At 42.0% G+C, this 288,358-nt stretch overlaps 2 protein-coding genes across 3 annotated transcripts; both read left to right on the top strand.

Moving 5' to 3' along the window:
- The first annotated feature begins 106,256 nt into the window (after positions 1 to 106,256).
- On the top strand, positions 106,257 to 264,947 carry LOC117460150 (cilia- and flagella-associated protein 46). Of its 2 annotated transcripts, none has more exons than XM_034101408.1 (59): positions 106,257 to 106,607; positions 106,712 to 106,833; positions 108,544 to 108,675; positions 108,971 to 109,035; positions 109,919 to 110,083; positions 117,382 to 117,505; positions 118,059 to 118,153; positions 118,819 to 118,959; positions 119,176 to 119,275; positions 119,676 to 119,774; positions 122,031 to 122,221; positions 123,006 to 123,231; positions 123,418 to 123,535; positions 126,961 to 127,090; positions 127,728 to 127,852; positions 127,996 to 128,114; positions 129,429 to 129,541; positions 131,198 to 131,410; positions 132,882 to 133,083; positions 148,463 to 148,612; positions 150,950 to 151,060; positions 151,729 to 151,910; positions 156,875 to 157,006; positions 157,117 to 157,282; positions 160,448 to 160,520; positions 163,121 to 163,250; positions 163,343 to 163,526; positions 164,458 to 164,596; positions 166,981 to 167,201; positions 167,298 to 167,420; positions 167,714 to 167,875; positions 170,017 to 170,165; positions 171,689 to 171,787; positions 171,867 to 171,927; positions 177,244 to 177,396; positions 177,491 to 177,691; positions 177,777 to 177,883; positions 178,558 to 178,740; positions 179,447 to 179,582; positions 181,411 to 181,608; positions 183,540 to 183,728; positions 199,590 to 199,700; positions 201,759 to 201,941; positions 207,106 to 207,279; positions 208,263 to 208,360; positions 209,046 to 209,119; positions 209,542 to 209,720; positions 210,231 to 210,337; positions 210,571 to 210,641; positions 211,453 to 211,626; positions 223,280 to 223,359; positions 223,723 to 223,783; positions 223,881 to 223,913; positions 238,176 to 238,278; positions 238,403 to 238,515; positions 251,698 to 251,779; positions 261,341 to 261,477; positions 261,600 to 261,698; positions 264,720 to 264,947. In XM_034101408.1, exons 1-59 carry the CDS (start codon positions 106,559 to 106,561, stop codon positions 264,833 to 264,835), a joined length of 7,773 nt encoding a protein of 2,590 aa, XP_033957299.1. In that variant the 5' UTR covers positions 106,257 to 106,558; the 3' UTR covers positions 264,836 to 264,947. The 2 variants fall into 2 exon arrangements, with proteins under 2 accessions (XP_033957299.1, XP_033957298.1); XM_034101407.1 differs by having other exon boundaries at positions 199,587 to 199,700.
- Positions 264,948 to 285,764: 20,817 nt separating this feature from the next.
- LOC139435279 (uncharacterized) lies at positions 285,765 to 286,721 on the top strand. The gene has a single exon (XM_071205720.1). It carries the CDS (start codon positions 285,765 to 285,767, stop codon positions 286,719 to 286,721), a length of 957 nt encoding a protein of 318 aa, XP_071061821.1.
- The last annotated feature ends 1,637 nt before the right edge of the window (positions 286,722 to 288,358 follow it).

The raw sequence follows: 288,358 nt of genomic DNA, 5'->3' as shown, positions 1-288,358 counted from the left end.
CCGGTCCGCGCATTTTTTTTAATAAAGGTTAGGAACCCCTGCTTTAATGCACACCATGCGTAGCCTATTTAGAGCTGTTGCAGTATTGATTATCTTTACTGCAGTAAGTCCACACATTCCCTAATTTAGCTGCTAGTTATTGGATGGATCCCAAAACTGGCTACGAGTAAAAAACACGACATTAAACTTTAAACATGATCAATTTATTATAAGCCCACTGCTTGGCTTGCACTGGGAACTAGACACATACATATTACTCAGTCAAGATGTTCTCCTGCAAACCCTCGGGTACGTTTTCATATGAGAAATCATTTATGAATATAGATGCTAGAATTACACATTACCTAACATCTTATACATGTTAGCATTTGAGGTTTTTCATCCTTACTATGTATGTCTTCTTGAAAGTTAAAAACCTCATGATATCAAAGCGTTGTTACGTCTGGCTTAACACAAGCTCTGTGCACCCTCATTAGACAGATGCTGATGCCAGGGGGGACTGTGGTATCTGGGGTAAACTGTTAGTTGCATTCCTGCTTTCCTTTCATAGGAACAGATGTCAGAGACTGCCTTGTCATTCCACCTGAGGTTTCCATCCTTTCATTTTTCCTGTGTGTTCATATTCAATTGTTTTTGTGTTGAGTGTTCCCAGACTCTGGCGCTGTGATAACTGGAATCCCCTCAGTGCAAGGCAGAATGAAATGTCACAATACAAGTTCAAATACATTGCAAATATGCATGTTGCAACAATGTCATTAGCTGAGAAAGTACTGAAAGAGCTAAGTATTCTGGCCTAGTAATGTGTACCCTATGCATGTCATTCACTTTGCATAGCTGAAGGGGCTTTTGCTCATTAAAAGAACTTGGCTTCTTATTATTGTTTAAAGACAGAAATTGTAATCAGAGACATAAGAAGGTGATCATTTTTGTTACCCACAGACGCAACCCATTAAAGCTTGGTGAAGCAATAGAAACCCACAAAGCATAATTGGTTCCCATAACGCATACTGTTTTTGCTCCCCTTACCCCTTCCTGTGACATACTTCATCTCTATTTCCTATCTGTACATATGTTCCTCATTTTATCCCTTGCCTTTTTATCCACCCTCTTTTTCTTGTTTTTCTCACTGTATTTGTTAGACTTTGCATGCCAAATGTGGGGGACTCGATTGACTTGAGACTTTTTTTTTATTAAATGTTTGTATTTATTTCTGTATTGTACGGTGCCCTTAAAGGGCAATGAAAAAAAAAAGACACTTTATGTCGTTCACACGAGAAAGTTACCGGAGCACCAAGTAGGAAGTGGAGCGCACAGGAGACAACCATTTAATTGCAGACTGTAATGTTTATGTTGGCAAATGGCAGTGCATAACTCGGACTCTAATTCACTTCATGACATCGCTACAGCACCAGGAGGGAGTGGGACGTGTAACTCCAACCCAGTTTCACAAAAAAACGTGTAATAACTACGTTGGTCCACAACGTAGGACGTAGTATTTCTACAAAAACGCCTCTGAAAGCCAAGACTTTGTGCATTTTAACCCTAACCCTAACCCGAACAGATCTACCTCCGCTCTCCCGAACCTGCTCCACACTTGGGAGACCAGCTCGGGGTGGAGGCTCCAGTCCCCTTGTCGAGGACCTCCTCTGGACATGAGGTCTGCCCCTCTGTTCAGGTCGCCGGGAATATATACTGCTCTGATCGAGAGTATGTGTGTGCGCGCCCAGCAAAACAGCCGTCTGGCTGTGTTCAGCAGCTGCTCTGTTAGTACACCTGCCTGACGATGTATGTAGGCTGCCGCCGTCTTGTTGTCTGTTCGAATCAACACATGATGATTCCACAGCAACGGGGCGAAGTGCTGGATTACTCTCCATACGGCGAGTAATTCCAGCGTGTTTATATGAAGGGACATGTGAGGCGGCCACTGTCCCCCCACTGCCTGCGACCTGCATGTTCCCCCCCACCCTGAGAGCGATGCGTCCGTAAACACCAAGGTGTGTGACGTCACTCTGCCGAGGGGAACCCCCACGGACAGGACGTGGGGATTTTTCCAGTAGGTCACATCCAAACCTATGGATAGAGGAATGCACACCCTGCGTCTCCTCTGACGCACGGAGTCGATGCGCAGGCGAATAAACCACCTCTGAAGTCTCCTCATGTGAAGGAGACCCAGGGGAATCACCACGTGACCAGCTGACATCATGCCCAACAGCTGCATCACGGAAAGGGCTGTCACCACCCTGCCGGGTGTGACGCGCCTGAGGAGAGCTGTCAAATTCTCCACTCTCCGCTGTGAGAGTCGTGCTCTCATGCGGGCTGAGTTGAATTCCATTCCCAGATACATGATGATCTGGGAGGGAAGAGGACAGCTCTTCTCCCAATTGATTATGAAACCCAGGCTTGACAGGTAAGATACGAGTTGTACCGTCTGTAAAGCAGCTTCCTCTCTGGAGCGAGCCAGCAACAGCAGGTCGTCCAGATAAAATAACACACTCATCCCTCCTCTGCATAGCGGCTCCAGCGCCGTCTCTACACACTTTGAAAAAGTGCGTGGAGCCAGGGAATATCCGAACGGCAGTCGATTGAACTGGTACGCTATTCCCTGGAATACAAATCGCAGGAATTTCCTGTGTTTTGGGATGATGGTTATATGGAAGTAAGCATCCTTTAGGTCTATGGAAATACACCAATCTCCCTGGTGCACACACTCCATTACCTGTTTGATTGTCAGCATGTGAAATGGCCTTTTCTGTATCACTTTGTTGAATGCTGACAGATCTAGGATGGGTCTCACCCCCCCGGTCTTTTTTGGGATAAGAAAATAACGGGAGTAAAACCCCTGATTTTCTTCCCCTTGCAGAACCCTGGAGATTGCTCTTGGAGTTTCCGCAGCTCTGACTGGAGTGCAAGACACTGTTCTCGGGATGACAGAAGTGTTTCCTGAATCCCCTCGAACTGCGGGGGGGGGTAAGGCAAATTGCAGAGAGTAACCTCTGCTGATCAGCCTGCTCATCCATCCGTCCATTAAACATAGCCGCCCGCCTCCACTCTGAGCATCGCTCTGAGAGCGGGCGTACCTGTTTTTGTTGTGCTGTGGTAGTCATCGTGACAAGCCATGCCAGAGCCCTCGCCGCCGTTGCTTGTGAAGCAACCCAAGGGGGGCCCCGCCCCAAAGGGCTGTGCAGGGGTCTCCACACGTTGCATCACACACCGACTCTCATCCTGTCTCTGTTTAGAAAAAAGCTCATAAACAGGACCCTGAGGCGGATTTATGCTCCAACTCGCGGAGGTGTGTGCAGTGCTCTATCACCTCGTGCGTAATAGCCGCGCTAGGCTTAATACGACTGTGTGTAGGCACAACTGAGACAGAGGAAAAACCGCGCTGCTTGTTACCCGAAAAGATAGAAGCGGCCGATTTATATGTCAAGCCCTGCTGTCTTATAACCGACTGGCTAAATACCGCAGGCTTATACAACGAGCCTAGCTGTTTGCTAACCGACAGATTAGAAACCGCTGGCTCCACCAGTGAGTCCCTCTGTCTATTAACTGACAGGTTAAAAGCAGAGGGATTAAGGAACAAATCCTGCTGCCTTTTAATCAATGGATTAATGGCAGCCGGCCTGACTAGTGTGGGGGATACGTGAGACACAGTTGCTACAGACACACTGTTGAGATTTGAATCATTTGTATTGATAATTCTCTCTTCCCACATAACCCCCCCAAAGAGTCATCTTCGGTTCTGCTTCCTCGGAGGTTCACTCGGAGGAACAGACCAGGAGCGGGGGTTATTCCTTCCCCTCCGGCTCGTCGCCTGCAGATCCTGTCTCTGCGGCGGAGGAGCGGAGACCTGGGACGGAGCCCCTGCAGCTGCCGAACGGCGATTCTGACGCCGTTGCTGTTCTCGCCGCTGTCCGCGCTGCCCCTGTTGAGACTGTTGCGGGGGCTGCGGGGGCTGGCGTTGCTGCCGCTGCTGTCGCTGAGGCCGTTTGTCCCTAAGCCAGCTAGCCTTATGTCATCTGCCTGCTCTGCCGCAGATTTCATAGTCTCCACCATGGTGTGGAACTGTGGTCCAAATAGTCCGTCCGGACTGATTGGAGCCTCCAGCAGATCCTTTCCTGCACCCTCCAGTATATTCCCCTGCTGTAGCCAGAGATACCGGTGGACCTGTGTCGCCCATGCCGCAATCCACGCCTGCGAGACTGCGACTGCTGCGCACAGTGTAAGTGCAGTACTGGCCGGTATGAGTACTATCTCCTCAGCCTCCACTGAGGACATAGTTTTTGACCGCTCGGACATTTCCACCATGGAGTTTGACAGCAACGCTATATTGTTCGCCGCCGCTGACGCCTCAAACGCACACTGGTGCATTCTGTCCGTCTGTCGGGCGACAAACCGATCTTTGGTGGCAGCCAGCATGGGTTGCCGTCCGGTAACTGCGCTGGCCTGCCTAGCCCCAAAGAACGCTGTGAGGTTCGGCTCTAGAGGAGGCACGGTCGGGAAACCTACATCCGTGAATCCCACCACTCTCGTGAGGGGCACATATGTCCCTATCGGAGCCTTCATTGCTCCAGGGTCCTCCGCCACCCCCTCCTGGTACTTCCTTATGGCCGGGCTGCGTGGCCAGACCGGGTCACTCCTTACCCTGTGTACCCGGGAGAACACCCCGGACATGTCATCCGGAGGCGAGCTCTCCTGAGCTAGGGGAACGGGGAGATTTCTCCAGGCGGCCGCCTTGGATATAATCTCCGGAAGTTCCAGGAGAATCCCGCCAATCGACGGCAACGCCGTGTTGGCGGAGATAGGGATCACGGGATCATACACCGGACCTACACCAGGTCCCCTACCTGTCTCCTCCGTCCGGAGGGGAGAGATAATGGGGGACACCTCACCCGGTGATACCTGAATGGAGGGGACGTAGTCATCCGACTCGTGCCCGCCATTCGGATCCAGGAAATCAAGGGCTTTGTCCCCAGAGTACTCCTCCTGGACGGGCCAATCGTCCTCGGCAGCTGCAGCAGCGTGAGCGTCCGCTCTCTGCTGTCTGAGGGCCAGCAGCGGCCGGGCACAATGCGAGCATGATACCCCGGGAGTGAGAGCAGCGTTCGCATGCTCTATTCCCAGGCAGGACTCACACTGTGAGTGCCTGTCAAAGCTCATAATGTAGCCCGACCCGCATACGAGGCAATCCCTAACGCAACCTTGACTTTCCTGCCCAGTCTCCATCTTACCAGAAAAACAAAGCTTTTTAGGAGGAAGGTTTGTTTTTCAGTAAGTAGCTCTTAAAATAACTGGTTTTGCCTGTCAATGCTTCTGCAACGGAGTGCTGAAGAAAAGTAGGAGTGGATTGTAGGGCCTACTTCCTATTTATACGGAAGTGAGCCTGGAGGTGGGGCCCACGTCATAGGTGGGCGTGGAATAAGTCTGTCAGTGCTGCACACGTGCAGTGGGGATTACCCAATAGCGATAGCCTTAGAGGGTGAAGCCTTATACGATATAGAACAGTCATTATATAATGTGACATATCTTGCTTAATATTTGGAGTACAACAACAATCCTGATATCATTCGAAAGCTAGGAATCTCCTTTCCAACAGTGCAACTCAAAATGTGTCTTCGGGTCAATGCGACTGATTTCGATAGAGCAGGTCACATATCACAAAGTCTGTCTTCAGGGGCCTGTACTACGAAGCTGGTTCAACCTAACCTGGATATGTTTGAGTTAGCCGGTCGGCCTAATCCAAAACATATGCGCTCTCGCTAAACGGTACTACGACGCGGGTTATCAAGTGGATCGCTCAAACCAGCCGTGTCCTATCTAGTTAGGTGCGCGTTCACATGAAAGGGGTGGTATATGGAGCATTCACATTAACAGGTTTATGATATCACTGCTGCCCCGTCTAAGACACGATCTGACTTTAATTACATTTGACTCGAGTGTTTCGTCAACTTAATGTGTTGCTTAAAATAATACTTCTGCATACAGTATGTGACCAGAGATGGGGTCGTTACTAAAAAAAAGTAATATATTACATATTACTTTAAAAAAAGTAATATATTACACTACTTCGTTACTCTCTACATAAAGTAACTCGTTACTTTACTCGTTACTCGCAGGGCTGGCCCGCCCCTCCCTGCAGGCAGATCATGCAGACTGCTAAAGTTTCAAATGTTCTCTTTAGTTCAGTTTTCATTGTCGCATAAGACTGATCCAGATCCGCATAATCCCCGCATTTTTCCACACAAAGTTGAAAAAAAAAAAAGTGAACTCGTCTTGATGATGCGCGACGTCATCAGCTCGTGCATCACAGAAGGTAAACAACACCGTAGAGTGAACGTCTGGAGCTCACACGAGAGTTTCTCTTCACCAAGATGAAAAAATCTAATCCATCTCATTTACCGACGAACATTTCTGCTAAAGACCGGGCAAAGCAGTAGGCCTACCCCGATGTCTGGGGGGAAACTATTCTGCACCCCGTGCAACTGTGTTGGAGCATAAGAGAACATCGACGGTGACGACCCACTTTGATTCATTCAAACATTGGAACATGCTTTCTGCTGCTGCGTACAAGAAAGCCAAACAACTCACGTTCACCGAGACATCGACCTCCAAAACCCTTTCGAGGGCTACAAGAAACGAAGTGAGTAGCCTACAAGATTGAAGCTGGTTAGATAACGAACGAGTAAATGAAAACAGAATGAGGCGGAGAAGTGTGTGTGTGTGTGTGTGTGTGGGGGGGGGGGTGTGTGTGTGAGAGATAGAGAGTGTGATTAAAATAGCCCATTTGCTTTTACAATAAATAAACATTGAATGTGTTTAATTGAATAGTAAAGGGGTTTAACGTTAGTGGCAGGTTGTGTGTGAGAGAGAATAAATAAATAAGAAAGCCCAATATTTATTTTTTCCGCATATTTCGCAACTTTCCGCATATTTCGCAACTTCCCGCAATTTCACCGCATAAAATCACATAAAACCCCGCATGTTTGATCGCATAATCAAGGATTTTAGCCCGCATAATCAAGGATTTTAGCCCGCATAATCAAGGATTTTAGCCCGCATTTTTCTGGAGGGTCTAGTGATTACTGAATTATAAAAGTAGTGCTTTACACTACTCCGTTACCGACAAAAGTAATATTATTAACTCTGTATGTGACACTGAGTGTTGCACGGCCAGATACGACACAGATAAGGAAATATATGATACTGATGTGATATGCTGCGGCATGCCCGGCGCCTCCCATTTGACATTCCTGCCCTCCCCCAATAAACACGTTTAAAAAAATTATTTATAACATTTAATTTTTTTTAAAACATTTTTATTTTACATTATTTAAATTATAAATAAACTGTGAACTTTTATGCTACGATGTATGTGATGTCAGATAGTAACTACAAAAAAAATCGCAGGCTCTGTCAAATAAATTCATGTGTCTGTTGTGATTTGTGATTCGTCCACATTTAGACCAATCACAGCGTCAAACTCTGCCGCCAATTCTGGATTTGTTTATTGTTTATTGTGCATTCTGTAGACTCCCATTTCTGTTTGAATTACAAAATGGACATCAGAAATTGGCTTAAAAGATCTAAGAATGTATTCAAACGAAATAGCGATGAAATAACTGCAGCCGATGGTGCTGCTGGCAACCCTGCACCTGCCGTTGCAGCAGCACGCCTTAATCTCACAAGCTTGACCTCGGCAAACCCCGGGGCTGAGTTAGCGAGCCCAATCCTTGACTCATCAAGGCAGCCGCCACCAACGCTGTCCTCCGAGGCACAGCTCCTTGTGCAACACACTCTCACTCCCTAAGCGTCCGATAGCGACGTTTGGTCAGTGTCCGTGGCGTCCAATTGTGACGCTCCTAGGCTCCTTCAGCGTCATAAAGGGATGCAAATAGCTTTCAACTGATTGCAATGTATTCCCATCTGCGTCGGGATTTGACGCTCATGGAAGCACGGCATTCGTTTATGCCGGCTGCCCTTAAAGGCAATGTGAGCATCCATTCCCATTGGATAACGGAGAATTTTACACCCGGAAGTAAGTACTCCTCTTACTGTCGATTTATTTTACAGTGATATCTGCACTACTCATCGACTAAAAAACACCAGATTATCCTTGTTAATTACACAACATTGATTGGTTTAAATTGTGTGCAATGCTTTTGTATTTTTCCCCTTCGATTCGGAGAAACAAATATGTTTTCTGAGTAAAGGATGGCAGAAGACACTACACTACCCAGAATCCCCAGCTATCGTTTGGCCTACACCATGTGCTCTGTTTGACAATCCCCGTTTTTTTCACCATTCATTCTGATGGCTGGCGTCTATGTCATCTTCAAATTTCTCCCTGCAGAAAAAGAAAACATGGCCGAAATTCGTTTTATTCTCAGTAGAAAATGCCTATTTTAAAGTTAGTTTGGCCATTAAAATGCGTTTTGATGTCATTTGATGCGAGAAATATGAGTTGTTATTTCAGATGATGTGTGCAGTGGATGTACATGATCTTTAGTTTGCTAGTTATTACGAAGATTACTTCAGGAAATCGCGACGTTTTCATTGTTACCAAGGTGGTTGCTAGGGACGCTGATATCGATATTATTTCTGTTATGTTGTGTAACTGTTTAATGGTGTTATCTTTATTGCTACCCCCTTCCCCGTCAATGTATAGTGTTGGTCCACAGCCTAAACATATTAGTTTAACAAAATCCGCATCTAAAGATAGCCTACGTTATTTCCCCACTGTGCAATTCCAGTCTCACATCTCACAGCACATCGTCATTAACAAATACCGGAAACAGACCAAAATAATAATAATAGCTTATTCCGAGTGCTCTTGCTTTTCTCTTTGAAAGTCATCACATAACGGCATTGTAATACACGGTTCGGCTGCATTACATATTACATATCTGCCGTAGTTCTGTATTTATAGAGCCCTGATGAGAAGACAAACATGAGGAACTGAAAACGTGACGTGGATCATAAATATATCAGCCATTAAACAACATCTTACATTTCTTTTCACACAATACGTCTCCTTGCAGTATCAACACTAATTCGGCTCACTTTGATATTTGATCCAATTGGTAGATAGGCTGTATTTACACCATAAAGGTGCACAGATGATATAAAGGGACACCTGGTGGTTAAAGCATGTTATTGAATTTCAATATTTTTATTATTAGATATTAATACGATCCCTATAAAGTATATTCATTACTCGTTATTCTCTACTAATTGTTAATTAAAGACTGTATGTAATGACTATTTTGCACATCCCTTTCAAGATTTCAAGATTTTCTAAGGTTTATTGACATATCATATAGGCCTACACAACTGTGGTGTAGTTCTGCACTGAATGAAAAACTTGGGTTGCAGGTTCCTCAATAGTGCATTACAGGACATCTATCAATATGTGTGCATACCTCCAGCAATGTTAACTATGTTGAAGCACTTATTTTAACTGATATTATACATAATGTGTTGTACTCTTATAAGATCTATGTAGATATTTCCTCTCCGGCCTTGTCAGGTATTGAACAATCAATAAATAAAGAACACAGAATTGTTGAATATAAAACACAGAATTTGTGTGATTATACTAAATGATTTTCAAATAAACACAACTGCATATTTAACTGTTACACATGCTGATGTAACGCAAATGTTCCAACTTGGGATCAATAAAGTATATCTTATCTTAAGCTGATCGATGGCTACTGCCATATTTGCACAATGTGCCTCTGAACCTTGACAAGTGCATGTTTCAGGCTTATCAATTCATGTAATGTAATGTTATCACAGGGGTCACACACATAAGACCAGCTGTTAAATAAAGCTCTCCTGAACTTAGCTGGCATGTGGGTATATATATTAATGCTGCCCATAATGGGCACAAGCCATTTTCACCCATTTATTAATTATATGTTTTAAATGTGAGTGTTTCCTGTCCCCTAAACCTCCAGGGATGTACACAGTTTAATACTGGCAACTTCTTATTATGGGAAATACGAAAACGTCTTTTAAAACTACAACTCCTAGTAGAGACGTGCCATAGAGAACATGTTGCGAAACAGAATAGCCAGCATGTGTAGTTCTGGGGACGGGGTGGGGGAGGGGGGACGCGGTGGACCCGTTCAAATCCAGTTTTGGACAGTCTGCCGTGGTTCCATCCCATTTCAAGTGCTGTTCGAGAATCGGCTTAACCCTCGGAGCACACTCTCCAATCACAGAGCTTGAGGACTATCACGGGGTTTGTCAAACAGAGCACATGGTGTAGTCCAAACGATAGCTGGGGATTCTGGGTAGTGTAGTGTCTTCTGCCATCCTTTACTCCTGGGAATGGACGCTCACATTACCTTTAAGGGCAGCCGACATAAACGAATGCCGTGCTTCCATGAGCGTCACATCCCGACGCAGATGGGAATACATTGCAATCAGTTGAAAGCTATTTGCGTCCCTTTATGACGCTGAAGGAGCCTAGGAGCGTCACAATTGGACGCCACGGACACTGACCAAACGTCGCTATTGGACGCTTAGGGAGTGAGAGTGTGTTGCCTTGTGCCCCTACCATCACCACCTGCGTTGCCACACCCTGTACCACACCCGCCAGCAGCAGCAGCGGCAGCATCCTCCTCCTCCTGCTCCGTGCCGGTGCCTCCACTACAGACGCTACCTCGCAGCACATCAACAGGTACTATTGGGCCAGCAACCGCTCAAAGACCAACAGCCCCAGATGATCTAGCCAGGTGAAACTGGATCGTTATCCAGAGAGATTGTTTTCAGGGAAGAAGCGCACTTTTGCCACTGCATGGTACAACAACAGACCATGGCTTGAATATTCTTTAAAAGCAGACACAGCCTTTTGTTTCCCCTGTAGACAGTTTAAAGTGAATAGGCCTTCATCTGATGCGGCTTTTACTGTCAAAGGTTTTTGCGACTGGAAACACGCATTACAGACTGATAAAGGACTGCTAAGGCATGCCGCATCAAAAGAACACATTTCATGTGAGAGTTTGTGGAGAGAGAGACAGATACGCGAGGAAACAAATAAGGAAATTAGTACTTTGGTGCACACAGATCAGCTGGCACGGAACCGTTATTACGTGTCAGCTGTCGTTGATATGATAGCTTTTTTAGCTGTCAACCAACTCCCTCTCAGAGGTGACCACGATGCACTCCAAAGCATGTCCGAGTCAGGCAGTGGGCTCTTCCTATCGCTGTTTGAGTATACGTTGCACAAAGATGCAGAGTTGGCCAAAATAATGGAAAGCATTCCCCACACAGCAACATACACCTCTCACGACATGCAAAATGCCATAATAGAAATAATGAGCACCTTAGTGACTGAGCATATTGTCGAAGAGATGGGGGATGCAGTGTATTCTATTAAAGTCGACGGAACCAGGGATCCCACCGGGCAAGAGAATATTTCCATTGTTCTTCGGTTTATCGATGCAAACTGTGAGATAAAAGAGCAGCTTTTGACCATAGCCACTGCAGACAGAAGGGATGCCAACACTCTAACCCAAATGGTTATTTCCGAACTGACCAAGGCTGGACTGAGCACAGACAAAATACTGAGCCAAGTGTATGACGGGGCCTCCCTGATGTCGGGAAAACATGGTGGAGTACAGAAACTCCTTCAGGATACATTGAAGAGGGAAATCCCATACGTGCACTGCTTCAATCATCAGCTCCATTTAGTGGTAGTGCAGGCAATGTCTGCAGAACAGCCCTTCACAGATTTTTTTAATGTGTTTAACCTCTTGTATAAATTCATCCGAAAACCCACAGTGGCGGTTCATTATCAAGGGGAAACACTAAAACGTCTGCTTGACCAACGCTGGACCGGTCATTTGGCCACAGTGCAGGTGATACAGAAATCACATGGGGCAATTCCCCAGCTGTTGACGGAAGTTCAACGTACACGCTCCTTCCCAGCTGACCTGAGAGTGGAAGCTGTGGGACTGCTGAGTGTCATCTCAAAGCTGGACTTCAGATTCATTGCGCTTCTCATCAACAAGATTTTGATGCTTCTTGAACCACCTAATAGAATGCTACAATCGAAATCTCCTGACAGCTGTCCAACTGGTGAACTCAGCCATGGAGTGTGTTGCGGGCCTGCGCACAGAAACCGAGTTTGGTGCGCTATGGGATAAGTGTGGAGCAGGACACAACTGACCCGCCCCAAAGTAAGAAGAGACGCATAACAAAAAACACAACTCTACACGATTACGTTGTAGAGCAATCTACTGGAGCACGGCTTGACCAGGACGAAACAGTAACAGAAAGTAGGAGACTGTTTTACAGCTGCATTGACGCAGTGTGTGGAGAGATGGCACGACGCTTTGGAGAGCGCAACAGCGCACTGATGGAATCCCTGGCTTCACTTGATCCTGAGAGTGATTTATTTTTGAACACAGACAAAGTATTGCCCCTGTTGGAGTTGACCAGCACTAAACTTGTAGAAGCCGAGTTTGTTGTGGCCCGACAGTTTCTTCGCGCACAAATCAATCAATCAATCAATGTTTATTTATATAGCCCAATATCACAAATGTTACATTTGTCTCAGTGGTCTTCACAGTGTGTACAGAATATCAGTATGACAATACGACACCCTCTGTCCTTAGACCCTCACATCGTACAAGGAAAAACTTCCAAAGAAAACCCAGTTTAAAGGAAAAAATGGGAGAAACCTCAGGGAGAGCAACAGAGGAGGGATCCCTCTCCCAGGACGGACAGACGTGCAATAGATGCCGTGTGTAAATTGAAAAGATAATACATTTGCAACATAGGTAGTCCAAATGTTTGGAAATGCATGTGTGTATAATAGGAAGATGAATCCACGAGGATATCCATCCAGGACCTATGATCCAGGACCACAGCCACGACTCAAGATCCAGCGCTCGCGATCCAGGACACAGGACCGCAGGATCATCCATGACTCCGGATCCCAGCGTATATAGACACCAAAAAGAAAGACATTTGGGGAAGCTGGGTTAATCGGAACATGAGTGTACACGGGTATAGACAGAGAGAAGGAAGAAGTAAGATGTCCCCCGACAAACTAAGCCTATATCAGCAAAACTAGGGGCTGAATCTAATCAGCCCTAACTATAAGCTTTATCAAAAAGGAAGGTCTTAAGCGCACTCTTAAAAACGGATAGGGTGTCTGCCGCCCGAACACAAACTGGAAGCTGATTCCACAAATGTGGAGCTTGATAAGAAAAGGCTCTGGCTCCCATTGTACTTTTAAAGATTCTAGGAACAACCAACAACCCTGCATTCTTGGAACGCAATGCCCTAGTAGGACAGTAGGGTATAATGAGTTCTTTAAGGTAAGATGGCGCCTGCCCATTAAGGGCTTTGTAGGCGAGAAGAAGAATTTTAAATGCTATCCTGTGTTCTATAGGGAGCCAGTGTAAGGCAGCCAGAACAGGAGTAATGTGGTCCCTTTTCCTAACTCTGGTTAGTACACGAGCCGCAGCATTTTGAATCAGCTGAAGCGACTTGATTGACTTCTTGGTACTCCCTGATAATAAAGAGTTACAATAATCCAGCCTAGAAGTAACAAATGCATGGACTAGTTTCTCTGCATCGTTTTGAGGCAAGATATGCCTGATTTTTGCAATGTTACGTAGATGGAAGTAGGCGGTCCTTGAAATTGATTTTATGTGGGCGTTAAAGGATAAATCCTGATCAAATATAACACCAAGATTCCTTACAGTCTCACTGGAGGCCAAATTAATGCCATCCATAGTTAGTATGTCTTTAGATAATTTGTTTCGTAGATTCTTCGGGCCAAGTACAATAACGTCGTGTTTAACATCAAAAAGTTTAAGGTCATCCACGTTTTTAAGTCCTTAAGGCAGTCTTGAATTTTATTTAGATGATTAATTTCATCAGGCTTGATTGATAAATATAGTTGAGTATCATCCGCATAACAATGAAAGTTTACAGAATGATTCCTTATAATATTGCCTAACGGAAGCATATATAATGTGAACAAAATAGGTCCGAGCACTGAGCCCTGTGGCACTCCATGGCTAACTTTGGTTTGCGTGGAAGATTCATCGTTAACACGTACAAACTGAGAGCGTTCAGATAGATAGGACCTAAACCAGCCTAAAGCAGTTCCCTGTATGCCAACTAAGTGCTCTAGTCTTTGCAATAGGATATCATGGTCGATAGTATCAAATGCAGCACTAAGATCGAGCAAAACAAGAATAGAGACAAGTCCCTTGTCTGAGGCTATTAGAATATCATTTGTGACTTTAACCAGAGCTGTCTCTGTGCTATGATGTGTTCTAAAGCCAGACTGAAAATCTTCAAATAAATCATTGTTTTTTAAGTAATCACACAACTGTTTTGCGACCGCTTTCTCAAGAATTTTTGAGAGGAACGGAAGATTAGAAATAGGTCTATAGTTGGCTAAAACCTCTGGATCGAGGTTGTGCTTTTTAAGAAGCGGTTTTATCACTGCTACTTCGAATGATTGTGGAACATAGCCTGATAATAAAGACATATTCATAATATTTAATAAAGAAGAGCTAATTAATGGAAAAACTTCCTTCAACAGCTTAGTTGGAATTGGGTCTAACATGCACGTTGATGGTTTAGAAGAGAGAATCATTGAATGTAATTGTTCAAGGTTAATGGCTGAAAAGCATTCTAGTTTACTATCTAGTGTAATATTAGAACTTACGATTCCGGGAGCTGTTGATAACACTATACTGGTCGAAGGCAAGAGGTCATTAATTTTGTTTCTAAGAGTAACAATTTTATCGTTAAAAAAGCACATAAAATCATTACTACTGAGTGCTAAGGGAATAGAAGGCTCAATCGAGCTGTGGCTCTCTGTCAGCCTGGCTGCAGTGCTGAAAAGAAATCTTGCATTATTCTTATTCTCATCTATTAATGAAGAGTAGTAGGCTGCTCTCGCTTTACGCAGTGCTTTCTTATATTCATTGAGAGTAATATGCCAAATTAAACGAGATTCTTCAAGTTTAGTGGAACGCCATATCCTTTCAAGTTGTCTAGACTTTTGCTTTATTTTGCGGGTTTCGGCATTATGCCATGGAGCTAATCTATGTTGTTTTATTTTCTTCTTTTTCAAAGGAGCAACATAGTCTAATTTTATTCGCAGCACATCTATAGCACTATCAACAACATGATCAATTTGGGGTGGTGTACATTTTGTATAAGTTTCCTCCCCTACATGCAGACATGCTATCGAGTTAAGTATTGGTTGAATCTCTTCCTTAAATGTGGCTATAGCACTAACAGATAGGTTTCTGCTGCAAGAGCTTTTGACTAATGCTTTGTAGTCTAGTAACAGTACTTCAAAAGTTACTAAGAAATGGTCGGATAAAGCAGGATTATGCGGTTCGACTAATAGTTGCTCAATTTCAATACCATAAGTCAGAACAAGGTCGAGAGTGTGATTATAACAGTGGGTTGGTTTATTTACACTCTGACAGAAACCAACAGAATCTAATATAGAGTTAAATGCAACAGTAAGGCTATTTTTATCATCGTCAACATGAATATTAAAGTCACCTACGATAATTACTTTGTCTGTTTTAAGAACCAAAGTTGATAAAAACTCAGAGAATTCTGATAAGAATTCTGAATAAGGACCTGGTGCACGATACACTGTAACAAATAAGATTGGCTGCAAAGTTTTCCAGGTCGGATGCGTAAGACTAAAAACGAGGCTTTCAAAAGAGGTATAATTACATTTTGGTTTAGTATTGATAAGTAAACTTGAGTCAAAGATTGCTGCAACTCCACCTCCTCGGCCCGTGCCTCGAGCAATATGAGTGTTGACATGGCTGGGTGGAGTGGCCTCATTTATGCTGACATATTCTTCATGTCTCAACCAAGTTTCAGTGAGACAGCATATATCAATATTATAATCTGATATTAAATCATTTACCAATATTGCTTTAGATGCTAGAGATCTTATGTTTAAGAGACCACATTTAATCTTCCTGTTTTGTTGCACTGTAGTAGTTGTTACATTTACTTTTATTAGGTTATTATGTATGACACCTCTATTAGGTTTTACCTTAAATTGTCCTTGGGCAGACACACACACCGCTAATATTGGGTATTTTATTGGGTTCGGGATTCCTATGGGTGACTGCCTAGGATAGAGCGCAGAGAAGCGTGTAAGACTGCGACTCTGCCTCCTGGTCTCAACTCCAGTTTGTCATGGATTACGTCCACAAAGCCCTGAAATGTTTGCCGAAATGAGATCTGCACCTTTCAAAGTAGGGTGAATGCCGTCTCTCTTAATCAGACCAGGTTTTCCCAAGAAGGCTGTCCAATTATTTACGAAGCCCACATTGTTTGCTGGGCACCACCAAGACAACCAGCGCTGAAATGATGACATGCGGCTATACATGTCATCATTGATCAGATTGGGGAGGGGACCAGAGAAGATTACGGTGTCCGACATTGTTTTAGCATAACTACACACCGACTCCACATTAAGTTTGGTGCATTCTGATTGGCGTAAACGAACATCATTACCACCGACGTGAATAACAATCCTACTGTATTTACGTTTATCTTTAGCCAGCAGTTTAAGATGCGCCTCAACGTCGCCCGCTCTGGCCCCCGGAATGCATGTGACTGTGGTGGCCCAATGGAAGGCTCTACGCCCCCAGATGATGAAAAATGGACCATTAAAACACTCCTCACCACCTTCCACAAGACCCTGGAAGCCATGCCAAGTGTCATAGGGCCATTTAAGTCGGCCTTAACTTTCGGGGCCTCCACTGCTACCTGTGAGAACTCGTTTTCAGCCCTGAAAAACATTTTCAGTGACCACCGACGGAGCATGCTGCACCAGCAGAAAGCTCACCTTATTCAACTTGGGATTGAAAAGGACTTGACCAGGAAATGCAGGGATGAGTGGAAGGACACTTTGCTGAGGCGATTCCATTCTTCAGGCAAACGGCGTCTCCAGCTTTATTAGCATAAAGTAGTAAGTAATGTTTGCATGTCAATATGTCAGTGCTTACTGCGCCACATTACGCACTGCATAATCTAAAGGGATTATATCGCTTTAGCGATTTATGTCGCTTTAGCGATTTATGTCGCGTCGCTCCCTCTGTATTATTATGTTTGCTGCTCCGGTCAACGGTGGCCCAAGCAAAGCTGTTGCTGTTATATTTTTATTTCAAATGTGTGTGTTAAGGGAAATGTGCATATGTCCTCAGTTGTTGTTGTTATATATATATATATATATTAGCCTATGTCTATTCTGTACTCAAGCTCACAAAGGGATGTCATGTTATTATTGTACCACTGTGAGGCACTGAAGTGTTATGTGCTACTTAAGGACGCAGGCTTTCGTCATATGTAAATGAGGGTGTGTTCACCTGATGCACATTCAGTCCAGATATATATGTGTTGTTGTTCTAAGTTAGCTCGGCTGAGCGAAAAGATGCACCTGCAGTGCATAGGAAAATAAACGATGCCCAAGGCGGGCTAAACAGTTCATCGTCTCCGTCTCTACTATTTCTCTCCGAGTGCAACGATGAGGAAGCTGCCATCCTTAACCAGTGTGCCTTGCTCGTGATTTACCAGTGTCTGTGCTGCCACGCACACAATGTTTCAAAAGTGGTTTCTATGTTGCCCTTTATTTGTGTATGTATTTGCGATAAGTGTGCGTCTTTACGCAATGCTGTTGGCCTCGCTGTTTGTTATATATTGTGCCGCAGGCACGCAGCACATGACGGTTTTGTGGGCCCTCCCATGAAAATCATAGGCCCTCCCTTTAGATTTGTTTTGTCTGTGCTGCGGACTGTACTGTTACTCTGATCCGGTTACTTATGTTGTGAAGATATTTAAGTAACCTTTCTTAACGCTAATGTTATAATAGTCAGATTGCTCTGAAGATGCGAGGTGATATTCTATTAATGTTCACGTTCACACAATCGGTGATTTTTGCCGGCCATGTTTCCTGCAACGGCAGTTTTTCTGTATTTCCTTTCTCCTGTAATATGACTTGATCGCTTTAAACTCCACACACTGAGCTCTGATTGGTCAGCAGGCAGTGCTTTCACTGAGTTTAGCTCTTAGCCTGCAACCTAACCTGGTCCCGACCAGGGGGGTATACTACGAAGCAGGATTTTCGTTTAGCAAGATAACTTCTGGGATTTCTGGTACCTCGAAGCTGGTTCACTTTTTAGCGGGCTAGATCTCCATGGTGACTTATCCTGGAACCTAGTCTGTGCTCCGAAGCCGGATAGCTTCCAGGATAAGAGATCAACTCAGCGAAAGCACCACGCCTGCTGACCAATCAGAGCTCAGTGTGCGGAGGAAATACAGTTTAAAGTGCCGTAGCAGGAAAGACGGCCGGCCAAAATCACCGACTGTGTGAATGTGAAAATGAATAGAACATCACCTCCCATCTTCAGAGCAATCTGACTAATAACTATACTATTATGTTAAGAAAGCTTACTTAAATATCTGCCACAACATAAGTAACCGGATCAAAGTAACATTAAGTAGCCTACATCCTACACTGTGAGTGCAGACGTCGATGTGTCCCATTATCATTCATATCACATCATAATGTATCATATATTTCCTTATCTGAGTCAGCTGAGCCGTATCTGGCTGTGCAACACTCACAGTGTCACATAGCCTACTGTATGCATAAGTATTCATTTAAGCAACACATTAAGTTGACGAAACACTCGAGTCAAATGTAATTAAGGTCAGATCCACTCGTGTCTTAGACGGGCAGTGATATCATAAACCTGTTAATGTACGCATTCAAACACTTTTTCTTTTACCAGCTGTATTCACCTTGCAGGTGCAGCTCTGTGGCTTTGATCCTGGATAAAGTGTTTAAGTCATGGATGTTTAAAGTTGAATTTCTTAATATTTGACTAATATTATAGTTGACTTTTCATTCAGGAAGTATGACGCTGCGCTGTCAGTACGATTCTCCATGTTTGTGATTGGTCGAATGCTCCAGATACCACCCCTTTTATGTGAACGTGCACCTAACTAGATAGGACACGGCTGGCTTGAGCGAACGAGTTGATAGCCAGCGAGAGCGGTTTCCTTTTGGATTAAGTCAAACGGATAACTCAAAACATATCCAGGATAGGTTGAACTAGATTCGTAGTATACCCCCCAGGTTAGCCGCACAGCATAAGTTACCATGGAGATCTAGCCTGCTAAAAAGAGAACCAGCTTCGTAGGACCGGAAACCCCGAGTTTTCCCTGAAGATAGCCGGCTAAGCGAAAATCCTGCTTCGTAGTATACCCCCCTGGTTGCCTCTTTTGAATGACGAATACACACTACCGCAGCCTGCTGGTAAAGAGAGTTATTGTGACTCACGCATGCACAGTGTGTACGTGCTTCTTGAAGTCTTTGCGGTGTGTTCCAGTGCGACCTTTTGGCCAAGACGCAGGAGACGTGAGGCGACACAACAGTCGTGTTCCGTTGGTACGTGTTCTTTGGTGTTTGTTTGGTGTGTAGGGGCCAAGGCACAGCTCTTTGCGCGCTGGTGCTGCACTTCTCAGAGGTGGAGTTACCAACACAGTCTCATAAAAAACGGGGTGGACCCGTTCAAATCCAGTTTTGGACAGTCTGCCGTGGTTCCATCCCATTTCAAGTGCTGTTCGACTCTCCAATCACAGAGCTTGAGGACTATCACGGGGTTTGTCAAGCGAAGCGGAGAGAATACTTACTTTCGGGTGTAATATTCTGTAAAGCAAATGAGCTGCTCCGACCCTCGGTCCTGACCGACTCCAACTTGTGTTTATTAATCAAACAAATAAATAAACACAAGGATAATTATGTGTTATTGTTGAGTAAATGGAGAATTGCACAGGGGAAAATAACGTATCTATGCCACAATTGTAGATGCGGATTTTGTTAAAGTAATACGTTTGCGCTGTGGACCAACACTATACATTGACGGGGAAGGGGGTAGCAATAAATATAACACCATTAAACAGTTACACAACATAACAGCAATAATATCGATAGCAGCGTCCCTAGCAACCACCTTGGTAACAATGAAAACGTTATGGACGCAATTTCCTGAAGTAATCTTCGTAATAACTAGCAAACTAAAGATCATGTATATCCACTGCACACATAATCTGAAATAACAACTCATATTTCTCACATCAAATGACATCAAAACGCATTTTAATCGCCAAACTAACTTTAAAATAGGCATTTTACACCGAGAATAAAACGAAGTTCAGCCATGTTTTTTTTTCTGCAGGAAGAAATTTGAAGATCACGTGACATACTGTAGACGCCAGCCATTGGAATGAATGGTGAAAAAAACCGTAGGGATCTTACAATTTCAGAGGCGTTTTTGTAGAAATACTACGTCCTACGTTGTGGACCAACGTAGTTATTACACATTGTTGTTGTTGTGAGACTGGGTTGGTATCACCGACACGGAAGCCTGTCTGCTTCTCGCAGCAACGAGCCTCTCAACATTGCGACCAATCAGAGCACACTGGGCTCACACAACCCAGTCTCACGGCATTTCGTGTTCACCAACACGATTTTTAATCTATTGATTCGTGTTCACCAACACGATTTGCCCCTTTTTTTCGTGTTGCACAGCACGATTTTAAAAGCAATGTATTTCTACTGGTAACGTGTTTCGTGCCTGCAGCACGTCTTTTTCTCCAGTCGGGTCGTGGAAGACCGGCTTTTATTTTAAATCGTATAATTTCGGACTTTTGTTGCCGTCTGTGAGGAAAATAAATGGGGCTCAGAGCCTCAGGATACTGAAATCTGTATTTTTAAATATTTTTTTCCTTCTAATTTGTTATTCTTTTCAAAATAACACACTGTTATTTACTCACCAATAACACACAATTATCCTTGATTTTATCTATTGGTTTAATTCCATAATCTCGGGCTTTTTTGGTGTCCGTCAAAATAAAAATAACCGGAAACAGACGTAGGCCTATAAGGGACATTTCGAGCATCATTGCGATTGTCAACATTTCTGAGTTTAGGATGGCCGAAGACACTACACTACCCATAATCCCTAGCTATCGTTTAGGACTACAGTCCTCGTAAGGTTACGCAGAGCATCAAACAGCTGTTTGAAATGGAACGAAACCACGCCAGACTATCCAAAACTGGAATCGAACACCCCCCCAGAACTACACATGCTGGCTATTGTGTTTCGCAAAATGTTCTATGGGACGTCTCTACTGAACGTTTTCGTTTTTCCCACAATTAGAAGTTGCCAGTATTAAACACATTGGTGTTATCAAATGTAAAACATATAATTAATAAATGGATGAAAATCACTTGTGTCCATAATGCGCCTCATTAATATATACCCACATGACAGCTCATTGCTACTTTGTAATTCTACTCCACTACAATTCAGAGGTTAACCTGGTATTTTTACTCCACTGCATTTATTTGAGTTACTTTGTAGATTCTGATTAATTATGTGAAATATAAACAACCCTTAAATCAGACTTTAGTTACACCTGAGTAAAATTCAGGTAAGGTGATTGTCAAGTGCCAACAATCAGGAGAGATATTTGATAGTTGGTGCTTGAGAAGACTAAACATGTATCTGCAATTGACATGAATGGAAACAAGTAATAAAGTATATTCATTACTCGTTATTCTCTACCCTCTCTGAAGAACCAGCACCTTACCGTGGTAGAGAGGTTTGTGTGCCCTGATGAACCTGGGGGCTGTGTTGTCTGGAACCTTGTGTTCCTGGTAGGGTCTCCCATGGCAAATTGGTCTCAGGCAAGGGGCCAGACTAAGATTGGTTCAAAAGACCTCATGAAAGAAACAACAAGAAGTGAGGATACCCGGCCCGGAGGAAGCCCGGGGTCCCCTTCTGGAGCCAGGCCCAGAAGGAGGACTCGTCGGCGAGCGTCTGGTGGCCGGGCTTGCCACGGAGCCCGGCCGGGCCCAGCCCGAAAAGGCAACGTGGGCAACACCTCCGCTTCTCCGTCCCGCGGGCCCACCACCTACGGGAAACATCGATGGGGTCGGGTGCGCTGCCAGAAGGGTGGCAGTGAAAGCGGAGGGTCTCGACGGACCAGACCCGGGCGGCAGAAGCTGGCTTTGGGGACGTGGAACGTCACCTCTCTGGGGGGGAAGGAGCCGGAGCTTGTGCGGGAGGTGGAGCGGTACCAGTTGGATCTGGTTGGGCTCACCTCTACGCACAGCGTCGGCTCTGGAACCTTACTTCTGGATAGGGGTTGGACTCTATTCTTCTCCGGAGTTGCTCAAGGTGTGAGGCGCCGGGCGGGTGTGGGGATACTCACAAGTCCCCGGTTAGGTGCTTCGTTGTTGGAGTTTACCCCAGTGGACGAGAGGGTCGCCTCCCTACGCCTGCGGGTTATGGGGGGGAAAACTCTGACTGTTGTGTGTGCTTATGCACCCAACAGCAGTTCAGAGTATTCGGCCTTCTTGGAGACCCTGGAAAGAGTCCTGTATGGGGCTCCTGAAGGGGACTCCTTAGTCTTGCTGGGAGACTTCAACGCACATGTGGGCAATGATGGAGACACTTGGAGGGGCGTGATTGGGAGGAACGGCCCCCCTGATCTGAACCGGAGTGGTGGTTTGTTACTGGACTTCTGTGCTAGTCATGGATTGGCCATAACAAACACCATGTTCGAACATAAGGATGCTCATAAGTGTACGTGGTACCAGAGCACCCTAGGCAGAAGGTCCATGATCGATTTCGTTATCGTATCATCGGACCTGAGGCCGTATGTTTTGGACACTCGGGTAAAGAGAGGGGCGGAGTTGTCAACTGATCACCATCTGGTGGTGAGTTGGGTCGAGTGGCGGGGGAAGCCTCTGGATAGACCTGGTAAGCCCAAACGTGTAGTTCGGGTGAACTGGGAACGTCTGGAGGAGGCCCAAGTTCAGGAGGCCTTCAACTCACACCTCCGGCGGAGCTTTTCGGGCATTCCTGTGGAGGTTGGGGACATTGAACCAGAGTGGTCGGTGTTCAAAGCCTCTATTGCCGAAGCCGCGGTGGGGAGCTGTGGTCTCAAGGTCCTAGGTGCCTCAAGGGGCGGTAACCCTCGAACCTCCTGGTGGACACCGGTGGTCAGGGAAGCCGTCCGACTGAAGAAGGAGGCCTTCAGGGATTTGTTATCCCGGGGGACTCCCGAGGCAGTTGCAAGGTACCGACAGGCCCGAAGGGCAGCAGCCTCATCCGTGGCCGAGGCAAAGCAGCGGGTGTGGGAGAAGTTCGGAGAAGACATGGAGAAGGACTTTCGGGCGGCACCAAAGTTGTTCTGGAAAACTGTCCGACACCTCAGGAGGGGGAAGCAGGGAACCATCCAAGCTGTGTACAGTAAGGATGGGACGTTGTTGACCTCAACTGATGGAGTGTTGGGGCGTTGGAAGGAACACTTTGAGGAACTCCTGAACCCGACAACTCCGCCCTCTATGTTAGAGGCAGAGCTGGAGTATGACGGGGGATCAACACCAATCTCCCGGTGGGAGGTCACTGAGGTCGTTAAACAACTCCACAGTGGCAAAGCCCAGGGGGTGGATGAGATCCGCCGGAAATGCTGAAGGCTCTGGGTGTTGAGGGACTGTCATGGTTGACACGTCTCATCAACGTTGCGTGGAAGTCGGAAACAGTGCCGAAGGAGTGGCAGACCGGGGTGGTGGTCCCCCTTTTCAAAAAGGGGGATCAGAGGGTGTGTGCCAATTACAGAGGCATCACACTACTCAGCCTCCCCGGGAAAGTTTACTCCAAGGTACTTGAAAGGAGGGTCAGGCCGATTGTCGAACCTCAGATTGAGGAGGAACAATGCGGATTCCGTCCTGGTCGTGGAACGACGGATCAGCTTTTTACTCTCGCAAGGATCCTGGAGGGGGCCTGGGAGTACGCTTATCCGGTCTACATGTGTTTTGTAGACTTGGAGAAGGCGTATGACCGGGTTCCCAGGGAGTTACTGTGGGAGGTGCTGCGGGAGTATGGGGTGAGGGGGTCTCTACTCAGGGCCATCCAATCTCTGTACTCCCAAAGCGAGAGCTGTGTCCGGGTCCTCGGCAGTAAGTCGGACCCATTTCCGGTGAGGGTTGGCCTCCGCCAGGGCTGCGCTTTGTCACCAATCCTGTTTGTAATATACATGGATCGGATTTCGAGGCGTAGTCGTGGGGGGGGGGGTCTGCAGTTCGGTGGAGTAAGGATTGCACCACTGCTTTTTGCAGATGATGTGGTTCTGATGGCTTCATCGGTCTGCGACCTTCAGCACTCACTGGATCGGTTCGCAACCGAGTGTGAAGCGGCTGGGATGAGGATCAGCACCTCCAAATCTGAGGCCATGGTTCTCAGCAGGAAACCGATGGACTGTCCACTCCAAGTAGGGAATGAGTCCTTACCCCAAGTGAAGGAGTTCAAGTATCTCGGGGTCTTGTTCTCGAGTGAGGGAACAATGGAGCGTGAGATGGGCCGGAGAATCGGAGCAGCGGGAGCGGTATTGCAGTCGCTTTACCGCACCGTTGTGACGAAAAGGGAGCTGAGTCAGAAGGCAAAGCTCTCTGTCTACCGGGCCATTTTCGTTCCTACCCTCACCTATGGTCATGAAGGATGGGTCATGACCGAAAGAACGAGATCGCGGATACAAGCGGCCGAGATGGGTTTCCTCCGCCGGGTGGCTGGTGTCTCCCTTAGAGATAAGGTGAGAAGTTCGGTCATCAGGGAGGGACTCGGAGTTGAGCCGCTCCTCCTTCGCGTCGAAAGAAGCCAGTTGAGGTGGTTCGGGCACCTAGTTAGGATGCCACCTGGGCGCCTCCCTAGGGAGGTGTTCCAGGCACGTCCAGCTGGGAAGAGACCAAGGGGTAGACCTAGGACCAGGTGGAGGGATTATATCTCTTCGCTGGCCTGGGAGCGCCTTGGGATCCCCCAGTCAGAGCTGGTTGATGTCGCCAGGGAAAAGAAAGTTTGGGGCTCTCTGCTGGAACTGCTACCCCCGCGACCCGACCACGGATAAGCGGGAGAAGATGGATGGATGGATGGTTATTCTCTACTAATAGTTAATTAAAGACTGTATATTATGGCTATTTTGCACATCCCTTTCAAGATTTTCAAAGGTTTATTGACATATCATACACAACTACGGTGTAGTTATGCAATGAATGAAAAACTTGGGTCACAGGTTCCTCAACAGTGCATTACAATACATCTATCAATATGTGTGTACCTCCACCATTAAACTGTCATATTCTGCACATTTATTATTCTATCTACATACATAAGAGTATAATTAATGTGTATAATATCAGTTAAAATAAGTGCTTCAACATAGTTAAAGGAATGGTCCACTCATTAGATAATTAATCAAAACTTCAGTATTTAGTGAAACGTTATGTTTAAACCATACCCTGAAGAAACCAGCGATATTCCCCGGTAAATAATGATTTTATAGCTCTTTTTTATCAAGACCTGTATATTCCGTCTGGCCGCCGCCATGTTTGCTATTTTCAGTAGTCACGTGATGGTCGTGACGTCATCCATGCGTTCACTTTGTCAACACACGGAAACATGGTGGAGTATTTCAGTTCGGACTCGTCAGCAGAGGAACAAGTTTTGACCAATGTGAAGAGATTGGATGGGGGAATTCAGCCATACATATCAATACGACACCCTCTGTCCTAAGACCCTCACATCGTACAAGGAAAAACTTCCGAAGAAAACCCACAGTTTAAAGGGAACATGGGAGAAACCTCAGGGAGAGCAACAGAGGAGGGATCCCTCTCCCAGGACGGACAGACGTGCAATAGATGCCGTGTGTAAATTGAAAAGATAATACATTTGCAACATAGGTAGTCCAAATGTTTGGAAATGCATGTGTGTATAATGGGAAGATTATATAAGATACTATATGTATGCATGTAGTACCACCCTTGCTAGCGATTCCCTCTCTAGTTTAGCATACTCAGCTTCGTTGTCCCTGGCCATAGAATCACGATTTTATGGGGCCGGAAAAACTGGGGGGAAATACACACTAGCCGGTACTACGCTATATGGAAAGGCCACCAAAAACTGTCCTGGCCTGGACGTTAAAACGGGGCTAGCCGCTGCAATGGAAATGCGCTATAACATACCTTATTCTTACTCCGAGCACTACTTCTGCTCCTCCGTCGCTTCACACTTGCAGAGGGCGATTTCTCTACTGGCCGAACTGGTGTCCTGGTCGGTGATGACACCAGAAAGACCGATGGTACTGCATCTCCATTGAGTAATGGTTGTTCTTTAAATCCCATGTTATGTTTGATCATACTCTCAGAGTAGTCGTCCGGAAATGTGAAATGTTCGCTGCATACATGAGCCTGTAAATCTCTCGGTTCGGGCCGGCCACATTTCACTAGCCACTGCCTCCGAATGTACTTCTTATGCTTACCTTTTGGCAACAGATGGAACCGAGCATTCCGTGGATTGTTCCTATCCGAATTATGGCAATATTTCGCGATACAGTGAGGCATATTTGAATAGAGAAACTACAGTAAATAACATGGAGATCAACGTGTCTTCGAAAACCAAACGCATGGATTACGTCACGTCCGGGAAATGGCGGCGCCCACAGTGTTGATGTTATTTCGGTATATAATCAGTTTAAAATCACTGATAATGTCATCGGATTAAAAAAAAAAAAGAGAGACTGGCAGAGACTGGTCTGTTTTATCGGATGATAATTTTTAAAAAATGAGTGTCATGAGCATACCATTCCTTTAACATTGCAGGAAAGCAATATATTAGACGTTAATTATTTTGTCAGGCTTAATATTTAATATTTAATGTTTAAATAAAGGTTAATCCGTTTTTCTGTTTTGCACCTCCTCCTATTAATATATGTGTACATCCTGCACTAAACTGTTTTATTGTAGAGATCACTTATAGTATCTTCTTGATTTTTTATATTCTATATTTATATATTTATACTTTCCCCCTATGAAAGTATGTATTCTTAATATTTTTTTAATCAAATATAACACATAAAAACAATAATTCAATAACGTGCTTTAACCACTAGGAGGTGCACACAATGTACACACAGCCATAATAACTTTGTATTATTAGTGTGTATGTACAACATCTGAAGATGTATAGTTGTATGCATGCTTTCACATCATTTTACAGCATATTGCTATACTATTTCAGACTCACTATTTACATTCTTACATTCAAAGAAAATCAGTAATATCTTTAAAAACTACAGTCCTTTTCTATCAGCTGTGCACCGTTATGGTGTAAATATAACCTCTCTATGAATTAGATCAAATGTAAAAGTCAGCTGAATTAGTGTTGATACTGCAAGGAGACGTATTGTGTGAAGAGAAATTCAAGATGTTGTTTAATTGTTGATATATTTATGATCCACGTCAAGTATTCAGTTTCGGCGGCATTTCTTCCAGTTTTTCCAAAGGTCTTCTCATCAAGGCTCTCTAAATAAAGAACTACGGCAGATCTGTAATATGTAATGCAGCCGAACCGTGTATTACAATGCCGTTATGTGATGACTTTCAAAGAGAAAAGCAAGAGCACTCGGAATTAAGTATTATTTTATTCTTTTAAAATGTTTTCCGGATTTCATATAATATAAACACCACATCCCAGCATGCATTGCGGCTAACACACCCAATCAGCGAGCTTAAAACCATAGCTGAGGATCTTGGGTAATCGCTCGAAATGCCTATGTCTGTTTCCGGTTATTTTTATTTTGAAATTCAGTTCCTGACGGACGCCAAAGAAGCCCGAGATTATGGAATTAAACCAATAAATAAAAGCAAGGATAATTGTGTGTTATTGGTGAGTAAATAACAGTGTGCTATTTTGAAAATAATAACAAATTAGAAGGAAAAAAATATTTAAAAAATACAGATTTCAGTATCCTGAGGCTCTGAGCCCCATTTATTTTCCTCACAGACGGCAACAAAAGTCCGAAATTATACGATTTAAAATAAAAGCAATAACTGTGGCTTGATATTGAGTAAGAACATGTTTTTATGAACAACACAGCTTCCAATCTTCCACGACCCGACCGGAGAAAAAGACGTGCTGCAGCCTGCAGGCACGAAACACATTACCAGTAGAAATACATTGCTTTTAAAATCGTGATGTGCAACACGAAAAAAAGGGGCAAATCGTGTTGGTGAACACGAATCAATAGATTAAAAATCGTGTTGGTGAACACGAAATGCCATGAGACTGGGTTGTTCATGCAGGTGCTTTGCGTGAGACCCTCCCTCAAATGCTCGAGGCCAAGGCAGAGGGGGGCAGCGGTCATGGGCTCAAGAGACGCCATACAGGCGCTACATGAATGAGCCATTCTGAGCTAGCCAGATGCAGCGTAGCCAGGAGCGGGTGCGAGAACACAGCCTTCACCAGCTACCTGCTGAACGGAAAGAGTAGCTAGTAGAGCAATGCTCCTACTCGCCGGACACAAAGAGGGATGTAACTCCAGCAGCGGGAGCGAGAGCACTGCTTTCCAGAGGTGTGGACTCGAGTCAGATGACTTGGACTCGAATCAGACTCGAGTCACCAATTTGATGACTTGAGACTCGACTTGACAAAATCACAAAACACTTGCGACTCGACTTGGACTTGAACACCAATGACTCGGGACTTGACTTGGACTTGAGCCTTCTGACTTGAGGTGACTTGAATCATTTAATTCAGAGGTCTCCAACACACCGATCGCGAGCTGCCGCTAGAAGAGCAGACTCCCGTTGGGGAGAGCAGAATCTTCAGCCGCTCCTACTCTTGCTGAGAATCCTTGCAGGCAGGGGCGGGACTTTATTTAGCTGGGCCACCATGTGGCCAATCATATGCGAGGACACACTAGGATCATACCATTATGTGAAAGAAGGGTGGGGGGCACAGCAGGTGTAGTGGTACAGGCCAGCTGCACAGAGCGACGGGGAGACGGATTTAAATGCAAGTGTGTCGGAAAAAGTCAAGAAATGAGCAAAAACCGAAAAAATAAGCAGCATCTGGCTGCATTTCAATGATATTGGAGAAAGCAAAGCTGAGTGCAGGATTTGTAAAATTAAAATAACCTTTTTTGGTTACCTTTATTTTGGTAACTAACCACTCAGGATTTACTGTCAGAGGTGGGAGAATTTCAGATCGTGTACTTGTGTACAAAAGTACCAGAGTGTAGGAATACTCGGTTACAATAAAAAGTCCTGCATTCAAAATGTTACAAGTAAAAGTACAAAAGTATTAGCATCAAAATATAGTTAAAGTACCACCTGCAGAGGGATCTAGATGCCGGTGTTCTTTATAGAGACCGCCTGGCTGCACATTATCCCTTGCATAGAGATAGATTGTGGGTCCCTTATAACATGTTGTACACAGTGGAAATAAACATTCTGGTCACCTTAACATCAGGGATCTTATACATTAAACTCCTTCTGAATCAAACCACCACGGTAGCCTTACCTTATTGTTCCCTCTTAAAATAGAAACACGTTACTTTACTAGCAGAGAGAAAATTGATTATTAAATTATTAATGTGACTAATAAAGAGCAATTTGATTATTAAGTATTATTCTGTTGATCAATGTCATTACATTTGGTGAAAAACACATAATGACTTGTTTATGACTCGTTTTGTCAAAGTTTAGGACTTGGACTTGACTTGAACTTGCCCAACCTGACTTGAGACTCGACTTGGACTTGAGCACAAGAGACTTGAGACTTGACTCGGACTTGAGCGCAAAGACTTGAGACTTGACTTGGACTTGCAAAACAATGACTTGGTCCCACCTCTGCTGCTTTCACCTAGCTGGGTTAAATAAAGAAGTTTAACAGGACAGTTTAGACAGGCGGCTGCTGCTAGAATCAAGCCACACGTCTACCAGGAGCGGGGGCGAGAACACTGCCTTCGCTGGTTGAGTTAATAATGAATTTCGGATGCAGCGTAACCGGGCCTTCACCAAGCTACCTGCTGAATGGAAAGAGTAGAGCAATGCTCCTACCTTCCTTACCTTCAGTTCAAGAACCTTTTCTGGGATCCCGCCTGGCCTTGGGAGGTCCTGAGCCTACGCCACATGTCCAGGCTTCCTAGAAGGAGACGCAAGGCACAGCTCCCCAGCCGTTTCTTTGAATGATGATATTTGTATTGTTTTTGAGCTGTTCCTTTTTTGTTGTTTGAATAGTTTTTTTAAACTTTTATATTTGGATGTCAGGATTGTTTCTGTTGTGAAATGTTTGCTTTTTCTTCAAAAATCTTGTGACCATGATGGAAGTGTTTTCATGTTTTAGTTTTTATGTGTTATTTTTTTGTTTCCTTGTTTGATAATCCATTTTTTAAATCAACACAGGCTAAATAACTGCTCTTCGGAATTCTAACAGCAAACAGTACAACCAGTTTGCGAAAACTGTACGGTCTCAGAGTTTCTATAAGGAAGTAAAATGAATGAGAATCCTTAATGTAGTGCAGATATCTAAAGTTGTCATAATCATTAATCCTCAACTAAAGAAAAAAAAAGATCCTCCCTTTACGCTGTACATCATGTAATATACAGTATATAAAGTGTATGGGGCTTTTAACTGGAATTATGCTTATCACTTCACTATAATAAAAGAGTTCAAGTCTGTCTAAGCTTGCACCCAGTGTAAAACTCATTGCTTTGCATTGCTCATCTACCATGCATGCACCATCTGTCTGGGGATTCATTCAATTTTTTCTCTCTCCTCATATGTTTTGTCGCTCTCTTTCACAGTCTGTCTCCCTCACATTGGGCTGCTGTCTTTTTAATATCAGGATTCTGCCAGTGATCAGGTGACAGGAGTGAACACCATGTCAGATTAGCAAGTCTGCCATATTACCCAGAAATGTGTGGGAGACTACAAAGCCCTGTCAAATGCCAGAAAGGATCTCTGTATAATCTCTCAGTACAAACTCTGCCGCAGGACACAGCAGCTGTTTTTTCTGCAACGCCACACAAAAGAATAAGGCAGAGGAACCGCATGTTCAGCCAACTGAGCTGTGTAGTTGTGTAGAAGTAATAATAATAATAATACGGTTTATTTGTAGCATTTTTTCATGCACCGGTTGCAGCTCAAAGTGCTTTCACAGGGCACACATCACAATTTAATCAGGCCAGACATTAACACCTTTAAGTACATATGCATAATAACAACATGATATACTGTAACAGTTTAACACTTTAATATGTTACTCATGTCACTTGTGTTTTTTATATTACTGCTACACATTTTCAGCCATGGCTGCAAAGTTATTTGGATTGGATACTATTGAGTGCTTTTTTGCTTTTTCTCTATATTAAGTTAGCTTACTCTTTGTTATTGCTATTGACTTTTAAAGGAATTATAATTCTGAAGAGACAAGAAATGTTTGTAGTTTGGCATTCTTCCTGTTCCAGATTTAGTTTAGAATACTGAATTATCACATCATTTTTTATGTCATTTTCCAGCCAGACATGTAGCAAATTATTGACGCTAATGGGCTACTCCACACTGGAGACAGCTAACCATTTCCTCACAACATGTTTTAAGTAACATACTCCCGTCTTTCTGGAAGTCCATCTCCTGAGAGATTTTTGCACTTGGTTTCTTCGACACCATGAACACCATCGAACAAATTCTACTTTTAAAACACGGCATCATAAAAGCCAAAGATGGAGAACATCTAGAAAGTTCGCGATAAAGAGAAGCTAGTTTTTACGGCTCCATAACACCATAAATTGACTCTTCAAAGCTCAATGGCTGACCTACTTTTGTGCAGCCAATTATATTATGTCTCCGTCTTGCATCTTTTTAAAGTGCGTCAAGAAACACAAGATGTCCGAGAACAAACTTTGTGCGTTTGAACAAAGGTGTGATATTTGTTCTTCTTAACTGACTGATGATTTATAAATGTATTGGGTTGTCAGGATCAATTCAGCATGAATTCCTTGGATAAACAGAAAACTGTTGATATAAATGGAAAGATGTTTAAGAAGAAGACATACCGAGAACTAAGATGAAAGAAGTATTTTGTTGAAAGAGGAGCAGAAAACCAACTTCAGTTATGCTATGACTTTTTGCAGATATCTTCAGCAGGTAAAGTAGTATTCTAATAAATAGAACTTTTCTGTTGCTCTGCTTTTGTTTAACATTTCCATGAAAGTGGGATGTTTTGGAAATGGTGTGTACCTCTACTGTATGACTTACAATATGACCAACAACAACACATTTTTAGTTTTCTTCAATAAGTCCCAATGTTAAAAGTGCTACAGGACAGCAAGTGTGGCATTTTTTATTAATATGTATCATGCCCATAAATGTTCACCAGTAAGTCGCAACTTTTGCAGTCGGATGTTCGGTACTCGATGGGAAACTTACAGTTAAACTCCTTTTTCCCCGAATGACTTTTGTTCTAGTTCCGCGCTGGTGCTAGTTTGGTTGAATATTGGTTCTCAATGTTTGACCAACTGCCAACCAGATGTGTTTTTTCCAACAACCAGAGCCCTGTAGGCAGGGCCGTATCCAGGATTTCGTAAATACCAAGGTCCAAACATGCTAGGGGGGTTCGGGGGTATACCCCCCCGAGATTTGGGGGATTTTCATGATCTAGTTAAGTACTTTTTAAGTCCTGTGGGGGGTCACAAATTGGATAATATATTGATTTCAAACCATGTCAGTGGGCTGCAGCATAAATTATTTTTGAAAGTGTAATGCAGTGGTTCTCAAATGGGGGTACGCGGACCCCTAGGAGTACGTTGGAGTACTGCAGGGGGTACGTGAGATTTATTTTATGTTAATGAAAAAAACAAAACATAATTAATGCATTTAACCCTCCGGTATCATTCGATTGGACTACGCAAATTAGTCATTTGAGACAAAAATGTCCACTGCAAAAGACTGATAAAAACATTATATTAAAAGGTTTTTTTCACAACTTTTTTGGGTTCAATCTTTAAAGCACCTTCCGCTCTAAAAATACCAAAAATGTAATCATTTTCAGGATTTTAACCCTTTAAATGTCATTTGGAATACATGAAACCGCTGTTTTTTTTCATGATGAAAACAGAAAATTAGTTATTTTCCAAAAAATACATATCTGGGGACTGGCTCTTTTTTTTATCACAGTTTTGGATATGTTGATTTTTTTTTTTTTGCATTATTAGGTTTTGTACAAAATCAGAACAAAAAAGTTACAAATTAGTCATTCGGGACAAAAATGTCCACTGCTTTAAAGGACAACAGATTAATATTTTTAAAACCTTTTGGGGTTAAATCTTTCAATCAACTTCAGTCCTGATCAAAAATAACAAATGTTAACTTATGTTCAGGATTTTAACCCTTGAACTGCCAGTTTGAAAACATGAATTTGCGTTTTCTATGAAAAACAAGCACAAAAAGGCAGTTATTTTCCATATAATAAATGTTGGGGGGGTCGGCTTTTTTTTTTAACACAGTCTTGGATATGTCAAAGATTAGCAACAACATTGATTTTGGTGGATAATTACTTTTTGCACAGAATCAGATTAAACAAAAAAGTCACACATTAGCCACTCGCGGACAAAAATGTCCCATCCACTCCCATTATAACCACATCTTTTGATCTCTCCACCATACATAATAAATAATATAAAAGTCAGCCGAATTAGTGTTGATACTGCAAGGAGACGTATTGTGTGAAAAGAAATGAAAGATGTTGTTTAATGGCTGATATATTTATGATCCACGTCACGTTTTCAGTTCCTCATGTTTGTCTAGAAGTCTTCTCATCAGGGCTCTATAAATACAGAACTACGGCAGATATGTAATATTTAATGCAGCCGAACCGTGTATTACAATGCCGTTATGTGATGACTTTCAAAGAGAAAAGTAAGCACCCTCGGAATAAAGTATTTCTTTTTTTTTTTAAATCTTTTCGGTCTGTTTCCGGTTTTTGTTAATGACGATGTGCTGTGAGATGTGAGACTGGAATTGCACAGGGGAAATAACGTAGGCTATCTTTAGATGCGGATTTTGTTAAACTAATATGTTTGCACTGTGGACCAACACTATACATTGACGGGGAAGGGGGTAGCAATACATATAACACCATTAAACAGTTACACAACATAACAGCAATAATATCGATAGCAGCATCCCTAGCAACCACCTTGGTAACAATGAAAACGTTATGGACGCAATTTCCTGAAGTAATCTTCGTAATAACTAGCAAACTAAAGATCATGTATATCCACTGCAAACATAATCTGAAATAATAACTCATATTTCTCGCATCAAATGACATCAAAACGCATTTTAATGGCCAAACTAACTTTAAAATAGGCATTTTACACCGAGAATAAAACGAAGTTCAGACATGTTTTTTTTTCTGCAGGGAGAAATTTGAAGATCACGTGGCGTCAAACAGAGCACATGGTGTAGTCCAAACGATAGCTGGGGATTCTGGGTAGTGTAGTGTCTTCTGCCATCCTTTACTCTGAAAAAATATTTGTTTCTCCGAATCGAAGGGGAAAAATACAAAAGCATTGCACACAATTTAAACCAATCAATGGTGTGTAATTAACAAGGATAATCTGGTGTTTTTTAGTCGATGAGTAGTGCAGATATCACTGTAAAATCAATCGACAGTAAGGGGAATACTTACTTCCGGGTGTACAATTCTCCGTTATCCAATGAGAATGGACGCTCACATTGCCTTTAAGGGCAGTCGACACAAACGAATGCCGTGCTTCCATGAGCGTCCATAGAAGCATATGGACATCCCGGAAAGCTGAAAATGGACGCTAAGGGCCCCCCCCTTGCGTTGGAAATAGACTCTAAGGCCCCCCCCCCTTGCGCTGGAAAAAGCCGACACAGGGGACTTGACATAACGTCAACATAGGCCGACCTGGGAGTGAGGATGTGTTGGCATAGGATGCAGCGGCGAGAGAGGTGACCTGGGATATGGATTGTTTAAGAGAAATGAACGCAGCTTCTGCACCTTGTGTCCAGTTCAGTGTGGCAGTGAGATTTTGCATGCCTTTCTCATTGATCAGTGTTCTGAGTTCAGCTGTTCTTGGGTTTCTCTGGGATGTAGTGTCTGCTGTAGCCGGTGAGACCCAGAAAATATAGCATGTCTTTGACTGTCTTGGGTTTGGGGTGGTTTAAAATGTGTTCCTGATGTGCTGCTGACATGCCCGTACCTGCTGGAGAGATTACTCTGCCCAAAAATGTCACCTCTTTACGGGTGCATTGTAGCTTTTTCTTAGAGACTTTGAACCCTGTTGTGTGGAGGCGAACCAGTAGGTTCCTGGTGGCCTCTAAACGAGAGGCTGCGGAGGGTGCTGCAATGAGAAGGTCATCTACATACTGTATCAATACCACCCCCTCTGGCAATGAAACGCCGTCTAGCTGTTCCCTGAGTATTTTGTTAAATATTCCTGGAGACAAACTGAAGCCTTGTGGTAGTCTTGTGTACTGCAGTTTTTCCGCGCCCTTTGTAAATGAAAAAATAGGTCTCATACTCTCTGCTAGAGGTATGCAGAAGAAAGCGTTGGCCAGGTGTTCTTTGTGAGGGTTCCAACACCCCCGCTCTCTTTAGTCCCTCAACTGCCTTGCTGATACCCCCTTTGGCCTGTGGTTTAACAGGGTACTGTGATAGGTTTATAGGCATAGACCTGCTCACCTCAAATGTTATCGGTGCAGCCTTTGAGCAGAAACCTACGTCATGAGAGTCAGATGACCACAGGTCAGATGGGAGGTCATGCAACATGTCATCAGTGAATGCATGGTCAGTCTTCTCCCTACCATGATGCCTATCCACTTTGTGTCTTTCAATGAAGATGCGTTCTTGAGTGCAGATTTTTAGAGCATACGCTCTGAGGGAGAGTATGTGAGTGCTGCTATCTGAGTTGGTTCCCAATCCTCGACTTCTAGCAGTGTTTTGACCATTGGACCAAGTTATTTAGCTTCATAGCCCTTTCTGATAGCTAATGAAATGTGTGGTGTAGCTTCAGCTGACATACGGTACCAATAGAGTTGTTCATCAGTGAGTTCAATAGATGCAGCCACCCCCGCTTGTCCCACAAATAAATTGGTTGTGGTTACATCCCAAACGGATATAGACACCTCTGCGTCATACGCAGATTCATAACTTTCGTTGTCTTTTCTATCATAATTTAGCATCAGAAGAGGAGGGTCTGGAGGGGAACCATAAGGCCTGAGGAGGTTAATCCATGGCTTCCATTGTTGAAAAATGGAAAATAGTCCTGGTATATTATCTCGGGGCCGGTCGAGCAACCCCCAATATATAGTGGCATACTGAGTTGCTTTTGCTTCACTGGATTGGGCCAACATCATTTGAGAACCTGACTTTATGTTGAATAATGAACAATTGAGGCGAGTGCCATCTGGGAACGATATTATTAGTCCGTCGGGGGAACAGAAGATGGAGGCATTAGCTTTGACAAGAATATCCCTTCCCATGAGGTTAGCCAGGCTTTAGGGTGCCATAATGTACTGATGGACAAATATCTGGCCTGCTATTCTGGTGTTTAATGGCATAGTGAGCGGTACTTGCTCTATTTCTCCCAAAAACCCTATGACTGAGACTGTATTCCTCGAAATGCACATGTTGAAGATAGGGGAGTTGATAGTTGAATATCTAGCTTCTGAATCAACAAGGAATGGTAGCTTCAAGTTTTTTACAGTCAAGTCCATGTATGGATCCGCTAAGCCCATACAGTCAGAGTTCTCTGGGCGACCTCATTGTGGTGGGTTATAGTCTTGTTCGTTCTGGACAAACTGGCCATAGGGGGCGGCCATCGTGTTGGGTGCAATATGACCTTGGTGTTGGGCCTGTGGGGCTGCCTCATGATGCTTCTGGAAATATTGCATGTCTGATTGGTTCCCTTGTCCACGCCCTCTCTGTCCCCCTTTTCCCCGCCCTCTCTCCGCTGGGGGTCCCTATGGGCAATCTTTGTACCAGTGGTCAGCCTGTCCACAGGTGAAGCACACCTTCTGCTGATATTGGTTCACTCCAGGAGCTGTTCCAAACCCTCCTCTACCTTTAGCTGTGCCTCTGAACCCGCCCCTCTGTTGCTGAAAACCATTATTGTAGCCATATTGGGGCTGTTTATATGACAGACCTGGGTGGGGAAAACCCCCTTGTGGGTTTTGCGGCCCCGGTGCTTGCTCTGCTGGCGCCATCGGATGAACAATCAGCTGTTTGGCACTCTTTTTCTCATTCTGAACTGTTTTACGGGCTATTTCTAGCTGAGTACGGAGTAGTTGCATTCTCAACTCTTCTTCCTCAGTTTTATTCTTTATGAATTGTTTGTTAAATTTGCCTAAATGATGGGCCAAATGACGCTCCCATGTCTGTGTGTTTATGTGATCTATTTCTGGATTGTCCTCCATAAGAGTTTTAATCTCGACAGGTACTGCTGCCATTATTGCTTTACGGAACATAACATTTTGGTCATTATTATCGGGACTACAGTCAGTAGCCACTGTGTATTCTTGGCGTGACCTGAGCAACATGGTTGCTGCGGCCTCTCCAGGTGTGAATGTGAAGGACAGTGACCTCCTCCTGTCTGTGGGAAATGTTCTATTATTGCCATGCTCAGCAAGCTGTGTATGTTGTTGGAAGAGATGGGCTTGTCATAATTCATTGTTTCTGTTCCTGCTCTTTTCTCAACTCTTTCTACCTCATAGTGGGAAGTCTGTTGTGCTAATATCCTCCTGAAATCTCCAAGGCAGATTGTTTGTCCTATTGCCATATCAGCAAACGTACTCATCCAATGTCTCCCTCCCTCAGTAGGCAGGGGCATTTTGTCAACTATAGCATGTATGTGGCCCTGGCTAAATGACGCACTGCGTGCTAATTGAACCGTCCTTCGGGCAGCAGAGCGGAAACGGTGGTAATCCAAACACCATGACGACCTCCTAACCTATCAGGCTCTCCTCTCCTCTTTCTCTGCTTCGATCTCTCAGGCAAAAAGCACTTTCTTTCAAGATAATATCCATTCTTCCTATTCCAATCCCAAAAAACTATTTTCCATCTTCTCCACCCTCTTGGACCCTCCCAAAACCCCTTCCCCCTCCTCCCTTCTGTCAAGCAACTTTGTTAACCACTTTGAAAAAAAGGTTGATGATATTCGCTCTTCTTTTTCTGACTCACCTTTACTCACCGCTGGGTTACAAGACCCACCTTTCACTAACCTCCTTTCCACCTCTCTCTCCAAGTGAGGTTCTTACCCTCATTACCTCTGCCCGTCCTACCACCTGCCCTCTGGACCCTATCCCTTCAAACCTCCTTCAGACTATCGCTCCTGATATTCTACCGTTTCTCACCCATTTCATCAACACTTCTTCTCTTATGTTATAAACTATAGGCCTGTCTCTCTCCTCCCGTTCCTGTCTAAAACACTTGAACGCGCTGTCTTTAAACAACTCTCCTGTTATCTCCATCAGAACAACCTTCTGGATCCGCACCAGTCTGGTTTCAAGGCAGGTCACTCAACAGAAACTGCTCTCCTTGCTGTCTCTGAGGAACTGCACACTGCCAAAGCAGCATCCCTCTCCTCTGTCATCATCCTTCTGGACCTGTCTGCTGCATTCGACACAGTGAACCATCAGATCCTCCTTCGCACTCTCCAAGAACTTGGAGTTTCAGGCTCTGCACTTTCCCTCATCACCTCATACCTCAAAGACCGCACCTACAGGGTTACATGGAGAGGGTCGGAGTCCGACCCTTGTCAATTAACTACAGGGGTCCCTCAGGGCTCTGTTCTTGGTCCTCTCCTCTTCTCCTTTTACACAAACTCGCTCGGATCAGGAGGGGACTGACGAGCCTGCCGAGATGTGAGAGGACAGAGAGAGTCCAGAGAGGATGAGAGAGTAGAGAGGAGAGTTTCTGCAGTAGAGTTTGGAGGCAGGAGTTGGAACGAGTCAGAGGAAGGGAGGGCTGAGAGCACCGATGAGGTAAAGGTAGAGGGGGAGAGGGAACGAAGGTTACGGCGGACAGGTGCAGGATGAGAAGAGATTAGTTTGTTATGTTTGGAAAGGGGTAGAGAGAATGAAATGAAGAAGTGATTGGATGTGTGGAGCGGGTTTACACAGAGGTTAGAAGTAGTGCAGTTCCTTGAGAATATGAGATCAAGGACATTGCCAGCTTTATGAGTTGGTGGGGACGGAGACAGTGAGAAAGCAAAGGCGGTTAACAGAGATGTTAGTTTGTCTATCTTCCCTGTCTAGAGGTTGAAGTCTCCGAGAAGTACAGCTGGAGGGCCAGTTTCAGGGATGTGAGAGGAGATTATCTAATTCCTCCAAGAAGTCCCCCAAGGCGCCTGGTGGACGGTAGAGATCCATACGCATCCTACGAGACACTGGAGGTTCACAGTCAGTGATTGTGGCCTCTGCCCTGCCATTCTCCGACCAATCAGCGTGTGGGTATGCATCGATATTATGTGGCATTGGGATGGGTTATGTGCCCCGGCCCGTACACAATGTACATGTACAATCTAAGCTAATTACTGGATTTTTCCCTGTTGCTGTGTGCCCAGTATACGTATACGGGGTATAGTTTTACTAATGGGGAATGACATTGCAGGAGGTAAGATAACTCCTGCACTTGAAATATTGGATTCTCCCCCGACTGTATTGCCTGAAGTAACACAGGCCCACATTTTCCCTATTTGTGCTGTCACTCGCGCGCAGGCGAGTGATAGATTGTGTTGGCCCTTTACCACGTACAAAAACGGGTCAACAGTATTTACTCACCATTATGTGTATGTCCACTCGTTTCCCGGAAGCTATTCCGCTGCCTAGCATTACTTCCGCTGCTGTAGTTAAGGTGTTGACAAAGTTATTTTCCACATTTGGAATTCCGCGTGTAATCCAGAGTGACCAAGGGACAAACTTGAAATCCAAACTGTTTAAACAGGTCCTTCAAACATTGCAGGTAAAACATGTCATATCCAGTCCTGAACTAAAGTATTAAGCAGAAAGTTTAGTATAGCGTATTTCTGGTATATTCATTGTTAATGTCATCTAATATATGTGTGTTTTTATATATATTCATGTGTGTTAAAACTTGGATGGACAAGTCCATTTTTTCCTCTTAAATATAGAGAGGTTTTTTATATTGATGTTCCTATAATGATGTCCCATTTTTAAGTAGATTTAGCGCAAATGGTCTTTTCTTCCACTTGACTTGTTAATAAACAGAAGGTGATTTGTTGGCTATTTGTGATAAGTTAATAGTGCAGTACAGCCTGTGATTTCTACCTTGAGTAAAAAGATTACCCGTGGATGAGTATTTTTCAGAAAGTCAGTAGAAGAGGCATGGGAGTCTCTTTGCTAATTATCAATGGTCTTTGCAAATTGACAGCAGATATACCCATTTTAATTGAATTGGTAAGAGGTCAGAGGAACTCCAAGAGAGGGGCTTCCTCAGACCTAATACAATTAAAGTCTTGTTGATTAGTGGTTCATATCCAGCATGTATTAGCTAAGAAACGATAACAATGTTGGTGCGTAGCTGCATAGGGGAAAATGTATGTGTGCTCCTGTGTAGACGTTATTTAATTGGATAATTCATATCCTGCAAGACTCCTAGAGAGGCCATGGGATAATGGTCGTTCTGAATGTATCAAATTGCCACAACATTTTGGAGTAATTGGCTTAAATATATGTGTGTGCTTAATTACTCTGTATGAAGTAGGACCAGTTTTCCATGGCAGGAAACATCCTTATTTAGACACACACACACACACACACACACACACACACACACACACACACACACACACACACACACACACACACACACACACACACACACACACACACACACACACACACACACACACCACGCACGAACGCACACACACTGGAAGGAGAGGGAGCTAATCAGACGGAGTCAACGGCTGCTGACTCATTGTCTTGGGTCTGCCCAGAAGTGAAACTGGCCAATGGAAAACTGCCAACTCACTGGCTAGCTCGCCCAGAAGTGAAATCGCCAATAACAAATAGCTAGGGAGGAGGAACCTACACAACCCCTCCCCACTTGTGTGTATAAATATTATGATATTCTCATGCTTGGCACTGTCTTCTGACTGACTGTCGTGGTACGTATATCACACGGTAGTAGAATTCAGCCCGGAGCGCTCTGTATTGTACTATTGCAGAGTGCTCTGTATTTGTATTGTTGTTTACCATTAAAGCAGATTATTGTTTAACCCTTTATCTGATGCTTTGAATTCCTTCTTTTATAAATCTGACTAGCTCATCAAAGGACACGCGGAGCCGAGGTGGGTTTCAGACCACTCCTTGCTCCAACAGTGCGTATCATCCCGAATCGCAGGGTGCGTTAGAACGGTGGCATCAGACCCTAAAAAGCATGCAGGCCTTACGCCCCGCGGTCCACTTAAAATCTTACATGATGAGTTTCTCTCGGCTGATTCTCCTCCAGATAAGAACGTATTGGATTACGTTAGTCAGTTTCGTGAGCGTCTGCACCGGGCAAATTCACCCGCCAGAGAGTCGCTCTCCGCTTCACAAGCTGTCATGAAGCGTAATTATGACCGTGCCGCTGTTCCTAGGCACTTTGAGATAGGTGACAAGGTCCTCGCATTATTGCCTATCCCCGGCGCTGCGCTCTCCGCCAAATTCCTCGGTCCGTACGAAATCCGTGATTGCCTTGTTGATAAGTCCCAAGGTGGACTACGTTTGGACCCGTGAGTGCCAACATGCATTTGACTGTGTAAAAACACTCTTAAGTCACGCTCCTGTGCTCGCTGCTCCCGATCTTGCTAAGCCCTTTACCCTTGAGGTGGATGCCAGTGCAGTGCGGGCCGGTGCTGTTCTACTGCAGGAGGATGCGGATGGAGTTGATCATCCTGTCTGTTATTTCCCCCGTAAGTTCAATAAGCACCAGGTCCGGTATTCTACCATTGAAAAGGAGACCCTTGCTTTGTTGTTAGCTCTCCAGCACTTTGAGGTTTATGTCGGATCCAGTTCTTTGCCGGTTGCAGTGTTTACCGATCATAATCCCATCGTCTTCTTGTCCCGCATGTACAATCACAATCAGCGTCTCATGCGGTGGGCTTTGATCGTTCAGGACTACAACCTGCAAATCCGACATAAGAAGGGTTCAGAGAACGTCTTTGCAGATGTTTTGTCCAGACTGTAGTTCTGTGTTCATTGTGTTGATGTCTGTTATGGTTCACAAAAAACCCAGTGGGGTTTTGTCTTAAGGGAGGGGGTGTTACAGCCGCTGCCTTCCTGGTACTGTTAACTCTGTGTCTGTGTCTGTGTCTGTGTCTGTGTCTGTGTCTGTGTCTGTGTCTGTGTCTGTGTCTGTGTCTGTGTGTGTGTGTGTGTGTGTGTGTGTGTGTGTGTGTGTGTGTGTGTGTGTGTGTGTGTGTGTGTGTGTGTGTGTGTGTGTGTGTGTGTGTGTGTGTGTGTGTGTGTGTGTACATGAACTGCGCAGTTCTTCTGATGCCATTGGCCGTCCCGCCCTAGCAACGTCCGAAAAGGTGATTGGAGTGACGTCATCCAATCCCCGCCCGCTTCCGGAACGTCATCCGGAGGAGGAGTACAAAGGACGGGAACGAAGATCATTCTGGAGGCTCTGTGTTGTGAGACAGACACCTCTAGCCTCTTGTTGTGCTTACTCATTGTGCTCGTTAACACTGTGAATCACCTGTGTTTAGTTATACTGCTTAGCAGTGGGTGCTTAGTATTGTGTGTTTAGTTATATTGTTTAGCAGTGTGTGCTTAGTATCGTGTGTTTAGTGAATTATGTTAGCTTAGACCTAGGTTAGCTTAGCGCCTGTTGATCAGCAGCAGCTGTGTTTTTGTGCAGCCTTTTCATTTACATGTACCACATTAACATGAGGTTTTTGTTTTCCCTTTTGTTTTATTATTACTCTGTATGATCTGCCAAACTCCCTTTTGGAGTCCTCCTTTGTTTGGTCCATAGTTAAGTCGGCGCCGTTGGCCCTTTTTGTTGTTTCAGGCTGTTTGTCTGACGGTTGTTTTACACTGGGTTATAATAAAGCCACTTATAATTATTACCAAATTCCATTCTGGTCTGTGTTGCTTCCCTTTGGTTCCCCTAGCCCAGTAGGGAACGTAACATACACACTGCTCTGCTTTCTGCACAGACTTCACAGCTGTTCTCACTGTAAACATCGCGTCGCGATGAACGCAGTTACTAAAATAATATCCAGGGGATGCATGCAGAGCTGTCATTGGCTGAGATAAGCCCGGCCATGCGTAATGCGTCCGCGGAGGAGCCGTGGAGGACCCATCAGTGTCTCCTCAGTTAGGGCTCCTTCAGAGAGCCTCCTCGATGCTCGATGCTCGGTCCTCGAAGTGCATTTAGAGAAATGAGATGTCCTTCAACATGGCACGCTGAAATCCATTTCCAGCTCACTACCGGAGGACCGAGGAGTCGAGGAGGGGAAATTAGAGTATTGAGAAACCTCTATGGAATACAGTCGGAGGTCAACCAATCACGGGGTTTGTCGAGCAAAGCGCATGGTGTAGCTGAGGATTATGGGTAGTGTAGTGTCTTTGGCCATCCTAAACTCCGATACAACTATTTGTTTCTCAGAGTCGAAGGGGAAAAACACAAAACCATTGTACACAATTTAAACCTATCAATGTCGTTTAATTAACAAGGATAATCTGGTGTTTTTGAGTTGATGAGTAGTGCAGATATCATTGTGAAATCAATAGACAGTAGGGGTGTAACGGTATGCGTATTCGTCCCGTACCGTCACGGTTCGGCACATGCAGTCACACGGCGAATACGCCTTTTTTTTACGAGTGGGAAAAAAGTAATTCAGGGCAGTATCCACTACACTATATATAATCCAGGGGGCGGTATTGCGCCTAAAAGCTGTTTGCCAGCCGCCCCTTAAACAACAAATGAAGAACAAGAAGAAACACAAACAACAAAACGAACAAAATACAAGAAGAAGAAAAGTTAGTATGGTGAGTTCAGATAACACACAGGAGCTAGAACCCACCTGCTTCTTTTAAATCAGCTGTGTGGGAACATTTCGGGTTCCCTGTGGACTACAATAACGATGAGGTGTGCGAGTGGTGGATCGGACGAGGACGGTGTGTCGGCGTTGTTCTACAGCGGTGTGGTATGCTAATGAAAACACACGCCAAACATGTCATATCAGAAGGCGTCACCCAGATTTGCCAATCACCGGAGCCCGGCAAAAGACAACAGCTGTTCAACAGCTGATCCCCACTGTTTTTAAGAAGCCAATAGACATGAAAGCCGAGAGACCAAAAATATATAACGGAAGCTTTTGGCATATGTTTTTCAACGACTTTGCGCTCTTGAAACACTTTCTTATTATTTATGATGTAATATTTTCAAGACATCCTTTTTAGTTTTACAGCTTGATGAAACCTTTTTGTTTGACATCAGCCATTATAGATAATATGGCCATCTGAGTGTACTGTGTATGGTTTGTTTTTAACTGTTTAATACAGTTAATTATTCAAAATGTCAGAGTTCTTTATTTTTAAACTGAAACTTGCACTACTGTTCAAACATAAATAACAACAAACCTGGAATTATGCATTTGGGACTTTTTTTTGCTTTTTTGTTGTTGTACCGAACCGTACCGAACCGTGACCTCCAAACCGAGGTACGAACCGAACCGTGACTTCTGTGAACCGTTACACCCCTAATAGACAGTAGGAGAATACTTATTTCCGGGTGTAAAATTCTCCATTATCCAATGGGAATGGACGCTCACATTGCCTTTAACTGCCGCCGACATGGACCGATGCGGTGCTTCCCTGAGCGTCAAATACCACCGCCAAAGGGAATACATTGCAATCAGTTGAAAGCTCTTTGCGTCCGTTTATGAAGCTGAAGGAGACTCGGTGCGTCACAACTGCACGCCAAAGGACCCTGGCCAAGCGTCGCTATTGGACTGTGTTGGTTTATCAGCAGAGATTGAAATAGCATCAGTACTGAAGAGTGGGCAGAAGAAGGGCAAAGAACAACATTAAAGCAATTTTCTTGATAGAAAATATATTTTGCTCTTCTGCTGACTGCTAAAGTTAGCCTGATAGTGATTGACAGATATCAATCACTTGCCAAGTTTAATGTGTGGCTAATGGGAATGGACGAGCTAGGAGTCAGATGGAACTTCTGGAGTTTGGTTTAATTAATGTGCTTTACGATAACATGGCTTATGGTCAGACATGCACCAGCATAAATCGGACGACGTTCCATCTACGGCTTTCAGACCGTTCGGGCAATGTTTCTAACAACAATGTTTACTTTTGTTGGGGAAAATATTTTCCTGGGCCCATAACTTTGACCCAGTTTATCAGTTTGTACTGCCCTTATGAGCACAGGCTTGCAACTTTGAGCTGCTGTGCTCTCAGTGTTTTGTCTCCCTGTTCCTGCCTGTTGGCGTCAACTGATAGAGATGTTATGGTTTTATCTTGTTGTGCACAATGTTGATTCTTCTCTCAGAACTAGCTAAATACATGGGTCTGGGGTAGAGATCTTCAGAATTGGTTTGGCAAACCGCTGTGTCACCTCGTGGCTGCAGCACATGTCTTGTGAATTCTCCGGCCCGAAGCTCCAAATATACTATCAGTGTTTGCCATTAGAGTTCCTGCTCTCCCCGTGTCTCTCTGAGTCTCATCTCCATTGCTTCGGAAGTTTCCATCACAACTTTGGTGGCTTCTGGACTTTTGACCCGACATAGATTGCACCAAGAGCTTCACCATGAGCCTGAATCTTCATCATGTCTTCACCATGAGCCTGAGTCTTCATCATGTATTCACCATGAGCCTAAGTCTTCATCATGTCTTCATCATGAGCCTGAGTCTTCATCATGTCTTCACCATGAGCCTGAGTCTTCATCATGTCTTCACCATGAGCCTGAGTCTTCATCATGTCTTCACCATGAGCCTGAGTCTTCATCATGTCTTCACCATGAGCCTGAGTCTTCATCATGTCTTTACCATGAGCCTGAGTCTTCATCATGTTTTCACCATGAGCCTGAGTCTTCATCATGTCTTCATCATGAGCCTGAGACTTCACCATGTCTTCACCATGAGCCTGAGTCTTCATCATGTCTTCACCATGAGCCTGAGTCTTCATCATGTATTCACCATGAGCCTGAGTCTACATCATGTCTTCACCATGAGCCTGAGTCTACATCATGTCTTCACCATGAGCCTGAGTCTTTATCATGTCTTCACCATGAGCCTGAGTCTTCATCATGTCTTCACCATGAGCCTGAGTCTTCACCATGAGCCTGAGTCTTCATCATGTCTTCACCATGAGCCTGAGTCTTCACCATGAGCCTGAGTCTTCATCATGTCTTCACCATGAGCCTGAGTCTTCACAGGGTCTTTATGACCTAGAAGTCACATGGTTTCCTACCTTAAGCTTTGTTCACACTATAGAGACAAAAGCTACATTGGAACTATTTACTGTATCTGGTCAAGGTTGGCCGTTTCTTACTTTATGTGTTGCTCGATGACTTTGCAATGTCATTAAAAAGGAATACAGAATATATGTATATATCAAAAATAATATAACTGCATTTGATTTAAATGCACCATTGTAGTGAAAAAGTGTAGTCCCGCTCAACTTTAATTTGTGGTGACATGCACATCATTCAGCAGCAATAGCCAGGTGTCAGGCTGTAGCTTCATGCCACCGGCTTCCATTGTAAATAACATCCAGCCTGTTACCTTGACGCTGGTAGTGTGAACATATAATAAAAGGGCTGTTTCAATGAAAACAATGAAAGGGTTGGAAATGCAATTTGCTTTTGAGAGATTGCTTCTATTTCCTTCTGTGTGCATTGGGTGATTGACAGGAAACTGATATGAAAACACCCAACTGAGGGATGCTGAAATCAGATTAAAGTTGCAGAAATCCGATTTAATCTAGATCCTTATTGTTCAGGTCCTGCTCTACTGAAGAAGTTGTCAGACTACAGGAGAATAAGCAGCCATTCAAGAACAAACATTTGTATTATATTGGATTCATTGTATCAAAGTGGATTAATATGATTCCATGTGTTAAATGTATTTCTCCCCTGCATGCTATTTAAAGAAAAGTTAATAAATAATATGTCCAACACCAGCAAATATGAATATGATCCAGTGTTGTCAATAGTAAATGAGAATACATATATCCTATTAGGCATTGTGCATGTGTCTGTGTGTGGGAAAGCGAAAGGCAGAACAATGTGTGTGTAGCAGGCTCCAGCAGGAGCTGAGACTCACTGATCATTTTGGGATGCATATGGTAGGAGGAAAGAAAGGGTGGGTGGAGAAAGAGGAGAGGATGAGAGCGAGAAATTATTATTTGCTCAGGGTTGCATGGCAAATATTGTCTGCTGATATGTTTACAGAAAAACAGGATGGTGGGATGCTTGCTTCTGTTTTTGCATCATTCACCAGTGAACTCCGAATATGTTCCAGTACAATATGCTGTATGCATCACTATGGCTTGGGCATTTTTCATCGCCAAGACATTGCTACTTATATGCAGAAATGTCATGTTCTGAGCAATTGTTATTGGAAGCGTTTTCCTCTGGAATAGGCTGAAAAAGCCTGTGATGTGTTTTGCTCTTTGTCCTTTATGTTCTAGCTGATGCAACACAACATTCTTCAAATTCAAATTCAAAAGCTTTTATTGTCATTGTACATATATACAACGAGATTCATGGTTGCTGCTCCAGCGAGTGCTTTAAAAACAGACATATTAAAACACAAAATAAAAGGTCTGACAGTTACGACCAGCAAGTAGTGCACACAGCTTCGGATCGTCAAGTAGATGACCAGGATTAATAAATAAATAAATAGATGAATAAAATAGAATTATGATAAAATATATATATATATGATAAATATTACAGTATACATAAAAACAGACCAGGATTATTTCACAGTGGGGATGTGGGGAGTTATTTTTGTGTGTTTAATGTCCTAATGGCCCATGGGAAGAAACTGTTTGTGAGTCTGGAGGTGCGGGCTTTCAGTGAACGGTAGCGCCGGCCCGAGGGCAGCAGGTCGAACAGATGACGGGCTGGGTGGGATGAGTCCTTCAGGATGGAACTGGTCCTCCTGAGGCAGCGACTTGAGGATTTTTATTATAGATCATATCCCCATTGTATTGTGAATGACTTTTCTTTTAAACAGGAATACAAAAGGACAAATACATGCATATTTATGCAACTTTGAATGTTTCTTGTTTAAGCTGAATGTAATGGCGGTAGCCTGCTGTGAAATGTAATGATAGTGTTTTGTTAAATAAAGTAGGCTTTCCCTCAAAGGTCGACTAAATTGTAGTTGTGATTGTTTTTGTTTGATTTTACTCTTAAGCAGGGTGCGAACTGGAGGGGAGCAGGGGGAGCTATAGCTCCCCTAGTGGTGACATGAGCTCCCCTGGGAACATGGTTTGTGAAATTTGAGGGGAGCTCTCTAAAATACTGATATGATGACCAAATAAATTTGGGCATGTTTTTTTTTTCAAAGGTGTAAAATAAGTGAAATAAAATTATATTTAGAGTTTATGATTCATGAAAAAAGTGTCGCCTGCTTGCATGCTGCCCGCAGCTCCACCCACTACCCACTCACTCACAAGCTCGTTTAGTTAGCACTGCATGTTTACCAGGCATTGTTGCTGCGGCTGACATGTCGAAAAGAAAAAAACAACTTACCTTGGGCAATTTCTTTAAAAAGACGGCCAAACAACCTGATCAAGAAGACCAACCGAATGTAGCTGGTGGTAGCACATCGTACGTTGTGACTGCTGCTACAACAGAACCGAGAGAGGAGGGAGCTAACGTCAGTGCTAGTGCTAACTTGACAGCTAACGTTAACTTGGGGGCTGAAGAGACACAAGAAGACGAGCCGTTGTGTAGTGTGTGTGGCGTCGCGTCTCTCCAGGCAGTGAGAGGGTTGTGTTGTGCTATAGCTGTATTATTAATATTAATATTGTTCATGGTTGGTGCCGCTGGCTGCTCTTATTGCGTGTGTTCGGCTCTATGTAGGCTACAGCCATAATAGGCTATAGCCCATGTGAAACAATGTAGCCTGTTTTTGAGTCATTTTAAGTTTAATTAAACAGTCAAAAGTTACATTGGTGGTCCGTGGATTATTTATTATCAACTTGATTGAAGTTTGCGTAACCCATACATGCTCGGGAAATCTGTTGACATGAACATGATCCATCGGGACGTTTCATGTAAATGTAGACCTGTGGCACCACCCCGTGTGCAACAGATTTTCTCTTTATAATAGGCCTATGTCTGTCCTGTTGCTATTAATGCACGGATCAGCATTCCCCCCCCCGCAAAAAATAAATAAAATCCCGGCTCCCCCGGAGAAAAAAAAAAAAAGAAGTCTAACAAGAAGCCTCTAAATGAGCCCATGTCAAAAACGGGGATTGCTATTTCTGCTCATAACTCACAAAAACGATCATTTATAATTCATAAATTCATACTTTCTGCACAAACAACACATTTTCTGAAATCTGAGATTCGACAGATTCCATGGGTATTCACCCCATCACTGCAGGCACAACATTAACCGAGCTAGCAGCCAGAACATAGCAAGTAAACAATATCAGTTTTCAAATCCATGACAATAATTAGGTCTTACCTTGGCCGTTTTGTGATCAAAAGTTGTGTTCAAAGGAATAAAAACGCTGCTCTGGGTTAATCCAATGTCTCTTGTCACTTTAAAATGATTACTGATAATCAATCATTTCATTCACCGCAGAAGAGTAGGTCCAACGATTAACAGTCCGTGGCTTCAGCTGCGGGAGATGCAGTTTACGCATAGCTCCCCCTCCGCAGGCATAACGTATTTACATATTTTGAAACTGCTACTCGATTTGATTGGCTCTAACGATTCAAAAAAGGTGTCAATCACCCAAATCGACCAATGGGATCCAGAGATAGGAGCTTGCGTAAGGATAAATAAAGGCAGTATTGCTAGTTTACGCACACTCCACTCTTTTTACGCAGGATAGTAGGCTATAGCATAGCATATGTCCCAGCATGTCCCGCAGCGACAGGAGAGCAGAGAACGGCAGATCGATCAGCGAAACAGCAGGATTTGTTTGCTTTGTCTTCATTGTAACTATGGCAGCCAGAAAGAAGACTTTTTTGTCCGTCGAGGAGGCATTGGACATCGTATTTCAGCAGGGTTGCCAACTTTGGGTACCTGGCTGGAGTGAGATTTTGGTATCATGGGTTTGATTACACATATGCGCACAAAATGACTGCTATCGTGTGCAGTAGCGGGACTGTTTAGAGTTCTAGGTGAGGCCCCGATTAATTTATTCCGGTAAATTACTCTGACCTCACTAATTGACCCGACCGAAGTTACTGAGTCTATGTAAGTTTACTGCTTGGCTCAGATCCACCAAACGTCAGCAAGATCTCACCTCTATTAACTCCCCGAAGAACCAGGTTCAATTAACTGCTGTTTCTATTCAGACAACTCTTTTTAATCTGTTTAAGCGATCCCGAAGGATTTTGGTATCAGTAAATGGGGTGTGTTCCTACCTAAACATGTGTGTGTGGCAGGGTGAAATCTTACCTTTGAAGCAGGAGAGGAGAGCACAGATGTCCTTTAAGTTGTCCCAGTCCAAAAGGTGGGATCAGTTTATTTGAAGAAAAATAGGTCCAAACTAATACAGGGTTTTTACCTTCTCTCTTTACAACATTATAATCATACTAAACAACACACAAACAAAAATGATGCTGTGATCATGTTCAAATATGAAACTTTAATTCACAGTCTTACATTTATTACCTAAACATTTCACTTCAACTGCCCAATTCAGTTGTGACATTTAAAATCTCCCGATAGAATTTAGAGGCATTTCCTCATAAAAAGACCGGTGATAATAAAAAGCCCATTCAAAATCCCACAGTGATTCGGAGGGAGTTCCTCACGTAGGTGGGTATCACTAAACTCTCAAAATCCCACAGTGATTCGGAGGGAGTTCCTCACGTAGGTGGGTATCACTAAACTCTCAAAATCCCACAGTGATTCGGAGGGAGTTCCTCTTTAGGTGGGTATCAATACTCTCAAAATCATCTTCCATAAAATCATTCCATTCAGCATTCAAAGCAATTCCCTCATTCAAAGCAATTCACTCAGCATTCCAACCAAAAAATTCAAGAGATATTCACCAAGTTTGAGAGAACCTTACCGAGAGCTATTAACCCAGCTCTGACAGACAGAGCCTACCGGGAGAGAGTATACCAGGGGTTTCCCCCTCTCTCCCCGACAAAATCCAAAAAAGCCAGTCTTTTTATGCTCAAAAAACCAGATCACAAACACCTCCTCTATACCCAACCAACATATTCTATTGGCTCTGGCATAAGACACACCTTCCCAAGTTTGTGTAAAACAAAACATGACTGGACATATTCTATGACTATGACATAACCACCTTTTTGAGGCCTCCATGTGTTTCTGCTTAAGTCTGGAGCCCCCCTCCCTGCAGTGAGAGGAGAGGAAAGAACCTGCCCACTCTCTTATCAGAGAGCAGGGCATAAATCATAGGCCTTACACTCAACTTAACAAACCACTTTGTTTTGTTTATGCTGTAAATATAGAAAAACCTAAAATATGAAGCATTTTCATTGTGGGTTATACAAGAATATAATTGATTATATTTGATTATAACTAACTTTCGTTTTAAGTATTCAACATACTATGAAGCTGTCAACACCCTCTTTTGAAAACGCAAAGTTATCAAACAGCAACAACTAAAATTGTAAGCATACATACATATTCAAAAACCATCAATAAGCATTCTCATTATGGGTTCATACAAGAATATGATAAATCATATATGATTTATAATTAACTGTCGTTTTAAGTATTTACTTCATACTATGAAGCTCTCAACAGGACCTTAGCATATATAAGAATATATATAGAATATATACAAATACACAATATTGGACACAGACTATAAAGGGCACACAGTTTCATTCACTAATGAAAGTCAAACACATGTTTGTTTCCACTGTTTTATTGTGTGCATAGGCCTGTCGCGATAAACAATTAATTGACTTATCGTACGATAAATAAAAATGAACTCGATAAATTGCCATTTACATGAGGATGTGACTAGCAGTTTGAAAGAATGTACTTGAATTATTATTATATATTATCATGATGTCAGCGGTCTAAAATGGTCATACAACGGTGCCGACAATATTACGTTTATTGCAATAATTTCCGGGAAAATCTATCCAACAAAATTAATTATCGTGAGAGGCCTATACACGAAACACACATACACAAACAAATCTACAGAATTTCTCCAAACTGCCAAATATATTAATTAACACACTCTCACTCTCATATACTCTTTGACTCTATTTTGGCCTAGTAGAACAATAAGCAGCAGACTTTTACTTTTTATAATTTCTACTAGATCTTAGATCTGCGCATGCGCAATATGGGTCGGCAGTGGCGGCTCCGGAGTATTTTTGTTGGGTAATCTATGGTAGGGCTAACCCATACAGTGGTGGGGCTCAAGTCAGTATTTGCAATGTAATTACATACACGCTATATCGCCTCCTTGACAGTGAAATGCCACGTGTGAGGTTTAGATTATTTCCCTGTCTCAATCCAAATTGAACTGGATGAAATAAAAAGGCACATTTGTCTTGTAGTAAATAAAAAGGGCGACCTGGAGCCAATCCTGCAATTTCTTCACGGTGAAAGAGTTGACATGCTGAAAACTCAACCCCTGCAGGGGGGTCTGGGGGGATTCTCCTCCAGGAGATTTTTTGAAATACTAACATAAAATACACATTCTATAAAATAAAAAAAAATAAAAAAATCTATTACTACACGACATATTTAAAAAAATGAATGCCATTTTAGTTTTTTGTTACTTTGTTCTGAAAGCTGAACCTGCTGCTCCTCACAGAGAGAAGAGGCTGTGTGAATTACTTTACATTGTGGATAAGGGTGGATAGCCCCCATTGTTCTGTGTGTCAAAATGAAAGACAGCCCACACACCTATCAATCATCAAACCGTGGGGTCTTATTTCATTACGTGTTGATTTCTATCAACACGTAATGTTGTATCGATGTATAGAGATGTACTACAGCAAAAGTATTCTCTGTCGGGACTTCCTGCAACAACACCACGCCGTTATCTTGATTCTGATTGGCCAGAAGACATTATCAAAGATGTTCTATTGAGAAGACGATCACTACCTGACAAAAGTTTTCAAAACCGTTTCTAGTCTTCGGTATTCTTGTTTTGGCGTGAGAATAGTTTGGGCAGCGTGAGAGCGAACGATTGAGAGTGAAAGCGTGTGTCACACGCCAGATGCGTGAGAGTTGGCAACCCTTATTTCAGGACTCTCTGTCGGAAGATAGTGATCTCGTCACGCATAAAGGGGACAGTAATGTCTCTGATTATGAACCTCTGTCACCGAAAAGGTATGTAATCTCTCTGTTTGTATCTATTACTTATTTATTTGGTGTAAGAGTATTCATCTGTTTGTATCTATTTGTTATTTATTTGGTGTAAGAGTGTATTCATCTATAGTAATTTCACACACGTGACAATAACACGACGGCATCCATCTTGTGATATAATGTTCTTTCACACACTCAACAACAAACAGAGAAGATGGATGACGTTTCTTGTTTTTGTTGTTGAAATAAACAAGACATATACATATACGGTATTACATTACATTTCATTTAGCTGACGCTTTTATCCGAAGTGACTTACAACTATATATATACATTAGGGCTGTCAGTCGATTAAAATATTTTATCGCGATTAATCGCATGATTGTCCATAGTTAATCGCGATTAATCGCAAATTAATCGCACATTTTTTTATCTGTTCTAAATGTACCTTAGAGGAATATTTTTCAAGTTTTTAATACTCTTATCAACATATGAGTGGACAAATATGCGTTATGCTAATGTTCATTATCATTTGAACAATGACAAATATTCTCATGAATATTAAACACAACAACCTCTGAACATTACAAATAGTCGCCTCAATTCAACCTGGAACCTCTCTCATACAATACAAATGGGGTGTGTGTGTGTGTGTGTGTGTGTGTGTGTGTGTGTGTGTGTGTGTGTGTGTGTGTGTGTGTGTGTGTGTGTGTGTGTGTGTGTGTGTGTGTGTGTGTGTGTGTGTGTGTGTGTGTGTGTGTGTGTGTGTGTGTGTGTGTGTGTGTGTGTGTGTGTGTGTGTGTGTGTGTTGGAGCTATGTGCAACTCAAGGCATATGCTCGAACGGGAGCTGCCTGGACGCTGCAATCATGAGTGTGCTGACTTCTCCTACAATGTCCCACTGTCTGGCTGCCTGCATAAAGTCAAGTGCTCGGTGCAGTTGTGGCGAAATGTCGCTCCTCTGTTTTCATTTAAACAGCTCCTTATATCCGTTAGCGCAGCTAGCTAGCACCAGATGCTAACAACAACAACAATGCACGTAAGGTCTCTCTCTCGCTCGGGCCACACATACACACACCCTCCCGGTCCTCCCGATGGCCAGTCGGTGCCTGCCGATGAGCGTGGAAGTGTGGTCTGCCCATAGGGTCTGCCACAAGTGGGCGGCAGGAGCGGGGCTGTCAGCAGATGGTATTTTAAACTCGATGCACTCTGAAACTACGGGGCGGCCCGAGGAAAAAAGATACATATGCGTTAATCGCGTTATTAATGGGTTATTAATGCGTTATTATACACACATATATATATATATATATATATAAATATGACGGACGGAATATTAATATTAAATATTGAACAGATTATATGAAACCCGTCTCACATAATTTACATTTTGAGTGATATAATGTTATTTCACACAATCAAAATGTATGTTCTGCTGTTGTTGTAGAGAAATTATTTCTGATTTGAGTTACATTTTTGAAAGTACAAGCCAGAGAATTAATCTATTTGTTTTTTCCACATTTGTTTTCACAGTGAGGAAGGCGATGATGATATGGCTTCTGGATGCCCGAGTATTATGGGGAAGATGCCACCAAGTTCTCATTCATAACACTCCGTTCGATGTCTCACTATGGGATGCGCCTCATCGCGGAGCAAACAGAAGCATCAATCTCATTACGCCAATCCTGATTGGCTGGTGATATTGACGTCAACGTCAGGGGAAATCACCCCCTATAAGTAGCTTGCGCCACGACGCATGCGTCATTCAAACACCTCTTCTCGCTTCAAAGCACATCTCTAACGGTAGCCGGGCTAGCTTAACAGTCCACAGACTGAACCAAAAGCTAATTTTGGTCGACGGGCGTTAGCCGGCTACCCTATTCTCTCACAGAAGAGTATTATAGTCAACCTCGCCGAATTCTTCCTCTGGAAGTAAGGTAAGATTTTGACTTTCAAGTTAGCAACACACCAGTTGCTAGTTTGTGCTTTTTCCCTCACTGCCGACACCACGGTAGCGAGGACGTTTTTTATTCTTTTTTCTTCCCCGGAGGATAAAAGGATTTAAAGAATATTGCCACACCAGGTAATATTCTTTGAGAGGAAAAGACCCACACTACCTTTTTTCTCCGGATAAAGGACAGATTGGGACTCTTTTTCTCGACATACCTGTTAAGAGCGGGTCCTCTCCATGGACGCCTCTCTCCCTCACACCAGAGGAGTCAGGGACTCGAAGGCTCGGTTCTGCGGCTGCGGGTTGAAGATATCAGGCACAGACTCACACCAGGTCTGTTCGTCCTGCCTCAGGCTGGAACACGCCCAGGAAGCTATCGACGACCCCGGCTCGTGCGGGCATTGTGCCCACCTCACCATAAAGAGCCTCCGCCGACGGTTAGCACGACAAGCTAGCCTGTCGGGACAGGATCCCCTCATGTCCACTGGTTGGCCGGCTGGCAATCAAGACACGGGGGCGTCCGCCGCAGAGACTGAGTCCCTCACCTTCACGGCCTGGGGCTCATCAACCGCGGCAGCCGGGTTCCCGCGCCATATCAGGCCGGGACCCGGTGGCGGCAAAGGACGGGACGGCAAAGGAACAGGACCCCACGCTATACCAAGCTGGGGCTCCCGGCTGGACCTCACCATGGATTCACCCGCGGAGGATGTCCTAGAATTGAATTACATGGAGGACGAAGAGGATGCCTCTGAGTTCCTCCTGTCTGATTCGGACGAGCAAGAAGACGACGTCTTTGTGTCACCAGCTCAGGCTACAAAGCCGGGAGCGATGGCTGCTCTCTCGGGCGATAGCACACCAGCTTCGCCCTGTCTCAGTATGGACCTACAAGCCGTGTGTCAGCGTGCTTCGGCCAGACTAGACATCCCATGGCCCGAAGTGGCCAAGGAGACCTCCAGGTCCCGTTACGAGGGAAAACTTTTTTTCCAAACAACGAGGACAAAGAGGCAACTCCTCCCGGTCTTCCCGGAGATGTTGGATGAGGTGTCGGTCTCGTGGAGAGACCGGCCCTTTAGCAACAAGGCCCCAATCCAGGGTGCCTCCTCCCTTGACTGTGACGGTACGGAGAGGCTCGGCCTGCTCCACATACCGCCTATGGAACCGCTGGTGGCATCCCACCTCCTACCGAGGATGGGCCCGTCACCAAGCAGGAACCCCACACTGCCAGCGAAGACGGACCGATTCCAGTCGACCATGACGGAACGGGCCTACAAAGCTGCAGCATTGTCCGCCAGAGCTCTGAACGTTTCCTCGATGCTAACCGCGTACCAAGCGGAGCTCTGTGAGGATCTGTCGAGCAATTCTGGACCGGCCACTCTGGACGAGATAGCCGCGGTCACAGACATTTGTCTCCGTGTCCAGAGCTGCGCCGTCCAGGCCACGGGCAAGGTGATGGGGATCATGGTGGTGCAGGAAAGAGCTAGATGGCTCAACCTCACCAACCTCCCGGACCGGGAAAAAGAAGATGTGCTGGATATGCCCATCGTTCACGAGGGGATTTTCGGCTCCGCTCTCGCTTCCATGCAGAGGAGGTGCGAGTCGAAAAAGAAGGAAGACGAGGCCCTCCACCTCTGTCTCCCTCGAAGGGTCCAGCCGCTGCCTCCGCAACAGCGGCCCTTCGCCCAAGCTGCTCCGAACCCTGCTGGATCTAGAGTACCAGATCAGCAGAGGTCGCAGCCCGCCCCGAGTCCCCAGCCCAGGCAGGAGACGAGGGCGAGTTGGCCTAGAAAATCTCCGGTTCCGGCTGCAGCCCAGGCGCAGCCAACCCAGAATTTCGGCCAGCAATCAAGGAGGAAGAAGCGAGCGGCATGACTGCCCCTCCTTCTCCCCTCTGTGACAGAGCTGGAAGTTCCTTCTCCAGCTCGAATTGTGTTCCCGCTGCCTCGAGAGATGCCTCAACGTCATCCTCAAGTCCGCACAAAACACATGTCACATCCTTATTGTTTGAATAAACCATTTTCCGCTGACGCATCCAGGCTTTGGCCAAGGGCGCAGCTCAAAAAAATTAAAAGAAAAACAATAAACAGTCCGTTAACCATAAATCCCCTTCTGAGAGCAGCTACGGCCTCTCTCAAAAGGCGGATAATAAACGGGTCTGTGAAGGCACCACCGCCACGCGCATGCGCAGTGCCGGTTGGGGCTTTAAGGGCACTACCGCCACGTGCGTACGCAGTGCCGGCTAGAGCTGTAAAGAACGGCCCGTCAATCCTTCCCCTTTCAAGAGCAGCTCTCAAAGGACGGATTATTGACGGGTCCGTGAAGCCACCACCACGTGCGTGCGCAGTGACGGTGGGGACTGTTGAAATGGGGTACCACCGTGTTCAGACACTAGAGGGCCCCATAACACAACAAACAGAGTCTCAGAGGGCAAGAGATGTGACATCTCCGCTGGCTCTAAGGAGCACACAGTGGAAGATGCTCACAACATCTGCTTGGGTTTTCAAGACAGTAACACGGGGTTACAGACTCCAATTCGCTGTCACCCCCCCTCGTTTCTCGGGCATTTTGTATTCACAAGCCCGGGGAGAGTCAGCCCATATTCTAGAGAGAGAGATCCTCTCACTTCTAGAAAAGAGAGACACACTTAATTTTTTTTTTTTTGTACAATAATTTTTTTTTGCTAAACCTCTCTAAAAAGGTCAAAGGTCAGCTCACTTGTTTTGCCTCAATATTGATACAGGGTAGCACTAAGAGCACTTACAATGAGCTTGCTTGTTTGAAGTGAATCTTGTCAGCATTGTTCTTGTTGTCCTTAGTTTGAATCTGTATTGCATTACATTACATGTTACTAGTTAGACGCTTTTATCCAAAGCGATTAACATACTCAATACTGTGGAAAATCCCCACAGGAACAATTTGGGGTGAAGTGTCTCAGGGACACAACGACATGCTGACTGCAGTGAGGTTTGAACCTGTGCTCCCCTGATCCCAACACCAACGCTCAACCCACTGCACCACACGCCTCCCTGTATGGATTATACACTTATTGTATGACACTTTGGATAAAGTTTCAGCTAAATTGAATGTAATGTAAAAAGAGAGATTTCAAAGGAGTATGGTCTGGACACAGAAGGTCAATCAATCAATCAATCAATCAATGTTTATTTATATAGCCCAATATCACAAATGTTACATTTGTCTCAGTGGTCTTCACAGTATCACAATATCAGTATGACAATACGACACCCTCTGTCCTTAGACCCTCACACAGTTTAAAGGGAAAAATAGGAGAAACCTCAGGGAGAGCAACAGAGGAGGGATCCCTCTCCCAGGACGGACAGCCGTGCAATATATGCCGTGTGTAAATTGAAAAGATAATACATTTGCAACATAGGTAGTCCAAATGTTTGGAAATGCATGTGTGTATAATAGGAAGATGAATCCACGAGGATATCCATCAAGGACCTATGATCCAGGACCACAGCCACGACTCAAGATCCAGGGCACGCGATCCAGGACACAGGACCGCAGGATCATCCATGACTCCGGATCCCGGCGTATATAGACACCAAAAAGAAAGACATTTGGGGAAGCTGGGTTAATCGGAACATGAGAGTACACAGGTATAGACAGAGAGAAGGAAGAAGTAAGATGTCCCCCAACAAACTAAGCCTATATCATCAAAACTAGGGGCTAAATCTAATCAGCCCTAACTATAAGCTTTATCAAAAAGGAAGGTCTTAAGCGCACTCTTAAAAACGGATAGGGTGTCTGCCGCCCGAACACAAACTGGAAGCTGATTCCACAAATGTGGAGCTTGATAAGAAAAGGCTCTGGCTCCCATTGTACTTTTAGAGACTCTAGGAACATCCAACAACCCTGCATTCTTGGAATGCAATGCCCTAGTAGGACAGTAGGGTATAATGAGTTCTTTAAGGTAAGATGGTGCCTGCCCATTAAGGGCTTTGTAGGCGAGAAGAAGAATTTCAAATTCTATCCTGTGTTCTATAGGGAGCCAGTGTAAGGCAGCCAGAACAGGAGTCCATTTTCATAACTCTGGTTAGTACACGAGCTGCAGCATTTTGAATCAGCTGAAGCGACTTGACTGACATCTTGGTACACCCTGATAATAAGGAGTTACTATAATCCAGCCCTGAAGTAACAAATGCATGGACTAGTTTCTCTGCATCGTTTTGAGGCAAGATATGCCTGATTTTTGCAATGTTACGTAGATGGAAGTAGGCGGTCCTTGAAATTGATTTTATGTGGGCGTTAAAGGATAAATCCTGATCAAATATAACACCAAGATTCCTTACAGTCTCACTGGAGGCCAAATTAATGCCATCCATAGTTAGTATATCTTTAGATAATTTGTTTCGTAGATTCTTCGGGCCAAGTACAATAACTTCAGTTTTGGTCGTGTTTAACATCAAAAAATGTAAGGTCATCCACGTTTTTAAGTCCTTGAGGCAGTCTTGAATTTTATTTAGATGATTAATTTCATCAGGCTTGATTGATAAATATACTTTCATAAAGTTTACAGAATGATTCCTTATAATATTGCCTAACGGAAGCATATATAGTGTGAACAAAATAGGTCCGAGCACTGAGCCCTGTGGCACTCCATGGCTAACTTTGGTTTGTGTGGAAGATTCATCGTTGACACGTACAAACTGAGAGCGTTCAGATAGATAGGACCTAAACCAGCCTAAAGCAATTCCCTGTATGCCAACTAAGTGAGATGGGTCTGGATGCAGACCGCAGCAAGGAGGTGGATCCTATAGGGGGCGGATCCTATAGGGGGCGGATCCTATAGGGCGCGTTTCCTAAAGGTTTATGAACCCCGCCCCCCACGCATTCTAGGGATGTGAATGACTCTCAGCTTTACTGTGCCTTTTCTTTTTTTTCTGCATTAACTGCTGCCATCGTGTGTTCAGAAATTGTGTAGAAGCCTTAATGTTTCAAATTCAAAGCCCTATTTCAAAGCTTTATACCAAAAATGAGAGGCTTTATTTAAACTAAACACGTGTTTACTTGAGAGTTCCTAGTCACGTCTGTTCTGTCTGTTAATAATAATAATTTATTTGTTGTTGAGAGGGTAATGGCGTAGCTCGTTTTAATCATACTTATGTTTAAGTCCTGCATCCTCCACAACTGCACAGTGCTGCATATGTTTTCCTATAAACAGACCAATGCTTAAGTTATGGAACGCTACGGGGAAAAGGAGTTACGCCTTCCTAACCAGCTCTCTCCTTCCGCTGTCATCGGACACAATGGGCTGATGTCTTTATACTTGAGTAATTTGTGCATACAAATATTGTGTTTCTAGGCTTTACATGTTATACAAAATAAACTTTTATACTTCTCTCATATATTTGTCCTTTTTTCAACAGTGCTAACTGCTCTTTGTACAGCCCAGGATGCTGATGAAAATCGTATGGTCTGATTCTATTACACTGTTGAAAATTAAATAACCTTGTATTTTAATGTTTCAGATAGCAATGATTTGATAGCAATCATTGATGTAAGATTCAGAAAACTGTCTTGCCTGCCACATTTTGAAGGGACACATCATCCGCCTAGACAAGTACACAAAAACAGATACAGGTCAAGCTGTTCACTTAAACATTTGTACCGGGCAGATATGTAACTGTGCTAAAGGACAGACTATTACTACTTTAACACAGAATAACAGACAACAGGAGTCAAAGAATAGGCAAACATTTTTGCACTGTCATACACGGGAGCATACCTACGCCCTATGTTCCCTCAAAACTATCTTTACCCCTAGCCCCAAGCCTAACCCTAATTAACCCCATAAGGGACACTGATCTGTGTCTCTTGTTTTAACACATTGGAGGCCAGTCTAAGTGAGTGATTGTAATATGCGTGTATGAGTTTTAGTCCTACACCATGGGTTCTGAAATCTTCCTTAAAACACTTCCTATTCAGAGCAAACTCTGGTTCTAAAAACGCCTTCTAAATCCTACATAAGTGTTCAGAACAAGAGCATGGAGACACTTGAATCCTACTACTGCTGAATCCCACATCAACTGCTTCATTTATGAGCATCAATGAGTTCCTATAACAATAATTATAGTGTTATAAGCTGATTATAATACATTATAAGTATGATGCATAGCCAGTATCATTTATTATGCTCTAATTCTTCCTTTGAATAAGATGAAGGTTTAAGGGGAATTTGTGTTATGCAATTATCTTATGTGTGTTGATGTAACTTCCTTTCCATATATGCGTTGATGAAAAACACAGCTTTTCTCTCCTCATAAACAATATGTATTTATTAAAGCCATGTGGTGTACGGTACAGTATGTTCCCTTATTTATAGGCTCAACTTATCCAAAGCCAAGTTATTCATCTTACCCCTAGACTATTTGGTCTGGAAAGAGGCATACAATTGAAAAAGATCAGTTATCACTGGAGATTATGAGACAGGGTTTAAAATGCTATATATTTGTATCTCACAGAGAAGCATTTCATTATGGTTGGTTGAAGCGTATTATGGATCAATCACCCAACATCAGGGGACTGGAAGCTATTGCCTTATCTATTTCTCAATTGATTCGGAAAATACCTTAATTTTGTGAATTATTCATTATTAGAAAGGTAATCCCTAAAAAATGGCTCCTGCTTCTAAATAATAGAAGCAAAACCCAAAGATTACATTGACAATGTACACATGGCTCTGACAGGATGTAAGAGGTGTAAAACAATATACAAGCAGACATCATACTGTACATACAGACATACTGGGAAGCTGTGCTTCATAGTCCTGTTCAGTAAAGCTAGCTCACACCCTACATAAGAGAATGGAGACACTTGAGTCCTACTATTGTTGATTCCCACATCAACTAGTTCATTTATGAGCATTCATGAGTTCTTATAACTATAATTATACAGTGTTATAAGCTGATTATAATACATTATAAGAATGTTCATAATGCATCAGACATTGGGTGCATAGCAAGTATTAGTGTATTACCGCTTCATTTATTATGCTCTGATTCTTCCTTTGAATAAGATTACATTGACAATGTACACATGGTTCTGACAGGATGTAATTGGAAAACAATATAAGCAGACATCATACATACAGACGTACTGGGAAGCTGTGGTTGACAAACAGCAAGTCAAATAATGTATGGCAGCTACAGACAATTTCTCCAGAGGGTCAATTGCCAGAATTCAATTTTCAAATATTACATGACATTCTTCCAAATATGTAAAACCTGTACAAATGGAAGCTTGTCCCTCCTCCTCTATGTGCTGTTTGTTTGGTCACAGATGAGACAGACCATTATGTTTGTTTCATGTCAATGCTTGGGCAACTCAAGTTGCTGCCCTTATCTTGTCTCTGTTCAAAGTGAAATGTACACAGAAATAGCCAAATATCATTCTGGGTCTTAACACACCCCATAGTGAAATATATTGCCTAGTGTAAACCTTATATTAATAATAGCACAATTGTCCATCAACAAAACTTGGATGATATTCAAAGATGACCAATACAAGTTGTATAAGGCAGACAGTGTGTTTTTCTTTCTGAGTATGTCATGTTACAGTAAATATCAAAATTGATCTTTTGGTTGATGAAGTCAGAGATAATTAAATCTGGGCACATATTTTGTGGTTGCTGAATTAAAACACCCAATAAAATGTTTATGTTTAATGAAGACTTTCCTCTTTGTATGTATGTATATATTTTCCTTTGTACAATGTATTGGTATGTACTATACATTTCATGTTTATTATTTGATGTGTATTGTAATGTTTCAAAAATAATAAATACGTTAATTAATTAATTAATCTTACCACCAGACACAACATGAACAAATGAATGATACACATCAGGACAGTAACTTCAACTTCAGTATTTTAGGTGTACAGAAACCTCTACTCATGTTGTTAAATGATATACAGCAATATCTTCCATAAAACGTAGTTGATTGATTTGAATATTAATTACTACCACTGCACAAACAGTAAAAAATGATATGCCTACAATTTATGAGTTTAATGTATCCTATTGTTGTGCACCATCAAAAGTGTTAGTCAGTCATGTTTCATGTTTATGTTGTATTGTTTTTCACTTCCTGTTTTGTTTTTGTCACGTCTCATTTCAGGTTCCTTGACTCCCTTTCCTTATGTGTTCTCCCGCCCTCATCAGTGTCAGCCCCACCCCTGATTGTTTTCACCTGTGTCTTGTTGTTGAGTGTTTTAAATTCCCCAGTCTCCCAGTGTTCAGTGTCAGTTCGTCTTGTCTTGTCCTCATGCCAGTACTCTGCTCGTCGTCGATTGCTTCTTTTGTCAAACCTACGTTATGCTTCTGAAACTTATTGAAAGTTTAATTCCTCACTTTGTGAGCGATATTTTGTTGTATCTTTTTGGACCCTTAGTTGTCACCTCGTAAGAGTGTTTTTCTTTTGTATCCCGGGTCGTGCATTTGAGTCCTTACCTTTGAGTATCCAAGTTCGTAACACCTATGTTATGATAAACTATCAAATTGACTCTGTATTCATTATGATCTGTCAATAGGTCAATTAATTTGTCTTCTCTGTGGGTTGTATACTCTTCATTCTTTATGCAAATTAATTCTAATTATTATTTTTCAAAGTTCGTTTATGATTCATTCAAAGCATTAAAATAAATGAGAAACAGAGCGTCATATACCTTTAAGAGATACGTGGGGGGTGGGGTTCATAACCCTTTAGGAAACGCCCCCTATAGGATCCGCCCCCTTTAGGATCCGCCTCCTTGCTGCGGTCTGCATCCAGACTCTATTGAACTAAGTGCTCTAATCTTTGCAATAGGATATCATGGTCGATAGTATCAAATGCAGCACTGAGATCGAGCAAAACAAGAATAGAGACAAGTCCCTTGTCTGAAGCTATTAGAATGTCATTTGTGACTTTAACCAGAGCTGTCTCTGTGCTATGATGTGTTCTAAAGCCAGACTGAAAATCTTCAAATAAATCATTGTTTTTTAAGTAATCACACAACTGTTTTGCGACCGCTTTCTCAAGAATTTTTGAGAGGAACGGAAGATTAGAAATAGGTCTATAGTTTGCTAAAACCTCTGGATCGAGGATGTGCTTTTTAAGAAGCGGTTTTATCACTGCTACTTTGAATGATTGTGGAACATTGCCTGATAAAGACATATTCATAATATTTAATAAAGAAGTGCTAATTAATGGAAAAACGTCCTTACAACAACAACAACAGCTTAGTTGGAATTGGGTCTAACATGCACGTTGATGGTTTAGAAGAGAGAATCATTGCATTTAATTGTTCAAGGTTTATGGCTGAAAAGCATTCTAGTTTACTATCTAGTGTAATATTAGAACTTACGTTTCCGGGAGCTGTTGATAACACTATACTGGTCAAAGGCAAGAGGTCATTAATTTTGTTTCTAAGAGTAACAATTTTATCGTTAAAAAAACACATAACATCATTACTACTGAGTGCTATGGGAATAGAAGGCTCAATGGAGCTGTGGCTCTCTGTCAGCCTGGCTACAGTGCTGAAGAGAAATCTTGCATTATTCTTATTCTCATCTATTAATGAAGAGTAGTAGGCTGCTCTCGCTTTACGCAGTGCTTTCTTATATTCATTGAGAGTAATATGCCAAACGAGATTCTTCAAGTTTAGTGGAACGCCATATCCTTTCAAGTTGTCTCGACTTTTGCTTTATTATGCGGGTTTCGGCATTATGCCATGGAGCTAATCTATGTTGTTTTATTTTCTTCTTTTTCAAAGGAGCAACAGTCTAATTTTACTTGCAGCGCATCTGTAGCACTATCAACAACAGAGCACTTATTTCTTTTTTGAAGCAGCCTCCTGTGAACAGACAGCCTCTCTGCTGCTTACAGCAGATACAAAGACATCAAACTGAAAACACTGCTGGCTATTGCCTATTACACATACATTGTCAACTTTGTGTTCATGTGCCTACGCAGATGTTTTCCATTTAAACTGCTGAGAAAGTGATGCTTTCTCTTCACAAATGCTGAGCTGACTGAGATTATAGAACGCTTTAGTGTTCTTCTCGTGTTCTTCTTTAAAGCAGCAGTGTTCTGAAAGAGTCAGAGACCGACTGTCTTCCCCTCTCACTCCTGGTTCCTCCGTTCTTCACTTAACTTCCATACTGCCTGGTCTTCAAGCAATGTTTTGTCGATGATGGAACTCGACAAAACAGCGAGGCGAAGCAAAGCTTATGGCCGAAATAAATGCAATTTTAGTATTTTGAGTAATTATCTCCACATCGCATCCATCTTGTGTACCGTGCACCAGGTCCCTATTTTGTTAAGTTTTTATCATTACATTACATTGCATTGAGCTGACGCTTTTATCCAAAGTGACTTACAATAAGTACATTCGACCAGGAAGACACAACCTTGAAGAAAACAGAATCATATAAGTACATCAGGCTTCATAGAGCCACACATTTCAAGTGCTACTCAACTGGCTATAGATAAGCCAGTCCTTTATTAGTATATAAGTGCTCTGTTAGCAATTAAGTCGGCACGGCGGCCCTCATTGAAAATGACTTAGGCCTACCTTTGATGATCAAATCACTACACAAAGTCCTTCCTCCTGTCCTTTTGGATGAAGCACTTAATGGCGGGTCATTCAGCTGATCCTTTGCCACTCCAGTTTATCATTGTAACTCAATCTTGAAAATGACTCCGTTAATAATTTCGCAACGATGTCATCACTATCACTGAAGTGAGCCATCATGAATGAACTTATGCTAATTATAAATCTATCGATCATAAATCTATCGATCATAAATCTACCGTTTAGATTTATGATTCGAAAATAATAAAAGTAGGGGAGACATGTGGATATTATCCGGCTGAACAAAACGTGCATTTATCTAACAGGTTCGTTTTCCACTGACCTTATTTCGAGCTATTTTCCAAAATCCTATGGAGAAATCCCATTGCTTTCTGTCGAGGGAATCCGAGGGAAGCTTACTTCCGGGTTTTAGGACGCGTCACTGCACCACTTGTCATAAAGTCCGCGGAAATGAAGCCCGCCCATTTAGAGGGAAGATATGATTGGTCAATTGTACTGTCATTTGACATTACTCTCTCGTTGAGTTACTATAGCTGGCCCTCTGTGAATGTAGAGAGGGACCAACAAGCCCTCCTGTCTTCACATAACTCGCAGAGACGGCATTTAACCTTTCACATTCCAACAGAAACTGAACAGGCAGATTCAAAGGATTTATTTATTTGGAAATATTATTTTAAATGCAATTAAATCAAGTTATTTTGGTAAAACTAATGAAAACAAATGTATGTTTTTTTTATGTTTTCAAATATTATGTTTTCAAATATTATTTTTTAGAATATCTTAGGCCCTCACAGAGGGCCTAGAGGGCCCTGACGGCTCACCACTGCTGTCTCCCTGCTTCTTAATGTGTCATCCTTCAGAAATGGTTTGACTGTAAAAGACAGGAATGGAAAGAGCACTTCACTCAATTGGAAAGTACTGTTGTTTGAAAGAGATGTGAATGTATACATTATGGAACTAAGGAAGTTAAGGAACCCCGACAAGGTGAATCAATGACCGGCTAGCTGCACATTATTCGGCTGATTACACAGCTACTTGATAAATAACTTGATTGAAACAGGATTTTTTTTTTGTATAAATGTTTATGTTGCTTCCGCCAAGAAAACATATTCCCTTGAAAAGCAGAGCAATGGTTGAAAACAGGCATTTGCAAGTGCAACGCAACTTAAAATGACGGCAGCACTGATCGAGGTTTTCTGTAACTGTCCAAGTCTGTTCACAAAAATGTCTTTCCCATACTGTGTTTCTGTTTTTACTTCCTGCCGGTCTTCTTCTGCTGTTCCCTTTAGTGTTCACTTCATGACTGTTGATTTATTTGTTGTACAGCTCTGTCTTTTAACCTATATCCTTCTCTTGCGCAGTTTTCTTGTTCTTGTTCTCTTTTTCTTTACTGGGGATACTGCTATAAAGAATCGAGTATTGATTTAAGCCGTTAAAAAAAAAGATATATTATTCTTTACCCACTAACTTTAAAAAAAGGCGTCAGGGGCTCAGTCTGTAGGGACTTGGTCTTGGAACCAAAGGGTTGCAGTTCACGTCCCGATCGGACCAACACAAAATGGAGTGAGCTGGAGAGGTGCTAGTTCACCTCCTAGGCCACTGCCGAGGTGCCCTTGAGCAAGGCACCTAACCTAGAAACTGCTCCCTTAGCGCCGGGTACCTGGCAGCCTCTCTGCTCTGCCACCTCTCCTATCTGCATGTGCTTGGGTGTGTGCATGTATATCATCTGTGTTTGTGCATGTAAATTCTCCTCTTTGTGTGTAATGTGTGTAAACACAACAGATTGGGGAAATACATTTCCCTTTAAGGGATTAATAAAGTATGTCTTCTTCTTCTTCTTCTTCTTCTTCTTCTTCTTCTTCTTCATCATATCATTATTGAACCAGAGAAAAACGAGGACAAACTCAACGTTCTAAACACAAAGAAAAAGAAACATAAGGCTGCATACCTCTCTCACTGTCCCTGATGCTAATATATCATTAGAAGCTCTGCCCTGCCCCAACGCGTATTTGCCCAAACTTTGTCCCATGGCTGGTCAAAACTAAACGTTTATGGTGGAAGATGAACATGTCATGTTGTGTTGTTAAGATTAAAAGTTGATTAGGATCCCAAGTTCCACTAGTTTAAAAGCCTTTAATGGATGTGACTTTCTACAGCAGTGATCCAATAATGGAAAACAGCAACATTTAAGTCATCAGCTGATTAAATTGAATTTGTCAACAGGGTGGCTGTGGCTCAGTGGATAGAGTGCTGGACTTCAAATCAGGGGGTACCAAGTTTGAGTCCCACTACAGTCAGCATGTCGTTGTGTCCCTGGGCAAGACACTTCACCCCAAAGTGCTCCTGTGGGGATTGTCCACAGACACACGCTTTACAACATCAGGAGGATACGTGACCCAGAAAACAACGCAGGTTCTGGTCCAGGCTCTTGTCTAGACAAGCCTAGACTACTGCAACTCCCTACTGGCTGCTCTACCTGCATGTGCCATCCGACCTCTGCAGCTCATCCAGAATGCAGCGGCTCGTCTGGTCTTCAACCTTCCTACATTTTCCCACGCTCCTCCGCTCCCTTCACTGGCTTCCGGTAACAGCTAGAATCCACTTCAAGACACTGGTACTTGCGTACCATGCTGCGAATGGATCTGGCCCTTCCTACATCCAGGACATGGTTAAACCGTACACCCCAGCACGTGCACTCCGCTCTGCATCAGCCAAACAGCTCGCTGCACCCGCACTGCGAGGGGGACCCAAGTTCCCATCAGCAAAAACACGTGGGTTTGCTATCCTGGCTCCAAAATGGTGGAATGAGCTCCCCATTGAAATCAGGACAGCAGATAGCTTGCACATCCTCCAGGGGAGACTGAAAACTCATCTCTTTCGACTCCACTTCGAGTGATAGAATTACTAACAGAGCACTTATATACTAATAAAGGACTGGCTTATCTATAGCCAGTTGAGTAGCACTTGAAATGTTTGGCTCTATGAAACCTGATGTACTTACAGTGGGGCAAAAAAGTATTTAGTCAGCCACCAATTGTGCAAGTTCTCCCACTTAAAAAGATGAGAGAGGCCTGTAATTTTCATCCCAGGTATACCTCAACTATGAGAGACAAAATGAGAATTTTTTTTTTAAAAATCCAGAAAATCACATTGTCTGATTTTTAAAGAATTTATTTGCAAATTATGGTGGAAAATAAGTATTTGGTCAATAACAAAAGTTCATCTCAATACTTTGTTATATACCCTTTGTTGGCAATGACAGAGGTCAAACATTTTCTGTAAGTCTTCAAAAGGTTTTCACACACTGTTGCTGGTATTTTGGCCCATTCCTCCATGCAGATCTCCTCTAGAGCCGTGATGTTTTGGGGCTGTCGCTGGGCAACACAGACTTTCAACTCCCTCCAAAGATTTTCTATGGGGTTGAGATCTGGAGACTGGCTAGGCCACTCCAGGACCTTGAAATGCTTCTTACGAAGCCACTCGTTCGTTACCCGGGCGGTGTGTTTGGGATCATTGTCATGCTGAAAGACCCAGCCACGTTTCATCTTCAATGCCCTTGCTGATGGAAGGAGGTTGTCACTCAAAATCTCACGATACATGGCCCCATTCATTCTTTCCTTTACACGGATCAGTCGTCCTGGTCCCTCTGCAGAAAAACAGCCCCAAAGCATGATGTTTCCACCCCCATGTTTCACTGTAGGTATGGTGTTCTTTGGATGCAACTCAGCATTCTTTCTCCTCCAAACACGTCTAGTTGAGTTTTTACCAAAAAGTTCTATTTTGGTTTCATCTGACCATATGACATTCTCCCAATACTCTTCTGGATCATCTAAATGCTCTCTAGCAAACTTCAGACAGGCCTGGACATGTACTGGCTTAAGCAGGGGGACAGGTCTGGCACTGCAGGATTTGAGTCCCTGGCGGCTACTGATGGTAGCCTTTGTTACTTTGGTCCCAGCTCTCTGCTCGTCATTGACTAGGTCCCTCCGTGTGGTTCTGGGATTTTTGCTCACCGTTCTTGTGATCATTTTGACCCCACGGGGTGAGATCTTGCGTGGAGCCCCAGATCGAGGGAGATTATCAGTGGTCTTGTATGTCTTCCATTTTCTAATAATTGCTCCCACAGTTGATTTCTTCACACCAAGCTGCTTACCTATTGCATATTCAGTCTTCCCAGCCTGGTGCAGGTCTACAATTTTGTTTCTGGTGTCCTTTGACAGCTCTTTGGTCTTGGCCATAGTGGAGTTTGGAGTGTGACTGTTTGAGGTTGTGGACAGGTGTCTTTTATACTGATAACGAGTTCAAACAGGTGCCATTAATACAGTTAACGAGTGGAGGACAGAGGAGGCTCTTAAAGAAGAAGTTACAGGTATGTGAGAGCCAGAAATCTTGTTTGTTTGTAGGTGACCAAATACTTATTTTACCGAGGAATTTACCAATTAATTCATTAAAAATCCTACAATGTGATTTCCTGGATTCTTTCCCCCCATTCTGTCTCTAATAGTTGAAGTGTACCTAGGATGAAAATTACAGGCCTCTCTCATCTTTTTAAGTGGTAGAACTTGCACAATTGGTGGCTGACTAAATACTGTTTTGCCCCACTGTATATGATTCTGTTTTCTTCAAGGTTGTGTCTTCCTGGTCGAATGTACTTATTCTGTAAGTCGCTTTGGATAAAAGCGTCAGCTAAATGCAATGTAATGTAATGTAATGTATTGAATGTATGTAAGTCGCTTTGGATTAAAGCGTCCAACAAATGACATGTAATGTCAAATGGGAGTTATCATTGTTTTCAAGCCTCATGAAGTACATAAGAGGGGCGTGCTATACAAAATGGAAAGTCTTATCTTTTCAAACCACCAAAGGTAACTTAAAATAAGATGGCTAGTAGGGATGTTGTATAAAGAGCGAAAAACTTGACTTTCATGGGAGACTGATTCACGTCCCGTCTGAAACCAAAAAGTGTTGTTTGTTAAACTTCACTTTACATAGTTAGTCATTTCAACACAAAGCACATCCATTTCCTTAATCTAACCAAGTAGTCAATAAACATTATAGACCGATGATCGACTTCAATATATTGTTAAATGAAATGCAATAAGGGATAGATGTCCTGTAAGTCTGCCGGTAGATAAGTGACAGGCAGCAGGCTAATACTCACATTGGTATTTCCTCCTCTTGTTAGTGTTTAATATTCTTATGCAGCACCCACATTCACAACTTTGACTTTTAACATTATAAAAGGTTTTTAAATTAGTATCACAGTTTAGCTGTGAGGAAGTGTTTCACATAGACGTGCATGTATTGACTATTATGTATTTTACTTAATGTAAAAGTAAAGAAAATCTGAACTTTGGATCTTTTTGTCGATTGACATGACACAGCAGCTTTTAGGCATGATACAAAAAAAAACAGATGATTGACAGGCAAAGTGGGTGGCTTGGCTTAAAGACATTATAGACCTAATGTTTACTTTGTTGCTGTACACATAAAGGGCTTCCTATTTCTTCGGAAGGATACCTTATAATTATGTTTCCATAATCCATCCCACTTTTCATTAAGATCATGATTTCATGATAGAGAGGCGGAGTCCCTCCCTTTCCGGGAGCCTCCATGGGACCCCGGAAGCGTAAAATTATACATTGAAGTCAATGGAGAGAGAAAGGTTATCTTTTGATCCCGTTTGAATTGTGCCATGAATGACACATATGATGTTTGTCAATTTAAAAGAATATTTTGCAAGTCAAAAAAATAAAAATGTGTCGTAAAACTGTGAAGTTACACGTTTTTTTGTGTGAAACCACTGAGTGAACTACAGGTCTCTGGTCTCGCACACTACGTGTCACCATCACAAAGACGGCCGTCACGTTAGAAAATTTCACCTGTTTCTTTCAGAATGAGAATAAAAGTATAAAACGAGGTGAACATCACTACAAGTCTGGACACGTTGAGAGCTGTACATACACGAAAGGGGAGTTAGTCGGTTCTGTAAGAGCAGCGGGACCGGCTTTACAAGATGTTGGTGGGTAATATGAGTGCAATGTGTAACGTTAATGTCAGCTAGCTAACATTAGCTAACAAGGTACACTAACGTGTTTTGTTTCAGGAACTAGTTTTCTCCTTAAGAACTTCGTGGTTTCTGTGTATGCTGGGGATTATATTAGTGTTCACAAGAACAAGGTACACTCCCGTGTTTTGTTTTAGTTGCTCTTCAGATTGAAGCGGCCAGTTTTATATCGACTATACAGTATAGTCTATACTGTATGTGTGATCTCCTTTTACATCTCGTTGTGTCATTTGAGTTTATTTGCTGTGTGTAGATTCAAGGATTTTGGTGACATGAACATGACCATCGCGGAGGCAGTCCAGTTACCATCCTTCTGTCTCCGTGAGGAGGGTGGGTCATATATCACCCATACTGGCACCAGTCCAAGGGCAGCTGCACATCACAGACCGGAGTCTCTGCTACTTTGTTGTGTGGACCACGAAGGAGGCGATCATCATCCCCATCCCCAAAGACCCTGCATGGCATGGAAATCTCCTCCTCCTGGAACAATTCTACAGCCAGCATATGCTCCCTGTGTTGGCCAGTAGAGAGGAGGACATTTAAATAAACATACTCTTAACACCCTCAGACTCTGCGTTGTGTTTCGTATGTGTGATGGGGTGTTATGCAGAGGGGAGGAAAACAGGACACAGCAGATTGGGATTGTGGTGGAGATGCTGAGCAGTTATTTAATTGTTGCATGTAATTATTATTATACTGCGTGCTTCTTAGTTATTCCATCTTTTGCTGTAACATGGATCTGTATGTAACTCTATATTTACTTGTTATCTACCACACTCCATTCTACATCATACACCATCATTATACATGATGGTGTATATAGGATATACATATTTGTATACATATCTGTAAATTGTATAATTTTATTTAAACGTCTTTTTGATCTCTCTGTCTATAAACACAAACTGAGTAAGATTGACAATAAAGTTGACTTTGAAAAATATATATATTCTTTATGAAAATAGTTGCCTGTTGGCGAAATGAATCCAAATTAAACGTTGGACTGAACTACAACTACGCCTTTAAATCTCTACGGACTGTTTTTCAGTGGGATGGCAAGTTCCTATCTTTAAACATTTATTAGTTTTTTCTCAACAGATTTGATTTTCTGAAGTTAATTTAACTTTGCCGACCATGTAAGGTCATTATTAAAAAGGTACAATCAATTTGTTTAGGGTTGAATAAAATAATGATAAACATTTCATTTCGATAATTTACTGACAGAATAAGAAACTCAATGATGCTCTACTCACCTGTTCCTTTTTATAAAGTGAAACAGTTGAAACGATAGATTTTAGTAAACTTAAAAACAACCTTCTCCAAAAGCTATCAAGGAATATACCGAATACTTGTTTTAGAACTTTATTACATATTTTTATATAAATAGTTTGAATGATCCATAATTGACAGAAGCTTGTGTTTACACTGACCTGTTACTCATATATTAATGTCTTTGTAACTTCAGTAAACCACTACCTCACTAATTTCTTTCATTCATCACAGTTCAGTAAACTAAGTGATACATGAACCAGTTTAATAATTATAATAACGTAGGATTGCAACTCTTTGAAACTGTAGGTGGCTCTTAAAAGAGCCGTTGTGTTTGGGTGTGCTGGTCTCAGGTCAGTTTAAGCCCTCTCTCGCGGATGCAGCGGGCCAGCTGGATGTCCTTGGGCATGATGGTGACCCTCTTTGCTTGGTTCATCTTACTGGGGGGCAGCTACATGGATGTCGGTGCAGTCCACAGTCATTGTGCAGTTGAAGGCAGAATGGATGAAGGCAGAATGAATTTATTATTGACTCCGAATTAAACACAACTTCATGTCATACAATACATCAGTGGTTCTCAGTGGGGTTTTTCTGTCATTCCCCACTTTGAACAGGTGGGCCTTTTCAAGCCCCACCTTTTCCTCGCCGCTCCAATAAAATGGTAGGCCAAGCTTAAAATGGTCAAATGTATCGTTCTATAACAGGGGTCTCCAACCTTTTTTAGGATGAGAGCTACTTTCAAAAAAATTAAACAAGTTGTGAGCTACTTTTACTCCTCTTTTTCAGTTTTTTTGCAGTGTATATATGTAGCACATTTTAACATTATTATATGCTTACCTTTAACCTTTGTGTGCTGTTTGGGTCTGTGGGACCCGTTTTCAGTGAAAAGAAAATTAATGATTTGTTTTTAAATGTTGAAGTTAAATGCATCAATCTGAATGTATGGATACATCTCTCAATACTCTATGAAAGGGAGCTGTATACTTTTCAATAATCCAAACATCTTTAGAATATGATCACAACCAATAACAAATCATTTAAACTTGTGTATTCTTATCTTATGTTACCTAGTTAGCATTCTTTCTTTTTATTTATGCATATTTTACTAATCACTCCCCTTTTAAACAGTTTACTGCCCTATAGTACACTTTGGAATGATTTCTTACTTTATTTTGTACAACTAGGCTATATTAAATAGATAAAGGTGTGTTTTCTCTCTCTCTCTCTCTCGCTCGCTCACAGAGGCTGTGTGCTCCTCCGTGGCGATGATGGCTTGCGTTAAAAGTATGGAGTTAGATTTGGGTCAATATTCTAGCGCGTAAAACAAGCTACTCACGAGCGGAAAATGTGCTTTTACACGCGCATAAAATGACCCTCGCGCGCAGATTAAACCCCCGCGAGCGGCTCTGCGCTCGCTCGTGAGAGAGACAGCCTTCTTGCTCGCTCGCGGGAGTGTCAGCCTCGCGGAGTCTGTCTACGCGCGCGTGAAAAGTTTCTGGGATTTTGGACCGGAGCCACTGGAATTTGATTGACAGCTGCAAGAAAACCCGGAGTTGCCAGGTTTGATAAATGCCTGCACTACCAAGAGCCGAGGAGTGACGGCAGCAAAATCAGTTGGACGAGATTGAATGGTAAAATTGTCAATAAAAAACTATTATATTCGTAAAGTGTACAGCTAATATATATATATATATATATAAAAATGTATTTTATATAAAACAATATATTTTTGAGTGGGCTGTATCTGTCGAAAATTGCTAGCTACTGTCTGCTGTACACTCTTAGAAGTGTCAAATATGACACAATATGTGTTGAATTTCAACACACCTACAGAGTGTGCTCAGGGACAACACGTGTTGTGTTTATTTATGTGTAAATCATTTTTACACACAAAATGTGTTACATGCCCCTAACACACAATGTGCACATTTTACACATTGTGTGTCATAAATGTGTAACCAAGATGAACACACTCATTTGTTATTTCTGCACATTTTGTGTTATATTTCTTTAACCAGAATTAACATTTGATTGTGTTATATCTGCACATTGTGTGTCAATGACGATTACTGGAAGTACCAGGTGGTGGATATGGTTTTTATTCAAAACAATTCAATGCAAGAATAAATTCATTGGACATTTATTTACAAGGATTTCATTAGCACAATATGTCATTAAGAAAATAATTGTTAACATTTAAAAACATTAATATTTTTCTAATTCATCAAATGTTGACAGAATAGATCATTCATAAAATCACACCTAAAAAAACCTTATACCTTGGTTAAAACAAACTTAATCTTCAGCAAACTATTGTTGTAAATGACTTTCAGCTGAGGGAATATAGTGATGAGACTCTTCACAAGGACCACCTTTTCAGTGTTGGATGGATAATTAAGGATTAAAATGAATGACAAGTGAGCTATTTATTTTTTATTTTTCAAAAAGAATACAAAAAGTTCTAGCATACAAATATTACAAATGCGTGATAATAAAGCAATTGGTTATAAAGAATGTCCTTTTGTATCAAGCAAATACATTTTTACAACCAATATATCACTTAAATGCAACAATTATATATACACATGGACAACTTTACCATTCAATCTCGTCCAACTGATTTTGCTGCCGTCTCTCCTCGGCTCTTGGTAGTTCAGGCATTTATCAAACCTGGCAACCCCGGGTTTCCTTGCAGCTGTCAATCAAAGTCCAGTGGCTCCGCCCCAAAGTGCCAGAAACTTTTCACGCGCACGTAGACAGACTCCGCGAGGCTGACACTCCCGCGAGCGAGCAAGAAGGCTGTTTCTCTCGCGAGCGAGCGCAGAGCCACTCGCGGGCGCAGAGCCGCTCGCGGGGGTTTAATCTGCGCGCGAGGGTCATTTTATGCGCGTGTAAAAGCACATTTTCAGCTCGTGAGTAGCTTGTTTTACGCGCTAGAATATTGACCCAAATCTGACTCCATACCGCTGGCTCTAGGTGGGCCGTGGATTTTCACAGCGCCGCTGCGCCGGTACCGCATCCGCCGCCGCAAACACCCGCCGTTGCGAGGCTCTGGCGGCTCCGGCAGGTCCGGTGCAGCGGTGCTGTGAAAGTCCACCGCCGTTGTAATAATCCACTACCGCCCGCGAGGACCCAGGTTCGATTCCGGCCTGAGGTCCAAAACAAATTGGTCCAAAAAAAAAAAAAAATTTCAAAGAAAAAAAAAACAATCTCCAGTTCATCGCGTTCATTCGCGACCCACCTATCACATCTCACACCCCACACTTTGAGAAACGCTGCAATACATTGACTTTATTTGTAATTGTGTAAAAAAATATGAGCATTGATTAGCAAGCAGGACCTGCAGGAACAGAGCATGGTGATGGATGGAGCTGGGAAGAGAGAAGAATAAAGAAAACAGATCAACTTTATTATCGGATATTAAAAATTCAATTTCAAAACAAGTTGCCGCTCCTAAAGTTTTCTAGTACGTAAAGATGATTTCACATGACCTATGCACAATATCACACTCAATACATGTGTGTCTCTGGGGGGTGCATTGTGCCTTTGATGTATATAAATAATATACCATAACCAAATACTATTACGTACAGTGGAAATCAGGTTGCCAGAGCAGGTCAGTGTGCATGTTCTTCAGGGTCTCAGCAGTTACAGGTGAGGTAAAGAAAATAAAAGAGAAAAAGGTCAGTAACAACACTTTAAAGTAACAACACTTTGAATAATTATCTCTTTTAATAATGTTCTATCAGTAATCACTCAACTACTGTCTTTCCAAAAAACAGATTGACTCACTATCATCACAATGAAACACGTCCAGAAGAATGGACCACAGATGGAAATTAGCTATTAGCTATAATCTGGCATATTGCATCTCTTCTCTTTGCTGAGATTAATGTTTTTGTATGCATGGTCCTTCTATAAATAAATAAATAAATGTCATGCAAAGCTGCCTGCCTGCCTGCCTTCCTTCGACTCTCCCTGAACTGCCTGATCTTTTAATGTTCAATGTTAACCATTTGAGCAGATAGCAGAAAAGATCCCAGATGCTAATGTGCCGTTAGCCTACCTCCCGCCCCCTTAGCACCTGGTGGAGGGGGCGATAGGCTCCTCTTCAAATGTTTCACAAAATACTTACCATCATGACTACTCTTACTGTTTAACATGTTGGGTTTACTTCATGTTAAGGCTAATACAAATGACAAGGCTAAGTAATGTGATGTTAACTAACGTGCTCGCTACTAGCTATGTAGCTAACTTGACTATGTTCCATGCAAAACATGTGTATTACCTGATATGTCTGATCCAACGACTCCTGGTCCTTTCATCAGACAGGAAGCGATAGAACGAGCAAAGTGGTATGATCACTTATGTGATTACAACCTGGTACAAAGCACACAGGCATCTTGTAAAAGTGAATTTATTTTTAGCAATCTCTTATTTATTGGAGGGAATAAATCAGTTATGAGATCTTCTTCTTCGCTTTAATTACGAGTCGCAACCACTTGGAGCATTATCGCCTGTGACATCACTTACGCGAGCCAGAATGGGATTTGGGATTTGTAGTCTTTGTAGTCGCGTATTTTTCATAGTCTTATATTTCAACAGTTTTACGACAAAATATGACTTTTTTGACATGGAACTTATTGTTTAAGATTGACACACATCACATGTGTAGTTCGTGGCACAATTCAAACGGGATCAAAAGATACGTTTTCTCTCCATTGAATTCAATGTAAATGTTTCGCTTCCGGGGTCCCATGGGCCGGAAGTAGATGGGCGTGACTTCGCCTCTCTATTGAGATGCCTTTCCTTTGAAGATTCAAACTGAATAAAAACAATGCATGGTGAGGCTTTACTTTATTAGGATACATTTATACTTTCCTGTTATTAAATTGGGAGTTGCCCTATTTAAAATAATCATGTTGTGAGGGACAGTGGGATGCCTTATTTTGGCGCGTGTCCTGAGGCTGGAGCCAATCTGCTGGGCAAACAGCCAGGGAGCAACTGAGAGGAGGCGGAGCAGGGCTGTATTTAGAAACATAATGATCATGGGAAAAACTCAAAACGTGTCCACAAAAACAGATACATATAACTTAGAATTTATCCATCAGTTTTATGACAGCAATGCATTATACATTTCTGCAAGCACATGTTACTTTTCTTATCATCAAAGAGAAAGAAGGGAGAAAGAGTGAGGGAGGGGGAGGAGGGGGAGCAGCTGCCTCAGAAATTGCTTTCATAATGTGACCGCCATTTGAACTTTGTCATCAGCATAGCATGTCAACAGTTCTCCAGCAAATATACATATAGAAGGTTTCTCATTTATCTATTTCCCCTCCTCGACTCCCCTCCTCGTGTCTTAGTCTCGCCCACAGGGGATGCGAGCGAAGGAGTCGAGGAGGGGGAGAGAGGAAAGGAAGCAGCAGGCGGTTAGAGAAATCCTCTCCTCTGAGCGGTCATTTTAAAGAGACGTCCGTTAATGATGACAGGAGGCACAGCAGCCCTCTGTCTGATGGACAGATGTGTTCATGACGACTTATATATTTACTTTTAATTCATTCACAGTGTGGTATAATGAGACAATAACAGGCTACAGATGCGGACATAGGCTATATACACACATACATATATTTCTATAAATATATATAATTTCAGATTCAAACAGGTATGAGAGCACTCTCATAATAGCATAACACTATCAGAGACTGGATATATCCCCCCCCCCCCCCCATACTGATACGACTTGGTGCTCACACGCTTACTGCCACATGTGTTGCTACACGGGTTAGAAGGCTGTCTTTTTAAGGGATGGGAATAAGGGAATAGAGGAAATAAAATGGGACACAGTCAGAGGGAGGGAGGTGGATAGTTCTGGCTGGTTACCATGGTACCTGTGCTCTGCGATGTTGCAGAAGTCTTAAATATCACTGAGGGTCCTTTTGCTTTTCGTCCAACTCTTCCAGAAGCAGGACGTGCACCTGTTTGGGGAAACACATCAACCAGTGGAGAAAATACATAACTTCATACAGAGTAACACAAACACACATTCACACACTTGGTATAACAGGATGATGAAATACATGTTCTCATTAGTCAGGTACAACTATTTGTGGATGTCAGGTTTCCACTGAAATATTCATGAAACATGTTTTCCTCTTTTTGAAAGGATGGTGTCATACTTGGTCAAAGTTCATAAAGTCAAGTCAGGTATCTACAGTATGAAGTAAACTTTCATGACACAATGCACAAAACCTTTTTGTTGTCACTACTAATACAATTTATAAAGCATTCTCATGGATTGGAATTTACATACAGGAAGGATTCAGCAAAATAAAGAATGAATATGTAAAAGTGACCTGGAATCATTCACAAACTGGCACATGTATCACCCCTGTATGCAGCAGTGATATGTTAATATATGGGAATGTTGTCTTACCCATACAGTAAGGCAACTCAATAAGCCAGGTTGAAGCTCTGCATGAAAACGCATGATTGGATGGTATCGTCAGGGAGGCTGTGGCGCAGTGGACTAGTGTGTTGGTGTTCGGATCAGGGGAGCACAGGTTCAAACCCCACTGCAGTCAGCAGTGTGTCCCTGGGCAAGACACTTCACCCCAAATGGCTCCTGTGGGGAGTGTCCACAGTATTGGGTATGTAAGTCGCTATGGATAAAAGCGTCTAACATGTAATGTATTGCTTATTATCTCCTTTTTCAAAATGTCAGTTAATGTAAAATAGCAGAAAGCACACTTTCTATCAAAGAAAGAAAATGGTCAGAGATCAAGCAGGAAAAATAAACTTTAGTTCATCAGGAATTCACAGGGATATTGAGATCACATTTAGAAGTAGTACAGAGATTAAGTGTGATGGCCAAAGCCACACAGGGTAAACCAACTACACTGCACCCTCACCTTCAGTAGTTTTGCTTCAGTGCAGCTGCAATAAAACTTGCCAATTAACACCACACATTTGCTTTACATGGTAAACTCTTTATTTGATTGCAATCTGACATTACTTCAACATTTTAGCACAGCTAACACAAGTATTTGTTTGTATTAATTACTTTCTTTGGCCCATTCCCAAACCGCCCCCTACACCCTACCCCTCCGTTTGCGCGTTCACGCGGAGGGTCCGCCATATTGAGGGCTGTTCCAAAGCAACAATTGTGGAGCAGTGTGGAGGGGGAGTGGGCTATCAAGCCCTCGAACAGCGAGTCTGCAGCGGTGCTGACTTGAGACCGGTCTCTACCTGACCGGAGTCACGCTGTGTGTGTCCGTCAGGAAACAAGCTGTTTACAAGTAGTTCCAGCAAACATCCACTGATAAACTGCGATGTTAACAACCTCATGATGACCTCATATGTTTTTAACTTAGGATCATACCTGTGTTTAGTCTAGAAAAAGATAAATGTGTGCATTTTATTATAAAGTTGTGTATATTTACAGACCGTTGCAAAAACTAAGAAGCTTATAAACATCAGGTTTAAAACTAAAAGAGCTTTGAAACACAATGAAAGATGTTTGGAGTTTTATTTGAGTTATTCATTTAAACTTTTTATCTAAGAGATGCTGATTTGAAACCGTTGTTACATACAGTTACGGTATTTCCTGTTTCTGCCGGAGAGAGGGGAGGCCGTCCCAAAGCTTGCAGCTGTATTTACTCCCTCCATCTGACAGGAGGGAGCCTCGTTGAGCTGCGAGTGTGGCTACAGACGGAGTTCACTCCGTCACAGAGGGGTAGGGTCGAGGGAGTGGTTTGGGATTGGGCCTTAGTCTCTTGAGTTACCATGTCCATTGGGAGAGATTACTTCCTGGTTCAGCAAAGGGCGTGGCCGAGCGCTGAGGACTGATAAATACTGCAAGGAGCCAATTGGGACAGATTGGGGCAAACCACCTGCTTCCATGTCAAAGGGGGGATTTGGGTTGTGTCAGTGTCCTTTGTGTCTTCTGTTACTATTAATTATCCTTTGTTTCAACTTGGTTTGGCCAAGCCACTATATAGGTTCCTTGGTTTTTCATTGTAGCAGGTCGGAGAGCAGGACTGGGCGGTGGCAACACTGGACTGTGACTGGACGAGAGATGGCAGAGGGAAGTGACGAGGCAGGAAGCGAGTTAGGAGACATGGACGTAGCAGGCGGGAGTTGTGAAAATGAAAAATGGGATATAGTGAGGAGAAAGAAATGTAAAAAGAGAGGAAATACTAATTTGGGTGAGAGCAATAGTGAGGGAGAAAGAGTAGTCGGAAATAGGCAACAGGAGTTCATGGTGGTTGTGAAACTTGCGCAAGAGGGAGCTTCGTTCGGCGTGTACTATACGCTTAACTAAATCCATCAGTAAAGAAATCGGGGAGGTAATGAGTGCTAAAGTATTGAGGAATGGATCAATGTTGATCAAATGTAGGGATAGAGAGCAACAGGGGAGAGCAATAAAGATGAGTACCGTGGAGGGTAAGAAAGTGGAATGTTCACCGTTCAGTGGTAAAAAGCTAGTCAGGGGAGTTGTGACAGGAATCCCCGTCAGAATATCAGCTGATGATGTGAAAGGGAATATAACAAATGCAAAAATAAGTGATGTAAAACGCATGAAAGGGATTAAAGAAGATAGTCTGCTGTCCTGATGTCAATGGGGAGCTCATTCCACCATTTTGGAGCCAGGATAGCAAACCCACGTGTTTTTGCTGATGGGAACTTGGGTCCCCTTTGCAGCGATGGTGCAGCGAGCCATTTGGTTGATGCAGAGCGGAGTGCATGTGCTGGGGTGTACGGTTTAACCATGTCCTAGATGTAGGATGGGCCAGATCCATTCGTACCATGGTACGCAAGTACCATTGTCTTGAAGTGGATTCTAGCAGTTACCGGAAGCCAGTGAAGGGAGCGGAGGAGCGGCGTGGTGGTGGGGAGAATTTAGGAAGGTTGAAGACCAGACGAGCCGCTGCATTCTGGATGAGCTGCAGAGGTCGGATGGCACATGCAGGTAGACCAGCCAGGAGGGAGTTGCAGTAGTCTAGGCGTGAGATGACGAGAGCCTGGACCAGAAGCTGCGTCGCTTTCTGGGTCAGCTGGGGACGCATCCTCCTGATGTCGTATATATGTGTTATGATGTGAGACCGTCTGTTCCACCACCAATAAGATGTTTTAAATGTCAGAGATTTGGACATGTGGCGGCAGTGTGCAAGGGAAAACAAAGGTGTGGCAGATGTGGTGGAGATCATGAATACGGAAAATGGGAAGAAAGGGCAAAGCTGAAATGTTGCAATTGCAGAGGGGAGCATAGCTCAGCATACCGGGGATGTGAGGTTAGCAAGAAAGCAGAAGAGGTGCAGCGAGTCAGGGTGACGCAGGGAGTTAGCTATGCAGAGGCAGCAAAGACAGTTTCAGGAGGAACGCAGGTTAAAATGGGAAACAATAATAAGAGCAAAGAAACAGGAAAAGTCCACAACTGTGTTAAGTTGAAGAAGGACACTCTGATAGTGAGTAAAAGAGAGTTTGTACTGTTTATGGCAGAGATTATCAACTGTCTTCAAGCCGGAATGAAAGAATCAAAATAATTGTCAAATCAGCTGAAAAGTACCTTGATGTGAAATGGATGCACTGGGAAAATGTGAAATATATCCTAAATGATGACTTCCAACAACCTCAGACATGGACTGGATCATCCTGATGGTGGTAATTGTACTGCAGTGGAATGCTAGAAGTTTAATTGCAAATGGACAATAGTTCAACAAATATATTGACAACCTGGGAGAGAAACCTAATGGTCTTTGTATTCAGGAAAAATGGCTGAAACCACAACTGAATTTTATTGTGAAGGGATATACTGCAGTTAGACGAGATAGGGACTATGGCAGAGGGGGAGGAGTTTCAACATTCATACAGAGTGGTATAAGTTACAAAGTTATGCATGTACTGTAAGTACAGATCAGCAATAAGGGTATGAAATGATAGAGGACCTATAGTAAATTTATTATAATCCATGTGGGAAATTAGATCAAAGTATATTAGAGTACATGGAATATGGTAAAGCATACTACAGTGGGCAGCGATCATTATCCGGTAATGACTAAAGTTGGGACCAGCATAAGGTTTGAAAAGGAAAAGAAAATTCCTAGATGGAATCACTAGGCCACCAGGGTGGGTGGAGGGGGTCAGGAGGACGGGACTGAGCTGACCGCCCAGGAGCACAGCAGAGGATCAGGAAGAGATCTCGGGCGGGCGGCCCGGGGGCAAGGCAGAGTTCAAGGAGGGGTTCTCGGGCGGACGGCCCGGGGGCAAGGCAGAGTTCAAAAAGGGGTTCTCGGGCGGACGGCCCGGGGGCAAGGCAGAGTTTGAGGAGAGGCGAAGACAGCAGCTCTCAGGGGACCAGGCAGGAGCCGGTGTTGACTGGACAGTAAGCAGAGCCGGTGGAACAGGTGTCGGCAAGATTCCCCACGGAAGAGGACATGGGGTTGGCAGGACCCCCGATATAAGAGTAGTCGGCGGGGCCTCCAACGGCACAGGACACAGGGTTGGCAGGACCCCCGGCAGGAGAGTAGACGGCAGGACCTCCAACGAGACAGGACAAAGGGTTGGCAGGACCCCCGGCAGGAGAGTAGTCGGCGGGACCCCCAACGGGACAGGACAAGGAGCTGGCAGGATCCCCAGCGGAACCTCCAACGGGACAGGACACAGGGTTGGCAGGACCCCCGGCAGGAGAGTAGTCGGCGGGGCCTCCAACGGCACAGGAGATAGGATTGGCAGGACCCCCGGCAGGAGAGTAGACGGCGGGACCTCCAACGAGACAGGACAAAGGGTTGGCAGGACCTCCGGCAGGAGAGTAGTCGGCGGGGCCTCCAACGAGACAGGACAAAGGGTTGGCAGGACCCCCGGCAGGAGAGTAGACGGCGTGACCTCCAACGGGACAGAACATAGGGTTGTCAGGACCCCCGGCAGGAGAGTAATCGGCGGGGCCTCCAACGAGACAGGACAAGGAGCTGGCAGGACCCCCAGCAGGAGAGTAGACTTGAGAGTGGACTCGAGAGGAGGCTTGAGAGGTGACTCGAGAGGTAGCTCGAGAGGAGACCTGAGAAGGCCCAGGAGAGGAGACTCGAGAGGAGACTCGAGAGGAGACTCGAGGGGAGACTCGAGAGGGAACTCGAGAGGAGACTTGAGAGGGAACTGGAGAGGAGACTTGAGAGAGTTGGTTTGCCAACAGAACACGGGGGGCTGGAGTCCGCCGGTATGCCGACAGGACTCGGGGAGCTGGCGTCGCCTGGGGAGCCAGCAGGAGATGAGGTGCTGGAGTCGGCCGGTACGCCGACAAGACTCGGGAAGCTGGTGTCGGCTGGGGAGCCGGCAGGAGACGAGGTGCTGGAGTCGGCCGGTACGCCGACAAGACTCAGGGAACTGGCGTCGGCTGGAGAGCCAGCAGGAGACGAGGTGCTGGAGTTGGCCTGTAAGCCGACAAGAGATAATGGTGCCCATCCTAAAGCCAGGGAAAGACCCTTCAGATCCATCTAGCTCCAGACCTATTGCCCTGACATCTCATTTATGCAAAATCATGGAAATAATGGTTACAGAAAGGTTAACATATATCTTAGAAAGTAAAGCTCTGTTGTCCCCATATCAAAGTGGGTTCCGTAGGGGTCGGAATACAATGGATTCTATATTGTGCTTAGAATCAGACATCAGGAAAGCACAGACCAACAAGGAAGTAGTGATTGCAGTCTTCTTTGATATTGAAAAGGCTTATGACATGCTCTGGAAGGAAGGACTACTAATCAAGTTAAAATCATTGGGAATTGGTGGGAAAGCATATAATTGGGTTATGATTTTTTGACTGGACAGAAAAATACAAGTAAGAGTAGGTGCAGAATATTCAAGTGTTTATGCTGTGGAAAATGGTACTCCGCAAGGTAGTGTATGTAGTCCGTTGCTGTTCAATATAATGATACATGACATTTTGAATCAAGTTCATCCAAGTGTGGGAAAATCTTTGTATGCAGATGATGGGGCTTTGTGGGCAAAAGGCCGCAATGTAGCACATGTTGGAAAGAAAATACAAGCTGCAATAGTTGAAGTGGAGAAATGGACAAATAAATGGGGATTCAAACTGTCAGTAGCTAAGACACAGGTCATTTGTTTTACAAAACGGCATAACATTGCTCCTATATCGTTAAAATTGTATGAGCAACCTCTTGAACAGGTTGATACAATAAGATTTCTCGGTGTTTGGTTTGACGGAAAGTTAACATGGAGCAATCATATAGGAAAAGTTCAAAATAAATGTAATAAGGTTAACAATGTACTTCGGTGTTTGGCGGGACAGGAGTGGGGAGCGAGTAGGTCATCACTTCTGAATATATATTGGGCAATCATGAGACCTGTATTCGATTATGGGTGTATAGCGTTCATGGCAGCAGCAGAATCTTAAAAAGCTGGATGTCCTACAAGCTCAGGCCCTAAGAATATGTAGTGGAGCTTTTAAAACATCTCCAGTATCAGCAATACAGGTGGAAATGGGAGAAATACCTTTAAGGATAAGAAGAGTGAAGTTAATGTTGGCATACTGGGTAAACCTTCAGGGGCATAGTGATAGTCATCCTGCGAAAAGTATTTTTGAAAGACTGCTGGGAGCACAATGAGTCACATTTAACATGGAAGGTCCCAATGTTTTGGATGGATTGGCGATGTTAAAGCAGCAAGTATAGGTTTGAATCAAATACAGTATTGCCCCACAGTTCCAATCTCGTCCATTCCACCCTGGTTGTTCCCATTGCCAAGTGTAGGCCTCAATATACGAGAGGAGTTAAAGGAAAAGAAAGAACTACCAGTATGGCGCATAGTCCAGAATTATTTTGCAAGATATCACTCAGACTCAACAATCATATTTACAGATGGCTCCAAAGATCCAGAGACAGGGCGTGCAGGGGCAGCAGTGTATATCCCAGTGAGTAATACACATATACAGAAAAGGGTAACAGACGATGTGTCAGTATACACCACAGAGTTGTTGGCATTGGTGTTGTCATTGAAATGGATAGAGAAGAAAGAAATACATAACAGTGGAATTGCATCTGACAGCTTTTCAGCATTATCGAGTATACGATCAGGCAGATCTTCATTTAGAATGGACATAATAAATGAAATATTTCTAATTTGATATCAAATGCAAAACAAAGGCACAGCAACTCGTTTCATCTGGGTTCCTGCTCATGTTGGTGTGGAGGGTAATGAACAGGTGGATATTCTGGCCAAGCAAACACTCTGAAGTATGAACATATACATAGAAGTTCCACTCAGCAAAGCGGAGGTTAAAACATTCATTCAAAAATATGCACAAACAACATGGCAAGAACATTGGGATCTTAGTGATACAGGAAGACATCTTTATACAATTCAAAGGTATGTGGGGGATGGAAGGAAGGTAGGGTTTAAAAGAAGGGAGGAAAATGTAATTTCTCGGATGAGAATAGGTCATACATTAAGTATAATAGGAAAGCATCCAACCGGAAAGTGTATACACTGTAGCCAGCCAGAAACTGTTGAGCATGTTTTACTGCTTTGCAGGAAATATAGTACTCAGAGAAATGTGCTTTTCCATACACTGAAGAAAGCAAAATTCCATGACTTGTCGCTATCAGGGCTGTTAGGGAAAACATCAGGCAATATATATTGTGAGATTATTACGTTTGAAAAATTGATACATTTAAAATAATCTAGAGTTTTGGTTCTTTGTTTTGTTTCTTTTGTTTATTGTTTTCTGGATAGTCTCTTGTCCACACTCCAGTCCAGTTGGTGGCGGTAATGCACCTACAAGTTGGTTTGCCAACCGCCAATAAACACCAAAGAAGAAGAAGAAGAAGATTGTAGCAGGTCAGTTTGTTGAGTTAACACCTGTTAAATTGATGCCATGTTTCTTTGAGGTATTTTCTGTTGACCTCTTGTATAGGCCTAGTTAATAGAAATTATTGATTTATGATGTTTTCTTTTAAAGTGGATTATTTAAACCACTCCTGTGTCCTGTTGCCTTACTGCTTGGTCCCTGACAAAGGTTAAAAAGCCTAGTATGCTTCTTTTTTTACCTCTCTTATAGTTAGTGATGGCAAAATGAAGCTTTGAATGAAGCGTCGAACCACTTGGACAATTGTGTCGGAAATAGGTTCATTTCTCGAAGCTTCAGTTACAGCGACCTCTCCTGGCGAAGTGCAAGGCTGCAGTGGGTTTAACATATCTTTGCCTTGAAAAATATTCGATGCACACACACACTAAGACTGAATATCATGTTCTATTTGCAATTAAAGATTGATAATTGTGATTGGGTTATTGAGAAGAGACTAGAGAGTGCTGGAAAAAAATTTGGGCGGAGAGGGCCTTTTATCAGTTAGCCTATTAAAGTTGAAAAGGAATGATTAAAAGTTTAACTATTCCGGGCTTTGAACCAGCTGCGCAGAGGACATCTCCGCATCCTGGCCGCTGGCTCTATCCACTGGGCAATCTATTCCTCTTACACCATTGAAGTGTTTTTATATTACTCATTTTCTTTTTGTTCACAACTTCTCCACATTTCAAATTGTTTCACGAGCCAGAACGACCTATTTTTCTTCCTGGCTTGCTCTATAATGATCCAATTCAAATGCAATGCCAACAACTCAACAGCAACAACGCAAACTACGACAACAACCCACACATTGCGCATTGTTTAGAGTGGTTATAAAGTGTTGAAGCGCTCAAATTTGAAACTGTTTCAACCTGTCACCTGTCAGAATCGAGACGAGGCAGTGCATTGAATCGCGTGATTGGACCGCGAACCAGTCAAGTGATTCATTCAGGAAATGAAGCAGTTGCTGTTTCGACCGTCACATGGCACGTGATTTGAAGCAGTCGTGTCGGAAATAGGTATAAATAGTATACATATAAATATATATATGTATATATATATATATATATATATATAGAATTATAAAGAAATATAAATATGTTTATATATATAAATATGTATATAAATATATATATATATAAACTGTATGTATCATGAATATAATTTACAAATAAAGATGGATGAATGCGTGTATTGTGTTATTGAGGAGAGGGTTCTGGGAAAATAAGGCATAGTGTAGCTCCCTCCAGTAAATGACACAAGGCTGAGGTCTTGATTAAATACGGGGTTTATTCTTGTGGGACCTATTCCAACCAGTGAGAACTGGGTTATAAGACAGAAAAATATAAAAGGTAAACAACAAATAAATATGTAATATATGCATATGTCATCAATCAATCAATCAATCAATCAATGTTTATTTATATAGCCCAATATCACAAATGTTACATTTGTCTCAGTGGTCTTCACAGTGTGTACAGAATATCAGTATGACAATACGACACCCTCTGTCCTTAGACCCTCACATCGTACAAGGAAAAACTTCCGGAGTAAAAACATGAATAAAACTACACATCTTCAGATGTTATACATACATAAGTGTCCTAATACAAAGTTATTATTAGTATGCTGTGTGTACCTTGTGTGCACCGCCTAGTGGTTAAAGCACGTTATTGAATTATTTTTGTTGAAAAATATTAAGAGTACATACTTTCATAGGGGGAAAGTAGAAGGTCTGTGATAGAAATATAGAATATAAAAAATCAAGAAGATACTGTAAGTGATCTCTAGCAGCACGATGTACAAAGATATTAATAGGAGGATGTGCAAAACATACAAACTAATTAACCTCTATTTAAACATTAAATAATACTTTAGGTTTCAAATAAGAAAAACACTTTGGGGGTATCTATCTACAGATAAATATTAAGCCTGACAAAGTACTTAACGTCTAATGTATTGCTTTCCTGCAATGTTAACTATGTTGAAGCACTTATTTTAACTGATATTATACACATTAATTATACTCTTATGTATGTAGATAGAATAAGAAATGTGTAGAATATGACAGTTTAATGGTGGAGGTACACACATATTGATAGATGTCTTGTAATTAACTATTAGTAGAGAATAACGAGTAATTAATATACTTTATAGTGATCTGCAGATTTCACCTTTCCCTGAATTTTACTCAGGTGTAACTAAAGTCTGCTTTAAAGGTTGTTTATATTTCACATCATTAATCAGAATATACAGAGTTACTAAAGTAAATGTAGTGGAGTAAAAATATCAGGTTAACCTCTGAATTGTAGTGGAGTAGAATATATATTAATACTGCCCATTATGGATACAAGCGATTTTCACCCATGTAGTAATTACATGTTTTAAATGTGTACACACCAATGTGTTTCCTATCGCCTAAACCTCCAGGGCTGTACACAGTTTAATACTGTCAACTTCTAATTTTTGGAAAAACGAAAACGTCTTTTAAAACTACAATTCCCAGTAGAGACGTGCCATAGAGAACATGTTGCGAGACCCAATAGCCAGCATGTGTAGTTTTGGGGGGGCGTTCGAGTCCAGTTTTGAATAGTCTGCCGTGGTTTCGTTCTATTTCAAAGAGCTTGACGCTCGGCGTAACCTTGGCGCACTGCCACTCCAACATCCAATCACAGAGCTTGGGTTTGTCACGGGGTTTGTCAACGGGACTGTAGTCCCAAACGATAGCTGGGGATTATGGGTAGTGTAGTGTCTTCGGCCATCCTAAACTGAAATGTTTTTCGGATATCATATCGCATTAACAACACCACACCTGGCGTCACAGAGATCTTCTGTGACTGTCCTTTCTTCTTAGAGGAAGTACAGAAACACGTAACTGGATTTGTTTTAACGTTTGAGGTGCAATAAACGACACAGCCGCTTTTTGGCATGTTAAAAACTATTATTTTCTGCCTCACTCATGAGAGTAACAGCTGGCAAATTTACAGCCTCGCCTACTGATTTCAAATGTGTGCTCTAAAATGATATTTATAAATGACTATTATCATTATTATAAGCAAGACAATAAATAGCAAAGATATGTAGAAAATAAACGTATTTAAGATACGTTCATAACAAACGTAACGTGGGAGAAAATATGTTTCTAGAAGATATGTAGAAAATAAACGTATTTGAGATACGTTCATAACGAACGTAACGTGGGAGAAAATACGTTTCTTGCTAAACGTAATTGAGAATGCAGTTTAGTTCTGTGGGAACGTAATATTTAGGAGACAGGGTTGGTATGAAAATATGGTAATTATTTTTGTTTCATGCATTTAAAACAAAAAAAACATTCATTATAGTTTGCTGTTCTTAGGATCAGCTGATGAATGCTATCGCTAACACGCTGCACGGACACCTGCATTTTATCTATGAAGATTAGAAAAAAGGTTTATTATCTTTAAATCTCTACCCTTCGGTGGTGCTAGATCATCCTACCATAAGAATCAATCTTTGGGTCCATAAAAAGACCAAATGTAATGACATCCATCCATGTCTGATGGATTTATCATTCTGGACCAATGTGTTAAACCAACAGACTGACTGACTGATCAAACAAAATTGGAATCCAGAGATTGACGCCTTTAATGTGGTTCAAATCTGTTGAATAACATATGTAATTTAACTTTAGCGCACTTCACTGTACAACTGATTTAATACTTCTCAACGCATCATCACCTTCATCAGATACATTAGGACCTTTTAATCAGTCGGTTGAGCAAAGCAGTAAAGTCAAACACTCAAACTGTCTCATGATGATTTAAGTGAATTATTTAGGGAAGAGCTTGCCGGAGAACATTTTCTTTTTGTCTGTTTGCATGGGCGATAATCACACCATAAACAACGAGATAACCAATATAGACAATGCATCACTTTGGATTATTTTGCAGCCACATGTGAATCACTACATACATTAACATAATAACTTTGTGCTATCATTTTACCCAGGTTTCAAACAGCACCGATGTAGTGTGAACATTTAGCCTATATGTTAAATCTACCATAAAGTGCTACTGAAAGCATATGTGTAAAATACATGCAGCTTGAGTGTAATGCTCTACTTTCGTTTAACTTGAAATTAGTTACTAATCTCTGTGGAGTGTAACCAGATCAGCAAATACATGCTGTGAAGGATTGGGCATCGTGTCAGTTATTGCTAAGTATGCATCCAGGGCGCCATCAAATCCAATCCCCACGCTGAACAAATCAGTGGCATTCGTCATCTCCAATAAGAGCGTGAGCTGTGAGTCACTACCCTCATCAGCGGTCGGAACACATGCTTGCATAGATAAGAAACTGTGTGTCTGACAGCCCAGCTCTGACAGGTAAGATTATTCTCAAATGATGAATTGTTCAAGCTAGCAGTTTGGAAAACACGTCATCCCAAAAGTGCAGTTGCCTATTGTGCATAAAGTAGGACATTGGTGGGGTACAGGACCAAAACGTCTGGGAACAAACGGACAGGGGAAATGTCTTTGTTGGAGAAATTGAATGAAGGAAATCATGAGAGAAGCAAATGTCAGAGCAAAGATCGTTATGATGACTCAGCATCACTCGGGGAGGGTGGGATTATGTGCCAGAACTGCTATGAGGTGTAACAAATGTATTCAAATGCTCAAAAGCATGACTCACATCACTAATTACATGTTATCAAATAGAAAATGTCAATCCAAAGGGAAACTGAACATGTATATGTTCTGATGTAAGAATAAAAAAGACATACATTAGTACATACCCGTGTATTTCATGTTAACATTGAACTGATGGATTGGATTAACGGATTTGATATGGGCACTTGGGAAGGGCTTTGGTTTTAGCCTGAGGCCCATTATCCAATCAATGACTGAGGCTGATATACTGTATGTCTTTCTTTTATTCAAAGAGGCTTTCTTCATGAGAAACAAAAAATACCCACCCCAATGAAGGCTTTCTGCATAGGGAATATTGGATGCATTCATTTAAATTACACCTACTCCTGTTTAAAATTCTGCGCTGATAGAGTGTAAACCTAAATGTAAACGGGTCTGGTGATTAGCTTTAGACAACTCACTGGTGCATATACAAGCCTTGCTTTGTTTCATGTAGGCTTTGTAGTGTGTGTTTATCCTCACTACAACATGGATTTAGGAATGTAAATGTAGCTTGGTTAGGGTCAGTGTTGACAGCAATTAAAATGATTTAAGTTAACATTTAACATTTTGTTCTGTGTGAAATGTTACAGCGACTATTTGATGGATTGCCATGTAATACTCATGCTGTATAAGAAGTGGATGTTTTAAATGGTTACTCATGGTTTGTGGCCCGCTTTTTTGTGAGACAAATGGGCAGAGCAAATACTGTCAAAAGGCATCTTAGGCAACATACAATTTCCTTTCATGAACTTCAAATACTGTGAAATGGATTCTTACTATTAAGTTGTAAGAAGAAAAACAAAGCAAACACTCAGACGGTCACGGGACAACACTTTGGTACCACCTGTCAATCATAAAGAAGCAACACCTTAAAGCTTATGATGATTTTTATTTATTTTACTCTAAATGGGACTATCATTTACTAAATGAGTGTCTTTTTTGAAGAAGACTTGACTAAATTATTTTTGCTGGGAAAGAAAAACCTCTCATTCTTTCACATGCAAATTAGCTTCACTTTTTCAGATCCCAAAGTTCCCTGAAAAATGTTCTTTAATGTTTAAAACAAGTGAGTAGTTGGATCATATTCTCATACATAATAATTTAACATTAGGTTAGGAAAGAACATAGATTTGTATTTTTGTTTTATTTATTTCATGGTTTTGTTGATTTATTTATTTATTTTTATTTATTTTTATTAGATCATAGGTTAAAGAGTTGGAATGATATGATGATTCATACTCATGTACAGTAGGTGGCGGTATGCACCTTTTAAGTTGTTTGCAATCTGCCAAAAATGAGAGAAGAAGAAGAAGAAGAAGAAGAAGAAGAAGAAGAAGAAGAAGAAGAAGAAGAAGAAGAAGAAGAAGAAGAAGAAGAAGAAGAAGAAGAAGAAGAAGATCATATTTTCATAGGGCCCTTCTCACTTCTCTTATTTTTCATTTCCTCGCTCCACGATCTCGATCGTACGGAGCGCCTAAAGGGACATGGAAAATAAATAAAAAAGAGAGACAAAAAAAATAAAGTCAGGATAACGGATTCGTTTCTCGTGCGCACGAGAAACAAATCCGTTATCCTGACTTTATTTTTTGAGAAAGTTACCGATGCACCAAGGAGGAAGTGGAACACGAGACAACCATTTCATTGCAGACTTTTATGTTTACGTGGGGAAATGACAGTGCATACATTATTTGAGATATATTTTGAAGTCAGACTTAATTGTATGGACATTTCGGCCAGGGGTGTAGAGCTATTGGTTTAAGCACCGGATTGGCAAAAAACAGGAGAGTCTGTAAACCAGTCTGCTTTGATCTATGAATTAATGTCCGTGACCTGCTGCCCGCATCTGTCACACACACTGACACACACACACACACACACACACACACACACACACACACACACACACACACACACACACACACACACACACACACAGTCACACTGTCACACACACACACACACACACACACACACACACACACACACACACACACACACACACACACACACACACACACACACACAGAGCCAGTGGCGGACTGGCAATCGGGACGTTCGGGACGAATCCCATTGGGCCGGTACCGAAGTGGGCCGCCCGTTGACAGTTTACGTGGGCTGGGCTGGGTGCGAGTCCCGGGCTGATTTTTAGTCCCAGTCCGCCCATCATATATAGCTGTTCAATGAAGGTAAACACAGTGTAGGCGGTGCGTAAAAGCTCTTTGAGCGCTGGTGCTGCTCTTCTCTGAGTTACACGTCCCGCTGCCTCCTGGAGTGACCACACACCCCTGGCCGAAATGTCCTTAAAGTGAAGTCTATGTACGATATATATCTCAAATAATGTATGCACTGTCATTTTCCCACGTAAACATAACAGTCTGCAATTAAATGGTTGTCTCCTGTGCGCTTCACTTCCTCCTTGGCGCACCAGTAACTTTCTCAAAAAAAAAAGTTCTGTTTTTTTTTTTCTTCTTCATGTCCCTTTAGGGGCTCCGTACGATCGCACCGGAAGTTGATTTGTCTGCGCCATCTTGAGTAGCGTCCCAATGGCCTTATTTTTGCCGGAGGAGCGAGGTGCGATAATGGAGGAGCTATAACCGAGGAACCACCAGACCATCCTCCGATGAAATCCTCAGACACTCGCCCCGCCCCCTTACTGTGTATCGCTCACTGATTGGACGAGGCAGTGCATGCACTGATCTGATGCTTCTTGATATGAGAGCAGTTTCCCAGCGGAGTGAAGAAAATACATGAACCTCACGGGAGTCACTCCTCAGTTTATACCGTGTTTTGTTTCAATTAATGTATCATTTAGTTACAAATATGTGATATATCTGAACAACAAAGTGGTCATTTTATTCATTTTTTGGAAACATTTTCATGATCGCTTTTTTCGTTTTACATTTTCATTTATTGTCATTTCCATTCAGTCAGTCATTAAAGGTGGGGTAGGTACATTTGAGAAACCGTACCCCTGCCAGTGGAGGATGATGTTTCTTCCAGCTATGTGGGACAGGCTGCTCTCTACCCACTGAGCTACTCCGATCGCAGTGGATTTCCCAAAAAAGGACGACGACTACCTGATGACTGCATGGTCAGATATCAGACGCCAGGTAGCAGCAGCCCTACCTACCCCTGCCACTGGTCCACTTCACCATCTCCAACGACTTCGTGCTGGTCAAGGACTTCCGGAGAAAGAGCTGGAAATCCAACCGTTGGCAAGGGCCCTACCAGGTGCTCCTCGTCACCCAGACAGCGGTCAAGGTCACCGAGAGAGCTACGTGGGTCCACGTCAGCCACTGCAAGGTCGTAGTCACAGGCCGGGAGAGACGGTAGAAACAGACGACAACAAGTGACGTGCCAAGTCACCACCAGCACCACACTCGCACCACATAAACCTAATATCACACTGCACACACAGGATGCCATGAGCGAGTGCCAGCTAAGCTGTTTCATATGCTTCTGGTTCCTCGTTTGTGCTATCATTGTGTGGGGCCTCATTGACCTTGTCACAAAGTCATGAGCGATTATTGACGAGGTCTAAAAAATCCATAACAACTGTCGACCGAGTTATCTGGTTTTCGTTTGGAGGTGTCGTCCAGGGAGGAACCTCAACCCCTCCATGGTCAGGGTCAAGGATTTACATCAGATAGCAACATGGATTTAGGAGTCTAAACTGGAACCACAGATAGGCCCCCCGCTCCTGCAAGTGCCAGACCGAGTGGGGGTGCGTACAAATCTATGATCATCATGACTCTTTTTACTCGGGTGCCTGACCTGTGATGACGAGAACATTCCAGTGAGGTACTAGGTTTTCGGTGTTCTCCACACCAGGTTCATCAAAAGGTCGTCCTGATTACACATACTGAAGAACTTTTCATGATATTGATGCTTGAAGTTTTACGGATGTAATATGTATGTGTTTTTACGATTTTATCTGTTGCTGTTTGATAACTTTGCGTTTTAAAAAGAGGGTGTTGAGAGCTTCATAGTATGAAGTAAATACTTAAAACGAAAGTTAATTATAAATCATATATGATCAATCATATTCTTGTATGAACCCATAATGAGAATGCTTCTTGATGGTTTTTGAATATGTATGTATGCTTACAATTTTAGTTGTTGCTGTGTGATAACTTTGCGTTTTAAAAAGAGGGTGTTGAGAGCTTCATGGTATGAAGTAAATACTTAAAACGAAAGTTAGTTATAATCAAATATAATCAATTATATTCTTGTATAACCCATAATAAGAATGCTTCTTGATGGTTTTTGAATATGTATGTATGCTTACAATTTTAGTTGTTGCTGTTTGATAACTTTGCGTTTTAAAAAGAGGGTGTTGAGAGCTTCATAGTATGTTGAATACTTAAAACGAAAGTTAGTTATAATCAAATATAATCAATTATATTCTTGTATAACCCACAATGAAAATGCTTCATATTTTAGGTTTTTCTATATTTACAGCATAAACTAAACAAAGTGGTTTGTTAAGTTGAGTGTAAGGCCTATAATGATGTATGCCTTACTCCTCTCCTCTCACAGCAGGGGGGGGGGGGGGCTCCGGACCTAAGGAGAAACACATTGAGGCCTCAAAAGGGTGGTTATGTCATGTTTTGTTTTACACAAACTTGGGAAGGTGTGTCTTATGCCAGAGCCAATAGAGTATGTTGGTTGGGTATAGAGGAGGTGTTTTTGGGGTTTTTCTATCCGGTTTTTTGAGCATAAAAAGACTGGCCTTTTTGGATTTCGTCGGGGAGAGAGGGGGAAACCCCTGGTATACTCTCTCCCGGTAAGCTCTGTCCTTCAGAGCTGGGTTAATAGCTCTCGGTAAGGTTCTCTCAAACTTGGTAAATATCTCTTGATTTTCTTGGTTGGAATGCTGAGTGAATTTCTTGGTTGGAATGCCGAGTACATTTCTTTGAATGCTGAGTGAATTTCTTTGTTTGCTGAATGGAATGATTTGATGGGAGAAGCGTTTGTGAGTGTTAGTACCCGCCACCTGTGAGGACCTTCCTCCGAATTCATGCGGATAGGTATGGGTTTTTGAATGTTAGTACCCGCCATCTGTGACGGAAAAAAGTGTTTGTGAGTATTAGTACCCGCCACCTGTGAGGACCTTCCTCCGAATTCATGCGGATAGGTATGGGTTTTTGAATGTTAGTACCCGCCATCTGTGACGGAAAAAAGCGTTTGTGAGTATTAGTACCCGCCACCTGTGAGGACCTTCCTCCGAATTCATGCGGCTAGGTATGGGTTTTTGAATGTTAGTACCCGCCATCTGTGACGGAAAATAAAAAAGTATGGAATCGATGTGAATTGATTTGGTGAAAGAAAAGTTGAATGTGCTTTTTATTATCACCAGTCTTTTTATGAGGAAATGCCTCTAAATTCTATCGGGAGATTTTAAATGTCACAACTGAATTGGGCAGTTGAAGTGAAACATTTTGATAATAAATGTAAGACTGTGAATTAAAGTTTCATATTTGAACATGATCACAGCATCATTTTTTGTTTAGTATGATTATAATGTTGTAAAGAGAGAAGGTAAAGACTGTATTAGTTTGGACCTATTTTTCTTCAAATAAACTGATCCCACCTTTTGGACTGGGACAACTTAAAGGCCATCTGTGCTCTCCTCTCCTGCTTCAAAGGTAAGATTGCACCCTGCCACACTCACGTTTAGGTAGGAACACATCTCATTTACTGATATCAAAATCCTTCGGGATCGCTTAAACAGATTAAAAAGTGTTGTCTGAATTGAAACAGCAGTTAATTGAACCTGGTTCTTCGGGGAGTTAATAGAGGTGAGATCTTGCTGACGTTGGTGGATCTGAGCCAAGCAGTAAACTTACATAGACTCAATAACTTCGGTCAGGTCAGTTAGTAGGTCAGAGTAATTTACCGGAATAAATTATCAGGACCTCACCTATACTCTAAACAGTGGATGTCATTAAAGACCTTTACAAGAGCAGCCTCAGTGCTGTGGTTTGGACGAAAGCCTGACTGGAACACATCGAAACAGTTATTTAAATGCAAGAAATTACTCAACTGTTGAAAAACTACTTTTTCAATGATTTTACCTAGAAATGGGAGGTTTGATATGGGCCTGTAATTGTTCATTACTGAAGCATCTAGATTATTCTTTTTTAAGAGCGGTTTAATGACTGCAGTTTTCAGGGCCTGTGGAAAAATACCTGAGTGAAGAGATTTGTTTACTATATGAAGTAGATCTGAGGCCATGCAAGGCAAAACATCTTTGAAAAATCCTGTTGGAATAATATCAAGGCAGCAGGAGGAGGATTTCAGAAGTTGTATAATGTCCTCTAAGTTTTTATCATTAATCTGATGGAATTGTGTCATGGTGTTTGAATTGATGTTAAGTGGACACAGAGACAACACATTTGCTGTTCCTGATGCAGAGGCACTGACTGCTTGTCTGATTTTCTGAATTTTGTCAGTGAAGAAGGAGGCAAAATCATTGCACGCCCTGATAGAAATTCAGAGGCTACTGACACTGGGGGGTTAGTTAGTCTGTCGACGGTAGCAAACAAGGCACGTGCGTTGTTTTTGTTTTTGGTAATGATGTCAGAGAAGAACGATTGTCGTGCGTTTTTCAATTCCAAATTATAAAGGCCAAGTATCTCTTTATAGATTTCAAAGTGAACCTGGAGATTTGTTTTTCGCCACCTGCGTTCAGCTTTTCGACATTCTCTTTTTTCTGTTTTCACGGTCATGGCCTTTCTCCATGGAGATATTTTCTTGCCAGACACTTCCTTTACCTTAGTTGGAGCAATGGCATCTATAACATTTTTAATGTTTCAATTAAAATGATCTACTAGCTCATTTACTGAGATATTAGCAGGGGCAAGTGTGGAAGAAAAATTCTGAGTAAACATTTCCTTAGTATTTTCAGTTAAATATCGCTTTGTGGTTATCTCTTTTTGAACATTTTTGTGAACAGAAATAGAGCTCTCAAAGAAAACACAGGAATGGTCAGAGAGTGCAACATCAGTCATCACAACCTTAGAGATATTCAGACCCTTTGAGATAATTAAGTCCAGAGTGTTCCCCTTATTGTGCGTGGGCTCCGTCACATGCTGAGTCAGTCCATAGCTATCAAGAACACAAAACAGTTCTTTAGCCCTTCTGTCCTGGGGGTTGTCAACATGGATGTTAAAATCACCAACAATGACTAGACGGTCAAAGTCAATACACACTATAGACAGCAGTTCAGTAAAGTCATCAAAAAAGCTTGCACAGTATTTGGGTGGTCTATAGATATTTAGGAACAGAGCTCGAGTCCATGTGTCTCATAGGTCTCCCATAATCAGAACATTCCTCAGGCGGGTGCAGTGATAATTCTTCAGGGTTTTCTGCACGATGTGTTGTGTCTTTCTCCTGTTTTGATTCCTCTTGCCGCTTGTCCTTGGCAGAGGGAACAGATTGATGACGCAGGCAGTTGAATATGTTAGTGATAAACAATTTCACTCCTGACTTGTTCAGGCAAACTCCATTTGCCTTGAAAAGATGTCTGCGATCCCAGAAAAAGTTAAGATTGTCAATAAAATGGACAGAATGGTCAGTACAGGCAGTTGAAAGCCAGGTGTTGATGAACACCTCCGCATTTAGAGAGCTGACAGTTTCCAACAAACATTTAACGTCTTCTTTCAGCACTTCTGACTCTTGTTTCACAACATCATTTGTACCAATGTGTAGTACCACATCCTTCACAGTCGGATGTTCAGCCCCAATATGCAGGATCTTCTCAGCCAAGTCAGAGACCACATCCTTGGGAAAACAGAGTACTTTGGTGTTGTTCTTACTACACAGACCTTTTACATCTCTTACAGCAGAGTCACCCACAATCAGAGTTTCAGGCCCAGTCGTTAGCTTTCCCTCTAGCCTTTTACTTTTGGAGTAGCTATTGGTCCGTACCCTGCTGTGTGAAGAGGACAGGTTATCCAGGTCATCAGAAAGAGATCTCCGGTTCTCGGTCAGTGGAGCGTATCTGTTCTGGATTGGCACACTTGGTGGTTTAGGAGGATTGTTTGTAATTCTCCCTTTAGCAGCTGTCCACTGCTGTTCCCTAGTATGAATAGGGGTTGAAGAGGCGCTCTTCCTGAGTGATAGCAATGCAGGCCAGCCGGTCGCATCACAGATTTCAGAGCGCTGGGCTCTGCCTGTTATCCGTCCTCCCAAATCCCATGGAAATGATTTACTCTTAGGCTTTGCACCCAGAGAGTTCCAGGGAGGACTACCACTTGTAGATGTATTACCCAGTACACAGCCCTCCTGTTCCCTGGAATCCTTGTAGCTGCTAACTAGCTGTGAGTTAGCATACCCTTCTCCATTATTTTGCAACACTGGTAAAGTGGTGTCATTCCCACGACATAGTCCAGACTGAGACTGAGGTCGTCGTAACATTTTTGAAATATGGCTGAAACCCTCCGTCTATTTACGAAGATGAACTGTCCCAGTGATAAGTTAATGTCCAGGAGCCACTGCTCGAAGTTTTCAGAGAATAAGAATAGGAAAATCAGCAGAAAAAGTAAGCAGAGGCAGGAGCAAGCAGAAAAGCGTCTGCACTGTAAGAAAGATAAGGAGAACAAAGACAACAACCACTGCCCTGGGGATGTTAGATGGACTGGGTTTGGTAGATGGATTGGGTTTGGTAGATGTCTGGCGATATCTCCATCCCAAAGATAAAGATTATACATACAGATCTCTAGTTCATGGGAGTTACTCTAGAATAGACATGTTTTGCCTATCTAAGGTTGACATGCATAGAGTAACATAATTTAAGATAGAACCAATGACCATGGCCCCATCACAATGAAAATGAACCGAGGTCAGGATAGACAATTCAGATATTGGAGGCTTAATGTCTCACTATTAAATGATCCCCTGATCCAACAGGAATTACGTGACGGCCTAAAGGAGTATATTGATATAAATGATAATGGTGAGGTTACTCCTTCTATTTTATGGGATGGTTCTAAAGCTGTAATGAGGGGAAAGATCATTCAAATTTCCTCTAGATTAAAAAAACAAAGAGAGACGAGGAGACTTAAATTAGAGACTGAAATAACTAGACTTGAAAGGGAACACAAAGTATCGAGGGACAGGGTCACACTGGATTTGCTAAAACATGAAAAACAAAAATTAGATGATCTACTTACCTATAAGGCAGAGGGAGCGCTTAGATTTGTAAAAAGAAAGTATTATGAAATGGGTAATAGAGCGAGTAGGTTATTGGCCTTTCAACTACGCAAGGCTCAATCTAGCTGAGTGGTTTCTATAATTAAACATCCAGACACAAATAAAGTTACATCTCAGTCTAAAGAAATAGCAGAGGCATTTGCTGTGTATTACAAAAAACGATATGAGGGCCAGGAGGTACAAGGGAAAGAGGATAAGATATCACGTCTCCTATACTCGGTAGAATCAAACAAACTGTCACAGGAGGAGGCTGACATGATGTGTTCCCCCATTACAGAGGAAATAATAGATAGTATTGGTAACCTCAAGAATAACAGATCTCCCGGTATCGATGGGTACTCGGGGGAGTACTATAACGTTTTTGTGAATGAGTTGGCACCAGTCCTATGTCGGGTATACAATTATGCATTGGATGAAGGAGACCCACCGAAATCCTGGTCAGAGGTAATCATTACGATTATTCATAAAGAAGGGAAGGACCCCACACAATGTATGGGTTATCGGCCCATAAGCCTTCACTGTCAGGATTTAAAAATCCTGACCTCTATTCTGGCTAGTAGAATACAGAGGTGCATTAGGAAACTAGTACACCCAGATCAAACAGGATTCATTGCTGGGCGCCATGGTACTAATAATGTTAGAAGAGCTCTCAATTTACAATCACTTGCAGCCGGGAGGAAAACCCCATCAATGCTTCTCAGTCTAGATGCTGAGAAAGCATTTGATAGATTAGATTGGACATTTCTGCAGAGGACACTGTCACATATGGGCTTTGGTCAGACCTTTATTAACTGGGTCAAAGTGTTTTATAATAACCCAAGATCGAGAGTTAGAGTCAATGGCCACTGCTCGGATTTCTTTGCGTAGGGAAGGGGGACGAGGCAGGAAGATGCTCTATCCCCAGCCCTGTTTGCCCTTAGTATTGAACCTCTTGCAGAACTAATCAGGAGTAATCCTCATATACAGGGAACAAAGGATGAGGATGGGAATCAACATAAGGTGGGTCTATACGCGGACGATATAATATTATTTCTGGAAAATCCAGAGTCCTCTGTCCCGGCCCTCCTACAACATCTGGAAGAATATGGCCTGGTATCTTTATATAAAATGAATCCCACTAAGTCAGAGGCAATGATGATCTCGGGGATGTGGCCAAGTAAACTTGATAGTACAGTGTCCTTTCACAGGTCTGGTCAGGGATTTCGATACTTAGGGATTGCACTCACCCCCAAAATTACACAGTTGTTCCAAGCTAATTATAAAAAGATATTTGAGGTGTTTAAAACTGACTTAACTAGATGGGAAGTGCTGCCGTTGTCACTTTTGGGTAGAATAGAGGCTGTAAAAATAAACATATTACCCAGACTTTTGTTTTTGTTTCAATCTCTGCCTTGGGTCTCGGTATCTGCCTTCAATATGTTGGATAAGCTTATATCTACATTTATATGGCAGAATAAGAGACCGAGGGTGAGATATAAAACACTTACTCTTGGGAAGGACCAGGGTGGGCTCAGCCTTCCCAACATAAAGCACTACTTTTGGGCGGCGCAATTAACAGCAGTGGTAGCCTGGATTCGCAATTTTAGTATAGAGCAGAGCTCATTACCAGGGATACCTTTGTCCACTCTGGTTTTTATGAGCCAACAGTCTCAAAAGAAAGTCTGAGTCCAAAAAATATATGTGAAACCCACCTTAAAAGTGTGGTCTGCGGTACAAAAGAGATTTAGGGGGACAGTTGCCCTCTCTATCGAGCTATGCAAATTGATGGAAATCTAGAATTCCTCCCCTCAATAGCGGACAGTACCTTTAAGAAGTGGGCAGACAGAGGTCTAAAGATTATTGACCAATTATTTTATGATAATATTTTGCAGCCATTTTCCTATCTCCAGGAGAAGTTTCAGTTACCATCGTGTGACATGTTTAGGTATTTACAGATTAGGCATTACATTACAAAACATAGAGATTGGAACATAATCAAGAATTCCCCAACAAACATTGAAACATATTTTATCAATATAATTAGGCACAATATACCGACTAAGAATCAAGTTTCCCATATTTATAGGAACCTATTAATGGATTTCCGGATAACACCTTCCACATAAAAAAGAAATGGGAGTTAGAGTTGAATATTATAATTGAAGATGGGGAATGGGAAACTTTGTGTAAGGGCTGTCACAAAGGTATAAACAGTAATATGTGGAAGGAGTTTGACTGGAAGACAAAGACACGGTTCTTTAGGACACCCTTGATAATTTCCAAATGTATAGACACCCCCACAGCAAAGTATTGCTGGAGGGAGTGCGGCCTGATTGGTGACCACTCACACATATTCTGGGACTGCCCATAGATGGTCTCTTTCTGGCATGGGGTAAAGGAGGAGAGAGACAGAATTATGGGAATTGATCTACCGCTCAACCCTAGTCACTTTATACTTGATCTGGTTGCAGAGGATGTATGTAATAGAAACCAGAAGTACCTGTTGCATACACTCCTGATGACTGCTAGGAAAATGGTAACATTGAATTGGAGGAAACCACAACCACCTACACTGGCACAATGGAAACTCAAATTAAAGGAGGTATATGGGATGGAGGCTCTGACTGCCCAATTACAATTAATGACAGATCTGTTTCAACAGAGGTGGTCTCCCCTGGCAAGGTATTTCTCTGCCTGAGAAAAATCCCAGATCCTTGTTTTGATTTTCAAATGGATGTATAGGGTCTGCATTTTTATTTTATATTTTCCAACATTTGCTGACATGTACTGTCTTTGGTGTAGATTGATACTGATGTGCTGTAAAGTGATGTAAGGTGTTTGTGTTGTTTATTTTCTTTGTTCAATAAAAAAAAGGGAAAAAAAATAGGAAATCAGTAAACATCATACCTAGTAGTAAAACACTGTAAGCTACTATTTTACTGAAAGAACGTACCATTTCTATTGTCTATTGTGTTTTTGTCATCATTGAGTCTTTATATGGTCATTTTGAGTGTCTTTGTGATTGTATTGCTCCTTTTCATAGCCAATAGGAGTCTCTTTGTGTCTCATTGTAGCTGTTTTCCATCCATTGCAAGCATAAAAACATGTAAATAAGACTTGCAACACCACCTGTCCTACAAAGGAGCAAAGCCAAAGATACTTTATAGTCTTTTTTTGTAGTGTGTGTCTCTGTAGAAGTTACACTTTTCTCAAGGGATTTGCGTTGAATAGTGGTTATATTGTATCACTTTGTAATTGTTTTAAAAGTTGTTTTTGTCTGTTGCTGTTTAGGCCTTGGTTATCCCATATATCTTTATAAAATGTGTGTGTCATTTGTGGTTATTTTGTTATTTTATGATGACTTTGACTGTCTTTGTAGTCATTGTTGGTGTCTTTGAGGTTGTATCGCCCCTTGTCAGTCAATATGAGTCTCATTAGGTCCCTTTGTCCCATCTGTTTGGCATCTCTTTGCAGTTGTGTTCATTTTTTAGTAGTTGTTTGTGTTTTCTCTGGTAATTTTGAGTCTCTCTCTTATGGGGTCAGTCTCAAAATAAATAATGTGAATCTACAAGCTCTGTGCAAGTCTCATTGATCTGACAGTTGGGAAAATTCACAGCACAAATAAATAGCACAAACTCAACCATTAAGTAGGTCAAGTAACAGGGTGAGAATCCATTCCAGAAAAATAATTATACATTTCACATTTAAAGCAATCCCAAAGGGGGAACATTCTCTTTGAATCAGTACATTTAGACATATCCCAACTGCTTAACACATTTGCTCTAGGTCCACTGAGGAGGAGCTTCCTCTGCTGCTTTGAAATTCTGGCAGGTAGCCTAATACATGTCAATAAAACTCAAACTAGTAACGCTAGCGGTGTGTGTGTGTGTGTGTGTGTGTGTGTGTGTGTGTGTGTGTGTGTGTGTGTGTGTGTGTGTGTGTGTGTGTGTGTGTGTGTGTGTGTGTGTGTGTGTGTGTGTGTGTGTGTGTGTGTGTGTGTGTGTGTGTGTGTGTGTGTGTGTGTGTGTGTGTGTGTGTGTGTGTGTGTGTGTGTGAGAGAGACAGCGAGCTAGATAATTCAAAAAAGCACAATGCAAACACAAACAATTGATATAAATTGAGGAGTCCGTAAACACAAACCATTTCTGGGGGAAAATGTAATAATTTTAAGAATGGAAATCTGTATAATAGACATTACAGAGTGGAGATGAATGTGTTTCCATTTTGAAACACTCTATGACCACTCAGTGAGATGTGGGGTCTTTTTTCTTACTAGAATTCGGCCCACTTTGCAAAACACTCTGAATGAAATTAAGTCTTGAAAAATAATGTAGCAGCTGCACATACACCACAAACAATTCATGTTGAATTGGCCCGGCCATATCCAGTCCACCTCAGAATTTAAAAAAGGAAAGCAAAAAATGTGCTTGAAACAGGGACCCTAACCTTATCATCAGAAAGCCCTGCAATGCCAAGAGCTGAGCAAAGAAAATAGTCCCCTCACTTAGCTCATCCTTACATTAATTTCCCATTTAACCTGTTCTGCCTCAGGACAAGTCTGACATCGTATCAATCCGAAACAACCAGAAGTTAGAAACAAAATTATATCAATAGAAAACACAAACAAAAGCATCACGCAATGGCAGTGTTATCTTGGTCTAAAGAGACAGTACAGTGAGGCATATTACTTTAACACAGTGACAGACACAAAATACAGCTGTGCAAGGAAAACAAAGGGATAAAAGCACAACAATCCAGCAACTATGAGGTAAATATAAGCCCAAGATTCAAAGCAAACACCCTGAATATGATCACATAATCAGCATAAACAATATGCCAATCGTGTTACCAGACTAGCAGTAGCCTATAGTGTCTTTCCCTATCACACTGGCACACAGACATTCACATTAAATTACCACACACAAACACATAATTGTTATGCTTCTTGGAAATATAGGCCTACCTGATCTTCCTATTATTACACTATTATTCTTTGTTTTAATATGATTATAGCAATAAAGCCTCTTTGAATTTGAAAGGGGACAGAGAAAGAGGGAGAGGGAAGTGCAATAGAGACACACTAAATATATATTTGTGTTAATAAAGGAATACGTGTTGTCTTCACTTGTAAAGAAAACACTTTGTGTTGTGTCACCCTTTTTGTCCCATTCGTTTACCGTAGAGACCTGTCTCCGGTTGCTTAGTAACGCTCCCTAACTACAAACACGGATTGCGTCTGTGTAGCTTTCCGTCGACACAGGGTTTGTTTGTTGAATAGATGAATAAGTGGCATATTTACATTAACACCGCATTTACCGTACAGAGGTAGTGTTTTTTAACGGTTTAACAATGTTGCATTCGTGTTGACTAACAAGTTTCACACATCTGCACGGTTTCAATTGGGTAGCGGAGCGAGCTGAGTTAAAACTGGCGTCATCAGTTTAACGCTAACGTTAGCTAGCTAACAGCCAACCTCTTAAATTAGTTAAAACGTGTTAGCTAACGCTTACTTTCCCATAACATGGAGCTAGATATTCGGCAGTATCTCAACACGGCAAATGAGCAACAAGGTTTGTGGTGTACTCACGTTAATTACAGAGCGAGTACGGTTGTAAAACAGTTGTGAAAGTATTACTAAACTTTTTGTATCCTCGTGTAACGGTACTTTATGCAGACTCTGGAGCTCTACAGTCAGCCTATCGTTTAATTAACGACATGACAGCAGCTGGAGCCAGAGGACCAGCTCCTGGCAGTGCCTCAGAGCTGTACGTTGTATGTGCAGAAGCAGGTATACAGGTGAGACTGAGGCAGAGGTTTCACTGTACTGTGCCTGTTCATGTACTTGTACTTGATACAAGCCCTTTTGTATATGTTAATTTAAATTACAAAACATTCAAATGTAATTTGTAATACCAAAAGTGCCTATGTCTTACATAGGCAATTAGCTTCAAATTGCACCAGAGGTAGTTTTTTTACCAAATACATATAAGATAGTTATTCAAGTACATTATGTACTACATGGCATGCAACAGAAAGGGTAGATCAACACATCATTCTAAATCAACCTGTTCATTCATAATTATTAATAGACTACGACTGCTATATTTCATTAAACTTGTATGGCAATCGCTCAAAAGTCCAGTGCAATATCCAATTGCAGTAAGTGCAATATTTGGTTACCTGCTGTAAAAGGTATTGTGGTGGTGCTGCAAAAGGTATTATACAGTCAAAAATATATTTATTTGGTTTGGATCCTTTCAATAATCCATATATATTTAAAACATGATAAATTCCTCTAATCCTCTAAAATCATGTTGAATTTTAAATATTGGTTAAATAATCGCAATCCTTTCTTTTTTCGTGCAGCCCTAGTGTAGACCTTCACTGAAGAAGACCGTGATTGGCCCTAATACTGTCAAGCCATCAATCAGATGCTGAAACCCTCTGTCTGTAGGATTAATATGAGAAAACACTTTATTGCCTATAGCCTTGCCTCCAAGTTCTGTGAAGTGTTCATGTTGTGAGGAGTTCATAACTGCTGAGATGTCGCATAAGACATGATGCTTGAAGCAGCCTCCAAGAATGAAAGTTTCATATCTGACTGCACAACAAGTTGAGCTCATTTAAATCAGTTTGACAATAAGTGTATCATCTGGGGAGGTTTTTCGTCATATAGAGAGGATTCACTCGGTTTGCCTTGATACCAAAACTGAATATCTTAAGAGTTATTGGTTAATGAACCAGATATCTTTAGGTTGTGATAAAGAACCTCTAGGCCCCTCTCTGCTAGAAGTCTTATCACACATTATGTCACTGCTAAGTTTTATTTTTTCTTGCAAAATCTCCCTATATGCTCCCAGTAGGGGATGGTAATGATTATTCATTAATATAGTCTAAATTGTCCTAAGGCAAGGGACACATATTTGAATTATGAAACATAATGATATTCTATAATGGGATTTAGTTTTATCAAACAACAGGATTTCTAAGGGAAAATGCAGCTTGCGTTGAAGTCTCAGGTTGTTTAAACTCTGAATTAGTTCTTATTTTAAACAGAACAACGCTACCTTATCATTATATCTATCATTATTATTAAGTGAATTCCATTTCCGAACACACATTCTGAGGCATTGTAATGTATATAACTGTTACGTTTAAGTTGTTTTATGATCACCCCCTATGAGAAAAATGATATACATGTATAGGTTTCTTAAGTATAAAAACTAATGCAAGCTTATGATATACTTCTAAGTATACCGCTTCTCTACAGAATTGCCTCCCCTAACAGCACTTACATTATGTGAATTAAATCTTAACAAAACACAACTCACATTCTCAAGGGCAACAGCCTCTGCAATTACAGCAATGTTATGTTGTGGTAAAATAACCGGCATTGTTTTAATAATGCATCAAAGATATAAAAATGCTGACAGAATATAACAGCAGATACAGTTTAATTATTCATTTAGTGTTGCCTTTGTGCTTCTCTTTCTCCTGTGTTTTCAGCTTGGTTATTTAGAGATAAGTACAGCGTGTCTAAAGATGTACTTTGAAGGGAATCCGCCGGCGAATCAATTTTTGTGTCGAGCCTACCTCTGCCAGGTCCGGCTGAAGTCTCCGCCGCCTCCCGGGAGCTTGGTGAGAACAATCAATTGGACACATCTCCTCGAGGGGGCTGTGTCCTGTATGTGTCTCTTTACCAATGAGATATGCACACAGTCAGAGATATACTGTACTTGTTTGCTCTAACAAAGGAGCAGACGTTCTCGCTTCGTAAATAACTTTTTCTTTGATTCTTCGAGGCTTATTGCCCTTTGTATTGTCACAGTTAGTTTTCTCTGTATTTTAACAAACTGTAGCCTTTGTTGAAGACTTTCTGCGTCTGATCTTTCTATATTTTTATAAGGTCTAACTTTCCCCTTTTCTATTTTAGGAGCACTTAGAAAAGGCTGTGCTGTATTTTCTTAAAGCAATTGAAATCGCAAAGCATGAACCAAGGTATGTAAACGTCCAGAAGTGTGCTTGGCTTTGTTCTAACAGTGTCACTAATGTTGATCAATGGATGCCATTTACAGTTTATCATCTGATATTGCTTGGCACATGCCATTGTGGTGCCAAGGTGCACCTGGTAAAACACATTCAAAGAGACATATTCACAACAGAGGATGTTTTTCTTTCTTTAATGATGGTGTGATAGGTTACTAAGGTTCATTCTGCTGCGTTAACTATATTCCGGGACATAAAGGTTTCATTTGCAAACAGCCTTGTTGAAATAAAACATGCTTCACCCCAGCCCCTTATTCAGAAGAGTATTATATAAGAGTGTTTTATTCAAAAATATTCTAACAGTATCTGTAAGTATAGTTAAAAGGATGATACATATAGATGTATAAGAAACTGCGTTCCCTTGTTCTCACTTTGAAAGATATCTTAGGAGATAGCGGCTTGGCCTTTGCAAGCAATCAGTGCTGAATCTCTTTGCTAATGAACTCATAACCTGTCAATAAAAAAGGGCTGAAAGAGCAATCCTAATTAGCACCAAAGGGAATACATAACTAATACATCCAGCCCAGACTAATGCACAATACAATCTCTGGTGAATAACTTAGCAGCACTCAAACAGTCTGTTCACACTATCCTCTTCATCTGCGCCTCAAATTCATAAATGTCCCTCATTTGACATAGACAGGCTCACAGGACCCCCTGAGGCTCATTGGACGAACCATCCACACGCATTTGCAATTCACAGAACATCTTCATACAAAGTTGTCACTTGGTCTGAATTGAGTTGTGTTAACAGATACAATTCCTTGCATGTGCATTATATAAATAATTGAGTGTTCTCTGTCAACTTATTTTGCATGTGGTTTGTTTCTTACAGAGACTACTTCATAGTGTTCAACGCTTCAGTGCTGTACTTCCAGACGGTGTGTCTTTTCCTGCAGCCGGGGTGGTGCTCCCACCTCGTCCCCTCCCTCAGGCAGGTGGTCCGGAGTCTGGAGGAGGTGGCAGAGCAGGACCACAGCTGGAGGGCTGAACTCATGATGTAAGTGACCCCACCGTGTTCTCTTTGCTCGCTTTCATGAATAAGTCCAGTCCTGATTCTGTCCAGTTTCCTGCTGGACTCACAAGGGGTGATGCACAGAGCTAATTAACCAGCTCTTCATGTGTGACCTCAGCTCTCTCGGTACCTAGTTAAGTTCTTGACATATTCTCCTCAACACAGTGGAGAATCCGCTCTAATGTAAGCTGTTTCATCATGTTCTCCCATGACGACTCAGGCTCAAACGTTTGTTATCTCTGCCCAGAGGACATTATGTACCAATCGTGTACAGTGTCATTTCAGCTAGCCAGGGTGTTCATAGGATTGGTGACAGTATGTCCTATGCAGTTCATAGTTTAGTGTTATCCATAAAAGATAAAATGGCCGACATACTGTACATGGTTTCTCACTGTTCTGCTGCAACCATCCAATGCATGGTTGTTTGGAATATGTTGTTCCAAATAACCAACCAAAGGATGAAAAACAATACAAGAAACCTTTTTAAAGCAAGTCCTATGTTAACCAAAATGGATAATGAATTAATTCCTGGTTATTGACACGTCCATGGGCATTTCATGACTACAACAAGATCATTTGCTATAATAACTTAATTAAACTGGTAACATCGGAGAGTTTTGACTAATGCCTGGAAAGTACATTATCATCCATAAGGTTCTCATGCAATGGAAACAGTATTCCGCTAAGACCCTAGAACCCTTTGGCTCAGCTATGAGCCAGAAAGCTAACATTATGATTCACAGCTTTAATTAAAGTCGGAATTTTAAAGATCCTCAGAACATTACGTACAATTGGAAAATCAGTGGCGTTGACATAATTCTACTTTAAGTTTAAAAATAAGGCTATTTCATTTGCTCCAAATAAATATTTAAATGTCACAACCAAACAATAGGCCATGTGTTCAGTTGACCAGAGCCTTACAGAGCCTGTGACACGAGTTTCCCCCATCATCCAAACCCATCAATTTGAGTAAATATTGTCCCCTTGAAAATCGTTACTGAACTGATTTTGGATATTTGTACTTTGATAACCATTAATCTGCCCTTCAACGTTGACAATTTTCTGGATCTTCTCGCGGATTCTTCAAGTCCCGCCAAATGATGGGTGACGTCATTGCGGGCACAGCGCTCCAGCTGCACCGTCCAGGATCAACCTGATCTCACCAGAATGCGTGACTCCACCACGACTCCTTAACACCACAATGCGTGGTGGAGTCACGAACTTTGTTACATTTACGTGTCGGCACCACGCAAACAACCCCAATGTAAAGTGAATGAGGCTCCTTTGTCGTGGTGCACACACGCATTTCTACAACGTCCCGCAGTGAGCTTTTATTCTATACAACGTTTTTTAAATCTACTTTATAGCTTGTAGTAACTCACGGGAGGCTTCTTTTATTTTATTTGTATTCATAATTATTTTTATTTTTCGTCAGAATGTAAAAATTACATTAGTTACGAATTTGTGTTCTCAAAAAACAGTGCATTGTGTGTAATACAACTGTGATTTTTATTAAATTAGTTAGTTTTTAAGGAAGGCCAGAGCTTCAGCTGTGTCAAATAGATTGTTCCCTTTAGTTAACGTTATTTAAAAGATAATGATCATGTCCCCTGTATTGTATTACGAGCGTCCATTCCCATTGGATAACGGAGAATTTTACACCCGGAAGTAAGTAGCCTATTCTCCTTACTGTCGATTGATTTTACAGTGATATCTGCACTACTCATCGACTAAAAAACACCAGATTATCCTTGTTAATTACACCACATTGATTGGTTTGAATTGTGTACAATGCTTTTGTATTTTCCCCCTTCGATTCTGAGAAACAAATATTTTTTCGGAGTTTTTGGATGGCAGAAGACACTACACTACCCAGAATCCTCAGCTATCGTTTGGGACTACACCATGTGCTTAGCTTGACAAACCCCGTGATCAGTCCTCAAGCTCTTTGATTGGTTGACCTCCAACTGCATTCCATATGAAAAAAAACGTTTCCTAAAAGAGAAAATCATACTTCATTCAGCAGTGCTTGCTTTACTCTTTGAAAGTCATCACATGAATGCATTGTAATAAATGGTTTGGCCGCATTAAATATTACACATCTGTCATAGTTCTTTATTTATCTCCAGAGATCGGGCATCAGAATAGACCGGAAACTATTCTTTTACCGTTCTGTTTTAATTTCACAGTAAAGTTAGTAGTAATATTTTGTTTTGATATTATTGTTTTTTATTAACTACTAGACGACTGGGTCATGTTAAGACCATCTTTTCTGTGTTGCTATGGGTTTTTTCCATCGCTTTTGTGTTACAAATATCAAAACAATAACAAAATAATATTCGTCGTAAACTAAACCGGAAACAGCAGTATATTTTATTTTGTTAACACTGTAAACTTGACAGCCTTTTAACCTATGCTTTTAACCCAAACCACCTACTGGCTAAAGCACGTTATTACACGTTTAGAGTAATTGCAATTCAGGAAGATTGTGTTGCTTTTTAATGACTGTTTAAAATGCCTTTTTCTTAATGTCTTTCATTTTTGTAAAGCACTTTTGAATGTGTTATATTTTATGAAAATATAACACATTCAAATATTAAGAGTACATACATAGTGGGAAAGTAGAAGGTCAATTATATAAATATAGAATAGAAAATATCAAGAAGATACTCAAATGATATCTAGAGTAAAACAGTTTAGTGCCTGATAGGAGGATGTGCTAACTAATAAGGCTTTATTTAAAGAAATGTGCAGAATACGACAGTGTAATGGTGGAAGTATACACACATTGATAGATGTCTTGTAATGCACTGTTGAGGAACCTGTGACCCAAGTTTTTCATTCATTGCATAACTACACTGTTGTGTATATGATATGTCAATAAACCTTAGAAAATCTTGAAATCTTGAAAGGGATGTGCAAAATAGCAATTATATACAGTCTTTAATGAACTATTAGAGAATAACGAGTAATGAATATGCTTTAAACGGATCTGCAGATAAATATTTAGTCTTCTCAAGCACCAACTATCAAATATCTTGCCTGATTGTTGGCACTTGACAATCACCTTCACTGAATTTCATTCACGTGTAACTAAAGTCTGATTTAAGGGTTGTTTATATTTCACATCATTAATCCAAATCTGTAAAGTAACTAAAATAAATGTAGTGGATTAAAAATACCAGGTTAACCTTAAAGAAAGCCCTCAGGATTATAAAAGACCACCATCACCCCAGCCACAAACGGTTCTGTCTGCTGCAGTCTGGTAGGCGGTACCACAGCATTCGGACTAAAACCATCAGACACAGAGACAGCTTCATCCCACAGGCTATACGATTATTAAACACCTGAATTTAGAAATAACATTCATCTGGCTGCTACTTAGACATTATGTATCTAATATATCATATTCCAATCACTTGTATATAGACTCTTATTGCACTATTTCACTATTTTTTCTGTGTATCTGTTTTATTGCGTAGCACTGTTGGAGGAGCCTGTGACCTAAGGGGGGGGGGGGGGGTAGGACACGTTCGATTCCTGTTTTGAATAGTGTGCCGTCGATGGGTTTCATTCCATTTCAAAGTCCTTTTGGACGCTCTGTGTAAACGTCGCGCATCCAATCACAGAGGTTGAGGACTGATCACAGGGTTTGTCAAGCTAAGCACATGGTGTAGTCCCAAACGATAGCTGAGGATTCTGGGTAGTGTAGTGTCTTCGGCCATCCTAAAACTCCGAAAAAATATTTGTTTCTCCGAATCGAAGGGGGAAAATACAAAAGCATTGTACACAATTCAAACCAATCAATGTTGTGTAATTAACAAGGACAATTTGGTGTTTTTTAGTCGATGAGTAGTGCAGATATCACTGTATAATCAATCGACAGTAAGGAGAATAGGCTACTTACTTCCGGGTGTAAAATTCTCCGTTATCCAATGGGAATGGATGCTCGTAATACAATACAGGGGACATGATCATTATCTTTTAAATAACGTTAACTAAAGGAAACAATCTATTTGACACAGCTGAAGCTCTGGCCTTCCTTAAAAACTAACTAATTTAATAAAAATCACAGTTGCATTACACACAATGCACTGTTTTTTGAGAACACAAATTCGTAACTAATGTAAATTTTACATTCTGACGAAAAATAAAAATAATTATGAATACAAATAAAATAAAAGAAGCCTCCCGTGAGTTACTACACGCTATAAAGTAGAGTAAAAACGTTGTATAGAATAAAAGCTCACTGCGGGACGTTGTAGAAATGCGTGTGTGCACCACGACAAAGGAGCCTCATTCACTTTACATTGGGGTTGTTTGCGTGGTGCCGACTCGTAAATGCAACAAAGTTCGTGACTCCACCACGCATTGTGGTGTTAAGGAGTCGTGGTGGAGTCACGCATTCTGGTGAGATCAGGTTGTTCAGGATCCCAGCATCTGCATGTAAACGCACAATGGCGCACACAGCAGCAAGCTCAGACAGCGATGACAGTTTAATTTTGAACGTGTCTGAGAGCTCATATGAGGTTGAAGGATCGGTTTATGTTGTATCTGTTAGAACTTTAGGAATGAGGTGCGTCAATATGGGCGATCATATGGTCATGTAACCAGTGGTGGAAGGGACTAAAAATCATCCCGGGACTCCTGAATTTGCCGAAACAAGTTTAATATTCTGAAAGCCAAGACTTTGTTTATTTGAAACCAGATGAAAACAAACTGGAACAGACCCTGCCGTGTTATCTATGATTACTATACGCCTTACATTCATAATTTCAGCCAGAGGGACGGAGGGGAACAGCAGAACAGCAGAGTGGCGAGTGAGAGCTGTCCTCTTCCCTTTACAAGCTTCAAAAATGCATTTATCGTGTGATTTTGGAAATAAAAGTTTCATATTCTGAAAGCCAAGACTTTGTTTTTTTAAATGTGTTTTAAAAACATCCGAAATAAAAAACTTTTTTTTAATTACATTTTTTTTAAAAACTTTTTTATTGGCTCATGATAGGCCCCTGATCTCCGTAGGCCCCTGGGCTTCAGCCCAGGTCAGCCGGTGCATTAAGGCGACCTAGTGTCCCGATCGGAGTGGGAATAATAATAATAATCCGTGCATTTGCAGTGTGCGAAAAAGTACACGTCCCACCGTCCGGGACGTGTTATTTACGATATCGGACAAGTAGATCTTTCAATTGACTTGTCCGGCGGACAAGTGATGTTTTTCGCCCCGATTTATTGACAAATTATTGATACATTCAGTTTACAAAAGGCAGAACTCATTCGCAAATTGTCCGTGTCCGCCATTGTTCGTTTAGAAATGTTAGTTTCGGTTCTGCTTGTCGATTCCAAAGGAAATGCATCTCGCCGCGTTCTGTACAGTTAGACGGGGGCGGGGCGGGGCGGGAAGTGTAGCACAGTGGCAGGGTTGGGAAGCAAAACTCGGTTCCGAGTAGGAACAAATAACAATTGTCCGGTACCGGGATTAATAAGAGTTGTGAGGACAGGAGGCGAGGCCGAGCCCGCGGACTGCAGCTCTCTCTCTCTCTATGCTCCGTATCAGCTGATCGCTGCACGGCGCAGCTCAGCGTCTCTCTCTCTCTCTCTTTCTACACACAGCGGATCCGCTGCCCGCCTCATCTTTGTCAAACTTTCTTAAACTTTCGTAATGAAGGTTATTACGCGTTTTAGCTCCTGTGTTGTTAATATTGACCGCCATTTCCTTTATGAAGTGAAGCAGCCTCCCTGTCTTTGTCCTCGCGCTGTCCTCACATCCCCGGACCCCCAGACTCGGAGGAGCACAGGGATGTCAGTATTGTTTATGAAGCAGGGTATAGAAAGTACATTATTGAAATGAAAATACTATTTATTTACTTTTACAAACAGTGAGCAGCTGGGCAGCTGCAGCATGTGTATTGCAGGACATGTGTAAGCATGCAAGCGTCTTTGAGTTGTAGAAAAGCGCTAGGCCTATAGGCTATAAATATAATGTATTATTATTATTAAGCCTATGTGTTGGACATGTATATAATTGTATTAAATAACCGTAAGAAATTAAACAGTATGAAGTGATTTGTAAATAGGAATACAGATTTGACTTAATGTTTTCATAAATATATTTTTCTCCCAGTTTGTCATTCTTCTCTCAAAGAACCGGAATCGAGAACCGAAAAGCAGAACCGGAATTGTTAAAATCCAAACGATACCCACCCCTATGTATGATGCAGTACAATCTTACCGCTCACTTACGTTAGTGCTGTCGTAAAAACCGTGGGAAAATGTAAAATACGATGGCGAAGAAGAAGATTCCAGTGGCCCCAATTTTTGTCCATTCTGGACAAGTGAAAAATGTATTCGGACAAGTAAATTGCCAAACTCACTTGTCCATGGACAAGTACTCTCTAAAAACTTTTTCTCACACTGATTTGATCCATTAATTTCCCCGACATTGTGGTAAAAAAAACACACGTTTAATCCATGTTGGTGTACTACAACTACAAAAAGCATCGGTTTGTTTTCTCATCAGGAAATGCAGACCGGCTCAAACAAACGATTTGTAATCATCATCCTCACGATCATTTAATGTATCATATGTTCGCCGAATTGACATGAAAGCACTAATAAATGTAGTTTCATCCACTTGAGTTTACAACTACAAAAATAATCGATTTGTTTTTATATCACATCCGACGGGAGGAAATTCAGCAGCTCTCACCCCCGATTTGTAATCCTAATTTAATCATCATCTTCACCACGATCATTTATGTTTATGTTCGCCAAATTGACATGAAAGCACTGACAAATATGAATATACTGTAGTCAACTTCATTAAAACGTTATTAACGTGCCTAAACTCAGTAATTCACCATTTCTACGCACGACAACACACTTTGTCCGTGTTTGGCTCTCTCGCCGCACAGTGAAGCGTTCCCGCATTGACGTCACTTCCGGCTTCGCCCAAAACTTCAAAATGAGTCGAAGGAATTTCCCCGCGATGTTCGAAATGATTGATATTTATCGGAACGGTATCGCACCTTCTTTTTTAAACTGACGGTTCGAGATTACTAGTAGCCCAATATTTCATTGCACAACAGTTGTTGGGAGGCTGTTGAAGGCTCTTGAAGAAGAGAGTGGAATATATAATGAAGTTTGGAGAAGCTTGTACAGAACAGTGGGTTTGCAGTTTTAAAAAGAGAACTTGATATACTGTATATTTCTGCGGAGACTGCTGTTGTAAAACTCACCATCTTGATTTGACACGGACATAGAATCATTCTCATTCTCATTCTCAGGCATCTTATTGGATGTATTGTTGACTCTGGAAAAATAGAAGATGCTGCAAGTTTTGCCAAAGAGACAGAAGAATTCATCAAGGCACATACCCCACATCTTTATCCAAGAGTCTTTAAGTTACTGGTAAGCAGCATTTATTTGTGACTTAATACATTTATAAAGTAATTATGTGGTAATATTTATTTTTGCAGGTAACATATCAAATGGAAACTGTGTATGAATGTGTCCTTTTTCCAAAGAATAGGAAAAACTGCTTTGTTTCAACTTTGATAACATACATAACAAATAGGAAAAAGCAAGAACATTGTCTGAACCCTCTTCAGAGCATTTCATATGAATCTATCTGAATTCCTACAAATCACTGAATAAGTAACGACCTGTATGTAATGGGACTGTGTCGAGATACTATAATGACTAACTCTGTAACACTTTATTAAAGTAGTTCAAATGTAATATTGACTAACAACCAAAAGGAAGTGGGCTCTTTGCAGCATCTCCATACACTATCATCCAGATGTATATTGATTACACATTGATCCTATGTTTCACTCATTCCTAATCAGTGGACTACTTTCCATGCAATCAAGGAAATACAATGTTGCTTTTAAATATAGTATGGCTCTTCAACGACACGTGCATGATACATAAAGAGTAACTTCTATCTTTCTCTTCTTAGGTGCAACACAGGCTGACGCATGCTGATGACCTCATCGAAACAAGCACACAGAGCACTACCTTAGCAGTCATTTACAAAATACAGGAATTGAAAAAGTAAGGAACGTTTCTGATACACTAAAGTTAATGTTTATTTATTTTGCTCTGAAATGATTTGTTTTTACAGAAAGCCCTGTTTGTGTACAGTCATGATAAAAGCAAACGTTATCTGTCTGCAATCAATACCTCCATGAAACAGACTTTGATCTGCTTTAGTAATTGTATGTATGTTTGCCTTTTTAGAATATTTGATGTTTGCCGTGTTTTTGAAGCTGTAGGAAATACAGTACCGAGGGATTTTGATGCTCTTCTGATCCTGAGGCTTTAATGCTTACAGCTAGCTTTTCAGACTTGATCCCCTGCCTCTCAGCTTAGCTATCGGTGCCCTATAGAGGGCAGGTTCATCCGGCTCTTGCGAACAGTATTGGTATAGTACCATGGCTTCTAGTGTGGCATAGTACAAACCAACTCCCAGCCCCCCCTTCTTTTCTGCAGGCATGTACTCAACATGTCAGATCTTCTTATGGTTCTTTGGCTCGGCTGTAAACGTCGGCAGCATGACTCAGTCTGATCCCGCCTTCGTCAGCATCATTTAGGTTATTTAGCCTAGGGTTAATGCACTGTTTGGTGGTGTGAGTACATTAGGGGGCAAATGGGAATACAGATGCATGCGTAGTTTATATGTGAATGTACACAGACAGGATTTTATTTGTGGTTTGTAGCAGGTTGGAAGAAATAAATGTGGATGAGCCAACAAAGGAGGAGCTCGAGCTGATTCTTCATATCCTGATGGATTGCACCAAATATTCTCCCTCGCCACTGATCTCCAGTCAGGGCCAGACACCCGTCCAACCAGCAGACAGGTCTGTGACCCAAAGTGTCCTCAACAAATATCCTACCGAACAACATTACCTTCATAGCATCCTGTCCTCTTCTTTCACATCTTATTACCAAATACCATGACCTTGGAAAATCCATGTGTGGTGTACACATGGATATTCCAAGGTCACATCATGGCTCACACTACTGTACTGATGTGTTGGGGATTGTATAAATGACTTTTTATCTGGGATTTGCAGGGTTTCCTTCCTCCTGGAGTTGGCTCTGCTGGCCTTACAAGTGAAGCATCAGGAAGTCGCTGCAAACTGTCTGAAAGAGCTGAAGTCGGCGGGAGAGGCTGTGAGTGTCCGGTATTCCCTTAACACCTCAGGCTGTTACTGTACATATCATAAACACATGCAAATGTGTGCTGGAATTTGACATCCCCTCTTAAGTAGACACTTGACAATAGATGAGATTAATTAACTGAGCTCATGCTCAAGGGCCAAAGTGCTTGCTGCATGTATAATTACTTTTAGCAGTGTAGAATTGTAACATAGAAAGGTTTGCAGTTTTTTCATGTTCCATTTTGATCTCATATACTTTGTGAATTTAGTGAAATTATTGCGTAATAAACAACATTGCATGTATACGACAAAAATAATACACATTGTAAGATGTTTCATTCTCTTCACTAACCCTTTTCATGATCTGCTTGGACGTTGAGTCTTTAAATTCTATGTATGTCTTTTTCTTTTAGAGTATCGGCCAACTCATACTAATTGAATGTGTCAACTGTGAGATCAACCTCCTGAAGAGAGAAGCCAAGATGAATGACTATTCCAAAGCCAGTGTGGAGGTGCTCAATCATATGTCTAAATCATCAGCCATGTGTTCCCCCCGTGTGTTGTTCAGGCAGTGGACCAATTACAGAAACAATGTTTTCTCTATTTTCTGTAATCTCATTCTTTGTTTAAAGGGGCCCTGTTATGCTTATTTCTAGGTTCATTACCTCTACTGTGAAACATGTCCATACTTTAATGTTCAAAAAGCACAGCAGCACCTCTTTTCACCCTCTGTCTGAAACCAGAGCCCACTCTGCTCTGATTGGTTAGATGGCCATTTCTGTTGTGATTGGTCAACCAACCGCTTAGAGATGTCCCGCCACTTAGCCTATCATGCACAATCTGTTGGAGTGCTAATTCCCTCGAAGCACAGGCAGACACAAGTGGCTTTCTCATAACGGGTTTATTCCTCTTCGAATCCACCGTTAAAACTACACATAAACAAACAGTATAAATGACAAATATAGTATCGTATTAGACACACATTAACATGCACAGCATGTGAGATGACTAGCAAAGTAATAAACGTAAAAGTAATACAAACACAACAACATACCTCTTTGGCTGCATGCTCTGAAAACAGAGGGAAGTATTCTTCAGTCCTTACAACTTATATACACTGAACAAAAATATAAACGCAACACTTTTGTTTTTGCTCCCATTTTTCATGAGATGAACTCAAAGATCTAAAACATTTTCTATAAACACAAAATAACCATTTCTCTCTTCTCTGTTCACAAATCTGAAAAAGTCTGTGATACTGAGCACTTCTCCTTTGCCGAGATAATCCATCCCACCTCACAGGTGTGGCATATCAAGATGCTGATTGGACAGCATGATTATTTCACAGGTGTGCCTTAGGCTGGCCACAATAAAAGGCCACTCTGAAACGTGCATTTTTTCTTTATTGGGGGGGGTCTGGGGGGGGGTCCGAAAACCAGTCAGTATCTGGTGTGAGGGGTAGGGTTAGGGTTAGGGTAATGTTGTGAATCGAGTGGCCCATGGTGGTGGTGGGGTTATGGTATGGGCAGGCGTATGTTACGGACGACGAACACAGGCCACTCGATTCACAACATTACCCTAACCCTACCCCTACCCCTAGCCCTAACCCTACCCCTACCCCTCACCCTCACACCAGATACTGACTGGTTTTCGGACCCCCCCAGACCTCCCCAATAAAGCAAAACTGCACCTTTCAGAGTGGTCTTTTATTGTGGCCAGCCTAAGGCACACCTGTGCAATAATCATGCTGTCTAATCAGCATATTGATATGCCACACCTGTGAGGTGGGATGGATTATCTCGGCAAAGGAGAAGTGCTCACTATCACAGATCTTTTCAGATTTGTGAACAATATTTGAGATAAATGGTTATTTTGTGTATATAGAAAATGTTTTAGATCTTTGAGTTCATCTCATGAAAAATGGGAGCAAAAACCAAAGTGTTGCGTTTATATTTGTGTTCAGTGTATATATATAAGAATACACTTAACTAACGGAGCTGTAAAAGTATCCGTGCATCTTACGTGCCGTTTCTGGTCTCGTTCTCTTCACTCTAACTCACACGAGAACAGCATAACAAAACGTGAGCTTGGACTTCAAAATAAAAGGCTAAATATTGCACGCATGAAATATTACAACAAATAATAATTATTACATTTAGAAAATACATATTGCAGTTAAATTGTGAACATGTAAAGGATATACTTACAGAGATGTCCCGCCACTTAGTCTATCATGCACAATCTGTTGGAGTGCTAGCCAATATCAGCGTGTGTGTTACATGGTGATGTCTCTATGTTACAAAAGGAAACAAATGAGTCCAATGGAGGTGTTACAGGCCGGGGGGGAGTATGTGTGAGAGAACAAATGGATTTGAGCCTTTGCAGACCATTTACATGCAACCTATAGAACACACTACAGGGAAGGGAAAGACCCAAAAGCCTAATAGGGCCCCTTTAAAGGCAGTACATCCTCTATCACTTGTATGTCCTTGACTTAAGAACACATATATAACTTCTTCATCAGTTAGAAGTCACGCAGTTAGAGGTCCATTCGAGTTTAATTTACATTTAATTGCCCTAATAGTGTTTCAGGAGTTTTACCTCTAACAGAATATCTTGAGGGAAGTGGCATCATGTAATCTCATGTTGGCATTACAACTGTCACATAAGAACTGGCACTACATGTTCAATCTGATTCAATCCCAGTGTACCTGCCAAATGATAGAAGCTACCGGAGAGACTCTCAAACTGCAGTTGTTATTCCACAGGCCCGGCTGAGGGAGATAGGCAAGCTGGATCAGTGTCTGCAGACTGCAGTGAGGGGGGGAGACCTGCAGGCAATGCAGGCAGTGTGCGTTACCCAGTGGAGCTGCTGTCTGCCCCTCCTGCAGCACAACCACAAGAAGCGCATACAGAGCCCTCTGCTCAGGGTCTCCCACGTTCTGGAAGACATGCAAAGGTTGCTATTTTCTTTCTTTAATTACCTTGTGATATATTTGGTGTGTATGTCAACGTCTGTCTTGATAACTGAAAGAACAAAGCTGAACATGTGCTAAAGCCGGAAGTCAGAAAGCAAAGCTTATACACAAATGGCCATCCTTTTAGTTATGCGATTACATCAATGACCTCACATCTTATGGAGAATTAACTACAAACTTGATGATAAGTAAGTTTCAAAATGTATTAAAACAATTATTTCAAATCTCAAGGTAAGGATTGAGTTATGTACCAGGACTGAATAAATAAAAAAGTAGAATATGAAGGACATACAAAAGTTCATATGCAGATCACAATACAGCCTTTCATCATTTTTTTAATCTTGATTTAAGTTTTAAATATATTGCTATAAATGATATAAATCTAATTTTGAAACCCTTTTATGACCCTGTTTTAATATAGGTCTTTTATAATATAGCTCAGTTTGTTTTAATGCAGTAATGTATAGTTTTGATCATATTAAATTGTTTTTGGAGGTAATGCAGATTTATAGTTTTTTAGGGAAATGCATTTTACGTTTGGATCAAGGGAAATGCAACTCTAATGATAAACAGTAAGAACCAGTCATATTGATTGTCAGGCTCCTTTACTCTTCTGTTACAATGATGCAATAAAGAGCCAACATTATGGTATTTGGTATAAGATCAACATTATGTCCTCATTTCATCTCCCAATTTGGAATGTTGGTATCAGACATATTTCCATTGATTTATAATATATGAGTGCACTGCTTGTTATATCTGCAGTATGTTGCTGGAGATGCGCTGTCAGGTCCACTCAGAGCTGGCGGTGATTGAAGAGGAGGACGGGCGCCTTGAGGCTTCGTTGACTCATCTTCAGAAAGCCATGCTGCTGGATAACGGGACACAACAGGAGCGCCTGTCGTCAGCTGTCCGCCTCCTGCAGCTCAGAGGGACCCTCGACCAAACGACCTCCCGGGCCGAGGATAAAGCCGCTATGCTTATGCAGCAGGTTTTTAACCCCCCTTGTCAGGCGGTGATAACATTACATAATGAAAAAGCCCTTTGAACTTAACAAGGCAAAAACATGCTTAGATCAGTCTTTGGTGTTAAACTGAAATCAATTTGCCTCGTATGCAGTGGGGTTTAATGAGAGATCATTTACTTCTGAAATCCAATCCGTTCATCTCTTCCTCAGGCCAGGGACATGCAGCCCCAAGACAGGACAGACGTGCGTCCCATCCTGGTCGCTGTGGGTCTCCTTTTGGCCCCTGATGATTTCCAGATAGTGCTGGATGCTGACAACACTTCCAAAAGTACAGATTTATATTCCTTCTATTTCTAGAGTGGTGCTGGGATGATTCTTAAAACCCGGAAATTAGTCAGCATTTTACCACCACTGTTTCTCTCGTGTCTCGTTTTTTGGTTAGATGCCCTAAAAAATACATGTGGTTTAAAATGAGTCAGTGAATACCCCACTGGTGAATGTTTGAAGCGTCTATGTGTCATTAAAACGATTGTTGCTTACAAGATAAAAGAAGAGTACATAACGTCATCACGGCCTAGATTAGCCGCCTTTAGCTTAGCGGTAGATGCACAGCCATGGGACCATGATGTATTTAGTTTGAGCGTTAAGCATCGTAACATTCATTTTAAGAAAAAATCCCCTTGCATTTTGTTGAGGGAGCTCTTGCAACGCTTACTTTGAGGACAGCCTGCAACAATCCGCCATCACGGCACCACTCTTTTCTAGGGCATTGCTAGGACTGCTGAATTGAAATAGTCATCCACTACTCCCGAAAAGTATTTCAATAGTCGATTATTGGTGATAGATGAATTAGTAGAGTCTTGGATTATCTGTGTAAGGCCCTTCTCAAATGCTCTGTGATCTGATTAGACAAAACCCTCAGGCGGCGTGTCAGTGCTGGAGATACTGTTTGACTTCAGCAACAACGTGACTCTTTTTCTAGAGGGATTGCAGGAGTATTTCCTTCTCCTATTACCCTGAATTCAGTTTAGTTAACATGGCATGGAAAAAAAGATTCAAATTAATTAATGTTCAACAACAAGACGCTACATCGCCTCTACAACCACCCCAATGGTGTGCCTCAAACATCTTCTAGTGCCCTCAGGGTACTGCCAAAAGGTTGGATTACATTTCATCTACAATAAATGTACTCAAGCATTCTCACCAATAACAACACAAATTAAATTAAAATGCATAATTTCAATGACAAGTTATATTTCAGTATCACCATGCCGATCACGCCATCATCAGGGTGACAGTCCATGTTTTGTCACTGTTATAAAGTCGGTTATGACAAATGAAAGAGTGATTTTGGAGACAACCCTGGAACAGTAAAAGCTCCAAAGTATGTGGTGAGCAAACATGGATTTACAATTGACCTTGCAGTCAATGACAAATCACGCTTTGACAGTCTACATTTTTCTCAGTTTTTTCATCATGTCTGTTTTTTACATTAACTTGCGAAGGTGGTCCAATCTTTTAACAATCACAAATGGGCCTTAAGTTGAATCACACATCTATAATTACAAATCATTTGGATTGAGTAATTCTCAGGTAAGAAAAGACGAGGCAGTTATGAAGTAACTGCTCAGGGCTTCATTGTGGCGAGCACTGGCGTTGTTTTGCGCATTACACTTGGACATTTGAGTCGAGTGTAAAATGGCGTTAGGCTAGTAATGTTATGACTGTGATAAGACATTAAGGGTACAGTACCTTTTCTCCACCTGCTAGACCTGCTGCTCGGTGCCACTTAGCTCTCTTTCTATCTCTCCTTCTCAGCCGTCTTTGCACTTGTTTTTTTCAAATTTTCTTTGATGATTATGGTTAACGATATTGTTTTTTAAAAATGCGTACAGATCAGTAGATACATAATTGACTAATGAATACTTTGCACCTGAATGCTCCAAAAAGGCAGTGCTCAGGTGATTGTGTAATGGGCTGCTCTCAGTAAAGCAGGTGCTGATTACATGCAGATTGATTTACTGATTCTTTGTGTGGATATAGAAGACAGACCATTCATTCAGAGAAATAACATTTAGAGACTTATTTCTAACATGGTCTTATACTGTATGTACAGAATCCTTAATACAAAGATCAACAACAAAAAAGGAAATCCTTATAAATATGAAAAAAGCATTGATTAACATTTTATTTTCATTTCAAACCTTTATGTATGCAGGTGAATCCCATTGAGGTGATCATCTCTTTTTCATGGGAGACCTGCTGCAAACATTCCAAGTGTCCTAGAAGCATTTCGTAATGTAAAAAAGCACTAAAATAGACGCAGCACAAGCAGTAACATCGTTAATAATTTATAAAACATTTTGTATTATAATAAAACCTACAGTAATAAGATAAAAGATAAAGCACATGCCCAGGACCTGCCTGATTGTGAATGCAAATGTAATTTAAAAACCCTGAAGTGCACTCTCGTATATCAATGTGTTCCCTGGCCTTCAAGTGTGGCCAGAAGGTCTTAACACCTAGTGTTGGGCGTCAGTATGACAATCTATCAGTCACATTCTTTTTGTCTCAGGGGGCTTTACAGTGTGTACAGTATATGACAGCAACTGTCACTACACCCTTGTAGCATACAAGAAAGAACTCCCAAAGAAATTATATAATTAATGAGAGAAGAATTGAAGAAACCTTGGGTGGAGCAACAGAGGAGGGATATCCCGTGATGGACAGACGAGCAATACATGTCAAATGTATAGATTACAATAGATCATCCAATACCAGTCAAAGGATTTAAATGATAATATTAATTCAAGTTTCAACTACTCAAAAGCTTTATTGCCATATGCACACAAATCTTATGTCCCAGGCTACTCCAACAATGCAACAGAAAAAACAAAACAATACATGTTTTCTAATTTGCCAGATAAAGGGAGAGGGAGAGCTTTGAATCCTTGTACATGTTATGTACAATAGCTATAAAGAATGTTTATAAAATTAAAATTGATCCATATGGACACAAATCTTCCAGGTGCTTTCAATAAATAATAAGGTGGATGAGACGAGGTGAAAGATGAAAGGTGAAGGTCACCCGACAGTCTTAGCCCATAGCTGCATACCTAGGGGCGGATTCAAGGTACGCCTGAGCCAGCCCTAACTATAAGCTTTACAAGCTGTATGTGTTCCAGTGTAGTATAAACCTCAAGCGTCCCCTAGATCAGGGGTTCCCAACCCCCGGGCGGCGGACCGGTACTGGGCCGTGGAGGTGTTACTGCCGGGCTGAAAAATAGCTGTGAGTTTATCGTAATATTTGCAGAAATATACAAATATTTTATCATAATATTTTTTTCAAAAAGTGTTACATTTTCACACCTATACCAGTCATATTATGTTATGTATACTAGCCATGAAATAGATACAATGTATATCTTTACTAACAGTATACAGACCGCCCAGGTATATTAACGGCCGCAAAAGTATATTTCGCGACCCTTTTTAAAAAAATCCGTCCGCGAGCACGACGTCGTCTGCGATCAATTAACTAGTGGACAATTATCCCTCGCTCTACGCCTCCTGTACCTGTTTGCTCTGCTCTCGCGTGAAGGCAAGCGACCGACAGAAAGGTTAATGTTGTTGCACGTCACAAAGCCAGCGCGCCCCCCCCCCCCCCCCCCGCTACCACCACAAGTATATTTCAGATCTGTGGGAAACACTGGTATAAATATAGATCCACTTGTGTATTCAATGGTCATCTAGTTCCCTCGGGCTGCGTTGGATCTGGAGCAGTGGCTCAGCTCTGTGCTAAGGCTCAGCATCACTCAACATCTGTGAGGAAGGCGGACAGATACCTGGCCAGACAAGGAGAGGACACAGACAACACAGAGAGGTGAGTGTATTTTGTGTTCATTGTGAATATAACTGTACAAACACAACTCATAACTTTGACTTATCATATTGAGCTGTCAGGCTTCCTAAGAACCCCGTTTGAAAATAGCCAATAGAATCACCCTTTCAGCCGTGTTGGATATATCGCTCCTCGCTGTTACTGAACATTATATACTAATGGATGTTTGATCTATTGCTGTTTAAGTTGTTGTGTGACATTTTTACAACCTTTTATTTCATCTCCTTATTCATAGCGCATATGTGAATTCCCCCTGTCTATGAGTATCAGCACATCAGAAAGTGCAGGCTTTATGGTCCGGAGGGAGCAGAGACTTGATCCCCAAAGGACATGATCCTTTCTTCATGGCCCTACAAACACACAATCATTATGTGCAGTGTGTCTCCGTGCTTTTGCCCTGACATCCACCTTATAAAAGAGGACAAATGATGTTCATCTTCAGGTTCATATTAGTATTAGTTAGTATATTATAAACTCCCTTTGGAGGGAACACAGGTATTCTAGCCTGTGAGACCATTTACATGCACCAAAACCTATAGAACACACTACAGGAGAGGGAACACTCAAAAGGGCCTCTTTAATAGAAATGGTCGCTAAGTGTTCTTTATGTATGCTCTAGAGTAAAGCTGTGGGCATCACTGGTGAAGACGGCCAGGAAACAGGAAGTGTGGGATGTGTGCCGAGCTGCTTGTCGATTCTGTTTGCTTTACGACGATGGGAGATGGAAGATTTCCAAGACTGACAGTAAGATTATCAATGATCCTAAGACTGAGGGGAGAACGACCGAAGTATTCCTCTAATATTAGAATCCTTGACAGACAGTCATGTTTGCATGAGCACAACAAAGGAGACAATTGCTTTCAATGTGGGATTTAACTTTAATCCAGAATGTAGATGCTCCGAGGAAGAAAGCTGTGCAGAATGTCTTCACGGTTGTAATAGAAGCCAAACACGCGTGAGGGACTCGCTGCGCCTGTTGGCTGATATCCACTTCGTCAGTGCCGAGGTGTGTATCTTCTAATACACTCATACACAGCACATTTTCAACTGTATTATGTTTTCAGATGGTTCTTCTAGAAATATCTTTAAATTAGCATTCTCCGACTCATGGATTACTGATTATAATTCAATGGTCAAATGTCAAGGTCACTGTGACCTCACAAAACACGTGTTCGGCCATAACTAGGGATGCTCAGGAGATGATCAGGAGAGCCGATCACACAACGTAAAATACATGACACTTTTCTCTGTGTGCGGAAAAACAAGCTCGCCAAAATGGCTTCACCAGTCTGGCAGTATTTTAAGGTGTCCGAAAAAGACAATAAAATAGCGGTATGCAACGTGTGTGAAGCAGAAATCCCTCTTGGTGGAACGCAACAACGACAATGTAATACCACACATCTCATTAGACATTTGAGAGTTCGTCACGTCAAAGTATACGGCGACTCGGCGAGTATGAAAGGCAAGCCAGCGCCAAGTCAGTAAAAACTCCGTCATCCACTCAGTTGACAGTTAGTGACACATTTAGACGGCAGGAACCCGATAGCAGGGACAGCAAGACGTCAAAAGAAATAACAGTAAAGGTAATAGAATAGTAAATTAATATATAATGCTATACAACAAGAGTTTCCGTTAGAAAGCTCTCCCGGATCACCTGTAGCTCCGCCCGCGGTGACACACACTTCAGGTTAGACCTAACACACTTAGCTATTTTTACAACCTAAACTAATTGTAAATATGTTTATTCTTCACTGCCGGGTCACTCATTAGTGGATCAGTGAGCTGCATGAGACGGATACTGATGGGCTGTCAGGAGAGAGAGAGAGGGAGAGAGGAAAAGAGAGCGCTTCCTCTCATCTCTCCCGTGTTATTCTCCAAAGTTAATGTACACTTGAATAATGTACTTCATTTGAATGTAATAATGATGTTGGTTGTTGTTTGTGGAAGCGCATCATTTATTGAAACATTCATTGTAAACGGTACAATGTAAAATTGTCACTAAACTCACAACTTAAAATGAAAGCGTTTATTTAAGAGCACATGTTCAATGTGAAAAGTGACAGTAGATATAGATTAGTTGCAATTTGGTGCTATATATATACATATATAAATATTATATATTTTTTTTAAACACCTTGCATTTGAGGGGGGGCGCCGGGCTCTGTTGGCGGGGTGCAGCGCCCCTCCAAGACAATGGTTGGGGAAACACTGCACAGTGTGAGGTATTCTCTTCTCCTTTGTTATAGAGTTATCAAAACTGAAAGTCGCCTTTAATATCGTCTTTTGAAGTTGAGAAGTGACTTTGTTCTGTCTCGCTCAGGCCAGCGTCCAGAAGCTGCTGGCAGAGGGGGGGCAGCTGAACAGCCCTGTGGTTCCCGCAGTGGACAGTGAGACGAGTCCGTCTGAAGAGGATCCACACTGGGTTGCTTACAGGTGAAAACATGCTATGAATGAATATAAACAATATAAAACATATGTTGTCTGTATTGGATGTCATTTGTCTACGCTCTGTATGTTGCTGCCTTGTAATGCATTTAAAACTATTCTTTTACATTTTCAAACATTTTGCATGCAATTTAAGTCCAGATGTACAATATGAACGGCTTAAAATTGTATATACGCACATCAAACAACTACAATAATGTTGTATTTGTAATTAGTAATAGCTATAACAGCGATATGAGCAGCAACGGCACCTCGGAAACAGTCTGACGGAACACACTAAGCATTTTATCAGTGACCACATTTCCTTTTGTTTGTTTTCAGTTTTCTATCTCTTGTTATCTTAAGATATGCTTATACAATAAGTAGTAAGACTAATTCAATACAAATGATATGTATATATGTATCTTGAGTCCTAAAAAAAAGGACAGTTTCCTTTATCGCAATATCTATTGACAATTATTGGAAAAATGCAATCAGTTAAAGTAATCTTTAACTTTGTTTATGTTATGTTTTGGAGAAAGAGCGCTCACTCCCCGGAGCAGAGACATGACTTCCCAGTGCAGGAGAGCAGCTCAGGAACACGTCCAGATTGTCCAGTTGGTCCAGCTGCTAACTGAGGCGCTGCAGACTGTGCCTGGCAAACAGTGTCAGCATCAGGGAGTGAGCTCCTGGGACTCAAGAGCAGGAAGCAAGGATGCTTCTCTATACAACCAACATGAACAAGACCTTGAGCCATTTCTTTGAGCTTGTTTGAAGACAAAAAATGAACTTACTTGGAGTCTTGTTGTGTTAATAGAAAGAAGACAAATTAAAAGATCATTAGTTGCTGAATAAATATATATATATATATATATATACAAGTAATATTGAGCAACCATAATTACCACCTATTTGTGTGGCTATTAAAACTGAGTGTACAATAACTTGTGCATCAGTGACATGTGCTCATTCAATGGTGCATTGATTTCGCTTCTTACATGTAAGTTGACAGGTTGCATTATTTGTAAAAGAAGATGATAGGCAGTAAGGGAAAGAACACAATCAACCAAATGCTATCAAATAGGTTTTGTTTCCTTATCTTTTGAACTACTGCAAACCAGATCTATACCATCCTTATGCCAAGTACTTGGTTTGGGCATTGCTTCAAACGTCATCAATGGTGCAATCATTTGTGGACCAACATAATATAGACACGCACTACAACGCTCCGGGATCCACTCAGTCTACACGGCCTCTTCTCTTTATTGAGTTGACACGACCTGACACATTACATTTGGCAGTGGAAGTCCTGCTACTCTTTGCCTGAACTTCACCTCCAGCACGTTGTAACATAACGTGGGCGGCAAGCTATCGCTGTGCATCCTGCTGCTCAAACAAATTGGTGTTGAATGCCTCATTAGACAACACATACTTGACACTGTTAAGGCAGCGATGCACTCTGCCTTCTGCATCATGCAGACTAAACCTCTCAGCAACTATTCATGTCAAAGTCTTATGAACTAAAAGTTTAAAAAGGAAAGTTTTAAAATGTCCTTTGACTTCTTCACCTTTAGTTGTATTGGTCACTTGAGACAACACTATGTGGCCACTGTCTCTCTCAAACTCAAACTTCTTCTCCCTCTCTACTCTCCCCCTCTCCCCCAGAGACTGGATCCAGGCTCTTTCTGCCTACGCCACCTCCAGCTTCTTGCGGGCAGCGGAGCTCGGGGCAGAGATCAGGGAGCCGTGGGTGGTAGCGAACGCAGCCGTGTACCTGTGGAACTACAGCAGCCACTTGTTGGCAGCTGGGGAATACCGTCGCCTGCTTCCCACCTTCCATAGCTTGGTGGCCATGCTCCAGAAGACAGAGTTCACCAGGTAGGCTGCGGAGGATACCGCATTCAAAATTGTAATAAGAAAAAGAAGAATGAAAGTAAAAAGGAAGCTCAGGCCCTACATGTACCTATAATATACTGATCTTTATTGATACATCATAATCCTGCAAGTAATCCTTGTTTTTTCTTAACTGTAAGGGAATACAGTTAATTCTTTGATTATGTAATCCCATTACATGTAATCTGTTACTCCCCAAGCCAGATAGAGCTGTACCAAATAGTTCAAAGCTGGGAATCTTAATTCATAACGTTGACATTTGAATTACGAAATCAACATTTTAATGCTCCAGCCTTTTTTTGGTTGCATTTCTAACAACTGTATGCAGCATCTTTGTCTTTATTCTGTTCCCATCAACACCAGCATGAGCAGTAGCCATTCATCCTGGGGTCCACACAAACAGTGGAACACATGCAAACATGTATTGTGCATACACGCAGACACAGTTTAATCATCATTTCTGAATTGAAGACATTGTTTTAACAACATTTTGAACCAATGTTAAGTATTTGTTTTAAACAGTGCAAAGGCAATGAATTCCAACTGACCATGGTTTTGTACACTACTATTTTCTGATACATTTTTTTTGGATAGCTACGTTTCACTTAGTTACGCATCATTCCGGTACTCTGGCTGTAAATCAGTGAGATACATATCATCAACGCAGTTCATTGTGGATGTGTTGCAGAGGATTTATATGAGCAACCCTTAATAAAATAGGGGGGGGTAGGTTTGATATCCCAACAATCCCTTATGTCCTGTATCCATGCCATTAAGTACATGTATATAATCAAATAGGTCATTTATTATCACTGTATTTAAATTGAATTAGATGTTGTTCCTAAAGAAAGTGTAGGGTGATGGTTTCATATAATATGATAACAGACTAGATCACTCAGTTGCTTTTCTTAAACAGTTCTGTAACAGAATATCCCAGATGACACATTGCTGCTTTTAGACTGATGATATTTTTGAAATTAAGTTTAGAAAAGTTTTCATCAGCCCATTAATCATGTACTCAGCCCTCAGAGGACTTCGAGGCGAACATAGTTCTGATTCAGGATTTCAGCTGATACAGCATTATGCACACGTGTCCTTAGAAAATCATTTTAGGCACGGTCAAAGTCAACTTTAGATGTATTTGCCAGGGCACTGAGCTTACTCACAGACATTTAAGCTCTGCTCTTATTTCTAACTATAAAAAGAAGCAGCGAATGCTCATGAAAACACACCAAACTATCCTTGAGCATAGAACTAATGATGTGAATGTTTGGACTCTGTGATATTCTCGTGTAGTGATGTTGCCAAATCTGTGGTGAGGGTTTTCACTTTCAGGAAGTGCTTAAAAATAAAAACAAAGATGTCTAATGTTTGTTTGCCTTCAAGGACAACTTTCAGTCCCTGTTTTCTTTCAGATAATGTCAGTTTGGAGTATTCTTTGTTTTGTATATCTCAGGAACGGTGCTCTATTTGTGCTGCTGTGTGATGCCGTAGCCCGGGGACTGATTCAGCCTCTGTGCGGACTTGACAGCATCGAGCCAGCCCCGCCGGCAGACAGGAGCAAAAACAGACCTGAGAAAGGGATGGAGAAGGCTGCCAGCGGCCAGGGGGTCTTCTTAGACCCTGTTGCCCTTCAGGATGTTCGCAAGGCATTAGAGGTATGTCAGTTTGTGTGGAAGTGGTATGTGGGCAATGAACTCCTGTGTGGCTATACACATCCTTTATTCATCCCACAGCAGACACATTTATATTGTTGTAGCTAAGGACAGAGCACATCAAGACAAGATAAAGCCTTAGTCTAACTGGAAGAGCCATTTAGGCTTATTATAATTGATGGTTTGCAAGAAAGTTGTATACTATTTGAATTGAATTTAAATGATTTTATTGATCACGAGTTACAATAATACTGTTTTTGTATTTAATCCAAGTTTTTTGGATTACACAAAGGTTTAGTGTTATTATTTTTTACGACCTAGTTTCATGCCAGAAAGCAGATGAGTGCGCAGGTCGAGAGGGTTTAGAATATCAGACAGTGAAGTCTGCAAGCGTGGTACTCCTGATAGTGATAGTACTTTTTATTTATTTATTATATCCAGTTAAAGTTTCTCTAATTTAGTAGTGGACCGCCAAATGAATAAAACCCTCAAGATGTACCTGTGACTGCATGGTCTTCATTAAAGGTATCTTGACGCTTTAAAAACGTGAGTCATAGCTTGAAATCGCCTTGTCTACTAATACCTCATTCACACCAACGGTGTTTCAGGGCCGGTTCGGAACTGGAGCTTGAAAAGCACCGGGTTTTCCTGTTCACACCGCAGCGGAGCAGCCTCTAGCTCCGAAATCCGGTTTGTTTCAAGCACCAAAAAATTGTCCGGCTAGAGCAAAAGCACCGCATACGTCACGCTTACGTCGAGGCGGGGGCAGGGGCGGGATCAACTCCTGAACAACAACAAAAAACCGGCGTTTTATCCAGTTTGTACACAACGATGGAGAAACTTAACAAGCAGCAGTGGTCCACTGAAGAGACCAGCTACCTACTGGGAATCTGGTCTTCCGAAGAGGTAAAGAGGAAGCTGGAGCACAATCGGCCATTGTTGTTGTTGTCGGTGTCAGCTGTGAGGGGTTTCCGCGCGGTTTGGCTTTATGAAGCAGGCACGCACACGGTTACGTCATGACGCAAACGATGACGCAATGACGCAGCACCAGTCAGACTCTGGGCGGTGTGAAAAGAGCCGGAGCTAAACCGAAGAACCAGTTCTGAACCTGAAAAGCTCTAGCACGGAGCTTGAACCGGAGTTGCGTTGGTGTGAATGAGGTATAAGTGGACTTGGAACTATGTGTCTTTGATAATTGGCCACTAAACTAACATTAAAAAACTCCAAGACCTTTTCTTCCAATCTACAATGAAAAACACAACCCAGACACTAATCATCTTCTCATCCCAGCGTTTCAGCTGCTGCCATCAGGCTGCAGAGTGAAAGTCCGCATGGCCAGGAAAAACAATTACAAGAAATCCTTTTTTCCATCAGCTGTGACCATTCTCAATAAGACCCTGTTTGAATAAGCCTCCCCTCAATCTCCCTCCACACACACACACACACACACACACACACACACACACACACACACACACACACACACACACACACACACACACACACACACACACACACACACACACACACACACACACACACACACACACACACACACACACACACACACACACACACACACACACACACACACACACCTCAAGAAAGCTTCTTAGACATTCTGCAACCAAACCATGACCACAACATCACTCATTTTATGTATATTATGTATGTATTGTTAATACTGCTGAGTATTGTGCTCTGTTTGGGATATTTCAATTGAGATTGCTAAGGGTGGGACATCTATAAGCGGTTCAGAGCAGACTGGGCTCTAGTTTCGAACATAGGCTAAAAAATAAAGACATTTTTGAACATTAAAGTGACATGTCACAGTGGAGGCAGGAAATACAAACATGAAAAGGAACATAATATGTCCTCTTTATCAAACAAATAAATAAAAAGTAAGAGCACATCCAAGGTAGAAAAAAACCATAAGAAGCATCATTAAAAAAGCAAGTTAACATATAAATATAGAGAAATATCAGAGAATAAAAGTATATACTGTATATTGCACAGTGTCATTTTACAACAAGAACAAATAATATATATATATATGTAATAGGTATCATTTAGCACTTTTACAAATAAGGATTGCATACAATTATCTGTCATTCCTAATATTTGTTTTAAATCAAACCAAATTTGGACAAGATAAGATAAAACTAGGCGTCATAGCGGCAACAGCAATAGGAGTGAGACACAGGATAAGTAGCTGTATTTACATATATAGAGATATGGGCGAGCATAATTATGAATCTGAATAAATATATAAACATGTCAAGACAAACTTCCTATGTCACATTCATTTGCATAAAAGCTGCACACATCAATAACCATGAGCATCAACATGTCCTCTCTTTCAATACGTTTATTTCCTACATCACAATTTATTTGCAAAGGAGTTCATTACGTTACATTACAATTTGCATAAATATGAAAAGAAAAGTCTTTAAACACAGATAACTAGTTTCAGATATCTGGTAAGTCTCCAGTGGTCACTAATTATCAACTGATGAGGTTCAGAGCGTTCTAGAATATCCAGTTTGAATGTAATTGAAAACTGGGAAACACGTTGTTCTGGAAGCTGCATGCACATCACAAAGAAAAGTAAATGTGTTGCGATGGAAGTTTGTAGATTGCCTCTATTCGTTGAAGCACATCAGTCTATCAGTCATGTGACTGACCCTCGGCCAAATCCCTCTGGTACTGATTGTGGTGACTTAAACTGCTTTTTTCCCCCTTTCTGATCTTTCCATTTTGAAAACAATGTCATTCAAGGCATAATAATCAATCATAATCTCTGAAAGGAGTGTTTCCATAATCTCTGAATGGAGTTGCTGAATTTTCTGCGAGACATGTTAAGAAATTCAAATTGTAATCTTCTCTACAGATATACACTTTAAAGGTTTCAAACTCTTACATTTTCCCTTATTCAAACTAAAGTTTAAACCACCTTCCAACCTTGCAAACAAAAATGTATCATACAGACACCTATTTTTATAAAATAACTGGGTAGCTTTGGACATTATTTTGGAGATTTTTACTTTAATGTCATCTGACCTCGATTAAAATGTGCCGACAAGTGACCTTCTCATACATCCTTCCCAAGGGATGTTCTGTAATGCAGCACTTTGATGTATTGTTATGCCAAAAACGTCATGGGGTTCACCAAAACAGGACAAGAATGAAAAGTCCATTTTATAGGGTTTACACAGACATTGCATACAGTGACACATTTTAATCAGTTTTTAAAGCAACTTAATGTAAGAATTGCTGGCTTTCTTAGCTTCAGTTTTAAGCATAACATTGGTTCCGCTCCCCTGTCGCCAGGATTCACCCCAGGACTAGAAACCTTCCCATCGCATTGCTTAGCTTATAGAAGTTTAAAGGTCCCATCTCTTGACCATTTCTACTGATCATAATTCCATTGTTGAGGTCTACTAGAATAGATTTACATTGTTCAATGTTCCAAAATCACATTGGTTTTCTCATACAGCATTTCTGTATAGTATGTGTATTCACTCTGTCCTACACGGCTTGTTGGAGCTCCTGCCCCCCCTCCCTAATGAGCCCACTGTGCTCTGATTGGTCAACTCGCCCACTCTGTTCTGATTAGTCCACCACCGTGACAGCTGAACATCAGTGTTTATGTTTTACAATGGCGTTTGTTAGCAACCAGACAAATTACACCAGTAATGACAAACAGATGAGAATGCTGCGTGGGGTCTGGGTGCCGTGTTGGCGGGACGTAGCGGGGCTCACTGCTCCGCCCTTTGAGGCTCGAGGAGCGGACAGTGTGAGCTGGATTACTGGTGTCGTTTCCTGGTTGCTGCGTGGGGTCTGAGCTCCGTGGCTGAGAACAGATAAGGCTGAGTGAGTGTGTGTGTGTGCGGAGCTCCGCGGATTGGTCCATTTGGACTTAGTGACGTCAACCTGCCCCAGAAGAAAAACATGGAAAAAGAAAAATCTCCAACGAGTCGTTCTGGGGCAGCATAGACACGTCTTTTCTGTGTTAGAGTTTTACTCGCTACAGGGTGTACTTTGAGGGTTTGTGACTCTGCAGACCGTTTACATGCAGCAAAAGCTACATAACACAAGGGGAGAGTAATAACCAGAAAAGCATGACATGGGACCTTTAAAGAGAACTGGATACAGCATTGGAGACAGAGCCCTGTTCAATTGTTGTATAGCCTTATGCACTTTTTGTGGGATATTGTACCACATGCAATTACATTGAGAACAGAGGCACCATTCACACATTTGTTAGTTCAGTATCAAAACATTTCTTAAGGTGTTCATTAGGGTCTGAGACCAGAGGTCGGCGAAGACCCTATTGTAACAACCCTGCCAAACACACACAAAACAGGGAAAACGACCGGCAAAAGCACAGAAAAAGGTTCCGAAATCATGACGGCAGATAGCCCGCACGCACGCCACTACAACTTGCATGATTGATATCCATAGGATGTCCATTGGATACATTTAATTTAATTGGTTAGACAACCATGCAAAACACACACAAAACAGGGAAAACGACGGGCAAGAGCACAGAAAAATGGTCCAAAATCATGAAAGTAGGTAGCCCTCACAACCTCGCTACATAATTGATATCGATAGGATTATTAGGGTCTGAGACCAGAGGTCGGCGAAGATCCTATTGTGATCTAATCCTAAATCATGACAGTATGTAGCCCGCGTGAGCATAGTGACACGGAAACGCAACCCTCGCCATTAAACACAACATGGTCGCAACTCAAAGGAAAATCGTCCAAACGGCACCAGACTTCAGATGATGGTTAATGGTCCGGACCTCAACATGTCTATGTGCCACTTGTGAGTTTTCCTCACAAGCTGTTGCCATGACAACGCATCCCTCGCTGTTAAACAAGACATTGCTATAACTCCTATGAAAATGGTCAAAACATGTGTGCTAATAGTCCAGCCCTTAAGACATAATACGTTGCATTTTTGAGATTTTGTCAAATGCCGTTGCCATGGCAACACAATGCTCGCCATGAAACACAGTTTTCTCATAACTCCAGTGAACATGCTCCAAACGGCCCAAAACTTCACATGTTTGATAACGATGCAGACTTCAAGTCATCTAAGCCTATTATGGGGTGTCATCAAATGCCATTGCCATGGCGACAGATCACCCGCCATGAAATACGGTTTTCTCATAACTCCAGTGAACATGCTCTAAACGGCCTAAAACTTCACATGTTTGATAACGATGTAGACCTTAAGTCATCTAAGCCTATTATGGGGTGTCATCAAATGCCGTTGCTATGGCGACAGATCACTCGCCATCAAACACGATTATGTTACTGTTTTACCTCCTATGTACATTGTCCAATCCGATTGAAACTTCCCACATTTGGTCATGGCCGAGTCCGGAAAACATCTGCTCTCAGCTTTAATTTTTTATCTGATAATTTAAAGTTGCTTCAAAAGCTACATGGCTTTCTATGACGCTTTATACCTCCTTTACATGATATCATTATAGAGCATCACTGGTGAGAAGTTGGAGCACTTATATTGTTATCCTGTTCATCCTTTGACATACATTACTCATCCAACCATGCCTGCACACACATACAGTACACACACACACTCACATGAAGCTTTAATGACTGCGTGTCTTTGTCCCACTGAAGTTTAATGTGTCTTTTCTCTGAATGTGCTGCAGCTTTTTTCTTTTGTATTCAAATGATCCACCATGAATATCAGCTCTAACTCCAGATGAAAGGCACTTTATCAGTGAATTATTAACTACATTTCATCTTGTCTGTTTCCTTTTTGAAGGAAAGATAAAACAGTATCCTTGCCAATACATTTTTTATAAATAGTCGACAGTACATCAGGGTCAGATAAAGTGTCTAACTTGAACAAAGTCTTACTGAATTCTCAGGCTTTTATTTCAGTCAGTCTGTCGAGTTTGACGCTGACAGACTGGGAGAGGGCCTTGGGCTAGAGAAGGTCCAGATTCTGCAAAGTTGTATAATACATATCTTATTCTATGGTATATGATACACACATGAACATCTTAACATCATTTAGGATTACATGTAATCCTGGCAATGTTAATGTCATGTTCTTTTCACTGAGCTTTTTTAACGCTAATAGTGTTGTAGGAATGAGTCCTTAACCCTCTGGAGTCGGTGGAGTCCAGATGCGCATAATTGTACGTAATTAATCATATATTTTCGATTATAAGGAGTAGAAACACGATTCAGATATCCGCGGAATCGCTGGAAGGGTAGCTTTCCAGCGGTATCTCCTGTGATACTGTAACCAGGGCACAGCAGCCAATATGGCCGCTCAAAGCAGCTTGACTTTACACTGTGTGGGATTGGTGGATTCGTGTGTCCGTCAAGGAAATCTTGGCCGGCAGCCATCATGATCTGAAATGACCAATGGACATCGAGAAATCACTAAGGACCTACCCACCAAGTAAAAAAACATAAACCACGTGTCTCCCATCAGTTTACGTCTGTGAGGAGAGAGAGAGAGAGAGACAGAGAAAATGGCTAAAAAAAACTTTACAGTTGCCGACTTCGCTAGAGATTTTTTTCGCTAGCAGCAGTGAAGATAGAGCCTCAGAACCTGAAGTCTTCGACTCTTCTGAAGAAGAAGAACACAAAGACAACAACACGGATCCATTTGGACATGGGTAAGTGTAAATATTACAGTAATAGTGTACTGGCAATGTGTGGGGAATACCGCGAAAATGAACAATAGGTTTATTTATATATATCTTTTATCGATAGTCATGAACTTTTTCTTGGGACAAAATAGACTCCATTAGCAAACGTTTACTCAGTGTTAACGTTATTTTGGTGTGTAAAAGTGAGATTACATGTGTAGATGATTAAATTAATCATTTATTTGTCCCACAACGGAGACATTTACAGTGACATGTTTTTGCCATCGATTATTTTATCATACTGTTCTGTACAGATGAGACTTTGTCATAGATTTATTTATGTGTGCCTGTTATTATTTTACCGTCCTGTACAGATGAGACTTTGTAGCCTATGTATATGTGTGTCTGTGATTTTATACTGAATGTAAAGTAACTGGAAATACCTGTGTGTGTGTGTGTGCGTGTGTGGTGTGTGTGTGTGTGTGTGTGTGTGTGTGTGTGTGTGTGTGTGTGTGTGTGTGTGTGTGTGTGTGTGTGTGTGTGTGTGTGTGTGTGTGTGTGTGTGTGTGTGTGTGTGTGTGTGCAACACGTTCTCACTCCCATCCCGTCACACATATTGACGGACGGTCAGGGCCCCTCCCCGTCGCGTACAGGGTACCCCTTGCCCGTCAGGCTTCTACGGGCAGGGCGTCCCATAGACCTTCATTGCGGACAGCGGACCCCTTGACCGTCAGGCTTCTACGGGCAGGGCGTCCCATAGACCTTCATAATGCCTATTTTAAGGTTCATTTGGCCATTAAAATGCGTTTTGATGTCATTTTATGCGAGTAATGAGTTTTTATTTCTGATTATTTGTGCAGTACATGTACATGATGTTTAGTTTGCTAGTTATGACGAAGATTACTTCATGAATGTGTACACATTCATGGTTGCTAAGGTGGTTGCTATGAACCCTGCAACAGCTCCCAGACCACGTGATCAACAACAATGGCCGACCTTCGTGTTATTCTCGGTGGAAAATGCCTATTTTAAGGTTCATTTGGCCTTTAAAATGCGTTTTGATGTCATTTTATGCAAGTAATGAGTTTTTATTTCTGATTATTTGTGCAGTACATGTACATGATGTTTAGTTTGCTAGTTATGACAAAGATTACTTCATGAATGCTAACGTTTTTTCGGTGGAAATGTTTTTTTCACAGCAAAGTCACCCTCTGTACTTGGACTTATTGGGAGAATCTAAAGGCAAGAACATCCCAAATATTCATTTAGGTCTTTATTTTAGACCTTTAGTGTTGCCGTCTGTGAGGAAAATACATGGGGCTCAGAGCCTCGTATTTTTAAAATCTTTTTTTCCTTCTAATTTGTTATTCTTTTCAAAATAACACACTGTTATTTACTCACCAATAACACACAATTATTCTTGCTTTTATTTATTGGTTTAATTCCATAATCTCGGTCTTTTTTGGCGTTCGTCGGGAACTGAATTTCAAAATAAAAATAACCGGAAACAGACGTTGTCACGATTCTCGTGTTATGTCACGTTTGTAGTTTTGTCTGTGTTGGTGTTTTTCTTGTCTTTGGGTTTCCTGTTTTATTGTGTAAAGTGTTCACCCCCGTTTCCTGCCTGTCTGCTTTCTGTCTGTTTCCCCTCCGTGTCATTCCACGGTCTGTGTTCCTTGTGCTGCTCGTTGGTTTTGGATATTTTGGATACTGCCTTGTTTTGCCACAGCTTTATATTATTTAATAAAGCTCGCTTTTCGTTATTCTGCATTTGAGTCCTACCTGCTTCACCCAATCGTAACAGAATGAACCGACCACATTTGGACTCAGATTTTAATGTTTTGGCCCCACAGGCGGAATGTCTTGGGTACTCTCTGGAGTACATTTTTTACACCTGGAAGAACGCCTCATCTAGACGGGGTAAAGAGGCTGCTTTGAAGGAGGCACGCCGGGAAGTTGCTCGCAAGCCCTGGCTCAGGAGCTTGTTGCCTGAGTGGCTACAAACCTTTACAAGTAGCCCTGAAGAATTGTCACAAGCTTCTAACCCTTTCCTGGGATCCAACTACTGTCCTGTTGAAGGTCCACAGAGTCTCCAAAAAGCCTCTAGGAGACGCAGGGCCAGGATTCCAGCCCGTGCTCCAACAGCCATGATCCCGGCTTCAGTTCAGGTTTCCACAGCCATGGATCCATGCACCAGTACCGGCCCGCAGAGCTATGTTTCCTTGCTCGATTACCTGGCCCACACAGCCATGGTCCAGGCCTCTGTTCCGGTTCCAGCGGCTCCAGTTCCAACCTCAGACCTTTTCTCAGGAACCCGTCTGGCGTTTGGAGGTCCACGGAGCCTCCAAAAGGTCTCTAGAAGATGCAAGGCCAGGATTCCAGCCCGTACTCCAGCGGCTCCGGCTCCAGTGCCGGTCCCAGCAGCCATGGTTCCGGCCCCAGTTCTGGCCCCAGCGGCCATGGTTCCGGCCTCAGCAACCATGGTTACAGCCCCAGTTCTGGCCCCAGCAGCCATGGTTCCGGCCCCAGTCCTGGTCCCAGCTGCCATAGTCCCTCCTCTAGTCCCTTCTCTAGTCCCTTCCCTAGTCCCTCCTCAGGTCACTTTCCTAGGCCCTTCTCTAGTCCCTTCTCCAGTCCCACCTCTAGTCACTTCTCTAGTCACTTCTCAAGTACCAACTCTAGTCCCATCTCTAGTCCCTTCTCAAGTCCCTTCCCAAGTCCCTTCCCGAGTCCCTTCCCAAGTCCCTTCTCTAGTCCCTTCTCTAGTCCCTTCTCTAGTCCCTTCTCTAGTCCCATCTCCAGTTCCCTCTCGAGTCCCCTCTCCAGTCCCCTCTCGAGTCACCTCTCGAGTTCCATCTCTATTCCCTACTCAAGTCCCGCCCCTAGTCAATTCCCTAGTCCCATCTCTAGTCCCTCCTCTAGTCACTTCTCGAGTCCCCTCTCCAGTCCCCTCTCGAGTTCCCTCTCGAGTTCCCTCCTTTAGTCCCTGCTCTAGTCCCTCCTTTAGTCCCTCCTCTAGGCCCCTCTCTAGTCCCTCCTCGAGTCCCCTCTCTAGTTCCCCTCTCAAGTCCCCTCTCGAGTTCCCTCCTCTAGTTCCTCCTCTAGTCCCTCCTCTTGTTCCTCCTCTAGTCTCTCCTCTAGTCCCCTCTGGAGTTCCGTCTCTAGTTCCCCTCTCGAGTCACGTCTCAAGTCCCTACCCAATGTCCTGGTCCGTTGGAGGTTCTGCTGGGGGTCCTGCCAACTCCATGTCCTGTCCCGTTGGAGGCCCCGTCGACTACTCCTCTGCCGGGGGTCCTACCAATCGTATGTCTGTCCCGTTGGAGGTCCCGCCGTCTACTCTCCTGCCGGGGGTCCTGCCAGCTTCTTGTCCTGTCTCGTTGGAGGTCCCGCCGTCTACTCTCCTGCCGGGGGTCCTGCCAATCCTATGTCCTGTGCCGTTGGAGACCCCGCCGACTACTCTCCTGCCAGGGGTCCTGCCAACCCTTTGTCCCGTCCCGTTGGAGGTCCCGCCGTCTGCTCTCCTGCCGGGGGTCCTGCCAGCTCCTTGTCCTATCTCGTTGGAGGTCCCACCGACTGCTCTCCTGCCGGGGGTCCTGCCAACCCTTTGTCCTGTGCCGTTGGAGGCCCCGCCGACTGCTCTTCTGCCGGGGGTCCTGCCAGCTCCTTGTCCTGTCCCGTTGGAGGTCCCGCCGACTACTCTCCTGCCGGGGGTCCTGCCAACTACTCTTCTGCCGGGGGTCCTGCCAACCCTATGTCCTGTGCCGTTGGAGGTCCCGCCGACTGCTCTCCTGCCGGGGGTCCTGCCAATCCTATGTCCTGTTCCTCTGGGGGTCCCGCCGACAACTCTTCTGCCGGGGGTCCTGCCAACCCCTTGTCCTGTTCCGTTGGAGGCCCCACCATCACCTGTCTTGCCGGGGTCCTGCCAACTCCTGGTCCTCTTCCGTGGGGGATCCTGCCGAAGCCTGTCGTACTGGCTCCGGTTCCTGTTCGGCCGACCCCGGGTCCTGCCCGGCCTCCGGAGCTGTCTGATCTTCACCCTCGAGCCCGGCCCCCTGAGAGCCGCGGTCTTCGCCCTCGAGCCCGGCCCCCTGAGAGCCGCGGTCTTCGCCCTCGAGCCCGGCCCCCGGAGAGCCGCGGTCTTCTCCCTCGAGCCCGGCCCCCTGAGTGCCGCGGTCTTCGTCCTCGGGCCCGGCCCCCTGACTCTTCCTGCCGCTGCTTTTGCCCTCATGCTCGGCCCCCTGAGTTTGCCCGCTGTGGCCTTCGACCATTTTTGAACTTTGCCTTGCCCCCAGGCCGTCCACCCGAGACCCCCTCCTTGGTCTCTGCCTTGCTCCCGGGCCTTCCGCCCGAGACCCCCTCCTTGGTCTCTGCCTTTCCCCCGGGCCGTCCGCCCGAGACCCGTCCTCCAGACCCCCTCCACCCACCCTTTCTTGGCCCTAGGTATGTGTTCTGTCACGATTCTCATGTTATGTCACGTTTGTAGTTTTGTCTGTGTTGGTGTTTTTCTTGTCTTTGGGTTTCCTGTTTTATTGTGTAAAGTGTTCACCCCCGTTTCCTGCCTGTCTGCTTTCTGTCTGTTTCCCCTCCATGTTATTCCACGGTCTGTGTTCCTTGTGCTGCTCGTTGGTTTTGGATATTTTGGATACTGCCTTGTTTTGCCACAGCTTTATATTATTTAATAAAGCTCGCTTTTCGTTATTCTGCATTTGAGTCCTACCTGCTTCACCCAATCGTAACAGACGTAGCATTTCGAGCGATTACCCAAGATTCTCAGCTACACTGATTGGATGTTTTTGCCGCAATGCATGCTGGGATTTGGTGTTTATATTATATGAAATCCGGAAAACATTTTAAAATAATACTTAATTCCGAGTGCTCTTGCTTTTCTCTTTGAAAGTTATCACATAACGGCATTGTAATATACGGTTTGGCTGCATTAAATATTACAGATCTTCCGTAGTTCTTTATTTATAGCGCCCTGATGAGAAGACCTTTGGAAAAACTGAAATGCCGCCGAAACTGAATACTTGACGTGGATCATAAATATATCAACAATTAAAAAACATCTTAAATGTCTCTTCACACAATACGTCTCCTTGCAGTATCAACACTAATTCGGCTGACTTTTACATTTGATATAATTCATAGATATTTATACCATAACGGTGCACAGCTGATATAAAAGGACTTGTAGTTTTTAAAGATATTACTGATTTGAATTGGATTGAATTTTGAATGTAAGAATGTAAATACTGAGTCTGAAATAGTATAGCAATATGCTGTACAATTATGTGAAACCATGAATAAAACTACACATCTTCAGATGTTGTACATACAAGTGTCTGTGTGTACCTTGTGTGCACTGCCTAGTGGTTAAAGCACGTTATTGAATTATTGTTGTTATGTGTTATATTTGATTAAAAAATATTAAGACTACATATACTTTCATAGGGGGAAAGTAGAAGGTCTGCGATAGAAATATAGAATATAAAAAATCAAGAAGATACTATAAGTGATCTCTTCAATAAAACAGTTTAGTGCAGGATGTACAAAGATATTAATAGGAGGAGGTGCAAAACAGAAAAACGAATTAACCTTTATTTAAACATTAAATAACAGATTAAGGTCTTCTTTTAAATAAGAAAAAAACTTTGGGGGTATCTATCTACAGATACATATTAAGCCTGACAAAGTACTCAACGTCTAATATATTGCTTTCCTGCAATGTTAACTATGTTTAAGCACTTATTTTAACTGATATTATACATATGGATTATACACTTATGTATGTAGATATAATAAGAAATGTGCAGAATATGACAGTTTAATGGTGGAGGTACACACATATTGATAGATGTCTTGTAATGCACTGTTGAGGAACCTGTGACCCAAGTGTTTCATTCATTGCATAACTACACCGTAGTTGTGTATATGATATGTCAATAAACCTTTGAAAATCTTGAAATCTTGAAAGGGATGTGCAAAATAGCCATAATATATAGTCTTTAATTAACTATTAGTAGAGAATAACGAGTAATTAATATACTTTATTACTTGTTTCCATTAATGTCAATTGCAGATACATGTTTAGTCTTCTCAAGCACCAACTATCAAATATCTCTCCTGATTGTTGGCACTTGACAATCACCTTACCTGTATTTTACTCTGAAGGGTTGTTTATATTTCACATCATTAATCAGAATCTGCAAAGTAACTCCAAAGTGTAGTGGAGTAAAAATACCAGGTTAACCTCTGAATTGTAGTTCAAAACATTCACATCAATAAATCCTTTACTAACTATTATTGTTGTCAGTCTTACATGTGTATCATATATTATTATCAATATGATGTCGGGTTGCATTTTTCTAGAAGATGTTGACAATGTTAATGTAACAAAATGAGCTGTGGTGATCAGTTAGGATGTGATGATTCGTGGCGCACTCATAAAGCGCAGGGCATGATTGATTTTTACTGTTGGGACTCGGGTTTGAGTCCAGCATGAACTTTTTTGTTATTTTCAAGTCGATGCACATTGAATATTATGTTTGAATAGAGGATTCGTAATATTGTTTGCCGACACCAACATTCACGACCAAGCAGCATTTTAAAGTCTAAATATCCCCAATGACATTTCTGCTGCTATCTTTGCAAAACGAGGTAGGCCTAACAGTCACATCTTATCTAGATAAGTGCTGCACAATACCGTTTTTATAAGGGATGCATGTGTGGGTAGTCTTTCATATTAAACATGATCGCTGGTAGATAGCCACAGAAATCGTAACACAAGTTAACCTGGGCGTGTCACACTTTAACGTGGGCGGGTCCCAGTTCCCTGGGAGGATCACAGTTTAACACAGATGAAGACTTCTCCACGCTGCTTTCAAACTGTGAGTAAACACTGTGTGCTTCACTTGGAGGCTGTCTGAAGGTATACACAGATGGACTTGGACATTAACAACGATATTCCGTAATAAGTCTGGAAACAATAGCTGGTTTAAATGATTTAATCGAGCAACTCGTTTGTCTTGTTGTTGTCCTCGCTGTTCACGTCCGGATATCGCCATCGTTATCACAACCTCACACACTGGTACTGGATGTGCATCAACGTGTTCCTAAGAAGCCAAATATACCAAAAGATGTATGTAAACGACAGAAGAAAGCGATCGAAATGTGTATTTCAGTCGAAAGCCCACGGAAACGAGTTGATTGGGAAACAAGTTGATCAGGAAACAAGTTAATCCGGAACACCGGCCCCCAGATCTACCGTGGCTCAAGGGCCTTCACCAGAGCCATCACCACCAAGGTCCAGCAGACCAGCATCACTACAGCTGCCTCCACCTCCATCTGCGGCTGCCACCTGGTCAAGATACACCTCAGCACAAAGGCTCCACCACAGCCATCACCTTCAACCCAGCCAGCAAGGATGTCTCGTGGAGGTCTCGTATAGCACTTGTACCCCCCACCTACACAGCAGCCCATGCACCATCACCCCCACCTACACAGCAGCCAGACCCACTGTCTTGGAAGACAGACAAAGACCTTGACACGGTCTTGACATTTATAATGAATAGTTGGTTGAATGTTCTGATGTTCAATATTGTAAATAGTTAGATTTGTATATTGTATATATATCCAGTTTTGTATATTTATATTTATATAAATAGTTGGATGAAAAAAACATATTTATAATAAATTGTTGGTTGAAAAAAAAGGTTGAATTCTCAATTTGTATTTTTACACATCACATGAACCTTGGTATGTACTATGAAGTCATTATTCAGTCCTAATGTATCTCAGTCCCTACTGTGGTGAAAGTAGAGTTCGAATTAAATTGTTTTCATTTTAGACATGAATAACACATTTATATACAGTTTAATTCAAATATTTCACTGCTTTTGTGATCCTAAGACTTTGGTAACCAAATCTAAAACACGAAAACATTTCGATCACATGAGTAAATTTGTGTTTTCACAAGAGTTTTGAAGATTTTCTGAAAATCGGATTTAACATTTTAAGCTTTTGAGGTACTTATCTCATCAAACAGTGCTCTAAGGTGAGTACTTTGCATATATAGCAATACCAGAGATTGTCCTGAACATGTTGATATTTAACACATGGGGTGCCATGTGAGAAGAAATACATTTAAAAGGGGATTTAAGAAAACATCAAAAAATCGAGAAAATACCCTTAGACTCCAGACCTGGAAATAACTGGAACGTGTTCGAGTTAGATGTCGAAGTTAGCTCTGTGGCTAACACAAGTTTAAAAGATTTTCAAGTTTTTTTCTAAGACATCAAATAAGTCAGAAATTACCCCACTTGTTAGTGTCCAAAGATTCTGTGTCATAAAAACGTAGGTTTCTAACAAGTGACGAAATAAACTACTAAACATCATCACACCGGCACAAGTTCGCCTTTAGTTGAACTGTGACGATGTGCAGCTATTCGACCGTGTGTTTATAACCTAATGCTATAGCTTTTAACTTCTGGCCATTGCATCTAAAGAACACTTCAACAATCATAAAGTAGTATTAAAATGTGGATATTATCCTGCTTAACAAAACGTGGTTAGGAACGTAAACGTGTGTGGGCCCCAGATATTATTTTTAGCATTATTCCAAAATCTGATTGAGAAATCCCATTGCTCTTTGTGAAAGGACACATTGTGACATTAACTTCCGGTACCAAGTACTTCTAGAATGTAAGTTCATTGATGTTTTTCTGCTCTCTCTCCTAGCTGTGTGACTACGCCCTCAGCATATCCACCTGCAACACCCCAGGGAAGACCGTCCCCATCGCAGCAAGGAAACAGGTGGTGGCCACATGGGTTCAGATCAAGAGGCTGTTGCAGCAGCATATCAGCACAAAGGTCGACACTAAAGATGAGGTACTATTCTCAGTCCAAAAGTACTGTATCTATGGCAGAGTCATCGGGTCGGTTAAACGCTTTTTTCCGAGTTCGGTTCTGGGTAAAACAAAGATGATGCGGGTCGGGTCGCGGGTATTGCATAATAAATATATTAAAATAATAATAATTTAGTTTAATGTTTAAAATCCTCAGACCTCTCCCCCGCGGGACCGCGCATAATCATAACCTCTGCAGCGCATCAGTCTGCTTCTGAGCGCACTGCATTCGAAATGGCTGAGGTGAAGCTCTAGCGGAGAATACAGCATTTTCAATAACACTTCCTCAAGAGCGAAACCCAACGTCTGGAGGCTTTTGGTGTCATCCTAGATGGAGAAAATAACCACCAACATCCCACGCATTTTGAGACAAATATGCAACTGCGTGTGTTAATATTTGCACGTTTTCACTGCTTATATATGGGCTATGCGGGTTCGGGTCGGGTTGCGGATCTTGTGCCGACGGGTCGGGTCGGGTTGCAGAACTAATTGGCAATATGTGCGGGTAGCGGGGCGGGTTCGGTATTGCACGTCGCGGGTGCGGGGCGGGAGCAGGTCTTGAAAATCAGACCCGTGCAGGACTCTGATCTATGGTGCTTCATTTAATGTTGCTAATCCATATTATTTGAAATAATTGTTCGTTACATTTCAGTCGAGGATTGGGTTGCACCAGTCATTCATAAACCTATACTGAGCTACAACGTACACTGTACACTATCAACACTTAAGAAAAGTCTTAGCTTGTAAAGGCTTTAGTCATATGCCAATCCTTTGATAGGAAACATCTGTGGCGCTGTCCCATCGAGAGGAAATCAACTAAGTAAACTCCATCTCAAGCTTAACCCTGCCTTGCCAGATGGTTTGTCACACAGAACCATCTGAGAATCGGTCATTAGAAAATGTTTGGAAAAGGGCAGGTACCTTAAAAAAATACATGGCAGGTGATTGGATGAACCATCTGTAGATCAAACTTTGAATGAAGCTAGAAAAATAACAATATTTGCGATAAGAGCAAAAAACATATTTGTCAATGAGAAAGGCCTTATTTTCTTTGAATAAAGAAATACTCTCCAGTTCTGATACCATTGATGCTAATGTAGCATTTAGGCTAACCTCACATCCGCAAGAATCCAGCTACTGTTCAAAAAACGAGCTCAAAAAACATGTTTATAACTCTTGTAAAAAACCTATTAAATGCTTTAGTTACATGTTTAATTTAGTAACATGTATGTGTAGCTCAGATTGGAATACTATAACTTATTATAATAGTCTTATATATTATTCAGAATAGCTATGTTGAACTGTTGGTTATATATTATTCTTTTTAATTTGAGGTGTATTGTGTTATTTTTCGGGTGCACTACTGTGGCGCCCAAGATTTATATTAATGTTATACAGATGGCCGGTATTAATGCCAACTACACCTTTTCTACAAAGAAGCCACTAAATGCCAAAGGACAGTTTACACTTGGCGTCCCATACACCACACTTTAAAAGTGTAAAGTTCTACAAAGCAGACATTTTATGCAAGAGCTGTTTGAAAAAAGGTGAACTGTGTTGACTTGTCAAAAGTCAGATGAATTCTTCAGGAGTTGAATCACTGTTGTTGCAATTTTAAAAACAGCATCACAAAAAGCTGGCTTTGAAACTTTTTTATTGCACAACTAAATATGTAAAATGTAAAGGAGGGTGATAACTCGCTGAGACAACCACATCTTCCTGTCATAACATCATCATGTCACATTCATTCTGTATCCTGTATCATGGTGTCCCCACTGCTCCTGTATAATGTGCTTATAAGTGTAGGATGATGATGCCTGACATTCTTATTAATTAACATTTGATTTAGGTAGGCGTTACATCCGCCACATCCAGATTGCAGCATTGTATCCGGATGTCATATTACCGATTGTACCGCTTTACAGTGGGAACAAAAATGTAAGCGCTTATACAATCCTTCAGGTTTACAGACTGCTTGATTAGTCACCCTAATCCTACGACTGTTTGTTAGCCAAGTGTTCCCGGCCCTACATAAATGCCTTTAGCCTGCCTTGACTCATAAAGACATTTGTTTTTCTCCAGTCAAGAAATGCAGTGTTATTATAGAAGGGATTTATCTTTAATCTAAATAAATAATTACTCAACTAATTTCCCACACAATAGCAAGTCATGCATTACCAAAGAGGCTGTATTTGGGACACATACAATATCATACAGCAGATCCATTTATAATTTACCAGCAAATATTAATACGTGTATGTGTGTTTTCTATCATTGTTCAGCAGTCGGCTCAGTATGCTTTTTTCCCCCTTATCTGCAGTGTGAGAATGAGGAAGTGTCCGCCATGACGCGAGTGCTGGTTGCAGTGGAGATGCTCCAGTGCAACAGGAACCCGAGACATATGGAGTTCTCTGTTCCCAGCCTCTCCACAGTATGCGCTTCTTCTCTCGTCATGTTTTCCTACAGTAGCTGTTGCCCAGATGGTAGCAACAGATGCCAAGTCGGCCCCTTAGCCCTCAGACCCTGTCTTAATCTCATCATGTATCAATATCTTCTAAATAATGTCGCTGCCTTGATCATTATGCTTTGAGAATCCTCCTCTCTAACACTCTGTGCCCTTTATCTTTTCCCACACCTGTGTGTTTTCTCTCTTTGGTACGATTCCAAACCAACCCCTGCACCCCCCCACTCCATTACAAACTGCCTGTAGTCTCCCTCTCAGCTGAACGAGGCTCCATAAAGTTACTCCCCTCTCCACCGCAGAATCTTTCATGCAATCAAGCAGACAGAGTTGAAGTGGGAACAGGTGTAAGATTCAAATTGTGCATGTATCTCTCTTCTGGTATTTTCCTTCCTTTTTTTCACTCCTATCTCTCCTAAATTGTTTTATATTCTTTTATATTCTTCCAACACCCTCATTTTGCCTGCCGATCTTTCTTTTCCTCTTCCCCTAATCCTTCTAATCTTTCACTTTCTGTGTACCTTCCTCATCCATATGCTACCTTTCCCTCCATCTTGGATTAACTGCCACATTTGCTTTCCTCCTTCACTCCCTTCTCTGCTGTTCTCATGTACCACCTCATCCCCCCTCACCTGAAGCTGGTGAGCATGGCGTCTGAATGCAGCTGGACTGACGCTGTGGTGGAGCTGCAGGTGTGGTGTCAGCTGGCTGCCTTCTGCCATCACACCAAGGACCACAGTACGGTGTTGTTCTGCACCAAGAGGGCTCTGCAGCTGGAGGGAGCAGCCACAAAGAGCCTCCACACCATGCCCTGTGTGTTGTGAGTGTAACTAGCTGATGACAATAGAGTGGAGTAGTGATGTATTTCTGCAGGCCGACCCGAAAGTTAGCATCTCAAATGTTCCCTCGATAAAAAGCAATGGGATTTAACCATTGGATTTTAGAATATTGCAGAAAATAAGATCTGTGACATATTAACACCACTTAATAAAATTAATAATAATAATATGCTAAAAAACTGCATCATATTCGTATGACTTACCATCCCCACAGCCAAGCTAAAGGTGTATAATGTTTGTTGTGATGACGTTTTATCTAAAAAAGAAAAGAAAATACTTTTCTATGAAAAATGCTGAATTTGTTATACATTTGTTTATACTAAAAAAAACACTAATTAAAGAGGTGTAGTCCAGTGCAGTTTAACAATGCTGTGATTATTTGGAGTCACTTTATCACATGACATGGAAGCTGTTAAAAATATAAGAAAACAAAGAAATAAAGCAGGAATGTCCAATAAATAGTAGAGGTGTAACGGTATCCGTATTCGTCCCGTACCGTCACGGTTCGGACGTCACGGTTCGGCACATGCAGTCACACGACGAATACGCCTTTTTTTACGAGTGGGAAAAAAGTCTGTCACTCAGGGCAGTATTACACTATATATAATCCAGGGGGCGGTATTGTGCCTAAAAGCCAGCTGCCCGTAAATAACAAATGAAGAACAAGAACAAAACACAACAAAACGATAGTTACGGCTGTAACTACGGTTCTATTTCGTCCCTACTGACCGCCAGAGGCGGTGCTTTAGCACTGGATATGTCCATCGCGCGCATGCGCAGCTCGAGTACCAATAACAAGTCACCTGTGACCCACGTGACACCGGCTATTTTTATTTATTTTATTTTATTTATCCTTTATTTATCCAGGAATGTCCCATTGAGATACAAGATCTCTTCTTCCAGGGAGTCCTGACCAACACGGCACACAACAAGTTTCAACATAAAACAAGGGCATTAAACAGAAAAAACATACAATTCAAATATAAATACAGAAGGCCATTTGTGCAGTGGCAAGAAGCATAATCACATCAGCAATAGCATCAGGTAAAACAGTTACATGTTTCACGAAGGGCTAATCGTAGCATACCTGTAAAAGCATTTACAGTAGGAAGTGCCTCTAGACAAAGTTTTACTTGCAGCGTATTCCATAAAAAGGGAGCATAGTGGGAGAATGCAGCTTTACCAAGCTCTGACTGCATCAAAGGAACATTTAAAAGCATCCCATTTGCTGCTCGTCTGGTATTAAAAAAGCAAGTATAAAAGGACAGAAGTCTGGAGATATATAAGGGCAGCTTACCTAGCAATGACTTAAGGATAAAAATCAACATGTGTGATTGTCTTCTTTGATACAGAGAGGACCATCCTAAGGACTGATACAAAGTGCAGTGGTGGGTGCGAGAGCCTGCACCCGTTACAAAGCGTATAGCAGTATGGTACGCAGAATCCAGCTTTTTAAGCAGGGAGGAAGAAGCATGCATATAGATCACATCGCCATAGTCTAATACAGACAGAAAGGAACTCTGCACAATTCTCTTCCTGGCTTCAGACGGGAAACATTTCCTTAAACGAAAGAAAAAGCCCAGTTTAGGTCTAAGTTTTCTCAGTAGGTTCCCAATATGAACATCAAAGGCCATCTTTTCATCAATCCATATGCCCAGATATTTGTAGGATGCTACTTTGTCAAGGCATGTCCCTTCCAGTGTCAGAATCGGAGGGACAGCTGTATTAGCTCGAGAGCGAGAGAAGGTCATGTACTTGGTCTTTTTTGATGGAGAATAAGACAGGGGCCAAAATAGAACCTTGTGGAACACCTTTGTTTACAGTAAGAGCAGCTGAGGTATAATCTTCTACTGAGACACACTGAGTTCTTTCAGATAGATAGTTTTTAAACCAGCTCAAAGCCATTTTGCCAAGACCTATGCAGCCAAGCCTCTGCAGCAGCAATGTAACGACTGAATGAACACAAGTGGAGGACTCAATAGCACGACTCGGAGACAGAGGATTAGGATGCAAAAAGGTCTTTATATCCAAGGTTCGGTACACGGGAGATCAGTCAATAAGGCTACCAAAACAGACGAGGAGTAGACAGGAACCGGGTCAGGACACGAAGCTGGGTCAGGTACACGTGGAATCAGATACTAGAAAAACACTGCTGGAACGCTAGGAAGAACTAAGACGAACTGGCACTGAAGGGAATGTGGATGCAGACTAAGTAGGCAGAGGGAGAGATGATAATGGGGCACAGGTGAGGCTAATTAGGGAAGGGAAGCAGGTGGAGTTCAATCAAGGGCAGGAAAGCTGAGACTGAAATGAGAGAAACAACAATGAAAACAGGAACAATAACAAAAACATCAGCATGCTGGCTAAACCCTTACAAGCAATGCATGATCCACAGAATCAAAAGCTTTAGACAGATCAACAAACAATGCTGCACAGTGTTTTTTCTTGTCTAGTGCTTCAATGATGTCATTTGAGACTAGCATAGCCTCTGAGTAGTACTATGGCCTGATCTGAAGCCGGACTGAGACTCGCTAAGAATATTATGGTCAGTTAGAAACTTTTTCAGTTGTTCGTTTAAAAGAGATTCAAAGACTTTGGCCATTACAGACAGTCTGGAAATAGGGCGATAATTATGTAGGTCAGAGGGGTCTCCGCCCTTTAACAAGGGGAGAACCATGGCCGACTTCCATGAGCTCGGTCATTCACCAGCACAAAGACTGAGATTCAAAATAGAGGTTATTTTTTTTAATACTTTATTTTTAATTTGTAGACAATACAGAGGAAAAAAACAAACAAGTAACATACAACATACAGGTCACTGGGGTAATACATCATCATAATGTTCTCAGCAATTATTCTTGTGATATGGGAAGATCTCCCTCACAACGGGTTCACAACCAATCTGTGTGAAACATACAGTAGAAGCAGAGTTATGCACGAATTATAGACTATTGTACCAAAAGGAGTAAAGCAATATAAAATAAATATCTCAGGGTTATCAAAATAGAGGTTATGGGTTCTGCAATCAGACCTGCAGCAACTTTGAAGAAGAACGGCTCTATCTTGTCTGGGCCTGAAGATTTCTTTACATCTAGGCTCATTAAAGCTTTGTGAACCTGAGAGGTCAAGATGGGGGCAAAGGTGAACAGTTGATCAGGGTCAAGTGGCGGAGGACCTGGCTCTCCTTCTGCAGCGATCATCCCTGAGTTGCTAGAATCAAAGATTGAGCCAGCAGAAATAAAATGATTATTAAAGCTGTCTGCAATATCCATGTTGCCCTTGATTTCACTCTGATTTACCCTTAAGAGATCAGGAAGGCTGTTTGGAGTGAGAGAACCTGAGGAGGATTTAACAAGTTTACAAAACTTTGCAGGGTTATTCAAATTGTCATGTATTGCATTAAGATAGGAGGCACATTTAGAGTCTTTAATCAGCTTAGTGCATTTGTTTCTTAATGTCCTATACAGATTCCAATCTAATGGAATATTCGATTTCTTTGCTTTAGCCCAGGCAGTGTCTCTCTGTCGAATGAGAGAGGATATAGAATCATTAAACCAGGGGTTGTCTTTACCGCTTATCCTAGATGTCCTAAAAGGAGCATGCTTGTCACATATAGCCAAGAAGGTGGATTTAAAATAATTCCATGCTAACTCAACATCGGTCATAAGTGAAACAATGTGTAAATCACTATTAAAAACATCATGTAGAAACGCCTGCTCATCGAAATGTTTGAATCGCCTCTTGTGAATGAAACGTGGCTTTCCTTTAGGGATCTTACAGGTTCTCACACAAGCAATTGCGCAGTGGTCGCTTATATCATTACAAAACGTGCCTACTGCGGAGAAACGCTGAGGTGCGTTTGTAAGAATAACATCAATCAAAGTGGACTTCTCTAAATCTTTTTGGTTTAACCGAGTTGGCGAGTTAACTAGTCGCACCAAACGGAGAGAGTCACAAGTGTCCTTGAAAGAGTTTTGTAAATCCGTTTGCCAGTCCCAGTTTAGGTCTCCGAGTAAAACCATCTCGGATTTAGTCCAGTTATGGAGAAGATTGGAGAGTATATTCGTGGCTTGGCTTGAGGCAGCGGGCGGGCGGTAGCATCCAGGTTGGGACGTGTCACGTCGGCCGGATGTCACCAATGACGTAATAGGAGCGAAAAAAGATGTGGGTATGGAGGAAAAGAGAGGGTTTTGTTTTCTGACACTTTGTGAGTTCCCTGACACACCGGGGACACACAGTTATGTATACATGACATACAAAAGTGCATTTTGCATGATAGGTCCCCTTTAAGAAATGCCCAGGGACATCAGCATTCTTGTTCTCTCATTATTAAATAATGCACAGACCTCACTTGATATTCATTTAACCACTATAGGTACAGTAGGTCTAAGCAGTGGTTGAGATATTTGCTTAAAAGTCTCTCTGAGACAGGTGACATCTTGTGGAAATGCACCATTATTACAGTTGATATATATAAGCAAGCATTGCTTTCCATTCTTGCATACATTTTTCAAGGGCATGTCGGTTTTAATTCAATTCATTTATTAAATAACAGTGATGGAGATATGCAAATGGGACACTCTTATAGGCTACCTATATCTTGAGAAAAGAGTCAGAGAGACTAAACAGGAAGTATATTTACAATATTTTATTAACTCGTCTAGAATTGGAGAGAGTTCATGTATTATTAAACACAATTCCAATACCCTAAAAACTAAACTAATCAAACCCAAACTACTAAATGGTCCTAAAACATATATTAAATCAGTCTAAACGTTGGTGTAAAATATCTGAGATATATTAAATATTGAAAATTACAAGGAAACATAATGGTATACATGAAATCCATTTCAGGGTTCAGATTCATTTTAACTGTTTTGTTGAATTATAAAATTCTTGATTGATTTAATTTGATTGACAGCTCATCGGTCCCTCATATCCGTAGGTATGGCCTGCCTGCGGTGAACGAGATGCTGAGCAGTGCTGGTTGTTTGAGGGCTTTAAGTTTAGTCCATAAGTCCAGTGGAGATCTACACACCTACAGAGAGGCTCTGAATGTGCTTCTGTCCAGCCTCAGGTACTGTTTACACTCACTTATAATGCCTTCTGCCGCTATAAACTACTTTTAAATGTTTTATTTCTTGTCTCACTACATCTTAAGTGCTTGATATCTTTCACCATCCATAGCTATGCAGAGAAGGCTGAGAATCCAGCACTGTGTGTTGCAGCTGCCAGACATTACTGGAACACATGTCTCCCCCTGACACACACTCCTGAGGAGAGATGGCAGCTAAAGCAGCCCCTGGAGAACATCCTGACTGCTCTGCTTCACACCAACGCCAAACATGCAAACGTATGGACCCTTTAATAGCCACAGTTACACTGTAATCCTCATATATTTGCCTTTTTGTTGGTTCCATGTGTAAGCAGGGGCAGGAGTTGTTTTTCAATGATGTTAACTCAACTCAGAGAAAGATGTTCAGTAATCGGCCACCAAGTCAAGATGTAAACAAGGTGACAACTAGGCAAAACTAAATAATTTGGAGGTATGTTTGGAATGTTTGGAAGCTCCTAGTTCTTTATCAGAAAACATTACCATGGACAATGTAGTGCACGGGACGGCAACTAAGTTTGGCCTTGGGCCAATTATTTTCTGAGCCACTAGACAGCGGGCCGGAACATAATCAAAGTGTTATTTAAGTAATTGATTATTAAAACATGTGACACGTTCGAATGCTTGGGGGGTGCTAGTGAACTGTCAACAATGTGAGGGGAGCCTCGCTGCGGTGCCGTTCTGTGATTCTACAGATGGCCAGTCCGCCACTGCTCACAAGCTTATTAAGATCCAAAGCTTTAGTGCATTTTGAATCAATGCTGAGTACAGCCAAACTTGACAGTCTCTTCTCTGTCATTGTAGACCGAATGCTTCTCGTTTTGCGCCGTCCCGTTCAAATGACAATCACATTTCCAAGCTCGCGCCAGGCCATCACTGTACCATGGCAGGGGTTACAAGGCTTGCGTCTTGTGCTGCATTCACTTGCACACAGACATTAGGGATTTCTTCTCATAAATGTCGATGAGCCAATACTTTTCTTTCAAAACAAAACTGCCAACTGGGGTGGCAGCTGGGGTGGCAGCAGGGGTGGCAGCAGGGGTGGCAGCTGGGGTGGCAGCTGGGGTGGCAGCAGGGGTGGCAGCAGGGGTGGCAGCATAGGCACCCCTCGCCCTCCATGATCAAGCGGCTTCTCCAATTTTGTTGTCCATGTTTTGACTGAACTTTGTTACTGTTCACATATAAGTAAACATTACGTTTGAATGATTTAGTGAGCTGGTGTTATTTTTTTCAAACCGCATGTTGGCTATTTCAGCTCCACGCGCTGTCCATTGATCCACTATCAGCGTCAGTTCACCCCGCTGCCAGATTGTGCCTGTGCTGTGTGTCATTCACTCTCAACATGGATACAAGTACAATAAGCATTCTTCAGGTGTAGGTAGATTCTCTATTCGGACATTATAGCATATATGTGCGACTGTCAGTCCGATATTGTAAAAAATAAATAAAAAAAATCTCAAAATAATCTTTTATTCTCAAAAGAATTTTCCGGGCCAAATATTATTGCTGGCGGGTCACCAATGGCCCGCGGGCCGCCTGTTGCCGACCCATGTGTGTCGGTAGCAGTCTCCAGTTACAGGACTTGTATTCCAGTCACAAATTTGATGACTCTTTAATAAAATGAAAAAAAAAGAAGAAAAACATTTGACTCAAAAACTCAATGTATAGGACTTGGACTCAAATCCAGTTTTAAGTGCAGAGACTTGTGACTTGCTGTTACTGATGAGATGTTGTAGCCAAGTTGTCAGACAAATATACATCCACACACACAATGACCCCTTTTTTAACATACACAAAACATGTTGTAGAAATTGCTAAACATAACCAGTATTTGATATTTCAATGTTCAATATATATATATATATATATATTCAATATTTGAGATAATTCAATAGAGGGATACAGCATTGTGGAGTACAGACATTTGGAGCTTTAATGCAGATCCTCTCAATTTTTCCTTCACAGAATATGTTTTTCAGCAACTGGCCTGAATATAGCACAGCCCACAGCTACCTTTTCTTTGGTGTTCAACAACTAAATGGAGCAAATGAACTCCTAAGCAGCAATACAACAGCAGAGCATCGCAGGAAAGCACAGAAACACAGTCCACCCCTGGAAATGTTCCAGCCCCAGCACCAGAGAAGCCTTCACACATTTACTCAGCTGCTGACTGAAAGTTTGGCCAAAAAGAACCAGCAACTAAATGAAGAAGGGAGCAGAACGAGAACTGAATGACAGCCAGAATTACCTTTCATGTCTTTTTAACAACTTTCTTTGGTTACTAGAGTAAAACAGGCGGCAAAGTTCTTCATTCATCTTTAATTGATGACATAATTGATGAAAAACTTTCTTGAGGCTGCTACAGGGGAGAACTGTGAGAAAACATCTCCCAAGTGCTGCTTGCGGACATCAATCCAGCCAGGGGGGTAAACACTCATTCAAATTCAACATAACTTCAAATGTATAATTAAAGGCTTATTTGGGAATATAGAACGGTGCGCATCTGTGGTGTGCTTTCCCACTTGCCCTTATTACCACGGGAGAACCGGGAATAAACAGGGGAAACTACCTGGTCTCCTCTCAACAGACCTACAGCACAAAATACACCTGTTTTTAGTCAATTGTTCATATTTTTTGTCCAAAAAGACAAATACTCTTGTAAAGCATTTTTTGCTGAGGAAAACTAATCTTATTTTAAGAATATATATCTTTTACTTAAAATATCTCATCTTAATATTGAGCTAGATTTAACCAGTAGCAATCTACAACAATTATTTGCATAAATTCACGGCAGTGGAACAGGATATTTTTTCTTCTTTTGAGAGTAAAACCACTTACACAACTTCTTAATTTAAGAAATTTGAAATGACACCTACAGTATGTTAAGGTTATTTTTGTTTATAATTGTAATTTGTTCACCTATTTGATTACTTGTCAATGAGAGCTACCTTTTACCATTTCACATAATTACTATTAAGAGAACTGTGGTGTGGTCTACAAACAAAAACAATGCGTAAAACCTGCTGAACATAAACTGCATGGCTACAGTGTCAACATGTGTCAAAACCCACATTTAAAAATCCATATGCAGACAGCAGATAGAGCAAGTAGTTTTCAGAAATAAGACTGCAATCTGAAAAATGCCTTTCTCACTGTACACACATTCACTCCTTGTCAGTTGGGGTCCTCTACCTTACGAGGATAAGTGGACCAGTGCTGGTGCTGACTCTGGGTGTGAAGGGGGACTTACATATGGGGGGACAGGGTAATTTACAGGGCAAGGTCAGATAGCAATTTACTGTACATCAGTGAGCCGTAAGTACAACCAACCTTCCATCACATCCAGCAACTCTGTCCTATCACTTTTATCACGTTTGTAGTGACTTATTCCCATCTATTTCTCAGGAACAGCGCAAAGTGAAAGGCTTACTGACCTTGACAGCATTGCCTCCTGGGAGATCTAAACATGAAGCAACTGGTGAGTGCTAAAAGGACCCTGACATGGTTCAAATGTGAACTCTCCTTTTACATTTTTGTAAATAGTTTTATATTTGGTTCTACCTTCATTGTGAATCCCATTGCTTTTTCTATGTATCCCAATACCATAGATAATGGATGGCATAACAATATTTGATTAATTCCACAAGTACAATCATGAGACATACTGCATATATATGAAATAGGACAACCTGATCAACTATCTGAAGCTTTAGAAAAGGGGTCCTGACACTAAACAGAAAGTTTTAAAATATATATTACAAACACATATTTCATTTGATATAGTTCATGTATTATATAAGACGAAGAAGAAGAATTGGAGGATGAAACCTAGGAAAGCTACAGGCAGCTAGCAGTCCACACTGGTCCAATGGGGATGCAAACCGGCAACCCATTATTTTCATAGACCAGTCACTCCCTACAGACCTTAAACGTACCCTAATATACAGTTTTTCATTACTTTATTATAGGTCTCAGATATATACAAAACATGTCTCTGAAGTGTTTGGCTCCAAACACCAAACAGATCATTGCAGCATTCCATAAACCCTTCTGTTTCAGCCCTGTTTCAAAAGTGCTGATTCTCTGTCTGTTACTTTAGATGAAAAATAAGGAGCCACTCCCCACGCCCCTCTGAGAGATATTTGGTTAAAAATAACACAATAGGCACTTTCACACTGGAATACTTTTCCCAGTATAGTTCTGATATAGTTCAGAAAATGTGCGTTCACACCAAAACAATCTGGAACTAAAATTAGTTCATGAGAACCTTTTCACCCTCTTTTCAGTCCCTGCTAGGGAGCAGGTACTTTCGTGGGAGAAAAAGGTTCCCATTTCTGATTGGCTGGGTGGATTGCAAACCACGCCCCGTAAAACTCCCAAAAAGTTTTGTGAAGCCGCCATTTTATTTTCCTCGCATTAGCATTATTAGCATTAGCATTAGCCCAGCGCACAAACGCAGAGAGACTAACTTATGGCAACACAAAAGAAAACATGGGAGCGGTGGAGTGATGAGGAGGTGTCGGCGTTCTGGCGATTTACTCGGAAGGCTTCTGTAGAAGCCAGTCCCCAACTCCGGGGACTTCCGGCCGGGAACTTCGGGTGGCAGTTTACGCCGTGAAGTTGTTTGCGGCCTGCCAGTAAACCCAAAGCAGAAGAAGAAGTGACGTCAGCAGCTTAATTTGACTAATCCTCCCTCAGGGACTTATTCCGGTGTGAATGCGATCTGAACTTTAGTTAATCAGAACTAAAGAGTTCATCAGAACTAAGTACGGCAAAGTACTTGGTGTGAAAGCGCCTTATGGTGCTCTAAGAGGAAATGCAGGTGATAAGTGGGGGGGTGTTACCTTGGTTGGTTATTGGCTAATGGTTACACAAGCCAAACAATCATAAAGTGTAGGGATGCTCCGATCGATCGGCCGCCGATCATTATCGGCCGATATTCACTCTTAATGGTTTGATCGGTGCTCTCTATTAAGGCCGATCAGGAGAGCCGATCAGATGACGCAACATACAGGAGACTTTTCTCTGTGCACGGCAAAAGAAGCTCGCCAAAATAGCTTCACCAGTATGGCAGTTTTTCAAGGTGTCCGAAAAAGACAATAAAATAGCTAGGCCTATATGCAACGTGTGTGAAGCAGAAAGAGAGAGAGAGATCAGGATCAGCTGCTGCTGACGGAGACACGCAGCTCTACCGGATCACAGCTCCGCCCGCTGTGACGGGCCGGTGAGCGGAGCAAAACACACACTTCAAGTTAGAACTAAAGCAATATAAAAATGAGCCCCATTAACTGAGTTTTAAACATCAGCATATATTACCGGTCAGTCCGGTAATTACCGGCTAACGGAAACTCTGCTACACAATTCACAACACAACACTTTAAATGGAAGATCCCCATAGCCCCATAGATTTTATTGTTTCAAAAAAGACTGTATCGCTTCATCATGAATCCAAAGTTTGGTGCCCACTACAATTATAAATATAAATATTCAAAGAGTATTCCATGGTGTTTTCTGATGGAGTAAAACTCATGTTTGTTGTCCACAGCTGAGGTTAAATTTACCGCACTCTCCCTAGCCGCTGATAGAGCTGTTAGCAAGAATCAACAACCTCTGGAATTTAAATATTAACGAATCCAGTATTCAACGAAGTTGTGCCATAAAGAGAAATATGACGTGCCAAAGAACACCTAAAACCATCCAAATACCCTTAAAACTAAACAAATAACCGTTATTACAAAATGGTCCTGAAATATATAGTTAAGAAGTCTTAACAGGTTGGACATAATAAACATAAACACAACACTAGGGAAATTATTGCCATCAATGAAATGCATTTCAGAGTAAAGTGAACTTGTAGAGAAGTCCCCAGGCATTCAGTGTAGTCAAACTTTGACATATTTGCTCAAAAATTGCTTTAAAGACAGACACAGATTTCTAAGATGACAATTAAACGTTTTGCATGGAATGTATTCTACATTGTTGCTTACATTAAGAACACACCCTTACAGTACATCACTGACCTTGATATGCATGTGATGTCTGTGTTTTTATGTCTGCTCCTCCTATGTGACGATGAAGAGGATCTTACCCTCAGAGCAGCCATTTACGGTCTGTTGCTCGACATCCACATTGATAAAACAGACTGGAAAAGTGCGCTGCAGCTTCTGGACCAAGCCATTCGAGACATGCCACACACCAAACACAGGCTGTGAGTGAAACAAAGAGGGGGGGAGCAGCTATGAGAGGGGCTGGGAGACTGATTGACAGAATGACATCTAACTGTCCTCTGTGTTTTCCCAGACGTCTTCTGAAACACAGAATAGTGATTAAAGCACGACTGGGGGAAAGCGTGCTGAGTGACATGCAGCAGATACAAGATGAAGGAGAGCAGTGCTGTTCACACATGTGGCACCAGTTGGCGCTGTGTGCTGACGACACCACCCGACAGCTCACCTGCTATCAGACCTCCATCACCTCTTTGTCGGTAATACATCTGTTCTGCAGCATTTTTACATTATTACCCAGACCTCATATATCAGCAGATTCATTCATTATTCAAATGCAGTACAGATATAATACAGAATGAAAAAGATTTAAAGAATTTACTCAATGACTGATAGTTGTAGAGCATGACCATCAGAGGGCAGAGAAACAGTGAGCTTTGAGGGCTTTTTTAAATGATAAGTGAGTGTTAAAAATATATAACTTTATAAGTTAGAATACATGTATTTATATAAACTTAAGAAGTTATAATAAAAATGTCTTATACAATACAAATATTTATTTAAACTTAAGACATGTGGTTCCTTAAAATCAATCTTCTATTTATTGTCTAGAAGCAAAAAGTAATGCTTGATATCATAAACTTTAGATCACTTTTTAAATGTATAGCTTTAAGAGAGAGTGGCTTATTTTGATACATACTGATAACACTTTTCCAGGCCAAGGAAATGACATTTGTATCATCAAGTTGGTGGTGTTCCCTTTTATTGTTGCAAAGGTTTGTCATTCTACAGTTTGTCTTATACACACTTGGTGTTAGAGGCATACAGTGAGAGTACAGTGTATACAAAGAGCTTAGCTTAAGGAGTGCAGCTATTGTAAAATGCTCATCATGAAGTCAACATGTATGTTCCTGTGTCGTCCTCTTGCACTTAGCAGAGACTCTATTGCTATCAAAGGCTCTAGCACCATCATGAGGAGCCATTGTGTTATTGCAACATTGTTTTTAAGTGTGCATTGCAACAGCAGGAAATACAGTAGTAGATCCTCTGAATATTCATTTGGTTTCAAATTAAATGAGTATGTGATGCCATCCAAAGTCACTCAAATCCCAGCTCCAGGCCACAGTAAGGACTACTTCCTGTTGACAATCATGAGAGATGTTTTAAATTGACATCTGTGTTTGTGGACAGAGTGCAGAGACTCAGTGGCAGAAGGCCAACCTCCTGCTGGAGTTTGGAGAGTGGCTGTACTGTCACAACTTCCCCAAAGCCGACGCCCATCACCAGGTGCAGTGGGCCATGGACCTGCTTCGACAGGCAGAAGGAGCAGGTACCACTCATTGACTCATCTTGTTCATTGGAGCATGACACTACATTTAGTCGATTACGCTACTGTGTATTCTATAATCTAAAGGATCATTAAAAGGGATGGTTAAGATTATTTGAAGTGTGATTTCTATGCTTATGCATAGTCAGTGTTTTACCTACAGTAGATAATGGTCGGCACACCCATATGGAGTATAAGTGGGGACAACTTTCATTATCAAATATTTTAACCACATCAAAAGCAATATCAGTTCCCAAAGACATTGATGCTGTGATGAGCGCAGAGTTTCAAGACCAGAACTAAACATGTTTACATTACATATAATCACTATTATTTGTGTTGGAGGACAGTTAAACTCTCAGATTGTGGGATTCAAAGGTTTGTTGTCATTACATATACACAACTACGGTGTATATGTAATGTATGAACAACTTAGATCGCAGGTTCCTCAACAGTGCAATTACAAGACATTAAAAACAAATCAGTATACATGTCAGTAGAGTATGAATCCCTGCAGACAAAAAGCCCAAATGTACCAGATTAACATAATGTTAGATATGGCCCGTCTATTGAGAATGAACGTCTATAGATATTCAGGTTTTTCTCATATAATATAGCTAATCGAATTACTTGGCGTTTATAAATCCAGTTCTGTCACTTTATTGTACATAAAAACATATTTTTATTACATGTGAACCTTAAACTGTAGATCAGTCAAATATACAAATGTGATTGTTCGTGCATATATTGTTATTTTTTGCAGAAACTATGAAAATGATAGTGACATTTAAACATATTTCATTACACATGTGGAGCTTTACTGTATCACTTAATCTGAGATTTGTATTTAAAAAAAACTATGATTAGCTTTGGGTTTTACAAGTTTTAAAGGTTTAGAGTGTTAGCTATTGCCTTTACTTTACTTTGTGTGTCGCTAAAGTCGGGCATTTCTTTGTTTCTAAGGAGCTGGGCTTATTTGTAATCATTAGACCTGCCTGCATTGATACAAAAAAAGCAATATCAGTTGAAATATAGTCTATATTTCTGACAATGAATACCAATGAACAAAAGCCCAACAATAACACAAACAGAGTAACTAAATGAATAAAGCAACTAAAGGTACATTCCATGATCTGCATAGTCAGTTTTCAAAGTCCTGACAATAACAGCTTTAGTTACCCGCCCCAAAGGGCTGTCTGAAAGCAAGGTAACGCTCTACAAAAATCAATCTAAATACAGCATATATTTAAACTTAGATAAAGAAAAGTGGTGGCCCTCATTGCTTCTTTTCAGTGCTTTGTTCCTGTCTGTTTTTCCAAATGTGGACCGTGCAGAGCCATCTACTGTAGGACATACACTGACTACGGATAAGTAACTCATATAACCCCATCTCAAGACATCAGAATTATTCCTTTAACAGATGTAGATAATTCCCTAGAGGGACGCGTGTGGGCATGACACACAGATATCTCAGGGGTCTTTTTCCATAAGGATCCAATTCGCCTGAGGTGTCACACGGTCACATATGCCTGTGTGCTTCTGATTTAGGGAGGTTTCACATGGTGTTAGTCTAAGGGGAATACACTACCATGTGATCCAGACAAAGCAATGTCACAGCTCTTTGATGGTTGCATCATCAATGGAATTCAGTGGTTGTACTTTTCAGATGTCACAATGTGATAGCATTAAACCAAGTAAGTAGCGTTCAGAGAACAAAAGGAACCGACAAAGACAGATGCCACTGAGAGTAGCATAGCACTATAGAGTAATGCAGGAAGTGCTAAACCTGGCTATGAGTTAGCATGTTAGCCCTTACTGTTCACTTGTCTGGAAGTCAATGGTTTTATGAATCACATGGTTATCTGCCTGAAGTTAGGTCTGTGGTCAATACACGTTTAGAAGATTTGCACATGTTGTCCTTCAACATATTGTCAGTAAACACCCCACTGGTAAACGTCCAAAGCTTTTACATGTCCTCAAAGTGACCAAATGAGACTACTAAACGTCATCACACCCAACATTAGCTGCCTTGAGCTTGGCGTTCCTGGCATCTTGAAGCCATTTAACCGTGATGTAGTTAGTTTATAGCATTGCTTCAGCTATTTACTTCGGTCAATTACATTTAAGCTTATACTTTTATAAATGTAGCTTTAGATGTTATTTTCTACAATATTCCAAAATGAAATGGAAACATCCCATTGAGCCCTTGCTAACTTCCAGGTCGGCCTACGGAAATACGTCATCATTGCACCGCTCTTTTAAAAGAGTACTGAGAGAAGTGTTTTTAGTCTGCTAGGTGCCCCGTATTTTGTACATTTTGTACATTACTTTAATGTTTCCTTTAAAACTTTTTTGTCGCAATATTCAATATGTTATCTTTCCTCTAGACGATAAGTCCAACAAAAGGGATTTGAGCTCAGTGAAGTGTGAGTCTCTGCTGGGAGTCCACGGCTTGTGTTTCGCAGATGGTTCAAATCTGAAGGAGGTGCGATGCCTCGACGGCTTGGTACGCGCTCACACTCTGCTCGCTGCCATGGCAGACAGGACTTCACCTGAGCACCAGCTGAACCTGCTCAGGGCCTACACGCTTGTACTTCAAATATGGCAGGTACTGCATCTCAACCACAGCAAGGCTGATTTTCTAATACAAATGATGTTTTAAGTCGAGTATGGAACACCTACTCGCATTGTTTTTTTACTCCAGGTGTCCATCGCTGTGGCTTGTGAGCCTTCCAATGAGATAACAAAGAGTCAGACACCACAGCCTCCTCCTGTTGCTGGATCCAAAAAGGTCAAAGACAAGGGCAAGGGCAAACAAGGCAAAGATGTAAGTCCAAAACAAAAAAACATTTTTTTAAATGTCGTTAAATGTGTAACATACAGTACTAGGAATGTACTTACTGAAGTAACTTGGCTCAAGCCTTTTCGTGTCAAAGTCTGGTAAATACCGGCTAAGGGAAACACTGTTTCCTATTAAGTTCAGCATTTAATTCTAGAAATGAAACTGGCAAGTTACCACATAATACCAAATGACACAATGCTGTAAAGATATATTTAAAAGGTACCAAAACCTTCATTTATAACAACACAATAAACTCTGTGTGTAATCTGTTTACCCAGCCCCCCCCCACAGAGGAGGGACCCAAACCAGTTGTCTTGGATCAGGAGCTTCCCTCCAGCCTGAAGGACTGGGCTCGATTCGTCTGTCCTGACCCGGCCAGGCACATCTTCAGAACCAGCAGTAACCCCCACTGTATCAACACACACAGCATCACAGCACAGGCAAAGATATACACAGGGATACTATGTACCAAAATACATTTAGTCAAGTATTTTGACATTACTGTTATTTACTTTGCATTGTATGCTACATATTTATTCTACTCTACTAAATTTGAGGATGGAAACAAAACAGTTCTTGTGGCTGATGAAATGCCTTTCTCTAACTATTTGACTTTGCTTTATGTCAGACTGTTGACCGTCCTGAACAGGCCCCACACGTGTTGGGAAAGAGCATTTTCAGGAAACATTTGTTTGTCATTCTATCCTGCCAAAAACAGCAACTTTGTGTCAATGTTGCTCTCAGAAGCTGTCGCTTGTTGGTCAATATGAAGTACATTTAAAGTTATGTACTATAGTGTATTTAAACTAAGTACAGTAATCAGAATATCCATCCATCTTCTCCTGCTTATCCGTGGTCGGGTCGCGGGGGTAGCAGTTCCAGCAGAGAGCCCCAAACTTTCTTTTCCCTGGCGACATCAACCAGCTCTGACTGGGGGATCCCAAGGCGCTCCCAGGCCAGCGAAGAGATATAATCCCTCCACCTGGTCCTAGGTCTACCCCTTGGTCTCTTCCCAGCTGGACATGCCTGGAACACCTCCCTAGGGAGGCGCCCAGGTGGCATCCTAACTAGGTGCCCGAACCACCTCAACTGGCTCCTTTCGACGCGAAGGAGGAGCGGTTCAACTCCGAGTCCCTCCCTGATGACTGAACTTCTCACCTTATCTCTAAGGGAGACACCAGCCACCCGGCGGAGGAAACCCATCTCGGCCGCTTGTATCCGCGATCTCGTTCTTTCGGTCATGACCCATCCTTCATGACCATAGGTGAGGGTAGGAACGGAAATGGCCCGGTAGACAGAGAGCTTTGCCTTCTGGCTCAGCTCCCTTTTCGTCACAACGGTGCGGTAAAGCGACTGCAGTACCGCTCCCGCTGCTCCGATTCTCCGGCCCATCTCACGCTCCATTGTTCCCTCACTCGAGAACAAGACCCCGAGATACTTGAACTCCTTCACTTGGGGTAAGGACACATTCCCTACTTGGAGTGGACAGTCCATCGGTTTCCTGCTGAGAACCATGGCCTCAGATTTGGGGGTGCTGATCCTCATCCCAGCCGCTTCACACTCGGTTGCGAACCGATCCAGTGAGTGCTGAAGGTCGCAGACCGATGAAGCCATCAGAACCACATCATCTGCAAAAAGCAGTGGTGCAATCCTTAGTCCACCGAACTGCAGACCCCCTCCCCCACGACTACGCCTCGAAATCCGATCCATGTATATTACAAACAGGATTGGTGACAAAGCGCAGCCCTGGCGGAGGCCAACCCTCACCGGAAATGGGTCCGACTTACTGCCGAGGACCCGGACACAGCTCTCGCTTTGGGAGTACAGAGATTGGATGGCCCTGAGTAGAGACCCCCTCACCCCATACTCCCGCAGCACCTCCCACAGTAACTCCCTGGGAACTCGGTCATACGCCTTCTCCAAGTCTACAAAACACATGTAGACCGGATAAGCGTACTCCCAAGCCCCCTCCAGGATCCTTGCGAGAGTAAAAAGCTGATCCGTCGTTCCACGACCAGGACGGAATCCGCATTGTTCCTCCTCAATCTGAGGTTCGACAATCGGCCTGACCCTCCTTTAGTTTACCTTGGAGTAAACTTTCCCGGGGAGGCTGAGTAGTGTGATGCCTCTGTAATTGGCACACACCCTCTGATCCCCCTTTTTGAAAAGGGGAACCACCACCCCGGTCTGCCACTCCTTCGGTACTGTTTCCGACTTCCACGCAACGTTGATGAGACGTGTCAACCATGACAGTCCCTCAACACAATTACAATAGTAATCAGAATATATTCATTTGAAAAGTATTTGAAACCGCTGTATTTAAATTGAAGAAATGTTTGTATTAAATAGCCAAGCTGTTCATATGACGAGGGTACTCGTGTTCTGAAATAACATAGTAAATAAGATGGTAATCTCAATGAAAAATTAATTAAGAGAAAATCAATTATATTTATAAACCACGCATAGTGATTGATTGGAGCCCGACAGAGATGATAACTTCAAACTGTATGGTGGTTCATCCAAGTACAACAACTATTTTTCATTAATAAATGTATGTTTTGCTTTGTGTTTTTGGCTTTAGACTCAGAGCCTGTTTTATCTGAACCTGCTGGAGAAAGAGCTTCACTCCCTCTCACTAGACCACCTGACTCTACCCATAATGCATCTGGCTGAGACCATTGCTCATGACCTTTTGAACAGGAGGAGCCTCTCCGACCTGTACAGACTTAGGTAAGGAAACTGATAAGTTAAACAGGAAGCTACACAGATGCATTGTGGGTAATCTAGATGGCATGCATTCAACCAGGAGGGATAATGCATGCTGGTCCTGCTGCATCAGTTTTGATCATATTTGAAAATGTCACTGAATTGCAATGCTAAATCAGGGGAGTACTTTTTGGATATGTAATAGAGATATGAACAGTACTTATAATTCTTTGAACAATTCAGTTGTATACCAGGGTTGCATGGGTACCTGGCTGGAGTGAGATTTTGATATCATGGGTTTAATTACACATATGCGCATGAAATGACTGCTATCGTGTCAGTAGCGGGACCTTAGCATATATATAGGATATATATACAATATATACAAATACACAATATTGGACACAAACTATAAAGGGCACACAGTTTCCTTCACTAATGAAAGTCAAACACATGTTTGTTTTCACTGTTTTATTGTGTGCCTGTCGCGATAAGCAATTCATTGACTTATCGGCTCCGGAGTATTTGTGTTGGGTAATCTATGGTAGGGCTAACCCATACAGTGGTGGGGCTCAAGTCAGTATTTGCAATGTAATTACATACACGCTATATCGCCCCCTTGACAGTGAAACGCCACGCGTGAGGTTTAGATTATTTCCCTGTCTCAATCCAAATTGAACTGTATGAAACAAAAAGGCACATTTGTCTTGTAGTAAATAAAAAGGGCGACCTGGAACCAACCCCTGCAACTTCCCCACAGGTGAAAGAGTTGACATGCTGAAAACCCAACCCCTGCACGCATTCTGGTACTCTCTTGAGAAGAAAAATAAATAAATCTATTACTCCACGACATATTTAAAAAAATGAATGCCATTTTAGTTTTGTGTTACTTTGTTCTGAAAGCTGAACCTGCTGCTCCTCACAGAGAGAAGAGGGAAGAGGCTGTGAATGACTTTACATTGTGGATAAGGGTGGATAGCCCCCATTGTTCTGTGTGTCAACATGAAAGACAGCCCACACACCTGTCAATCATCAAACTGTGGGGTCTTATTTCATTACGTGTTAATTTCTATCAACACGTAATGTTGTATCGATGTATATAGAGATGTACTACAGCAAAAGTATTCTCCGTCGGGACTTCCTGCAACAACACCACGCCGTTATCTTGATTCTGATTGGCCAGAAGACATTATCAAAGATGTTCTATTGAGAAGACGATCACTACGTGACAACAGTTTTCAAAACCGTTTCTAGTCTTCGGTATTCTTGTTTTGGCGTGAGAATAGTTTGGGCAGCGTGAGATTGAGAGTGAAAGCGTGTGTCACACGCCAAATGCGTGAGAGTTGGCAACCCTTGTGTAATTGTGTGCCGCTGCTGCAAGATAATGAAAGTCAGCTGTACAACTGCTGGTTTATTTCAACAGCCAAAGCAAGATACACCCAGAAGACTTGAGAACTGAATGCATTAATAACCTTCAGATATTAAATGAATACATGATTCAATGATGTTGTTCCTCTGCCTGTCCTGTTGCCTTTCTTCTGTATTAGAATTGTGAGGACCTGCAGTCAGCTTGGTTTGGAGACACTGTCCCCATATCAGGAGAAGCTTCTGGATCTGAGCAGAATCCAAGAGCAAGAACAGATGGGGTATGTGGACTCAGCAATAAAGACTTCCTGTTTGCATGTTTTGCTTTAATGACCTCTGATATTATGTTCATGATTCTAGGTGCCACAAAGCCATTGCTTCCTCACAGGAGAGGAGAGGCCTTCACACGGCTTGCAATCAGGTCCGTCTGCCTTCAAATACATATATATGGGTTATAGAAAAGACTGGCAAGTTGGCAAGCAGCGACTTAAATTGATAGAGGAAATGTACTATACTTGAATTAGTGATAATATTTGTATTCATACATTTGACTACTGTCAAATGACTTGTATCATAAAATTGGAAGGTTCATCGACACTACGTTTTGTGAGATGAAATCATAATTGTTTTTATTATAATAATGAATTAATGAATTATCAACTTAACGTATACAGCACATCTCCTGCACACAGTGGCGGCGCCAGGGTACGGCTGGGGTAGGCTACAGCCATACCAAGAAATGGCTTAGTCCTACCTTAGCCAGACCATGAAAAATTATGTTAAAGTAAGCATGTTGAGAACACGGATTGCGAAAATCTTCCGGTCGTGTCCACAACACACAAACTGATCCTGCTGTAACAACAAGTGCACGTTACTGACGCAATATGGTTGAGACCATTCGGGCTTATGCTAGAGGGGTGCCAGGAATAGTCTAATTAGTGGGGGAGTTTTATACAGTAAAGGTGTGAAAATTCTCTGGCGTTATAATATCAGCGCGGCCGCGGTCAGATCAAAATGCCTCCGAATGCAATTTGAATAGACCTACAGCCAATCAGAGCAACGAAACGTTGGGTCTGCTGCGTCATGCATTACTGATATGTCGATACGTCACGTTCACAGTCCCCAAACTCGCGCCGAGTAAATTGCAGACAGACAGCAGAACTTCTAGGATTAATTGTATATTTCGGATGGATAGATTTGTTCTTAAACGCCCTCGCATTGAGGTACAAGTTGAACAGGTGCCAGAGTCACACGACCCACCTGAAGAGTGAATAGTGAGTTTTGAATATATTTTGTAATAGTCATTTGAAAAAGTGTTTTGTATGACAATAGAGACACAGGCCACCTGTTGTGTGCTGTGTCTGTCTCTCTCTGTTTACCTCTCTCTCTCTCTCTCTCTCTCTCTCTCGCTCTCTCTCTCTCTCTCCTCTCCCTCCCTCTCCGTGTCAATTCTATATGCCAACTTTTTTTGTTTCTGCCGCTGCGTAGCATGTTGTAACAATGTGGAATTAGCAGAATAGGCTATTGTATTGTTTAACTCACACCTGTTGCTCTCGATGTAATTTAGCTGATAAAAGGAGACTAATAAAAGCCTCACGCGTGCGTTTCACTGTCAAGGGGTGCGATATAGCGTGTATGTAATTACATTACAAATACTGATTTGAGCCCCACCACTGTATGGGTTAGCCCAGGGGTCTGCAACCTTTTTGACCAAAAGAGCCATTTTGCTCCTTTTTCCCCAACATTTTTTTGTCTGGAGCCGCAAAACATATTTCATAGTTTTTTATTGTTATATCAGACTACAGGTTTTTTTGCATTTATTAGGCTATTTATTACATGATATAAAACTGTTAACCTCTAATAAGAAACAAAGAACTTTTATAAGGAGAATTAAAAATAATACACTTTAAAATAAATTAAACACAGCACTTGGGGAGTCCTCTGCATATTTGAAGGGGAACAAATATTATTAAATGGGCCCACTTTGAAATAAATAAAACATATATCTGCACCCTAAAAAGAGTTAAAGATAAGAATGGAGAAACCAGCTCGAGTGCGCTAGAATTTGAAAGTACACAACCGGAAAAAATATGCCTCTTCCTTCAGACTTTCTTACAGAGTCCCTCCTCCAACACACACGAACGCGCACATGACCAAGGATCCTGGAGGGGGCCTGGGAGTACGCTTATCCGGTCTACATGTGTTTTGTAGACTTGGAGAAGGCGTATGACCGGGAGTTACTGTGGGAGGTGCTGCGGGAGTATGGGGTGAGGGGGTCTCTACTCAGGGCCATCCAATCTCTGTACTCCCAACGAGATAAGTCTGTGCCCAGATGGAAGGCTGACAGGCAGGTAGGCCATCCAGTTATTTTAGCCGGGCCGGCTCAGGTGATTGGTCGTGCTTTTTACAGCGCAATGGCTTCCAGAGATTAATTTTTGTATGTATTTATTGTCAAAGCATTTAATATATTCATTGCTATCGGGACGTTAAGAGCTTTCCATGGAATATAACAAAAAGTGTTTTCTGAAATAAATTACATACCCCATTGAATTATGACTGACGATCGTCAGCTGTCTTCCTCTCCCTCGTAAAGGCTGCACCACCGTTGACAACTTCTCTCTACATATCAAACATACTACCCAGGGGGCAAAGTCATTTTACAGACATGGAATGTTGTAAAAGGTTGTCCACCAGAAATGATATCTAGGACCTTCAAGGATCACAACCTGGGTGGACAACCCGGTCAACTAGCTACTGGAAAGCTACAGTGAGGGTCCAAACAATGCAACCCCTATATGAAAAAAAGTCAAATATTCTGGCTCGATCAGATGCCATCATTCTCTTTCTGATTGAATATCTCTGTGACAGTTCATAGTAAAGACAAACTGAGCCAACCTATTGAAAGAGCAGAAAATAAGCTTTCAGGTGATGCCTTGGTTAAGCCTGTTCTCAATAAGGCCACTAGATGGCGCTGTGCCTTTTTTGTCTCCAAAGCGAAATCCATTTCAAGCAATGCACTTGTGGTCCTCTGGATTGTTTGCCGTGTTCAAAATGGGTAAATATACTTAAAATATTATTTCTATATAACATATTGAAGGGTTTACATTAATATACACAAGGTTTGCTGCCGATGCTAAGTTGAATTGATTCAATGTTTACAGATTTTTCAGTTTACAGACTGGAAAGCTAAAGGCAGCAAAATTCAAAATGGCCGCCACTTTCTTTGCAAAACCCTTTAATTGAAGGTTTTATGTGTTTTATAAGCCAGGGCTCGACATTAAGGGCTGCCCGATGGCTCAGGGCCATCTGTAAATTAGCTTAGATGGCCCACAGGGCCATCTCCCAAAATCCTTAATGTCATGCACTACTTATAAGACAAGGCAAACTAAGTTAAACTTATCTGGAAGTTGACATTAAGTTCAACTTAATGTCAAATCAATACCCTTTTATTATTTGTGCAAATTAATGTATCCTATTTTGATCAGGTTTACATTAATATACACAAGGTTTGCTGCCGATGCTAATTTGAATTGATTCAATGTTTACAGATTTTCCAGCAAGTGAGAGGATTTTAAGCTAGCTAGCTAGCTAGCTAGCCAGCACTGTTACTGTAAGCAACAATTAGTGTTGTATTCCATACGACACTGGTCTTTCCACAGAGGAGAAGGATTTGGAGTGATCACTGAGCGATACAGGCACCTGCTGCTGAATGATGTGCCTCCTGGCACTGATATCATACACTTCTGTTGTGACAGATACAGTACAACCAGCCTCAAGTCAGCTGAGCAGGAACAGAGATATGCCAGATCCAAACCAGCGAAAGTGTATGAAGTCAGTGAGCAGTACACAGCTCTGGATCCAAAGAAGTTTTTTGCAGTGTCTGCTAACAAAGCAAACCTGCTGAGCTTCCTTTGTGATAAGTGGTGTGCGGATGAACAACTGGAACCTGGTCTTGGCCCCACTCATCTCTACCTGGGTGGTGGATTCAAAGAAGAGACGAAGAGTGTGGTGCTCACGGCATGGTCTGTTATGGATGTTCCTGCTCTTGAATCAACACAGCAGGAGGCTGACACTAGGATCTTCCTCCACACTCTCTACAGTGTCCAGAATGAGGGAGTTGACAGAGTTGCCGTATGCCAATGACACCACCATCATTACCACATGGCTGTACTATGGTGCTACGCACCTCAGTGATCTGACAGAGCTGTGGGTGAGAACAGGCCAGAATGTATATACCTGCCCATACATGAAATGGTTGTGGCACTGGGATCGTCACAGTGTTGGGCTATGCCCTTCATCCACAGTCTGAGTGGTAGAGATACCACTAGTTATCCATATTTCACTGGCAAGAGGGCATGGTTCAAGAGCAGCATGAGTCTGGACATACCTGCACTTGAAGAGTTTGGTGAGATGTTCTGCTCTTTCAATAGGTTGACTCAGTTTGTCTTTACTATGAACTGTCACAGAGATATTCAATCAGAAAGAGAATGATGGCATCTGATCGAGCCAGAATATTTGACTTTTTTTCATATAGGGGTTTTATTGTTTGGACCCTCACTGTAGCTTTCCAGTAGCTAGTTCACCGGGTTGTCCACCCAGGTTGTGATCCTTGAAGGTCCTAGATATCATTTCTGGTGGACAACCTTTTACAACATTCCATGTCTGATTTCCTAAAAAAGTGGGTTTTGCCCCCTGGGTATACCGGTAAACCAGCATTGTTTGCTGTGAAAGCATACAACTCTGTCCACGCAGAATTAAATCCTGTGTTCCTCCGGTACTTTTCTTTGATTTGTCCATAGCTCGCTCATCGAGCCGGGGGTCAGGTTATTCGCCTCCAAGAAAAGGCGCTCGCGCGGGACCGGAGCAGGATGTGATGCATATTTTAGTTGACCTAATTACATTTTTTATTTATGTCTCACAGTATCACCTCAAAATACAACATACGAAACATTTTCAACCATGCAACAAAATATAAATAGTCCTACAAATACTTTTATTTTATTTCCTTCTTATTTTTGTCTAAGCTCAAGGGAGCCAGAGCAGAGGGCTTAAAGGGCCGCATGCGGCCCGTGGGCCGCGGGTTGCCGACCCCTGGGTTAGCCCTACCATAGATTACCCAACAAAAATACTCTGGCGCCGCCACTGCCTGCACAGAAAGCAGCAAACAACTGTTTAAATCAAAGCAATACACATACACAAGAAGAAAGAAAGAAAATAAGTTTTTCTACTATAAAAAAGTTAGAGAAAATAAATAACAGCAAGATGTTGGTTATTGGTAATATTGAAGGGAGACATTTTGAGTTGTCGTTCAAAACTGTCCTCTGAGACAGCGGGTCGAACATGTATTGGCACAGTGTTTTATATGTTGCGTAGTGGCTTGAAGAGTAGTGGCTTGAAGTAGAATATATGAAGGTTAGATGGTGACATGGGATCAGTTCAAAGAGTAGCAATTGAGAATCTGGAGTCTGATAAATAAATAAAAAAAGGTTATACTTCGTTTTTTTCCTTTCCAGTGCACACCACTCTAATCTGGGAATTTCACATTGACTTCTAGGATGGCACATAGGGAAGGGATCTTCTTTCAGGATTTTGTAAACTGATATATTTTTGTTGTATTTCCTTTTGTAAATGTTATTATTTTTTTATTAAAAACTAAACAATTTGTCAGTTTTAAATAATTGTGGACCATTTCACATTTTAGCCAATTTCGAAAATAGATGTGTTCTATTTTGTTTAGAAACTGACGGTGGATGAAGCGGCTGGTTCTGGGCCACAGAGCATGGATGTGTGTGCTCAGGACATCTGGCTGGACAAGGCGGAGGTGTGCCTCAGCATGGGGCTCTGTCAGCCGGCCAGGCAGCTCCTGGCAGAGACGCACCGTGTGGCTGTGGTGAGTCGAGCAGAAGAAAACCAGAATTTCCAAAAAAAGTTAAATGTTTCTGTTAAGTTTCTCCTCCCGTACAACTGTTCCTAAATGTAATCAGGAGCTTGGAGACAAGAAAGCAGTGTCTAGGAGTCTGCTCAGTCTGGCTGTTCTGGCGTGTGAAGAGCAGAACTACGCCCAGGCTCTGATCCTGCTGGACACAGCCCGGGCCCTGGGGGGGGTGGAGGAGTTCTGGTACCAGCTCACCCTCACCACAGTCAGAGCTGTAGTAGGCCAGAGAGACCCAGACGCACACATCAAGGTACAGAACCACTCCCTTTGTACAGCCCTGTGTGGTACAAGAGCATTGCTTTGAATACTTTTCCCAAATCTTCTGTTTTTCACAGGTTAATCAGATTATAAAACACAGCTGTGGAGCTCTGAAGCGGGTTCTGGAGCAGCGGGTGAACCGAGTCCCAGAAATCTCTTTCTTCATCACTTCATTAGAGATGAGGTAACCCCAAACCTACTGAATGTGTCACTATACCTGCTTAAGATGGCCATACGCAGTGCTGTCTTTAATGAATCTGTCTGTCATTTTTAAGGTGCACTATCCAGTATGAGTAATTGGGAAGTATACAATAATCATCATTGAATCTTTATTTATATTTCAACCTCTAATCAACCTTCTGCCAAAAAGGTGATATTTACTGAGTTTTTCCCAAATAATTTGACTTTCAATGTAATTGTTTCCTTATTTACGAAACCAATATTGAAAACACTTTTTAAGTATTTCAACGATTTCCTGATCAGAGACACAACATGTGGCAGGAGGTAAGGAGGAGGCATCTGTTCAGACATCTCAATGTAGTTGAGGGAACTATATGTGACATTTAATGTCTTGGAAAAGCAGTTGTTAAATCGACAACACGTTCTTTTAACTGAGAGACTATAGATATAAATGGTGTTGATACAGATTCTTTGTATATCCTTACTTGTATCATGAAAAGACGGATTAGGATATTATTCTCAGAAATAACTCAACAAAAACAAGGAAACCTACTTTGAACATGTGTCTGCGTGTTCAAATGTATTTCAATGTCATAAAAAGCTAAACAAACACAGATGAGTTTTCACTCTAACAATCATTCATTTAATCTAAATGTATCGGGATGTGTTTTGTTAAAGAGGTGCCATTGAATGTGTGCGTGCCCTTGGTGGTGACCCTGGAGAGACCCTCAGCAGCAGTGAGACCACCCAGAGGCTGATGTCTGCCTGTGAGACACTCAGAGAGTCTGCCAGTGGCTTCACGAAGCTCGGCTTCAGAGAACACGCTGCAGAGGCACATGTGGAGTGTGCAGCCGGTCAGAGGTTAGTCGGTCTGGGCAATCCCAACTTCTTTATTGTGTTGTGTTAAATGCCATATGCAAATATGTTGCAGGTGGATGGGCATTGACAGTTAAACCAGGGTTCAGATGGTTACTTAAAACAATTATTCCGATACAATTACCAGTTAACCTAATCTGAGTATCACAACATGGAAGTACAGTACCCTGATAACTTGCTGTTACTTTGCCTCAATATCAAATGCAAAGCAAATAAATAAAAGAGAAAATAAATATCTATAAGATGTTTTTTACTTGTGCTTTTAGTGTATTATGTAAGACAACAGAACAATGTGACCTTAGAAAAGAAGCCAAGATATAAAAAATATCACCAACACTGAAACACATGAGCACATACTATAATACAGTTTAAGAAGCAGAAATACAATCTGAGCTGACAGAAGATGCACCGTTTTAGTTTAATACACACAGCTCAGCTCACACAACTTCACAGATTTGTAGTCAGGTTAATTTAAGTTTCATGTTTGATGTATTCAGATGAAAGGCGATACGATTACAGGTCTTTACCACTGGAGAAATGCATGGAGGAAATAAGTAATAGGCATACATTCTGTTAATGAATCATACTTGCCACTTCAGACCAAATGTGTTCTTCACGTGTTTTCATTTCTTGTCCCACACTCACAAAACCATACTTTGTTTGTCCTCTGTCTTTGTTTATCTCTCTGCAGACTCCTAGCCAGGCGTGCCTCCGCTGCAGACAGACAGCGCTTCCTGCTCGATGGGCTGTCCCAGATGCAGCTCGCTGTCACAGAGCAGGAACATGTGGCGCTGAACGCTCAGAGGCTGCTCCCCTCGCAGGACGAGGTATTCATTAAATCAATTCAATGAGTGTTCCCTGAAAATCAATCGTTCATTGTGACCTTTCACAGAGTTCATGTTGTCATCCGATTTGAACGAGGCATAAGGAGTTCAACTGGACCAGGGCTCTGGGCCAATGCGTTCATGTCATTAGCCCAACACGTCTTCAACAATGTGAATGTTTACAAACATTTGTTTTCTTAAATGAGGCTCTGCTCTAAAAACATGTAAGCTGCATATCAAATCCAGCACTTTCTAAACATACGGTACAGCCATCCAGATGTCATATCATTAATGTTTATCTTATATTGCAACATATCTCAACCTTCATTTTGCATTGAAATTTAAAATGCTAAATGAAGGTTGAGTTTTCCTGTCATTTATTATATTGCAATACATGTTGCAGTAAAAAGTAATTCTGCATTGTCCATTTAATCTAATATGGTGCAGCCATGTTGGCACAACATAGTTAAAGCAGTTCTCAGTTTATTGAAATGCGAACATGCAATAACAACGTGTTGTTACTTCAATTTATATTTGTGATCTCAATATTTATCAGAATATTACAAATGTTAATTTTGCCAATAATTGTGCAGGATAATGATCGTCAGTGAGCACACATGCAGCTGCTTTTCACTGCTCTCATGGTAGTGAGGAAAGTCATTGAAAGGTTCGGATATTCCGTGTGAATATGATATTATTGTAAAACGAAATGCCTCTTTAACCCCAACCCATCCACAAAGAGCCCCACACACACACAACCCTAATCCAACCCCTGGTCGTAACCAAGCTGTTGAACTCTCTTTAGGAGAAACTGTTCAGCAAAGAGAGTGGCTTCAACGGGACACCCCAAACGGAGCAGCCTTTCTTATTTAAAATAAATGTAAAATTGCTGGCCCATTACAAATATTTGATCATATTTAGAGAAGTATGGGAACATGTTTTTTTAGTGTAAAAGAAAAGTCTAATTGACTGAATCACGATTAAGCTGCGGCAGGAGTTTATTACGGCCGTGTCGTGCCACAGTCATACTCCGAGCTACTCGGCTGTGTGATGTGTGTGTGTTGCTGTGTATATCTCTGAGATGACGCAACCAATACAGCCTCCATTACTGTTACTAGTCAACAGCAGGTGGGGGTTAGAGCCCTTTTTTATCGAGACCCAAGCTGTCACTGAGATGAGGTTATCTGAAGGCTTCAGTGCCAGAGAGGGCCTGGCACAACACTGCCGCAGAGTCGACCTACATGCTGATTGAATCGACAAAGAAAATGGACTGAACACTAATCTCACACCTGCTGCTAGATCTACCTCTATTGAGTTTTAGGTGTGGATGTTTATAGCTGATAATACATGTTGACATCCAACCTGGCTACAAAGGAAACGAGGCAGCTGAAATCACTTTAATCCTTCTGAAGTGAATTTATTTGTATCGGCTTAGATATGTTTTCCAATATTAGATACCTACACTGTAGCTTAAATGAGGTGTTTTAGTCTCATTCAGATCCTTGCCCAAGTTTCTAATTTACAACATGAACGTGATAAGAGACAAACAGGAACTCACAATCTAATCCATTGTTTAAAAAAAGTAGTTTTCAATTCCCAAGTCCAACAATAAGTAGTATTGACTTGTGTCCTGTCCCAGACTGATCATATGTTATTCACCTGACTTAAATGGTTTGGTTTATTGATAACTAATGTCACTGCAGGATCCTTGCTTTTTGAGTCTGTACCTGTGGTTGAATACTCCTATTGTAAGTTGCTTTGGATACAAGTGGAAGCTAAATGTAATGTAACATGTGGGCTTAAACATTTGAGTGCTTTTATTCTTTGCTAGAGTCCTGGCCTGTCCCTGGCGGCCATGAGGAGACTGCTCCGCCTGAGACTGGCTCTGGCAGAGTTCAGCCTGGCCATCATGGAGGAGCACTGTGCTGAGGAGAAACGCCAAGCTCTGGCCCGCGAGAGGAAGACTCCTGCTGAGGTCGCACTGCAGGAGTTTACACGCTGCATACCTGAGCCAGACTCTGTAGAACAGGTAAGATCTCATATCTGTGAACATATGCAAACACCGTGTGCTGTAGTGCTGCCACCCGGAGTAATCTGCGGCCCGAGCTGTTACTTGTGCCATCATGACAAGCATGGTGTTCTTTTTTTATATATTATAATGAAGCGCGAGCTGTGTGCTCGAGTCTTCCTGTCTGTCGGCTGAACTCTGCTGCTCCGCAACGAGAGTTTATGAACTTAGTTACTTTACACCAGTGGCTATACAGATAGAAAGACTAAGCCTTGCAGAGGCATGAAAATACATTTTCAAAATGCTCAACAGTGCTGCCAGAATTATAAACTGACTGCTCCACAATTAAAATACATGCTTTCATATATTTCTATTAGATGTGACTCTTTAGCGTTTCTGTTATTATTAACACTGCTGCTTTAGTTGTTCTGACTGCTAACATCCTGTTATTCCTCATTTTAAAGCCGATATTCCGTGGGGTCGGGGGGCTCGGATCCTTGTCACCTTTTTCATACCTGATGAGTTTGCATCCCTGATATATATATATATATATATATAATACTTTTAAAGAACAGGGTTTTTGCATGCTTAAAATGTTTCATAATTATGAACAACATGACACATATGGATGAAGTAAAAATGCTTAATTTGTACTAGATAAATAAGCAATATACATCTATCTTAATGAAAAAGCATGGAACAGATATAAACGGTGCATCCCATTCAACTCAGATGTAACTTGTGCTTAAATTATATCATATTTAATGTAGAAATTGGGGACAAAGATATCCAGGAAGTGACAAATGACACTTCCAAGAATACGAATTATTACTGCAAACAAACTCTAACTCTTTGAAACTCTAAATTGATAAAGTCTGGATTACCGCCTAAGGCAGAATGTTAGTTACATATTATTGCCACTTGGGGGCGCTAACATGCAATGTAATCCACAGGCTGATTTGTATTTATAAACCTCTTATTTCTGACCACTCTTCAACACAAATCACTTACTGTAAGGCAAACAAACAATTGACAGCAAATGTTTTGCTTCTTAGAGACCCATATAAACCCATATGTCTTATTTTGGGGGGACAGTGGGTAATTTCAAATACTCAGCACAGTGACAAGTGTTCTACTAATAAGATTATCTTTATACTTGAATTTTAGAGTGTGTAAGGGCTTTAACGTTAGGATTTAATTATTTATTTTTCCAATAAAATAAAACACCATGTACTGGGCATTTGGTGACTTCTCTTACTTTTTGGAAATGGCTCAGAAACCCCCTTATTTTCAATATACCAAGAAAAACCAACACACAGAAACCGGTGTTGCCCAAAACTGAATGGGATAACCATGCTTACAAATGTAATGTTGTTAGCTACACTTTGCTGCTCTACTAATTAACAAGCAAGAGGCCCCACATATGTTTTGTAGCCTTTAGTTAACCAGGTGAAAGCCCCTTGAGATCAAAAGATCTCTTTTTCAAGGGTGACCTGCAGATAATCTACATATTGATAAAAATAAGTTCCTCAATGCATTTAAACTAACACGTTTGTTAATTCAGTAGGAAATAGAACTCTCTTCTTCAAACAACTCTCATTTTAGTATCGAGCCTAAGATTGGATAAACTAAAGCACCCAAGGGTGAAAAGAGTGTCCATTTGTTCTCTGGCTGCAGAGTTTAAAGTATCTGAAGATAAGATTAATCTCAAGCAATGCCACTGGTAAACAAGGTGTTTTTTCCGTACTGAACAGCTTTCAAATCGATTTTCTTTGTAAGACTAGAAAAAGAAAAAGGATTTGCTTCCTAGAGGTGCTTCTGTTCAGCAAAGTCCTGAGCATCAGGAGCTTTGTGTATTCACAAAACTGTTTGTCAGATGATGGAACAAGTAAGTATTGCTTGTCCTCAATCCGTGTCCTCATACGACCCTAACGTCCCTGTGTCTCCTGCAGGAGTGGGTGACTGTGGGCTCCACCTCGGGGCAGCTGGCTCTGGGTCAGCTGGCTGCAGTCAGGTCTCTCTCTCCGGACAGCTTGGAGAGCAGAGCGCGCTGCCTGAGTCTGATGGGGAAGTACCTCAGACTGCTGGCTGAGCAGGAGGAGCCCCTGTATCTGTGTACTCTCTGGGACTCTCACACACAGGTAGCATATTCTATTACATGTACTTTATTCATCCATGAGTTACAAATAACACAAGATAAAATACAAATATAATTCATAAACAATATAAACATGAACAGTAAATATATACATACTATATTAACAAAAGTGAAGGTATATATCAATAGATCATCTTAAGAATACACAATGTCAAATATACATAATCATTTAGAATACTCTTTAATAGACCAATATACTACTAAAACAAAAATATATAAACAGAGGGTACTTTATAAATTACAAAAGTAGAGGACACTGATGCTTATACATACATTTACACAAATGGACGGCAGTAGCTAAGTCCCTTGATTTGAGAACCCCAGGGTTGCCGGTTCAAATCCCTGAACAGAGTAAGTTTGGAATGTGTACTGGTGCTTTGAACCAATATTTGCATTTCCACATAATTTGTATGTATAGATAGATACAATATGTCTGGTAAAAAGATCAGTATAGGCACTGTATTCCAGTTGGAAAACGTTGTAATTCAACAGTTTATCTGGAATTGGAATATAATGAAGAGATCAGAAATAGAACCAAGACTATTGGAAATATTAAACAATATATTACTTTTACCCACTTTTGACCATTAAAATACCATATCTCTTAGATCAGACATCCTTGAGGGCCAAATAACGTTGTTGTCTTTATCCCTTAATTCAAGAAGTTTGCTTTAGAGCCTCACGGCATGGAATGGATTTCTAAAATAGATCATAAAAATATCAAAATTGTCTTCAAGGGGCACCTCTCCAATTGTGTAATGCCTTTTGTGGCTCTGGACCGAGTTTGATGCAGCTTACTAAAAAATGCTATTGAGTTGTTTTATTGGACATTTCTGATCCCTCTGATCCCTTTTTGTAGCTTGACTGATACTATGACATAAAACCCAGCATATCTTTTATTTTTCAAATCACTTTCTTCCCATCTTTTTGAAAATGCAATACTAAATTGCTGAAGGTACAAAACATTTCTAAACAGGGGAACAAAGGTATATAAGGAATTTAAATGGTTTACTTGATGTTTAGAACATTGGTGTTGACATCTGTTGATGTATTATCTCAGCTGTGTAGGCATGTGGCTTTACCAGCCTCATGTTGCGACAGAGTAATCAGCAGGCATACCTGGGCTGCGGTTAAATTGTAAAGAAATCTGGACTTATGTTTTTTCCCAACCACTTTATCCTAACTTAAAGGTGGGGTAGGTAAGTTTGAGAAACCGGCTCGAGATACACTTTTTGTTATATTCCATGGAATGCTCTTAACATCCCGATAGCAATGAATATCTTAAGTGCTTTGACAACAAATCCATAAAAAAACGTCATCTGTGGAAGCCGTAGTACTGTAGAAAGCATGACCAATCATTATAGCCGGCCCGGCTAAAATAACGGGATGGCCTACCTGCCTGTCAGCCTTCCATCTGTGCACAAACTTATCTCGTGCCCTCATTGGTCATGTGCGCGTTTGTGTGTGTTGGAGGAGGGGCTCTGTAAGGAAGTGGCAGATTTTCTCCGGCTGTGTATTTTCAAATTCTAGCGCACTCGAGCTGGTTTCTCCAAAATTACCTACCCCACCTTTAAGTGAAAAACGTCATGAGGTGAAGCTTTTGCTTTTCGGGGTTTCTCTTTCCTGTAGTGTGTTATATAAGTTTGTGTGCATGTAAATGGTCTGGATTGGAATTTAAAAAGGAAACGTAATGGTTTATTTCGCTCAGCATCCTGACCACTCATATTAATCAACATGAATCCGGATTAGTAGTGATCTGATTGTATGACTATTTGAATAAATAATATTTCCATCAATTAATACATTCCTTTCTAGGCCTACACATCGACTAAATCTAGCTGTGCATGTGAGCAGTCAAACATGTTGAATAACAATTGCTTAAGAATGTCCACCGAAATCAGCAATCACAATGACTTAATTTGATCATTTTACAGTAATTAAGGTAATGTTTATAGTTTGCCTTTTGGTTTAACATGGTGTTGAGAGTTCTAAATATATACTATAAGCACTAATAATATGGCATAAGATGGAAAATGATTAATAAGCATTGTAATTTGTGAGATCCACGTTTGTCGGTCACGGTCGTCGATACGTGAAAGGCTGATTGCTGCTTCATATTAAATTAACCTTCAAGGAATTATGGGACAGCATTATCTCCTTTGATTTCATAAGAGAGGGTCTAGTCTATCCTAAACTAAATGAGGAAACATTGGAAGAATTGAATGTCCTTTCCTTTCAGGGTCATTTAACTCTGTTAGGAACTGTCATTATTAAAAGACAATTTGAACACAACCCTGGTATTTATTTACAGTTGTCTTCAGACATCTTTCCCTACCCCTAATTTGGGTTTTAAACAAAAAGCCAAATCTTAAAACTGAACTATTGATACTCTGTATGACCTTAGAAACCCTAGAGTTTTATATAAATTCTACTTGTTTTCAATTTTGGGGAATCTTGAGACCACACACACACACACACACACACACACACACACACACACACACACACACACACACACACACACACACACACACACACACACACACACACACACACACACGCACACACACACACACACACACACACACACACACACACACACACACACACATACACACACACACCATGCAGTGGCGGTTCTAGAACATTGTACATGGGGTGGCAAAGGGGGGGCAAGAGGTCATGCCAGGGTGGCATGGGAGGGCGGACAGTGCGTGGTATTTTACACTGTATATAACCTATTTATTGTTAATTCATGCCCTAACACAAGGGTTCTTAATGCACAATAGAAACAAGGTGTTCAGAAAAACAATCGGGTGCCCTTTGAGTCCCCCAAGCTTACTTCAATAATTTTAAATGAAAGGAAACTACAAAATGTATTTTAAAGCAATTCATTAATGGAACAGGTTGTTTTGCATTACAAAAAATGTGTTGTCTTAGTATTAGACAGACATATTTGCATGTGCTCACTAAGCATTCCATCCATCCATCTTCTCCCGCTTATCCGTGGTCGGGTCGCGGGGGTAGTAGTTCCAGCAGAGAGCCCCAAACTTTCTTTTCCCTGGCGACATCAACCAGCTCTGACTGAGGGATCCCAAGGCGCTCCCAGGCCAGCGAAGAGATATAATCCCTCCACCTGGTCCTAGGTCTACCCCTTGGTCTCTTCCCAGCTGGACATGCCTGGAACACCTCCCTAGGGAGGTGCCCAGGTGGCATCCTAACTAGGTGCCCGAACCACCTCAACTGGCTCCTTTCGACGTGAAGGAGGAGCGGCTCAACTCCGAGTCCCTCCCTGATGACTGAACTTCTCACCTTATCCCTAAGGGAGACACCAGCCACCCTGCGGAGAAAACCCATCTCGGCCGCTTGTATCCGCGATCTCGTTCTTTCGGTCATGACCCATCCTTCATGACCATAGGTGAGGGTAGGAACGGAAATGGCCCGGTAGACAGAGAGCTTTGCCTTCTGGCTCAGCTCCCTTTTCGTCACAACGGTGCGGTAAAGCGACTGCAGTACCGCTCCCGCTGCTCCGATTCTCCGGCCCATCTCACGCTCCATTGTTCCCTCACTCGAGAACAAGACCCCGAGATACTTGAACTCCTTCACTTGGGGTAAGGACTCATTCCCTACTTGGAGTGGACAGTCCATCGGTTTCCTGCTGAGAACCATGGCCTCAGATTTGGGGGTGCTGATCCTCATCCCAGCCGCTTCACACTCGGTTGCGAACCGATCCAGTGAGTGCTGAAGGTCGCAGACCGATGAATCCATTAGAACCACATCATCTGCAAAAGGCAGTGGTGCAATCCTTGGTCCACCGAACTGCAGACCCCCTCCCCCATGACTACGCCTCGAAATCCGATCCATGTATATTACAAACAGGATTGGTGACAAAGTGCAGCCCTGGCGGAGGCCAACCCTCACCGGAAATGGGTCCGACTTACTGCCGAGGGCCCGGACACAGCTCTCGCTTTGGGAGTACAGAGATTGGATGGCCCTGAGTAGAGACCCCCTCACCCCATACTCTCGCAGCACCTCCCACAGTAACTCCCTGGGAACTCGGTCATACGCCTTCTCCAAGTCTACAAAACACATGTAGACTGGATAAGCGTACTCCCAGGCCCCCTCCAGGATCCTTGCGAGAGTAAAAAGCTGATCCGTCGTTCCACGACCAGGACGGAATCCGCATTGTTCCCCTTCAATCTGAGGTTCGACAATCGGCCTGACCCTCCTTTAGTTTACCTTAGAGTAAACTTTCCCGGGGAGGCTGAGTAGTGTGATGCCTCTGTAATTGGCACACACCCTCTGATCCCCCTTTTTAAAAAGGGGAACCACCACCCCGGTCTGCCACTCCTTCAGCACTGTTTCCGACTTCCACGCAACGTTGATGAGACGTGTCAACCATGACAGTCCCTCAACACCCAGAGCCTTCAGCATTTCCGGGCGGATCTCCTCCACCCCCGGGGCTTTGCCACTGTGGAGTTGTTTGACGACCTCAGTGACCTCCCCCCGGGAGATTGGTGTTGATCCCCCGTCATACTCCAGCTCTGCCTCTAACATAGAGGGCGGAGTTGTCGGGTTCAGGAGTTCCTCAAAGTGTTCCTTCCAACGCCCTAACACTCCATCAGTTGAGGTCAACAACGTCCCATCCTTACTGTACACAGCTTGGATGGTTCCCTGCTTCCCCCTCCTGAGGTGTCGGACAGTTTTCCAGAACAACGTTGGTGCCGCCCGAAAGTCCTTCTCCATGTCTTCTCCGAACTTCTCCCACACCCGCTGCTTTGCCTCGGCCACGGATGAGGCTGCTGCCCTTTGGGCCTGTCGGTACCTTGCAACTGCCTCGGGAGTCCCCCGGGATAACAAATCCCTGAAGGCCTCCTTCTTCAGTCGGACATCTTCCCTGAGCACCGGTGTCCACCAGGAGGTTTCGAGGGTTACCGCCCCTTGAGGCACCTAGGACCTTGAGACCACAGCTCCCCGCCACGGCTTCGGCAATAGAGGCTTTGAACACCGACCACTCTGGTTCAATGTCCCCAACCTCCACAGGAATGCCCGAAAAGCTCCGCCGGAGGTGTGAGTTGAAGGCCTCCTGAACTTGGGCCTCCTCCAGACGTTCCCAGTTCACCCGAACTACACGTTTGGGCTTACCAGGTCTATCCAGAGGCTTCCCCCGCTACTCGACCCAACTCACCACCAGATGGTGATCAGTTGACAACTCCGCCCCTGTCTTTACCCGAGTGTCCAAGACATGGCCTCAGGTCCAATGATACGATAACAAAATCGATCATGGACCTTCTGCCTAGGGTGCTCTGGTACCACGTACACTTATGAGCATCCTGATGTTCGAACATGGTGTTTGTTATGGCCAATCCATGACTAGCACAGAAGTCCAGTAACAAACCCAACACACTCTCACTCCCTAAGCGTCCAATAGCGACGTTTGGTCAGTGTCCGTGGCGTCCAATTTTGACGCTCCTAGTCTCCTTCAGCGTCATAAAGGGACGCAAATAGCTTTCAACTGATTGCAATGTATTCCCATCTGCGTCGGGATTTGACGCTCATGGAAGTACGGCATTCGTTTATGCCGGCTGCCCTTAAAGGCAATGTGAGCATCCATTCCCATTGGATAACGGAGAATTTTACACCCGGAAGTAAGTACTCCTCTTACTGTCGATTGATTTTACAGTGATATCTGCACTACTCATCGACTAAAAAACACCAGATTATCCTTGTTAATTACACAACATTGATTGGTTTAAATTGTGTGCAATGCTTTTGTATTTTTCCCCTTCGATTCGGAGAAACAAATATGTTTTCTGAGTAAAGGATGGCAGAAGACACTACACTACCCAGAATCCCCAGCTATCGTTTGGCCTACACCATGTGCTCTGTTTGACAAACCCCGTTTTTTTCAACATTCATTCCGATGGCTGGCGTCTATGTCACGTGATCTTCAAATTTCTCCCTGCAGAAAAAGAAAACATGGCCGAAATTTTATTCTGGGTGTAAAATGCCTATTTTAAAGTTAGTTTGGCCATTAAAATGCGTTTTGATGTCATTTGATGCGAGAAATATGAGTTGTTATTTCAGATTATGTGTGCAGTGGATGTACATGATCTTTAGTTTGCTAGTTATTACGAAGATTACTTCAGGAAATCGCGACGTTTTCATTGTTACCAAGGTGGTTGCTAGGGACGCTGCTATCGATATTATTTCTGTTATGTTGTGTAACTGTTTCATGGTGTTATCTTTATTGCTACCCCCTTCCCCGTCAATGTATAGTGTTGGTCCACAGCCTAAACATATTAGTTTAACAAAATCCGCATCTAAAGATAGCCTACGTTATTTCCCCCCTGTGCAATTCCAGTCTCACATCTTAGAGCACATCGTCATTAACAAATACCGGAAACAGACCAAAATAATAATAATAATACCTTATTCCGAGTGTGCTTGCTTTTCTCTTTGAAAGTCATCACATAACGGCATTGTAATACACGGTTCGGCTGCATTACATATTACATATCTGCCGTAGTTCTGTATTTATAGAGCCCTGATGAGAAGACAAACATGAGGAACTGAAAACGTGACGTGGATCATAAATATATCAGCCATTAAACAACATCTTACATTTCTTTTCACACAATACGTCTCCTTGCAGTATCAACACTAATTCGGCTCACTTTTATATTTGATCCAATTGGTAGATAGGCTGTATTTACGATATAAAGGGACACCTGGTGGTTAAAGCATGTTATTGCATTTAATTATTTTTATTATTAGATATTAATACGATCCCTATAAAGTATATTCATTACTCTACTAATAGTTAATTAAAGACTGTATGTAATGACTATTTTGCACATCCCTTTCAAGATTTCAAGATTTTCTAAGGTTTATTGACATATCATATAGGCCTACACAACTGTGGTGTAGTTCTGCACTGAATGAAAAACTTGGGTTGCAGGTTCCTCAATAGTGCATTACAAGACATCTATCAATATTTGTGCATACCTCCAGCAATGTTAACTATGTTGAAGCACTTATTTTAACTGATATTATACATAATGTATTACTCTTATAAGATGTATGTAGATATTTCATCTCCGGCCTTGTCAGGTATTGAACAATCAATAAATAAAGAACACAGAATTGTTGAATATAAAACACAGAATTTATGTGATTATACTAAATGATTTTCAAATAAACACAACTGCATATTTAACTGTTACACATGCTGATGTAACGCAAATGTTCCAACTTGGGATCAATAAAGTATATCTTATCTTAAGCCGATCGATGGCTACTGCCATATTTGCAAAATGTGCCTCTGAACCTTGACAAGTGCATGTTTCAGACTTATCAATTAATGTAATGTAATGTTATCACAGGGGTCACACACATAAGACCAGCTGTTAAATAAAGCTCTTCTGACCTTAGCTGGCATGTGGGTATATATATTAATGCTGCCCATATTGGGCACAAGCAATTTTCACCCATTTATTAATTATATGTTTTAAATGTGAGTGTTTCCTGTCCCCTAAACCTCCAGGGATGTACACAGTTTAATACTGGCAACTTCTTATTATGGGAAATACGAAAACGTATTTTAAAACTACAACTCCCAGTAGAGACGTGCCATAGAGAACATGTTGCGAAACAGAATAGCCAGCATGTGTAGTTCTGGGGACGGGGTGAGGGAGGGGGGACGCGGTGGACCCGTTCAAATCCAGTTTTGGACAGTCTGCCGTGGTTCCATCCCATTTCAAGTGCTGTTCGAGAATCTGCTTAACCCTCGGAGCACACTCTCCAATCACAGAGCTTGAGGACTATCACGGGGTTTGTCAAGAGCACATGGTGTAGTCCAAACGATAGCTGGGGATTCTGGGTAGTGTAGTGTCTTCTGCCATCCTTTACTCCTGGGAATGGACGCTCACATTACCTTTAAGGGCAGCCGACATAAACGAATGCCGTGCTTCCATGAGCGTCAAATCCCGACGCAGATGGGAATACATTGCAATCAGTTGAAAGCTATTTGCGTCCCTTTATGACGCTGAAGGAGCCTAGGAGCGTCACAATTGGACGCCACGGACACTGACCAAACGTCGCTATTGGACGCTTAGGGAGTGAGAGTGTGTTGACAAACCACCACTCCGGTTCAGATCAGGGGGGCCGTTCCTCCCAATCACGCCCCTCCAAGTGTCTCCATCATTGCCCACATGTGCGTTGAAGTCTCCCAGCAAGATTAAAGAGTCCCCTTCAGGAGCCCCATACAGGACTCTTTCCAGGGTCTCCAAGAAGGCTGTATACTCTGAACTGCTGTTGGGTGCATAAGCACACACAACAGTCAGAGTTTTCCCACCCATAACCCGCAGGCGTAGGGAGGCGACCCTCTCGTCCACTGGGGTAAACTCCAACAACGAAGCACCTAACCGGGGACTTGTGAGTATCACCACACCCGCCCGGCGCCTCACACCTTGAGCAACTCCGGAGAAGAATAGAGTCCAACCCATATCCAGAAGTACGGTTCCAGAGCCGACGCTGTGCGTAGAGGTGAGCCCAACCAGATCCAACTGGTAACGCTCCACCTCCCGCACAAGCTCCGGCTCCTTCCCCCCAGAGAGGTGACGTTCCACGTCCCCAAAGCCAGCTTCTGTCGCCCGGGTCTGGTCCGTCGAGGCCCTCTGCTTTCACTGCCACCCTTCTGGCAGCGCACCTGACCCCATCGCTGTTTCCCGTAGGTGGTGGGCCCGCGGGACGGAGAAGCGGAAGTGTTGCCCACGTTGCCTTTTCGGGCTGGGCCCGGCCGGGCTCCGTGGCAAGCCCGGCCACCAGACGCTCGCCGACGAGTCCTCCTTCTGGGCCTGGCATCAGAAGGGGACCCCGGGCTTCCTCCAGGCCGGGTATCCTCACTTCCTGTGTCGTCTTTCATGAGGTCTTTTGACTAAGCATTATTACATATTAATTTAATATTAAACAAATCAAAATGGCCAATTATTCCAAAAATGTTGCTGCTAATATAATCATATGCTTGTCAACTTTAACTGATCAAAAATAAATTCTGAAAAAATACTTGAATTATCTATGAAATTGCAAAATTCACACACGTCCCTCAGTTTGTTTCAACCCTGTCACGCCATACCATTTACCCTCCTATTAAAATAATGGATCAGTCCATGTGTGATCTGCATTGAGGGAATTACATCACAAAAGTGTCAGTTTCTTCTCTTACCAATATTTCAGTTTTTGTATTTTCAGATTAAGATTGACAAGGTCAACATTTCAACTCTGTTATATGAATTAATAATAGTAAATAATTGTTTATTACAAAATAAACAATAGTTTTGCAAAATATTACAATTTTGTAATGTCCTTGATTTCCATGTGGTGCCATATCTTAGCTAAACATTACATTACATTGCATTTAGCTGACGCTTTTATCCAAAGCGACTTACAATAAGTACATTCGACCAGGAAGACACAACCTTGAAGAAAACAGAATCATATAAGTACATCAGGTTTCATAGATCCAAACATTTCAAGTGCTACTCAACTGGCTATAGATAAGCCAGTCCTTTATTAGTATATAAGTGCTCTGTTAGCAGTTATTTGTTAGTAATTATATCGCTCGAAGTGGAGTCGAAAGAGATGTGGTATAAGCAAGGTATCATGGCTACTTTTTGTCAAAAACTTCAACCCTGTTAAATTTTTTCAAGTAAATTCCTAGTAATTATTTATATTTTGTGCCTGGGGTGGGAAAATGTAAGTAGTCCACTACCAGATGTTATGACAAAACATTTTGGTTTCATTTTTCAAAGATATAAAGACCCAAAAGGCACCCGATTCAGAGAATACTCTAATTCTGCATACTGTAAGTACTTAGTTATAATTAAGTACACAAATGGCATCACCCATCTCTTCAGAGAGATACAGGTGACTTGTGCAGCAACACATTTCAATCAATAATTGTCAATACTAAGAGCTGCTAGATTGTGCTGCTGTAATGGAACATGTACGGAGAATAAGAACATACCATGTGGTCCAGCTGGAGTCTCATCTGCCTCCTGATCACTGCCTCTGGCCATCTTTCTGATACTTCATCTTTATTCCTCACATATATTTCTTCTTCTTCACTAACGTCTTCATCTCCTCCTCTTCCTCCTGCTCTGACCCTCCTGGTCTCTTCAGTGAACTCTCTTTTCCTCTTTCTGTTCGTCCTGATCTCTTCTCAGATATGTCTTTTTGTTGTTGTTGAATCACTCCTATACTCTGGCCTGCAAGAGTCTACTTGTGAAAAGCACTGGTACAAATGCTTGTATAACTTTACACGTTAGGGCCATGTAGCCTAGCTAATAAGTAGCATATCATCAGAAAGTATTTATCAAACGCACACAGGCAGCTGTGTTTAGATCCAGTTTTTACGGTAAAGGATGTATTCTGGTTTCATTGATTTGGCCTCATTGCTGTGATGTGTAGTTTACGTGAATTTAATAGTAGGCTACCGCATAGTTTAGCAAAGTGATCGATCTCCCAGCTAACGCTGTCTGCGTAGTATTTTGTAACGTAACGCCCATAGGCCAACCCAGTCTAACGGCATTTTGTGTTCACCAACACGATTTTTAATCTATTGATTCGTGTTCACCAACACGATTTGCCCCTTTTTTTCGTGTTGCACAGCACGATTTTAAAAGCAATGTATTTCTACTGGTAATGTGTTTCGTGCCTGCAGGCTGCAGCACGTCTTTTTCTCCGGTCTGGTCGTGGGAGACCGGAAGCTGTGTGGTTCATAAAAACATGTTCTTACTCAATATCAAGCCACAGTTATTGCTTTTATTTTAAATCGTATAATTTCAGACTTTTGTTGTCGTCTGTGAGGAACATAAATGGGGCTCAGAGCCTCAGGATACTGAAATCTGTATTTTTTAAATCTTTTTTTCCTTCTAATTTGTTATTATTTTCAAAATAGCACACTGTTATTTACTCACCAATAACACACAATTATCCTTGCTTTTATTTATTGGTTTAATTCCATAATCTCGGGCTTTTTTGGCGTCCGTCAGGAACTGAATTTCAAAATAAATATAACCGGAAACAGACGTAGGCATTTCGAGCGATTACCCAAGATCCTCAGCTATGGTTTTAAGCTCGCTGATTGGATGTGTTAGCCGCAATGCATGCTGGGATTTGGTGTTTATATTATATGAAATCCGGAAAACATTTTAAAAGTATAAAATAATACTTAATTCCGAGTGCTCTTGCTTTTCTCTTTGAAAGTCATCACATAACGGCATTGTAATACACGGTTCGGCTGCATTACATATTACAGATCTGCCATAGTTCTTTATTTAGAGAGCCCAGATGAGAAGACCTTTGGAAAAACTGGAAGAAATGGCGCCGAAACTGAATACTTGACGTGGATCATAAATATATCAACAATTAAACAACATCTTCAATTTCTCTTCACACAATACGTCTCCTTGCAGTATCAACACTAATTCGGCTGACTTTTACATTTGATCTTTCATAGAGAGGTTATATTTACACCATAACGGTGCACAGCTGATAGAAAAGGACTGTAGTTTTCAAAGATATTACTGATTTTCTTTGAATGTAAGAATGTAAATACTGAGTCTGAAATAGTATAGCAATATGCTGTAAAATGATGTGAAAGCATGCATAAAACTATACATCTTCAGATGTTGTACATACACACTAATAATACAAAGTTATTATGGCTGTGTGTACCTTGTGTGCACCTCCTAGTGGTTAAAGCACGTTATTGAATTATTGTTTTTATGTGTTATATTTGATTAAAAAAAATATTAAGAGTACATACTTTCATAGGGGGAAAGTATAAATATAGAAATATAGAATATAACAAATCAAGAAGATACTATAAGTGATCTCTACAATAAAACAGTTTAGTGCAGGATGTACACAGATATTAATAGGAGGAGGTGCAAAACAGAAAAACGGATTAACCTTTATTTAAACATTACATATTACATATTAAGCCTGACAAAGTAATTAACGTCTAATATATTGCTTTCCTGCAATGTTAACTATGTTGAAGCACTTATTTTAACTGATATTATACACATTAATTATACTGTAGTTAGAATAAGAAATGTGCAGACTATGACAGTTTAATGGTGGAGGTACACACATATTGATAGATGTCTTGTAATGCACTGTTGAGGAACCTGTGACCCAAGTGTTTCATTCATTGCATAACTACACCGTAGTTGTGTATATGATATGTCAATAAACCTTTAAAATCTTGAAAGGGATGTGCAAAATAGCCATAATATACAGTCTTTAATTAACTATTAGTAGAGAATAACGAGTAATGAATATACTTTATTACTTGTTTCCATTCATGTCAATTGCAGATACATGTTTAGTCTTCTCAAGCACCAACTATCAAATATCTCTCCTGATTGTTGGCACTTGACAATCACCTTACCTGAATTTTACTCAGGTGTAACTAAGGTCTGATTTAAGGGTTGTTTATATTTCACATAATTAATCAGAATCTGCAAAGTAACTCAAATAAATGCAGTGGAGTAAAAATACCAGGTTAACCTCTGAACTGTCGTGGAGTAGAATTACAAAGTAGCAATGAGCTGTCATGTGGGTATACGGCATTAATATAATGCTGCGCATTATGGACACAAGTGATTTTCACCCATTCATTAATTATATGTTTTACATTTGATAACACCAATGTGTTTAATACTGGCAACTTCTAATTGTGGGAAAAACGAAAACGTTCAGTAGAGACGTCCCATAGAACATTTTGCGAAACACAATAGCCAGCATGTGTAGTTCTGGGGGGGTGTTCGATTCCAGTTTTGGATAGTCTGGCGTGGTTTCGTTCCATTTCACACAGCTGTTTGACGCTCTGCGTAACCTTTCGGGAACTGTAGTCCTAAACGATAGCTGGGGATTATGGGTAGTGTAGTGTCTTCGGCCATCCTAAACTCAGAAATGTTGACAATCGCAATGATGCTCGAAATGTCCCTTATAGGCCTACGTCTGTTTCCGGTTATTTTTATTTTGAAATTCAGTTCCTGACGGACACCAAAAAAGCCCGAGATTATGGAATTAAACCAATAAATAAAAGCAAGGATAATTGTGTGTTATTGGTGAGTAAATAACAGTGTGTTATTTTGAAAAGAATAACAAATTAGAAGGAAAACAATATTTAAAAATACAGATTTCAGTATCCTGAGGCTCTGAGCCCCATTTATTTTCCTCACAGACGGCAACAAAAGTCCGAAATTATACGATTTAAAATAAAAGCAATAACTGTGGCTTGATATTGAGTAAGAACATGTTTTTATGAACCACACATCTTCCGGTCTCCCACGACCCGACCGGAGAAAAAGACGTGCTGCAGGCTGCAGGCACGAAACACATTACCAGTAGAAATACATTGCTTTTAAAATCGTGCTGTGCAACACGAAAAAAAGGGGCAAATCGTGATGGTGAACACGAATCAATAGATTAAAAATCGTGTTGGTGAACACGAAATGCCGTGAGACTGGGTTGCATAGGCGGCGCGTGAGGCTCAGGTTTGGGAAGGCTAAATAACTTTTTTTCACCTTACGCTGCCCGCCTCCGGCGTCTATAGAAAAGAGATCAACTCAGTGAAAGCACCGCCTGCTGACCGATCAGAGCTCAGTGTGCGGAGTTTAAATCTATCAAGTCACATTACAGGAAAAAGGAAATACAGTTTTAACTGCCGTATGCAGGGGAGACGCCGACGTGTCGCAATTATCATTCATATCACATCATCAATCAGATCATCGATCTCACATCGATATCACAATATTTCCTTATCTGAGTCAGCTTCTCGAGCCGTATCTGGCCGTGCAACACTTAGTTACATTGTCACATATACTGTATGCAGACGTATTATTTTAAGCAACACATTAAGTTGACGAAACACTCAACTAAAATGTAATAAAGTCAGATCCCCTCGTGTCTTAGATGGGGCAGTATCATAAAACTGTTGTACGCTTTCAAACACTCGGTAGTTTATTTTTTAACGAGTTGTTCTGTATTCTCCTTGCAGGTGCAACTATGTGGCTTGTATCCTGGATTATATGTTTAAGTCATCATGGATGTTTAAAGTTCATATGTGTCTAATATTAGTTTACTTTTCATTAATGAAGTATGATGTTGCGCTGTCAGTACACTTGTCCTTGTTTGTGATTGGTCAAATGTAGCTAACCCCACCCCTTTCACGTGAACGCGCTCTCAGCTGGTGAGAGAAACCCTGGCTTGATTTACCGAGTTGATAACCAGCGTCGTAGGACCGCGGAGCGAGATCTCGTTTGTTAGGGTTAGTTAAGATAACTCAAACGTATCCAGGGTATGTTGAACTGGCTTCGTACAGGGCACAGGTGGCTGCATTGCAGCGCTAATGTCAAAGAGACACACATTAGACATTATATTTGTATTTTACCAGGATGCAGTTACACAAATATTTGGGAAGGCTTAGCCTTCCCTAGCCTACAGCACCCGCCGCCCCTGGTAACGCCCCAAACAGCGCCCATCTGTTAAACGTTATCGATTCAAATGGCAGCGTTTAATAATATTTAGTTTCAAGCTCTGGTCCTTAGTAAAAACAAAACTAGTCGAAGGGGAAATGCTCCCAGGGGAAGCTGACCCATAGGCGCAGGGACAGCTCGCTCCCTCTCTATATCTCTGCTGGTGGACTACCTGAGAGATATACAGCAGGAGAACGCGCCGTCCACCGCGCAGAATGAACATAAGGGCAACCATGACAACCATGTGTCATGGAGGGTCTTCTTTGCTGCTTTTGGTGTATTTTGTGGCGGCAGCAGCGCCACTTACAGGCCTGGCATATGTACTACAGCGTTTCCAGCATTTCCACCGGTCTAGTGTGAACGGACACGTTAATGAATCGAATGCGTGTGAACGGAATACTTTTTTGCGTTTGCGTATGTGTTTTACTGTATGCGTCCTCGTGGGGCCGGGGTCTAAGCCAAACTATATCCGGTCACAGAGATCTGCTATTTTAAAGTAAGGTCAACACATATCGACCCTAAATATAGTCTACATTAAGAACGAGAAAAGTCTTAACATATATATCGTTTTTTGTAAACATATGACAAATGTGTGAGGGTGATGACGTCAGAGCATCGTCCTATGTGCCGGGCTTAGCCCCGGACAGCCCCAGCCCAATGTAACCCCTGGGTATTTGTGAGGGAGCTCCTATATGGCATTACCCCGCTGAAGCTCACCAAAGTTTAATATATTTCATAGTTCAAAGTTTTGTCAATTGTTTTGTTTATTGGTCAAATACTGGTTTCTACTGGTTTCTGAGGAGTTGTACTGGAATGAAAGAGCACAGAGTACAGAAGCAACAAAGCAGCATACTGCATTAAACCTGACCTTCACAGGTTGAAGTTCATGTGGAGAGGAGGCTTCAGTAGTCTGTCTGCACTCTGTTTAGTTGTGCTATCTTACAATCAATATAGTAAATGTGAGGTAAAGTGTGTCGCCAATGTAACCGGTTAGAACTCGAAGTTGCGATGAGGTCTTAAAATGAATGGAAAGGGTCTTAAAAAAGGTCTTAAAAGGTATTAAATTTGACTTCAGGGTTCCTGCATATACCCTGATACACCTTTTAATGGACAAAATAACCAGGAAAAAGTTTCTGCACTGGGTGAGAAGCTCACGGTGATTAGTGAGATGGATGTCTGCTTACATAATTGAAGACAGGGAAGCTCAATGTCTTCGTGCTCTGTGATCACAAGGGGATTTCATGCTAATCACGCTCATTGTTCTGTGATCTTGAACTAACTTTGTTCAGAAGGAGGCCCGGTCTGACCCTAAAGCCGTTCCCGCGGAGCAGAATTCAGAGGAAGACGGAGAGTCAAGCAGAAGAAAGCAGAGGGTGACGCCTGCCAACAGTGCTGAGCTGCAGGTACATACCTCCTGACAAGTGACCCATCTCCTCTGACTCATCTCTAATCTGAGGTGTTTATACTCAGGTTCCCCTCACATCTTGAATCCCCCCTGAGGTACATCTCTGGGCACTCTGCATAGTTCTCAAATTGCAAGTCAGCGCACAGAGATCCGCTGTCCACATCAAACCCGGCGCAGAGTAAAAAGGAGTAATGTATTATTTAAGTGGCAACATTTGGGAATATTAAGTAAGATCCAGTTGTGTTGAAAGGTATACTTGGGCCATGCGACAAAGTGTTATGAAACTAAATGTATCATCACATTTAAATCATATCTAAATAAGACAATATCACTGTATCTGGCAGTGATACTGAAAAGGCAATCCTGTTCCAAATATATCTCAAAATAAGCTTTAATAAGTTCATATATTGATTCCAAAAGAATTACCAGCTTTAATAGCATACTTGATAGCTTTAAGTAAAGAAATGAACTATCAACATACTCTTTACATATTGGTCCATATATTAAAACATTCTATGCCTTTTAATCTTTAAAAAATGTACTTTCTACCTCTCTGGATAATTTAGCTCCTGGTAAAATGCTGTTGAACATGTCTTAAGTTATCAAGCTTAACACACTTAGCCTGTAGCTCATTTAATACATAGATTTTTAACATTTATATAGTGTTTTACAAGTTTTACTTAACGGTTCTGTTTGTTTTGGAGGAGAAAGGACCTTGGTTGGTAATACGGCTCCAAGGTAAGAGTTCATAAAATATGAAGTTGCATTGCATCGAGAAGTCGATGCAATGACAAACTCCCATGATCAACTATGCTGCCATTTGTTGTTCTTTAAATTGAGAGCCCCCTAGTGGCAAAATTACATATTTTATATTTAAAGCAAAGGTATGCTTGTGCAGAATTGTTTCTGTGTTTTCCTTTTGTATATGAAGTTTCTGGATTCATATCACTGATGTAGATATTTAAAGTTGGATTTGAATTTCTTTACACCCAACAGCATATAGAACAGTCAAAATCAAATATATTATAATTAGGAAAAAAATGTGTATGAATTTAGTGGAGTAATTGAGTAAAGTAGCATAACATGGAAATACTTCAGTTAAGAACAGTTTCCTACATTTATTTTACTCAGTTCAATACTAGAGTTAATGTTCTTAATGTACTTATTGTACTGCATTCCACCACTAATGTGAATAAATTACTTTTTAATATAATTCCAGTGCCAAAAGTTTGGTGCAAACCCACAGTCCTCTCTGAGAGTAAAAGAACATGTTTAAGCTTAATAGAAGTTAACAAGGCCTCAGCAGTCTGATTGAGTTACTGTCTTTTTAAGATTCCTTTGCTCTTACCTACAGTAGGACACACTGCAAGAAAACAGAAAGCTCTCTAAATCAAGAGTAAGCCTCCTATTAGCTGCAGCTGAATGTTGGCATGTACTTTTTATACGAAAATAGGACAGTGGGTTTTTCTCCTGCAAAGACTGTATGTGTATGAGAATAAAGTCTTAACACAGAATAGAACAAAAATAAAAAACAATGATTTTGAGTGGAGAGAGTTTAGATACAGAGTATTTGCATGCCCCAGAAGCCAAGTGAGAACAAATATATATAAATCTAGTGATACATTTACTAAGTAAAAGACAGGTGAAAAAAGTGTATGCATTTGTGCCTTCATTTGACAGAGGACAGACTGAACCCAGGACATTTGAGGTTTTATCGCCTTCTCTGCAACTTGGCCGTTCAGGAGTAAAACAGATAGGCAAAACATAATTTTTTCTTCAAACCTGGCAAAACTTTATTTCCCCCACGTGCGCAGCTTTTATCACCTGTTCAATTAAGAGACTTTAAACAAGGATCACCAAAAGCCTTTTTCTTTCTTTAATGTTATAACTTGTAAAAAGTGTACTGTTTATTAATGATATTGTCATTTACACGCAGTATAACCAGGATGTATCTGAACTGTAAGTGCTTATGTTTGATTGATCAAGATGCAGACTTATTGAACTGGGATGCCAATCCGCCTATACTGTATGTGTGTTTCTGCTCTCTACATATCAGCAGAGGAGGCGGCGGGCCCAGCAGCTCTTGGCTCAGGCCAGTCAGGCGCTGACTGAAGCCGTCAGCCTGTGTCTCCAGCACCAGCTGCCACCCCCCATCCTGGCTGAAGCCTCTCTCAACATGCTGGAGTGTCATGGCCAGTCTGACCCTGCAGAGGCAGGTCAATATCTGGCCCTGTTTCAGGTACTGTGCATTAGATCATATCATATTTTAAATAATCTCCTTAATTTGCAGGCATTGTCTAGGCAAGGCAAGGCAAGGCAAGTTTATTTATACAGCACTTTTCGACGCAGGGTAATTCAAAGTGCTTTACAAAAAAGAAATGAAAGACATTAAGCATTAAAAAAGAAAAGCTAATAAAATAAACATTAAGGAAAAATACATGGATAAAAGTTACAGTGCAGTCTAAAATATGAATAGTTCAATTAAACATTACAAGAAAAAGTTACAGTGCTAATAAAATAAACATTAAGGAAAAATACATGGATAAAAGTTACAGTGCAGTCTAAAATATGATTTAATTTAGACAGACTTTCTTCACCATATTTTGCTCGCATGACATCCACAATCGGACCCTCAGGAGGCTGTACACACCCCCTCCCCTGCTTTGCTTCCATAACAAAGTCTTTAAAGTGTTACCAAAACACTCCGTGTTACCAAAACACTATTTTTCATCCGTCGATGCCAGATATTCCAAATATCTCTGCTTTCGAGCAGTCCCTCTCATAAATGTCATGGAGTTTAATTACGTTTAGAAAAAGTACATGGATAAAAGTTACAGTGCAGTTTAAGATATGAAAAGTTCAATTAAAAGCAGAGACAAAAAGAAAAGTCTTCAGCCTGGATTTAAAAGTAGTAAGAGTTGCAGCGGACCTGCAGGTTTCTGGGAGTTTGTTCCAGATATTTGGAGCATAATAACTGAACGCTGCTTTACCATGTTTAGTTCTGACTCTGGGGACAGTAAGCTGACCAGTCCCTGAAGACCTGAGAGATCTGGATGGTTCATAGTTTAGCAGGAGGTCATTAATGTATTTTGGGCCTAAACCATTCAGTGCTTTATAAACCAGCATCAATATTTTGAAATCTATTCTTTGACACACAGGAAGCCAGTGTAAAGACTTCAGAACAGGAGTGATGTGGTCCACTTTCTTAGTGTTAGTGAGGACTCGAGCAGCGGCGTTCTGAATCAGCTGCAGCTTTCTAATAGATTTTTTAGTGAGACCTGTGAAGACACCATTGCAGTAGTCGAGTCTACTGAAGATAAAGGCATGGACAAGTTTTTCCAAATCCTGCTGTGACATTAGTCTTTTAATCCTAGATATATTCTTTAGGTGATAGTAGGCTGATTTAGTAACTGTTTTAATGTGACTGTTGAAACTCAGGTCAGAGTCCATGACTACACCTAGATTCCTGGCTTTATCTGTTGGTTTGAACATTGCAGACTGAAGCTCAGCGCTAACTTTTAAACGTTCTGCCTTGGCTCCAAAGACCATTACCTCAGTTTTATCTTTGTTTAATTGGAGAAAGTTCTGACACATCCAGTCATTGATTTGTTCAATGCACTTACTCAGTGTTTGAATTGGAGCATAGTCTCCTGGTGAAATTGTTACGTACATTTGTGTGTCATCTGCATAGCTATGGTAACTTATTTTGTTGTTCTTCATTATCTGAGCCAGTGGTAGCATGTAGATGTTAAAGAGAAGAGGCCCCAAGATGGAGCCTTGAGGTACCCCACATGTCATATTTGTCAACTCAGATGTGTATTTACCTATAGAAACAAAGTTGTTTCTATCCTTTAAGTAGGATTTAAACCAATTTAGAACTGTTTCCGAAAGTCCCACCCAGTTTTCCAGTCGGTCTAGTAATATGCTGTGGTCAACAGTGTCAAACGCAGCACTGAGATCTAATAATACTAACACTGAAGTTCTGCCACTGTCTGTGTTTAAGTGGATGTCGTTAAAGACCTTTACAAGAGCAGTCTAGACTAGAGTATGCTGGGTTTGTGTAATGTATAAAAAAGACATGATGATCTTATCACTTTTATGCCCACCTACACTGTAGAAAGTCTTAACCAGAGTACAGTGTATAAAACAGGGGTCCATATGCTGCCACTGTCTGACTGCATGTGAGAAAAGGACCTTATCATTTGATTTATTACCTCTATAAAAACATTTGTAATCCGTTTATGGACTCAAAGCCCTCCTCCCAGCGGCTGCCTCTCCCAGTTCACTCTGGTTACCCCCCCCTGAAATACTCAAACTGATCAGCTCCTCCAAACCCACAACCTGCTCGCTTGACCCTCTACCCACCCCACTACTGAAGTCCTGCCTCCCCGTCCTCTGCCCCTACCTTGTCAACCTTTTCAATTCCTCCATGTCCCAAGGAACCGTTCCCTCTGCCTTCAAAACTGCTGCTGTCACTCCCATCCTCAAGAAACCCGGTCTGGATCCCTCCTCCCTCAGTAATTACCGTCCCATCTCCAACCTCCCATTTCTCTCAAAAACAATAGAACGCATCATCTCCAAACAACTCCACCGCCATCTCCAAACCAACCAGCTTTTTGAACCCCTTCGGTCTGGTTTTCGTCCCCACCACAGCATAGAAACGGCACTCATCAAAGTACTCAATGACCTCCTCACCTCTGCTGACACCGGTTCCCTCAACATCCTCATCCTCCTCGACCTGAGTGCAGCCTTCGATACCGTGAGCCACAACATCCTGTTTACCCGACTCCAGGACAATGGTATCGAAAGTACTGCACTCAGGTTGCTCCAGTCCTACCTCTCCGACAGATCCCACTTCATCTCCCTCAACAACCAGTCCTCTGCCACAGCTTCAGTCACCCAAGGTGTTCCCCAAGGTTCAGTACTCGGCCCCCTCCTCTTCATCATCTACATCCTCCCCCTTGGTCAGATTATCTGCCAATACAACCTGGACTTTCACTGTTACGCTGACGATACACAGATTTACCTCAGCACCAAATCCCCCCACAACCCCCCCCCCCCCCCCCTCACCCACATCGAATCCTGTCAGACTGCAATAAAATCCTGGATGCAACACAACTTCCTCAAACTCAACAGCAATAAAACTGAACTCCTCCTCATCTGCTCCAAATCCACCCTCAGCAAAACCCCAAACCTGACAGTCACCATTGATGGCACCACTGTTTCCCCCTCCACCCAGGCACGCAACCTTGGCGTTATATTTGACGCCACCCTCTCCCTCGAGCCCCACATCCGTCAAGTTGTAAAAACCTAATTTTTCCATCTCCGCAATATTGCCAAACTCCGTCCCTCTCTCAACCGCCCTGCAGCTGAGCGACTCATTCACGCCTTCATCTCCTCCCGCCTTGACTATTGCAACTCACTCCTCTACGGCATCAGCACTACATCCCTCAATAGACTCCAGCGTGTCCAGAACGCAGCCGCCAGACGCCTAGGGTTGGGTATCGTTTGAATTTCCACGATTCTGATTTCGATTACGATTCTACTTTTCGATTCCGGTTCTTAACGGTTCTCAATTCCGATTCTTTGAGGGGCAGGGTAAAAAAATTATACATGCTTCTTCCACCAAAACAATTACATGTATTCGAGAAACTTTTACACAGGTTAGTTTAAAGTAATATTCACATTAATCAGTCTGTTTATATTCACTGCTATGTAACTGTAACCTGAGAACCACTGAAGCTACAACAGTGCAACAGTCCAACTTTTAAAGGAACCCCCCCATTTAAAAACACTTGTTGAGAAAAACAAGCATATCTGCCTTCTCAGGCATACCGGGAAGAAATGTTTGAACATTTTGAAGTAAAATGCTTCAATCTGGTGCACTTTAAGCAGAATTACTAGAGACTAGATCTAGGGGGTACAACTCTAAACACCCATATGAAAAAGATCGGTTTACATTTTAATAATTAAATAAGTATGTGAACATAAACAATAACCTACCATAGCCAATAACACATACATGAAATGTATTTTATTTTTGTTGTTCATTCATATGTTATTTTACCATTTTATTTATGCATATTTTGTTATCTCTCCAGTTTAAAACGATATGTCTGGTTTACTGTCTTATAGTATACATTGGAATGATTTCAAACCTGTTTTATCCCAATAATTATAAAGGAGTACCTTGGAAATATGTGTTTACATAAATTGTGATCAAAACGTTTGAGACCCACTGAGATAACTTAGACTAAAGTGAACTATCTAAACACTCAGAGTCCTTTACCTCACTGAGCTGTAGTTATCAGCCTCTCAGTCTGCCTGGAGAGGACTCTCCCTCCACATCATTGTAGAAACATCTTCTTCTTCCGTTAGAGCAGCTAGCACCAGATGCTAATAACAATAGCAATAGTGCATACCGGTGCACCCTCGCTCGCTCCCACGCTCACTCGCACTTTGGCTGTAAGCTGTGGGTGCCAGATAAGCCAACATCCCCCATTTTCACCCACCCACCCACCCACAACAAATCATGGCATCACATCACCCCGGTCCTCAAATAACTCCACTGGCTCCCCGTTTCACACCGCATCCATTATAAACTCCTGGTCCTCACTTTCAAAGCCCTCCACCATCTGCCCCCCCCCCCCTCACTGACCTCCTCATCCTCTACCAACCACCCCCATCCCTCAGATCCACCTCAGCCGGTTTGCTTTCCATCCCCAAGGCCAAACTCCGGAGCTTCGGGGACAGAGTCTTCTCTGTGGCAGCCCCGAAGCTCTGGAACTCCCTCCCCCAAGACCTCCGTGAGTCTGAGTCCCTCACCCTGTTCCAGTCCCGCCTCAAAACCCACCTCTTCAACTCTGTATCCATAAGCCCCCCCCCCCCCTTCTCAACCAACTTCCTCCTGACTGCTTTTCTGTTTTGTTTTGTTTCTGTGTTTCTTTTTGGCTTTGTTTTTGTTTTGTTTGTCTACCCTCCCTCCCAAATGTAAAGCGTCTTTGGGTTCAAGAAAAGCGCTATAGAAATAAAATGTATTATTATTAAATGCATGAGTTCATTTTGAAATGATGATCACATTTAAAGTAAAATAGACGACAAACCAAGGTGGGGGGTTACCTTGTGATTGACAGCTGCAACAGTCTGGTTTGCATGTTTTCCTGGTTTTGTCATAAGACTTTAATAATTTGTTATAGTGTGTAATTACCCAAAAAAGGGCTTGTTCAGAGTTCTTTTTATACTTTGCTATAACCTCCAAAACGCAGGTGGCTCCAGGAACAACACAATTCCATGCAGTAGCCACAATTCATCTTCATGTACTTAATGGTTCTCCTCAGGACCGCCCTGCTGTAATTCTTACTATTACTAACAGCTCCTTCATCACTCTTCTATTGTTCTCCCAGAGCTGCTGCACTGTTGCCTCCGTGGCTGAGGTCCTAGGCTGTGCCTGTTCTGGCTCCGGTGTGTCCCAGTTCTCTGCTCTGCTCAACCTTCACAGGATGCTGCTCCTCTCTCAGGAGGAGAGGCCCAGCAGCATGCTGAAGGGAGTGCAGGACTCCCTCAATAGCCTCTCCAAGGTATGGGGTCACCAAACCCCCTCTCTAAAGATTAATGGAGCCTGTCATACTCAGCTTTGTTTATTCCCTAGATAAGATACACACAATCGGTACTGTTATGGCCTTTGCTCTGAACTCACTCCTCAAACCAAAGTACTGGAGCTTCAAACACAATTACTTTTAAAATACAACATGTAACAGAGGGATCCTAGATGTGTGAGCACACAGAGTCCTTGTGTACTCACACATACGACCACACACACAGCTTGACTCTGCATATTGGTACTTCATTAAAAACAGTATTTAAAAAATATATATATATATTATTAAGAGCGACAACAACAATGTGTATCTGTCTGTCTGTCATTCTTTCTGTGAACATATTTTTTCAATGTAATAGTGCCACAATTCGGCAACATGCAATAACTGCAAAAGCTCTGGAAGTATGGAATTTAGGAAGCAGCCACTAATGTAAATATTAGACTTTAAGTTTACATTTGTAACTTTTTAACTTGATAGATTTTCTAAATCATTCTTACTCTTTTTTTAACCAACTGATATTCTGCAACTTTTCTTCGTTCTGTTCGTGGTATAATGTATACGTTTCCTGTAAATACCAAACAGGAACTTAATGACAGCAATGCTCAAACATTGTAGAAAAGCACCTGATTCTCTATTGGTTGGCATAGAATGCTACAGATTGATAAAATGACAACATAATGTCTAAAAATTCAATCTAACATAGGCAGTGATTTTTAGAGATTAAAAAATATATTGCTATGGAAAATTAATCGGTATCTTTACACACTACAGACATTTTAACAACAAATCTAGACATATGTTCCAAATACTACAACAAAATGGTGTTTGCATACTGTATCTCTTATGATGTTTCTCCTGTGAACATTTTTTATTTTATGTTCTGAACTGAACTTCTAAGCATTTTAAGATTCATATAATGTACGGTGAACTTTGTGATCATGAAATACATTTCTGGTCTGCAGGCCTTCAGCCACCTGACCATCTACCCCGGCCACCTTCATATCCTCGCAGAGCTTCCACCCAACCTGAACATTGTGCTGCTTCAGCACTCAGAAGATGGGTAATGTTTAATTTGTTATTGTCTGCTTTCTATATCACTATTCCCCTTTCTTTTCCCTGTTGTCAATGGTTCCTTATTTGACAGTTTAAAGGTGGGGTAGGTAAGTTTGAGAAACCGGCTCGAGAAACACTTTTTGTTATATTCCATGGAATACTCTTAACATCCCGATAGCAATGACTATCTTAAGTGCTTTGACAGAAAATCCATGAAAACATTTCATCTGTGGAAGCCGTAGTACTGTACAAAGCACGACCAATCATTTTAGCCGACCCGGCTAAAATAACTGGATGGCCTACCTGCCTGTCAGCCTTCCATCTGTGCCCAAACTTATCTTGTGCCCTCATTGGTCATGTGAGCATTTGTGTGTGTTGGAGGAGGGGCTCTGTAAGGAAGTGGCAGATCTTTTCCGGCAAAATCTAGCGCACTCGAGCTGGTTTCTCCAAACTTACCTGCCCCACCCTTAATGGTACCTGAGTAAAAAAGTACAGCAGGTCAAATGTCTCAATAGGTTGAAATGAATAAGTAATACATATGTGAAGCTGTTTGGTACACCTGCCACTAGAGGGCTGATTGTTTACATTTGTATGTACTTGTGAATGAAGATGGTATGCATTTTAATTTTTTTCTAACATAATTATATACAGTTAAAGGTTAAAGAAAGTCCTTTTGTTTTTTTTGTATTTAGGTCAGAACTTTTTGGTGCCTTCTATGAGATGAACAGAGCTCCAAATCAAAAGGGAAAGACGACGCAAGGAACAGGTTAGAGATTGTGCATTTTTTTTAGACCTATGTTCACAATACAAAGCACTTTCAGACTTCCCACTTTTGTGAGAGATGCGAGCTATTTCAAACAGTGTTAACTGCATATCTGTTTATAGCATTTAAGTTTCATTCCCATGTAACATTTATCTGCAAGTCAGAAGAAAAGTTCAGATTTAATGAAGACGAGAAATGCCCAATATCAAAATCAGCCCAATTGTACTTCTTTGGAACTGGCCTAAAAACCGGCTTGCATAAGTCATTCTATTTGCATACCGTATCACCTGCTCGCACGACCTCTCCTCGGACTAGTCTTACAAAAGGTCCAGAAGAAGAGGGAGGCAGTGCTCATTGGGACCAATTACAAGGTTTGTCTTTGAGTATGCAGGGCTGATTGAGTGTCAATAATCCTGTTGTTTCAGGTAGCCTGACGTGCTCTAAGGTGGCGAAGGTTTCGGTCTGCCCCCGGGCTCTGCTGGCGCTGAGGGAGCAGATCCGGGCCTTCGACCAGGAGATGAGACACGGCCTCCTCAAGCACGCCTGTTGGCACGCTGCTGAGGGAAGACCACAGCCCTCGGAGGAGCATCGTGTGTTTCCCCGTGTACGTCTTGTTGAGACCTCTGCTCTTCTTTCACTCTATTAACATTATCTATCCACTGCAAGCCTCATGAATTGGCTCACTCCACTGTTGTTGTTGTTATTATTATCATGTCTCTCCTTGCTTGCTGGGGAGACATGGGACAGCTGAGTTTTATACACAAGCATCATGTTGCTTCAATATGTAGTGTGTATGAGACAAATGAGTGGTCTGCAACAATAAATACTACATCACAGATATTGAAATTCACATTTCAGACATGAAAAGAAAGCAAGCATCATGTTTTCTTCTTGTTGTCGATCGATGCTTGCTTTGAGGGAATTTCTCAAAAATGTTGCATACAAGACTCAAGGATGAACTGAATATAATTTGGTGTTCAAGAGTCAAAGGAATCCTTACTTAAGAATTGAATTGCTTTATATCAACATTTCACACAAAGGTCTGTTTTTTGGAACACAATGTTGGACACATAGGATGATGGCATACATTTTTTTTTCTTGTTTTCCTTTACAGAAAGCTGCTGCAGAGGAAATGTTAGGACCTCACTTCAGAGAGATTGTAGAAAACATGGATGACTATTTGAAGCCACTCCTCACAAAGTTTGACTTCTCATGCTTAAGGTACATTTCATCAGATTCCCCATTTTGTCCACTACACAGGGAATGTTTTCTGCTCTGAAATGAAAATATGCCTGTTAATCTGTGTTCACAAATGCATGCAGCAAGCTAACACAAAGCGAGTGTGACTATTTTGTACCCTTTATCACACTATCTGGTTCTATCTTACAGTATGCGCTTGTCAGTAATAAGGTAGTGTAGCCTTACTGATTCTTGCCTTCTCTTACATACCTCAGGCCGCAGACTACACCACTACCGGTCCCTGAGATGACCAAAGCCAGAGATAAAGAAGAGAAAGGGAGCTCAGGTAAAGGATGAGGATCTAAAACCCTAAGGCCCTTGTGGTTATCTTTACAATGTATCACATGAACAACATACAACATCTGCTCTGATTCCTATCTGTTTTATTGGCACCGCATCAGCAGTGTCTTTCTATTGAAGCACGCTGCAATTCATCCCCCTCAGGCCAATTGTTGCTGAACCTGTGATTTAACGTGATACACGCTGATTTACACACATAACCTTTACAAGGCACAGTAGGGATGATAGTGCCACAAAACTTTTTTATAATTGTTCACTCAAAGATAGATAAGTTGGAACACTTACACTCTCTTATGAACATAAGGTGTCTAGCAATAGGTACTTAGATGTTGTTGTACAGCACCATCTAACAGATTAAATAAAAACTACTACAAAGATATGTTGTCATAATATTTACGAAACAAGAGAAAAGTGGTTTAAAAGTCTCTTTATTACTCCCCTTCAGCATTCTACAGTTAAAACGAGACATCACATTGATACAAATACAAAGATCACCAAAACAAATACATTAAAACAAGTATCATAAAATATAGAAATAATTATCAGTTTTTAAAAATGTGTCTCCGCAATACAGATTGTTTTTGTGTGTGGTCCCCGCAAGTTATGATCAGAAACATGGACGCCAATGCAAATCAAAACGTGTGTGTGTGTGTGTGTGTGTGTGTGTGTGTGTGTGTGTGTGTGTGTGTGTGTGTGTGTGTGTGTGTGTGTGTGTGTGTGTGTGTGTGTGTGTGTGTGTGTGTGTGTGTGTGTGTGTGTGTGTGTGTGTGTGTGTGTGTGTGTGTGTGTGTGTGCAGTGAAGTTACCAGCAGAATCAGGGAAGTATGTGGTGTTGCTGGCAGACAAGAAGTTGCTGGAGTTGCCGCTGGAAGCCTTGTCCATCCTGCAGGAGGAAAGCCTGAACTCTGTGTCTCGAGATTTCTCCCTGCAGCTCCTCCACAGCCGCCTGATCCGAGTAGAGCCAAACAAAGGTACCAGAGACACGCTCGCACATACATTTACATTTACATTTAACACTGCCACTGCCCAAGGACTCCCTAGCATTCCCATAAAAATAGTTCACCATCATTATTTATTTTTTGCAAAACTTTATGCAGACTTTTTTTGTTTTAATTAATCATAATTAATAATTAATCATAAAAAAAAATACCAGCTTTCCGTAAAAAAAAAGACTCAGCTGCCAAGTTTACTAAATTAAAGGATTAAGTGATTTTTTGTTCAACTACCACTAACATTTAGTTGAAATAAGTATAGTTCCACACCAATCAATATGTTCACCAATATTGTCAGAACTTACATTTGATATACAGCGTCACTCTGCTAAGAATATCTCCCTTTTGATTTAAATTGAGCTATCATTTTGTGTTATCATTGCCCAAAACTGTGATTGGAACAAAGAGCAGGTGAGCAACAAGCACAGTTGTACCCTTCTGGAAGACAGTTCTAATAATCCATATCCACAAATAGAAGATCCTGTTCTGGTCACACATAAACCAGTGACAGTTGCACATCTGTACTTCACTACTGTAAAATATGGTCAATTGTTTTTGTTGGATTAGGAATACAAAAAGTGATGTTTTATCTTGGTGGACTGAATCTGATTCAAATCAATTTAAAAAAAACATTTATGTTAAAAAATCACAAATGAATTGCATTATTTAAATGAATACAATCATGGTTTTTTTGGAGGTCTCCTATGAGCTTAAAATCACAAGAAAGAAATCGATAGTTACGTATGTAACTACGGTGCTATAAATCCTGGATGACTGCCAGAAGCGGTGCTTAGCACTGAATATCTTCTGTCTCGCGCATGCGCAGGTCGAATATTTATATCAACAAAGTCACGTGTGACCACGTATGACCCCGGAAGGCATAAGTTCCGATGTTGTCATCGAGTTCAGTCCTATGTAATCTTCTCGCTGAAACACGAGATTCCGAGTGACCAAGAACTCTGGCGGTCATCCAGGATTCATAGAATCGTAGTTACATACGTAACTATCGTTCTATTTCATCCTTACTGACCGCCAGAGGCGGTGCTTAGCACTGGATGGATGACCTATACCAGGGATGCCCAACCGGTCGATCGTGATCGACCGGTCGCGGGGAGATTCCCAGTCCCAGTCGATCGCGAGATGTGTCTAAAAATAGAACAACAATATTCTTTTATCGTTAATGTCCTATAACATAATCTTCCTGTGCCAGAATAATGCACTTGAACGCATCAAAGCTTTGTGATTGGCCGGCGTGACCCCATGTAGGAGCCCTTGGGATGTTCGGGGGGCAAAGCCTCAGAGCTCCCCTTAAAAAGAGGGATACCAGCCTATGGCTCCCCACTGTGTTGTTGTCAACCCTTGCGTGTTGAGCTGATATAGCAGCCACATACACCCTGACGGTTGCGGGACACCGGCCGTCGTCCAGGAGGGACTGCAGGAACTCAATTGTAGTAGGCTCCGAGCAATGTACTGGGTCCTCATTTCACCCTTGGCACCAGTCAGAGAACAGTTTCCACCTGTTTTCATACTGCTTACAAGTAGATGGTGCCCTAGCATTGAGAATAGTCCTCCTGACAGGCCAGTGGCCAGTGGCCAGACCCATAGCTGGAGGCGGCAGGGGTCTGGGTGCCACATCCGACCCTCCAGCTGAGACAAGAGGTCCTTCCTGTTGGGGAGACGGCAAGGTGTCCCGCAACAGAGTCTGTGCAGCAGGGAGAACCAAGTCCTGGCTGGCCAGAAGGGGGCCACCAGAAGAATCCTGTGGCCCTGATGAAGCACTCTGAGGAGTGTTTGTAGGATCAGAGGAAGGAGTGGATAGGCATAGAGAAGACACCCTGGCCATGAATGAGCCAGGGCATCCTGACCCAAAGGGCTGGTCTTCTCCATCAAGGAGAACCATAGGGGGCAGTGGGTCGACATCTTCGAGGCAAAGAGATATACCTCTGACCTGCCGAAGAGACCCCAGATGCTGGCCATCACCTCTGGATGAAGCCGCCACTCCCCTGGTAGAGACTTGTGACAGGAGAGGAAGTCGGCGACTTGGTTCTGCTCTCCGGGCAGATACATTGACCGTAGGCTGGCCAGGCAAGGAGCTGCCCAGGTCAGAAGAGTCTGGGACACCTCTAGCAAGCGTGCAGATTTGGTGCCAACCTGCTAGTTTATGTGATACACCGTTGTAGTGTTGTCCGAGCGGACAAGCACATGCCTCCCCCTCAGGTATGGCAGGAAGTGCCTGAGTGCTAGGTGCACAGCTCGCAGCTCTAGCACGTTGATGTGTTCTGTGCAGTCCTGAGCAGACCACTGCCCACGGCTGTCCTGTTTTGCCACACAGCACCCCATCCCGAGAGGCTGGCATCCGTCGTAACGGTCTCTCTGCGGAAAGGGACGGAGCCCATGGCCACGCCCCTCAACATATATGACCTCTCACTCCATGGGGATCGAGTGGAGAGGCACTGTTGTGACATCCTGATTTTTCTGTGCCTGGGGTCTAAGTGGAGGCCGTTCAGCCATCTCTGCAGGGGGCGCAGTGACACCAAGCCCAAGGGAACGACAGTTGAGGCAGCTGTCAGCTTGCCCAAGAGGCGGAGAAACAGGATATATGCCATAGACCTGCCCCTTTTGAAGAGGGGAAGAAGCTGGAGGATGTCGTCCAGGCGCTGAGCAGATGGACAGGCCCGCATAGTGACTGTGTCCAGAGCCACCCCAATGAAGGTTAGGCTCTGAGTGGGGTCGGCGTCGGAACTGAAGCTTGTACCCCTGGGTTAAGGTGGAAACCACCCAGGGGTCTGAAGCTTGAGCTACCCAGTAGTTGAGCTGCTGCTGGGAGAAATAACCGACAGCCGGCCCCAGACCCTCAGTACCTTGCCCCCCGGGCCTCTGGAGGCTCTGGGGGGGCGACGGTTAGGCACCAGATACCGAGGCTGCCTTGGGGGCGAGTTAACAGGACCGTAGCGGGCCGGCCCCCTCGTGGGACGCTGATGCCCATGGCGGGCACCGGGGTGAGCCGGTGGATGGGAGCGGCCTCGGGAGGCAGACGCGGAACCTCTAGGCCTACCGGGGGCGGCATGTCTCTGCCAAGAGCTGAGAACTGTTGCCTGGTCTGACTAGCTTGGACAGTCAGTTCGAGCACCTTTATGGCAGCTGAACCGAACAGCTCCCTAGGCTCCACATGCCTCCTACATGCCTCTGATAAGGGTGACTGTGCCAGCCAAACCTGGCGACGAGAGTGGACATCAGGCGCCCAAGCTCTCTAGACATCAGAGCAAACGCCTGTAATGAGGCGTCACTGAGGCTGGTAGAGGAAGCGCTAAGAGCCTCCTGCTGCAGGGAAGCTGAGAGGGCGAGCATGAGGTGAGAGAGGGAATTGCCTATACGGCCCATGCGCGCCGCTGCATCGTAAGCCTTAGTGAGCAGGTCATAAGTGACCCAACATTGGGTCCGAGGGCACCTGGCCTCCGACCTCAGAGCTTCGTCAGTGGAAACTATGAGGGAAGCAATAGTAGGCTCAACAGCCGGCATGTGGTCAAGGCCGACTTTTGCCGCATCCTGCATGGCTGCCAGGGCTCGGCCATCGGACGGAAGACGGGAAAGAGTCTTAGTGTCCCTCCAGCATGCATGTAGCTCCCTCAGATACTCACAAGAGTGAGGAACGGCAAAGGTGGCGGGTGCCAAAGTGTGCCTGAAGAACGCATTGGCAGGTGCTGTTTCGGGCTGCTGTACATCCAGCTGCTGGCGAGCCATTGCCATGACGAATGCGAATGACGGTACCCATGGAGCCGTCAGCTGCCCCCTCCGAGGATGCATGAGCTGAGGTACAGGAGCCAGGCCCAGAAGCATGGGACGGGCCCTCCCCGTCATACTCATTAAATTGAGTGGCTGAAGCTGCCATCAAGAACACATCGTCATCTGGAATCAGCTCAGCCATGGGTGGACTGGGTGCAGCGGCGTGCTCTGTACTGGCACCAGAATGGATAGCCAACTCAGTAGTGAGTAGGTCCACCCCTAGAGGACAGCCTAACAGGCTTAGTCCTCTTCTTGGGCGGGGCACCCGCAGCCTCTGCTGCCCGACACCTAGGACGGGTAGGTTGGGCTGTAGTCGACTGTGCAGGGGGAAGGCCACCCTCAGTCAGTAGTTCAACCTCGGCTAGTCTAGCAGCTCTTACCGCACGAGGCATGATGGTGCAATTTATGCACGGCTTCTCCCAAAGGCCCTCCCTCAGATGCTCGAGGCCAAGACAAGAGGGGCAAAGGTCATGGCCATCCTCTGGTTGAAGAGAAGCCATACAGGTGTTACAGCCGTTAAACATAGCGACAGTACCAATGGAAACACTCCAGACCAGGGGTCGGCAACCCGCGGCCCTTTAAAGGGATAGTGGAAATTGAACCCCAAATAGTTTCGTTTTAACTTATATACAAGCATAATTACGTACCAAAACAATCACACCTGATTAAAAAATATATAATAATTGCCTTACGCATGTTAGAAGCACTTTATTGCAGCTTCCCCGAACTTTTTTAGAAACGAAATGATCGATTCAGCCAAACCGGAAGTGAGGAAAACTCAGAAAGACGAAACGATAACAAACCATGGCGTCTATGCAGAATGAACGTGGAAGGGCAAATATACCAGACAAAGAAGAAGGATTGTACGAGGTATCCAGTGATGATAGCGAGTCAGAAACATCCTCTCGGCTTTCCTGGGAAAATGTAGTTTTAGGAACTGAATCTGAATCCGGTTCAGTAAGCGACGATGGTGAGAATATTGAGCCAGACAATGGACCATTACGTCCTTATTTGTTAGAGCCCGAGGTGATGGAGTTAGTTCACGGCATGGGCAATGGCGAGGATGACCAGGACCAGGCGCCAGATGATGCACCCCTACGCACAAATAATCTTGACTGGTAGGTCCCTAAGCATAGCTCACGCTAGGCGCTATATTATATATTGCAAAAGTTGGCATGCATGCACTGTAGGCCTATGGCTATGCCCGAGGATGACTGCATGTAGGGTACATTTCATAACATACCAGGGTCAGGTTCACATAAATTATCTTGTCACATTTATTATTGTATATGTAACAGCCTTATGGGCATTAATTACATGAATACATTTAAATGAATTGTATACTAGCATGATATACAGCTAGAGCCAATCGGTCTTTTGACGTAGTATGGTCCTAATCCTAGGCTAGCCAGGCTGCCTGTCAAGTGTAGGCTGTACTCACAGTACTGTTAGTCTATCATGTCTATATTATGACTGTAGTGTACACATTCGACACTGTGTACCGGATTATCGGATGACGAGGCCTCTGGTCGCCTAATCGACAGGCAATAAATGGCGTTGTACACAATGGTACAGGCTAATGATGCATTAAATCAACCAGAAAACATAATAAAATACTCGTGCCTCGTCCAATGTTTGTGCCCGTCTTCCTTTGTTTTCGTCATCACCCGAAGATTCCCGAAGTATTTCGTTTCATTGAGAGGGCGTGGTCGGGAGCAGTAAAATTGAAAATAAAATGAAACTAGGCGCATGAAATAAAAAAAAATGGTTTATTATGCTTATTTTTAATAAAAATACATAAGTTAAACCCAAAATTCGCGGATTTCCACTATCCCTTTAAGCCCTCTGCTCTGGCTCCCTTGAGTTTAGACAAAAATAAGAAGGAAATAAAATAAAAGTATTTGTAGGACTATTTATATTTTGTTGCATGGTTGAAAATGTTTCGTATCTTGTATTTTGAGGTGATACTGTGACACATAAATAAAAAACAAAACGGTTTTAATTAGGTCAACTAAAATATGGGTCACATCCTGCTACGGTCCCGCGCGAGCGCCTTTTCTTGGAGGCGAATAACCCCCGGCTCGATGAGCGAACTATGGATAAATCAAAGAAAAGTACCGTAGGAACACAGGATTTAATTCTGCGTGGACAGAGTTATCTGCTTTCACAGCAAACGATGCTGGTTTACCGGTATGTTTGATATGTAGAGAGAAGTTGTCAACGGTGGTGCAGCCTAAAAGTTACGTATCGAGGAACAACAAGGGAGAGGAAGCCAGCTGACGATCTTCAGTCATAATTCAATGGGGTATGTAATTTATTTCAGAAAACACTTTTTGTTATATTCCATGGAATGCTCTTACCGTCCCGATAGCAATGAATATATTAAATGCTTTGACAATAAATACATACAAAAATTAATCTGTGGAAGCCGTAGCGCTGTAAAAAGCACGACCAATCATCTGCCTCGGCCCGGCTAAAATAACTGGTTGGCCTACCTGCCTGTCAGCCTTCCATCTGTGCACAAACTTATCTCGTGCCCTCATTGGTCATGTGCACGTTCGTGTGTGTTGGAGGAGGGACTCTGTAAGAAAGTCTGAAGGAAGAGGCATATTTTTTCCGGTTGTGTATTTTCAAATTCTCGCGCACTCGAGCTGGTTTCTCCATTCTTACCTACCCTACCTTTAACTCTTTTTATGGTGCAGCTATATGTTTTATTTATTTCAAAGTGGGCCCATTTTAATAATATTTCCCTTCAAATGTGCAGAGGACTCCCCAAGTGCTGTGTTTAATTTATTTTAAAGTAGGCATGTGTATTATTTTTAATTCTCCTTATAAGAGTTCTTTGTTTCTTATTAGAGGTTAACAGTTTTATATCATGTAATAAATAGCCTACTAAATGCAAAAAAACTGTAGTTTTTGTCTGATATAACAATAAAAAACTATGAAATATGTTTTGCGGCTCCAGACAAAAAAATGTTTTGGAAAAAGGAGCAAAATGGCTCTTTTGGTCAAAAAGGTTGCAAACCCCTGCTCCAGACTAATTGCTGCTGGCAGCTTAAGTCAGTCTGAGGGAGCACTCAGCTGACTGTAAATAACTGGGCCAGGAAACCATATCCGCAGTGGAGGGGAGGGAGCACAATAGTAGTTGGCGTGAGCACTTACAAAATAAGTCAGTTAGTGCACTCTGCTAACTGGAGGATGGAACAGGAACCAACTGTGTGCAGTGAGAGGGGAGCGGAAACACTCTCTTCACTAGCGCTGTAGCAAGTTAGCTTTGAACAAGAGCACTCTGCTAACTGGAGGATGGAGCATAAACCACTGTGTGCAGTGAGAGGGGAGCGGAAACACTCTACACTATTGCTGTAGCAAGTTAACTTTGAGCGAGAGCACTCAGCTAACTGGAGGATGGAACAGGAACCAATTGTGCGCCGTGAGAGGGGAGCAAAGATACTCTCTTCACTAGCGCTGTAACAGTTAGCTTGAGCGAGAGCACTCAGCTAACTGGAGGATAGAACAGGTAATGAACCAAATGTATGCAGTGAGAGGGTGGCGGAGACGCTCTCTTCACTAGTGCAGTAACAAATTAGTGAGAGCCCTCGGCTAACTTGTACACAATTATCTCATTAGCTTGAGAATAGATTGCACAATCAGCAGTAAATAGTAGCGATCTCACCGGCTGACGTGCAGGAGCGTCCACTCTTTACCGGTCCGGAACTCCTGGGGTCCGAGCGGTGAACACCGCGGTCCCCTCCCATGGGAGGGCGGACAGCTCGTCGCAGCCTTTGGAGGGCGAGCGTCTTTCAATAAGCTAGCTTGGCTTCTACTCATAAAGTAGTAACCTGTGCAGCGAGAAGATGAAAAAGGACTGAACTCGTTGACAACACCGGAACTTATGCCTTCCAGGATCATACGAGGTCACACGTGACTTTGTATAATGCACATTCATATTTTGAATAGAGGAGGGAGTAGAAAGAGCAGTGAATCTGATGATGCAGACATCTTTACCTTTTTAAAGGTTGACTCATTTGCATAACTTGATTGAATATTCAAAGGTTACTATTAACGTACACGTGTGTGTGTGTGTGTGTGTGTGTGTGTGTGTGTGTGTGTGTGTGTTTGTGTGTGTGTGTGTGTGTGTGTGTGTGTGTGTGTGTGTGTGTGTGTGTGTGTGTGTGTGTGTGTGTGTGTGTGTGTGTGTGTGTGTGTGTGTGTGTGTGTGTGGCCTAGCATTACTATACTTGTGGGGACCTAAATCTGTTTACATAGTCGCGTGTGGGGACTCGCCTCCCTTATGGGGACAACATGGAGGTCTCCATGAGGCGAATCATTAATTTTAGGGTGAAGACCATAGACTGTATATATAAATGGACGTAGTGTCCGTGACGTCACCCATAGGATTCTGCAGAGTTGCCGAGAAGCCCTTAGTAGTGAAGGAATAATCTTCAGTAGGCGGAGTCGGCCACTAACGGCTTGACAGCGACGTCAGAGTTCAACTCCCGCCTGATCCAAATAAGGGCAAAGAGGCGGGACCTGCTGCCTCCGAACTGGAAGTAAACAGAGTTAGCTAAGGCTAAGAAGCTAAGCTAACATGAAATACATGCATACCAAGTTACTGCTAACAGTGTAGTCCCCTATATAAACGTTACATTCATAATCAAATGAGACAATCTGCAAGAGAATTAGCTATATTTTGTTATTCTTAATGCTTGTCATTCACACGTTAAGAAAAAAAGTACCGATACATAGCAGAACAATTGTGGCGATGTTCAGCTTAATAAGCCTTATTCAACATAATTTATTTAGCTAATACTACAGCAGGCAAACCAAGTCTGCGTTTCGCTGCATTCCTTGATCTCCAGTTATAACGACGGACTCCACCGCCCGGACCTAACGGAGCCGCAGTGGGCTAGCTCCGGGACGCTGGCTGGAGCTAGCCCCCTGCGGCTCCGTTAGCTCCGGCGGCCACCACTGGGATAATTGGGTCCCCTATTAACATTTGCTCCCGTTTAGCATTATGGGCGTCATAGTCATAGACTATAAAAGTCTTACCCAAGGCTGAATCATAAACTAAAATGTATATGTATGTATAAAGGGTTACGTCCTTAGCTGGCTAATAAGTAACAAGCTAAGCTACCAAGCAGACAAACACCTGCGAACGGGGTTAACATGTATAATATTATCATTTTAGACTTCTTGGAAGTTCTGTTAGTACATTCAAGCGCACAGCACGACATTTTAATTGTCTGGTATTTGTAACAATATTCCCTAAAATGCACCACGAACACGGCTAAAGCTAAAGGGTCAAGTACAGTACTATGACTAACTAACGTTGTAGCCTAGCAGAGTGGACAAGTTGCTGTTAGCTGACAGTGATGCATGTACATGTCCATCAAAGTAACCACGCCCTAATTTATGCAAAGACTTTAAGACCTAATATAAATAAAAGGGTCGTGTTAGAAAACAATTCACTCACAGATTCATAATCATGAAGGTGGAATCTAACAATATCGATAATAATATTTATGGAATCCATGGGTAGAAACATGTTTTTTTTCTGCTGTAAAGTTGGGCATGTTAACATGGGGGTCTATGGAAATTGCTCCTTTTTGCAGTCAGTCCCTAGCGGCCCATGTATGAACTGCAGTGTGTGGCACTTCTGTATTGGCGTCCCGGCTGTTCCCCAGAGTTTGCCGCTTGGTGAAGACTTGGTTAGGTTTAGGGTAAGGGCAGACCCGGCGTCATGGGTGGGCCCCATGGGTATCGGTATCGGTTTCAAAAAACCATTATCGTGCATCCCTAATTATAATTTATATTTATCTGCAACAATGGATATCAGGAAGTGGAATACGCTCAATCTCTCTCTCTCTCTCTCTCTCTCTCTCTCTCTCTCTCTCCCTTTCTCTCCATCGCTCAACCTCACTCCACCTCTCCACACCGTCAACAGCCGTATGGCAACCTAAAACCCCTCTGTTTCCGTAACAACAAATCACGAGCACCTCCCTCACCCCCCCCCGTTGACAAATCTTGAGCGTCTAACAGCACCCCCCCCACCCCCGTTGACAATTCAGATTTCCCGGGTGGGCCCGCCTTAGTCAATCAAATGCCCGCCCAGAGACGTATGTCTGCCGCCGGGTCTGGGTAAGGTTAAGGTTTAGGTTCAGGGTTAGGCATGTGTTGGTTATGGTTAAGGTTATGATAAGTCTCCAGTGTTAATGGTAACCTTTGAACATTCACTCAAGTTATGCAAATGAGTGTGTGTGTGTGTGTGTGTGTGTGTGTGTGTGTGTGTGTGTGTGTGTGTGTGTGTGTGTGTGTGTGTGTGTGTGTGTGTGTGTGTGTGTGTGTGTGTGTGTGTGTGTGTGTGTGTGTGTGTGTGTGTGTGTGTACAGTATGTGTGTGGCCGTAATTCATACTGGTCCTCTCACACACACATTCTCCTTTTACATACATACATTTTCACTCTCATACACATATATTTACACTCACACATTGATACATTTTGCTCTCATATTATCATATTTCAATGCACACATTCATACATTGTCACTCACTATATATACATTTTGCTCTCATATTCATATATTGTAACGCTCATATTTATACATTTTGCTCTCATGCACATTCATTCAATGTTTACATGTAATATTATAAATATATGCATGTCTGAAGACAGCATATGCATGCAAGAGAAGAATGTATGTATGTGGGAGAGAAAGTCTAGTGGAAACGGAAGGAGTATAGTTGAAACGGAAGGTAGGTCATTATCGTGCTGTGATTGGCTCAGAAGGTCGAGAGGGGCGGGCTCATGTTCAGAAAATCGGATTCAAATCAACATGATAGAGGGAGATGAATCCGTGTATCTTCCTTCGGACCATTTGTTTTTCTTTATTAAACAAGTAAACGGAAGAGCGTCTGAGAGGCATTTTTGCTTTTTACCTTAATAAATGGTCTAATGGTCATTGGAGCGAGGGGTGGGGCGAAACTGTTAACTGTGGCCGACTAAACAACTGGGTCGTGAAACTTCCAGAGAGGAGACTGAAAGGTCTAAAGAGTTATCCTCGAGCGTGGCGTTAAAGGTTGACATCGGTGAATATTTCTCTATTAACTCCCACGCTGAAAGGCTTCCCCTGGCTCTCTCCTTAGAAAGGTCATGAAAGGATTTAGATAGCCAGCATTGTTCGTCACAAAATTACCTACAGTGCTCTTTGCTGCATGAATACATATCCAAGCTAGGGAATATACATTGTCCTCTGTATTCCTCCTTCTCAATATTCTACAAACGTACCAAAATCCTAACAACGTGTTTGTATTTACCACTGCTTGCTCGTGCCTTATTTTCCTTAAACTTGAACACCCCTCCCCCACCTGTCATAATAAATGGATGCTTACATGTATATTTACGTTCGGTTTTATTTCTGTCTGATCCAAAGACAGCATTCCCATACCCAAGCAGTGGATCTGCTTAGTAAAATAGTGTGAGGAACAGCTTATGTGAAGGAATACAACATTTCCAAAGTTGAACATTTTAGTGACAAGCTAAAGGGCGATGGCGATGTGAAGCAAGGATAATAGTGAAAAAATAACGTTCTTTTTTTGTTTCATAAGAAAAAAGGAAGCAAATCTAATTAGTTTGGTAAATAAATCAATGCTTTATCAACAGCTTTCATTTGCAGAGGGCAATAGATGTTGCCGCCATGAGGAAACTTTTACAACTGTTCTTTGGTCACCAATAAATGTCATTGACTTTGCAGATACTGAGACGTTTTTAAAAAAAATGTTCAGTCCAAATGCCTTGTAATCTACCCTGCAGACAAGTATATGTATTAATTCTGCCTCCTGTCTGTGGCAGTTGAAAGTGACAACAAAAAGGAGACCAAAGGTGGCAAGGGAACAAAGGGGAAGGGAGATCAAAGCCAAGCCATCAAAGTGGTGAGTTCAGTAAATTAATCTGGGCCTGCCAGATACAGACAGCAATATTACTTTTACCTGCTGTCAGCACCAGCAATTATTTAAGTTCCTCTCGCTCCCTTTTAAGTGTGCTTTTTCAATCAATTACATAATGTGCTTTCATGAAGATTGCTGCGTATTTATCCTCTGTCATACACTACATGTATTTTTTCACCAACCCCTTCCTGTTTTATTCCATATTCTCTGCATAAAATCCACTTTCACATTCTTACCTGCGACGGACATTTGCACATGTCTGTTGACTACTGTATGTACTATTGTATACATTTTATTGTGCTAGTATTCTGGATTTCACATGCAATAACCTTGAATTTATGTATCCAGATACCTGTGTCTCATGCACGGCCATCAAACACCTTTCCAGTGGACATGCGTCATTTGAAATGTATACCTTTTTTTAAATTATTATTCATATTTCAGTTTTTTCTTAATAGGTACAGAAACCTTTTTCATAGATGATTATTCTCAACATTCTTTGACAGATATTGTTGACCATCACAATGAAGGCACCTTTGGTAAGTAAAGGACTCATTAATATACTTTGAGAAAGCACATTACAAACCTTGAATGACATTTAAAACTAAGATTAAAAACTAGTGTAATTATATACAGAGTTGAAATGCACTGCACTCAGACCGAAACAAATGTTATGTACTGAAAAGCTTAAACTGCTTTTCTTTTAGGTTTTGTATGGATGGTGTGTTTTGGACCGTGGGAAAGTTATACTGAGACTCATGATCAGGGCGTCCGCTGGGTCTTAAAAAGTATTAAAAGTTGATAAATCAATTTAGCGAAAATTAAGGCTATTAAAACAGGGTGTCCGCGGGGTCTTAAAAAGTATTAAAAGTTGATAAATCAATTTAGCGAAAATTAAGGCTATTAAAAAGTATTAAACGGCATTTTCCAAGGTATTAAGAAGGTCCACAGCAACGACAACATGAAACACCCTTTAATTTACTGAAACAACATGTCGGGAAACCCCCTCAAGGTGGCCCCATGCATAGCGTGCCATAACATGCTGCTTCTTATTTTAAGTTTCGTTGCCTTGCTCCGCTCTGTGGGGGGGGAACACGCCGTCCACCGCGGAGAATAAACAGAAGGGCAACCATGACAACCATGCTCGGGGTCTTCTTCTTCGCTGCTTTTGGTGTATTTTGTGGCGGCAGCAGCGCCACTTACAGGCCTGGCATATGTACTACAGCGTTTCCAGCATTTCCAGCGGTCAAGTGTGAACGGACACGTTAATGAATCGAATGCGTGTGAACGGAAGACTTTTTTGCGTTTGCGTATGTGTTTTACTGTATGCGTCCTCGTGGGGCCGGGGTCTAAGCCAACCTATATCCGGTCACAGAGATCTGCTATTTTAAAGTAAGGTCAACACATATCGACCCTAAATATAGTCTATATTAAGAACGAGAAAAGTCTTAAAATATATATCGTTTTTTGTAAACATATGACAAATGTGTGAGGGTGATGACATCAGAGCATCGTCCTATGTGCCGGGCTTAGCCCCGGACAGCCCCAGCCCAATTTAACCCCTGGGTATTTGTGAGGGAGCTCCTATATGGCATTACCCCGCTGAAGCTCACCAAAGTTTAATATATTTCATAGTTCAAAGTTTTGTCAATTGTTTTGTTTATTGGTCAAATACTGGTTTCTACTGGTTTCTGAGGAGTTGTACTGGAATGAAAGAGCACAGAGTACAGAAGCAACAAAGCAGCATACTGCATTAAACCTGACCTTCACAGAGAGGTTGAAGTTCATGTGGAGAGGAGGCTTCAGTAGTCTGTCTGCACTATAGTTGTGCTATCTTACAATCAATATAGTAAATGTGAGGTAAAGTGTGTCGCCAATGTAACCGGTTAGAACTCGAAGTTGCGATGAGGTCTTAAAATGTATGGAAAGGGTCTTAAAAAAGGTCTTAAAAGGTATTAAATTTGACTTCAGGATTCCTGCATATACCCTGTAAAAAGTATTAAACGGCATTTTCCAAGGTATTAAGAAGGTCCACAGCAACGACAACATGATACACCCTTTAATTTACTGAAACAACATGTCGGGAAACCCCCTCAAGGTGGCCCCATGCATAGCGTGCCATACTATGCTGCTTCTTATTTTAAGTTTCGTTGCCTCCGTTCCTTGCTCCGCTCTGTAGGGGGGGGGGGGGTGTATCTGCTGGTGGACTACCTGAGAGATATACAGCAGGAGAACACGCCGTCCACCGCACAGAATAAACGGAAGGGCAACCATGACAACCATGCTCCGGGGTCTTCTTCGCTGCTTTTGGTGTATTTTGTGGTGGCAGCAGCGCCACTTACAGGCCTGGCATATGTACTACAGCGTTTCCAGCATTTCCAGCGGTCTAGTGTGAACGGACACGTTAATGAATCGAAAGTGTGTGAACGGAAGACTTTTTTGCGTTTGCGTATGCGTTTTACTGTATGCGTCCTCGTGGGGCCGGGGTCTAAGCCAAACTATATCCGGTCACAGAGATCTGGTATTTTAAAGTAAGGTCAACACATATCTACCCTAAATATAGTCTATATTAAGAACGAGAAAAGTCTTAAAATATATATCGTTTTTTGTAAACATATGACAAATGTGTGAGGGTGATGACATCAGAGCATCGTCCTATGTGCCGGGCTTAGCCCCGGACAGCCCCAGCCCAATTTAACCCCTGGGTATTTGTGAGGGAGCTCCTATATGGCATTACCCCGCTGAAGCTCACCAAAGTTTAATATATTTCATAGTTCAAAGTTTTGTCAATTGTTTTGTTTATTGGTCAAATACTGGTTTCTACTGGTTTCTGAGGAGTTGTACTGGAATGAAAGAGCACAGAGTACAGAAGCAACAAAGCAGCATACTGCATTAAACCTGACCTTCACAGAGAGGTTGAAGTTCATGTGGAGAGGAGGCTTCAGTAGTCTGTCTGCACTATAGTTGTGCTATCTTACAATCAATATAGTAAATGTGAGGTAAAGTGTGTCGCCAATGTAACCGGTTAGAACTCGAAGTTGCGATGAGGTCTTAAAATGTATGGAAAGGGTCTTAAAAAAAGGTCTTAAAAGGTATTAAATTTGACTTCAGGATTCCTGCATATACCCTGTAAAAAGTATTAAACGGCATTTTCCAAGGTATTAAGAAGGTCCACAGCAACGACAACATGATACACCCTTTAATTTACTGAAACAACATGTCGGGAAACCCCCTCAAGGTGGCCCCATGCATAGCATGCCATACTATGCTGCTTCTTATTTTAAGTTTCGTTGCCTCCGTTCCTTGCTCCGCTCTGTAGGGGGGGGGGGGGGTGTATCTGCTGGTGGACTACCTGAGAGATATACAGCAGGAGAACACGCCGTCCACCGCACAGAATAAACGGAAGGGCAACCATGACAACCATGCTCCGGGGTCTTCTTCGCTGCTTTTGGTGTATTTTGTGGCGGCAGCAGCGCCACTTACAGGCCTGGCATATGTACTACAGCGTTTCCAGCATTTCCAGCGGTCTAGTGTGAACGGACACGTTAATGAATCGAAAGTGTGTGAACGGAAGACTTTTTTGCGTTTGCGTATGCGTTTTACTGTATGCGTCCTCGTGGGGCCGGGGTCTAAGCCAAACTATATCCGGTCACAGAGATCTGGTATTTTAAAGTAAGGTCAACACATATCTACCCTAAATATAGTCTATATTAAGAACGAGAAAAGTCTTAACATATATATCGTTTTTTGTGAACATATGACAAATGTGTGAGGGTGATGACGTCAGAGCATCTTCCTATGTGCCGGGCTTAGCCCCGGACAGCCCCAGCCCAATTTAACCCCTGGGTATTTGTGAGGGAGCTCCTATATGGCATTACCCCGCTGAAGCTCACCAAAGTTTAATATATTTCATAGTTCAAAGTTTTGTCAATTGTTTTGTTTATTGGTCAAATACTGGTTTCTAATGGTTTCTGAGGAGTTTTACTGGAATGAAAGAGCACAGAGTACAGAAGCAACAAAGCAATACCTGACCTTCACAGAGAGGTTGAAGTTCATGTGGAGAGGAGGCTTCAGTAGTCTGTCTGCACTCTAGTTGTGCTATCTTACAATCAATATAGTAAATGTGAGGTAAAGTGTCGCCAATGTAACCGGTTGCGATGAGGTCTTAAAATGTATGGAAAGGGTCTTAAAAAAGGTCTTAAAAGGTATTACATTTGACTTCAGGATTCCTGCATACACCCTGATGATGTTCTGAGTCATATAATGTTATTTGTATACCGTATTTCAGTCAATCATTGCATGACACACATTTCAAATCAGAAGGTTTAACGTCTCATTTGTTTTTTTATAGATTTGTAATAGTTATAGAGCATATGCAAAATAATAATTTAATAACAGGGGAGGAAGGCACATCTAAAAAACAAATACCAATTACATTTAAAAAAATAATTGCTGCCTTAAGCAGCATCTCATCTCATTGCATACCTGTGGATCTCTGCAAACCACACTAAAGCTGGTATATTTAAATGTACATGTTTTTACCCGTTATAAGATTTTCCCTAGTCTAATATGTATTGGGGGGAAATAGGTTGGGAAAGATTCACACAGTCTGTCACTGAGCATATTTAGTACCAGGGTTGAGAGTTTTTACTTTAAAAATGTCATCCGTTGCAATTACCGTAATTTTCGGACTATAAGCTAAATTGAATAATGTGTACATATATAAGCCGCACTGGACTATAAGCCGCCGGTGTTTTTAATGTTTAATTACCATATGTAAGCAGTCCAGCCTTTCGGAACCTGTTGGTGATCGTGGATGTTTTGACACTCCTCCACGCTGTCAGGATCCACTCGCAAACTTGAGCGACAGTTGCTTTTCGCATGCGACCAGTTTTGGTGAATGATTTATCGCCGCTAGTCATCCACGCCTCCCACTGAACGAAGGGTTTGTGCATGAAAACTTCCTTTGCACAAACTGTCTCGCTCTCGTAATGTCTGTCTGTCTTGCTCTCGTTCTGTCTCTCGTGCCACTCTCGGTTCCACTTTTACTTTTGCGCGCTACCTGTCTCACTCTTTTCCGGCCTCCAGCTTTTCCTGCTGGAGCCCGCCGCTTAAAGGTGGGGGGCGCGGACCGGCCATAGAGCCCATAGACTTAAAGGTGGTGGACTGTAACCTGTAAAATCCATAGATTTAGGAGGTCCCCTAGTGGCCGTTAGCTGTAAAAATCCATAGATTAGCCCGCACCGTTATATAAGCCGCAGGGTCGAAAAAATGGGGGGAAAGGCGCGGCTTATAGTCCGAAAATTACGGTACTAGTACGGTAAAAAATGTATAAAAATATAAATGTCATATTACCTGATTACTTTCTGTTATTAAATGTCAATATCAAATGCAATGCAATAAATACAAGACAAAATAAACAAGATATTTTTTTCTTGTATAATGTAAGACAAGAGAACAATGTGACCTTAGAAAATAAGAAACCAAATAAGGCTTACAGAACAGTGCAGCTTACAAAGAAAAGCATTTATATTTGATCCGTTTACAACAAACAACATGCTCTTTTTAGTAACATTGTAATCCTGCTCGTAATCCCACGTTTGTAACAGAATCTGATATATTTTTGTATGTAACTATTAGGCAATAGACCTTTGTTTGTATCCTAGTAGTAGTAGTAGTAGAACCTTTATTTATCCAGGAAAATCGATTAAGAACAAATTCTTCTTTACAATGATGACCTGACAGGAGGCAAAGGCTTCCTGAGGGGATGGGGTTTGGGAGGGAAAAAAATAAAAAGACAGACTCCGGGCACTACAGAACCCAGGAGACAACACAAACACATAGAGCAAAGATGACAGGCATAGCAGTTAAACATATAACAACTCTAAAACAATATTGCTGTGGTTCAATCAGTCATTAAAATCAGCATTAGGCAAAGCAGCTACAGATGTAGCGCTTCATTTCAGACGCCTACCCGTGCGGGTCCGTGGTCGGCACGGGGTGGGCCCCTGCTGAAAAGGAAAACCCCCCGCAAGACTTGATACGCCCCCTTGATAAATAAATGTAATTTTAATGAAATCAGCTGCAATGGACCATGGATCCACCAGGGGGAGCCGTGAAAAGCTGCCACACTGGAACTCATGTGAAATAAACAGCTGATAGATCTACAGGTATCTGATCGGATATTACAGAACCCAGGAGACATATGTCACGGATAGGATCCATATGTCACGGATAGGATCATATTATGTGCTAAATAAGAGACATGTAATCATTTACAAAACATCACCATGTTTTTATTTAACACAATAATGTTGTTTAATTCACGTAGGTGTAAGTACAAAACCATCGCTATGTTTTTTCATCAGGAAATGCAGCCCGGCTCAAACAAACGATTTTCAATCATCATCCTCACGATCATTTAATGTATCATATGTTCGCGGAGCTGGAGTATGACGGGGGATCGACACCAATCTCCCGGGGGGGAGGTCACTGAGGTCGTCAAACAACTCCACAGTGGCAAAGCCCCGGGGGTGGATGAGATCCGCCCGGAAATGCTGAAGGCTCTGGGTGTTGAGGGACTGTCATGGTTGACACGTCTCATCAACGTTGCGTGGAAGTCGGAAACAGTACCGAAGGAGTGGCAGACCGGGGTGGTGGTCCCCCTTTTCAAAAAGGGGGATCAGAGGGTGTGTGCCAATTACAGAGGCATCACACTACTCAGCCTCCCCGGGAAAGTTTACTCCAAGGTACTCGAAAGGAGGGTCAGGCCGATTGTCGAACCTCAGATTGAGGAGGAACAATGCGGATTCCGTCCTGGTCGTGGAACGACGGATCAGCTTTTTACTCTCGCAAGGATCCTGGAGGGGGCCTGGGAGTACGCTTATCCGGTCTACATGTGTTTTGTAGACTTGGAGAAGGCGTATGACCGGGTTCCCAGGGAGTTACTGTGGGAGGTGCTGCGGGAGTATGGGGTGAGGCGGTCTCTACTCAGGGCCATCCAATCTCTGTACTCCCAAAGCGAGAGCTGTGTCCGGGTCCTCGGCAGTAAGTCGGACCCATTTCCGGTGAGGGTTGGCCTCCGCCAGGGCTGCGCTTTGTCACCAATCCTGTTTGTAATATACATGGATCGGATTTCGAGGCGTAGTCGTCGGGGGGGGGGTCTGCAGTTCGGTGGACTAAGGATTGCACCACTGCTTTTTGCAGATGATGTGGTTCTGATGGCTTCATCGGTCTGCGACCTTCAGCACTCACTGGATCGGTTCGCAACCGAGTGTGAAGCGGCTGGGATGAGGATCAGCACCTCCAAATCTGAGGCCATGGTTCTCAGCAGGAAACCGATGGACTGTCCACTCCAAGTAGGGAATGAGTCCTTACCCCAAGTGAAGGAGTTCAAGTATCTCGGGGTCTTGTTCTCGAGTGAGGGAACAATGGAGCGTGAGATGGGCCGGAGAATCGGAGCAGCGGGAGCGGTATTGCAGTCGCTTTACCGCACCGTTGTGACGAAAAGGGAGCTGAGCCAGAAGGCAAAGCTCTGTCTACCGGGCCATTTTCGTTCCTACCCTCACCTATGGTCATGAAGGATGGGTCATGACCGAAAGAACGAGATCGCGGATACAAGCGGCCGAGATGGGTTTCCTCCGCCGGGTGGCTGGTGTCTCCCTTAGAGATAAGGTGAGAAGTTCGGTCATCAGGGAGGGACTCGGAGTTGAGCCGCTCCTCCTTCGCGTCGAAAGAAGCCAGTTGAGGTGGTTCGGGCACCTAGTTAGGATGCCACCTGGGCGCCTCCCTAGGGAGGTGTTCCAGGCACGTCCAGCTGGGAAGAGACCAAGGGGTAGACCTAGGACCAGGTGGAGGGATTATATCTCTTCGCTGGCCTGGGAGCGCCTTGGGATCCCCCAGTCAGAGCTGGTTGATGTCGCCAGGGAAAAGAAAGTTTGGGGCTCTCTGCTGGAACTGCTACCCCCGCGACCCGACCACGGATAAGCGGGAGAAGATGGATGGATGGATGGATGTTCGCGAATTGAAATGAATGCACTAATACATGTAGTTTAATCCACGTGAGTTTACAACAACAAAAATAATCGCTTTGTTTTTATATCACATCCGACCGGAGGAAAATGCAGCACGGCTCTCACTACCGATCATCCTAATCCCACGGGCAAACAATAATATGTACAATGTTAATATTTTACTGTATTATTAGTGTCTAATATTACTGCTATAACAATCACACATTGAGTTGTTAAAATCAGACCGTTGTTTTTTTTTTAAACAGTCTGAATGAAACGGCAGCTCTCAGGTGATCAGGTGTGTGTTTACCAGTGTTGGGACTACCGTGTTACAAACTAACGCATTACTGTAACGCAACTACCTTTTGCGGTTACTAATAACGTTACTAGTTACCTATTCCCATTCAGTAATGCCGTTATAGTTACTGTGATTTAAATGGGTGCGTTACTGCGTTACATTATGTGATGGAACTGAACCGAATCTCCCTGCGGATGTAGTTTACAGGCGAATACAGCGATGTCCTCTCACAGCACCATGGAAAAGTGAAAGTAACCAGAGAGGAGTGATGATTGGTTAACGCGGGGTAACATTTCAGGGTAAGCTAATCAGAGACAGAGTTGGGCGGGTCTTGCCTTATGGGGAAAATACACAGACACACAAACACTTGCTAACACACACACACACATACATGGCAACGCTCACCACCAGCACACACACACACACACACACACACACACACACACACACACACACACACACACACACACACTATGGCAGATGCAAGTATCAGCGAGAGCAGCAGCGCATTTACAACTTGGAGATATAACCCACTATTTTCAATGTGTGGGGATAAAGGACGCACACAATATTATGGTCAAATGTAAACTGTGTGCAGGAAAGAAAGCATTGTCCACATTGAATAACAGCAATGCCAATCTCCTGAAGCACCTAACTAATGTAGCTACATGAGGCTATAAAACTAGTCGCCAAAGACCCCACCGTCTCAACCACCGGCAGTGACCCAGATGGAGCAACACCATCCAAACAGCCACAAAACGATTTTTTTAAATCGCCACATGTCACCCAGAGTCAACTAAACAGATTGATTGCTGAAAATAGTTTGTTTGTCTTCAGTGTCAGTCTGACAGTTTATTATTTATCTAATTGTTACTGCCAAAAGAGTGTAGTTATTGTTTAATTGTTACACTGCCAACATAGTGTAGTTGTTGTTAATGTGTACACTGTGGTGATTGACATTATTCAGTTTCACCCACGGATCTATGGGTTGGGGTATTGTTCAGCACGGACATTTTAGTGAACCGGACTTCCTGTTTCCGCCGGTCTTCGCTTCCCGGGAATGAAGTTGTGTACAATGGTTTTCAGATGCTAAATAAAAGTCTAGCTTGTACCTTTGATAACCCGCCTCCGACTCCCATCTCTCGGCACTACAACACTGCCAAAAGAGTGTAGTTGTTTTTCAAATCAAATCAAGTTTCATTTATATAGCACATTTATAAACGATTTTTGGTGCTGTACATATAAAAAAAATAGCCTACAGTAGAGACACTTTACAGCAAATACAACAGCACAGATTGTTTTAGTTTTTATTTCATATTAGAACTTGATTGTTGAGGCTACAATAAAAATGCTTGCTTTATTGTTATTGCACAGATTGCAGGTACTGAGACAACGAAATGCAGTTTAGCTTCTAACGGTGCAACAAGCAGTAAAGTGAAAAGTAATGTACACAATCTACAGAATAAAATATAGAATGAATTTAATGATGAATAAACAGTGAGCTTGGGTATGAATACACTAGCAGCCTGTGAGCAGTATTAACAGTGTGTATGAATATGCTAAGATATATAAAGTATGAAAACGGTAAGCAGTGCAAGTATAGTATAAAATATATGGATATTAATTTCATGATAAACATTGTGGAACAATGATGAAAAATGTGAATGGAAGTGGCGACGTAAAACTGACACAAAACAACAACAAACAAAAATATTTTGAGAAGCCCCCACCCCCCATGTTGTCTGTGCTGTATGCTGCAAACTCTTTGTTTAAAACTAATTGGCCATCGGAATGTGTGGAGTAAGTCTCCCAAGGGGGAAGGTCACATTCCACAGCTTCCCCCCCTCCTGTGATCTCCCAACCCCCAGTCTGTAGGTTTGTGTTTGCAAATGTCAGTGTTAATTTTGGCAGCTGTTTTTGATTTAGTCTTAGTCTTTAGACGAAAATGGTTATTAGTTTTAGTCACATTTTAGTCATTCCTATCCTTCGTAGTTTTAGTCTAGTTTTAGTCGACGAAAACTCAAAACGTTTTAGTTAACTTTTAGTCGATGAAAAATTACATTTTAGTCAACTTTTAGTCAAAGTGTGTCTCTATACTCTCTGAACGCTCCGTCCCCGGCAGATCTCTGTGTCCGCTGCAGCGTGTCTGTTAGGCCCCGCCCCCCGCACACAGAGAGACACAGGGAGATCGCTCTTCTGGAGTGAAGAGAGCGGAAATAATGATATTGCAAGTTAGAAACGTAAGATGCATTTTGACAGACAAGATGGACACTTGGGGGAAAATATGCTGCATTTTGAATGTCCGATAGTCCACCATTAACACCTAACGAAAACTAAATATACATTTCGTCATAGTTTTCGTTATCAAGAATCTATTTTTAGCTCGTCATCGTCTCGTCTTAGTCATGTAAAAAAGGTTGTTGACGAATATTTTTCGTCATAGTTTTCGTTGACAAATTTAACACTGGCATATTTAAACTGTCGCACTTTCTGTTGTTTCTCTTGTGCATTGCCGGTATGAAAGGGTCTGTGCCGGAAATATCAAACATTTAATAAAAGTGAAAAACAATGAACAAGACTTAACGTATTCATCATAATTAATTATATTTATTCCGTTTGGATGTAAGACTTTTGACTTTGTTTAGAGCAGTGATCTTCTCTGCAGCAGAGAGCTAAGCGCTGTCAGACTGGACCTAACCCTGAAAAGTATTATCATCTGAAATTAATCATTATGTTATTAATATTAAATACATATAAGTATTTTTACAACTTGTATTTAGAAATACTCTGTTGTAATTATTGATGCATAAATGTGTTCATCCATTCAATGTGGCATCTGCTATAATGGGGTTAATGTATGATATTACTTAATAATACAATACATTATAATATATGAATATATGTTATGGAAATCTAGGGCCCAAACACAGCTGGAGAGTACAAGTCAAATGAACAATACAAATAAATGGTGAATCAAGCAAAGCTGTCTTTTGGTTATTTATTTGAAGCTTCAAATACACGATACAATAATATAAATATGTCACAAGTCGCACAGAGTATAAAATAGTCTGCGCGAGAGTGCGCAGAACAATGGAAAAGCAAAGGTTATATAGAACCCCAGTGGGAACGTGAGAAATCTGGGTTCACACAGTCACATATTGTTATTAGACACCTGGCCTTGAGTAGATAGCATAACGGTTCTCAGAGCAGGGAAGTTCGTGATGTGTCTGACTGTGTATGAGTCTCCCAGTCTGCTGAAACAGCTGTGGCCTTGCAGAGACTGGGAAACTCATAAGAGAATATAATAGAATAATAATGGTAAAAGCACAACAAGAGGAAATAAGAAGCATTTGGTTTAAACATATGAAAGATATAATAAGGATAATAATAAGGATGATAATAATAAAATGTTCCACTACATATGATAATTATATTTTAGTTTTATTCATTTCTTATTACATAGTTTCTCATTATTATTATTTTTATTTGTATCGCTCATCTTATTTTTGATTTTATTAATCTGTGTGAATCTGTGCTATCCTGTTTTTCACCGTTACCCTGTTGCTGTTTGAACTACTGAATTTACCCACGGGGATTAATAAAGGTCCATCTTATCTTATCTTAATGTATAAGTTGATTTACTTCAATCTACTGTACTGTGTAAAAACACCCCAACAATATTACAAAAAATATACTGCATAAAGCAAACAATATACTTTATTTGATCTAAAACTGATGTTTTTTCATTATACTAGCCTGTGAAAACCATAACAAATAAGTGATTAAATGCTACAGTATTCAACACACACAACTGCAGAGCTGCAAACATTGCAAACAGACTAAGGTCTACAACACCCAGTTCTCTTTGTGTATTTGTGAATGAAGCGCCATATCATGGTTAAATCCTGTAATTGAACAAATGGGGAAATTTGGCAATGCCCTCTAGCAATTTGGCAACACCCCTAGCCACTGGGATCCGCTGGGCTTTTGACTGGGACACACCCATGTGAGTCCTATCTGGAGTGCTACATCTGTACATGTGTGTACCAGGGTGTCAATAATAGTGACATTGAAGGTGCGGGGGGAGACAAAGGTTTTCATTTTCAACGTTTTTTGAATGACATTCCAGCTATCTGCTGCTGCAAATTGAAAGGTGGAGCGGCCAAAGGATGTATGGGCTTTGGGGATCTTTAACAGGATGCTTGTAGCTGACCGGGTGTTGTGCGTCGGGGGTGTGCGGAGTTGCAGTAATTGTGTGAGGTAGAAGGGGGTGAGGCCTAGGAGTGTTTTGTAAACAAACATCAGCCAGTGGATGCTGCGTCTGGTCTCAAGAGAGGGCCAGTTAGCCATAGAGTACAGGTCACAGTGGTGTGTCATGTAGGGGGCATTGGTGGCGAAGTGATACAGAACGTCTAAATGATCGAGAGCTCCTTTACACGCCGAGCGGTAGATGGTATCACCGTAGTCGAACAGAGGAAGGACAGTCATCTGGACCAGAGAGAGTTTAGCAGATGAAGTGAATGAGGAGCGATTCCTATATAGAAAGCTGAGTCTAGCTTTAACCTGGGTCTGAATTTTGGAGAGATGTTCTGAGAATGACAGATTACTGTCAATCCAAAATCCAAGGTAAGATTGAACTATTTCGAGGTCCCGGCCATCGGCGGTCACAATAGTGCCCGTTTAGGAGGCACCACTGCGGCCAAACCACATGATCTTGGTTTTAGTGGTGTTCAGGACCAGGCCAAGGGCAGAGAGATGTGACTGGATTCTCTGAAAACTATCCTGAAGAGTTTTCAGGACAGTATCTGGGGAAGGCCCAGCAGTGAACAGAATTGTGTCATCAGCATATAGGTGGATAGAGGAGTTGCCCACTGATTTCTCCATGTCATTTATATATATTGACAATAGGATGGGTGCTATAATAGAGCCTTGTGGTACTCCCTTAGAGATGGATAGGGGCTGTGTCATCAGATTTTCAGATGTTACACACTGGGTGCGCATGGACAGGTAGTTTTCAAACCAGGCTATTGATTGGTTAGTGACACCAATGCATCTAAGCTTTCCCAGAAGCAGTTGGTGATCTACAGTGTCGAAGGCTTTGGCAAGATCGATGAAAATGGCAGCACAGTATTGTCTGGAGTCAAGGGCATTGATGATATCATTTAGGACTTTGAGAGCCGCCGTCTCACACCCATGTCCTGCACGGAACCTAGACTGCATGTCAGATAGTATGTTGTAAGTCTTCAGAAACCATGTTAGCTGTTTGCAAACTAACTTTTCGAACACTTTCGCTATACAGGGTAGAATGGATATTGGACGATAGCAGTTGGGGTCAGCATGGTTTCCCCCTTTAAACAAAGGTTGCACTGAGGCTGCCTTCCAGGCAGAAGGTAGCACTGCTGTCTGTATGGACAGATTACAAAGGTGGGAGATAGCTTCTGCAATAATCGGGGCTACAACTTTAAAAAAGAAGGGGTCTAGCCCATCAATACCTGCAGGTTTGTTGAGGTCAAGTTTGCTAAGGACCTCCAGCACATCATTCTCACTAACTTCCTGTAGGTAGAAGCTGTGACATGGGGCTGCGCTAGAGAGGCTGGGTGGCGGAGTGTTGGTGGGGGGCTTAGGAGGCGCTATAGAGCCAAATAGGTTCCCACATTTAACAAAGTGCTGGTTAAAGAGCTCTGCTATGCATTCATTACCGGTGACTACTGTGTCCTCAATAACGAGGGAGTTAGGGCAATGAGAGGATTATTCTCCATCTCTTTCACTGTTTTCCAGAATGTCCTTGGATTGGATTATGGAAGTAATCAACATTGGCTTTGCGGATAGCCTGTATAGATTTATTTCTAATTTTCCTGAATGATAGCCAATCGTCGTGGGATTTTGAGTGACGAGCCCTGCGCCAGGTGGAGTTCTTGAGGTGAAGCAGTTCAGCTAAATCTCGGTTAAACCAAGGACTGCATCGGTTTTTTATCCTCATTTTATTTTAGTAGTAAGTAATCCCATTACATGCTATCCGTTACTCCCTAAGCCTGTTTACTACATTATACCTGTGTATGTAATGTAATGTAATACCTCAAACAGGCATTGTTAAAAATAATACATTCGATCAGATTTAGGAGACTGAGAGAAATAAAGGGGGTCAGTGGAAGCATCGATATTCCAACATGATATACATTACATGTCACTTGTTGACGCTTTTATCCAAAGCGACTTACATACTCAATACTGTGGGCAATGCCCACAGGAGCAATTTGGGGTGAAGTGTCTTGCCCAGGGACACAACGACATGCTGACTGCAGTGGGATTCGAACTTGCTATCCTCTGATTCGAAGATCAGCGCACTAATCGACTGAGCCACAGCCTCCCATATAGACATCACATCTAAGGATGTCGTATAAGGATCCTTAGAAATGTTGTGTGTTGTATACCTCACCCATTCTTCCCATCTTTGTAAGGCTTTACACTATGCCGTTGTCTCTCTGGCACAGATGGGACCAGCTTAAGCAAGAGGATGAAGGAGATTTTGGAAACCCACAGCCAGCATTGTACCCATCTGTGGGAGGGCTTCATGGGGAGCACAGGAACACCCAGGTTAGATTTCAAGTCAGCATGTTAGGATCTTAGCACTGAGCATACTGAGATCCAACTGTATGTGCCACACTGCAACCCACCTGATAATTTATGCAGCACTAACCCCTCTCCTATATGTGTTAAGTCTTTCCGAGGTGGAGCAGCTGCTGTGCGGATGCAGCGCCTTCATTTATCTGGGGATGGAGCGCTTCATGGCAAACATTCCACCTGCCAAACTGACAGCCCTCAGTCTGTGTGGTAATGTACACCATACAAGATTTGATATTTTAATGATTGTATGTTGTTTTTATAATGTTAGATGTCAGACTGAAACACTGGCAATATGCTGAACGTTTGCACATGATTACTATTGTTTATCCATACTTAAAACAACAATATGTCATGTTCTGCTTCTTAGGGGTGTCTTGGTCAATAAATAACAAGTGCTCAGTTTTTTTGCCTTGTTAAATAGCATTGGATTATGGGAGTTTGTCATTTCAGTCAGCTTCTCCGAGTTAGGATTCCTTCATTGTTAATTGCTCAGGTGTCCACAGATGTCGCTTTCTCTCTAAAACAACAATGAACTAGAAGGAGTAAAAGTGCTGGATCAAATAGTGCCACATTGAAAATCTGACTTTCATTTGCTCAGCTCTCTGATAAGATCTGAAAACAAAAATCCATAATATGGTTGTAATTAGTGCTGTCATCGATTTAAAAAAAGAACATTTGCCATGGATCACATGCTTCGTTGCTTATTTAGTGGGAATGCTGATACAGCATTCCAACTATCTGTTATGCTACGCACTAAATTCTTTATTATTCCGCCGGGTTATTTTGCACCTCTTCTTCTCCCACATTCCACATCGCAGAAACTCCGTTCAAACATTAAAACGTTCAGCTCGATCGGGAATCGATGGCTATTACTTTTCTTATTCATAACTTTCATAATTCCAGAGATATATCCCATAATTCATCACATGTTTAACATGGAAGTCAATGGAGAAACTCTTCAGACTTGAACAATCTTCATGCAACTTCAACTGCTAACTGCTCCTTCATACTTTCACTCAGAAACCTCATTCCAAATTTAAAATGTTACACATCTTTCTGACATTATTTGTGTCACACAACTTTTAAATCTGATTCGTACTTTTAGAGATATTAAACATTGTTCAGACCTTGGTAAAGTGTGATGTCACAGCTAGAGTGGAGGACAGATTTAATTTTGCCTTCATATTTTCTTTTAAACCTGCCATAACTCCTAAACCCTACATTCCTGAGACATAATTTAAAAAAAAAAAAAAAGTTAAGCAAAATAATTAAACAAAATGCCTCTTGAGGGCATGAAGTGACAAAAACATTCAACATGTCTCCATTAAACCCCATTGTAAGTTCAGCCTCATCTTTCCCCACCACAGCAACCACACACCTTTAAGTTAATCTGCCAAAAAGGCCACATTATTAACCCGAAAGTACACAAAAAGTACACTTCAGATACTCAACTTCCTTGACATGCTTCACGCTTTGAAATTTCACCGATATCTGTTACGGTTCTTCAACAAAACGTTCACATGTAAGAGGTTTATCTCTCATTCAGAACAATGAGAATGCTCTCCTCTCACTGATTACGACACATCACCATGGAAACCTTTGATCTCTGGACACGTCGTTAGCTCAAGTATAAACACCTGTGTCATGGAACACGATGATGTCATATCTCCAACTGACATGCTCAGAGCAGCAGACTTCAGATAATGGTTAATGGTCCTGCCCTCAACAGCTCTACGTTGATTATGGAGTGTCATCATATGCCGTTTCCATGGAAACGCATCCCTCGCCATGAAAAACGATGTCGCTGTAACTCCAATGGATACGGTCCGATCGTCCCCCAAACTTCGCTTGTATATCACCGGTCCATGCCTCAACAGCTTTACGCCAAATCTGAGATCTCACCATAGGTTGTTGCCATGGAAACGCATCCCTCGCCATAAAACACGATGTCGCTGTAGCTCCAATGGACACGGTCCGGTCGTCCCACAATCTTCACCTGTATCACCTCTCCATGCCTCAACAGCTCTACGTCAAATCTGACATCTCATCATATGCCGTTTCCAAGGAAACGCATCCCTCGCCATAAAACACGATGTTGTTGTAAAGCCGATGAAAAGGGTCCAAACAGCACCACACTTCAGATAATGGTTAACGGTCCAGCCCTCAACAGCTCTACGTCAATTATGGGGTTTCATCATATGCCGTTTCCATGGAAATGCATCCCTCGCCATAAAAGACGATGTCGCTATAACTCCTATGAAAATGTTCAGAAAGTGCTCAAACTTCACATGTGTGCTAACAGTCCAGCCGTGAAGACATCTACGGGACAGTTTTGAGATTTCTTCAAATGCCGTTGTCATGGCAACACAATGCTCGCCATGAAACACGATTTTCTCATAACTTCAGTGAAAATGCTCCAAACGGCCCAAAACTTCAGAGGTTTGGTAACGATGCAGCCATCAACGCATCTAAGCGTATTATGGGATGTCATCAAATGCCGTTGGCATGGCAACAGATCATTCGCCATCAAGTTAGTTCAAAAGTTTGCCTTTTACTTTCACTTTCTTTTCTTCTCTCATCACACATTCAAGCCCCCAGTGTTCATGTATCATTTCAATCTAAATTCTTCACGTTCTTCTTACACATTACATTTCAGCATAGCAGTTGAGCGTCAGCTTTTCAGCATAAAGCATTCCCACTAGCAATTTCTTCAGGAATTGCATTCTATAGTTTCTTACTGTTGTCCAGTGGTCTCGAGTCAGTGTAATACTGTACATGTAGCTTGTGCTGATTACTCTGCTTTCTTTGCCTTTTCGCTGCCATGCGATTCATGATAAAAACCTTCACTGGTTTTGGGGAAACTCATTTATTAATTTGCGTAATTTCTTTACAGCTTCCTTGAAGACAACCACTTTGCTGAGGTATGCGCAAAAGGGATATTAATTCAATCAGAATCAAACAGACAATATTAAATATTGTACCTTACATTATTTGGGTCACAGCAAGTAATATAAGGGTTGTCAATAAAAGATAGAAAAAAAGAAAGACTCCATTACCACTATCACTGCATGTAGGCCCTTGCACACTTTTTAAAAGAAGATCAATAAAGGAATCACCACCTCAACTAAAAGACATAATAATAATAATAATAATGATAGAGAAACAATCTATGTTTTCAAACATCTATAGCATATGTGTCTTTGTTATGTTCTAGATTTTAGGAAATCATAGTTCTTTGGGTTTGTTCAAACCTTTTGCAATGGTAACAGCAAACTGCTGTAATGACTGAGTGACTGCCTTTTGGAGCAGAGCTGTTTGTGGATTATGTAAGCCAGAGTTCCCGTTAGCCGGTAATTACCGGACTATGACCGGTAACATATGCTGAAGACCGGCAAATCTAAATCTCTCAGGTCAAAGTGTCCGGTAAAAAATTATTTCCGCTTAGTCCACATCAGTTGCGCAACTTGCGCCACTTATGTGACAGACAAAAGAGTATGTGACAGACCTGTATGGGTTGATTGTGCGTTGATCTGTTGGTAATGCCTCGGGGTTCCGGTGGGCATGTAAACAAATGCATAATGCTGCGCTATACTTTGCGGCCTCACCCGATTGCATAGCGACACTTATTGTTTAGGTGTCTGTTTTAATAAGCAGGTAGTCCTATCATTGACTAGCTAGATCTGATCGATATGGACATAAACGCGAGTAAAGTCTAATCTGACGGGAGAGAGAGATCAGCTGCTGCTGACGAGTCGACGCGCAGCTCTGCATGATCACATGTTGCGGTAAGCGGAACAAAACACACACTTCAGGTTAGAATATCACACTTAGCTATTTTTCATTACCTCTCAAACTACCTAAACTAGTTATAGATATGTTTAGTTTTACTGTCGGGTCACTCATTACTGGATCCGCGAGCTGCATGATACTGATGGGCTGTCAGGAGAGGGAAAGAGTGCTCCGTTTATTATTCCCGTGTTATTGTAAATTACCGTACACTCTTGAATAGTTAATCTACTATAATTAATTTGTTTAATATCGAATCATATCAATTTGTTTTAAAGCTCAATAAATAACAAAGAAGACCTTTGACCAGCACTTTTCAAATTGTGTCTGGAAGATTGAAACTTTAACGGACATGTTGACCGCGAACGGGAACTCTGATATAAGCAGTAAATGGAGCATTAGGCCTTATCTCTTCAAACCAATCAATCTTTCATCCCCTTTGTGGGTAAATATAGAAATATCCACGTTCTGCTGTGAGAAATCAATTAGGTATTCCTATCAGATCATGCTATGACATTATCTCAACATCACTCTACTAAAACATCATAAAACTGACTAAACCTGATGAGGATTGTTTACGAATACTATTCATTTCAGTCACTCAAAAGATTTTTGTTTATTCTTTTGCTCAAATTGAAAAAAATAACATTCATTCCAGATGTAAAGATCAGCCATATAACAATCCTTCCTTTTTTTTTTTTAAATGTAAGGAATTGGTTAATGGAATATAGTCTTATATGATGGAATCACAATAAAAATACTTTATTTATTGCGGGGAAAATTTGTTTTTGTGATAGCTGCTCCATTTTAGAATAAGTATTTTTTTTTTTTAAAGAAATAATATTTTGCACCATACAATTCAAAATATATATATTTTTATAGAATAAGATGTTAAGTTCATTTCTATGAAGTATTTTAATATATACATGTATTTAATCCTGTCAACCTTTGGTCCATTTGTGTCAGGTAGGCTAATGAATAACTTAACATTTAAATGTTTCTTTTTTCTTTGCATGATCTTTAAAGAACCCTTGGCCTTTTTAATTTATTTACATTTTGGGGACAAAAAGACTCCACACCACCTCCCCCTTTTTAATTTATTAGAGAAGGCCTTTTCCTTTTTAGCACTTTTTGAATAAATAATAACCTTCCCTGAGGAAACTTTAACTTCTTCACATCTTCAAAGATAGTTCACTAGTCTGTTTCATCTTTTTTATCTTCCTCCGTATTTCAGCAGCATACAGAGGTGGTGTGAGTGTGTGTCGACTTGAGGTGGACTCAGAGTGATTGACAGAGTGTCAGGTTGCCCTCACACGTCGCCCCAGGCCAGACATATGTGCCTCCCTCAAGCCTGGCGCTACTGCTGCTAACTATAGTGTGACTGACACCAAGGTCTGAAATCCAGCTGTTACTTCACAACAAGCACAACCCATCATGCTTAATTGGCTATCAGGATATGATAAGCCGAACGTAAGATGGCAGATTTGGGTTTCTCTGAAAAATAATGTCACCCAGCCAGCACCATCTGCATACATATGTTCTCTGGAAATTGTGGTCATTTGTCACCACTGCATTTATATGCGTTTTATACATCTCCCTTTCCAAGTGTATAGAAGAACTATCGAAGAGGCAGAAGGCCCTCCTTTCCGCCCTCCTTTCCGCTCCGTCATTGCAACGTTACTGCTGGTCCCATCACCATGAATGGAGAGGGGAAATAACTCTGGATTTGGTTTTAAATTGATCCAAAATGATATACTTACTTACAGACGTCTCTTTCCCAAAGTAAATACTTGTGAAAAAGTCTTACATGTCCCCTTTTATGTCACAGACTGACACATAAAGTGTATTACAACCGTTTGGCCACTAAAATAAATGCACAGCTCACTTCCTTAGGCCTAAAACATAGCAGACTCCCTGGAAGAGGACCTGCGTCCTATTTAGAAATGAAGGGCTCATTTACTGCAATGCACTATTCACTGGTCTCCCCATGAAAGCTATTGGAAGACTCCAGCTCATTCAAAACTCTGCAGCTAGACTACTAACGAATACCAAAAGGAGGGAACACATTAGTCCTGTCTTAGCTACTCTACACTGGCTTCCTGTAACTTTTAGAATTGATTTTAAGGTGCTTCTCCTCATATACAAAGCTCTAAATGGACAAGGACCCAGCTACATTGTGACTCTCTAATAAACTACACAGCCGCCAGAACACTGCGATCATCAGATGCAGGTCTATTAGAGGTCACCAGAAAGAGTCATAAGAATGCATCGGTGATGCAGTCTTTGTAAACTTCGCCCCAAAACTGTGGAACACGTTACCCAACAATATTAGGGAAGCCAATACATTTTACTGATTTTACACTATTATACTGCACTATTCTCTGTGATTGACATTGCACTATTTCTCTATGTTTTATTCCCCATGTTTTTATTTTTAATTATTTTATCCCATTTTATGCTTTGCTCTTGCTGCTTGTTTTACACTGATTTTATGTCTTATTTTGTACTGATGTAAAGCACTTTGAACTGCAATCCCCTGTATGAAAGGTGCTATACAAATAAAGTTATTATTATTATTATTATTTAAAGCCAATAGGTTTTGGTTTCAGGTGTAGGACTGGGAGATACATCCAATATACTTGATGTATTGTGGCTTGTCGTGTGTGGGTTTTAGTAAATGACAAAATATAAATATACATTGTCACATTATATCCTTCTAAGCGGCCAGCATTAGACACGCAGACGCATCCTCCTTGGCACGAGAGTGTTTGGTGTATCAGGCGTTTATTTGTATATCTGAAGGAAGTGAGGAAACAAGGAGAGAGACTGTCAAGCAAAAAATGTTTCATGTTTTGTTTTTTTTGTAACTTTATTTCAGAGAAAAAAATGTGTTTGTGTGCATAATTACTCAAACATAATAACAAATAATACATTTCAAAAGACCAATCTCACTTGAGAATAGAGTTTCACCACCTCAGGGTGTTCATATTAGCTAACTGTTGGTTGTTAATTGTTATTTTTAAAGAAGATGTGTCAAGGTGTATTATATAACTAGACATAGCCTTAAAATAGCAACATACTATTAATAAGTCAGATATTATTACTAAGCCCAGCACTAGTTTCAGGTTATTATACACTAATGAAACATGTATTTCTGCCTATTCTCCCTGGATCCTACACATTGCTCTTTTTTTTATAACAATAAGATTGCTTCTAAATTACTTCTTAACATGATTCTTTAACGGACAAAGCTTGAGGACTTGGCTCTGTTGTGCCAATGACTAGATGATTGATATCTTAGTGGACTGCTGCTGTGGCCCCAGGCCGCTCAGTAGCAAAGGGGGGGGGGGGAGGGCAGCCTGCAACGTCTTGCCACAGACACATTTATGATTGTAAGTGTAAAGGAAGTGAGCTCAAATAGCTGCAAGGCAGTGCCCATCCTCACTGCAGCAGATAATATAGTAAGATGACCTCACTGACACACACCTGGTGTCTCCAGTTCTCTCACACCTACAGGTCTACTCCAAGAGCTGGTACAGTAATAGCCAGTCATTAACAAATAAACTGACCTTTATAGTAACAGGATTTCTCTCTAGTTGAGTCCTGCTAATAGCATATGTTGCTGTGTGGCATGACTGATTGCCACATAGCCACAGGTGTTTCCAGTTCCAATGTGTAAAGTACAATAACATTCTGATGGATGCTTATGGCTTGAAGAGATGTATTGCCTCTATCTTCCACCTTAAAGTAATTCAAGGAAATTATGGAAAATTAAGGCAGCAAAAAAAAGACAAAAAGATCCCATGTTCATGAATTCAATTATTTACAATCATACCCTCATAGATATTATTCAAATCTCAACTCCAACTCAACTATTCATACACAACTAACAGAACACAATTGATCCATAGTTATTTCCAGCACTGTAAAGAAAGAGTACAAAACATGTGAGAAAATTCATCACTGAAACTATATACTAATAGCTGGCATTTTTTTAACTGTACCTTACCTTAATAGTAGATATTTAGTCGAAGCTATTTCTCACCTTTAGTCCCACACCTTTTCACACCATGCTCCATGATGTGTTTTGGAATAGAAAGTCTTTTTAATAGAGCGATTATTTTGTTATTCTTGAGTGGCTTGGCTCTATACTTAGAAAATGTTAAAACAGAATCATAATTAAAGCTGCAAGCAGCGCTGAGCGGGTCTTCGACGCTCCGCAGGCTGTGGTCCGCACGTCGACATGTCACGCAGGTGTTTTCCGGACTCAGCCGTTGGCAAACGTGGAAAGTACCAGGCCGATGGGACAACGTACATGGGAGTTACAGCAGTAATATAAACATCGTGTTTGATGGTGATTGATCTGTCACCATTGCAACGGCATATGATGGAATCCCATAATACGCTTAGATGTGTTAATGGCTGTATCATTACAAAACCTGTGAAGTGTAGGGCCGTTTGGAGCAATTTCACTGAATTTATGAGAAAACCGTGTTTCATGGTGAGAATTGTGTTGCCATGGCAACGACATTTGACGAAATCTCAAAACTGATACGTAGATGTCTTCAGGGCTGGACCGTTAGCACACATATGAAGTTTGAGCAGTTTTTGATAATTTTCTTAGGAATTATAGCAATATTTTTTTTTTACGGCGAGGGATGCGTTGCCATGGCAACAGCTTTTAAGGAAAACTCACTATTGTCATATTGAGGTATTGAGGGCCTGACCATTAACCATCATCTGAAGTCTGGTGCCGTTTGGATGATTTTCCATTGAGTTACAACAACACTGTGTTTCATGGCGAGGGATCAGTCGCCATGACAATGGCATATGACAGAGATGGAGTACTCGAGTCCTGGACTCGGACTCGAGTCGGACTTGAGTGCCGATTTTCGGGACTCGTGACTCGACTCGGACTCGCGCACTGATTGACGTGACTCGGACTTGGACTCGTGAATTCATGCTGTATGCTTTCACACATTCTGCTTCCACATTGGAAAAGAGCAAAATGCTCATTATGTGGAAACAATATTGAAGAGAAGGCTCCGTAACACATTACTCTAAGGATCGAGTTCAGACATATAGGCTGTCTTGAACACTATCATCAGAGTAACGTGATCTAATCAATAAATAAAGATTCAGGGATAACACGAAAGCACATGGCTGCTTAACATGCATAATGACATCATTTTGCATGCTAAGTAGCCATGTGCTTTCTGGGGCTAAATCTTTATGGTAAACTGATTTAACCCGTAAAAGTTCCTTCAAAATAAGAGTCCAGATCTTATTACTATCAAAATAAAAGTGCAAAACGAAAACTTTACCATAGGAAAATATTGGCATACAAATATAATCACTTCTCTAAAAGGTAACTCATTTTAAATATAGTTTATTTATATATAATAATAATATTAATATTAGAAATAAGCTTTATATTTATATAGCACCTATTACAAGAATTGTAGCTAAACTCGCTTCACAGCAGTTCAATAGACAGGATAACAGCAATGTAGAGGAGCAGCTACATTTCAAAACATATATCCACGAAGATTAATACATGAAGACTTGTGACTCGGACTTGACTTGGACTCTTCTTAAGTGACTCGGAATTGGACTCGGACTCGAACACAGGTAATGATGACTCGGACTCGACTTGGACACTCCTTGGTGACTCGGACTTGGACTCGGACTCGACTACGACTCTCCCTTGGTGACTCGGACTCGGACTCGAAGAGTGGTGACTCGAGGGTGACATGGACTCGTGAATTGGTGACTTGACTACAACACTGGCATATGATGACACCCCATAATTGACATAGAGCTGTTGAGGGCCGGACCATTAGCCATAATTTGAAGTCTGGTGCTGTTTTGACCATTCTCATAGGAGTTACGACAACATCGTGTTTTTTGGCGAGGGATGCGTTGCCATGGAAACGGCATATAGTGAATTCTCAGATTTGACGTAGAGCTGTTGAGGCATGGACCGGTGATATACAAGTGAAGATTGGGGGACGATTGGAGTTACAGCGACATCGTGTTTTATGCCATGGTAACGCCACATTATACATCATATTTGATGTAGAGCTGTTCAGGGCCACAGTGTTAACCATCATGGGATGTTTGGTGGCGTTCTGAGCATGTCAGTTGGAGTTATGACATCATCGTGTTCCATGGCGAGTGAACGCCTAGCATCGAGTGAACGTGACATTTGGCGCCAAATCACGGTAAAATTAAAGTTTTGTGATATCGGTTTTTCGCCCATGTCTCAATACGCTACCCAACTAATTTGCAGTCGATCGGGTAAAGTCCCTAGGAGGATTTCGTTAAAGTACCAAGACGAAAAGGATAAATCGCGTTTTTTCCAATGCCAACTGTGTGCAGTCCAGTAAGTGAAGGAGACGGATCCCTGCAACTGCAGATTTACTGCCACAGATGGCTGAGAAAACAGTTTGAACCTTGTTCAAAACCTCATCCTGATTACGTGTGTGTGTGTGTGTGTGTGTGTGTGTGTGTGTGTGTGTGTGTGTGTGTGTGTGTGTGTGTGTGTGTGTGTGTGTGTGTGTGTGTGTGTGTGTGTGTGTGTGTGTGTGTGTGTGTGTGTGTGTGTGTGTGTGTGTGTGTGTGTGTGTGTGTGTGTGTGTGTGTGTGTGTGTGTGTGTCCTATGCTTACTTGTAATACTTGTAAATACAACTTTTGGCCCGTCATTTCAATTCCCCATTGTAACGACCACAGAGGGGGGGATACATTATATCCAGTCTCTGAATGTGTTACGTTATTATACGTGTTTGATTCTGAAATGGTATATATATATAAATATATGTGTGTGTATATGTCCGCATCTGTAGCCTGTTATTGTCTCATTATACCGCACTGTGAATTAATTAAAAGTAAATATATAAGTCGTCATGAACACAGTTCTGTCCATCAGACAGAGGGCTGCTGTGCCTCCTGTCATCATTAATGGACTTAATGATGGACCTCCTCTCTCCTCGGTTCCCCTCCTCGACTCCTCCGCTCGCATCTCCTGTGGGCGGGACTAAGACACGAGCATAGGAGTTGAGGATTGGAGTCGAGGAGAAATGAGAAACCTTCAGTGAGTTTGACGTCAGATAAATTAACAGAAGAAAACAGACAGGAAGTAAACACTAACGGGAACAGAAGAAGAAGACAGACAGGAAGTAAACACTAAAGGAAAAGCAGAAGAAGATAGACAGGAAGTAAACCCTAAAGGGAACAGCGGAAGAGGTAGTAAAATAGGAACACGGCATGGGCTCTGGAGTGTTTAAAGACTGGTTAATGGAAAAGAAAATGTGAACAGACTTGTACAGTTACAGAAAACTTCGATCAGTGCTGCTGTCATTTTAAGTTACGGGGCTATCGCCGCAGTTCCGGCCGTTTGGTACACAGTAGATCGGACGGTTTTTTTTTAGCAGAAGAAATACAACCATTTTCAATAAATACAATCATTCTCTATCAGTATTGTGAGTCAAGTCGTTGCATTATTTAGGTTGTTGTTGTTGTGAGTTGGGATACAGGTCGGGATCCTCCTCATCCCATCTGTGTTCTTTTTTCTTTTGCACATTATCCCCTTATTTATTATTCAAAACACCCATTTGAACTTTTTTGCAACTTTGTTCTTCACCTTAAGGCACGGACACACCAGGCCGATTATCGGCATCGGCAAGCGTCAGGCCGACGATGAGCGTCGACACGCCCTACTCAGATTGATGTGTCCCGCACCGTCGGGTCTTTTCAGCCGTGCCGACACCTTTTCGGCCGAAAACCGCATTAGGCCAAAGGCAGTCGGCAAAATAAATCCCTCTGATTGGCTGTTCAGCTTAGCGAATCAGTGCATGAGAAGCGAAACGGAAGTAAGGGACCCAAACAAACTATTAAGATGGCAAATCTGAGATTTAATTTAACTCCAGCTCTCGACACAGGTTCGGGAAAGCCCCATGAGCTTCTCGCTGTAAGGCAAGGGTGGGGAACTTCCGGCCCCCGGGCCGTATACGGCCCGCGAGACAATTTGATACGGCCCTCGAGGTACTCACGCAAAAAAGAAAAAAATTAAGAAATCTAGACCGCAAAAGAATTAAACAAGCGAGTGCCTGTTTTTCCTGGTCAGGGTCCTTGAACACAACACGAGCCTAACGTGTCATCACGTGGTATATGTCTCGTCCGACAGGGGTTTAAAGCTGCCGGAGAGCACCAGGACGTCACTCCGGGCCAGGACATCATAAATGTCAGTACCCATAAGGAGCCGTACACATGCCGCAGTTTTTTGCGTGGCTGTGTCTTTAGTTGAAAGCCCATTGGCGATCTGTTCATCTGTCATACTGATCATACAGTCAATAACTGTGTTGTTATTAGCATCTGGTTAGCTAGCAATGCTAACGAATATAAGAAGCTTGTTCTCCAACCAGTGAGGTAAATGCACATCTTTATATGATCATTATAGTTATACAAAAAATAAGAGAATAAAGTAAACGGGTATAAAATACTATATGACAGTAAAAAAAGTTGTTATTAATAAACAAGAATACAGTTTGAAAGGGGAGTGATTTGTAAAATATCCATAAAGAAAAAGAAAATCTGCTTACAGTTGTGTTTCATATGAGTGTTGAGAGATGTATCCATAGATCTCTTCATGTTGCTCTCAAAGTGCACCAGATTGATGCTTTTAACTTCAACATTTAAAAAAAAAAATCTTCCCGGGGGAACATGCCCCCCGGACCCTCCTAGAGGAGGTTAGGTCCCCCCCCCACACACACTTAAATCATATTCACATGGATAGGAAACTAAATTGCACACATCTTGTGTCCATATCTTTCTGTTTTGGTGGTCATGCCACAATCGTGCACGCGCGAGTCATGGTAAAATATCTGGATTAAGAGGTTGCTTTTTCTTTGCACAGCATGAAAGAAAGGCCAAATGAATGGGCTGTGATTTTAGTATTTTTAAGCAGACGTCAATAATTTGTCCGGCCCTCGGAGGATGCTGAAAAAATTGAAATGGCCCTTGAGAGGAAAAAGGTTCCCCACCCCTGCTGTAGAGTGAAAATGGAACGCACACGCTATTTGTTGTTTGTTTATATCACGCAGTCTGTTCTTCTTCTCTCGGTTATCACGCAGTCTGTCTTCCGGTTGTTGCCTCTTTTGAATGACGAATACACACTCCCACCGCCTGCTGGTAAGGAGAGTTATTGCCACTCACGCATGCGCAGTTCGTACGTGCTTCTTGGCCGTCGGCTGAAGTCTTTGCGGTGTGTTCCAGTGCGACACATGGCCAAAACGCAGAGACGCGAGGCGACGCAACAGTCGGGGTCCGTCTGTGTCAGTTCTTTGTTGTCAGATTTGTGTGTCCGGTCCTTTACTCTTCTGTCCTTACTCCATCGTATCGTTTAACTCATTGTGTTCAGATGGAGCTGAAGAAAGTTCATATTGTTTACACACACACACGACATCTAAAACAATATATGCATTCTATGTGACTCTCTGTAATGTGTATGTTGTTGTCAACAGTTGATTGTATACAGTATTTATTCTGGAGTTGTTGTATTAATCCTGTTGCCAGATAATGATGCTGATGTTTCCTGTACTCAGAGTGCCGCCTTGTTCTTCTCTTTGACGTGGTTCAGAACAATGCCAGTGTTCTCCGCCAATCCAGCCTTGACAAGCACAAGAGGTAATAACATAAATGATAAGAATAAAACACAAAAGTATTGTCAGTCAATCTGGTCATTTTTCAAAGCTGCACTACAATAGAGCTTATTCCTGGCATTTATTAAAGAACGAGCCACAAACTGTTAATTTAGCACTCATTTAATCAGAATCAAAATACCTTCATTAGAGAAATGTATGTTGTTATAGCAGAAAAAGAGCCACAGACAGCTTCATGTTACATATGTTACATATGGTGCATGCATTCAAAAATATTAAAGTAAAAAAAAGTTATGATATAATAAAAAATATAATAACAATTAAAAGTTACACAATTTACAAAATTCACATCCTGTAACAGTTCTTAGGATTTAGCAGCCAGGTATGTATTGCACAGTTATTAATGGCATATATATATATATTGCACATAGTTGGTTGGTATTTAACAGCAAGGTGTGTTATAGTCAGGGGTGCACATAACTGGTATGCATGCGCGGCAAAAATCTGAATTGCGTAATGTCACTTGTGTCACTACGCGCCTTTGCGTACCTCAAAACAAAACACATATTTCGTCTACACGTGTTTCTTGTCAACAGTCAATGGAGTAAACTACGAGACATGTCAAAATACCCAAAGACATTAAGCAGCTACGTTGCCGTTTCGCTCCCTGCAAAAAATCTTCAGACTTTCTGTGACTGATTGTGCTGGCCGAGCCGCGCAGGACATAACCGACGGACCTGTGAAGCTTTACAGGAGGCAGAGGCTTAGATCACCGGACAACACAGTTGGTCGCCGTGTGCACAGACAGGGTTAACGTCGGTATGAACAACAATAAGTACAGTACTTGAATAAGTGTATAGTAACTTCCCACATCTGAAATCAGATATGACTTCAAGTCATGTGATCATTTCTTAGTATTTGATCCTTCAACTTGGCCTCATGAAATGCAAGGACTTCACAGTTTTGGCAACAAGTTTTGAAGAAAGCAAATCGGAGGCTTAAAAAGAGACAGGAAGGTGCATCTTCATCATCTATCATGCAAGAAGTGTAAATGGAGGACAGTGAAGGAGACACTGAGGAGGACCATGCTTCATGTGGCGTGAGTACCAAACGCTGTCTCCTGGTACTCATCTGAGTAACTCATTCAAAAAGTGATGTGCACACCTGGTTATAGTCTGTGTTCTTGTGTGTGTGGGGGGGGTCTACTAGGGACTGTGCTGGTTGTATAGTCTGACCGCTGCAGGAAGGAAGGACCTGCGGTATCTCTCCGCGAGACAGCGAGGGTGCAGCAGCCTGTCGCTGAAGGAGCTGCACAGTGAGGACAGGGTGTCCTGGAGGGGACAAACACATTGTCCAGCAGGGAGGACAGCTTGGCTGCCATTCTCCTGTCTCCCACCACCTCCACAGTGTCCAGAGGACTCCCCAGGACAGAGCTGGCCTTCCTTACCAGTCTGTTCAGTCTCTTCCTGTCAGCAGCCGAGATGCTGCTGCCCCAGCAGGCCACACCATAGAAAATGGTTGATGCCAGAACAGAGTCAAAGAATGTCTGAAGGAGTGCCCCCTGCACCCCGAAAGACCTCAGTCTCCTCAGCAGAAAGAGTCAGAGCTGCAGAATTATCAGTCCAGTCCAGTTTATTGTTCAGATGAACACCCAGGTATTTGTAAGATGTCACAATCTCAATGTCTGCTCCCTGGATGTTCACTGGTGTCGGGGGGGAGTGTTGGTGCCGTCTGAAATCCACCACCAGCTCCTTGGTCTTCCCTGCGTTGAGCTGGAGGTGGTTCCTGTGGCACGAGAGGGTGAAGTCCTGCGTCAGCTCCCTGTACTCCCTGTCGTCCTCGTTGGTGATGAGGCCAACGATGGCGGAGTCATCAGAGAACTTCTGCAGGTCACAGGTTGCAGTGTTGTGGGTGAAGTCCGCAGTGTAGAGGGTGAAGAGAAACTGTGCCAGCACCGTCCCCTGGGGGGCCCCCGTACTGCTGATGATGGTGTCTGATTGACACTCCCTGGTCCTCACGTACTGTGGACGGTTGGTGAGGTAGTCCAGGATCCAGGAGGTGAGGTGGTGATCCACCCCTGAGAGCTGCAGCTTGTCCCCCAGGAGCGGGATGGTGTTGAAGGCACTGGAGAAATCAAAGAACATGATCCTCACAGAGCCCCCAGCCTTCTCCAGGTGGGAGAGGGAACTCTGCAGTAGGTAGATGACGGCGTCATCCACCCTGATGGCAGGCTGGTAGGCGAACTGCAGGGTGTCCATTGATGGTTTCACAAGGGGCTGAAGCTGTGATGTCAGCCCCACCGGCCGGCTGTTGAAGTCCTTGGGGTGAAGGGTCTTTGGCACAGGTACCACACAGTTTGTTGCACCTTTCACACCAACGCGGTTCCAGGGCCGGTTCGGAGCTCGAGCCTGATAAGCACCGTTTGTTCCTGTTCACACTGCAGCGGACCAAAAATGGTCAGTCTAGAAGCAAGAACCGCAAACGTCACGCTTACCTCGGAGGCGGGGGCAGGGTCGGGATCAACCAGAGCAATAACAGTTTTAGGCGAGTACGGCAAATAAAAGTTGTAAGAAGCAGTAGCGCTGAGCAAAGTGACTAGAACGCAACCACACACTTATACAAAGAACTCATGACTGATCAAATATATTGAAGAAGTTATTCAAGTCAATAAGATGATCATTAGTACTTATAGTCCAGCAGATATGTGAAAGAATTGTGCTTTTGATGATAAAAGCATGAAATGTGGCACACTGTTAAAGCCTTAAGGAAGATTTTTGGCTAGAGGGCCATAGCAAATGTGTCCAATGGCGCCAATGGCCATTGGTTGTTATTTTACCAGTAGTTTAGGATCTAGACCACCTAGGATCTTGATTCTGGTGGCTAATCCTACATTATCCTAATGGCTAATCCTACATCAAGGACGGAGAATGCATTGGTACTATTTAAAACATGCTAGAATGTAGCTAACTATATGTATCTGGTATTCAGGGAACAGAATACACAGTAAACTATTAACATATGTATTATGGTGAAGTCATACATGTTACATAATATACAGTGGGGCAAAAAAGTATTTAGTCAGCCACCAATTGTGCAAGTTCTCCCACTTAAAAAGATGAGAGAGGCCTGTAATTTTCATCCTAGGTACACTTCAACTATTAGAGACAGAATGGGGGGAAAGAATCCAGGAAATCACATTGTAGGATTTTTAATGAATTAATTGGTAAATTCCTCGGTAAAATAAGTATTTGGTCACTTACAAACAAACAAGATTTCTGGCTCTCACAGACCTGTAACTTCTTCTTTAAGAGCCTCCTCTGTCCTCCACTTGTTAACTGTATTAATGTCACCTGTTTGAACTCGTTATCAGTATAAAAGACACCTGTCCACAACCTCAAACTGTCACACTCCAAACTCCACTATGGCCAAGACCAAAGAGCTGTCAAAAGACACCAGAAACAACATTGTAGACCTGCACCAGGTTGGGAAGACTGAATCTGCAATAGGTAAGCAGCTTGGTGTGAAGAAATCAACTGTGGGAGCAATTATTAGAAAATGGAAGACATACAAGACCACTGATAATCTCCCTCGATCTGGGGCTCCACGCAAGATCTCACCCCGTGGGGTCAAAATTATCACAAGAACGGTGAGCAAAAATCCCAGAACCACACGGGGGGACCTAGTCAATGACCTGCAGAGAGCTGGGACCAAAGTAACAAAGGCTCCCATCAGTAACACACTACGCCGCCAGGGACTCAAATCCTGCAGTGCCAGACGTGTCCCCCTGCTTATGCCAGTACATGTCCAGGCCCGTCTGAAGTTTGCTATAGAGCATTTAGATGATCCAGAAGAGGATTGGGAGAATGTCATATGGTCAGATGAAACCAAAATAGAACTTTTTGGTAAAAACTCAACTAGACGTGTTTGGAGGAGAAAGAATGCTGAGTTGCATCCAAAGAACACCATACCTACTGTGAAACATGGGGGTGGAAACATCATGCTTTTGGGCTGTTTTTCTGCAAAGGGACCAGGACGACTGATCCGTGTAAAGGAAATAATGAATGGGGCCATGTATCGTGAGATTTTGAGTGACAACCTCCTTCCATCAGCAAGGGCATTGAAGATGAAATGTGGCTGGGTCTTTCAGCATGACAATGATCCCAAACACACCGCCCGGGCAACGAAGGAGTGGCTTCGGAAGAAGCATTTCAAGGTCCTGGAGTGGCCTAGCCAGTCTCCAGATCTCAACCCCATAGAAAATCTTTGGAGGGAGTTGAAAGTCTGTGTTGCCCAGCGACAGCCCCAAAACATCACTGCTCTAGAGGAGATCTGCATGGAGGAATGGGCCAACATACCAGCAACAGTGTGTGAAAACCTTGTGAAGACTTACAGAAAACGTTTGACCTCTGTCATTGCCAACAAAGGGTATATAACAAAGTATTGAGATGAACTTTCGTTATTGACCAAATACTTATTTTCCACCATAATTGGCAAATAAATTCTTTAAAAATCAGACAATGTGATTTTCTGGATTTTTGTTTTTCTCATTTTGTCTCTCATGGTTGAAGTATACCTAGGATGAAAATTACAGGCCTCATCTTTTTAAGTGGGAGAACTTGCACAATTGGTGGCTGACTAAATACTTTTTTGCCCCACTGTATATGAAATATTACAGGTTTTCAACTAAATGCAGACTTAGTTCTGAAAACACAGTCCACCACAGTGGCAAATGGCAGTGTACTGAATTGCTACCTTGACACATTCAGGAGGAGTTCACAACAAGCATGGGTCGCTTCTGGTAATGTGGTCCAGTAAACTTCCCATCCACCTGTGACCTTCCTCTTCCACCCCTAGTCACCTGGGGATGGGAGTTCAGGGGTTGCAAACATCCTCTGTCCCCAGCAGTGACCAGCTTGGGAGGCAGCTCTCTTTGTGTGCTGAATCAATGCTGCTTGTGTTGGGGGGAGTCCCTCAATTGTTCTACCTTTCTGGGTGAAGAATTGCTTGCGTGCCTGATTGACTGACTCCTGGCTGCTAGTGCGGTCATACAGCAATACCACAAATCGCTCCAGAGGCTCCATCCAGTTGTGTACGGAGTCTTGGGTGGCAGCTAAGGCACAGAAGGCTCTAGTGACATCATCAAACATCATCCATTTATCCCACGCCGTCTTCTTGCCCCTGCCACCAAAAGATGACACTGTCACATCCAGTAAATGCATGGAACATCGGTAAGGCTATGCATGGATCTGGACCTAGTGACCTCGCCATCTCATGAGCTGCTCAATGCCGAACACTCTTCCCAGCTCCAAAGGCAACCCACAGCAGTGATGTTGAGGGATTGGGCTGCTGTGATTGCCAGTACTACCACATCCGTGTCAACTGTACGTATTGACACCTTGCTATACCCTTCCTTCACAGCATCTCCTAGGTGCAGTAGGATGCGGGTATCAGCCTCCTCATGTGTGCATGTTGCAAGTACTGATTATTTGTATTATTATTATTTGTAATTGAGGGCTGCCACACTGGTTGCCAGGAAGAAGAACAGTTCAGCCTTCTTGTCTTCAAGGCGCAGAAACTCTGGCCAGTTTCCAGGAATGACACTGGATGGCTCAACGCGTCTATGAACTCCCTTCCCTCTCTTGCTGCGTGTTTCAGCCTTCAGACTTTTGGGGAAATATTCATCCCACACGACATCGACTCTGCTGACATGCTCCAGCTGAGACAGGATGTATGGTGAGAACGCTTTCTGCGCATAATAAAAAAACGTCGTAGCAGCACCAGGTCGTGGCATGTTCACAAGAGTAGGCCCATCAAGAATGAGGCCTTAACTGTGGGGTGGGATGCATTCTCTTGTAAATAAATCAGGTCCTCCAAACAGCCCACCAAGTCTGACTTCGTACCAGTTCTGAGCTTGCCCATTTGTGACAATGATGATGGACATGCCTGATTTTCAAGTTTATTATATTTCACATAATTAATCCCAAAAAACTCATCCAGACTTCCATCACGTATCTCAGATACAATGTACAGCCTAGAGAACAGAGAACAGTCATTCTTCAGAGATAAGAGCTGTTGTTGGGAGCTGGACTTCTCTCGGACTGGAGGCCGGCTGAATAGAGGGAAGTTTTTCCTTTTGATGGGATCTTTGATGGGCTTTGTCTGTTTGACCAGGCGCTCACTGACATACAGTGGAGGAAATAAGTATTTGATCCCTTGCAGATGTTGTAAATGTACCCACTTAGAAATGAATTAACAGTCTATAATTGTAATGGTAGGTTTAATTTATCAGTGAGAGTAAGAATATCAAAAAGAAAATCCAGAAATTGACATTATATAAAAGATACAATTTGATATGCATTAAACTGTGGGAAATAAGTATTTGATCCCCTTGCAAAACATGTGTTAGTACTTGGTGGAGAAACCCTTGTTGGACAGCACAGAGGTCAGACACTTCTTGTAGTTGGTCTCCAGGTTTGTGCACATCTCAGGAAGGATTTTGGTCCACTCCTCTCTGAAGTTCCTCTCCAAATCCTTAAGGTGTTGAGGCTTATTCTTGGCATCTCAAAACTTCAGCTCCCTCCACAGATTTGGGATTAAGGTCCGGAGACTGGCTAGGCCCCTCCATCACCTAAATGTGCTTCTTCTTTAGCAGCTCCTGTGTTGCCTTGGCCGTATGTTCAGGGTCATTGTCCTGCTGGAAGACCCATCCATGACCCTTTTTCAGTGTCCTGGCAGAGGGAAGGAAGCTATTGGCCAATATGTTACAGTACATGGCCCCGTCCATCCTCTTCTCGATGCAGGGAAGTCGTCCTGTCCCCTTAGCAGAGAAACACCCCAAAGCATAATGTTTCCACCTCCATTTTGGTCTCATCTGACCACATCACCTTCTACCAAGCCTTCTCTGAATCATTCAGTGTCAAATTTCAGACGGGCCTTTCATGTTCTTCTTGAGCAGGGGAACTTGCGGGCGCTGCAGGGTTTGATCCATTATGGTGTAGTGTGTTACCAATAGTTTTATTGGGTCTGTGGTCCCAGCTGCCTTGAGATCATTAACAAGTTCCTCCCTTGTAGTTCTTGGCTGATACCTCACCTTTCTCATGCTCATCAATAGCCCAAGGGGTGAGATCTTGTGTGGATTCCCAGAGCGAGGGTGATTGATTGTTGATTGATGTCCATTTTTTTCCCTTCCATTTCAGAATAATCACCTTCTCCCCAAGCTGCTTGATGATGGTTTTGTAGCCAATCCCAGCCAAGTGCAGGTCTACAATCTTGTCCCTGAGGTCCTTAGACAGCTATTTAGTCTTGCCCATGGTGGAGAGGTTGGAATCTGATTGATTGATTCTGTGGACTGGTGTCTTTTATACAGGTAACAAGTTGATACGAGGGGTACTTTCCTAAAGGAAATGAACTTATGAACTGTGGGAGCCAAAATCCTTGTTTTTTGCAAGGGGATCAAATACTTATTTCCCACAGTTAAATAATTGTTTACTGTATCTTTTATATAATGTAATTTTCTGGATTTTCTTTTTGATATTCTTACTCTCACTGTTAAAATAAACCTACCATTACATTTGTAGACTGTTCATTTCTGTGTAAGTGGGTGAATTTACAAAATCGGCAAGGGATCAAATATGTATTTCCTCCACTATAGGTGTCATACCCGTCCTGTCCGAGTTTCTCAATCTGGTTCAGAGTGTCAATGACTGCTGCATCTGCAAGGTCTCCAGTATCCAGTACAAGAATATATTCACTGCTTATTTCACAGAATGGATTGCCCATGTCTTATATAGCACCAATTAGTGCTTTAACATCTTGTTCAAATGCCATTTGCGCATGTTTGGTCTGCTCATGGTGCCGGGTGTCAGTCTTCTTGCTTTTCTCAGTGGAGGCCTCAAACTCCCCAACCACACGTGCCATCTCGGGGCCAGACACCATCCAGCGTCGCAGAGACAGACATCGATGGAATGACGAATCATGGCCACATATTTGGCCTGTTCGTAGAAGAGGGGAAGTAGAGAAGTGAGTGTGACACTGCTCTCTGGTATTGTATGACCGCACTAGCAGCCAGGAGTCAGTCAATCAGGCACGGAAGTAGCTCTTCACCCAGAAAGGTAGAACAATTGAGGGATTCCCCCCAACACAAGCAGCATTGATTCAGCACACAAAGAGAGCTGCCTTCCAAGCTGTTTACTGCTGGGGACAGATGATGTTTGCAGCCCCTGAACTCCCATCCCCAGGTGACTGGGGGTGGAAGAGGAAGGCCACAGGTGGATGGGAAGTTTACTGGACCACATTACCAGGCCTGTCGTGAACTCCTCTGCTGTGGATGCAAAAAGGGGTGCAATGGACAATGCAAATGTGTCAAGCCAGCAATTCAGTGCAGTGCCCTTTGCCACTGTGGTGGACTAAGTCTGCATTTAGTTGAAAACCTGTAATATTACATATATATGATTTAACATGTATTATTACTTCACCATAATAAACATGTTAATGGTTTACTGTGTATTTTGTTCTCTGAATACCAGATACATATAGTTAGCTACATTTTAGCATGTTGTAAATAGTACCAATGCATTCCACATCCTTGAAAATGTAGGATTAGCCACCAGAATCAAGTTCCGAGGTGGTAAAATAACAACCAATGGCGGCCATTTTTAAAATGGTCGCCATTGGCGCCATTGGACAAATTTGCGATGGCCCTATAGCCACAAATCTTCCTTAGGGCATGCACTAACAGTGTGCCAAATGTCATGCTTTTATCATCAAAAGCACAATTATTTTCAGATATTTCACATATCTGCTGGACTATTAGCTCTTTTAGCACTTAAAAAAGTCTGTTACCATACTGTCCTCTGCCAGTGCTGCTGTAACCTGTCTTTATCTTGTTTCTTTTCATATGTTTTTATTTTATCTTTTGGTTTATTTGGCATGTCCTCTATCGTGAACCAAAAAATTGCGACCCAGTTATTGTAATTTTTGTAAATGTGCAATGTCCCTTTTTAAAATAAGCTAATACATAAATAAATACTTTTGTAGAATACATTTGTAATAAACTTTCTTTACATTCCTAAGGTTTTTCACAAGATCATCTTACAATAGTGTAACAATAATGTTGTTGTCTTACCTCTTTAAGTATATCGGCTGAGAAAATGAACAAAGACTTAAAAAGTGTATTGTGGGATATGAATTCAACCAGATTTTAAATTAATATTAAATACCCTCAATAGCAATCAATAGTAATCACCCCGGGATATTCTGGTTACCTACATGTTAGGTTGTATTTACTGTTAATGACACAACTCTACTGTCTGTTTTTGGGACACATCAAGTCAAATGTCCATTAGAGTTGTCAATTGAAAAATAGCAAAATAAAAACGGATATCTTTGATTAATGATTTAAATTAGGGCTATTCAAGTGTTCGTACTGGGAAATTAATCTAGCTAATACTCTTAGAAATAGACCTAGATAATGCACCATAAATACAGTAGATATATATATATATATATATATTATAACAGTTTTTGGTAGGTACAGTATTAATAACTAGAAGCTCTCTGAACATTTTTTAAATTCTCTCCTCTCCAGTGCAGGACAGTTGGACCTGGAGAAGCCCCTGCAGACTGCACTGCTGCTGAGTTTGGGTGGAGTCGGCTCCATTGTGCTAAACCAGTGGCACAGCAGCATCCAACAGAACACACACAATCTGGCCCATGTACTAGACAGTATGTTTTGCATTTGCCTTTAAGTAAATCAACCTTATATATTGCAAGTTAGCCTCTTTAAACATTTAATTTATGCCTGTGGGGCTTTTCATGAGTTACAATTATATAATGTGTGTGTGCAGATCTGCTGAGGGTCAGACAGACCTCTGGCCAGAGCATCCAGGCCCTGAGGAGAGGGGACCGCTCAGCGACACCTCAGCACAAGGTTACAGGATCCTATGGTACTGTATTTCAAACTCATAACATCATTTAGCCTATTTACTATACACACATCCATGTCCGTCCATGTGTGTTTTATAATTGGTGCTTTACAGACAACACTTTCTCTGTATGTTAGGCTGTGGTCCCTTTGCTTTCTGAAAAGAGCACAGCTAGTGCATTAGGATGGTAATCATAGTGAAATATAAAGCTTCAATAATGTTTTATGAATACACAGATAAACACACATAGCGTTCTGGTCAACTGTACTAAAACAATATTCATGTGACTTATACAAAAGTATAAGAGTCCTATAGATGCTCTTGATTTGTTTTAACTAACGGGTTGACTGATAGCTTATACAACATAATGACTATCTATACTGACCTAAACACACCCAGAACATGTACTGTAAGGACTCATATAGGAGCTCTTTATATATATAAAAAAAAAAGATAACAATGATATCTGAAAAAGGAAATGGTGATAACAATTAAAGTACACATATACAAATATTGTGTAACTATTCTAACTTCTTCACTATGTATTTTGATTACAATTAATTTGCAAAGAAGGCACGAAACGCACCGAAATCAAAGTTAAAGATGCCTTTTTATGCATTTTGGAATTTCCTTTTCCTGTCGTGTGTTATATACACTTTTGTGCATGCAAATGGTCTGCAAAAGGCTAAAATCCCTGTTCTCCTACATAATGACATCACTATGTAACACTCTGGCTTCTATTGGTTAGAGCTCCAACACATTGTACATTATTTTCTAAGGGGTGGAACATACAGTATCTCGAAGCGGTTGACCAATCACAACAGAGCCATCTAGCAAACCAATCAGAGCTGACTGTGCTCTGGTTTCAGACAGAGGGGGATATGTCAAATTATTGAACCCATCCAATAATAACTTATTATTCTGCATGGACTACTATACATCATGACTGCAGTTGATTATTAGCTGTAACTATTATTTTGTGTGTGTATATATATATATATATACATACACACACACCAGGGTTTCCGTTAGCCGGTAATTACCGGTTTTTAGCTGGTAAAATTTATAAAAAACCGGTAAATTCAAAACCTGACGGTCAAAATGTCTGGTAATAATTAGGGAGGCTCCGATCGATCGGCCGCCAGTCATTATCTGCCGATATTCACTCTTAATAGTTTGATCGGTGCTCTCTATAAAGGCCGATCAGGAGAGCTGGATCTGATCGATATGGACATAAACGCGAGTGAAGTGTAACCGGAGCGAGAGAGAGATCAGATCAGCTGCTGAGTCTGACCGAGACACGCAGCTCTGCATAATCACCTGAAGCCCCGCCCTCTGTTTAGCGAGCTGCAGGAGAAACTGCTGTCAGGAGAGAGAGAGGGAGGGAGAGGATCCGTTTCTCCCGTGTTATTATTCAAAGTTGATGTAAACTTCTGAATAATGTACGTTATCTACTACAAGTAGTTTGTTTGAATGTAATAATTATGTTGTTTGTTGTTTGTGGAATCATTTATTGAAAAATGAATCTGAATTTTTCGATCTGTTACGATTATAAACTGAAGCAATATAAAAATGAGCCCGTGAACTGAGTTTTAAACTGAAGCATATCTGCTCATAGTCCGGTAATTACCTGCTAACGGAAACTCTGCTACACAACTATTATTATTATTGAAATATGACCGGTAAGTTTCAAATTAGTCCGGTAAAATAAATTCTGCCCGGACATTTGACCGGCGAGAAAAAATCCTAGCGGAAACCCTGACACACACATACACATAGTGAAAATAAATACAATAATAATAATAAAGTGACAATCAAATAAGAAATCAAATAAGATTAATAAATATAAAATACAATTCAGTTAAAAGCTAAATTAAAAAGGTGTTTCTTGAATTTGCTCTTAAAAATGTTAACGCTCACTGCTGCCCAGTTCCTCTGGGAGGCTGTTCCACAGTCGTGGGCCGTAATAATAAAAAGACGCCTCACCACGGGTCTTTGTTTTCACTTTGGGTATAATTAAAAGGTACCAGAAAACCTGAGGGTTCTAGAGGGCCCATAGGTTAAAACCAAATCCCATAAATAGCTAAGCCCAAGAACATTAAGAGCTTTAAAAACCAATAAAAGTATCTAAAAATGGATTCTGTTGCTCACAGGGAGCCATTGCAGGGACTTTAAAATCGGGGCAATGTGTGCTCTGTTTCTGGTCCTTGTTAAAACACGAGCAGCTGAGTTTTGCAGTAGCTGTCGCTTTGTAGTATCATTTTTAGGCGGACCAGAAAGTAGTGCATTGCCGTAATCGATCCTACATGTTATAAAAGTGTGCATTAGTGTCTCTGTACTGGCCTGAGAGAGAAACGGTCAAACTTCATGGCAATATTCATGAAATAATAAAATGCTGTTTTTGTTATATTTCTGATATGTCATGCTCAAAGCTCTGATTAAAAAATATCACTTTGTTCCCAACTTGTTGGCAAGGTTTTACATTTAATTTATGAAGTGTTGAACCAAATGTCTCTCTCTGAGCTCTAGAACCAACACTTAAGAGCTCAGTTTTTGGTTTACATTGGTTGATTGAGCACTAGAAATTTCTCAGTCATCCAATGCTTAATATCAAAAATACAGTTAAAAAGGTGTCATCAGCATAACTATGGAAATGTATGCCGTCTTCCCCGATGACATGTCCAAGTGGAAGCATGTAAAGATTAAAAAGTGTAGGACCTAAAATAGAGCTTTGGGGAACACCAGTCATTGTCAATAAAAGTGTATTGAGAAACCCCTAGAGTTTATTTTTGAGTATAGGTAGTCACAAGCTCCATCGGTCAATCCCTAGCTCATAACTAGTCATGCGCATTCATAAGCCATGTATTAATATTAATAAGAGTTGCATTCATGTCATGAAAATGAAATGCACTCAAATTTACCCTAAAGCACTAAAGATGTGGTCTCCACAAAAATGGATCATTCAAAGTATCAATCCAGCACAGCTGGATTGCAGTATAAGCCTCAGATATTGTTATTGATGTATTCGACTCTCCTCTGCAGATCCAGCTCTCCTCACTGACTCAAAGGAAGATGATGATGTTCACCACCAATTAATTCTCACACCATCAACCTTCAACTGCATTCTATATGGATTACCTAACCTAATAGTCTCGTAATATACTGGCTTTGCAATAGTACGGTATGCAAAAGCTAGTGTAGTGAGGGGGTTAGATATGTCATTAAACATGATCCTTTATTCTTCGTTTCTAAAATAAAATACTGACTTTACACTTGTTTTGTTTTTTTAATACTGTTGATATCACACAGCACACGCAAGTTATGCAACATGCCTGACTCGATAAAATAAGGCGAAAGCTCTCGGAGAGGGTAGCTTACGGAGATTCACTCGGAACATGTCTTGTATTATTAAAATAGCAATGTTACCACTGTAATCATTCTGACAAGTTGTACCTTTGGGATCTAAGCCTGGCAGAAAACACTGAATCTAATGTTTAGAGTGTAGCGCCCACCTCGGTCACCATGAATATTTCATTGATGTGGGTACTATTATACATTACAAAATTAATAAAAAATCTTAAATGAGAAATGAATACATGTTAAAGAGCAACATGCAGGTTTTTTTTTTAAAAGATTTATGCTTAACCTTGCCTGAAAATTACAATTAAAAAAAGTTAATGCAGGATTTGAAATGTTTTACGAGACATAAGGGCAGGAATTCAGAGGGGAAAGGAGCCGTTTTGAGCTCTGCTACTAAAAACTGCTTTTTTTTAACGTCATATTACGTCACATGGGGGAGTAACTTTCTCGGACTCCTTCTCTGCCCAATCCGCGGTAGTAGTTTGTAGTTGGTTTGAGGGGTTGTGATTTAGTGAGCTGGTATTTTTTCGGTAATTTTACATTGCATTTCACGATTTGTAATCATGGTGAGCTGGAGTTTGTGCAGGTCGCACAAACTCCAGCCTGTCAGGACATCGAGTCCACAGTTTCCCTCAGAGGAAAAGGACCGGAGCTAGCGTTCGTTCCTGGGTGCGTTGTGCGAGGTGCATCCACCTCCCTGCAGCACATACTCTCCACAGCTGAGGCCTATCAAACAAAACGTTTATCAGGAAACCGTATTACATCTCTCTCCCCCCCTTCGCTGCTCTCTCTCTTTCCCCCCCTTCGCTCCTCTCTCTCCCCCCTCCAGTACACAGCACCGTAAGACGTAGTGTGGAGTTGCATTAGGTAACGCGAGATACGGCTGATACTTGCCCATGAGTTTCTGTTGTGGATCAGTATCAACAGTCCTGCCAGTAACGTTACTATATTATCAATACTACTTTAGTTATAGCCTGATATATGATAGCTTTACAATGTTGTGATGTGACGTTAGCTAACATTCTGTAGCTAACGCCGGTCACTCACCAAGACAGCTCTGTTCTCCACTGGTTCTCCGCACACCACAGCTCCATTTCTCGCCGATGGCCGTTATTTCTTCTAATCCTTGGCTGCTCCTGGTCTCTTGGACGCACAGCAGGCTCATAATTATATGGTTGTGGTCCGTCATAGTCATTCGAATATACATTTTCAACCTCTTCTGTGTCAAAACTAATTGTGATCCATGTTTATTAATACGTTAGACCGGCCGCTCTCCCCCATGTGACGTCACACGCGGGTGGTCTTTTTTTATGCAGGAGTAAAAATGTCTTACAAAAACTACGCCAGATGTCACTGTAGTGTATATTTATGTATATTTTTATGAAAATCTAGTGTATTCATCATTTTCCTACACATTTATTCACTGGTGTCTCTAACCTGCATGTTGCTCTTTAAGTTAATACTCCCAGCAGCCCTACAGTAACACAGGAGGAATGGAAGATTAAATGGATTGGCAGGTATGCTTTCAGTGAATGAGTTTCAGCTATGACTGATGCCCCTGTGACAGTCGCAGATTGATCTTAGTGTTTGTTATAAACTGTAGGGGCAGGGGAAAGGGTTAAGGCATGTAGTTTAGATTCAAATGAAATGAGAATCTATGATGCATGTGTATTATCCTCGCAACTACAATCGTTAAAATGTCCACTTTTATATTGGTTTGAGGGTGTGGTTCTGCAAGCCTCATTTGCATATTCACCTGTCGCGGCGCGCCCAGAGGCTTTTTAGAGGGCACGTCAACAGGATGCCAGGGGTGGTTCTCACGGGAGGAGGAAGCCTGTGTGTGGTGAATGCGGGTATTCAGCGGGATGGTTACGGTTTCTCAGCATGTGTAAAAATAGGGCAAGTAACTGAAAGTAACCGTATGTGGATATTGCATCGACCGACCTGGAAGCACGTCTCCTTGGAGAGGACGCGCACAGAGAGAGAGAGATTCTCTCCGACACAGGGTGAGATCGCTCCTGTGTGCCACGCAGGACCTCGTGTTTCTTTTTTGTGTGTGGAATATAGCCGTAAAAGGCCTACAAACATTTCTGTTTTTGCCGCCGACGGGCGCAGGAGCAACAGTTTTTTCTCAATGAACAATAGCCTGGATTAGGCAGTAAAGACACTTTTTGTGTATCCCAGAGCGGACTGTTTTGTTTTGTTTGTGTTGTGTGGCTGGAAAACTGTCAATATAATGGATCCATGCATGAAATCTGTCTGTTTATTTTGTTTAAAGGAGCAGATTATCCGTTTATTATTTCTGTTTACCTTTATAATCTTATTTCATTCAAGAACCCCTTGTGCGTTTAATTAACACAACTAGTTTAGATAGTTGATCGTTACACCCCTACAATAGTAGGTGCACTCATTGTGTCACCCTGTGTCAACATGCTCTTTTTCATTTGCTTTATTAAGATATTGCAGTACACATTTAATTCTTACATGTATTTGTAAAAAAAATGTAAAACTGTTACCTGAGGTTATGGATGAAATCATGTATATTGTTAGTAAGGTAAACCAATTGGAGGGTGGAAATCATCAACACAATTTCCATGCTTTGTTCCTCAATATATTTGGATGTGTAAATGTACTTAATTTCAGATCAGTTTTCACCTGAACATGTGGAAGAATAGAGAGCTTTTATTATGCTTTGGTAAGAAAAGTATCTTCCGATTGTCACACACAAACCCACTACTGTAGAAGCCACAGGGTGTTTCTCAATGTCGAGGACGCTTCTTTGGAAGGACATGTTCTTCCTAGTCAGGTCCTTCAGAGGCTTGGCAAGAATCCTACCTAGCATCGGAGAACGAAGAATGGAACAGGCTAGCAAGTGTGCAGGTGTGCGTCATATGCAAGGCCCCGCGATGTGTTTGAAGACTCATACTGTAAGTGATTTGCGAAGATGTACTTGAGTAACTGTATTTGGTCAAATGATCATCTCTCCAGGACAGAACCACTAAACTAACATAAAACGTTCTCCTTCTGTTTGCAGCCTTGAAAAAGTCCTGGAGGATAAGCAGCCATAAGAAAATCATAAAATCACCATCACCAATCAATAATACAATGTGTATTTCATTTTTAATTTCCATCTTTATTTCGAACAGATTAAAAAAACTAATAAAAAAAAACAAATGTGAAAAACAGAATACCGTTTGTTAGAATACAGTATTTATCAATATTCATAACAATATTTATATATTCAACAAAAATGTTCATATTAATAAATCATATGTGTCCGAAAGGGAGCAGGAGGAAGCAAATGCTTGTAATTCTCACCCCTTACTTACTGCTGACCAATGATTATCCTTTAAATAGTTTCTGCAAGTCATTCCTACTTACTTACATGTATACATACATTTACTATAATTTCTCATCTTCAATCACCTTTCTTCATTCTCTTAGTTTTCCAAAAAAGTGTTTCTGTACATCCTTTCCATTCATATATCATACTTGATGTCTGCAAACCTTTTTTACACATATTGGTGCACATTGTAGCATAAACCACAAATATCAACAAAAGAGGCAAAGTCAAAACAAGGTTAATTTGAATAGCTTGGTTTCAGTCACGTGACTTCTACGACGCGCGAAATTCAAGTGGAGGTCAGGAAGTGAAAACGCAATCATTCATCAACGCAGGAATCATGGGGGAGTGAGGACACCGACTATGTCAAACAATTAAATGAACCTGCACGCTGCAGATATCGTGAAAAAAATCACAGCACACATCGGATACGATCCGTATCAGCTGAAAAAGAGCGACTTTTCTCGTGATTTATCAGATTTGCCCGCTGTCGAGGCGATGGATATCACCAGCTACCTCGTCCTTCATACCTCCTACTACACGGCTAGCCAAATGAAAGCATATAAAAGCCTGGAAGCTTTCAACTACTTTGTGTGTGGATGGGTGAATGACCTCGGCATTAAACAAATGTCGCCTTGTTTTTGCCCGGGTGAGTGTTAACTACCTATACCTTCTTACCTCTAAGTAGCATTTTTAGGAGACATCTAGCTAGCTAACTTTAGCTACATGGACTCATGTAAGGCAGTGTTACGGCTGTCGCCTTGCCTTCAGCATTAACTGGCCTGTGTGTGTGTGTGTGTGTGTGTGTGTGTGTGTGTGTGTGTGTGTGTATATATATATATATATATATATATATATATATATGTGTATGTGTGTTATGATTACATGTAGGTACTATGGTTACCGCGTCGGTGATGTTGTTTCGTTCCTACCAGAGCCATAGAGAGATAAGAGTTACGACACTCCCATAGACCTCCGTTGTAGAAAATGGCGGCGCCTACTTCCGGGGTATGGACATCGAAATAGTTCAAAATATTGTCATTTGGGCGTTGGACCCATGGATGTATAATAAGAACTGGATACAGCGTGGGAGGCGGGGCCTCATTCATTCCTATGAGAGTTGCTCATGAGCGCATGATGATAAAATGGCCCAACTTTTGAGAGAGTGAAACGTCACAGATTACCCAGCATGCCTGAGAAGTACCCGTATGTGCGTTCATAGCGCATGCGCAACTTTAACCAACATGCTCGTTCACATCAAGCACGTCAATTTGTTTCTAATAGTTTTTTTCATAGGCTATAAACAGAGGTGGTATAAGTATAGATATTGTGCTAGAGTAAAAGTAGAAGTACTCAGGTCTTTTACTTGAGTAAAAGTAGAAGTACTCAGGTATTATACTTGAGTAAAAGTAGAAGTACTCAGATCTTGTACTTGAGTTAAAGTAGAAGTACTCAGATAAGTAAAAGTAGAAGTACTCAGATCTTGTCCTCGAGTAGAAGTACTCAGATATTGTACTTTAGTAGAAGTACTCAGATCTTGTACTTTAGTAGAAGTGAAAGTACTCAGATCTTGTACTTAATAAAAGTAGAAGTACTCAGATATTGTACTTGAGTAAAAGTAGAAGTACTCAGATCTTGTACTTGAGTAAACGTAGAAGTACTCAGGTCTTGTACTTGAGTAAAAGTAGAAGTACTCAGGTATTGTACTTGAGTAAAAGTAGAAGTACTCAGATATTGTACTTGAGTAAAAGTAGAAGTACTCTGATCTTGTACTTGAGTTAAAGTAGAAGTACTCAGATAAGTAAAAGTAGAAGTACGCACATCTTGTCCTCGAGTAGAAGTACTCAGATATTGTACTCTTTAGTAGAAGTACTCAGATATTGTACTTTAGTAGAAGTACTCAGATCTTGTACCTCCTCTCTCTGGTCGCTGAAATGGGGAATTGAAATTACGGGCCAAAAGTTGTATTTGCAAGTATTAAAAGTAAGCAGAGGACACCAAACCAACTAAGACCTGTCTGTCCGCCGCATCTGCGCACACACTGTACCACACCTACACACTGTACAGGAGGACACACTTACACACTGTACCACACACACACCTACACACTGTACCACACACACCTACAGCTCCTAAAGCATAATCAGGCTACAGCCGTTGTGTATTTTATTATGTGAAGCACTAAATGGTTTTAGAAAAATATCGACTCTTTGTTTGTATATATCTACTAAACTAAAGCAAATAAAGACAATAATGTAGGCCTGTTATACTGAGTGATATATTCTACACACTGCTCTGCTTTCTGCAGGACCTCACAGCTGTTCTCACTGTAAACATCGCGTTGCGATGAGAGCAGTTTCTAAAATAATATCCAGGGGATGCATGCAGAGCTGTCATTGGCTGAGATAAGTCCGGCCGTGTGTCACGCCTCCACCGTTCCCGGAAATGCATCCGCGGAGGAGCCGTGGAGGAACCATCAGTGTATCCTCGGTTATAGCTCCTCCAGAGAGCCTCCTCGACGCTCGATCCTCGGTCCTCGGTGTGCATTTAGAGAAATGAGACGTCCTTCAAAATGGCGCGCTGAAATTCATTTCCGGGTCACTACCGGAGGACCGAGGAGTCGAGGAGGGGAAATTTGAGTATTGAGAAGCCTCTTGTGTCACCTTTTTCATACCTGATGACTTTGCCTCCCTGACTACAGTTGCTTCAGCGTGTAGAAGCTAGTAAGCCTACTATTTGATTTGTTTTAGATAGGCACTACATGTTTCATATGCAGACCTTATTTTCCTGTTCCATGTTCAAATAAACCATTCACCAAGGCACTCTTTAAATTCTTCATCACGTGTGGAACGTCAGGCATGAAGTACAGGTGCTGGTGTGGCTTCACAGGATGTGCTATCCACGGCTTGTCATAGGTCACCCCAAAGGACTTCCTATTGGGTAGCCCTATTGGGGCTCCCCATATCAGTGGTGATGTTAACCACATGAAGCCCTATAGATGCCGCTGCTTCAACGATGGTGAGTATTATGGGCCACAACCTGTTTCCACCGCGTAGTAGCACCAGCCAGCATGAACACTAAGGCATGAGTGGCCTGGCCTTTGTGGCCAGGTAGTGTTGTGTTCTAACAGCTAACACTGTTAGCTTCATATATCATACCAATGTTTGATGTGCAGTAATAGGTGTGGTCATTATTCCTGACAGCTGGAGGCATACTCCTTGACGTGAATTTTCTCCTTTTCGGTTTAGGCCGATGTATAAATACTGTTGGAACAGCATCTGGCCTCAACCTCAAATTTCCTCCTGATTTGTTGCTAATATATTGGTCGTCTTCAAAGTGTACCTGTGGGTAGGTAGGTTTGATCAGTTTCCACTGCACACTTCAAATGTCATTGAAGAGTCATAATTCTCTACACTTGGAAATATGATGCCCTTTAAAATGTTAATAAGTCATGTCACCTCTGTGAACATTACTTACATGACAGAGTTTTCTGCTGTTGTTGTCCTCTTTCAGACACAGGTTTTGTCTGTTGACCATTGCCATCCATCTCTTCCTTCGCTCTACGTCCTTAGGGAAGCCATACATCCGGAACCCCTTCTCGGATCGATTAGAGCATCCAAATGCTGCACATCCAACCATGGTATGACAACTGATCTATTAAAATGCAATATAAACGAAAGTGCCATAATGTTTATTGTGCAAACATTTTAACATGAATATTGCTATGTCCTCTGTTCAGTCTGCTCCCAACTGTATTCTCTCCCCTTATTCACCACTGTTCCTATTCTTGCTCTGCTTCTTAGGGCCCAGGAAACAGATGAAGAGGATGTCCCTTTCACAAAGGAACCTTCTTGTTTTTTTCAAAATGGTTAGGCCCCTGGATGCCCTAGAGTAGAGTTCTGTATTGCTTTGTTGTAAATAGTTGCTTACCCTAACCCTTTTTTGTAAATAGTATTGCTTTTTTATAAATAGTTGCTTTTTTGTAAATAGTTGTTTGTAAATATTTGTAAAATGCACCCCCACCCACAATTGTTGTTCACACAATTATGCTTCTGTTTTTCACTTTTTGGTGTCCATTGTTCAGCCACTGTATTGGTAAGCAACAATTTGTTTTGGCCAAAATGTGTTATTCACACTCCTGACTCCAGTTTGATGTGCTGCATTCTCCTCTGAGTGGTCCTGATTTCAGGCAGAGATAAGATAAGATAAGACTTTATTCATCCCGAAGGAAATTGTTGTGCCAGAGTAACAAAATACAATAAACACAGCAGAAAAAGAGCAATTAAACATCCACAGACAACATGAAACATAGAAACATAGATGGTCACACAATCAATGCAATCATTATTAGCAGTATTTCAGTAGCTAGCAACAATTAAAACGTAGTGGCAGTTATGTAATTGCACGTCATCATAGCATTATTAATAATAATATAATATTGTACATAGTTATATATATATATATATATATATAGCGCAGCGAGTGTATTGCAATGATGTTAATTATATTGATATGTATATTGCACATAGTGTTGGTGTGGAAGTTCTCAGTGCCCTTTACTTAGGGGTGGAGAGTTAAAAAGTTTGATTGCCACTGGGAGGAAAGACCTCCTGTGGCGCTGTGTGGTGGTCTTCGGTGATCTCAGTCTTTGGCTGAAAGTGCTTCGGTAGGAAACCAGCGTGGCATGCAGGGGGTGAGACCCATTGTCCAGAATGCCGAGGAGTTTCCTCAGCATTCTCCCCTCCGACACCACTGCCAACGACTCCTGATCCACTCCCAGGACAGAGCCTGCTCTCCTGACGAGCTTGTTGAGTCTGTTGGCATCAGCTGTCAGCAAAGAAGATCACACTGGAGACCACCGAGTCATAAAACATCTGCAACATAGTGCTGCAGACGTTGAAGGACCTGAGTCTCCTGAGGAAATACAGGTGAAAGGTGAGGAGAGGTCATCGCTTGGAAGGTTTTATATCCTGTGGTGTCTCAACAGAACTTAATATGAATTGCTTTATTGTCTCGTCGCTGGATCACCTCCCCTTGGCAAAGTGGCCTCGTCATTTTTATTTTTTATTGTTGACAAACCTGTTTTTGTTGCTCTGTTGAACCATGGTTCAACAGGAGCTTCTGTAAATAGTTTTGTAAATAGTTTGAATATTTATCATAGTAATCATTTTCAGTCTCCCACTCTCTCTCAATTTAATTTATCGTTTCTTTGCCCCACCATATATTTTGTTGTCCAAGGGCACTAATTTAGTCTGTGTTGAAGATTGTTTTACACTTTAGATTAATCAAAATTGTGTTTTTTGGCTGAATTAATCTTTTTCTGTTGAACCCTAACCCTCTTTGTTCTCCTTCTCATTCATTTGACTTTGTTTTGTTCTAAAACACATCACTTTTTCCATACACTGTTCTTAATACTTGTTCACACATTTGTTTGTCCCTTTTACTTTGTTCTTCCTGTTGTTCTTGTTCAAACACATATATCAATTGTTCATCCACTGTTGTGGTAAAATGATATTCATAGTCTTAACATGATCATGCTACCCATTGAAGGAGTAGATAGCACTTCTCCGCGCCGTTCCTATGAGCTTGCTTTAAAAGAAGGAACACTCAAAACAACCAGGAAGAGGGTTAAACAAAAATCTGTTTTAATCATAAAAGGTAATAATGCAATACAATATAATACATTACCATACTATATAAAGCCATATCATATCATATCCGTAATGTAAAAGAGTAGACCTACTCCTGCCCTGATGCACGCGCTACAAGACCCTCCGGTCTGAGCAGCGTGTGGAGAGAGAGAGAACAACAAGCTGAACAAGCTATCAATACCAACACAAATAGGAAGGGGTGGAGTTTCATTTGGGAGATACCAAAAAACGCTGTCTCACAGGGAATCAGCACGGGCCAGCAGAGTACCAAACTGTTTTTAGTTTGAAGCAAAACACATTCTTATTATGTAGCTTATCACACAATAGTCCATATGTTTTCCCTCTATGAAAGCCACAGGTGTTGGGAAGGCCTGCAGGATGCGCATCATTATATCTGGGGAAAATGTCCCTCGCAATTTGCAAAGCCTATCAATGGTTTAACCAAGAAAAACACTCAAAGGGGTAATCTTTTCACTCAAAACAGAACTCACAAGTAATTCTGCATCTTCCCTCTTCAAAAATAGCCTAAAAACACCCTTTTGATAAACGGGTAAAAGTCAAAGAAAAAGACTATTGCGCTAATCTACTTTTAAGAAAAAGGGAACATTGTTTCAGGAATCTATAAAAAACCTCTCTATATTTAAGAGGAAAAATGTACTTTTTGTTCCTTCAACTATTAACATACAGGAATGTATAAACCCACACATATATTAGGGATAGCATGATGCAATACACCTCCTATATATGGGTGACATTAAAATGAATATACCAAAAATATGCTGCCTCACTTCTTCTGTACAATACCTTACATCAATTTTCCACAATTCCCCCTTTTGCACTCTTTTAAAAGAGTGCAACTTACACAAGGCACTTGAAACATAACTATTGTCATTCCTCTCCACTGTGTTCATCTCTCAACATTATATTTAGAGCCCTTTAAACATTTGGAAACAGCCCTTCATAGCAATGTCTTATGGCAGAAGGAGAGGAAGACCAAAACATGTCAAAAAACTGCGTCCTTGTCAGCTGAGTCTCCATACTCGTCCTCTCCCTCCGAGACATAGGCCAACAGTGGCATTTGATATGGAAGGGGAGAAGCAGCTTTTCCCTCAATGGTGGAACTGATTAGTCTGACACATAATGAGCGGATGCACGGCACACAACAACACCCACATGTTATTAAAATGGCCAAAAAGTACCTACAGAAGTAAAAAGAGACATTATTAAACCCTTCCATTGACCAAACATGTTAGCAAACCACTCTTCAAGGGTCGGTAAAAAACGTCTATGCCAACGTATGGTATAACAACCCAAGTTATCAAGAATGCTGTGGACCTAGGGGTCATTCAACCTTGACTTTTTTAAGGGTTACAATGTACATACAGTAGGGCGGACAAATAGACTACTATTCCCAATAGTAGTAGCGACCAACCTGTTATCAGGAAATGCAGGGCTCCTTCAAACCTTTTTTATTCTCTGAAATGTTCTGGTCTCTTTGTCAGCCGTAAAAAATCCCTTAAATATGAGTTAATAAAAGTTCCTCAAAAAATGGGATATTAAAAGTTCCTCAAAAAATGTGATATTAGAACAAACTCCACACTGGCTATATCCACCTGTTTCAGCGGAGAGTGGAGTCCCCTGTGCAGTCCTGGCTTGTCGTGTCTTTGACCCCCCGATCCGCTGACGACGGCTTCTGGGCTGCCTGCTAGAGAGATGTCTTCCTTCTCCTCCGGCTCGCTGATGGCGGCTTCCGAGTCGATGCTGAATAGATGTCCTCCCGATCTTCCTTCTCCGGTCCGATGATGATGCCTCCCGGGACGACTGCTGGATGGATGTCCTCCCGATCCTCTTTCCCCGGTCCGATGATGATGCCTCCTGGGACGACTGCCTTGACGAGAGCCAGGTCTGTCCTGATGTCGTCTAGGGTCCTCGCAGGTGTTTTCCCGACCGCACACTGGCTCCAGTGGTACCAGTTGTCCCCCTTTCCTTGTAGGCGGACGGCATGGGATGTCCTCTGGGTCACTCGGTAGGGGCCGGAAAACCTGGGGTTGAGCCACTTTGTCCTGATGACAGTCAGCCTCCTGCATCTCGGGTCCCCCTTTTGGCGTCAGCAACCTGTGTGGAGAAATCTGATACAAATCCCTCAAGCCTACGCTAATTGTGCAGCTTCAGAATCTTAATACTTGGACTGTGCCAACTAAATAAGAACCCCAACATCTTTAGGTAAACTAAATAACATATTTCAATAGCTCTGAATTTCTGACAAGCATCTGTGTTTATTTTTAAATGAAATCCTTGAGATCCCATTAAAAATCTAAATATGATTTGAACTGCTAATGTTTCTGGTAAAGAAACACACTAATGTTATGGATTCAAAAACAACCAAAATCACAATACTAACAAAGTGAATGGCTTCCTGGTGATACTGCAACCCGTCAGTGCTTAGATATTATCCCGCTGAAAAAATGAATACAGAATTCCAACAAACTGTCCTCAAATGTCTTTCTATTATAAATGTAGATGAAATGTATATCCCCATAATGACCTAAACAATAAAGTCTATGGCTTTTACTTCTTTACTTCTAGTTACATGATGTTGTCTAAATTAAATTGTGTCTCATTACATTACTATGTTTTAGCTTTAACTGTAAATATGTTCTTTCTACATTTCAAACCTCAGTTACTTTAATACCTGTTGAAACATTAGTTGAAACATTACTCACAGGTCAACTTCTTCAGTATTCCATTCTGGACTTACATCTCTCTGGTAGCCCCTTGGCCACTGATTCTTTATCTGTGTTACCTGCTATAACTCAATCAATATTAGAGACATGTCAACATTCATCAAACAGTATCTTATCCCCAGATATGGAGCAGGTCAATTCTAAAACTGTCAATCAATGGTCAGATTGAACAATCGAGTTGGGGCAGCAGGTTCCTTTCAGTCCCTAAATGAAAAATGTACATTGTGAAGTTTACACTCCCCCTTTTTACACATTAATTCATGTGTAACAAAATCCTGTATGGGAAGAAAACCTTCAGGTAATAATGGATTATAAGAAAATACCAAACATTTTTCCCAAATGTACATCCATCATTTCCACAGTAAACACTTCAGTGAAATGAAGTGTTTCTCTCCATCTTTCAGTCCTAAAAGAAACATAATCTTCATGTTTTAGTTTGAGTTTCACATTCTGCAAACTGCCACCTCCTGTGGGAGTGAAATATCATCAAGCAGATTAGAAACGTGTCACATGTGCAGTTTCCCCTTTTGTGGAATGTTAGGAAACCTCTCATTTCACACAGAGCCCCAAAAATAATGTGTTAGTCCAAAAACATGCTTGATTAGTCATTGTTTTAAATCATGCAGTTGAACTGATCAGATGCAGACATACACTCACTCACACTTGTAAAGTCAAGTTTGGTCAGGTTCACCTCAGAGTCAGTCATTGACAGTGCCTTCCCAAGTTACCCTGTCGGTCAGGGTCAAAGGTCAGTTGGTCTCAGTCTTTTTGGCCATGTGTCGTGCTCTGCAGAGACTGTGATGTTTCAGCATAGGCCAGTATCCGTTGTCTATAAAAATCTGTATATATGGAGCGCCATCATTTATTAATTCACAATTATAACTATAATGTTCAAGATATCTCCAACCCCTCATTGGAACAGCTGTTTCCCACATTCCCTGAAAAGTGTCTAGCCAAAAAATGTCACTTCCCCATTGTACACCACTGCAGTTCATCCACATATAATCCACATCAAAATGTCCAATAGATCTATTTCAGAAACTTGTGCACACAATTATTATCTTGAGTCAAACCTCTACTACGACCTGTGTAGCTCTTCATCGGTCACTATACCCATGTATCTTCAATTATGGTATACCTAAAAAACAATGTTAACATCTTTAACCGCGCGTGGAACCCTGGGTGTCCGAACATGTAAGAATCACTCCTTCCTCTATCAAGGACCCAAAAACAGAAGTAATTTCATCAATGGTTTGTAGCTGAACTTAGGAATTATCCCTCATGGTAGGTAAGTTTTTACTTTTTAACATCTCTTAATGTCAGTTAATTACTAACTAAATGAATGTCCATTAGGAGGTGGTGACGCTAGTCTTCTAAACTCATAATCTGGTGCCGTGCGCTTCCTGTGAAGCTGCAAGTAAGATTTTAAAAACCCACTGCAGGGTGGGTCGAGTGACCCCTCCTCCCAATTGGTCGTCAATAATATGCACCATTACAATGGGTGATTGAAGGCCCCACATTATTTCCCATTTCTGCATCAGCCTTCTTTACTCTAAAATTACTTTTTAAATAGGAATATGTAGAAATGGAACAAATATTCAATCTTCAGAAAAGTTCTTAACCAATGTCTGTCTAGTGAACAGCCAACATATTTTAAAATGTCAGATGTATAAAAATAAGCCTAAATACTCCCCTACCATCAAAGTCCAAATCTAGACATAAGGTGAACAGTTTTGGTAACGGACAATTTAATCTAAAAACAAAACAAAATTGGACTTGTGTCCTTGTTATTTGTTCTTCAAAATACATTAGCAAATACCCTGCGAAGTATTCGCAACATAACTAACCCTCCCTAGGATATGAACTCCATTCATCCCTTTACTCATAGTTAGTTTATATGTCTAAATTATTATGTGTGACCTAATAATCAGATGTCTTGTTTGTCAAACAAGGATATTAAACTTTAATCTTTTCAGTATTCCAGACCATCGTTTAAACAATCAGCCTCCCTTCTCAAACACTAACCCTATTGTTCTACACCACCCTCTGGAAAACTCTTGCACAGTTATGCTGTCAAATCATCGCATAATTTCTTCAGAGTCTGAACAGTCTGAGACCAGCCTGTCTCAAGATCTTGTCTTAATGTGAACAGTCAGTGATGCGTTGTCCTCTGCAGCTGTAGTCAATATGATCAATGAAACTCTTGTTTTGCACTGGGATGTCCTGAGGGGGAAGGCACCTCTGGATCAATGTGGTACAATCAGCAGACACACGTTGTCCTCTGCACAGCAGGAATCCCAAAAAACTGCTGTTCCTCTTCACACCACTGTTGCCTTGGCAACGAGGTACACGCAAAATGTCAAACCCTCCTCAGAGATGCGTTCTTTGCACAGTTCTTCTGTTTCTGTAGTGAGCAACTCTTCACCAACACACTGATTCAGAGTACAACCCAAAGGTGGCGCACAACTTTCCAGTGCCGCTGTAATCACAATAAATCAGCAACTGGAGAAAAACTCAATTTAAATCTCTTCCCCAAAGGGTTACACAATAAAACGGCTGAGTGTCTATATGGTCAGGAATGCTGAAACATGTGAATGTTAAAACAAACCAATGGCAGTAGTCTACCCAGATTATTTACTTCATTAAAAGCAGTAAAACCCCATTGTAAAATCTCTTTTGTCTGGTTGAAGTCCTGCTTCTAAAATTCTAGTCAGAAAAAATAAACTTCATCTTTAAAATATTCTTTAATTTGAAACCAAAAAAGGTCTTCCTTCTCCACCATGATCCTATCTCTACATCAAAGTCCATACAAACTGATGATTTATCCTTAAAAACCATGAGGAATGACAGTTCTCACAAAACACTATTCTTCCTTACTTCAGTTCTAAATCAAATGAGCCAAACAGGGAAACCCCCTTAACCACTTGCTTATTCTATTCTTTTTGAAATTGTTTATCTAAGTTGTGTTACAAGCAGGTTAGATCTGTAACAAAATACAAAACTAACTGTATTTAGCGCTATAATTGAAAAACAAGTAATCTGATCACAGTTAATGAATATATATCTTTGAACACTTATTATTGGTGGAAAGGTTTCCTCACAAAATGTAATCTCCATTACTAAAGCTAAAACCCAAAGAAATCATCACGGAACAGTTTTCTGTCCTTATCACTTAATTGTCTCAATACAAACTAAAAAGTGTTGTGAAAACTCCCACTCTTGAGAACATCTCAACACTTTATTCCATCTGAGCACTAGTGTTTGACAGACACGCCCTATTAATCCAAAACGGTATTTAATGGTATCAATTGTGAACTTCCTTAATATGAATTGTAAATGCAACGTATGTTCTCTTTAGAACACAGATAGGACAGTAGCTGCTGAAACTGGTTAATAGCAGTTTTCTGTCAACCTAGTTAAGCATGTCGTTGTTATATCTAGTAAATATATTTTTATTTCATGTTTACTCACAAAACAACATGACATTATTCAGAATAGCAGTTAACTCCATACAAGTTTTACTCTCTCTGAACTCTTCAAAACATCTACTTCTCTTGTCTCTCTTTCTCTTTTACTCCCTGTGCCCTGCAGCTGCCGGCCCAAGTTTCCCCTCATCAATCACCTCTGTGTGTTTGTGCAACACCTCTGTCATGCGTAACCATTTAACAGATTCCTTCTGACTGACAAACTTATAACAACCTCCCGTTTACTTTCAACTCTTTCTTCATAAACTTACAAACACAATTAATGTATACTAATGATATTACAAAAACTCCCTCTAATTATCGTTTAATTCAAAATGTGACAAAAGAACAATGATTTGTCCTACACAAGACTGTGGTCTAACAGAATGACTCCTGACCTCATGGGGTGAAACGACTTGGATGCCGCTCATCCTGAGCATGTGGCCTGAAGAACAAAAGGACCTCTTACTCATTAACCCAATGGACTCTCAGAGATGAGATCTAGGTGGAATAATCCACTATTATGTTCGATTTGAATCAAACTTTAACCTGCATGTACTTCATATACTCAGCAAAACCCATTATTACTTTCCCTCAACGTTACTGTATGCAATAAATGCCTCTGAAATATAAGTAAACTTCTCAGTAAATGACAAATACCACGAAATTCACAATGCAATGTTTCTTATTTATTTAAATATATACGACACATTGATCTATTAATCTTCAATGTTATTCCCTCCTTTTTCAGAGGAAAGCTGTGAAGAAAAAATGGGGGCTTTCTGGAACCCACGGTATCTTTCCAGCATGACTTCGCATTTCTTCATCTGACCTTTCTCCCTTATCTATTAGTAATTATTCACAGAAAATTATTCCCCGTACAGTCTATCGAGCTTTTTTAGATTAATAACCCCACAGAACAAGAGAACAAGATTCCGTTCGTTTCAAAATGGCTTTTTGAAATGTGCGTATCTCTCCCTTGGATTTATGACATATAATACACTGCAGCTTCCTATGAGGCTGAAGAAGCATTATTCAGTTTCGTCCTGGATAGTATCTTTTTTAGGAAACTACTGGACTCCCACCGACGGAATTGCCGTATTGATTTCTGGAAAAACCCACGGGGCCTTGCACCTTCGTCTTACATTACTCGTCGCTTCACGTGTAGCTAACGTCAGTCGCAGGATTCTGAAAAATCCCCGAGGTTCCTAACCGTTGCTTTATCAATCTTAGTAGTCCGTTTGTTACATACCTATGCTAAAATATGCATTGCACTCTTTACCGTAAATGACACCTGGAAATATCTTTGACAACTCTAAAATTTAGCTTGAGCCAATTACAGACCTTCGATAGAAACAGGCGTCCGTTTTACCTTTCAGTTGGATCCATAGTTGTCAAATATTATTCCAGGCATCTCCCTCCGTCCGCTGGCTGCCAGTGCTTCCTCAAAAAAAACACTCATGACGTCACCACGTCGGCACGTCCTCACGTCTCCACGTCATGACATCAAGATGTCGGGGTCGCCATTTGAAGGAGTAGATAGCACTTCTCCGCGCCGTTCCTATGAGCTTGCTTTAAAAGAAGGAACACTCAAAACAACCAGGACGAGGGTTAAACAAAAATCTGTTTTAATCATAAAAGGTAATAATGCAATACAATATAATACATTACCATACCATATAAAGCCATATCATATCATATCCGTAATGTAAAAGAGTAGGCCTACTCCTGCCCTGATTCACGCGCTACAAGACCCTCCGGTCTGAGCAGCGCGTGGAGAGAGAGAGAACAACAAGCTGAACAAGCTATCAATACCAACACAAACAGGAAGGGGTGGAGTTTCATTTGGGAGATACCAAAAAACGCTGTCTCACAGGGAATCAGCGCGGGCCAGCAGAGTACCAAACAGTTTTTAGTTTGAAGCAAAACACATTCTTATTATGTAGCTTATCACACAATAGTCCATATGTTTTCCCTCTATGAAAGCCACAGGTGTTGGGAAGGCCTGCAGGATGCGCATCATTATATCTGGGGAAAATGTCCCTCGCAATTTGCAAAGCCTATCAATGGTTTAACCAAGAAAAACACTCAAAGGGGTAATCTTTTCACTCAAAACAGAACTCACAAGTAATTCTGCATCTTCCCTCTTCAAAAATAGCCTAAAAACACCCTTTTGATAAACGGGTAAAAGTCAAAGAAAAAGACTATTGCGCTAATCTACTTTTAAGAAAAAGGGAACATTGTTTCAGGAATCTATAAAAAACCTCTCTATATTTAAGAGGAAAAATGTACTTTTTGTTCCTTCAACTATTAACACACAGGAATGTATAAACCCACACATATATTAGGGATAGCATGATGCAATACACCTCCTATATATGGGTGACATTAAAATGAAGATACCAAAGATATGCTGCCTCACTTCTTCTGTACAATACCTTACATCAATTTTCCACACCATGCTAACATGAACACAAGCGTTTCCCTCCAAAAATGTAAAACGTATCTAAGTAATAAGCTACCAAGCTTTCCGTTGTCACCCTGCCTCTCCAAATGCAAAACTGTCAATAAAAAGTATGCAATTATGCAATTACAGCTGAAAAAGTACTTGGCTGTGTGTATTTTTTTAATATACATATTTACCATTCAATAACGCAATCGCTGCTGTCTGTCTGTCCCATAGAAGAACATGACAGCGCAGCGCAACTATACTACGGATGTGACTGCCCTGACAGTGACAGCAACATAGCCTGCTTGTGCTACCACACTTTCCTCTCAAAATATCGTTAAATAACGAAACTTGTAAATAGTGCCAATCCATACAAAGTGTAACCACATCATGTAAATATGAAAGCAATCTTTAAAAAATAACAGCGTTGGTTTAATCTATGACTATTTTGACCATGTTTGTGCTGTTTTTGCCATAGAGAAGCATTGCCACGGAAGTGCGTTTTGAACTATCCCGGCATACATAAACCACGTGACCGGCTGGCGGCGACACCAAAGAGTGTCATAACTCTTATCTCTCTATGGCTCTGGTTCCTACCATAGGTCCTACCACCGGAAGAGGTCCCGACGCCTCTTGATGACGCTACTTAAGCTGCGACGTTGTTGACATTCGGGGCGCTGGATCTGTGCTAGGACGCCATGCTACCATACCTCAGAATGTTTGTGTGTTATTGGTGCTTATGTGTGTGTCCTTATGATATTGTTAACAGAGGTTAACTCGGGTGCTTATGATGTGTGTTTCCTTACGATATTGTTAACAGAGGTTAACTCGGGTGCTTATGGTGTGTGTGTAATTCGGATATTGATGTCAGTGTATGTGTTTAGCTTAGGATATATTGTGTTTTGGTGACGGCATTGTACTTGTGCGAAACATCTCACCAGTTCTGTCTTAAGTGTCCTGATTCGTGACTGTGACATTCTGTGACCTTCGTTTTTGTATACTGTTGTGTATAGACAGCTCAGAGCCTTTGAACAGCCTGCATGTTGTTTATATCACTCTATATTGAGGTTAATATTAAAAACAACCACTTTACCAAGACCATCTGGTTATGTGTTGCTTCCCTTTTACCCCGAAACGAGCTGGGGATGTAACAGAACTAGACTAGCTAGCTATGGCTTGATGTTGTTAAATGTATGTTACTAACTAGCAAGTTATTAACTGGAGCTTCAATTTTGTAGGTCAACCATTCCCAGAGGTCTGGAGAAACACCATTAAAAACGTGGATTGTAGCTAAAGAAGATGGAGCGGTTGTTACAGCACACTATAATGGCGCATTTCCACTGCAGCGGGGTAGCCCCGTTTAAGCGTTCCTAAGCGTCCTCGCTCAGGCCTCGCTGGCCGGCCGAGGCCGTGGCGCATTTCCATTACAGTTTAGGACCTGGGCTGAAGTCGAATAGTCCATTTAGCTTAGGAACCTTCCTAAAGGAGTGAAATGACCCGGAAGTCCCTCAGTGGCAGCCATGTTAAGTGCCGTTCGAAGTCTCTAGAATGATGAGAATGATAGGAAAGGAGGTTTCAAACTTCCTTTATAACCTCCTTTAGCTTAGGAACCACTGGACCTCCCTAACCGACAGGAGAAGCGAAAATGCTGCCCCACAATGCCTTGCAGCCGCAGCATTTGCCGTCACTCAACAGTCGGCCGTTAACGGAAACAACCAATTATGACCGAGAAATGATATCATGAAAGTGACGGTGCTTATTAAGCATTTTAAAACATAGGTGGTAAGTTGCCAAAGTGCTTTGTTTTGAACGTTCATCAGTATTATAATCAAAAAGAGAAATATGAACGTTAGTTTTTACTGAAATGATCAAATAAAGTCAACATTTCACAGTCTTTACTGAGCTGTGTGGAGTTTGTTCAACTTTTAAAAAATGTTTGAATAGTGATATACACAGTGATAGATGTTAAGGACTAACGTTTGTAATAAATACATTTGTATTGATTTTAAGATCTTTAGTTCATACAATCATACGTATTGGGATCATTGGTATTAATGTGGACCGGAGGGAGAGGGTGACGAGCATAAGTTTCACTTTCCTTTTTTATTTCAATTCCAACTTTGGTCATGAAGAATATGTTTCTCTGTTGTTCATAAAGCAAAGCAACAGCATCAGAGCACGGTGCAGAGTCTCTAGATGAGTTTACAGTAGTCCCTTGTTCTTATTAAACATCCATGTTGTAGTCCGCTGTATAGAAAACTGTAGTTTCCATAGTTCCCCCACAGCAGCAGACGCACATTCATGACGTCCGCTGGCGCATCATAAACACGTCGGATAGTGAAAGTGCATTCGGATTCTCTAAAGTACCGCAGTCTCTTCTCCTAAGTCCTTTTGAATTCTCCTGTCCACTATCCCTTAACCCCGTGACGTTTAACTCAGAGGTCAAGGAATAGACGATAGGGTTAGAATTTAGGAGCTGATCTTTGGACTATTCGACTGCAGCCCTGGGGTAGCAACGCAGTGTAGGCGGGGCGATCAGCTTTTTGGCGGGCTTTTTGGGCGGAGCGACGCTGGGTAAAACTGCAGTGGCGTCATCTTCAATGCGACACAACTCACAAAACACACACAACAATGGAGGATGTGGAAGTGATCGTTTACTTGTTTCTTGGTGTGTGGCTTGTTATCACAGCAAGAAGGAAAGTGATCACAGCAAGCAGGAAAGTGATGTTTCAAAGTAGGCTGCGTATAGCAAGACGAGATGCAGAAGAAGCTGACGAGAGAGTTGTGGAAGTCCTACAACGCTGCAGAGACTACAACAGGACTTACTACTCGGTAAGCTAACGTTCGCTAACTAGCCATGTGTTTAGGCTCCCGCTCACAATACGACCAAAGTGTTTCAAATATTGAATTAATTGTAGCTACCACTTTTACGTATTAAAATATGTATGCTTTTGTTTGTGTATTTCAGAAGTTACATCGCCGCAGACCATGTGTTTGGATGCTCGACCGAGCTACCGAGTGGTGGTCTGTGATTGTTCCATCTTTCACACACACTCAGTGGGTGGATAACTTCAGGATGTCTGAGGAAACATACACCTACCTGTGCAACAAACTGCGGCCAGCGATGGAGAGACCGGACACAACATTCCGCGTGTGTATACCTCTAAAGAAGAGAGTGGCCATCGCACTGTGGAAGCTTGCTCCCGGCTCAGAGTACAGAAGCATTGGACATATTTTCGGAGTGAGCAACACCACTGTGTGCCGGTGTGTGCGAGACTTCTGTGCTGCTGCCGAGTCGTTGTTAGTACCGGAACTAATTCGTTCACCAGACCGGAAGAAGTTTGCAGAAATGACTGCCTACACTGAGAACCGGTGGGGGCTCCCACAGTGTGTAGGTGCTATTGATGGATCACACATACCCATCTTGGCACCACAGGAATACCACTGTGACTATTTCAACCGGAAAGGCTGGCACTCCATCATCCTTCAAGGAGTTGTAGATGGAAAGGGACATTTCTGGAATGTGTTTGCAGGAATGCCTGGGAGCAGGCATGACGCTCAGGTTTTGAGGCTGTCCTCATTGTGGGAGTTAGCCAGTCGTGGCAACTACTTTCCACCTTGCACCAGGGACATTGGTGGGGTGAATGCTGGCTATTACATCCTGGGAGACAATGCCTATCCCTTGAAAAGCTGGCTCTTAAAACCCTTCCCAGACACTGGACGACTGACAGCCGAACATGTGGTATACAACAAGAACATTTGCAGCGCACGGGTAGTGGTTGAAAACGCATTTGGTAGACTGAAGGGAAGGTGGCGTTGCCTCATGAAAAGAAATGACTGTGATGTGAAACTTGTGAAATCCATGGTGCTGACATGCTGTGCTCTGCATAACCTCTGCGAGAGTCATGGAGAGGACTATGATGATGGGTGGAATGCACCAGCAGCAGCAGAGCCTGGGGTAGCAGTGGCTCATGGGGCAGAGGAGGAGGGCACTGACATCAGAGAGGGTTTGATGCGCTACCTGAATATCTAAATATGCATTGTATTGTATTCATTGTATTGAACATAAATACATCTTTTTTTTTTTCATATACATGTGTTTGTCAAATGTTTTAAACAAATATTATCTGAATTGAATATTTGAAATTCAAGCACCAGTAAGTACTGCCCCATAATAAGAACATTTGAGGAAATATCAGATCAGGAAAATAAAATCTTTCTAATCAATTAAGCACATATCAAAGCTAACTATAAACATAAATACTGAAGTGTAAAACACAGCAAAACTATATTCATAAATGCAAGTGTAAAATAGTGTGGACAATTGTAAACATGGATGGAGGCTAAAGTATCCACAATATAAAATAATATATTAAAATATAACCTCAATCTTTCTTCTAGACATGTTAAAAGCTTGCTTGAATGGTTTATAGGTTTCTTTTGTTCTCTCGTCTTTGAAATATATAAGGAATGTGTTTGAGTCTAGTAGAACGAGGGTATTACAATTGAGCAATTTCTACATGTATTATGTATTTATCATGTATTCTTAATACTATTACAAAATAAACATGTAATAATGTTTTAGAGGAGGACCTCAAGCTAGCAAACTCAATTTCTTGCTTTAAATCTCTTAAAACTAAGGGGCTTTTTCCTAACTGATGGTGTTTGTTATTCCTTTATAAATTCATGTATGTTTATATCTTCTCTAAATCAAGATTATGTGAATCTGATTTTTTTTCTGTTGAGAATACAGCATTTTCAATAACACTTCCTCAAGAGCGAAATCCAACGTCTGGGAGGCTTTTGGTGTCATCCTAGATGGAGAAAATAACCAACATCCCACGCTTTTTGAGACAAATATGCAACTGCATGTGTTAATAATTGCACGTTTTCACTACTCAGGGCTAGGCTATGCGGGTTCGGGTCGGGTTGCGGATCTTGTGCCGACGGGTCGGGTCGGGTTGCGGAACTAATTGGCAATAATGTGCGGGTAGCGGGGCGGGTTCGGTATTGCACGTCGCGGGCGGGTGCGGGCGGGAGCGGGTCTTGAAAATCAGACCCGTGCAGGACTCTGCATCAGGCACCTTCAAGTTAAACAATACTACAGTAAACAATTAACACAGTAGGCCTAAATTATGTGGATTAAACCACATTTATTTCGTTAAAAATAAACGAAATATGATTTTGTTTGAATGATTAAATGTCATCAGGCACCTTCAAGTTAAACAATCAGCTGCACACTTTAATGTGCCGCCACCTCCGGACTCGGCTTGACTCGGTTTAAAGAATGCACAAATGTGTTTAATCGTTTATGTCAGATATGTACTAAGTAGCCTAAATACATTTGTTCCTGCTCAAGATTAGATTCAACTTTATTGTTATTGCACATATTGCAGGTACTGAGACAACGAAATGCAGTTTAGCTTCTAACCAGGTGCAACAAGCAGCGAAAAGTAATGTGCACAATACTACAGTAAACAATTAACACAGTAAATTATGTGGATTAAACCACATTTATTTCGTTAAAAAGAAACGAAATATGATTTTGTTTGAATGATTAAATGTAGGGTGAATTGCCCTAATGTGGGACATTATTGCATTTCAGACTTCGGGAATATATTGCGATATGAAGCCGATACAATAAATCAAAATCCAGTACCATTCCGAAAT

Source organism: Pseudochaenichthys georgianus, chromosome 15 (genome assembly GCF_902827115.2).
Source record: "Pseudochaenichthys georgianus chromosome 15, fPseGeo1.2, whole genome shotgun sequence".
NCBI classification, from domain to species: Eukaryota; Metazoa; Chordata; class Actinopteri; order Perciformes; family Channichthyidae; genus Pseudochaenichthys; species Pseudochaenichthys georgianus.
The sequence above is the reverse complement of the archived record's forward strand: the minus strand, read 5'-3'. Positions and strand labels throughout refer to the sequence as shown.

Bases quoted from the DNA above. Each gene is read 5' to 3' on its own strand.
- LOC117460150 (XM_034101407.1), top strand. From the start codon at position 106,559: ATGGAGCTAGATATTCGGCAGTATCTCAACACGGCAAATGAGCAACAA. The intron at 128,115-129,428 runs GTGTGTATCTTC...TGTCTCGCTCAG, and splicing joins TCCACTTCGTCAGTGCCGAG to GCCAGCGTCCAGAAGCTGCT. The intron at 177,397-177,490 runs GTGAGTCGAGCA...AAATGTAATCAG, and splicing joins AGACGCACCGTGTGGCTGTG to GAGCTTGGAGACAAGAAAGC.
- LOC139435279 (XM_071205720.1), top strand. From the start codon at position 285,765: ATGTCTGAGGAAACATACACCTACCTGTGCAACAAACTGCGGCCAGCG.